This window comes from Acinonyx jubatus, chromosome A1, assembly GCF_027475565.1.
Source record: "Acinonyx jubatus isolate Ajub_Pintada_27869175 chromosome A1, VMU_Ajub_asm_v1.0, whole genome shotgun sequence".
Classification (NCBI taxonomy): Eukaryota; Metazoa; Chordata; class Mammalia; order Carnivora; family Felidae; genus Acinonyx; species Acinonyx jubatus.
In genome coordinates, this window is record NC_069380.1 from 28,676,833 (window position 1) to 28,907,646 (window position 230,814).

Genomic DNA, 230,814 nt, shown 5'->3' on the forward strand with positions numbered 1-230,814 from the left:
GATTATTTAGTGACAAAGGTTACCTAGTTCTAAAATTATTAAAACACTAAAAAAGAAGTCAAGCTGCTGTGGCACCAGAGTTTATTGGTAGGTGTTTATTCTTTAATAACCAACTTTCTTTTTAAAAACTTGTAAAAATTAAGATGATTAAGTTTTTATTCCCTCAAAGAAAAAGGAAAAACATCTTGTAAAAATATTTTGTGTGAAGTAATAACACAAATACAAATAAGCAACTGTGTACAAAATAATTTATTACAGCATATATAGGTTGGCATTATTTTACAGTGAGTTTTTTTTTCTCTTAACAATTATGAATCTAAACAGCTTAGAGTGAAGGAAAATCATTTTAATTAGAATGCCTTCTCTAAATAAAATCTCCCTTTTTGAATTTGTATTTGCCTCAAAGGGAAGTATTAATATTAGACATATTTACACAATTCTGAAAGAAATCTACTGAATGATTCCATTATTGTTTTCTGTACAGACAGAACAAAAACCTTTACCCCCTCCCAAAAAAATGTTGCTGAACCATGTTTTAATAATTACACTAACAAGAGTTTTTAAGTCTCATTTTGCTGATACAAAAACATTTAATAGTCAATGCCTGGCTGTAACAGTAAGAACGAATGTTTCCTTGTCATTTGCATTCTTCCCGATTATGCTCCCTTGAAGCACACTGTTCAGATATCAAATACTTGTTGACACCCAAGCAATTTAGTCAAGGAAGCATAAGTCTTACCTGGGAGTCTTTAAAAGACCGGTCTAGAGATAGGCAACAAACTTACCAGTGAATTTCCATGATTAAGAAGCAAACCAATCCCCACATTCTGAATCATCTACATAAAACTCCTGAGTAAGGAGTACCCTTACTCAGTAGAAAGTATCATTTTCATGGATACTAAAAAAGAAGTGGTAAATCACGAAAAAAATTAAGGTGGAAGGAAGGGCAAACTGAAATAAATTTTAAAATAAACCCCAGCGTCTGCCAAAAAAAGTTCCATATTGTTTTTAACAGTTAACACTTTATAACTGACATGCTTTAATTAAAAGGCAAGCAAATAAACAAATACAACAAACCAGTAAGAGATCAAAACATAGTTTCTGAAACCAGCATCTAAAGAAAATAATACAGTGGGGCTGTATACAACTTAGCTTAGTAAGAAATTATATTTATGATACACAAGTGACAGCACCCATCACAATGCTGATAATTTGAAAGTTTAAGAAAACTGTACAAGTATAAACAGGTAATTTTTAACAGATGTTTATGTAAATTGGCAGAGTCAGATAAAGAATAAAATAAGCTTACAGAATACTCCATTTAAAAATTCTATCCAAAAAAAAAAAATTCTATCCAATTATTTCATTTCATATCTATATTAAAATACACCCTGAAAAAGAAACCCTGATCTGAATTCAGCTCTGAGTCTTACAGGAGTCAACCTTCTGTGGGATTTCAAATCTCATTTGCCAAGACATCATAGTTAGCTGTGTGGTTTAGTGCCACATCGTGACTGTCGACCTCATTCACAACGGGCAGGAAAGCGGAAGTAAAAGGAAGCAGGTTATGACAGGCCATCCTGTATTCTTCATACTGGGAATTACAGTTCCCAAAGCTGCCATCAAGCAGTGCCTCAGAAACCTTTATTAAAGTCTATGAGAAAAGGGGAAAATAAAAATTATTTTTAAGAGAAAATGTTGGTTAACCATCACTTTAATCAAAAGATGCAATTTGTTAATTAAGCAAAAGAAAACTGGTGTGGCCTCAGTGTAAAAGAACTTCTTGCTACCCACAGTAAGAAATCACCTCAAAACAGGAACACTTTAGAAATCAAATCGACAGAGCCTTAAAAAAGCGATATGCTTCTAATACTTGAAAAAGTGAATCTCTGAACCTAATCACTAAACTGGAAATATCCTTTATTAACAACAATCAATAGTTCCCATGTACTGAGTGTTTACTGTGTGCCAGGCAGGTGCCAAGCCCTTCACAGTTTATCATTTCAATTAACCCTTAAACCAAGTACATGAGGTCAGTAGTACAGACACCTCGTGTTATTGTGCCCGCTCTGCTGTGCTTTGCAGATACTGTGTAGCAACCCTACACTGAGCGAGTCTATCAGTACCATTTTTCCAACAGCATTTGCTCACTTTGTGTCTCTATGTCACATTTTGGTAATTCTTGCAAATATTTCAAGCTTATTCATTATTATTATATTTGTTATGATGATCTGTGATCAGTGATTACGACTCGCTGAAAGCTCAGATGATGCTTAGTATTTTTTAGTAACAGGTTTCTTTTTTTAAATTAAGTAGGCTCCATACCCAACATGGGGCTTGAATTCATGACCCTGACATCAAGAGTCACACCCTCACTGACTAAGCCAGCCAGGAGCACCGTAATAAACTATTTTTTTAATTAAGGTATGCACCGTAATAAACTATTTTTTTAATTAAGGTATGCACATTGTTTTTTAGACATAACACTTTTGCATACTTAACAGACTAGGGTACAGTACGAACAGAACTTTTATAGGCACTGGAAAACCAAAACATTGATTTGACTCACTTTAGTGTGATATTCACTTTATTTGCAGTGGTCTGGAGCAGAACCCACAGTATCTCCCAGGTATGCCTGTATTTTCACCCTCGTCGTATGAGGAAAAGGAAGCTAAGAAATGGAAACTTGCCTAATGTGACCCAGATCCAGACCCAACTCTGAAGGCCCACTTAAGAATTAGGTTGTAAAGACACACATTTTGCCAGATCACTCAGTATCCATCAATTTGTAAAACTTATTCTGAAAAATCTTACCTTTACATTTTTATCTTTTATAGTTTCATCCAGTCTAGTGGCAATAGCAATTGCTTTTTCTTGCCTTGACTTGTCCAGAAAATACATCATTTTAGCACCTGAAATACCAAGACACTACAAAATGAGCAAACTCCTATATCTTACAATTGATTTGATTGACATTAACCAGTGGCTTAAAATCTGGTTCCAATGACTTAAAGTCAGCAGTGAGTTGGAGCTGCCTCCTACCAGAACTTGTGAGCCAGGTACAGTGTCTCTTCCCAACTCCCAATTTAATGGCATCCTCTTGACAGCCTGGCACCACAATGGGAGTGCTTGTAAATGGCAAAACACTACAAAGCAGGGCTTCTGTCACAAAGAGATGGTTGTTAAACATCTACCAGGAGACCAGATTTAACAACCGATCCTTCCCCAAAGAAACACTATAACTGGAAATATAAATATGGGCTGCCCTGTAGTATCAATCGACATTTCAGCTAAAATAATTTTTTTAAGATGATACGCTAAAGTAATACATCTAAGGAACAAATTACTGTCACAGAGAAGTGTGGTGGAGGGACAAAAGGAAAATGGTTGCATGTTCACAAAGAAAATAAGTATTTTTTAAAGCTTTTTTTTATCCTTATTCCTATGTAATTTTTCTGCATCTACTGAAATGATCATATGGTTTTTATCCTTTCTCTCTTACTGATGTGATGTATCGCACAGACTGATTTACAAATAGTGAACCATCCTTGCAAGCCAGGAAGAAATCCCACTTGATCATGGTGAATGAATTTTTAATGTATTGTTGGACATGGTTTGCTAATATTTTGTTGAGGACTGTTACAAGTATGTTCATCAGGGATATTGGCCTGTAATTTTTTGTTTTTTGTCTTTATCTGGTTTTAGTATAGGGTAATGCTGGCCTCATAGAATGAATCTGGAAGTTTTTCTTCCTCTTCTGTTTTTGGGAATAGTTTAAGAAAACGTATCAACTCCTCTTTAAATGTTTGAAGTCGCCTGGTCCTGGACTTTTGTTTGTTGGGAATTTTTTGATTACTGATTCAGTATCATTACTGGGTAATTAGTTTGTTCAAATTTTCTGTTTTTTCTGGATTCAGTATTAGGAGGTTATACGTTTCTAGGAATTTGTCCATTTCTTGTACGTTGTCCAGTTGGTTGGCATGTGCCTTTTCATAGTATTCTCTTACAGTCCTTTTTATTTCTATGGACTTGGTTGTTATTTCTCCTCTTTCACTTCTGATTTTGAGTCCTTTTTCCTTTTTTTTTTTTTTTTGAGTCTGGCTAAAGGTTTATCAATTTTGTTGATCTCTTCAAAGAACCAGCTCCTAGTGTCATGGATCTGTTCTATTGGTTTTCAGCTTCTATTTCATTTATTTCTGCTCTAATCTTTATTATTTTCTTCTACTAGCTTTGTGATTTGTTTGCTCTTCTTCTGTCTCCTTTACGTGTTAAGATTAGGTTGTTTATTGGACAGTCTTCTTGCTTCTTGATGTTGCCCTGTGTTGCTATCAACTTCTCTCTTAGAACAGCTTTTGCTGCATCCCCAAAATTTTGCACCATGAAATGTGTTTTCATTTTCATTTTTTTCCATGTATTTTTTTTATTTCCTCTTTGATTTCTTGGTTGACCCATTCATTGTTTATTACAATTTTATTTAACCTCCATGTATTTGTGTTCTTTCTACATCTTCCAGAAAACACTTGCATATTCACAAAGAACATATTTTTAAAGCTATTTTTCAGTAAAATTCAGTTTACATTTCTCCTGTAAATTTTGGAGATTTTTGTTTCACACCTGGGGTATATGGGCTCAAAGCTCTTAATTTCACCATTAGTTCCAGCTAGGGTAATGGGATAATGACCATTTTGGGTAGTGATGCAGGCTCACAGCAAGCTGGCTCATTCATTCACCATTCACTAAGCTACTACGCCTGGCTCTATACTGGACAATGCAGGAGACACATTAGTGACCAAGACAGCTCCAAGCCTTGCCCTCAGGGGCTCCCAGGACAGCACATCAGACAGTGCCAACCAGTGTGTCAGGACTGGGATGAGGAGGTACAGGCAGAGGGGTCAAGGCCAGGGAGGGGGGAAAGGGGATACTTCTGGTCAGCAACACCACAACGTATGGTGTCTCTAAATAAGACCCTTTGCTGGGCACTGGGTACACAAGTGACCAAGAGAGATGTGTTCCTTCCCTTTCAGAATGGAGGCAACCAGTATTCATTCAATTAATAACCTCTTTCTCCATAACGGTATCTCCTGGTCCACGTTCTATGCTCATTTTTCTACTGGCCTTTAATCAATTTATATTTTTTATTGCTCATCTATAAGAACTCTACATATGTTATTAGCCTTTTATTAGTTACATATCTATAAATATTTTTTTTCCAATTGGCCTTTTGACTTTCTTTTTTTATTTTTTATTTATTAAGTAACCTCTAACCCCAACATGGGGCTAAGAACTCACAACCCCAAAATCAAGAGTCGCACGCTCTACCCACTGAGCCAGCCAGCCTGGTCTTTTGACTTTTTTTTATGGTGTTTTAACTTTTATGTGGCAACATTTAACTTTTCCTTAGAATTTCACATAATATTTGGGAAGGTATTTCCCTAAAAACAATAAAAAAATGTTTTCGTCCATTATCCTGTGTTCTTGAGGAGAAGTTCTTATTTCCCTTTGTACCAAGAAGTTGCAGTTTTTCACAGGAATTAACTTTTTTTCCCATAGACATCAGAATCAAGAAGTTTCCCTTTAGAACAAGAAAGCTTAAATTAAAATATTTAAGTATATGCTTAACATAGGAGCTTAGTTAACTATATTATGTACTTCATTTTGTCTCCAATTCCTCATCCACAATCTTTTGTCCAGTTTACCATCTTGTCCATCCAAGCCATTTTGTCATTTTATGAAACTGAATAAACTCCCTAAAATCCTTCTGTACAGGCAGGATATAAGTAAATCCTCAAAATATAAAATATGGCAAGTAATAAAAACACAAGAAAAAATAAATCACTCATAACCACAACACACGAAGGCAACCATTAAAGCTTTCATATGTATTTCTTTTCAGCCTTTATCCCATGTATTATTTTTTACAGTTGAAATTATATTGTATGTTACTTCTGTGTACGTGTTATGAAATTATTTACCCCCATTATTACAAATCATCCAAATTAACATCCCTTTACAGGACTGCTGGGTTTTCCATTCCACTACAAACCTGCTACTATTTCCCCTACTATCAGACATACATCAACTTTGTTTCCATTCTTTTCCCCACACTTACAGCATTTCAGTTAACGTCTTTGCACTTAAAGCTCTATCTCTGCTTTGGATTAATTCTTTAAAATTATTTACAAAAGTATGATGGCAGCGAAAATCACAGATAATGTGACGCTCCTCATAAGAGGACAGATTGCTTTCCTAAATGGCCGGGCCAGTTTACATTCACAGCAGCGAGATACAAGAGTGCTTACCCACCACATCTTTACCGTACTTCCGTCTCCTTTTTCCAAACAAACAGACCTTCCTTAACTGGAAAGATCAAAAATGGTATTGCGTTCATTTCTACTTCTAGGATAACTTGTGAGGTTGAACATCTTTCCAAACGTTTATTTTCACCACATTCTAACCCTTTCCAGAACTGTTTTACCCCTGGGAGTCCAATACCAACCTGAAAGTAGATGCTGAAGAGAGGTAGCATTGTGTCTGAGAAAATCCTCATTAAAACTTTCCAAATCCTTGTTGACAAATATTTTCTGCATTTCTTGAGATAGAACTTTACTCACAATGTCTGGAAGATTACTATGATTAGACACTATAAAAACAAAACATTTGGAATTAAAAAAATTTTTAATCTATCCTTTGAAACAAAATCAATGGAAATACATTTATATTTGTTATTAAGCTTGATACATTTCACACAGTAAAAATACTGCTCCTTTGGAATACTAAATATATTCTAGCTTAAAAATGCACTAATTTCTAACATATCTTTGCTAGCATGTTTAATTTATAAACATACCATAAATATTATCCTTTCCTTGCTTTACATTATTGCAAATCTCTTTAATGTCCAGCTTAATGAGAGGCCTCTGAACTGTCATACTTGCTTTTACATAAATATTACCTTTTTTCATACTTACCAGATTTAGAAAATTTAATTAAGCATTCATGTAACCATGGGTTATTACTGTTGATGGCAAAAGCTCGTTTGACAGACTGCAGCATTAACAGAAACTTCCCTGTGTCAGAAAAACATGGAAAGGTAACAGCATCAAATATTTATGTATGTTATTTTAGTCACTTTATTTTAGCCTCACTTAAATTCCAGTAACAAAATGTTACCTTTCCTATAACATTCATAAGTAAAATTCAAAGCTGACTTTGGTTATCAAAGACAACTTTTATTTTCTAAAGAAAAGTTTGAAATCATGTAGAACTGCTTCAGGTAAACAATTTGTATGACTGTTCAAACTCTTCTTAAAAGGGATTTGAACATAATTTTCTAACTAATTACCCCAAAAAGTTTTGAGTAGCAAAGGAAAAAGGGATTGGGAGCCTTTTGTGGAAGGCTGAAATGGATCTTTAAGAAACAAAAATCAATCTAACTTGATAAAGATTATGCCGAATATGGTCACCAATATAAGTAAGGATTAACAACTGAATTCAAACTATTACCTTTTCTAAAATATATTTCAAATGCTAATAGATGAGTGTCAATGTTATCAGCAACAAGGTTCTTAAGAGGTATAAGGAACTTGATAGCTTCTTCTAATGGATTTTCTATCTATTTTGAAACAGAAAGGAAAATTATTACATTTAAAAACAGCTACACAAGTCAGTTTCCCCCAAAATCTCATATTAATATGTCTCTAAAGTAATTTACCATTCTCTTTATATGACAAAATAAGCAAGAAAACATTTTAAAACTATCATCTGTAAACAAATTCAAAATAGTAATTTCAAAATGGATATGGCTCTATTGTTTCTTCTGATTATAAAATCATTATAATCTCATAAAAATCCAAAAAAATACAGGAAATTATTCCATAGGCTTAAGGAGATGGGACACCAAATACTGATAGCCCCTTATTCTTCAAACATCTATAGGAAAGAGGCAAATATAACTGTATCATGTGATTGGAAAAAATGACAAATTTGAAATACTTACACTAGATTCTATAGTGAATAAACCTGAAAACTAAATATTTCCCTAAACCTGGTCCCTAAATAACTACCAACACTTTGAGAAAATCCCAGCCAGGAAGTGCTTTCTCTTTGTAGCTAAAACATATCAATATATATAAAATGTTTCCAGATGTAATAATTATATTGCTGCTGTAACACATTACCAACAAGTTAGTGTTCATAAAACAACACCTATTCATTATCTTGCAGTTCTGTAGGTCAGAAGTCCAACATGGGTCTGGCTGGGCTTAAAAATCAAGGTGCCAGCAGGACCACCTCCCTTTTGGAAGTTTGAAGGGAGAGTATGTTTCAAGGCCCTTTCAGCTCCTCAAAGCTGCCCACAATCTCCATTTGTGGCTCCCTCATTCCCTCTTCAAAACCAGGAACAGGCTGAGTTCTCCTTACAGGACTCCAACCCTCTCCTGTCTCCCTCTACTCTAAAGATCCACTGTGATTACATTGGGCTCCCCAGACAATCCAAGCTAACCTCCTTATTTGAAGGCCAGCTAATTACAATCATAAATCCCATCTGCCACCTTTATTCCCCTTTGCCATGTAATGGAACATATTCCCAAATTCCAGGGATTAGGATGTGAAGAGATTTAAAGGGACATTATGCTGCCTACCACAACTACAATTCTACGTATAATCTGCATTAACCAAAATTTGCGTATTATCACTCAAAACTAACTGACTAGTATCATGACCTTGAAATATTATAAACGGCTTCTGATCTACAGATGTAATTAAAACACGTTCGTGACCAAAACAGAACCAAGTAACATAAATTCTACCAAATCAAGACAGTAAATTTATCTCACCCTTTCTAATTTTTCAGGTATAAGTTCTTCTTTGAGACCACTGCCTTCTTCTTCTTCTTCATCTCTTTTTTTCTTTTGATTTTTTTGTTGACGTTCCCTTTCTGCATGCTTTCTCTCTTCTTCCAGTTTAGCCTTTTTCTGAGCTCTTCTCTGCTTGCTAAGCATTTTCTTCAACTCTTTGGCTGACAAGTTTTCTACAAATATCCAAATGAATACAAATTCTAAGTCAGTGTTTCCATGTTCCTCACATTCTTCTGCAATACACAGTATGAGAACAGCTTTTACAAGGGAAAAGGGGGAAGAGGCAACGATATGGAGGTTTTTAGGAAGTGCCACCACCTATCACACACCTGACACACAAAAGGCAACTGGTAAACACTGCATTGACTAAAATGAACCGATTCTAAAAAAAATAAATAAAAATAAATAATAATAAAATAAAATTAACCAATTATGGCCTAGTTCTGCCTCCCAACATGATAACATGACTTTATTTAGGTAAATCACTTCATCTCACTGAGTCTCAATCCCAATCTGCGCATAGTGGGGGTGATGACACCAGCTATCCTCTTGGAAGATATCAAGGACAAGTGAAACAATGCATACACACAGAATTGTGATCTGATCCGAAATATGCCTCCACGTTACTATCTCTCAAATATCTGTAGATACTAACATTCTAGTGAATAAAAAGCTGTACAGATATCCTCATTGGCAGTATTATTTTCAATTAACTAGGACTAGAAACTGTAAGAACATGTATTTTTCCCAAAGGGGCTCAAAACTATTTTCACTTACAATTTAAAAAAAGAGAGAAAAAGAACCCAGTCCACAGACATTTCTATTTTTCCTTAATTGGCCTTACTGAAGATAAAAATAAAAATGACTGCAGGGCACCTGGCTGGCTCAGTCAATGGAGCGTGCGACTCTTGATCTCAGGGCTGTTGAGTTCAAGCCCCATGTTGGAAGTAGACATTACTTAAAAAAAATAAAATCTTAAAAAATTTAAAAAACATTAAAAAAATAAAAATAAAATGATCACAAGTCATCCAATTAGGGCTATTTAGAATTATTAGTTACAGAGCACGATCCTACTGACTTTTTCTAAGCTCCCCCCATCCCCTGCACTGTTTTGGGGGCATAGAGGCTACCTGATGCTGTCTTCACATCCATTTGACAAAACGCTTTTGTATGTATTGTTATGCTAAGGACATTCTGAAATTTTGTGTTCTTTTCCATCCTTTTACATCAAGTTCCTTTTCAGTTACCTGAATTTATTTCTTGCTGTTTGCTCTCACTGGTTAAGGGGTTATCATACAATTTCAAGTATATTTCAATCGCTGATCTAGCAGCCTTGAAATAGAAGGCATGTCTTCTGAGTATATCTTCTAATCTCAAAAGGTCAACATAGGCACGAAGGGTCATCTTTCTCATGCAGTATGTATGGAAGTCAAATTGATCATCGGTTATCTCAAAAAAATGCTTCAAAGAAAACACAAAATTATCCCTTATATATATGTCAGTAATGTCTATTTTTTGAAAGAAAATCATAAAAAACCCCAAATACAATGTTAACAGTCACAGTTTCACTTAGTTGCCCCTCTCCACTGTTCAACACTACAAAGAACATCAAATTATTCTTTGCATTCAACTTAAGTTTCTGTTACTTGGCCATTCCCTGTATCACTTTTTGTGACGACACTCAATTTCTGTGTAATAAGTCAGATAATCAGATTTTTTTTAACCTTGAAATCAGTACATATTGATAATTTTGTTTTAGTGAAATATTTCTCCTCCATATTCCCCCAAAATGAGCAAGGCAGAGTTAAACGGAGCTCTGAATGAAGGTCAAATATACACAGGTTCACATTAAATGTTTACAAATCAGACTGTTCTACTCAACTTCGAGGACAAGCCCTGTCATCTCTATCCCTACTGCATGGCACAGGCCTAACATTCAATAAGCACAGTTTTTGCTAACTCAAGAGAGAAAATGCTTATCAGGCATGTGACCTCTTAATTTCCTACAGCTTCAATTATTTAAATTAGGTAGGAATAAAGAAATCCACATAGCCAATTTCATAAGGTTGTTAAGTGATCAAATAAGATAGTTTAAAAATTTCACTGAACACAGAGCATTGTAGCTTTTTCTCATTCAATAAACTCCCATTATTCTACCAACATTCCTTTTTAGCAATGGTTCCTAAACTAGAGTCTATGTATAAATAAGCATAATAACATTGTCCTAAGCAGAGAGTTCAAGGCTTTGATCCAATTCCCAAAGGGTTCATGGCCTGAAAAGTTAAAGAACTAATTCCTTACATGGCAAGGAGATGATTAACAATTCAAAACAACTGATACTTTTGTTTTCTTTCCTATATGCCTCTCTGCCTCCATCTTCTTTCTATTCCCCTATTTTAGCTTCTCCAAAAATATACACAAAAATGAATGATTCAATATATGAATACAAATTAAGCTCTTCTGCTACTTCATCTCCCCTCTGTCCTGGGGGCCTAAGTACTAACTCACTGTGCAGAAGACACATTAGCAACTGTCCACATCATTTCATAATTTTATTTGTGTTGGTAATTAGAAATACACTACACACAGAATGACATTAAGTACCTGAGACTTTAAGGGAAGAATTCTAAGGTAAGAAGTATAAAAGTACACAGTGTGGAGGGGAAAAAATGGGAAAAAATAAACATTCAACATTAGTTTATAACTTCAAGAATCATGCTTTAATGTGTTATATTTGAAAATTGCACTCCTCCCACCAATAAGACAAATCAATTCATAAGTATCAACATAAACTTGTTTTTTTATCAAAGGATTACAGGTTTCATAAAGCTGTTCGTGGTTAATATAAATCAAGTTATGTCTAGCACCAAATCTTAAAATTCAATACAACTGAGGAAAAATGGCAGTGCCCCACATCAAGGAATACATAATGAGATGATAACATCTAAGAGATTACAGGACCTTTTTTTAAGTTAAGAAACATTTATGTGTAAAAGGCAGACACAAGTTTTAAGAGATACTCTAGCAGCTTTAGTAGACGTATATTCTAGGTCAAGTCTTAGAGGGAGCAGTAGAGAACCACAAACATTTAAGCCGCCTCTTTATCAGTAACAGCCCACAGGCTGCCTCTCTCCAGTTAGTCTTCCATATATAGGGTAACCAACTTATCCTGGCTAGCCTGGGGCTTTCTCAGTTTTTCCAAGGAAAGTCCAGTGTCTTAAGAATACGCTTTGCCCCGGGCAAACCTGGATGTTGATCACTCTATAGTAAGCTCATAGTTGTGGACAGGATATGGCCAGAGTTAATTAGAAAAAGTAGGATACTAACAAAATAATTTTGCTTTGGGAAGAAACGCTATATTGTAGAATCCTTTTAAGAAACAACTAAATAATCTTAGCTTGATTTTCTTTTTTTTTTTTTAAATTTTTTATTTTCAACTATAGATACATAAGAAGTTACAAAGGTAGTGCAGAGATACCCTGTACACTGGTCTCTCAATTTCCTCCTAAGAGTTATATCCTCCATAATTATAGTGTGAGAACAAAATCAAAAACCTGACATTGATACAATGTGGGTATATAGTTCTAATGTGATTTTATCACATGTGTAGATTCATGTAACCACCACCACAATCAAGACACAGAACTATTCCATCCCCACAAAGATCTCCCTTACACTATCTTGGGGTGATTTTTAAGTCTCTAGATTGATAAAACATAAAAATAAGCTAGATGACACAAACAGGTGAAGTTTTAGCTTCCCCATACTTCAGCATAATACGGTCACTTATCAGCTTCCTGCAGAAACCAGGTAGCCAAATTTTAATAGACAGCTCACACTCTTAACTCCATCTTCCCCTCATCATAAATTACTAGTTCTTTGGTGGGGGGGGCAGGAATTGCTTAATTTGTCAAAATTAGGCTTGAATCAAAATAAGACGAGTCAGTAGAGAATAAAGAAATGCTATTTGTGGCCTAAGAGCATGGTTTCCTTTAGGAATTCCGTATTAGTCCCTCTCTTTTTACCCAGATTCCCCCACCCCCTTACTTCTCGGCAACCCTGGAGGAGCCCAACAAAAGGCCATATACAGAAAGTCAACAAAAACCTCTGATTTGAAAAATAATAATAATTAGACGAACTAGGGTAATAAGCAACTCTACCCCCATTATAGAAAATCCGTTATTATAAAGCACACATCAACTAGATAAAGGTTAAGATACGCTAGAAGATAAAGTTATGAACTGCCTATGGTTCTGATCTATCAGAAATCCTAGATCTTATCATAAAGTTTTAGAAATATGTATTACTGATCCATTTCAGACATAAATCAGCATACTAAAATGAGAAACTAATCCCTGGGAAAAAAGAAAAGAAAGAAGTCTTGAAATATAAAATTATTATGAACACATGTTTATATCTAGTATCTTTAAAGATGGTTGTTTTGTTTTATTTTTAATAAACCTCAATGTCTAAACATCAGATTAGGCTGGACTTCATAACCTTTACATATAATCCTAAAATCCTATGAGGGCTGCAAGATGAAAGCAAAAAAAAATACTATCCTGGGCCATTGTAGAATTCTAACATTACAAATGCAATTAACTAAAAGCTTACAGCAATACATGTCATGGCTGAAACTGCCTTCAAGGGGAGAATTCTTGAGTAAGTTCCTGAAGGCAGAAGAAAGGCCTACACCTTATTTGAACTTACATCCATATTCGCTGAAGGTGAAGGTTAACTGCAAAGTTTTACTTTTAAAAGGTCATCATTTCTTTACTAAAATATTTAAAATCCAGGCACAAAAGTAGGTCATGAAGATATTTATCACAATAAATCATTGAATTCTGTAATTACTCTTAAATCCTAACAAATTATATCATTAAGAATTCTTTCAGATTATGTTAATTTTATTAGAAATGAAATTAATAGCATTACTAATTTAGTATTAATCAATCGGCAAATATTTAATCACCCTATTTATACTAAGCACTCACATTTCTACATACACTAGAAGAGTTAAGTCTTACTTTTACTATGAATAACTCACTATAAAAGACTAGCTCACAAATGGCATAAGAATAGGCTCTTCCCTCACTTATCTGTGTCTGGTTCTTTCTGTCCTCAAGCACTAACAAATCCAAAATAGAAACAGTAAAGTTTCTAGAAATGATTATATAACATGACCAGAGGGCGACAATTTCTGCCTATTTTAATCTCTGATAGCCAATGGTTTTCTATTTTTTTTTCTTCAAAAATGCTTTCTACCAGTCAAATCCTATTTCTTGAATGAGAGACACAGTTTATCTGACATTACAGACTTTTATTTCATGTTACTCAGACAAAAGTCACTAAAAATTTAAGGGAGAGCATAATCTAAATGAAACTTAGTAATGGAAGAGCTATTAATCATATTCTAACAATCCTCAAGAAATACCACCAAGAGAACTATTGACAGTCATGAATATTAGGAGGGGTGGGGCTGAAGCTGGAGACACTCATAGTTATAATGACCCTAAGGATGTGCAAATTTCACTTTCACAGAAAATCTGGTAAATATCTAGTCATGCCCTTGCTGGAATTACTGATCCATAAGTGCCTAGTAGCTTCTTCATTCAGGGAACAATCTATTGCTCCCTGAGAATGTCCTGGGTAATAAGCATGTATCTTTCCTTAGTAACAAGAATGCTTTTAAAGTGCTGGTCATCTAAGGAATGTTGAAACAAACTGGTGATCTATGGTTTTATCACAGAAATAAGAGCCGGGTTTAAATTAGAATGCTTGGATATTGCCTAAGTATTTCGCATATCATCTGAGGGCTTTATATTTTTCAAGGAGAAGATATGGATTTTCCCCCAGAGATATAGCCAACAAGCCCAGGCTCAAAAAGAAAAAAGCAAAGAAACCAAACAAAAACAAAAAACTAGGTTATTTCCAAAAGGGATCAGGTATAATCCTAGTTCCAGTTCCCAGCAAAAGCCACCCCCTAAGATTTAGGCTTTCTTTTGGGTAACCTTGGAAGTTTCACATGGGGAAAAAGGCCAAAGTGACTGCTAGAGTGCAGACATCAGGCTCACCTGACTACGACGCCTGTGGTTTTATACTGCGTCAGCATGGGAACAGTGCTGCCGATTGACCCCACAACTGAGGGCTGCTGAGGACTGCCTCAGGGGTGCTTTTGTGGCTCTTTTCCTCCTGTTGTCCATTTGGAAGGAGAGTGCTTCAGAGATGACAAAGAACAGGAAAACAAAATTCACACAAAGGAAAAGAAAAGTCCCCTCACTAGGACACATCACACATAATCCTAAAAGCAAGTAATAAAATAAGCCTGCAAACCAGCCACAGATTGCTGTACAAAGTATCGGACGTGAGAACAAGTATCCTGGGAAGACAAACTGGAGAGAGGCTGGCTCCAGAGCAGATCCTGACGTAAAGGGGAAAGAGGTGGCCATCAGCTTGTGTGTCCTTCTGGGCTAGTGAGGAGATCAAATAATGGCCAGATTAGGAAAAACAAATTTTGAATATATGTTAATAACAACAGTAATGGCTTGATAAATTCATCTTTTCCTTCTTCCCTCAGACCAAATTACGCAGACCTGTCTCAATCATAACCATTTGAGGATCAAAACAAAGCAATCACTTGTTCACAACTTCTGAATGTTTGAAAAGCTAAAGACCAAGCATGTTTTTCACAGTGAAGTTTCCAAAGCAGAACAGGTAGATGATCCCATGTAGAAATCAACCTGCTTTTTTGTCACCTTACAGGAGAAAAGTAAAGTCAAAGTTCTACAACTTACCCTTTCTACTTCATGGCATTTTTTCAAGGCATCCCCATATCTCCCCAAACGCTGGTAAGCTGAAATGCATTCTGTCTGAAACCACATGCATTGCATCTCATTTAGATTTTCCATAGCAGATGTTCCTTCCTGAAACAGAAACATTCATAAATATAGGACACAAACAACAAAAGGAGATCCTAAAGACCTCATTTTCTCTTTTACAACTGTGGCTACAAGTATCATTATGACAATACATAGCAATAGACAAATAGCTCAAGGTTCTTCCAAAGGCTCCTACTGATGCGAAATTACATAATGCCTTATTTACCCAGCTCTGTTGGGGTATTCAACACCCTACCCAGAAAAGACTCCAGATTGCTGAAACTAAGTTTTTGAACACTTTTACTTAAAATATTTATTTATTTAAATATTTAAAATATTTAACAGTAATCCTTAGGAAGCACTGCTTATTTTCTTTTTAAGCAACCACTGCTTAAACTTTCCTTGCTGACTCGGTCACTGTGATGTACATCCAGTTACTGCTGAATCTGTTAGTTCCAGGGCTCCTTTGGTTTCCTGGTCTCCTCCCTCCACTTCAGGCTATCAGCTGGCACTATCTTTGTGTCCCTGGGTCTGCTTCTTGTTCCATACCAACTCCTCCCATTTGCATTAGGCTGACAAAGCCAAATAAGGGAATTTGTAAAGAATATCTGTTAACTTAGGGGCACATGGGTGGCTCAGTCCGTTAAGTGTCAGACTCCTGTTTTGGCTTAGATCATGATCTTGCAGTTGTGAAATTCAGCTCTGCATCAGACTCTGAGCTTGGCATGGAGCCTACTTAATTCTCTCTCTCCCTCTCCCTCTGCCCCTCCCCTACACATCCTCTGTGTGTCTCTCTCTCAAAAAATAAAAACAAAAAATAAAACGAATATTTGTTAACTTGGGTTCAATGAGAATTCTGAGAAGAGTGTAAGACCTAAAGTACCTAGTTTCAATGGAGTTTTATCACAATTTAGAAGAGTTATTTCAAATATATTTTATGTGACCCCAGGGAAAAATGGCAAAGATACATATTCATAAATAATTTCAGTCTTCAGTTCTTTTTCACACCCATTTTTTGTGACCTGTTCCAATTTCAGTATTCTCATTAAAAGTGTAAAAACTGGTTATCTCTCAGTGAATGGAATTATGGGTGTATGTTATTTCTTCCTTATGGCTGTATATATTTTCCATCTTTTGGTGACTACATATTTTTGTAAGAAATCTACATTATTTTTCATTTCAAAATCTTTACCAACTAGAACTGTCCAGCTTGCATCAGCAACTCTGTACACAGGTTCTAAAACACTGAAAAATCTGCCAGAAGAAAATATGCACACTTCACTCACTTATTAATGATCAGATAGAATCACTTATAATCAGACATAAACTGGTCATTTGAGGTTAGCAGTCTGCCTCTGCTGGCTCACTCCCTGGGCTATCCACCACACGTTCTGGGCCCATCTGGCCCAGGAACGAGGGTGGCTGAGCAGACCCAGGTCTCCATCCAGCAGGACAGCTTGTCAAGAGTGAATTACCAGAGGCAATTCTGACACGCCAGCTGAGCCACGGGGTTTGATGACTCCTCTCCTCAAACAGACAACCATTCCCCTTCTTCATTTGTGGTGCCTTTTCAAACACATCCTGGTTGTGACTTGGGTGCGTGCGTGCGTGTGTGTGTGTGTGTGTGTGTGTGTGTTGGTTGGTTTTTAAAATCACTGGACTTGATCTAGTTAAGAAGTTTTGTATATTCGTTTTATTTTTTTTTAATATTTATTATTTGGGGGAGAGCACAAGGTGGGGGAGGGGCAGAGAGGAGGACAGAGGATCCAAAGCGGGCTCTGCCCTGAGGCTGACAGCAGCGAGGCGGATGTAGGGCTCGAACTCACAAACTGTGAAATCATGACCTGAGCCGAAGTCGGATGCTCAAGAGACTGAGCCACCCAGGAACCCCTGTATATTCATTTTAATTGCACTTTCCTTCTGATCTCTGCTTTGGCTTCCAGGTGGTACTTTCCTGCACAGACACCGTCTGCTTCTGTATCTATTCCTGTACTTCTTACCGTCTCCAAATCTGTGCCGCAGGGCAAAGGGCATCAAAGAGTTTGAACCCCTGCACTACCTACTACATGACCCCTTCAGAGCCTCACCCACCTTGCTGCAAAACGTCAAACACATGAGTCAGTGGTAGGTGAACATGAACACTAAGACGATTTTGCTCATTTTAGTTTTCTTCTCCTAATACCCATCACTCTTGCTACTTCTGTCCCTCTACATTACATCTACCACTTCGCAATCTATTGATCCTGTGGTGTGTGAATTTCTGAAACACTAGTCACTACAGTTTCTGCTCCTATTACCATTCTAAAACATGGGCTTTAGTGTCAGAGACTGCTAAGCTAGAATCCTGGCTCCAAAAGGAATGACTAGCTGGGTGATCTCCAATGGGCACGGTACCTGACTTCTCTAAATATTTTCTAACTATAACATGGGAGTAATGGTATCAGAGGACTAATAGGATTAAATGAGATTATGTATATAACATACTTAGCTCAGTGCTTAATAACTGTTAAAGCTACTTTCCATTTCCCCTTACAAATGGTATACAAATTATTAGCATTACTCTAAATACGAGAAAGGAGAGCTCAGGCAGGTTCAGATGCAAAAGCCATTTTTATGATGAGAGAGAGAGAACAGATGGTCTATAAGTAGTAGCCTTTAATGAAAACTTAAATGTCTGTACATACACACACAGAGCTCCCTCTCTCTCTCTCTCTCTCTCTCTCTCGGGGAGAGAGCGAGAGCTGAGAGGGAGAGCGAGAGCTGTGTGTGTATGTACATGTAAGTTTTCATTAAACGCTACTACTTATAGACCATCTGTTGTCTCTCTCTCTCTCATCCTAAATATACAGGACATGTATTTCGTATACAGTAAAACCTTGGTTTGTAAGTATAGTTCATTCCGGAAACATGCTTGTATTCCAAAGCATTTGTTTATCAAAGCGACTTTCAAGAACCATTGGCTCAGTTGTGATCATGTGATGTTCAGCATCACGTACCACTCATATTGCAAAACATTGCTCATTTATCAAGTTAAAATTTATTAGAAATGCTAGCTCGTCTTGTGGAACACTCGCAGAACAAATTACTCGTAATCCAAGGTTTTGCTGTATGTGATCCATATGTATACATAGGAGATATGTGTATATATGGTATATATGACATATTATTTACCAATACCTACGAATACTTATGCCACTTTGATGGTACGAAATGAGATCTTTTGTTTCTCTAATTACTAATGCAAGCATCTTTTTTGGCCATTCCATTTTCCACTTGTGTGAGCTAACTATTCACATCCTTTGCCCATGTTTCTCTCATCTTGTCTTTCTCTTATTGAGGTTTAGTGTGTGTGTTTTTGTTTCTATGACATTCTTGTAAGTAGTTAAGATTTCACAACAGAATTCAAGCTATTCTGTGACTTCTAAATTATAAGCAGTTTTGACAAACACCCAAACACAACCAGAATCTAGTTAACATTTAAGGGAGGTGGTACGCTGGGGCTGCATGAGGAAAACATTAGTATCACAGGGCACAGGGGTAACTTACTTTCATCCTAAATTACTCACAAACACCAGCAATAAGGCCCTCCATTGTATACATAATGTGCACTCAGAGGTAAAAGTTATTTATTCCAAGGGTATCTTAATTAAAACTTGGAAATTAAACTTGGAAATGTGGTTTCCTCTTTATGCCTCAATGTCACATTCAATGTGTATTAAGGAACTATTTCAGTGAATTTTTTGTGGAGTTCTTTATAAATTCTTTTTTTTTTTTTAATTTTTATTTTAATGTTTATTTTTGAGAGAGAGAGCACAACAAGCAGAGGCAGAGAGAGATGGTGACACAGAATCCGAAGCAGGCTCCAGGCTCTGAGCTGTCAGCACAGAGCCCAATGTGGGGCTCAAACCCACAAACTGTGAGATCATGACCTGAGCCAAAGTCAGAGGGCCAACTGACTGAGCCATCCAGGCACCCCTATAAAATCTTAGTCCATCATATGGTTTGGAAATACCTTCTCCAATTCTATGGCCTACCGTCTCATTTTGTTTATGGTTATTCCTTGTTATATGTACACTTTAATTTTTAATATGGTCAAATATATCAATTTTACCCTTACACTTAAATTTTTTTAGTTTCTTAACAAATGCTTCCTACCTCAAACTCTAAAGATAAATTTTAATACTTTCTTTAATCAACCTGGAATCTATTTGTGTGCAGGAGAAGAATGTCATTTTATTGTTGTCAGTTGTGCCAGCAATATCTTTTCATCTCTGATTCTGAAAGCACCTGTGGCTATATACCAAGTTTCCAAATACATGTCAATCTGTTTCTGAGCTTACTATTGTGTTCCATTAGTCTACATATATTTTGAACCATAAACTTACTATTTTCATAATGAGATAGAAAGTTCATGTGGAAAAAGAGATGTACGGATGGGGAAAGAGGGACAGGAAAGGAACAGATGTTCAGCCCAACAATTTCAGAGAACTTAAATTCTGAAATGTCAGAAATTATAGCTCGAAGAGGCTGGTTCTACATAGAAAAAGCTCTATGGGCAATTCAAAAGAAACTGAAAAGAGAAATAAAAAGCAGCCACAAATTACTAATGAGACAAAAGAGTTGTGAATTGAATATTACATATAAGCACTGAAGTCTGGTATACTGCTTATTTTCGTATAATGATACTGTGCTCCTATCATTGTCTTTCAACCGTCCCCCACCAGAAGCACACGCATACACACACTGAACCACAGTAAGAAACCATCCTTAGGACACAAGCTAGATGGGATTAATAAAAATAATGACAAAAATGAATTCTTATGAACTTTAGTGGCAAACTTCACAAATCATCATAGAGCTTAAGTTTAATTGTACTAACTCAGAAAAGTACACACTCGCATATGGCATTTCTTACCCTTGTGAACTTGGAACACATTTCCTCTGCTTCTTTTATCATGTTTGCTCGAAGCATATATTTTGCACATTTGGAGTTGATGAATCTATCAGCTGTGTCCAAAGACTGCGCTTCATCCATCCACTTTACAGCTTCTTTGAGATTACCTATATGCTTTAAGAAATGAAAGCATTATTAAAGAAATCACAGTATTTGTTATTAAAAGAATATGGGTGAATATAAATAGAAAAAAATTATACAGACAAACTAGAAATCTGGTACCATTTCTGTCTAACTTCTCCAGAAATCCTTAGGTAAGTTATAATTTACATTTACTAAGAGATGATTCAAGTAATTAACACTGATTATACACTGCTTATACAACTATGTAACATAAAACTCCCTAGGACTATTAGAGTATTAGAAATAGATTATCAGGGTACCACAGAAGTTATTTCTATATGGAAAAAACTCCAAGGGTTCTTAAAGTAGCCAAATTCTTCAGCTATTCAAAAAACATGACTAGGATTTTACCTTGTAAATTTTTGCCTTCATATAGAATAATTCTATTAGAGTGGGAGTACCAGCAATTGCAGCATTAATGTAATCCAAAGCTAAAGAATAATGCCCAAGTTTATCAAAATGCTGTGCCAGGAAATACTGAACCCAGAGAAGTGTTGTCGGGGGTTCCTTCTCTCCATTTTCTGCAATCAAACAAATATAAAATTATTATAAAGAAGAAGGCAAAGTAAAGTAAATCATATACTTTCTCTCCCTTAATGCATGATGAAATTAATAATTATTATAAGAATAAGCAGTAAAAAACCCGGAAAAATGACCAATGTCAACAGAGAGAGGTAGGACTTTATACCATAAAGTTCAAAAAGTAGCAGCCGGGAAGAGAAACAACATGCTGGTTTCACAGACTTCTGACCTCTACTTCACTCCGAAGAAACAGTGCTGGGGAAAAGAGGTGAATCAGTCTAACCTGATGCATTCTCCGGCTCAGAACATAAGGCAGCAGGCCCAGAAAAATCAAGGTCACAGCGTGGTGAACAGATGTCCCTAAATACCACTGCAAGACTGTCACAAAGACAAGAACTGCCAGGGCTTTGCACTTCCTAAGACTCAGCCCCAAATCAGGGAAACCCCAAGTTGAAGGGTATGAAGATACCTTCCTGACAAGGTGGAATTAGCCCTGCCATGTGACAAAAGCAGTCACACACAGTCAGCTGAGCTCCATGCCATTCCTCAAGCTACAGAAGAGTAGATAAATAAATATCAAGCTCTCAAAATGGATTTTAAAATGGATACAGGTATGAAATCAGGTAGAAAAAGTAGAATGAAGGATTTACCCATACCACAGAAAAAAACAAGTTTTGTAAACACAGAAATTAACATAAATTAAAACAAATAATAAAGGAAAAAGACAAGCATTTATCTTGTTCTTCTTATATAAACTATATCTCAGGGAAACCAAATATTTGATAAAGAAAAGTTCCTTTTTTAAAAAATTTTTTTAATGTTTATTTTTGAGAAAAAGAGAGAGAGAGAGAGAGAGAAAAAAAGACAGACAGAGCACAAGCAGGGGGAGAGGCAGAGAGAGGGAGACACAGAATCTGAAGCAGGCTCCAGGCTCTGAGCTGTCAGAGCAGAGCCCAACACGGGGTTGAACCCACGAACCGTGAGATCATGACCTGAGCCTAAACCAAAGAGTCAGACACTCAACCAACTGAGCCACCCAGGCATTCCTGATAAGGAAAAGTTGTTTATAAGAGAATTCTAGCTATTATAAATGCAGAGGGGAAATGATTACAGAATAAAAGGGATTGAGGCAGTGATCCTCAGTGACTGCTAAAATCATTAGGTAAGAGGAACTTCTTAACCAGCAGATCAGGCTGTAACATCTGAACCCTGATCAATCTTCACATCACAAAGACAAATAACCAGAATGTCTTCTGCCTCCAGATGTGATACAACAGGAAGTACAAAGCATCACATAAGAAGTATTCACAAGGAACCTGGATCTAATCAAGCCTGTACATCTAACTAGAAGTTCACATGAAATCTGGATAGCAAAATATATTAAATGATACCAGGAGAAAGTATTCAGCCAAATCCATAATATGGGACATTCCAAAATACAAATGACCTACTACAAATAGTGATTGTAGTTTTTTTAATGGCAGGAGATTAATTATCAAGATTAAAAAATTATCCGAGACATAACCAAATATAAAGTGTGGACCTTTGCTAGAGCCAGATTCAAATAAGCCATTTATGCAGAGACAGTTTTTGAGGAAACTGGGGAAATTTACATTTGGACTGGGTATTAGATATTAGGATATGAGTGTTAATACTATGTGAGATAGCACAGTGGTTCTATCTTCTGTTTAAGTGTTTTAAACAGAGATGTACACTAAGGTACTGACAGGTGAAACAGTATGTCTGCTTTAAAAATACCCTAGAAATGGGGGCCTGGGTGGCTCAGCTGGATAAGCATCTGACTCTTGATTTTGGCTCAGGTCATGATCTCATGGTTCATGAGTTCGAGCCCCACATCAAGCTCTGTGCTGACGGTATGGAGCCTGCTTAGGATCCTCTCTTTCTCTCTCTCTGCTCCTCCCTAGCTCATGTGTACACACATGTGTGCTCTTTCTCTCAATAAATAAATGAACATTAAAAAAAATACCCCAGAGAAAAAACTAGACAGGAGATAACTTTACATAATACTGGCAAAATACTGGTAATAGAGGCTGGGTGAAGGGGACACAAGGGTTCATAATTCTATTTATTTCTGTTTCTGTTATTTCATTATGAAATTTATTTCAAACAAAAACAAAAGAGCAATAACATGTAAAAGATACATGAAGAACTCAGACTAAAGTTACCGTCTGCATGACTGAAAGCATTCTAGAGTGTTTTCTAAACTAAGATGCCTTGAATTACACATGTCCCTACAAAGAGAGAAAGAACCAAATCATTCAGAATTTAAAAAAAAATTTTGTTAATGTTTATTTACTTTTGGAGAGAAACAGAGCATAAGCAGGGTGGGGGCAGGGGGAGCAGAGAGAAAGGGAGACAGAATCCAAAGCAGGCTCCAGGCTCTGAGCTATCAGCACAGAGCCCGACGCGGGACTCAAACTCACGAAATGGGAAATCATGACCTGAGCTGAAGTCTGATGCTTAACCGACTGAGCCACCCGGGTGCTCCTAAATCATACAGAATTCAAAGTAACGAACTAGTAGAAAGAACAGAGAAGTAGGAATTTGGGAAAAATAGGTTTCAGTGTAAACTAACTATATGACCTTAAACAAGCCACTTAACCTCTGAAGCGCTTACTCTTGTTAAAACAGAGTTAGCTCCCACCTCACAAGATTGTGGAAAATTTAAGTAAGATTGAAAGTGATCTTCTCAAGGGGCACTGGGGTGGCTCAGTTGGTTGAGCGTCTCTTGATTTCAGCTTAGGTCATGATCGCAGGTTTGTGGGATCAAGCCCTGCCTCATGCTCCTCCCTGAACATGGAGCCTGCTTAAGATTCTTCCTCTCTCCCTCTCCCTGCTTCCCTCTCTCTCTCTCTCTCTCCCCCTTTCCCTGCCTCCCTCTCTCTCTCTCCCTCTCCCCTCCCCTCTGCCTCTCTCCCCAACTTGTGTACTCTCTCTTTCTCAAAAAAATAAATAAATAAAAGAAAGTGCTCTTTTCATTTATTAATTCAAAAACAAAAACTATTTAGTAAATAGGTATCGTGTAGCACATACATAAAATATAAGTTAGTTTTACTGTAAGTGATTAAAAATGGATTGAAATGAGTATTCAAATTCCAGTTTAATCTAATTTAAACTTACCATAAGGGCTAAAAAAGTCACACGTTTTAAGAGAGGCTTCATAATTCGTAACAAGCTCCTGGATTATAGAAATCTGTTAAAGAAACATAGTTTTAAATTTTAAAAATATTTTATTGAAGGTTATTTATATTTACTATGGAGTATATTAAATTGGGAAACAATGTGAAGGTTATTTCAGGACTATAAATTAGCTATTAATATGTCTATTTCCCCCCTCCCCCCCCCCCGCCCCATCCTGTGAGGGGAAAGGAAGAAAAACACAGAAAATATACTGCTCTTTATTAATAGTAAAACAGCATCTCAGTCCTCAATCTCCCATCTCAGTAAGTAGCTTTGAGTTTTCAAAGGACAAATCATAACTAATTACTACAAAACCTTTTTTTTTTTCCCAACATTTTGCCTTTTGCTTCTCATGGTTATATTGTGAAGTTGTAAACCATTACATATTCAGATTTTCTAAAGCCACTCATAACAAAAAACTCAAGTGCAGTGACCCAAATGACACAGTGAATTGATGGAAAAGGTGAAGTGAACTCCGAAGCAGATGTTTAAACCCCCTTAATTTTTAGTGATCATTTTAATAAAGAGTTACATTTCAACACTCCCCTCAAGTAAGGACTGAAATACTAGAAACCACACTGTTAATGTGCTATGCCCTGAAAGAGGCAAACTAAAAGTGACATGAATTAGAAGTGGCAAAAGAAAAAAAAACAGCTTTTATGTATAACTGATTTTAAATGCCTATTGATGTTAACTGTTCAGAATAAGTTGAAAAAATAGAACTATCTTACTTGTGAAGTCCAAAAAAAGTAATGATTTAAAAGTGAAGGGAACCCATTAAAACGCTTAATAGTATCTGACAAATATGGTATTATTTTAATTGCGATAATTTTTTAAGTTTTCTAGTTTTAAAACATGGGATGCTGCTAATACCACCATACAAAGGGAACATACCAGACAAGGGAACAACAGTAAGAAGCCACGAACTGTCACAAGCACTTTACATGTATTAAAGTAATAATTATAGGGGCGCCTGGGTGGCTCGGTTGAGTGTCCGACTTCAGCTCAGGTCATGATCTCATAGCTCATGAGTGCGAGTACTGCACTGGGCTCACTGCTGACAGCTCAGAGCCTGGACCCTGCTTCAGATTCTGTGTCTCCCTTTCTCTCTGCCCCTCCCCCCGCTCTGTTCTGTTTCTCTGTCTCAAAAATAAACATTAAAAAAAAATTATAAGTAATAATTACAGTCAACCCTACATGGCACTGTTTTAGGTACTTTACTTATATTAACTCACTTGTCCTCCAAACAACCCTATGATAGTATATACTACTATTAACTTGAACTTATAGGCAAAAGGAAAATAAAAATAAGCTGAAAGTATACAACAGTGGAGCCAAAATTTAACCCAAGTAATAAGGCTCCAGAATTTAGCTTCTGACTACTTGCTGTATCAATCAGTGGATGGGACGTGGCACATTTATAACTAAATGGCAATTCTCTCAGATTCACAGGGGGTGCAATAAGACTATAGACTAATAATAACAGGGCAAGAAACTTTCCCCAATCAGTTTTAGTGCTCAAAACACCAAATGGTGCACATTAAATCAGCCAGAGCATGGAAAACATAGTAATTGCATCAAAATTAGAGAGGGGGTAAGCTTTAAACACACACACACACACACACACACACACACACACACACGAGGGACAGCAGGAAGGGAAAAATATACAAGAGAGAAAAAAAGTAAGAGAAGGTTTAGGAGGGACAAGCTTAGTACACTCTGATGTGGCATTAAGGCACATATCTACAAATACACATTTCCAAATTGAGTGCCCAAAGAATGTTATTTTTTTTTATTCTAATATTTATTTTTGAGAGAGAGACAGAGACAGTGAGACAGAGCAGGAGTGAGGAGGGACAGAGAGAGACACACACAGAATTGGAAGCAGGCTCCAGGCTCTGAGCTGTCAGCACAGAGCCTGATGTGGGACTTGAACTCACGAGCTGTGAGGTCATGACCTGAGCTGAAGTCAGATGCTTAACTGCCTAAGCCATACAGGCGCCCCCCAAAGAATGTTATTAATAAGTTCTTGAAATTGAAAGAAGTTCTGTTCTGTCTGATCTGGGAGTGGGGGTAGGGTGTGTTTCAGAGGGACAAGCCAGCCAATCAGTCTCTCTGGGAAGTCCTAACTACCTACTTTCAGGGCCCTGTATGTATTATGATCTCTAACATCAAATGTTGTTAGTAAGTCTGTTATATTAGTAAATAAACCGTGATCTCTTTTTTCAAGTTTGTAAACATTAGGACAATCTAAAAATGTGAAAATATAAAATTAGCAAGTGACTGCATCCATTTATGAATCCTTAGCATATCTACAAAAAAAATGAAAAAGTCTTAGTGAAATTTCACATGACTGTTAGCAGCCTTGGTAGGCAAAAAGTGAGAATCTCTACTTAAAACGATTAGCGGTTTTCCTACCCAAATTCATTGATCTACCTACTATTAAAATAAGATCTGAAATCTTACTATTTCATAAAAATTGAAACTTTAGACATTTTTATTTTCAGAAAGACAATTATATTCCTTTTCTTTCCCTAGACCTCTTTATAAACTAACCAAAATTCACTATATTTCTAGTGCCACTGGAGAGCAGACCATGTATCAAAAATTCCTAAACAGATTTTGATATGTATGGCTACAAAAGAAATCTCTTCACACATTCAATGTAACATAAAATAGTATGCTTTAATCATATTAATTCTGAATCCAAATTAGAACCCCACCCCACAGAGTCACAGGGTATAGTATCCATGAAGTCATGGACCATCCCACTGGCATCAGTAAAAAAAAAAAAAAAAAAAAAATGACCAAATTAAAACACTTCTACATGAGATAGCATCATATGGCATAATTCTCTAAGATAGAAGGCAACAGGGAAATAGGTGAAATTATACATTCATAGTGGGGAAAAATATGTAAGTAACAAAAAAAATGAGAACATGAAAAGAATTTGCACACATTATGACTTCACTAAAACATGTATGTATAGATACATACTCAGCAAAAATGTGACCAAATGGTTTAGGGTAACAGAATACAGGTACATTCTTTTGAAACACAATAATCATGCTGTTTTGTATTAATAAGGCTTTTAAATGAAGATTATTTAAAAAGAGTAGTACTTGGAGTGTCTGGGTCGTTCAGTTGTTTAAGCATCCGACTCCTGATCTCAGCTCAGGTCATGATCTCACGGTTTGTGAGATCAAGCCCCATGTGAGGCTGTGTGCTGACAGCACAGAGCCTAATTGGGAGTCTCTCTCTTGCCCTCTCTCTGCTCCTCCTCCACTCATGTGTGCACTCTGTCACTCTCTCTCTCTCTCTCTCTCAAAGTAAATAAGTAAACTTAAAAAAATAAAAATAAAAAGAGTAGTCTTTAAAATATGAATAGGCATACAACTAAGAAAGAAACTGAGTCAGCAATTAAAAATCTACCAACAAAGAAAAGCTCTAGACTCAGTGGCCTTACTGGCTTTACTCCCTCTCTCTGCCCCTCCCTGCTCAAGCTCTGTCTCTCGTCTCTCTCTCTCAAAAATACATATTATAAATAAATAAATAAATAAATAAATAAATAAATAAATAAATAAATAAAATGGAAAGCAGTACGGTTAGTTCCTCAAAAAAATTATAAACAGAATCACCAAGTGATCCAGCAATTCCACTTCTGGATATATACCCAAAAGAAGTTAAAGCAGGGTCTTGAAGAGATATTTGTACACCCATGTTCATAGCAGCATTATTCACAACAGCCAAAACGTGAAAGCAGCCTAAATGTCCATGGACGGATGAAGGGATAAACAAAATGTGGTACATACATACAATGAAATATTATTCAGCCTTAAAAAGGAAGGCAATTCTACAATATGCTACAACATAGATGAATCTGGACCAGGGCACGCTATGCTAAGTGAAATATGCCAGTCACAAAAAGACAAATGCTAGGATTCCACTTATATGAGGTACTTAGACTTATAAAAATCATAGCAACAGAAAATATAATGGTGGTTGCCAGGTGCTGAGAGAAAGAGGACATGGGAAGTTATTATTTAAATTAGAGTACAGAGTTCTAGAAGATGAAAAGAGTTCTGGGGATGCATGGTGATGATGGTTGCACAACAACGTGAATGTATTCAATATCAAAGAACTGTACACTTAAAAATGATTAAGATGGTAAATTTTGTTTTACTACAATGAACAAACATGTGGTTCTTAAAGTGTGGTCCTGAGATCATTTGCATGATTAATGTTAGCATCAGCATCACCTGGTAATTTGTTAAGAGATGCAAATTTTGGTACCAAACCCCAGATTTACCGAATCAGAAACTCTGAGCGGAACAATCTACTTTTAGCAAGCTGCCTTGTTAATTCTTATGAACTGATTAAAAAAAAGTTACTAAAACAAAAGCAAAGACAAACAAAATAACCACCTATCATTATAAGACAAAATGAAAGGTAATAGACGTTTTTAACCCACCATGACCAAAACTGCCCCATCAATCTCACTTAGAATGTCTATAACTTTACAACTTTCCAGGCTTAGAATTCAGTATTCAAGTTGTTGAATTTATGGAGGCAAGTATTTTTTCATGAACTTACAATGCCATCTACTGGTATTTGCAAAAACTGCAGCTAGAGCAGGTTTTAGGTAAAGGTGTATTTTTGAATTTTTAGAGTGAAACATTTGTTTTAATAATTTAAAAAGTATAACAAAAAACATACTAAAGTTACATATAATTCTTAATAAAGGAGTATAAGAACTACTGAATGAAACAGATCTCCAGCTTCAGGACTTCACAATAAATGTGATTAAAGAAAAAAAATCAAGATAATAGAAAGTCCACATTAAATCTCCTAAATAAATTAAATTTAAAAAAAGTATGGCTAACACCAGCAATCCTAGTTCATTAGTCATGTTTCTTCAATCCAAAAAATGCGTATTATAATCATCAAGTTAGTAATTAAGTGAACAATTCAATTTTCCAAATTTGTCTATGAAAGGTAATCTAAGGAATTTTATTCAGATAGAAGGATCCATTTTATTTCAAGTTTACTTACCATTTATATCTCGATGAGAAAATATACTCAACTCCTTTCACATAAAACTCAATATGTAATGGCTCTTTTTCTTGAAAATAGTATTTTACCACTGTCATTTAAAATCAAGACGGGGCATCTGGGTGGCTCAGATGGTTAAGCGTCTGACTCCGGTTCAGGTCATGATCTTACAGTTTGTGGGTTCGAGCCCCACATCGGGCTCTGTGCTGATAGCTCAGAGCTTGGTGCCTGTTTTGGATTCTGTGTCTCCCTCTCTCTCTGTGCCTACCGCATTCGTGCTCTCTCTCAAAAATAAATAAACATTAAAATCAAGAAATCCAGGGGCACCTGGGTGGCTCAGCTGGTTGAGTGTCTGACTTCAGCTCAGGTCATGATCTCACGGTTGGTGAGTTCGAGCACCATGTCGGGCTCTGTGCTGACAGCTCAGGGCCTTGTGCCTGCTTTGGATTCTGTGTCTCCCTCTCTCTCTGCCCCTGCCCCACTGGTGCTCGGTCTCTCGCTCTCTCTCAAAAATAAACACTAAAAAAAGAAAATTAAAAAAAAAAAAAGAAAAGAAATACTGGGGCACTTGGGTGGCTCAGTTGGGTAAGCATCCAACTCCTGATCTCAACTCAGGTCAGATCTCACAGTTTGTGAGATCAAGCCCCACATCAGGCTCTGGGCTGGAGCTCCATGTTTGGGATTCTCTCTCTCCGCTCTATCCCACCTCCCTGCTCACGGGCTCTGTCTCTTAAAATAAATACACGTCTGAAATCAAGAAATCTAATCCACTTGAGTTAGATATCTAAGATCACAATAAAAATTTAAAATCCTTAAGGGGCGCCTGGGTGGCTCAGTCGGTTAAGCATCCGACTTCGGCTCAGGTCATGATCTCACAGTCTATGGGTTCGAGCCCCGCATCGGGCTGTGTGCTGGCAGCTCAGAACCTGGAGCCTGTTTCATATTCTGTGTCTCCCTCTCTCTCTCTGACCCACCCCTGTTCATGCTCTGTCTCTCTCTGTCTCAAAAATCAATAAACATTAAAAAAAATTAAAAAAAATAAAATAAAATAAAAAATAAAATCCTTAAAATGGACATCTTAAATTATAAAGCCAAAATTTTTATAAACCGAAAAAATTTCCAAGTTTAACCACCTTCTCTTGATTTAAATATCTGATCAGGATTGAAGCAGCTTTATTTTGCTAATAAAATCTAACCTGAGCAAATACTGTGACTACTATAATTTCCTAAAGTATGGCCCTTCACTCACTTTTCTTATGTGCAAGTTAAAAGAATTTTATTAACCTCACTTAAGGACAAAGTTCTAAAACACCATATCCAATACACGATTTTACGCAATACAGATTTTTCGCATATAGATATAAATCACATGGTTAAAATGTTATTGCAAAACAAAAGCTACTGAAACTTTTTGGTTTTTACCCAAATTAAAAAACTAAGCACAGTAGTTTATCAACAAGGACCAAAACTGCTAGATTAATTTCCAATAAATGTGTAATTGTAGTGACAATTTTGGTTTTGAAGGAGTTAGTCACAGAGATAAGTTGTCCAAGAACTATGACATCGAAACAAAATTAAGTAATTTCCTGCAGAGATGAGGCATAAGGGATGGAGTGGTAACAGAATGATAGTTCTGGAACATCTCTGAATCAACAAGCACTTTACAAATGTTATCATTTGGGGTGCCTGGGTGGCTCAGTCGGTTAAGCGTCCAACTCTTGGTTTTGGCTCAGGTCATGATCTCATGGTTTGTGAGTTTGAGCCCCACATTGGGCTCCGTGCTGACAGTGCAGAGCCTGCTTGGGATTCTCTCTCCCTCTCTCTCTGCCCCTCCCCCCACTTGCTCTCTGTCTCTCTCTCTCTCAAAAATAAATAAATAAACCTAAAAAAAAAAGATAACTACAAATGTTATCATTTAATGAAAACACACGTTTAAGTTTTATTTTTAAGTGTTTTATAAAAAATATATTAGCACAAGCCCATGATTTTTACAAAAACAAAAAAGTAACCAAATTTAGTGAAAATATGAAGTAAATAACACTATTGGTATTACCTAAATTTGGCAAAAATCACGAGGGAGATTAATAAGTGAATGTCAGCAGACATTATACTATACTGTGACGCCTTCCTAGGTAGGAAAAACACTTGCTTTTATTTTCCTCTCCCCAAACTTAAAACTTTTTTTAAACAAACAAAAAACGAATTCATGCACATAATTACAATTATCATTAACTGTTGATCAGAGTGTCTCAAAAATACTGGCTGTTCGGCTTCTGTGTCTCCCTCTCTCTCTGCCCCTCCCCCACTCGTGCTCTCTCTGTCTCTCTCAAGAATAAATTAATAAAAAAAATTAAAAAAAAAAAGACGAAAGTATAGAACACTAAGAACATGTTAGAAAAAAGACACTGGAAAAAGGCAAGCAAAATAAACTTAAACGGAAGTAAATAAATAAAAAAGATCAGAGTGAAAATTAATGAAATGGGGGTGGGTAGTAGTCAACAAACCCCAAACTTGGCTCTCTGAAAAGATCAACAAAATTGGCAAACCTGTGGTGGATTGACCAAGAAAAGAAAAAAAAATTGAATTATTAAAATTAAAAATGAAAGAGGAGACATTACTAGTTACTTTACAGAAATAAAATGATTATAAAGGAATACAATGAACAACTGTATGCCAATACGGGATAACTTAGAAGAAATGGACAAATTTCTAGAGACACAAATTTCAGAAACCATGTCAAGAAGAAATAGAAAATATAAATAAACCAATAACAAGTAAAGAGTTCTAACAGGTAATCAAAAACTGCCCACAAAGAAAAATCCAGGTCCAGATGGCTTCACTGGTAAATTCCACCAAATATTTAATAACAATACCAATGTTTTACAAACTTTAAAAAAAAAAAAAAGAGGAGGAGAAGAAGAGGAGGAAACACTTCTCAACTCCTTATAAGGCCTTTACTACCCTGACACCAAAACCAGACAAAAACCTCACAAGAAAACTACAGACCAGTAGGAAGAGACAAACAAAAATCCTCAATAAAATGTTAGCAAACTGAACCCAGCAATATATAAAAAGAATTCTACACCATGACCAAGTGGGTTTTATCCCAGCAATGCAAGGTTGCTTTAACATCTGAAAATTAATTCATGTAATACATCATAGCAAGAGTATTTAAAAAAAACCCCACATAATTATCTCAATAGACACAGAAGAAACATTTGACAAAATCCAACACATGTTCACCTTAAAAATGCTCAGTGTCCTAGGAATGGAAGGGAACTTCTTCAACATCACAAAGGGCATATATAAAAAATTCATGGTTAACCCAATACTTAATGGACAAAGACTAGATGTTTTCTCCTAACATCAGGAACAAGACAAAGATATCCACTCTAATCACTTTTCTTCAACATTGTACTGGAGATTCTAGTCAGGGCAATTAGTGAAGAAAATGAAATTAAAAGGATACAAAAAGGAAATGAAGAAATAAATTTGCAGATGACATGATCTGCAAATCAGAAAATGTGCAAATAATTTGCAAATTAATAACAATACCAATGTTAGAAAATCTGCAAATTTAGAAAAATCTGGAAAATCCTAAGAAATCCATTACACCAACTATCAACAATAAATAATAAATAAATAAGTTCAGCAAGGCCACAGAATCAATATACAAAAACCAACTGTATTTTATACACTAGCAATAACAAAATGAAAATAAAATTAAGAAAATAATTCCACTAGAATAGTATTTAAAAGGAATAAAGTACTTAGGAGTCAATTTCACAAAAGATGTACAAGATGTATGCTAAAACCTACAAAATATTGTTGAAAGAAATTAAAGAAGATATGTCTAGATGCAAAGACATCCAAAGTTCATAGACTGAAAAACTTAGTATTGTTAAAATAAAGTGATCTACAGATACAAAGCAATGCCTGTAAAATTCCAGCTGGCTTCTTGCAGAAACTGAAAGGCTAATTCTAAAATTCAAATTGAAAAAAAAGGAATCCTGAATGGTCAAAAGAATCTTGAAAAAAGAACAAGCTAAAAGATTCACACTTCCTAATTTCAACTTACCCCAAAGCTACAGTAATCAAGACAGCATAAGGACAAATATATAGATCAGTGAGTCCAAAGATGAACCTTCTTTATGGTCCATTTATTTTCAACAAAACTGGCAAGACCTTTCACTGGGTAAAGAACAGTCTCTTCAACAAATGGTTCTGGGAAACTGGATAGTCACATGCAAAAGCTGGATTCCTGCCTCACATCATATATAAAAATGAACTCAAAATGTATCAAAGACCTCAGTATAAGAACTAAAAATATAAAACTCTTATTAAATATGTATAAATCTTCATTACGCTAGATTTGAAATGGTTTCTTAGATATGACACAAAAGCTCAAGCAGTAAAAGGAAAAAACCATAAAATGGACTTTAAAAACTTTTGTCATCAAAGGACACTTTAAAGAAAGTGAAAAGATAACCCACAGAATGGTAGAAAGTATTTCCAAATCACATATCTGATAAGGGACATGTATCTAGAATATACAAAGAACTCTTCCAACTCAAGAATGAAAAGACAACTCAAAGAGTCTGAATGGACTTTCTCCAAAGAAGATTTACAAATGGCAAATAAGCACATGAAGAGACACACAACATCATCAGTCATCGGGGAATTGCAAACTGAAACCATGAGACAGTACTTCACACCCACTAGGCTGGCTATAATCAAATGCCAAATAATAGCAAGTGGATTATTGGTGAGGATATATAGGAATCAGAATCCTCATACACTGCTTGTGAGAATATAAAAAGGTACAGTCACTTTGGAAAACAATCTGGCAGTCTTTTTAAAGTTTAAACACAGACTTGCCATTTGAAGCAGCAATTCCATTCCTGGGTATACACGCCCAAGAGAAATTAAAATGTATATGGAAAAGTGGCACACAAGTGTTCACAGCAGCATTAGTCATAATAACTAAAAGGCAGAAACAACCAAAGTGTCCCTCAACTGCTAAAATGTGGCACAGCCATACAATGGGATGTTATTTGGTGATACAGGGAATGAAGTAGTCATCCACGCTACCGCATGGATGAAAACATTATGCTAAGTAAAACACACTACAGAACAAAAGGTCACAAACTGTATGATTCCATTTGTGTGCAAATGGAAAGAAAGTAGACTAGTGGTTGCCTAATGTTGCGGGGGTGGGGAAAGGATTTCTTTTTGGGGTAATGAAAATTTTCTAAAATTACAATGGTAATGGTTGCAAAACTCTGAATATATTAAAAATCACTGAATTGTACACTTCAAGTAGGTAAATTTTATGATATGTGATTTATATCTCAATAAAGCTGTTAACAATAACAAAAATACTGGGGGGGAAGCAACCGGTATCTAGTTGGCAGAGGCCCCGGACACTGCTAAATATCCTATAATGCAAAGGACAGCCCCTTATAACAAATTATCTAGCCCAACAGGCCAATAACAGAATACTTCATTGTGGGGAGCTGTCCTATTGATCCCTGGCTGCTACCCATTAGATCTCCATAGCATACTTCCCAACAGTGACAAAAATACTCCCAGACATTGCAAAATGTCCCTTGGGGGGACAAAATTCCCTCCCTCATTGCACCTTGAGAAACACTGCTCTAGAAGAAGAGGACCTTCCAAACTGTTTCTATGTTAAAAAAATACATCTATCCATGGAAAAGAAAATACAAAAAGGGAAAATACAAAAAGGGAAAATATTAGAATACCTAATGCTGGTGAGGGTACAGGGAACCTTGCACACACATACACCGCTAGTGACAATACAAATTGGTGTTTACAACCTCATAGAAACCAAAGTACCACTATTAACTGAGAACCACAGAATGCACATACTTTTTACCAATTAATTTGAGAATTTGTGAGAAGGAAATAATCCTGAGTAAAGCTATGGGTACAAAGATATTTATAGTGTTTGTTTGATTTTAACAGTGAAAGTTTGGAAACCCAAAGTTCAACAATAGAGGAATGGCTCTGATATGTAGTCATCAAAAAGGAAGATAATGAAAACCATACAGCAACATATAAAATGCTTGTGCACTTGCTAGACAAACTTTCAGGTCAAAATTATTACAGCTGCCTACAAATACCACAAATAAATTCATAGGGGAAAAAAACCTTGACAGGAATTACACAAAAAAATGCTCTTTGTGTCCCTAAATTATATATTCACGTTTTAAAATGCTGCAGATGTTTTTAAAATAACTTTCTATAGTTGTGCTATAGAACTGGGCTGACTTCAAAAGATGATTTTATTTTCATGCTACCTAACATGCATCATTCTTTAAGATCTGGAAGTTTATGAAGCCATAACTTTATCAGCCTTCACCGCTTTTTAATACTTCCTCCAGAGTTAAAATGCAATCTTTAGCTAAAAGCAAGACTACCAGTTAGAAATGAATTTTCGAACACCCTTATGAGACGTCACAAATTTATGTGGCCAAAATTATTTGAAAAGCACGTCCCAGACTTGTACATTTTTTACTATACTAAGTACTGACAACCTCAGTTTTCTGAGGTTTGATTCAATTCTCAAAAGCACTTGGTCTCTCTCTCTCTCTCAAAAAATAAATTAACATTAAAAAAATTTTTTATAAAGGAAAAAAAAGCACTTGGTAAACACGCCTATTCCATGCTTAGAAAATAACACTAAAGAGATGTCAAAGGTTCCTATATAAATTAATACATTCTCAGTGCCTTCTTTAAAAATGCAATTCCCGTGCTTTATAAAATACCAACAAATGCTTTACATCCTTATGATGATAATTTTGGATCTATATTGGAGGGATTTTAAAAAACGAAAAGTCTGTGCCCCGTGTGAAAATGGACAAAGCCAATGAAAGCTTAGTGATAGTCCAAGAGGAACAAATTCTTTAATGGCCGCTATATTCAGCAGCTTCTGCAAGATGTTATTACAAAAGCATTACAGGTAGCCCTCTGGTTTTGTGAAAGTTTGTATTACACCACTTTCACTTTTACCAAAGACCTACAGTGGTGCCTTCGCTTTCACTGAAAAAGGCAAAAAGTGAAAACAGCGCTCAGCATTGGTTTTGCAGGGAGCCCTCACAGAGGCATCGCACACTCTCGGCAAGGAGAGGGACACCATCAGGTTCCTTCCTCCAGGAAGGACACTCAGCATCAGGCCACCATAGATTTGAACTGTGTCTGTGAGCATCTGTGCTTTATCTCGATTTATTTTGTGCATCCATTAGCAAGATGCATCCTAAGATATCAGAAAAGCCAGAGAGGTTATTTTTGGGGTCTGGGAATGTTCAAAAATTTTGAATACAGACTAATGCTAATTGTGCTTCACTTTACACCATTTCAGCTTGAGAGGTTTCACAGGAACACTCTACTTTCAGACAGCAGGGAAAATCTGTATTCGAATTCACACATGTAAGCTCTTTACCATTTCTGACATCTCACCTCCCCTTTCTTCTCTGTCACCCTTATCCTAAAGAGTAAGTGATGAATTTTGGCAAATGCTACCTTAAATAACCTACAGAAATTATTGGTAGGCACTGCTCCATGTTTTCACATGAATCAACCACTATTTACCAAAAACTCAACAGCAGTGCCATTACAGTCAAATAAAGCATACTACACACATATAATTTCAGCTCAACTATTATTAAACTAAGGTGAATAGTTTCTCTATTAACAGAATAGAAAAAATTATTAAATCATAGCATATTATTCACATGGAAATGTTTCTATAATAAGTTAGTAAAAAGATTATAGCAAAACTGAGTAAAGACCAAATTTTACCTTTTCTGTATTGTAATATAAAGATTTCAAAGTAGTGAACAAGGGTGGGCAGCCTTTACTGAAGTTAATCCTCAGGAACTTATCCATTAGTTCTCTAAATTTTTCACCTAGAAACAAAAGTGTACTTTGTTATATTTCAATTGATGCAAACAGTTCTCAAAGTGATTTTACAAATAAAAATAAACCTCCCTCAAAAACAGTGATCCCCCATCCTATTTTTAAACCCAAAAGTCTGTCAGCATTTATTGCTTGACTGTTACCACCCAAAAGGATAACACTAAATATCTTAGTTGGCAACTATCCTTTTCCCTAGATCTAGGTTAAAATATCTTCAAGGAACACTTCAAAAGATAAGTACACCAAATAACTGTGCAGCTTTAAGTAGTAGAAAAAGTTACTCACTATCCATTCTGAATACAGTCCCCATAGCAAGTCTCTTTCCTAACCTCACTGACTAGCACAGACTTGTCCTCATCTGCAGACACCTCATAAGGCACGCTGAAGACTATAAAGAGATCCTACTGTAACCAGCAGTATATTTAACTGACAGCCAAAATATATTTTTAAACACTAAAGTAGTATTTGAAAATGTTTTCCAAACCAATTAGTGATTTGCCTCAACATTCATTCCACAATCATCTTTCAAGCACCCATATGTGCCAGGCAGTGTTCTAGGCATTAGGGACATAGCGGTGACTAAAACAATTAAAAACAAATTCTGGGGCGCCTGAGTGGCTCAGTCGGTTAAGTGTCCAACTCTTGATCTCTGTTCAGGTCACAATCTCACACTTCGTGAGATCAAGTCATGCTGTCAGCGCAGAGCCTGCTTGGGATTCTCTCTCTCCCTCTCTCTCCCCCTCCCCCGCTCATGCTCTCTTTCTCTCTCTCAAAATAAATAAATGAATTAAATTCTGCCCTCTTGGAACTTAACATTCCAGTGGGTAGGATAGATAATACATAAAATAAACATATGTTAGACATTAGACTGAGCCCCAGAGCGTTTTAACATTAGAAGTAAATAATTCTATCATTATTAAACCCTTCCAAAAAAAACTTGGCATCACTTTCTGGAAGCAGGGGAAAAAATGGAAACTTTTTCATTTTAAATACAACACAAAGGCTTCAACTCAGTTAAGGCTTTAACTTTTTTGACAGGAAGAGTTCTTATATAATGACACGGATTTGCCCACTCATTAAAAAGAAAAAGATTACAGGGCGCCTGGGTGGCTCAGTCGGGTTAAGCGTCCGACTTTGGCTCAGTTCATGATCTTGCGGCTTGTGAGTTCGAGCCCCACATTGGGCTCTTTGCTGACAGCTCAGAGCCTGAAGCTTGCTTCAGCTTCTATGTCTCCCTCTCTCTACCCCTTCCCCAGCTCGCTCACTCTCTCTCTCTCTCTCTCTCTCTCTCAAAAATAAACATTAAAAAAAAATTTTTTTTAAAGAAAAAGATACATATGTCATAAATGGCTTAACCTAAAGTAAAACTATTAAACAATCCCTTAAAGTTTCATTATGAATCACAACACTTCACAAAAAAAATACCAACAACCCAAAGGGGTTATTTTTATTTGTTGTGATTGTATTGAACAAAACATGCATACTCAATATAATTAGATGTCATAAAAATTTAAAAGAGATATTTAAATTTTATTAAGGGGAAAGTTTACCAAATATAAAAACAGGTTCAACATTCGTTAATGTACTATAAAAACCATTTCCAGATAATCTCTAATCTTTTATTAGATCATACACAAAGTATATTCTCGGTTAAATAGACATCATTACTTCTTTAAAAATCAAAAGTAGTTTTAGAGATCAAATCTTTCCAGCACTTCCTCTGATATAAGGCAAAAGTTAACAATACTGGGGCGCCTGGGTGGCCCAGTTGGTTAAGCATCCGACTCTTGATTTTAGCTCAGGTCATGATGATCTCAAGGTTCGTAAGTTTGAGTCCTGCCCTGGGCTCAGCACTGACAGCTCAGAGCCTACTAGGGATTCTCTCTCTCTCTCTCTCTCTCTCTCTCTCTGCCCTTCCTGTGCTTGCTCTCTCTTTCAAAACAAATACTTTTTTTTTTTTAAGTTAACAATATTGTGGTGGACCAGTGGGATGCAGCTGTTTAGAGAAATGTATATTCTTCCACTTCTGTGTGACCTTGGACAAGTAACCAACCTGTCCACTAAAATCCTCACTTTCCCCACTGTAGGTGAGGGTAACAATGCTAGCAGCCTCAAGAGCCCTCCTGCATGGCTCAAACCAGAATATAAGTATATAGCAGTAAAGAGTCTCTGGCATACAGTAACTATTCAATAAATGTTGTCTATCATTACATGCCATGATAACCTGACAGCTACTGCATTTCTATAGTTAAGAATCTTTTCCATATTTGCAGACATCCACTGAGAAACCAAGCATTGTATCTTCATGTCAGAGGCTATTCTGAACTCCTCTTCTTCCTCAACTTTCTCAGTCAATTCAGATCATCCTGGCAGATTGAAGTTAAAAGACAATGTAGTCCATTCTCAATTATCCATAATTTTGAAAGCCCCTTCTCCCGTTAAACTGTTAGACTGTGCAGCTGTGAGAAAGAATGGGGAAGTTCTTCATGTGCTGATGTAAAGCACAGACACAGAGTTAAGTGGAAAGAAAACCCAAGTGCACAGCAATCTATGCTACCATTTTTGTACAAAAGAGGGAGAAAGAAAGCTATACACAAACCCTCACACATATTTGTGCTTGTATATGCACAATATGTTTATGGAAGTATACACCACCTACTGGTAACAATGCAGCCACTAGAGAAGGAGGTGGTCAGAGGAAGGACAGGAAAAACTTTCCACTTAAAAAATCATTTTACCTGGAACTATAATGCATGATCTAAATAAGAAGCCTACAGACAGCTATTCAAATGCTCAGTCACACACTATATCCTAAAATTACTTACCATGACTCAGCTCATAAGAAACATAAGAAAAACCCCTTCACAAAAGCAAATAATCTCTCTTCTTCCTAATTATTTTTAAATAATCTTTAGTACCCCCCCCACAGTGTTTCCTTTAGGGGTAAAAAAAAAAAAAAAAAAAAAGACTGTCAATCATTAAGTGCCTGCTTAGCATTACCACTTACCAAACAGGTTATCTGTCTACACAGATGCTATGCTAATTCTTCTCCAGATGTGTAGTATAGATTCAATAAAAATTGCTGTCTCAAAAACCAGTGCTAAAATAACACAATCAGCAAGATCAGACTGTGTGTGATTCACTGGGAATTTATTCTAAATCATGGAGAATGTTCTCAATATAAAAAAGAAATAATTATATGACCTGATGAAGGTGTTAGCTAGCATACTATGGTACCACTATAGTAATAATACAATGTATAAATATATCAAATCAAGAGTTATACACCTTAAACTTCTATAATGTTATATGTAATTATATCTCAATAGTAAATAATCCAATGAAAAAGAATGGAGTAAAATTTGATCAGAACTTTGTGTTTAATACTCTGGATTATCTCCTTCCCTCTCTCCCCTGCCTTGGCCAGTGAAGACTAATAGAACATGATGAAGTAAACCAGTTCTTTTGAAAAGTAGTTATATCCCTGCATTATTTTCATAGCGCTTAATATTTTCGACGGTTGGAGAATCTACCTAGGAGTTCTGTGTTTACTACTTGACAGTTTTAAGCCTTTTTAACTAAAAACTGAAAACTCTTTTTTAAAACTTTCACCTTGCATTCTCAAGTTCCATGTTTCTTGAATAAAAATCTTATTGTTTTTGACAATATCAAGATGCTTTTCTTATTACACATAAAAATATTTCTAGACAGGCAAAACAACATGAAGTATTTAGCATCTACAGAGGTACAATTAGGTATCTGTGTGATTTTACATATGCTCACTGGAGCTTTGTAAGTCCATGGATGTTAGAACCTCACAGTGATGTTGACCTTGAAGTCCGTGCCATCAGACCCTTCAACTGAGCCCTATCTTGTATAAAGATGCCTTTAGCCTTTCAAAGACAGAGTGCCCAGAGAGTCCAAGATAATTCCACTTAAAGCTAAACTGCACTTTATAATCAACAGTTGGTTCCAAGCTATCTTTCAGTAAAAATATATTTCCTGTCATGTACTAAGAGTTTTTAGCAAACTTTATTAACTATGAGAAAAACTCAAGGCAGTGTAAATTTGAAGTTCCATGTTCCATTAAGGAATAACAGAACTAAGATATTTTGTTAATAATCTTAAAGTTAGGGGTGCCTGGGGTGGTTCGGTCGGTTATGTGTTCAACTCTTGATTTTGGCTTAGGTCATGATCTCAAGGTTCGTGAGTTCAAGCCCCGCTATGGGGACTCTGTGCTGACAGTGCAGAGCCTGCTTAGGATTCTCTCTCTTTCCCTCTCAAAATAAATAAATAAACATTAAAATAATAACCATAAAGTTAAATGAGTTTTCCTTCTTTCTTAAGAGGCACATAGAGGGGCGCCTGGGTGGCTCAGTCGGTTGGGTGACCGACTTCGGCTCAGGTCATGATCTCGTGGTCCGTGAGTTCGGGCCCCGCATCAGGCTCTGTGCTGACAGCTCAGAGCCTGGAGCCTGTTTCCGATTCTGTGTCTCCCTCTCTCTCTGACCTTCCCCCATTCACGCTCTGTCTCTGTCTCTAAAATGAATAAACGTTAAAAAAAAATTAAAAAAAAAAAAAAAAAAAAGAGGCACATAGATGCATCTGAAAACTCCAAACTAAGAGAATATCCCCACCCACAACATGACACAAGACATACATTATATATGGAGACCAATTTTAAAAAAAAGAAGCCAGACACAAAGGCCACATGTGGTAGGATTCCATTTGTATGAAACGTCCAGAACAGACAACTCCACAGGTACAGGAAGTAGATTGGCGGCCACCTGGTGCTGGAAGTGCAGGGGGAGTGCGGCCTGACGCAGGGAGTGCAGGGAGTGAGGTTTCTTTTGGGAGGGACAAAAACTTTCTGAAACCAGACCGTGACAACAGTTGCACAATTCCATGAATACACTAAAACATGGAGTTGCATACTTTAAAAAGTGAATTATATGGCACGTGAATTCTATTTCAAATGCTGTTATTTAAAAAAAGACATATAAAAATGTGAAGCCAAACATCCTCAATGAAACACACATGGGAATGCTCCTCCTTGCATAGGACATCCTATCTCAGAAATTCACAATGCAGGTATGAACGTTCTAACAGGTCCCACAGAAACCTGACTGCTGTGTTCAATTCAAAGTTTCCCCAACTCACTCGACTGACGAACATCTCAGCACACCAGTACCCTCCTGAGTACTGATACTAGCCACGTGAGCATAATGTTCCCTGAAAAACATCAGGGAAATCTGCTTTTGGTATTCATAAAGCCAAAACAAAAATGAGAGCATCAGAAGAATACCATTTATCATCTGTGGAACTAAGATATACTAGTGGAAAATGAACTGTTTACAATAAACTCGTACCGACTATCTGATACATTTCTAACAGGTACTTCATACATTTTTAAAGTCAGTAACTAAAAACTTTTTAATTTCCATAAATCTTTAGATAAAGAAAATTATAACCCAATTATCTGCACTATAAGTGAAAATTCATTAGAAAATATACCCCCTCCTCACCCCATGCCTAGAATAGATTTTTTTTAAGTTCTATTAGCTTTCTAGGGTCTGACTTAATATCAAAAGACATGCCAGAAGTCCCAACAAATAATTCATAATCTACAGCACTCCCAGCTAAAAACAGAGACAACTGACAACTTTAAGAAGAAGGCACAAGTCTTCAGATGTTAACTATCTGAAGAACTAATATACTTTTACTTCCTCTAGACCCCAAAGTGAAGGAGTTCAACCACTTGCACAACTTGGATCACGGTCGTGCATATACTGCTGTTCGATAAAAGCAAGTCACAGAATACAAACCATAGTGCGCCAATTTACATTATGTACAAAAGCAGGGAGGGACGGGGTGGGGGGGCTGTTTTTCTAGGGCTAAAAAATACATGGAGCTCTGTAAAAACAAGCGCATGATAAAGGTGAATTTCAGGGAAGCAGACAACTCTGAAGACAGAGTGCCTTCACAGGGAATAGTAACATTCTTAAACACTGTGGTGGACACAAAGGGCTCCCCACTCTTTCTCTGAATTTGTGCTCTAAAAAGAAGACCCAGGGGCACCTGGGTGGTTCAGTTGGTTAAGCATCTGACTTCGGCTCAGATCATGATTTCTCGGTTTGTGAGTCTGAGCCCCGCGTTGGGCTCTGTGTGGACAGCTCAGAGCCTGGAGCCTGCTGCAGATTCTGTGTCTCCCTCTCTCTCTGACCCTCCCCCACTATCCTTTCCCTCTCTCTCTCTCTCTGTCAAAAATAAATAAAAACCATTAAAAAAAAAAAAAGACCTAAAACTTCAAAACTTCTACCACTTAAATCATAGTACCTCACATAGGATTTGTCGTTTCTAGGGAATTTAATTGATCTTCTAAATCTAGTGTTTAATTTTTAAAGTCACATGAGAAAAACAATCTCTAAAAAGGTAATTTCAAATACTTGAGACAAACATATAGCCATATGCTCAACATTCTTATTAACACATGCATAATAAATTCATAACTGATCACTCCCACCCCCAAGATTGGTGACGATATAAACTCTGTACAAGAAACAAGTTTTTTAAATGTGAATGATGTTGAATAACAAATAATTATTAGTGTTACAAAAGATATCCTAATATTACCTGGGGCAAGATTCAAAGGTAATCTTCTAGGTGAAATTGCTCTGGGGTGCTGCTTACTAATTTCTTCATAAATTTGGAGCCTCTCTTCTAAAGTGCCTATTATCAGTAAATATGTGTGAGATTCAAAGCATCAGAACTTTTTATCTACGAAAAAATGCTAATAAACTTTTTTAAAATGTTATAAATAAAGATTGCATTGTCAATATTAAAGCTGTGCCCAATTTTTATAAGAATGACATGAAAACTCTGTGGTGGTGAAACACATAATCAGCAAAACACCATTTTAAACCCAACCTCCAGATAAATCCAAAACTTCTTTCATCACAACAGATTCTAAAACCAACTCAAATCATACCCATGCAAGACACAGAGACTCAAGATACACAACACTTCCATTCATTAGCGCACAACCCATGAAAAAGAAAGTCCTCCTTCAAGACTTATCTTACACAAACTCTCTAGCCCGATGAAGCCTACACACCTCCCCACAAAAGGCTGTAACACCCATTGATTAGGTTTTAAAAAGCAACTGTTTCAGCATCATGAATGTGAATGTCTTATAGTTTAAAAAGTGAACTAAATTTCTAAGGTAGCTTTAACACTTAAAATCTTCAATGAAACTCCATTATAAAGAATCCGATTCATACAGATTGTTTAAAGTGGCAAATTATTTCTCCCAAATATAGTGATATAAAATATACTTCTAACAGAAAGTTGGGTCTTCCCTCCCAAGACCAAATTAATTTTATAGTACTGAATAGAAAACGTATATATACATATATATATACGTATATATATATATATATATATACGTATATATATATATATACACACACACATATACATATACATATATACATATACACACAAACTACAGGTGACTCTGCAATAACAATTTGCAAGGTAGGATCTGGGTCCAGTTCATTATTCTAAAATAATATCTACTATAATTTGCAAAGAGAGATTATATGCACTGTTTCATATAAGCAATAAGACAATTTACAACAGAATTTTAAGAGAAAGCAAACAAATTTGATTTTAAACTGTAAGGTTTTTAATTGATTTCAACTCAGAAAATGGAAATATTTTGTAAGAAGAACCCTTGGTGCTAGCAATCAAGGTATCTCCATCCTAAATGTAGTGTTCACTATCGAGACTATAAATGTAACACTTAAAAAGGTAATGTTTGATTTTGTTTAAACTCTTTCCTTCCCCCAGTAGTATGTTTTGGAGCTCCAATGTGGTAGGATTCAAAACCTGGGATACATGAAAGATAATTTTTACATTCTGTTAACAATCTGGAGACTTCATGAAATATCAAGGACCCTTATACTAAAATTTACATGAAGGCTATTTACTGCTTTTAAAAGGCAGGTCTCATATTTAAGCCTAATCCTAAGAATATAAGAAAAAAAATTCCCCACTATCCCAAATATAACAAGTCTTATAAATGTAGTTAAGACAAAACCAAACCATTCCAATGTCCTATTTGAAGTCACAAGTTGGAGCTCCAGAACTTACCATGGGGGAGAAAAGGTCCTATGGAACCTAAAAAGATAAAGTAATATAATTAGTTTGTAATCAAAATATTTTATAGTAAGCATGGTTCTTGACATGGAACAGGTTATATTCAACTTACTAAACATTTAAATATCTGTATTAACTACATGTCAGTAACTGATAGTTTAAAGAAAAACATCACAGTTATCTTGCATTTCCAACCTTCAAATAGAAAACTTTTATCCTGATTTTTTAAAAACACAAATTATTGATGTAATCAATAATTTTTGTTTTCATCATTTTCTTAAAGACAATTTAAAGGAAACAATTAACGACCTGTGATATTAAATTTTAAACACTAACAGAAAACCTGGTAATTTATATTGATGAGAACACAACAAAAAATTTTTCTCATGGCTTACACTTCTATAAATGAGTATGAGTAGCTACCTATTTTTACCATATCTTTAAATTTAAAAGTTCTGCTGTTTCAACACCCTTGAGCCATATTTTCAAAATTATTTCAGCCATGTATTTATCCATGAGTAAATATACTAGGAATATTAACTGCTCTGAGCAACATTTAATTATGAAAATACTAGGGAAAATTGCAATTCTAGATTTCTAAAAAGGATAGTTTACCTAATTTGAAAAGAAGATATGTGACATTTTGCTCTATGCAAAGTAGCCCAGCCTGAAATTAAGAGGATAATTTTCATGCTGATGCTATACAATACATATCCTCAGCAAAACTGCTTTGGCCTAATTCTTATGTTTAAAGGCTGAGGGTAACAAACCTCTAATTCTTTAAAAAATACTAAATAACTACGTTTCCCAGAAATGGAACGGCTCACTTTCCTCCCCAGCTCTCTAGTTAGCCTAAATTGGTAACATTTTAATGGGTCAAGGAACTTAAAATTATCTGTGAGCATTTATTACTAAAGTATAAATAAATATCTGAACTCATCTTCACTGCCATGTTTAACCTGTAATTCTCCTAAATGGAAAAATAAATGCTAATGCTAAAAATATCTGTCCTCAAATATTATCACAACTTTGCATTCACTTCAAGCACTAGTGAAGATAAGGTAGAGGAGAAAAATAATTACATACTAAGTTGCAGAGCTTTTTCCAAGCCTTCATAATAACACCAATTTTCTGCATTCCGATCAATCAAGTTTTTGAACACTTCACTGGCTTCTTTTAATCTTCCCAATTTCAACAGCATTTCCCCTAAAATTAAGTTTAAATTCACATTCATTTTACTCAAACATTAAATGACTTTCTGATCTCATAGATTTCACTAAGCAGTATTAACATACTAGATATTTATGAAAAAACTGTATGTGCTTCCCTTTGGGACATGTTGCAGTTTATACCATTAAACACAGATTAATTCACAGCTTGCCTTCAGAAGTGAACCTTCATTTACACATTCTATTATATACTAACATTCTAATATTATAATAAATATTAATATAATTATTAATTATATATAATTAATATTCACTTCAGAAGTGAACCTTCATTTACACATTCTATTATATACTAACATTCTAATATTATAATTATAATATAAGTAGCATAATAAATATTAATATAATTATTAATTATATATATTATATATAAAATTATAATTATAATATTATAAGCTAACATTTTGGCTCCCTCCCACACTCCAAATATACATATAGTATATTAAGTTCTTGGTAAAAATATTTGTATTATACACGTTTTTATATACCCTTAACAACAATTAAAGACTCCCAACACAGATTGGTAACTAATTCAAATGAAATATCCCTACATTCCTACTGCTAGACTTGAATGTACTTTTCCTGATCAATTCCTATATTAAAAATTTTCCATTCAATTCTCTTAGATTCCTTTCTACATCACTAAAACTGCCAAAGTTTAACTCAGTGAAACAAAAACACTAAGTACCACTTCACAGCTAGAAACCACATAAACCAGATTCACACGTGGATCACCCCTAAGGTCCAAATCCTTTTACCAAGCCACACAAATTGGAAGTAGGTTTGGAAAATGAGTATCTAAACTTCTCAGGTAGAATACAAAGTGCATGTAATCCAAGGTAAAAGAGAGATTCTCAAAAAAGAGTATACCTCAACTTCCTATTGCTATTTCCCCTTCCCCAATCTATTTCAAAGGAAGAAACCTTTGAAATGTCTTCAGACATATTATTTCAGCTTTCATCATCTGGGAGGGGACAATATATTAAAGTGGTTATTACATGCTATTATTTTACTATTTTTATGTATTACTCAAGCTCTAGAAGAAGACTAACTCGATATAATTTCCAGCTTTACCATTTTCTAACTCTGTGACCCTGAGCATGTTACAAGCTTGCAATGTCCACTTACCTATAAAATATCGACTACCTCTGTCTGCTTTTGTGATATATTAATTTAAACTGGTTAGTTAGCACAATGCTTGGCACAAAACGAATGCACACAAGTGTTTGCTACTTAAAAGTATAAACATGCCACATTCCTCCACAATTAATTTCTGGCTAGTCCAGTTTTTACCTGGCTTACCCTAGGTAAATAGACAACACCACAGATTTCAATTCCAAAAACCTTTGTTTTCTGCTACCATCACAGGCAAAGATTATTACTAGAGGACTACACAGAACAAAAAATACATCTGCATATTCATAAAGTAAGTGAAGATTTCTAACATTTTTTGTTTATTAAAGGATCTTAATATGCTAAGGACTACAAAAGACATCAATGTGTAAATGTCAAAGGTCTCTCTGGGCCCTGCAAAGTTCACCGAAAAAATAATACTCTAACTTGTCTCTATAAGCAGTATAAAGTACTGGCTTTATATTCAAGATGATGGCCCCCAAATTCCCCTCACTAGCAACATATGGATGAATGTGGCAACACTGCAACTTGCACACTGTTTGAACTAGAACTGATCTCACTATATCTTATCTACTTTTTAATCACTGCATTCTGGACTGCTGTTACAAGAGAGAGAGAAAGCAACCCGAGTTAAGAGTTAATCAAGAAATAGCAATAATACATCAGAATATAAAAATAATTGCCATTTTCTTTGCTCCCATCAATTATAAGTGATAGAAGAAAGAAACCAGAACATTAAATAATTTATCGCCATTTTACCACTGTTTGAAAAATACTGTTGTTCAATAGCCAAATAATGAAAAGAGCCCAAATGCCCATCGACTGATGAATGGATAAAGATGTGGTATATATTATTACTCAGCCATAAAAAAAGAAATCTTGCCATTTGCAACGACATGGATGGAGCTAGAGATCATTATGCTAAGCAAAATAAATCAGAGAAAGGCAAATACCATATGATTTCACTCTTATGTGGAATTTAAGAAACAAAACAGATGAATACAGTGGGGGAAAAATAGGCAAACCATAAAGCAGACTCTTAACTATAGATATCAAACCGAGGACTGACGGAGGGAGGTAGGCATGTGGAATGGGCTAGATGAGTGATGGGTACTAAGGAGGGCACGTGTTGTGATGAGCATTGGGTGTTGTGTGTAAGTGATGAATCACTAAATTCCACACGTGAAACTAATTATTACACTGTATGTTAACTATATGTATAACTGGAATTTTTTAAATAAAAACTTGGAAAAATATAAATAAATAAATAAATAAATAAATAAATAAATAAATAAATAGAAAAATAGTGTTGTCATTAGTATTATTCACAAAAATTAAATCAGTAAGTTGCTATACATTAACTAGAAGAGTTGAAAATAGCAGTTAAAAGTAAGGACTCATGAAAAGAAATGAAGGAATCTTAAATTACTATGTGAAAAAGGCTAATCTAAAAAAGCTACATACTACATGATTCCAACTATATAACATTCTGGAAAAGGCGCACCTATGGAGATAGTAAAAGGATCAGTGGTGGTCAGGAGCTGGGGGCAAGGACAAACAAATAGGCAGAGCACAGAGGGTTTGTGTAGCAATGAAACTACTCTACGTGACACTACGGTGGTGGATATATGTCAAAACCTAGACAGTATATAATACCGAGAGTGAACTTTAATGTAAACTGTAGACTTTGGGTGATAGTTACATTCAGTGTAGGTTCACTAATTGCACCAAATATACCATTCTGCTGGGGGATGTTGATAATGGTAGGGGAGGCTGTGCATGTGTGAGGACAGAGAGTATATGTGAAATCTCTGTACCTTCCACTCAATTTTGCAGTGAACGTAAAATTGCTCTATAAAAATGAAGACTTTAAATTTAAAACAAACAACAATAAAAAAAAAAAGTAGGGGCACCCGGCTGGCTCAGTTGGTAGAGCATACGACTCTTGATCTTGGGGTCCTGAGTTCAAGCCCCATGTTGGGTATAGAGTTTACTTTAAAAAATAAATAAATAAAATAAGTTAAATAAATAAATAATAATAATAAATAAAAATAAAATATGCAATAAAATAAAAATGAATAAATCATAATCATGATCATAATAATAATAATAAAATAAAATAAAATAAGGGCTCTGAAGCCCAGGAAGATGTATTTACAAATTAACTCTACCACCTAAAAGGCTGGGTGACTTTGGGCAAGTCTTTAACCTCCCTAAACTTTAGTCTCCTCAACTATAAAATGGGGATAATCTACCCATGTTAGAAGTGCTAAAAAATTAAATGAAATAAAGAAGTTTAAGCAATTACCATACTCTGAGACACAGGAAAAGTAAATAAATCTTAGCTATTATTTTTATGAAGTTTAGAAGTCCCACAACTATATGAAACTTTAGTTTTAAGCTAATTATTGCTTTGGTTGTTCATTTTATTATGTACTGCTCAGAGAATGTTAACTGATGAGCAAACTTTGTTTTAAACAAATGTACTTGACCCTTTGTTGATGAACATTTTAAACAAACTATTTATTATCAGGATCCTGCCTTCATAATTAGCCCATATTGAAAATAAATCAATCTTACTTTCATAATGACCCCAGTGTCATCATTTCATGGATATATATTTGGGGGTGAGAAGTATGAAGGGAGTATAAGACACTGCCTACGAAAATGGAATCTGGAGCCAAAATCCCTAGACTCAAATCTAGGTGTTTTGCCCAGTCTGATTCCTCAGCCCCTCCTCTCTAAAATGAAATATAAGAACCATATCATGGTATTGTTCTGAGGATTAATTTAATAGACATTAGATTAATAATAAAAATGTTAATTTATAAATTAATTTAATAGACATTAGATTAATAATAAAAATGTTTTTTATTACATACAAAGTCTTATTTAAGTACTAGGGCAGAGTAAAGTATGTAGCTTTTATTCTTTTCTTTAATTGAGGCCACTGATAAAGAAAAAGCAGGTCAACTTACCTTTAATTTCTTCCACCAAAAGTTTATCACATATCTGTTTCTCATATGTTTCTATGTGTTCCAAAGATTCCTGAAATAGGTCTGCCTCTCTCATCACTTGATTCTGGTATAGTATCAGTTCACTATATTCATAGTCTATTTTGTTGGGAGGAACCTGAAAAAAATTAACAAAAATTATTTATATAATTATATAAAACAGTTATACACCTTTAATCGCTTCCTCGGAAGAGTCACTCACATAGATTAAAAAAAGCAACTGAGAAGCAATTACAAATAGAAGAGTGATTAATAGTGAAGAAAATTAATATTCTTTTTAAGTTTATTTTATTTATTTTTGAGAGAGAGACAAGAGAAAGCAGGAGGGGCAGACATAAAGAAAGAGAGAGAGAATGAGAGAGAATCCCAAGCAGGATCTGCGCTGTCAGCACAGAGCTTGATGTGGGGCTCAAACTCACGAGCCATGAGATCATGACCTGAGCTGAAATCAAGGTTGGACGCTTAACCGACTGAGCCACCCAGGTGCCCCAATACATTTTTTAAAACAAACAAAAAGGTGGCACTTCTGCCTATGGCAAAGTCAAGATTCAGGTCAGCAAATCCTATACCCACAAAATATGAAAATGGTTAAAATCCTAAAGAATTTAACAAAAACTACTAGAATAAAAACGTTTAGTAGGGTGACAGAATACATGATCAAAATACAAAAATCAATTATACTTCCATATACTAGAAACCAACAACTCAATTTCATTTATGATAAAACATCTAAAAGAACAAAATATTTAGGAATAAATTTAGGAAACAAGACCAATACACTGAAGATAACATGCTGAGAGAAATTAAGAATCTATTATAAATGGAGACACTCTAAACCCTGTGCGTGGGTCAGGATACTCAATACTGTTTTGATGGCAATTTTCTCCAAATTGGTCTACAAATTCAATGCAATCCATATAAAACTCTCAGCAAGCTTTTCTGCAGAAATTGACATGCTAATCCTAAAACTCAAATGGAAATAAAAGAAACCCTGTATAGCCAAAAGAATCTTGAACAAAGTGGGAGGACATGCATTTCAAATTTCAAATATACTATAAAGCAACAGTAATCAAGATAGTGTGATATTGGCATAAGGAAAAAGTGGAATTGATAAACTATGGCTTATTTATATAATGAAATACCAAATAGCAGTTAAAAACAGATAAACTTGGGGCACCTGGGTGGCTCAGGTGGTTAAGCATCCAACTCTTGGTTTTGGCTCAGGTCATGATCTCATGGCTTGTGAGTTTGAGCCCCCACGTTGGGTTCTCCACTGTCAGCACAGAGCCTGCTTTGGATCCTGTCTCCCTCTCTGCCACCCCCCACCCTCCCTCCCTCTCTCTCTCTCAAAAGTAAATAAACATTTTTTTTAAAAAAATGGATAAACTAGCCCTACATGTATCAACACAGATATGTCTCAAGATGCAAAAACACTGCATATTGTTCTGTCAACTTTTAAATACACAAAGTAACAGTTTGTAATTTTTATGGGCTTATATATAACCTAAACGTGACTAGGAATGATCTATAACAATTTCAGAATAGCGGCTATCTCTAGGGATGTGGGAGAACTTTGTAACTACTTCTCTAGTATTTCTTTCTTTATAAATTTTTAAGGTTTTTTTAGAGAGAGTGAGAAAGAGTATGCACATGCAAGCAGGGGAGGGAGGCAGAGGGAGAGAATCTTTTTTTCTTAAAGTTCATTTATTTTGAGAGAGACAGAGATATCCCAAGTGGGGGAGGATCAGAGAGCAAGGGAAGAGAGAGAGAATCTCAAGCAGGCTCTGCCCTGCCACAACACAGAGCCTGATGTGGGCCTCAAACTCACAAAACTGTGAGATCATGACCTGGGCAGAAACCAAGAGTCGGACACTTAGCTGACTGAGTCACCAAGGCACCCCAAGAGAGAAAGAATCTTAAGCAGGCCCCACACTCAGTGCAGAGCCCAATGCGGAGCTCAGTCCCATGACCCTAGGATCATGACCTGAGACGAAATCAAGAGCTGAGCACTCAACCATCTGAGCCACCCAGGCGCCCCAAATATTTCTTTAAAAAATAATAAAATCTGGAGAAAGTGTGGCAAAATGTTAGCATCTATTTATCTAATAATGCATAGTATATATTTTTTGCATTTTTCTACTTTGCATGTGTATTAAAATGTATTAACATATTTACATAAAACATAAAGCTATATGTATGAGGAATAATTCTGTAATCACAAAACTATTTTCATTTTTATGTATTCTTTTCTTTAGTCATTTGAATATCATCAAAATAATAGAGTACAAAATTTTTCATAATATTTATTCTCTATCAAGAATTCAGTGTTTTAGGAGCACCTGGGTGGCTCAGTCAGTTAAATGTCCAACTTTGGCTTGGGTCATGATCTCACAGCCTGTGAGTTTAAGCCACGCATTGGGCTCTGTGCTGAGCTCAGAGCCTGGAACCTGCTTCAGATTCTGTGTCTCCCTCTCTCTCTGCCCTTTGCCTGCTCACACTCTGTCTCTCTCTCTCTCTCAAAAATAAATAAGCATAAAAAAAAAAAAAAGAATTCTGTATTTTAATTTTTTCCAATTATTTCAAAAATTTTTTAAGTTTTTCCATGGGTCCCAAAGACTTTAATGCATAATTGAGAATCGGGGCAATATAGAAGTCAACTATTTTAGTTTGTGTGGGTAGGAGAAAATGTAAGAATGAAGTTCTTACTTGCTGAGTTTGTCTAAACTCTTCCAATAGTTTTAGTGCCATATCATAATCTTTCAGCAAATGGTATGCAATAGCATATCCAATCCAGGAAGCACGCTGCGTTGGGCGCAACTGAAGAAGCTGATACCTTGTCTCCTAAAAAAAAAATAATTAAAAATTGTCTTTTTCTCTTTTCACTTTAACTGTCTCTAAAATATTTGTATTTCAACACAGAGCTGTAAGAAAACAATTTAATGCCTTTAATTCCTTTCTAATGAATTCAAGGAATAAACATCAGTTCCTGAATAAAATAGAAATAGTTTTTATGTTCTTATCTAAATTACTTAAGTTCTAGAATACTCTGTTAATGCTCACTGTAAAGCTTTTACTAAAAAACTATTCTTGGGGCCCATGCTTTTGGGTTGCCTTATAAAATTACTTTTATATAATGCATATTTCTTTTGGTAACTAAACATCTTTGAAGAGAGACTAAGATACCTTTTTATTAAACTAAATTCTGCTGTTTATAAAATCACTGTGTGAAATTATAATGTATTCACATTGTTACAAGATGCTCCAGAAGCAGGGTGGACAAAGCCTGAGCAAACACTCAAACATCAGCCTGGAATTTCCTAACAGAACACTGCTGCCACTTGAAGACAGTGTAATAATAATGTAAGACATTAGGGAGAAAATCCCAGAAATTCCACCAGGGCTACCCCGAAGAATCCAGATATCTTCACTAGCACAAAATACAACCTTCCTACACAGCCCCCACCCCTTCACAGCTCGTATTGACTCTGAGTTTTAGGTGCGTACAACTGCGTGGGGAAACAGGGTCTCACGAAGAACACTAGCTGCAATGAAGTTCTGAAAATGTAGTGTTTTTAGCTTCTATTGTTGGAATAGGTGCCAAGTGAGTCCATCCACACTATATGTCACAAGGAGAACATGATCAGTCCTTTCAAGAAAAAGATCTTTGAGCAAACGACTTAGACAGTATCACTCCTCTCCCCTTGTGTGCCTGGTTCATTTTAGGCACATGAAATTAAGCTGTGTTACTCCCATCTCTCCTTTTCACCACTGTTTCTGTCACTTCCTTTCTTCATTAAAGTCTGGGTCAGTTTTCTTCTCTCTGCCAAATCCTGCCACTATCCTGCTGCAAATGCAACACTGTGGATCACCCATCCAAAACAAGCTATTGTCTTAGAATCAAGATTTCCTCATCTTTAATGATCTCCTTTACCCCACTTCAGGGACCCATGAGACTTTACTGCAACCACACCCTAGACCTTACTACCACCCAGAAATCATAAATTCAGATATCTCACTCTCTGGCCAACACTCTTATTCAGTGACATTCCTACCCTTGTTCTGGGAAACCACCAGTACTTCTGGTTCCTTAGGTCCTTCACTTCTAACCACTGCTCTTGTATCTTCACTACCCCTTTTAGCAAGCACGGTTTGCCAATAATTTCCTTGCCTCATTCCTATGGATAACTGATTTTAACTCCCACCGCACCTAGGCTAAACGAAAAAATCATGATCTGGAAGAATGATACCTTTATTAAGCTCAGCAGAATGCTCGAAACCTGCAAAAATCTAGGCACAGGGTATAAGGATTTGTATGGTAGAAGACAAAAGTAAAAAGTAAATGAAAGAACTTAATTTATTTAAAGAGAACTGTTAAGAGTTGGTGGTCTCCTTCATATAAGGGAGAGAATTCCATTGTGGACATACTGAAGTCAGGGTACTCAATGGAGTAAGCACACGGAGATACCCAGCAGATTGGAAGGTGCCAGTATGAAGAGGTCTGGACCAGAGAAAGACTGCTTTATAGCAATCCTGCCACATCATTTTAGATTTACTAACCCATAACAGAGAAAGCTAATTAATCCCTACATTTAGCTTTCAATTATAAAAGCTTTGTTTACCAAAGCTGTAAATAGGAGGTAGTCCTTGCACATAGGAGGTAGTCTAGTTTTTAAAAAGCATTAAATGAATAAACAGTTACACTCTTTTTATGATTAACTATGTAGTTCCACAACTATTAACTGGGGAAGAATGTCTCAGGTGACTATCCCCTTCTGCTATAGATGATAATGAACAATCAAATCTATATAGTCTTGGCCTATGCTCATCTCATTCTGAACCCAAATGTTTTCAAATTATGTCTGTTTTAAGAACATGTACACTTAAGACTAAAGTACTTACTCGATAACCTTCAAGGTCTCTCATTTGAATCTGCAACAGAGAGAGATCTCTCAAAATTTGTAGATTATCTTTATCTAATTTGAGGGCATTTCGATAGCACTTAATAGCTTCATCATACTTCTTATCAGAACGTTGCAAGAGTCCATAAACATGCCAACCTACTAAGTTAAGGAAATAGAGACATTCACAGATACTAAAATATGCTATGCTACATATCTAATATAAAGCTTACCTTAACGAAGTGGTAAATTGTCTTGGATTTTACTTCAGAATAATCTGGGGTCAGAGGGAGGGGGACAGTGAGCAGGTGGTAAGAGATCAAACCAGATTAGTCCTGACTGACAACTGTTAAATTATTAAAGTTGGGTGATAGGGGTTCATTAGTCTATGCTCTCCACTTACACGTGTTTGGAATTCTCCATTGTATTTATGTAACCTTAGAAAATTCTTGGTAAAAATTCCTCACGTTTCCTACCTCTTACCCCCTTAGTTCCTCACCCCAGCACCTCAATACTTACTGATGCTTCATTACTATACACACAAAAGCTGCCAACTATCTTTTAAATCTAGTTTATAGTCAATCAATTCTCAAACAACACGTAACCATCAGTTAATTCAATAGTGACACTAACAACCACAAAATTTTATTTACTATAAATTAAAGTCTGAGCATATCTTAGAGCCAAAAAAACCTATCATACTTACATGCCCTTTCTCTTCATTCTGGGGTAGGCACTGAGATAAAGAAATAAGTATTTAGTATTTTGAGAGAACCCTAAGCTAAATACATGAAAACACTACTTAGACTACTGATGTTCAATACTGGCCAATACCTAGATGAATAAAATATTAAGATCCAAGGGCAACATGTGAAAAGATTGTGAATAAGCACACAGATTAGCCAAACAAAAATGAAAGTCAGTTTCGATGACCCATCCTTAAAAAGTACTTTTGGGGGCGCCTGGGTGGCTCAGTCAGTTAAGCGTCGGACCTCGGCTCAGGTCACGATCTCTCGGTCCGTGAGTTTGAGCCCTGCGTCGGGCTCTGGGCTGATGGCTCAGAGCCTGGAGCCTGCTTCCCATTCTGTGTCTCCCTCTCTCTCTCTCTGCCCACCCCCATTCATGCTCTCTGTCTCAAAAAAAAATAAACATTAAAAAAAATAAAAATTAAGGGGCGCCTGGGTGGCTCAGTCGGTTGAGCAGCCGACTTCACCTCAGGTCATGACCTCACGGTCCGTGAGTTCGAGCCCCGCGTCGGGCTCTGTGCTGACAGCTCAGAGCCTGGAGCCTGTTTCAGATTCTGTGTCTCCCTCTCTCTGACCCTCCCCCGTTCATGCTCTGTCTCTCTCTGTCCCAAAAATAAATAAACGTTAAAAAAAAATTTTTTTTTAATAAAAAATAAAAATAAAAATAAAATCTTTAAAAAAAAAAGTACTTTTGTCTGTTCACATACTGAGATATCAGCCAATGAAAAATACAGTAAGTATCCAGTGAAGTTACCAGCTTTGTCCCTGTGCACCAGAAACCAAACTGAAGAACCAATATCATACTCAATACTAATAAATAAAGTCTGTTTTAAAACAGGGTGTTTCTGAATTTTTCTTCCGAAATGTCTAAAACAAAGTTTAAAGAACACTAATTTTACTATACAAGTCAGTTGGAATGACAGGTTTATGGATATGTAAGACAAAAATGGGTTTCAAGTCACGTATCAGTTCCTTTTCTCTCACACTAAGCACAACTGAAGTGAATACATACTGTACAGGGATTCTCTTTCAACCAGCTGTAATAAACAAGGGATGGGGACTAGAAGAAACTAATATTACAAAATGTTGATGATCATTGAAGCTGAGTAACGGTACACAGAATTCATTGAATTCTTTCTTGTATGCAAAACTTTCCATAGTAAAGGTCTGTTTTTTCTGAATTAGAAAACCCTACTAAATGGAAAGTAAATGAAATAATAAAGTTCAATTATTGCAAAAGGATACAGACATGGCTCTTGACATCATTACGAAGTCCTTTACGAACAAATTCATACGCTTCTTCTTTTTTTCCTAAGCAGTTCAATGTTAATCCCTTCATAGCCAAAGTCTCTGAAAAATATTTTTAACCTCTATTTACGCACAAAGAATTCATATTCTCTTAGCACTATTTTATTTTGTTTAGCTCTTAGTACTATTTTAATATGATATCTGCCAATGCTTACATTATTTGTCTTTTTAATCACATAGTTAGAAACTTCTCTCCAGAGAGCCAAAACATAAGAGACTCTTAAAAACTGAGAACAAACTGAGGGTTGATGGGGGGTGGGTGATGGGCACTGAGGAGGGCACCTTTTGGGATGAGCACTGGGTGTTGTATGGAAACCAATCTGACAATAAATTTCATATATTGAATAAATAAATAAATAAATAAATAAATAAATAAATAAAAAGAAACTTCTCTCCAATACAAAAAGTAAAACTACATTTAAGTATTTACTGAAGCTTAGCCTGAATCCTTTTCTGAAATCCCTTAGGCTACGACTGAGGACTAGGGACTGAAATCCCTTAGGCTAGGACTCCTACAATGCTTTCTGCCTTTTAGAAGACTGTACAAAGGGGGTTGAGATTATTCTGCTGAGAAAAGGTAACACAGTAGGCACCGAGTCCTGTTGAGTTAACTCTACTACAGTGGCTCCACAGCTTTCATCCAAGAGCACTTCTATCCACCATCTGATTTACACCCCACAAAAACAATCTTCCTTAGCAAAGAGATGTATGCAATGTAAAAATAAGCCTATTCAGTATTGGAACACACTTTATTTTTGGCCACAAGTTTATTCCAACTAATTCTAGTTGGAATATCAGTTTGCATTTCAAGAGTATAAGACTGGTGAAGGAGTAGCAACCCAAGAATATATTTAAGGCAGCTAATGAAAGACGGCTTATAATGAAATGATTCTCTGAATAAATCCACAAGCAGGGAATTAGACAAGAACAATGGTTTTCAAATGATATCTGTGGACTCTGGTTTTCAGAACACAGTGATTCAGCAGTCAGACCCCTACAAACATCTTCATTTATCTGTCATTTTATACACATTTATCTGTTTTTTTCCACCTGCTGCACTTTGGATAAGGGTTCCATGGAGAAAAAAACTTGAAAACAAGCTTTACATTTTTAAAATTCTATGAAATGAAGACTTCTTTCCATTTCCTTCAAAGAATGTTTTCAATGTTATTCGAAAGCTGAGCAGAGTTAGCCTATTTTCTCAAGAAGATGGTCTCAAGAGTTACCCTCGTCTAATATTCAGAGATTCCAATTAGCTGTGCTCTGCTGTAGGACCATAACTTGCATGTCTAACCTGATCCATCCTTTAAATAAACACTGGTCACCAGTGAAAAAGGATGAGACAAGCAAATACAGACCTATTAACACCCTGCTAACAACTCAAGATAAACAATTTAATGGTAAATCAATAGTATCTAATTTAAGTATTTATATAGAAAGGTCAGCATATATATACAAAAGACATCTACCAAAGAATAAAATACATCTGACTATTTTTATACTACTTCTGTATTGCAGATATGATCCTCATTTCAGACAAGAAATCAAAGTATAAATTTAAGTCCTATTCAAAGTAATAGATGAAATGACATCTATAAAAGTACTGTTATATACTCCAATTATTCCCCAACAGATCAACCAGTCACTTATCTGAAAGCAAAGACTGTGCATACACCTAAGCATAATAAAAGGAAAGTGACCTAGAATAAGACTGATAAGACACATAACCAAAAATGTTTATATACTCTAATAGAGAGCTACAAGGCATGGAATCTGGAAGTATTCTTCTTTCACTGTTAGGAATCCTATCTGTCTGATTTTGGAATTACAGTTCCCCAAAGCAGTCTCTCATAGATGAGGCAATACCTCCATGTTCAGCAAATTTTGGATTTGAAAGAATCATCTTGCAAAACTTGAGGCCATTTTTGTACTGCTTCTGTTCGTAACATTTCTGTAAAGAAATATGAACAAGAATTAATTAATAAAATGAAGAGAGAGCAACTTTTCTTTGCATTATATAAATTCTAAATTTAAGATCCAAAAGTAGGTTTAAAATATATACAATGGGAAGGTTTTATACCAATTTAAATCACTTATAGCAGAAGTATATTTTCGTAAACTACTCCTTACCAAGTTGTGCTAGTATGAGTATTTTCACTTTTATAGAAGAAAAGGAAAAAAAATACTTAATAAATAGGGAATTTAGGGGCATCTGGGTGGCTCAGTTGGCTAAGCGTCTGACTCTTGATTTCGGCTCACATCATGATCTCGCAGTTCATGGGTTCGAGCCCCGTGTAGGGCTCTCTGCTGTCAGTGCAGTCTGTTTCAGATCTTCTGTCTCCTCTCTCTCTCCCCCTCCGTCACTTGCTCTCTCTCTCTCTCTCTCTCTCTCAAAAATAAACATTAAAAAAATACAAATAAAAATAGGGAATTTAACTGCCAACCAACACTGCTACATTTCGTAAAAATTCAAATCCAAAAGCAAAAACTATGTGATAACAACACAGAAAAAAACCAGAAACTGCATTAGTGCCACTTCAAATATGGAACCAAGGCAGGACGCCTGGGTGGCTCACTCGGTTAAACGTCTGACTTCAGCTCAGGTCATGATCTCACAGTCTGTGAGTTCGAGCCCCACATCGGGCTCTGTGCTGACAGCTCAGAGCCTGGAGCCTGCTTCAGATTCTGTGTCTCCCTCTCTCTCTGCCCCTCCCCTGCTCATGCTCTGTCTCTCTCTGTCCCAAAAATAAATAAAAACATTAAAAAAAAATGAAACCAAGGCACGCATACACACACACACACACACACGAGCAACTACTGTATGTCCATACAAAACCTATTATATCTCATAGGTATTTCTTAAGGTAGGTGTCATTACCTCCTCCCTACAGACATAGAAACTGAAATGTAAGAGTTCATAAAATTTGTTTATAAGTGGCTCAGCGTACTTGCAAACTCTGGTCTGACTCCAAAGACCATGATCTTTCCGTCACTAGTCTAATACATGTGTGAGCAACACCTAAGTGCCACCAGCCAGGCTCAGTAACCAGCGACTGTCCACCACAGCCACTGATCACATGAACATCTCATCATCTTCCAAATGAGACAGGCATGTCTCATTTAAACTGCCATGCATGCTCTTTCCAGCACTCAACATGCCAAGTTTATGCCCACTTCAGGGCCTCTGCACGTGTTCCTTCTACACGTGAAATGTTCTTCCCCAGAGCTTCCTTACTAGTGGAATCTCACATGTCACCTGCCTGACCACTCTAACACTGCCAGTCTCCCACCCCCCCCACCCAAAACATACACTCTCTATCATGTTACTCCATTTTCTACACCGCACTATCATTCCCTGAAATTGTTATTTGATTATTTAGTGTCTGTCTTCTTCACCATACTGTATAGCCTCCATGAGAACAGAGATCTTGTCTATTTTAAACGCTGCATCCTCAGAGTCTACACAAATTAGAAGTGCTCAATAAATACGGTATACCAAAAAATATAAATAAGAGGCACTTGGGTGGGTCAGTCAATTAAGTGTTGAACTTTGGCTCAGGTCATGATCTCACGGTTCTTGAGTTCAAGCCCTACATAGGGCTCTCTGCTGTCAGCACGGAGCTGGCTTCTGATCCCCTGTCCCCCTCCCTCCCTGCCCCTCCCCAACTCATTCTCTCTCTCTCTCTCTTTCTCTTTCTCTCTCTCAAAAATAAACATTGTTTTAAAAATTTAAAATAAAATAAAATACATACATATAGTCTATAAGGTTCAAAGCAAAACAGTACCAGGAAGGAAGGAGGAAGTGGTTAATCTATGCAGCAGGGGTGGGATGTGGAGAGAATTAAAAAAGTGTTCACAGAAAATGTTTAAATTGAGACTTCTTGGGGCACCTGAGTGGCTCAGTCAGTTAAGTATGACTCCTGACTTCAACTCAGGTCAAGATCTCACAGTTGGTGAGTTCAAGCCCTGCAACTCTTGATTTCAGCTCAGGTCATGATCTTGCAGTTTGTGAATTCGAGCCCTGTGTCAGGTTCTGCACTGCTTAGGATTCTCTCTCTCTCTCTCTCTCTCTCTCTCTCTCTCCCTCTCCCTGCCCCCCCCAACTCTCTCTCCCAAAATAAATAAGTAAAATTTTAAAAATAATAACTTGAGGCTTCTTGATCATCTCTAGGGAAGGAAACTTAGTTGGAAGACAAAGATGGGAGACAAATCTGAATTTTGAACCATCTGAATATATCCCCTATTCCAAAAATATTTAAAATAAAATAAAAATAATCTGAGTTTGACTTTAGGAGTTCATCTGATAAATGACAAGAAAAACACAAGCAGAAGGAACCACTAGGGAACAGGAAAAAAAGAAATATTACGGGTTTTTTCTGACTTAACAAGTGATCTGGAAATACTAATACTTGTATTACCAATAACAACAATAATAATAGTTAATACTTATTGGAAGCATTTACTAGTGTCAGGTACCATTCACTTAATCCTTATTTAAATCCCAGGAACACCTATGAGGTTATCTCTCCATTTCAGATGGCGAGAGTGAGGCACATGGTTACTGAATTTACAGAGCTAGTAAGCGTGGGAGCCATAATTCAAACCAGGTAGTCTGGGGGCACCTGGGTGGCTCAGTCGGTTAAGCATCGAACTTTGGATGACTTACTACTTCAGGTCATGATCTCCCGGTTCATAAGTTAGAGCTCCACATCAGGTTCTCTGCTTGGGAGCACAGATCCTGCTTCAGCTCCTCTGCCCGCCCACCCCACCTATCCCCCTCTGGTTCTCTCTCTCTCTCTCTAAATAAGCTCTAAAAAAACAAACAAAAAAACAGGTAGTCTGTCTCTAGTATCTAAATACACAGGTTAAAGAAAAGCATTAAGTTTGGTAAGGAATATATACTCAGTACAAAAGATAGATTCTGGTTTCAACTTTGCTACTAACCAGACAGAGAACCTTAGACATTTAGTCACTTACCATTCCTGGGTTTGTTTCATTCGTAAAAGAATGCATGGAGTAGCTCCAAAATTCAACAACACATAACGCCAATAGCCAGTTTGGGGAATAAGACCGGCATGTACAAGCCATGCAGAACATGTAATCAGCTAGCTGGTAAATTTGTACAGATGTGTTCAAGTACATTCATAATTAATTTTTAAAAATTTACTGGCAAAGCACTTTGGTCCACCAACCAAACTTGAAAAATAATTTTGTGACTGTTCATGGAGTTGGTATAGCAAAATGATACCCACATTTATTGCAACTGTGAAATGATAAAATCATTCACTTTTGCAGCACCTTCCTAAATTCATGTAACCTTATAGTAAATATTACAGACCCAGATAAGAACATGTTTAGCATTTCCCAATTTATTTAGGAATAAAGTTAATTCAGCAGCTATAACTTTTTGTAACTAGAGTATAATAAATCATATAATTGTTTTTTTATAATCTATTGATAACACGATTGGAACTAGAAAATATCCATATAGAGTGAAAATAAGTGTTGTCATCTTTTAGGTATAATGCCAAATGTCCTTAAATCCAGTTAACAACTTATAGATGAACCTGAATGGGTCAAAAAGTTCACTTCTCCAAAATCCATCCTGTGATAAGCGTATGGAAATAAATGAAAACTAAACTAACAAAAAATATATACAAGGCCCAAGGAAGCAATCTGCCAAAATACTGTAATTAGAATTTTTTGTTTTTACACTTGTCTCTCATTGTTTGCTCAACACTAAGTACCACGTAAAATTAAGACTTAAAATATTAATCCCATCCATTATGTATCTTTTTAACATTTTGAAGAAGCATGAAGATTCTATTGGCTTGAAACAGAACAGCTAATATGAGTTCTTACCTTCTAACCTACCTTGATAATGCTTAAAACTATTCTAAAGGTAGGATTTTATTTATAGTAAAGGTAAGCAACAACTTACCATGTAAGTCATGTAAGTAACACAAGCTCTAAGTAATAAATTCACTCTTAAAATCTAAACGCTCATTTTCAGATGAAATGATACACTAGAAAAGACACTATTTACAATATCAGTTTAAAATCTACAGTCTCCAGCGCACAATGAGAAAGGCAAAGGCATGTTGCCTCTCCTCCCTGGAAGAATGGCCCTGGGAAACAACTGAAGGCACCAAGGACACTGGCACAGAACCCACGGAAAGCTCTCCCATCTGGGCAGCAGTCATCTCTTTCCGGGTCCTATTCAGGTTTCTGCTTGGAAACAAAGTAAAGGCTCCCCTCAAGTGTGAAATCGGCCAGTCGGCGCGACTTCGCCAATGCAGGGCCTGAATAAGTTAAAAGAGACCAAAGAGCTGTGTTCGACTTTTGACTTTGAAATGCAGTTCAAGTCACTTGGTCTCTTCCAAAGGGGGTAAGTACGGCACATCAAAAACAAAAACTCTTTCTAAAAGGGAGGCTTGGCCTCCTAGGATTTAATTTTCCCGTAACCGGTATAAGTCGGAGCCCCACTGCACCAGAGGATCGCCCCCTCTTTAGCAGGTATCAGCGTGCACTGTGCAATAGGTTAAGCACGAATCAGTGAACGAACACACCTGGCCAAGGGGAAAAGAAACAAACGGGAGGATCGGTAGGGCTGAGGTCGTGAGTTTGGCCGCAGAGCGCCGCAGAGGCCAAGGGGGCCACTCCCGGCCGACGCGTCCCGGCCCAAAGGTACTGCGGAGCGCGGCGGGGGTGCAGCGAGAGACGTAGCGAGACGAAGCGCGCGGGGGCAGGGGGAGGCCGGCCGAGGCGGGGAGTCAGGTCGAGAAGGTTCGGAGGTAAACAAAGAACGGAGCCGGGGCCGAGCCCAGCTCGCGTTGGCGACGCCGCCTCCAGACCGATCACCGCGCCTGGCCAGGTCGGAAGCGCGGCGTCGGCCACTCACCAAGATGCGCTTGAAAAGGTTGCTCTCCTTGGGCGGCAGCTGCACGTTCGGCATCGCGGCCGGCGGGGAGACCGGGTGCCCGGGCGCTCCGTTCCGCAGGGGTGGGCACCGGGGCGGACCAATGCTAGGAGTCGGGCAGCGGGCGATGGGTCACTTCATGGCCTGGAGTAGGGGCTGGGCAGGCCGGGCAGGCCGTTGGGCAGGGCTGGCAATGGAAAGGGAACGCGATCTGGGCTGGACAACCTCGACTCCGGCTCTATGGACTGGTGAGCGGCAGTGGCTCCCGCGCGCGGCAAGATGGCAGCTGGGGCCCGTCCCCTAGAGCGGGGCGGCGTGCGCCTGCGCGGGGCGCTCCGCAGGCCAGAGGCGGCGGGGGCGTCCGGGCGGCGGGGACCATAGTGTGCGGAGTGTTAGGTTGCCTCTGTCACCGGCACCTTGGACGCTTAACCGACTGAGCCTCCCAGGCGCCCCAAGTGATGTTTATCTTTTATGAAAGTTTCCTGTGGGCCTAGTACAGCCTGACTCATTACAAATCGTAAGTTACTGATTGTACTGTGCTCTGATTGCTAGGCTTGTGGCCCAAGAGAATGTTTGTTATACCGCACTCACTTTTTGACTTTTCTGCACTCAGGAACTTTACACAGTGCTGGGCTCAAAGTAGAGTCTTGTAGGACGAAAGTCTTGTAGGACGAACTTGTTTTCCGTCCTTTCCCCTTCACTTAGACTTTGAGATAAGGCTTCTCTTTTCAGTACAGACCAAAGACGTGTTTACAACATATGTGAAGTCATTGGGTGGGCCTGAAAATGGACTAACGTGAAAGCATGTTTGAAGTGTCAGTAAACAATTACTGCCCCCAGTTTAGAACACCTAACGTTGTCAGTGAAAAACCTTCTCGTCAGAAGGTTCCCCTTCATACAAGCCATATAATAATGACAGAAACAGGATTCAAACCCAGGATCTTCAACTCTGGGGCACTATCATATGTAAACAGTAGCACAGTGATAGAAACGTGTGAGTCTACAAAGATACGGATATGCATCGATGACAAGCATAACCATGCGTACGATGTAGGTTTAATATTATGGAATATGTAAATATTAGATGCATAAATTTATGTACACATGTTCTGAATCTTGTGCATATTTGTGTGACTACAGAGTGACTGATGCATACTTGCATTTAACAGGCTGTAATCAAAGCTGGCTTGAGGCTTATTTGATTTTCCCTCTAGCCTGAGTTGGTTGGAGATGGGAGAAGTTATCACAGGAGTCTTTTGAAAGTTTTTTTTTCTTTTCTTTTTTTCTTTCTTTATTTTGAGAGAGAGAAGCTGGGGAAGGGCAGAGAGAGAGGGAGAGGAAGAATTCCAAGCAGGCTCGGCCAGCACAGAGCCCGACATGGGGTCTGATCTCATGAACTGTGAGATCCTGACCTGAGCCAAAATCAAGAGTTTGTCACTTAACTGAATGAACCACCCAGGTGCCCCAGGAGTCTTTATTTCAAAATAGGGTAGGAGGGGGCTTGTCTGGCTCAGTCAGTAGAATATGCAACTATTGATCTCAGGGTTGTGAGTTCCAGCCCCATGTTGGGTGTAACGATTACTTAAAAATATACATATTTTAATAAAATAAAATAAAATAGGGAAGGGACTTATTAAAAGGGGGAAGGTCCATAAGGGCCTATGTGTTCTAGACAGACCCTAGGCTTCTCTGCAGCTTCCCACCCACTGCCAACCTGTCCCCTTCCCACAGCCTCCCCAGCACCTCCCAGCAGTGCAAAGGAAACCTTTAATCCCAAACACTGAGAAGTGGTAGTTATTAATACTCATATTTAATATTTTCCTCATCTGCCTTTCATACACCATGACATGCAATGCATGCATAGTGTGGTTGTCTATACTAGGATGGGAGTGAAGGCAAAGACTTGAAAATGCCAATAGTGTTGCTGGTAGTTGTCATCGTAAGCCTTGGAGTGTGTGAAGGATGTAACGCGTGCACAAGTCAGAAAGCCTGGATTAGCCAGTGACTGTAATTTTTTTTAATGTTTATTTATTTTTGAGAGAGAGAGAGAGAGAGAGAGAGAGAGAACGAGCGGGGGAGGGGCAGACAGAAAGAGAGACTGAGAATTCAAAGCAGGCTCCAAGCACCAGTCAGTGCAGAGCCTGATGTGGGGCTCAAACTCACGGACCACCAAACCGAAATCAAGAATCTGACACTCAACTGACTGAGCCATCCAGGCACCCGAGGGACTGTAATTTTTTATTACTGACTTCTTGTTTAGTCTGGAGCAGATCTCATTTCCCCCTTTCAACAGAAAATGAGGTTATAATAACATTACTGTAATCTTTCACAGCAAGGTTGTGTGAATGTAATGCTTTATCATTTCTAAGCGCCCAGAAAACAAACCAAAAAAACACCTGCATTATAAATCTCAGTCCATTGTCTCTCAGAAAGAATGCTGAAGCCCCACTGGGGGCATCTCGGGCATCCACCCAAATGTTGCTTCCTGGTGCTTCAGGCAGCGTGTACCTCCTTTAGAATTATGCACACAGTACAATAAAAGCAACAATGTCTGTGAAGACCTTTTTACGTATAAGACATGGGCCAGTGATTCTCTTGCTAAGCTCAGTAGACCTAAGAAAAAAAGAATCTAGAAAAGGATGCTCTCCACCCCCGTATTCACAGCATATTTTACAGAACCAGCTGACAAGGTAAAATCAAGTAATTTGCTGCTATTCCTACAACCATTTTAACCATGTAATTAAAGGCTGATGGGAAAAGAACTCTTCAGGTTGCCTAATGCATTACACCTCAGATTCCCTAATGTGTCTGCTCTTGTCTACTTTCCTCGCTCTTGTTTTAGAGGAAGCAAGAGTTCTTCATTCCTCCCTTGGAACTCTTGATCGCATCTCCTTTTGCTTCTCCTGAGCTTTTATTCATCGGTTGTTCCCTCTGCCGTTTGCATTTTCTCCCTCCTTATTTTCTAATAGGAGGAGACTGTCAGTAAACACATAAATAAACAAGATGTTCCAGACTAGGAAGTCCTAGGAAAGAAAGAAAACAAGGTCGTGTGAGGGGAGTGGGGCTTGAGGCAAGGACTACTTTAAACCAAGTACTCAGGAATGATCTCTGGGAGAAGTGATAACATGTGAACAGACCTAAAGAATGAGAAGCAAGTTAACAAGTAAAAAGCTGGGACAAAAAAAAAAGCTGGGCCAGCATATACTAGCCAAAGGGAATTACATGCAAGTGCCCTAATACAGGGACAAGATGGGCATGGTCAAGGCATTAAAGGGACAGGTAAGAACTTCAGGTTCAAGTTGGTGACTGGAGGGTAGTATATGAGAGGGAAAGTGGCCTATGGTTCAGTTGAAAATATAAGCCAGGCTGCACAGGGATGGCCAGCTCAGGCAGTGTGGGTTGTATTGGTTTGGGTTGGGTTGGTTTGGTTTAATCCTAAATTCAGCAAGAAGCCATCTTTAAGCAGGAAAGTGGCATGCCATGATTTATTTTTTAAAAGGTCACTCTGGGGGTGCCTAACTGGCTCAGTCCATAGAGCATGCAACTCTTGATCTCAAAATTGTGAGTTCAAACCCCATGTTGAGCATAGAGCCTACTTACACACACACACACACTTAAAAGGTCACCCTGACTACCTATGGAAAATGGACAAGAATGGGGTTTCTTCTGGGAAAGTGGCAATTCTATTTGTTCCTTTAGATTTGGCTTCTACCTCCAGAAGTCTTCTGAAAATGTCTGAAATCTCAAGAATTAATTTGTTGGATAATTATTGAGCACAATGTGACAGGCAATCTTCTAGCAAACAAAAACATCTACCGTCATGGAGCTTACATGTTAAGGATTACCCACTAGCCAACACTAAAGATTAGTTTAGCCCACAGTGTACCACCTTGTCCTGCTTGACTTTTCTGCCTTAGAGCACCAAGACCCTGCAAAATCCTGGGTTTTTTCCTCTTCCCAGTCATTCTCTGGTTCCTCCATCAACTCTTCTTCCTTCTAAATGTTGGTTGTCTAGACAATTCTGCTTTCTTTTTCAACATCAGCAATGAAATGTGTCCATCAAGGGGCATCTGGGCGGCTCAGTTGGTTAAGCATCCGACTTCAGCTCAGGTCATGATCTCAGAATTTGTGAGTTGAAGCCCTGCATCGAGCTCTGTGCTGACAGCTTAGAGCCCGGAGCCTGCTTCGGATTCTGTGTCTCCCTCTTCCTTTGCCCCTCTCCCACTCATTCCCTCTCTCTCTCTCTCTTTCTCTCTCAAAAATAAATAAACAATAAAAAAAATTTTTTTAATGTGTCCATCGAGTACCTCCTACTCACCAGCAAAACAGAATTAATAAATCCTCCTGCTCCCATACCTTCCATTACTAACGCCAAGCAGATTTCAAATGTGTCTCCAGTTCCAAGCCTTCTTTTGATCTCCTAGCCTTTGTTTACACTTGTTTGTTAAACTGCTCCATCTACAAGTCTTCCAAGCATTTTCTACCTGGACATAAAAATAAAAGTTATCTTCCCATCAAACCAGTCCAAGTCCTGCCTTCTCTGTTTTTGTTAATGACAGCACTCTTGTAGTAAAAATCCTCTGGTCACCTTTGGCCTCTATTATTCCCCACATCCAAGTTGCCTAGTCATTCAGATTTTGGATCTGTCACGTTGCTCCCTTTCCTCCCCTGCTTGCCATTCCCTCTCTACCTTAAAACTAAATATTGTAAAAACCTTGTAACTGGTCCCTCACTTTCAGACTGTTCTCTTCATTTCATTTTGCACATTGTTTCTAGACATGTTGTTTCTATCCATATCTCTAAACGGGTCTCTCGGTCATATCAAAACTTTCAATAGCTCCCCCATTGTCTAGAACTAAGTCTATTCCCAGATTTTTCTTTCCCTTTGCTCCTACAATTACCTTATGTTGCAGGGGAACCAGTAGCTATAATCGGTCTAGTATTTTCTAAATTCCATAGTCATATTCAACCTGATAGTTTTATCAGAGATTGTTTTTCAATACCTGAATCTTTTTTTTTAAATCCTTCATCTCAGATGTCATGACTTCCATAAAATCTTTCTAAGTTTTTCCAGTGGATCTGATCTCTCTTTTCCATGAATTTACGTAGCATTTTGTCCTTCTCATATGCCTTGATTTTACTGTTTTCTGTTTTATAAATTATAAGTTGTCTGAAGGCAGTGGTTCTCAAACTTAGCTGCACTTTTGTATCACCTTATCCTTAAAAAAACTCATGTCCAAGGGGTGCCTGGGTGGCTCAATTGGTGAAGCATCTGACTTTGGCTTGGGTCATGATCTCATGGTTCGTGAGTTCAAGCACCACATCGGGGTCTGCACTTATAGTGCAGAAAGGTAAGGAAAGGAATTCTCTGCTACAGCCTCCAAAAGGAACATAGTCTAGCAGACACATTTCAGACATCTAACCTCCAGAACTCTAAAATATAAAAAATAAAATAAAATAAAATAAAATAAAAACAAAATAAAACTGATGCTCAAATCCTACCTCCATAGGCGGATTCAGTTGGGGTTGGGTGGAGATTCAGTTGGGGTGGGGTGGAGAATGGGTTTTTTTCTTAAATCCTCCTAGATGATCATAATGTATAATCAACTTGGGAACCACTACTTCAAGACCATTCATCCTAACCCAGGTTTAAACATGCCCCCCATTCTTGAAGTTAAATTTAGATATAAGGCACAAAAACAAACAAAAAACACTCATCACCAAAATTCAATTTGGAACCCTAGGTAAAAACCATTGCTGATGGCCCCACAAACAGTAGGTGGGGTCTAGAATTGGCATCATTTAAAGTGTCTGGGTTTGGGGTACCTAGGTGGCTTAGTCGGTCAAGCATCCGACTTCAGCTCAGGTCATGATCTCACGGTCTGTGAGTTTGAGCCCCATGTTGGGCTCTGTACTGACAGCTCAGGGCCTGGAGCCTGCTTCGGATTCTGTTTTCCTCTCTCTTTCTGCCCCTCCCTGGCTTGTGCTCTGTCTCTCAAAAATAAATAAACATTTTAAAAAAAATTTTTTTTAAATAAAGTCTCTGGATAAGCACAGAAACATTATTACACAAGAGTTCACTCAAAACCAGTCAGATTTACACCCCTCCAGGCATCTCACTTCAACAGACTTACCCTCGTAGCACTGTTCTCTATGCCATACCTTCCCACTGGGCTTCATCCTCAACCCCTTTACTGAGTACTCTCTTCCTCCTCCTTTTAACTGCTACCCAACCCTTCACCAAGGACTTTGTCTCTCATTTTTCATCTTCCTCTCTGCATGTACCATAGGAGTTGGTGGGGGGAGAATCAGCATTTTTTTCCCATCCCCCTGCCTCCAAATCATAAGACTTCACCTTCATTTAAGGAAAAGGAAATCAATTTTGAGTCTATACCCATCAGCTCTGTCACTCTCTTCTTTTCATCTTGGTCACTATCCTCCATCTGGTCATTTGCCAAGTGACAATAGATGTCCTTTCAACTTCACTCATAATATCCATCTACTATGACTCCAGTATCCATGTGGGTGATTCAAAACCCTAGCCTTGGACAAACTGTGGTCCATCCAGACAATGGAGTACTACTCTGCACTTAAAAAAAAAAAAAAAAAAAAGAACTATCAAGCCACAAAAAGACATGGAAGAATCTTAAATGCATATTACTAAGTAAAAGAAGCCAATCTGAAAAGGCCACATGAGTCCAACCATATGACATTCCAGAAAAGACAAAAGTATGGAGACAGTAAAAAGATCCATGATTGCCAGAGGTTGGAGGAGGGAGGGATAAATAGAGCACAGAGGATGTTTAGGGTGGTGAAATTATTCTGTATGATACCATAATGGTAGATACATGTCATTGTACACTTTTCAAAACCTAGAGAGTTTTGACCAAATTTTTAATCGGCAACACTTGCCCTTCCTCTCAAATCAGAAATTCCAGGAATCTACTATCTTATTTTTCTAATTACATTCATTTTTTTTAATGCTTATTTATTTTGAGAGAGAGAGAGAGAGATTGTGAGCAGGGGAGGGGCAGAAAGAGGGGGAGAGAGAATCCCAAGCAAATTCTGAGCTATCAGCACAGAGTCTGACATAGGACTTGATCCCATGAACCGAGAGATCATGACCTAAGCCAAAATCAAGAGTTGGACACTTAATCAACTGAACCACCAAGGCGCCCCCTCATTATTTTTAAAATACAAGAGATTTGCCAATATTCTTTCAACTCCAAGGAAACTTCCTACAGTAGGCATGATGTACCTTTTATTAGAAATGAGATGCCAGCTTGTGGGATTAATAGCCTGTTAGTGTAACATTGAGAGAAGTCTAGCATGCCTTCAGCATGAAGCCAAGAGCTATTGCTCTCAGAGGGTTGTTCTATATACATCTGTAATTTCTGACAATAGTGACTCCAATCAGATTCTCCTGGGGTTACCCCACATTCTGATGACAATCTCCTATTGTTCTTTCAACAAATTCAAACAAATATTTGTTGACTCCTTTTTAAGTGCCATTCACTCTTCAAGATGCAGGGGATCTGGGCTCACTCACTCTTCTATCCTCCATACACCTCTTCTTCAACTGCATCTAACTCACCAGTGCATCTAACTCACACCATTATCTCCTTGTCTATTCACTCATTCAACCCACAGTTGTTGAGCACCCATCTGTACCCATTGTTTTCTTCTTTCTTCCCTTCTCAGCCAAAACAGTGCCTTCTGGCCTATGCCAGAATTAGTTTCTCCATCTGTGCTTAGAAGACAATACGTTTCTACCTTCTTTGGAGACTTTACTGCTCTCTCCTTATTCTTCCTTCTCTTCTTAATTACTGTTATCATTTTTTTAAATTACTGTTATCAAACAATTATCCTACTTATCCAAATGAGAACTGAAGTTTTAAAAATAAATTTGGGAGCTCCTGAGTGGCTCAGTTGGCTGGGCGTCCAACTCTTGGCTTCTGCTCAGGTCATGATCTTGTGATCTTGCAGTTCATGAGTTTGAGCCCCACATCGGGCTTCATGCTGACAGTGTGGAGCCTGCTTGGGATTCTCTCTCTCTCCCTCTGTCTCTTTGCCTCTCCCCTGCCTGCTTTCTTTCTCTCAAAAATGAGTAAATAAACTTTAAAAAAAATTTAAGTAAATTTGCACTAAATTAAAAAACTGAGAAGGGCAGGCCATCTTGCCAAAGCTCAGGCACCTAGCCTCTGTGCTACACTGCCCCCCACAGCATATGAACTAGTTTCCATGGCTTCTTGACCAGCCTCCTTCATTGTCTACATAGCTGCCGAGGGAGTCTTTATTAATTTCCCATTGCTGCTGTAACAAATTGCTATACATTTAGTGGCTTACAGCAACACAGATGTATTACTGTAGAGTTCTGGAGGTCAGACGTCTGAAATGTGTTTTGCAAACTATGTTCCTTTTGGAGGCTGTAGCAGAGAATTCCTTACCTTACCTTTCACAACTTCTCCAGACCACCTGCATCCCTAGGCTTGTGGCCCCTTTTTCCATCTTCAAAGCCAACAGCATAGATTCTCTCTCCTCTGACCTCTGCATCCCCCTCACATCTTCTCTCTGACTCTAACTCCACCACCTCTCTCATCAGGACTCTTGTGATCACACCCACCAAGATAATGCAGGGTAATCTCCCCATCTCAAGATCCTTAACTTAATCACATCTGCAAAGTCCCCTTTTTCCATGTAAAGTAACACATTCACAGATTCCAGGGATTAGGATGTGAATTTTGTCAGGAAGCAGGGCATGATTCAGCCTGCTGAGTTATCTTTGTAAACTACAAAATCCTTCTGTGGCTTTCAAGAGAAAGCTGAACCTCTCTGCCTCAGTATGCAAAGCCCTTTATGATTCTGTTCCTGCCTGCCTATACAGCCTTGTGTCCCACCACTCAACCAGACTCTGCCACTTGTCATTTCTCAAATTCTCAGTGTATATCTGTGATGCCCTGTCTGTGACTCGCTAACTCCATCTTGTCCTTCCAAACTCAGATTAAGCATCATCTTGTCCCAGAAGCCATCCCTGCTCACTACTCTAATGTGGTTGGACCTCCACATTGTCAAAACACTCCGCACTCACCTCTAATACAGCACTTTTCACACCATGTTGAGGTTAACTTACTTGTCCATTTCCCCCATTAGACTGAAGATCCTCTGGATTGGACACTATGTCTTACTTGACTGTACTCCCTGTGTTTTATAGTTGGTGCTCACAGACATCTTTGCTGAATTAATCATCTTCCTGCCATGCACATGGCATAGCATTTTACATGTAGCAGAGAATCAAAGTCATGTTGGTTACATTGAAAGGCCATTGTTTTTACCTCTTCAAGAATCAAAAGATAATTTATCATCTTATACAAAAGATATTCAGAATTTGGGACTTGTGTCCTGTTCCCCAGAACTACAAAATCCGGTGTGAACAATACATTGCCAACTAAGTATGATACAAGAAAAGATTGAGCAGCATCACAAGCAATGTAATGAGATCACATGGGAGCTCAAAAGGAGGCAGAACTAACTGTGTGATTAGGTGGATGGGCCGATCTATAAAAAATGGTGACAGCAGGAATGGTGTCTATCTTCCTCACCACTCAACTCCTAGCACTGAGCAGCATGCTTGGCACATAGTGGGTATACGCCAAGTGCCAGTTTGATGAAGACAATTCCACTGTATTCACTCCAGACAGAGAAATTAATGTGAAGAAAAACCATAAGGCTTTGAAATGGGCAAAAAGATTATGGGACAGTCCTGTGGAATGGACTGTTTTCCCTTGCGTTTGAGCTGTTTTATAACTCTTAAGTTGCAGAAAACTGCTAACAATGCAAAGGATTCTTGTTGCCAGCAATGCAAATTGTGTGTGATAGAGATGCAAATTATTACTGTCTTGTGTATATTGACCAGCTTTTCATCTTTTTTTCTTTTCTTTTTTTTTTATTTGAGAGAGAGTGTGCACCTGCATGAGCAGGGAAGGGATAGAGGGGGAGGGAGGGGGAGAGAAAGAGAGAGAGAGAGAGAGAGAAAGAGAGAGAGAGACAGAGAGAGAGAGAATCTTAAACAGGCTCCATGCTCAGTGCAGAGCCTTACACGGACTCAATCCCACAACCCTCGAATCATGACCTGAACCAAAATCGAGAGTCGGACACTCAACCAACTGAGCCACCCAGGCGCCCCCAATTTTTCATCTCTTAAACAAATTCATTTTAGTGTTCCTTATGGCATATTTATGTCTTCTCTCAGGATTTTTCTTTAGTTGTAACATCCTTTATTCATAATTAGTTAAAATTTTTAACAGATGTACATCTCATACCAGTACAAGGATCATAGTCTCACCTTTAAAAAAAATACCATTTAGCAATATGAACAAAAAGACACCTTTGAAATTGTGTTTTGGGGAAATAAGGAGTCTTCCGGTTGAACTGAGACATGAGGTTCTTGGAGGGTATCATGAGCGAAGAAAGGTTGATTGGAGTCAGATCAGTGCGGTGCTGAGGGGATGATGCACCATTAAATGAGACAGAAAACAGGTGGCAGAAACAAGGTCACAGTGTAGCCCCCCTGTCTTGGTTCAAACCCTTCTGGCCAATATATTGTCTCTTGGGCACAACCTAGAGCAAGTCATGTAGGCATACTGGGCTTTGCAATTGAACCTAAACTGGGCTTTGCAATTGAACCTACTTCATAGGGGTTTTGAAAGATTGAATGAGTTAGTTCAATGTAAAACATTCAGAGCATTACCTGATAAAGAATAAGTACTCAGTGAATGTTAACCACTGTATTGTTGTCACAGTTCACCATTCTTTGTCTGAAGTACTTGGGAGCACATATTTTCAAACTTTGGAATATTTTGGACTTAGAAAGGAAAATGTGTGTGCTGTTTGTTACATAAGACAGTTAGTGGGATCCGGGCCAGCACCCTATAAATACATGAATATTTTTTCAGTAAAATATATGAACATTTATTCCAAGTGAGATAAATAAAGATATAAATGGCCTCACATCAGTCCAAGTCAGGATTGCCTGACAAATTCGGAAGCTTTGCCCATCCAATAATTTACTAAGACTTCAGTTTTCAGACATTTTTTAATTCAAAATAAAGTTTTTCAGAGCTTTGGGGACTTGGGAATTACAGACAACTGTCATATTACTGAAGTAAGAAAAGATCAGATTGAAATAGAATTTGGAAATCCTGGAAATGGTTTGGAAAGGAAGCTTTTGAATTTGATCCCCTCTCCACTTTGGCAAATTTTTCACTTTTCCTTTTAAAAATTTCAAAGCAAGGGCAACCAGTAGTTGAGGAGGATAAGTTTTGTAACCAAACTCAAGGGGTTCACTGCTTGGGGTGCATTAAATTGAACACGACCCAAAAGAGCATTGAAAGCAAAGAACTTGCTGTACTTATTACAAGTAAGGAGACAGGGAGATAGCTCTCAAAGCACTGTCTTCCCCAGAGGGTTAGTACAGGAAGCTTTTATTCAATATATTGGGGACAGGGTCAGGATGCTTGCAGAGACACTCCGATTCAATTGTGCATGCCTACCATGTCGACACACTAGGCATACATTTTTCGTTCAAAAAATGGCAGAAAACCCCACCCACGGCAGATCTTAACATTATAATGAGCTAAAGGTACCCTCGGGACAACTGGAGGTCATCGGAGCAGGTACTCAGCACCAATCTGGCTCAAACCTGCTCAGTGAAGGGCTATCAAGTGAGACACACCTACCAAGGGGCTATCAGGTGAGACACACCTAGCCAGGTATCTCCTTGGCTAAAACTGTTGGTTCTGCAAAACAAAACACATTCCATCCAGGTTTTGCCCCCTCGAGGCTTTTCCTCCCTTCTGCTTATAGCTTTCAGCCCTCAGATTTGAGTAACATCCCAATTGCATCCTAGCTAACATTTTCTCTTTGTAGACATTCTAGCTAATAAATGAAGAAAGAATGATAAAACACCACCATTTTGCAGCCTCTAGTGAAATAATGGATCTAGGCAATCAGGAGCTGCTAGTATCATTTTAAAAACACACAACTAAATATTTTGCACCTCCCTTTGGAAGCGTCTAACCCACGTATAAGGTACTTCCGCCTCAAAAATTTTAATCTGAATTGATCAAGCCAAGGAGCAGTTTATAGGAAATACAGGTAACAAAGGAACATGATAAACACTGCAACACAATTCTGGGAAAATCCAGATTGTGTGAAACTCCTCAAGGCAAAAGATCTGGTTTCTTCAACACATATATTGCAAGGGAAAAAAAGGTGGGGGGGAGACCTGTGGATTAAAACAAACCAAAAATATAGCAAGAAATTGCAATACGTGGACCTCATTTCAATACCAATATGAACAAACTGCCAAAGAAAAAATCTGATACAGTGAGAAGAATTTGAACATGAACTGGGTATTTGATAATGTTAGGAAGCTATTTTTTTTAATATTTATTTTTTAGAGAGAGAGAAAGAGAGAAACAGTGTGTGAGCAGGGAAGGAGCAGAGAGAGAGGGAGACACAGAGTCCGAAGCAGGCTCCAGGCTCCAAGCTGTCAGCACAGAGCCCGAAGTGGGGCTCGAACCCATGAGCTGTGAGATCATGACCTGAGCCGAAGTCGGACACCCAACCGACTGAGCCACCCAGGCACCCCAGGAAGCTATTTTTAATTTGAGGAGGTAATTATATTTTTAAAAAGGCTTTATTGGGGCACCTGAGTGGCTCAGTCAGTTGAGCATCCAACTTCGGCTCAGGTCATGATCTCGTGGTCCGTGAGTTCGAGCCCCGCGTCAGGCTCTGTGCTGACTGCTCAGAGCCTGGAGCCTGTTTCAGATTCTGTGTCTCCCTCTCTCTCTGACCCTCCCCCGTTCATGCTCTGTCTCTCTCTGTCTCAAAAATAAATAAACGTTAAAAAAAATTTTTTTTTTTAAAAATAAAAAGGCTTTATTTTCTGGAACTACCTACTAACATATTTACAGATGTTTTGTATTTGCTTCAAAGTAATTCTGTGAGGATATGGGGAGCAAGCCTAGGGAGGAGGGCAGGTTAACACTGCATTGATAACTTGAGAATTTGGGACCGGTGCATAGAGGTTCATTATATTGTTCTCCCTAATTTTGAACTATTTGAAAATTGTTGTAATACAAAGGGAAGAAATGGAAAGATAAATATCTACACATACACACACTATAGATTTCCTCCACATAGACTACTTTGGATCTAAGACAGAAAAGACTTTAATGCTTATAAAGGGTATTTAAATACCACTGTTAAGAGAAAAAAAGAATAAAATTTATTGAAACAACTATATGAAAATATATGATTCAAAACTGAAGTAAATGATTTAAGAAAAACATTTAGCCTGAAATTCAGGATGATATATGGAAGAGATGAAATTACCAAAGAGTCTTAGGAGAGCTTATCAAAGTTGACTTCAACCTAGGCTAATACCAGTTTAGGATAGAATAAAAATGAGTTCCCAAGATCGCTTCTTCTTTGTCCTGCCTATGCTTTTTCTTTTCTTTTCTTTTCTTTTCTTTTCTTTTCTTTTCTTTTCTTTTCTTTTCTTTTCTTTTCTTTTCTTTTTTTCCTTTCCTTTCCTTTCCTTTCCTTTCCTTTCCTTTCCTTTCCTTTCCTTTCCTTTCCTTTCCTTTCCTTTTTAATAGGAAAAGGAAGAGAGTAGGTTGACTTCTTAAGACATCTCTGACTCTGCAAATGAGAGATCCAGTTTCAATAATGCCAGCAGGTGGCGTGTTTCCTAGCTTTTTTTTTTTTTTAAATCAAAGCTAAGAAAAATTTGAGCACCAGTATGAATATATGAAAATAAGAAACGCTGCCTTTTCATCTTCGTATTCTGCTTCTTTCAGGGAAAATACTTTACAAGAATACAGGTAGAATAACCTTTGTTTTGCTGTTTCTTTTCCATGTAAGTGAGGGCTTGAATTCTGTATTAAATTGTTAAGTAATTCCTAGTTTCACTTTTTCTAGAATAAAATATAGCTGGTTAAAATACCAAATGGCTGCCAATCTTCACATTGTGGAACGCCTCAGGATGTGGTAAAGACCCTAAACTGAACCAGAGAGCCAACATGCATTTCACAGTGGGCTGTGACCCATAGTGTTTTATGGCTTGCGTCCTGGGATTTTATGTTGCTTTCAGTACCTCGGAACATTTCCCAGATGGGCCCAAAGGTTTCAACTTAGCCTGGAACAATCTCTACACCCACCCTGGTTTGACTCCCCAAAGAATATCCAGAGCTGAGGAAACCCTGGTGCTCTGCTTCTCTCAGGGAAAAAGCCCTAAGTGGATGCTTTTTGATGTGGAATCTCTGTAGAAGGACATAAATCATCCTTCTCTTAGTACTGCAGAAACAAGAGTGTCTCCAGAATCTTTAAAACAATCTGGAGGTTGGGGCGCCTGGGTGGCACAGTTGGTTAAATGTCCTACTGGCTCAGGTCATGATCTCACAACTGGTGAGTTGGAGCCCTGCATCAGGCTCTGTGCTGCCCCTCCCCTACTAGCGCTCTGTCTCTCCCTCTCTATCTCTCTCAAATATAACTAAACATTAAAACTTTTTTAAAAAATAATAAAACTATCTGGAGGTCTCTGAGAAGAAGCTAAGTGAAAATCCCCATTCTCTACCCTTTGGAAATTGGGCTAAGTTTGCTGTATGTAAATGGATCTGAAAAATCGCTGCAAATATTTTGGTGTTTGAGCTTGCTCCAAGACAGAGGAAAGGGACATAGGTCATTTAGTTTTTAAAGGCATACCAAATTGTCAGTGCCCATTACACATATATTCTTAAAAGAAATTTTTATGAGATCAACTTTATAGTGAGAAATATTTCAGACATACTAGCTCTTGTTGCTAATTTAATCAAATGCTATTATTTTCACTGAATCAACCTTTTTATTACTATTTCCAGAAAAATGTTTCCTGTAATATATCAGGCTCTTTGGAAGTAGAAGTTAACTTTATAAAATGATTCAATAATAATAACTCCCATAAGGCTTTTTCAATCAAACATTAAAGAATGTAGTTTTTTCTTCTTTTATAGCTGTCTTATTTATAATAATGCTTATTAAAAAACTTCAGGAAATCCAGAATACTATAAAGAAAATAAGAATGACCTATAATTCCACTGGACTTTTATTTTATTTTTAAAGTTTATTAATTTGTTTTGAGAGAGACAGAAAGTGTGAGTAGGGGAGGGGCAGCAAGAGAAGGACAAAGACCGAATCCCAAGCAGGCTCCTCACTGTCAGCAAAAAGCCCAACGTGGGGTTCAAACTCACAAACCATGAGATCATGACCTGAATTGAAGCTGGATGCTTAACCAACTAAGCCACCCAGGTGCCCCTCCACTGGACTTTTAAATATATATGCATCACATGTGTTGTTCAAATGGAATAGTTTGCTGAGTTTTTTTGTCCCCCTCACACCTTCCCCCCCTTTTTTTGGCTGAGCGTTTTTTTAGCAATGTCATTTTCATTTAATGATTTATTGTGGACATTATTGTGTATTAATAAATGTAGATATACCACATTATATTCTTTTAAAAAAAAACATGGAGGAGGAAGCAGTATTTATAACACCAAGGATAAACGTCTTTAGGGATTTTTTTAAATTGAGAAATAAAATACATAAAGTACGTAAAGTTTCATGTACTATATCTCAATAGATTTTTACATATGTAAATGTCTTAGTCCACTTGGGCTGCCATAACAAAATACCACAGCCTGAGTGACTTAAACAACAGAAAAACCTTCACACTTTGGGAAGCAGGGAAGTCCAAGATCAAGGTGCCAGCAGGGTAGATTTCACTCTGAGGCCTCTTTGTCTTAGAGAAAGAGGGACAGAAAAAGAAGAAACAGCTTGCACTCGCAAGCTTCTTACAAGGGCACAAATGCTACTAGATCGGGCTTTCACCCTTATGGCTCACTTAACCTTAAAGGCCCGATTTCCAGTGCAGTCATATTGGAGGGTAGCTTCAACATATTAGATTTGGGAACGCAGGGGACACAATTTGGTCTGTAGCAGTAAGGCTTATTTTTTAAAGAGAATAAATCTTTGTATACTATAATACTTAAATTATTATGTCTGCATACACAAATCAAAATAAAGAATTAAAGGATTTCATTGGATAATTTAGGAGAATGATTTATGTGGATCCTTTGGAATTTGTTCTCTACTGGAAAATAAACTCCATATAGGCAAAGTTTTGTCTTTTCTAGTCATTGTTAAATTTTCATATCCAGAACACAGTGAGTAGACATAAATGGTACTCATTGTTGAATGAATGATTGTTTTCCTTTTTCTTTCTTTTTTTGAAGGAAGGAGAGTATCAGAGCTTGGGAGCAACAGATCATTAAGACAGACTGCCTTGACTGAATCTCAGTTCTATTACTCATCAGTTCTTTTACCTTGGACAAGTTACTTAAGCTCTCTATGCCTTAGTTTTTTCCTCTTCCACAAAATGGATATTTTAGGGTTGTTGTAGTATGGATTAAACTAATAGGCTTAAACCATTTAGTATATAATTTAATATATACTAGATAGAAGTAGATACCTTTAACTAAGTAATATTAGATATTTACATTTAGGGTTAATTGTCCTTTTTATATCGGATTGTAACCTAAGAAAATATCCTATGAATTTGGTTATATGGGTTGATGTTTACCTTGGCTTTTCAGAAAGTGATATTGAGACACAGCTGTCGTGTAACTTGTAAATGTGATCGCCACTGGAATATCCAAAGTAAGGCAATATGTTTGCATTCTCCTGGAATTGTCTATTAGTTGGTTTATTTAATCGGTAGTTTACAAGCTATGACCCTAGTTTGAGCCCCTAAATTCTGTATGTGCATGCAACATCTATAAAGTCCTTAATTTGTGGATATATGTAGTCTTCTATCTTTAAGATCCTGTTATGATTTTTAAAAATATAAATTTATATCCTCCTTTAGTTACTAGGTATTTTCTCAAGCAGTGCAAGTTGAAAGTACAACTATTAACATGCAAAATCCTGGGGCGCCTGGGTGGATCAGTTGGTTAAGTGTCTGACTTCAGCTCAGGTCATGATCTCATGGTCCATTAGTTCAGGCCCCGTGTCAGGCTCTGTGCTGACAGCCCAGAGCCTGGAGACTGCTTTAGATTCTGTGTCTCCCTCTCTCTCTGCCCCTTCCCTGCTCATGCTGTATCTCTCTCCCTCTCAAATAAATAAATAAATAAATAAATAATAAACATTAAAAAATATTTTGTTAAAAACATGCAGAATCCCACAGGAAAAAAAAAAGAAATAAAAATGAAAAACCATGCAGAATCCCCAAATTTGGGGGTGATGAAAAGGGAGTCCTCAAAAAAAAAACAACACTGCTTTAGTGGCTCCACATATAAGGAAATTCTTTTAATTTCAAATTACTATATTGTAATTCTTGATCTCCTAATCAGAATGGTAGAGAATCTCTCTCATGTTATTTGCCTGTAACTATGAAACCAAAGGTCCATCAAAGGCATTCTGGGCATAAACTACAACTCCCAGGATTCCCGGGTGGGATCCCCGGGAGTTGTAGTTCATTGTACATTTCACCACCGCCCACCCTCCTTACCCCATCGCAACCCACGCCCTGGGCTCAAGTTCTGGATAAGTACTGTGCGGGTGGTCATCTCCTGGGATATTCATTTTTGCCTTATCATTTTTTTTTCTTTCTCGATTTGTCATTTTTCCCTTGCGTTTCCCCTGTTAGCTGTTAACACGCACGCCCACGACGACTCCGGAGAGGCTGAGAGCAAGCGTCCACCCGGAAGGAGTGATACCGGAAGTGAAAGTAATCCCGTGTGTGTCGGGCTGAAATGTAGCAGGTCACAGAGAGTTCCGGCTACAGTAAGGAAAGCTGTCCTACTTATATTTCTTAGGTACTCACTTTTTTTTTTCTTTTCTATTTTAGATCTTTTAAAGGTCTTTTTTCTATCCCCATTTTTCTTTCATGTTGCCTCTTTGGGATCACTCCGTATTCTGAATTACAGAATCTGGTTTACGTGTGCTGCTCTGGCGCAGGCTTAGTATCACTTATGACCTGCCGACTCTTGAGAATTGTCCTTAGAGTACCGACTAATCCTGGTCTTGTGGTGGGTGACGGAGAAGACTTGCCATTCTCAGGTATAGGTAACACTAGCGAGTAAAACGTCTTGGGTTCCCCCCCCCCCCCCAAACATTGAGGTTCATGACCTTAAGAGTTATTGACTCTACTACTGTTCCTAGGATGGAAATTTTAGCTAGAAATGTTCTAACAAAAATTTGTCATCCTTTTGATTTGTCCTTGTTTTCAATTGGACACTCTTCCTCCGATGTGCTTGAGACTGCATGTAAAGACATTGGAAACCTGCTGAAGGACTGTCACATTTATGGCTGTTGGGTATTGGTGCATCCTTCTACAGTCTTTTTCCAAATGTGATTCAGTATGTTAAAGTTTGTTAATAGAATCCTACAAAATCTGTAGATTTTGGAGATCATTCTGAATATTTTATTTCCTAGGAGATTATGATATTCAACTTAGCAGACTTAGAGTGATCAAATGAGTTTAATATATGAATGTACCTCCTAGCATAGTAGGAACACCAGAGACAATAAAGATTGATTCTGATAAAATTTTGACCCTTACTTCAACTTTGAACGTCGAATTTTAGGGGCAAAGTGTTTTTATCTTTATCTTCCCCCTTTCTTAATAAAACTACTTTGTGCTTTTGTTAGCTTCTGATTGTCTATTAGAGGGAAGAACAGGTAAATCAGTGTACACAGACAATTTCACCTAACCTGTAATTTTTTTAAGTAACTGTTTTTTCCTGATTGTGGAAGTAATACATGCTATGCATATAGAAAAATTTAAAACGCCGAAAGGTAGAAAAGCTAGAAGGCAAGCAAAAGGTATCCACAAGCCCACCACTAGAGATCATCTTGTTAACATTTTGCTCTATTTCTTTTTTAGGTCCCCCCCCCAAAAAATACTCTGTTTACCTTTTTTACATGTATACCATAATGTCATAGAAAATTTTAAAAACCTAATTGAGATTATATTGTTTTGCATTCTGCTTTTTTCATTTAATGCAGATATCACCACTGTCCCTTTTTACCAGACCTACTTTCTTAGTATAATATTTGAAGTTTTCTTCCTTTAGGGTCTCAGCTAAAAGGGAAGCACCTGATTGCAGAATTGAGAATGGAAAGCACTGAGCTTTGAACAAGCAAACCGCAGTCTAGTATTAGTTCTGCCTGTCTGGCTGAGTGAATAATCATGATTAAGTCAGTTGACTTCCTTGGACATCTAGATACCTAGAATTAATGAATTAGACAAGAAAACAGTTAATATCTTCTTCAAACTTCAGGAATCTATGAATATGTGAACTACCTAAAGCTTGCATGATTATTTCATACCTTTCAAGTGTTTGTTCACATAGTCAATTCTAGATTCCAAATACTTTCTAGAAAATAGCTGATTTAATCCAGTTTATTAGTATATTTATCAGTTATGCTCCTACTCATTTGCCTTAGCTAATTATATACATTGGATGAATAGAAAACAGTGCTATATTCATTTATTTTAATATGTTATATTCAGATGTTTGGAGAATTATTTTCTTTTTATGGATTATTGAATTTCAGGACAGTGTTTGGAGCTGGCTGCGGCTGTGAACTGAGCAGGATTTCTTGAGACTTCTTCCAGCTTTTATATTTGCAGAGTTGATTTTTTTTCAGATTGTGTTTATTGTATTTCAGATGCTGAGATGAATCGTCACCTGTGTGCTTGGCTTTTTAGACTTTCATCTCGTAATGGTTACCACCAGTGCCACATCCACCCCCAGTCTCATCAGTTTACACAGAGACATTTTGATACAAGACTGTGGGTTTTTAGACAAAACAGGCATCCCGTTCTCCATCATCTGTTAAATAAGAATTGTCCCAGGAGATATTGTCATCAAGACACCAGGATGCTGTGGAAGCATAAAGCACTACAGAAATATATGGAGGACCTGAGTAAGGAGCACCATATGCTTGATCAGTGTTTGCAGCAAGTGTCTCTGAATGAAGGGGACCGAAGAGCCTTGAATAGAAGGCATGCCGAGTTGGCACCACTCGCAGCCATTTACCAAGAAATTCAGGAGGCTGAGCAAGCAATTGAAGAATTAGATTCAATGTGTAGAAGTAGGTAACAGATACGTGTGTGTAAAAGGACATGATTGATTATAGGTTAAAGCTTTATTGAATTGCAGTCTTTTAAAAAACCTACACTCAGCGAAGACAGGATTCTCCCCTGGGTGTTTAAAGTATTTCAGCTACTAAAAATCAACTACTAAGAGACCAAGCTCCTCGTGGTGCTTGCCAAGTTTTTAGGGTCTAGGAAACTGAATATTAATATTTTCAGAAATTTTAGTTTATTGAGCACTGTCCTATGTGTATAGCAGAGACACAAAAATACGGTTCCAACCCCATCAAAGGGCTCATATGGTCTAGGTGTTATTTCATCTTCCCAGAAAGAAACTCTGCACCCTGTAGCCATCTTGTCCCAATTCCCCCTTCCCTACCAACCAGAAGCAACTGCTAATCTTTCTAGATTTACTCACTTCAGACATTTATAGAGTCATGCAATATATCCTCTGTGATTGGCTTATTTCACTTAGCATAATATTTTCAAGGTTCATCTATGTTGTAGCATGTATTTGTACTTTTTATTGTGGAACTGTATTCCATTGTATGGATATACCACATTTTCTTTTCATCTATCCATTCATCAGTTAATGGATATTGAATTGTTTCCACTTTTTGGTTATTAAGAACAATGGTGCTACAATTTCTGAGTCTTGTAACTCTACATTTTACCTTTTGAACAGTTGGAAGACTGTTTTCCAAAGTGGCTTCACCATTTAAATTCTGCCCTTTTGATTCTAGCTATCCTAATGGGTGGAGATGATATCTTATTGTGGCTTTGATTTGCATTTCCCTGATTAATGATGTTGAGCATCTTTTCATGTGCCTGTTGGTCATTTGTAATTCATCTTTGGTAAATGACTGTTCAGATCCTTTGCCTATTTTTAAATTATTTTTCTTGCTATTGACTTGTGAGAGTTCTTTATATTATAGCTACAAGTTTCTTATCAGGTATATGCAAAAATTATCTCTGTGGGTTATTTTTTGAATCACTATAATTTTTTTTAGGATCCTATTTTTTTTTAATATCTGTTTATTTATTTTGAGAGGCGGGGAGGGGAAGAGAGAGAATTCCAAGCAGGCTCTGTCAGTACAGAGCCTGATGGGAAGCTTGAACCCATGAACCGTGAGATCATGTCCAGAGCCAAAATCAAGAGTCCGAAGCTTAACCAACTGAACCACCCAGGCGCCTCTGGGATTTTGTTTTTAAGTAATCTCTACATCTAACGTGGGGCTTGAACTTACAACCACAAGATCAAGAGTCGCATGCTCTATCTACTAAGCCAGCCAGCTGCCCCTTCCCCTGCTTTTTAAAAAAAGATTGAAGCACCATAATATTTAATTTTCATGATGTCAGATTTATCTTTTTTTTTTTTCTTGTTGCTTGTGTTTTTGGTGTCCTATCTAAGAAACTGTTGTGTAATCTAAGGTCACAGAGGGTACATCGAGTTTACTTCTGCGAGTTATATTTTTAGCCTTATATTTAATTATTTGATCTATTTGAATTAATTTTATATATGATGTGAGATGTGTATTTTTAATTTTAGTATTTCTTAATATTGCTGTTGCCTTAACATTTTCCTTATATGAAAATTTTCCAAAATGTACACAAGTTGAGAGAAAAATATGATGAACTAACCTGGGATTCAACATTTATCCAGATAGTGCTTTAAGCTTTTAGTTTCTAAACTTTCCCCTGTGCTTCATCCTGTTTCATTAAGTGTTAGAGACATTAAGCAACGTCAAGGCCAGTCACAGTTACACCTATAAATTTCTGGATTTCCAAAGACTTGTATTGTCCTGCCTTTTGTTGGTGGTACCATGAGTTTCTCACCTATTGTTTAATGAGGACTTTTTTTACTCTTTTGTATTATGCCACTCAAATTTGTAATTCATTGGTTTTGGGAAAGTTCTTTGCACATAATAGAAACTGACTAAATGCTTTCTAAATTAAATTGACATAACCTTCTTCAGCCTTGGTTGTATCATGTGTAATTAAGACTGGATTGGATTGCTTCTGAAATGTTTTCTAGGTCTGCAATTCTGCTATTCTCTAATAAAAGCTACATTTCCGGTCTTACTATGTGCCAGGCACTTAAGCTAAGTATTTTACAAATATTACCTCATTTGAATATTCACAATAATCTGCTGAGGTAAAATCTTCATTTTATAGATGAAGCAACTGAGAGCTTAAGACGTTAAAGGTCACTCAGCCAGTCAGGTGAGGAGTAAGGATTTGAACCCAATCAGTGAGACTCCACAGCCTCAGTTCTTATCCACTGCACAATGATTCAAAGTCCAGGAGGCTCTACCTCTGTGGTATACCTTTCAATAGTCCCCTTCTATTCTTTCTGCTCATTTATATCTTTATTATATCTCATCCTGAATGACTACGATAAATTCCTAACTTGTGCCACTTACAGGCTTTCCCAGTCCAAGTGCAACCTTAATCTATTACTCCCCTGCTCAGAATTTTCAGTAGCTCCCATTGCGTATAAATACATATTTCTTGATTTGGCATTTAAGAGCCTCTGCAGAGTGACACCAACCTCTCTGTGTAGTGCGTTAATTCCCATTGCATACGCTACTTTCCAAGAAAAATAGATAACTCACCGTTCCCTGAATATTCCAGTATCATCCCATGTCTGTCTTTGCACTTACTGTTACCCACCAATGTCACCTTGTTAAAATTCAGTCCCCTTTTACGTATGGCTTGGATGTCATACTTTGGCCTCAATCCCCTCTGTAAAACAAATAAGTTTACCTTTCTCTGTTTTGAATTTTGATCCTTTGTCTTAAAAGTTAATTGGTTTGGGGTCCCTGGGTGGCTCAGTCAGTTAAGCATCCAACTTCAGCTCAGGTTATGATCTCGCAGCTCATGAATTCGAGCCCCGTGTCAGGCTCTGTGCTGACAGCCTACTTTGGATTCTGTGTCTCTCTTTTTCTGCTCTCCCCTGCTCTGCTCGTACTCTGTCTTTGTCTCTGTCAAAAATAAACATTAAAAAAAAAAGTTAATTAACTTCTGCCCCTTCCCTCATCATCTGTTCTCAAGGACAGAGCCTGTGTCTCACTCATCTTTATATTTCCTGTAGCACCAAACATAGGATATAATAGACAAACCTTTGTTGATATAATGAAATTGAATTAAGTTGGATTTTATAGATCAGTAAACAGAGGCCACAAAAATAATTTTATGTGACTGCAAATCACGTTTTTCTTTTGACCTACCAAGTATCTATACGGAGTATTGTCATGCTGGTTTCCATTTGTGGCATAAGTGCATACTGTGGGGCCACTAGTGATATTACAATTCTGCAACAGATGATCCATAATTAGAATTTAGTTTGGCACCTTATCAGAAACCCTTTCTCAAGTGCTGAAGTCTGGGTTAGACCCCCTCCTTTATGCCTCCATGGCACTGTCATATCACATGTTTTAATCGTGTACGTGTCCATCTTTCCCACCACGCTGAGCCACTTGAGGCCTAGAATCCTGTTTTATTCATCCTTGTGTTCCCAACAAGTAGCAGAGTATCTGGCGCATAATAAGTGTTAAATGTTGAAAGCATGAAAGAGGCATAGAATCCCACCAGACCTTAATGGCTTCCATGACTAGGGAAGAAGTTTCAAGAGCCTTCTCTCTTTTATGATTATGATTTTTTCATTTCTGTTTTCTTACTAAGAATCAACAATTTCTACCTCAATTTGCAGGCATTGCCACTAACAAATGGAGTCTCGGTATCTAGCAATGGAGGCAAAGGTTATGAGATCCACCAAGCTTGGCTACTGTCTCTCATTGGTAGCTTTCTTGTTGGGAGTTCTATGACTTAACTTTCTGCTTTTGAAATGATGTGAAAAGGACCATTGTTTCCATAAAACAGAGGTTACAAAGATGTTTTGTTTGACCTGCATGGTGTGCTTAAAAAATGTTTACTAGGGATAAACATTTCAAGAGACTTCAAACTTTTAAGAGTTCTTATTTCTGACTTTGAAAAAAATGGAGGCTCTACTAGCCATGCTAGATTACCCACCGTGTGTGGAGTAATGGCTGCCACCTTGAAGACAAAAAGTGGTCACCCCAATTTTCTCCAAAACTCTCCTTACTTGGGTTTATATTTAATTAACCAGTTCCTTAAACAATCATCGATTTCTAGAATTAATTGTACACATTCAAATCATAAACTCTTTGGGGCACCAGTCATACTTCTTTTCACGCTGACTTTTTTAGACAAAGTTCACAAGTACTTATTAATTGATATTGTCTATTCTAACTGTTCTTTTGTATAATCCCTTTACTTCACAACTGAAATAAAACTTAGTAGGCAGAGATTAAGTAGCTGTTTAAGAGTTTCTCTATGAGTATTTAAAAACATTTATCATTTCTGTTGCTGTTTTGTAGATCTAAATCAACAAGATGAAAAGCAGTTACAAGAACTTGCATTGGAAGAGAGACAAACCATGGTTCAAAAAATCAATATGTTATACAGTGAGGTATGTTTTAGGTGGCAGACTACTCAATTTTGTTAATATAAAAGAATATTGTTTTGCTAGGATATATTGTGCTCAAAGTACTTTCCAACACCAGTTTATTAAGCCTTCTTTTATAATGAATGATTAAGCTGGGTTTAATACTGTAATCTGCTACAGATTGAATAATGAGATTGAAGCCATTGGGATGCCAAAGAATAAAATATCACCTTTCCCCCTCCTCCAAGAGCAACCATATTCCAAAGCTATTAACTTGCCAGGCAAGGAGACAGATGTTGGTAAAGAAATTTAGTTCACCAAAAGGAAGAATCAACAGTTTTTAAGCCTTAGAAAAGGGGGAGGTATTCGCAGTGATTGTGTTAATTAAGGATTGAAAATTTGCTTTCTGGATAGAATGGGATGAATCAAAGGGTGTAGACACAGTTGGTTCACACAAGTCTTTAGCTCCTTGTAGTTCAACGGATGATTTGTTTAAAGGACAGCGAGAAACAGTGCTGTCTGTATACTGTCTTTGCTTCTGTCCTATTTGCCATCTTCCTGCAATCAGTCTCCCTATTCTGGGATCCATAGTGGGGCTTGTTGAGAGGAATGAGGTGGTTACTGGTTACTGTGATTTAACCAGCAAGTCAACCAGAAGTAGGGTGTCACTCTTGGTCTGATATTGTCTCCCATAAACTATCATTTCTAGCAGAGACGGCGTATTTCAAAAATTAGCAGTAGAGAGAGTCATGACACGTAGGAACTTTTAGTTTGATTTGCAAGACCTTTTAGTAATAAATAAAAAATAAAACTGCTTCCTTTTTCTTCTTTAGAGGGAAGCTATTTACTTTCTTTATTAGGAAGCCCCTTGTTTTCTTTTCACAGCTCAAACTATTTGGGCCTTATCCTGGGGGACCTCAGTACATTCTTTAAGCAGAGCAGCTCTCCTGAGAACACAGGGCATGACCTGGGGCCTGCTGTCCTCTATGGCAGGAGAGAATAGTCATATGGAAGGAGTCCTTATTTTCGGCAAGTGAAGACTTTCAAAGTTTTACTTCATTCATTAGATGAAAGAAGCTACTGTTCAGAACTAATAAGAGGCAAAATCTGAAAAAATTGAACGGAACACTCTGGACTTTGATCTACACTTGGACATTTTAGAAAATTAAGATTGTCTGATAGCATTGTGGAGAATACCCTGACAAGTAGCTCCATTGTTAGCATGAACTGATCACTTATTTTAGGTCCGGTCCACTTATAGCATTTAATGACTAGACATTGTTGGGATGCTATATGATTGTGTTATTGATTTTTTAATGTTTGGAGGTCTTTTATCTAAAATAAAGCAGTAGTATACCATAGAAAATATACACACAAATGCTGATTTTTTTCCCCCTTTTTCAGCTTTTCCAGAGTCTAGTGCCAAAGGAGAAATATGACAAAAATGACGTTCTTTTAGAGGTGACATCTGGAAGAACTACTGGAGGTCAGTTAAATAATTTTATTATAAATGATCCAAGAAAAAAATACTTAAATTTTACCTTGTTTTGACACACTTTAACTTTAAAAGTCCATTAAATGTGTTTCACTGTGGAACCAGTTACTCATTTCCTAAGAGGCCTGTACCTAAGAATGGCTCTCTTAAAAATTTGTGCTGAATATTTTTTGTATATATATTTTTTTTAGGTGATATCTGCCAGCAGTTTACCCGGGAAATATTTGATATGTACCAGAATTATTCAAGCTATAAAAACTGGAAATTTGAACTTCTGAATTATACACCAGCTGATTACGGTAGGCATATTTGAGGATTTTGTCCATAGATGATGCTAAAAATTATTTTACGTCTGATCTCCATTAGAACCATGTGGGCCCATTTTTTATTTAAATTTTTCTTTTTTATTTTGAAAGAGAGAGAGAGTGCACGCATGCACAAGTCGGGGAGGGGCAGCGAGAAGTGGGGAGAGAGAATCTCAAGCAAGCTCCGTTCCGGGAGCACAGAGTCCAACACGGCTCGAGCCTATAAACCATGGGCTCATGACCTGAGGTGAAATCAAGAGTCTGATGGGCTTTTAACCAACTGAGCCACCCAAGTGCCCCTCCCATTTTTTAAAACATTTTATCTGTATCTACTAAATGCTGTGATACAGGCTCATCATTCTCAGCGGCTTTACCCTAATAGGGGTCTTAACCAGGAGTGGGATGTAGTGAAGGAAGGAATGTCTGAATTAGAGAAAACTTCTCTGGGAAGGATAGATATACCTTGCCTTGAAACTCATTGTTCTCTATTCAAAGAAAGATGTGTTAAGGTTTTGATGTTAAGAACTTTATCATTTATGGGATACAACCTGAAAGTATTATCAGTTAGACTGAGTGGCTAATGATGTATTAAATTCTTTTTTAACCTCTTTAATTTTTATAATCTGAAAGGTTAAATATTCATAACAAAATAGTCTTTCCAAAAATCTGGTCTGCCAGTGGTTCAGCCTTATGCTTCTCTGCCAAATCCATTGAAATCGTTCTTCATAAAGGATTTTAACTTTCTGAGCTTTCTTCAAGCTCTCTTTTGAACATATTCCATCCACCTTATATTCTTATTATCATAATGTTGAAGTTAAAAAAAGAATCTTCTCCCTATTTCATATTATCTCAAAACTTTTCTCTCAACTTCTCTCTTCATTTCATTGCCCTTAGTAGCCTTTTCTCTACCTTCCCTCAGCACCATGTGTGAGTTTCCTGACTTTGCATCTATTCTCTTTTTTTTATGTGTTCAATTTTTATGGAAATGCAGAAAAAGTTAATCATTTGTCTTTATTTTTAAGACACCACTCTAGTTGGGCAGATAAAAACTTATACAATGTAAACAATAGCAAACAATACAAGTCCTTAAACTTTTAAATACTCAATTATGTTAAATCAGAACATCTGGTAGTAATTCTTTTTTTTTTCCCCATTCTTTTAAGCCATATGAAAGTTTTTATCTTCTTGGTTATACATTGATACCCAATAATAAACTGCAAACTCTCAGGAAAAAGGAAGAAGGATTGAAGTAAGTTAAACAGTGGAGGAAAATGTATGAATAAGAAAGTTGTGCTTGGTACAGGTTTTCAATACAGCCAGTGGTCAGGAAAGAGGAATTGAAAGCAGAGGGAAGGAGCCACCAGAGCAACAATGTGGTGGTAGGAAAGATCTTGGTGTGTGTGAAGGACAACGAAGACCCCAGTTTACCCAGAGCACATTTGTGATAGGAGGTCATAGGAAATGAGTTTAAGGGAGTAGAGTTTGAACAGCCTTGAAAGCTGAACAGGCCTTGATTGTTGGGGAGTAGAGAGCTGTTGGAGATTTTATCAATAAGCATATGACTTGATAAATACATATTTTAAGATTATTTAGACAGCAATTTGCAGGATGGATCAAGAAGCTAGATTTAAGCAGACTGCAGAGAGGTTATTAGAGAAATCCAGGTATAACTAAGATTTACACTTGGCAGTAGACACATGGGAGATCTTCAAAGGAAGAATGGACAAAAGAGGGCCTAGTGCTTGCCCCCATGTCCAGGTGCAGTGTAGGTGGTTTGATCTTCATAGCCCTGTGAGATAGATATTATTAATCCCATTTTACAGATGAGGAGTTAGGCTCAGAGAGTAAGTACCTAATCCAAGATCACATGGTAAGTAATGGCAGTCCCAGGATTAAACTTAAGTTTGTCAGATCCAGAATCATACATCCCCATCCTCATAGTCTATTCTGACACAAACAAGATGAGCCACCGGGATTCTAATCTTTCTAGCTGGGAAGACTACAACATTCATTCAAGATGGAACGCAGAGTGAATTATTAAATCTCTGGTTATAGTGAACACCCATTCAGAAATATGCACTAAATGCTGAAGTTGTGTAGCCAGAGCTTGGGTGAGAGAACAGCATCAAGGAGAAAGATTCAATAGCCACATCTAACACTGAGAGAATACGTGAGGGAGAGTCTATGGAGAGGGAACATGTAAGGCATCGGAACTTAGAGAACGGCCACATTTAGAAAGATTAACTAGTTGGCAAAAGAAAGAGAGGAGTCAGATAAGCAGAAAAAGGATGAGGACTGCGTAATAGTACGTTTAGAAAGTAATATCTATTCCCAACATGGGGCTTGAACTCATGACCCCAAGATCAAGAGTCACATGCCCTACCGACTGAGCCAGCCAGGTGCCCCAAGGACAATATAATATTATGGAAGCAAGAGGGAGAGAGTTTAAAGGAGAATATAATCAGAAATAGCAGCATTATGGGGCACCTGGCTGACTTGGTTGGTGGAGCATGCTACTCTTGATCTCAGGGTTACAGGTTCAAGCCCCACATTGGGTATAGAGATTACTTAAAAAAATAAATTTTTTAGAAACGGCATTATAAAAGGGAATAGTGGTAAATGTCATCATGACCTCTCAGATGTATATTTTGAATCCAGTTTTCAAGAACAAAAGATGAACTCAATAACAACAGGGAAAGAGATTCTGTTCCAGGAATGTAGAGCAGCCTAAACAATTCCTAGACAATGTTTGGGAAACCTTTCTTTTAGATAGACTGACTTACTGGAAAAATAAAATAGAGATACCTTAAAAAGTAAAAAAGGCTTTTTTTTTAAGTTATTTATTTTGAGAGAGAGAGAGCGTTCGTGCAAGCAGGGGAGGGGCAGAGAGAGAGGGAGAGAGAGAATCCCAAGCGCAGAGTCCAATGGAGGGCTTACAGACTGTGACATTGTGATCTAAGCCGAAATCAAGAGTCAGACCCTTAACCAACTGAGCCTCTCAGGCACTCCAAAAAGGACTTTTTTTTAAAGGAGGAAAAATTTAAATATCTTACTCTATACCTTTAAAATTAAAGACTAAGTGGAGTGCCTGGGTGGCTCAGCTGGTTAAGTGTCCGACTTCGGCTCAGGTCATGATCTCACGGTTAGTGGATTCAAGCCCTGCATCGGACTCTGTGCTGACAGCTCAGAGCCTGGAGCCTACTTCAGATTCTGTGTCTCCTTCTCTGTCTGCCCCTCCCCTGCTTGTGCTCTGTCTCTCTTTCTCTCAAAACTAAATAAACGTTAAAAAAAATTTTTTTTAATTAAAGACTAAGAATAAACCTCTACTTATTATAATTATAAAATACTTAAAAGTTGATTTATTTATAATTAGGAGAAGAAAAGATGTGACTAGGAAGGCTAAAATAGAGGGGTAAAAAGTACCTACCTTATAAACTATGTATGTTAAATTCTCTCTATATATTTTAATATTTAATTGAAATGGAGAGGAACTCCAAAGATTCACACAGCCCTAAAAGCTAAGGTTGAAAGAAAACATACTTTCATGCAAAAATTCATGTATCGAGTGACTTAAAGTCTTGTAGTTTTGTGACCGTAGGTACAGATAGGGATAATACTCAAGTCATTCCATAAATAGTCCAAACTAAATGATTAAAGATAGTTTTTGTGGAAGCAGTAGAGGGCAAGAGCTCTGGATATGTAGTATAAGTCTGAACTCTGTTATTCTGTATACTGGGTATCTGATAAATTGAAATATATTCCAAGTTAAAGGGATTCTATGAAGTGTATTACATTATCTCCTCCCTCCCAACAGTTTAATGTTTATAATTATGTTTTGCTATACTCTGCTTGCCAGTTAAATTCAGGGAAAGGTCACTTAACGTAATGTGATGATTCATTTTATGTGTCCAGAAGACATACTTTTTACCACAGATGTGAGAAATAAATTTGTAAGGGGAGCCCTGGCATCCTTGAAGAGCTCTATGATTGCTCTTCTCTGTCGGTCAGACCTTAGAGTGGGGACTTTGGTAGCTCAATTGGGAAACCTAAATGCAATGGGAGTAATTGGATTTCAGGGTGGCAGGGGGCAAGTGGCAGCACTCAGCAGCAGAGGCAAGGTGGGTACAGTTGCTGTCATGGACAGTAGAGTCAAAGCAGCAGTCAGTAGTCTGATGCGTATAGATCTATGGCATTGGCTAGTTGACCATGGCGTCTCTAGAGGGAAAATAGATAGGAAGCCCCGTAAATTCTTACTTGATCTGTATAAGCAGAAAAGTGTTAGGTCAAGTGAACAGAAATCTAACTTTAATCATAAAAACAAGTCATGGCTCCTCAATCAGTTCTCAGACCTGAGCTGGTTTACAGGCCCAAACCCCTTGAATAAAGGGGATGCTGGGTCCCCTTGAGGAAGGACCCCAGTATATTGCCAAATATTTATACTCTTCACTCTTCTCTCAGCATTCTCCCAAAAGGGGTCTGTGGCCTTTTCCAAGGGTAACTGTGTCCTGCAGAAAAGGAAATAACCAGACTTTTCAGGGACTACTGGACACTGGCTCTGAAATGACACTGATTCCAGGAGACCCAAAACATCACTGTGGCCCAGCACTTAGAAGAGAGGCTTGTGGAGGGCAGGTGAAGAATAGTTTTAGTACAGGTTCCTCTCACAGTGGGCCTGGTGGGTTCCCAAACCCATCCTGCAATGGTTTCCCAGTTCTGGATACATAGCTGGAACAGATATACTCAGCAGCTGGCAGAATCCCATATTATTTTCCTTGACCTGTGGGGTGAGGACTAGATGATGAGAAAGGCCAAGTAGGAGCCATCAGCAATTGCCTCTGCCTAGGAAAATAGTAAACCAAAAGCAATGCTGCATTCCTAAAGAGATTGCAGAGATTAGTGCCACCATCAAGGACTTAAAAGATGCACAGTTGATGATTCCTACCGCATCCCTTTTCAACTTGTTTATTTGACCTATAAAGAAGGTAGATCAGATCCCAGTGAATGACAGTGGATTATTATAAGCTTAGCCAGCTGGTGATTCTAATGACAGCAGCTGTACCAGATGTGGTTTCATTGCTTGAGCAAATTCACAGCCCCTGATACCTGGTATGTAGCTGTTGATCTGACAAATACTTTTTTTTCTCCACACCTGCCAGTTAGGACCACCAAAAGCAGTTTTCTTTCAGCTGGCAAGGCCAGCAGTGCACCTCACTCTCCTACCTCAGAGGTATATCATTTCTGCCCTACATCATAATTTAGTTCACAGGATCTTTGTTTGTTCTTGAGAGAGAGAGAGAGAGAGAGAGAGAGAGAATGAGCAAGCAGGGAAGGGGCAGAGAGAGAGGGAGACCCAGAATCTGAAGCAGGCTCCAGGCTCTGAGCTGTCATGACAGCACAGAGCCCAACACGGGGCTCAAACCCATGGACTGCGAGATTGTGACCTGAGCTGAAGTCGGCCGCTTAACTGACTGAGCCACCCAGGTGCCCCAGTTCACAGGGATCATCATTCTCTTCCACATGATATCAGACTGGCCCAGGAGAGCCAATGATACACTCTCAGTAACTGAACTACTGATACTTATTGATGGCTAAATGTCAATACTGCTAAATGCTCTACAAGTGTTTATCTCAGTTATTCCTCACAACAACCCTTGGAGGTAGGTTGAATTCAGCACTATATCATATGCTTACTTATGCCTTGAAGCACTACTCACATAGTCTGCAATGTGAATGGCTTTCCATACTGTAGCCCTAGTTATAATTACCATTTACAAGTAAGGAAACCAGAGCATGAACAAATGAAATAACTTGCCTGTGGACACGCACTAGGAAGAGGAAAAGCTTAAATTTGAACCCAGGCAGCCTAAAATTGGCTCTAGTAATCTGTACAGTAAAGTTGCAGCCTTCTCCTTTCAGGTCATATAAATTCAAATATGTGCCCTCAACATGAAGTAGGTAAAGGGGGGGGAGGGGTGAGGGGAATAATATTAAAAGTACAGAGTGAGTATGAGATGGAAAATTTAATTGTTGTGGCCTCACTCTGTCTCAGTTTCTAGGTATCTTTCATAATATGAGCATCTGACTACACTGAGTATTAATGATAAACAATTACATTTTTCATATCATCTGACTGCTAAATGCTAGTCAGCTTCTTTATCTGGTATTCAAGAAGATAAACAGTAATTTGTTCCATCACTGGAGGAAGACCAGCTGTGTTGGACTTACTAAGAGACAGTGTGTCAGGGGCGCCTGGCTGGTTCAGTCAGTGGAACGTGCGACTCTTGATCTTGGGGTTGTGAGTTTGAGCCCCATGTTAGATGTAAAGATAACTTAAAAATAAAATCTTAAAAAGAGAGGGTATGTCAGTCTCTGATAAGTTACCTTCCTAAGTCGTTTTCTAGGGTAATCTAAAATTATGGCCAATTTTTGTCCACCATGCTGACTTTAGAAACCAAGTGGTTAGATCTGATGTCAGAGCACTGAGTCTTCACTAGAAACATCTTAGGAACACGGCAGCAGCAGTGGCAGCATAGTTAACCCAGGGGAAGGAAGTTTGAGTTAAGGATTTTATAAGCAGCAAAACTGACTTATGAGTATAAGTATACAAACTTCTCAATATGCAGGGATTCAAGAAGTCCTTTTCCCATGTTCCCTTTCTGAGGAATCTACTAGAAGATAAAAGTTTAGACAACTAAAATATGAAGTATCAACATAAGGAGTAGAGGTGAGCATGCATGTGGTTACCTGCAGAACTAGGTCTATTTGAGGACTAAGGAAAATAATACAGTGTTTTAGAACTGTATCTGACAGTATAGAATACAATCATTTGAAAAATGGGAGAACAGGAAGAGCAACTTTTAATATTTTTAGCAATCATGTTGTGGCAGAACTAGCATAGTTATTCTAGACTGTTGTATGTGTACTATGGGGTAAAATAGATGAATAATTATGAGATATTGTAGTATCTTCCCTGTCCTTAAGAACCAAGATTCTTGGAATGGAAGACAAGAGCAATAGAGAAGAAGCTGTCATCTTGAATTTACCCTGGAAGTATTAATTGTCAAGAACTGCAAATGGTCTGAGATTTTGCCCTATTTGCAAGCTAACAAGTTAGCACGCCACAGTTTTGTGGGTCAGAGACAGAGGACAGGTTATTGCTCGCAATAGCAGTAAGCAGAATATTACCATTTTTGTTTTGGTTCAATGAGCCCCAGGTCCTATAAGGCAACTCGAAGCCAGATAACTGCCTATGCAGTAGGTTTCATTATATGAGAGGAACTCTGAGCTTAGCGATCTCAAAATTTTTAAGTAAGCATGCTTGCCCATTGCTCTAACAAGGAGACGCTACCTTTACCTTCCAAGGCCATAAGCAAACTTGTCCTTTGCTCTGGAGGGAGATGCACCTCCAAAGCTGTTTCCTATGCAAACACTCTTAAAAATATTTTCTGGAACGAGAGGACAGGCAGTGCCTTATTTGCAAGATGTGCAGAAATGCAAGAAACCGATACAGAGTTGTCTCCCAACATCGGTATGAACTCGACGTATTTCCTGTCTCTGTCTACACAAAGACCTGGAATCAATGACCTACCCAGTAATAGTGAACATTCCTATTGCCCAAATATTAAAAATATTGAAGTATTATTTCTCTCTGAAAGGAATGAAGGCTTCTTGGAGAGATCACTGATTCCAGGTTTTGGGGAGGAAAAGTTCAGGATAATCCTGGGAAATTTTGTTATACCATAGTAAGAACTCTGTTATACTCTACAAGAACTCAGAAATTACCTTGAAAAAGCACCTGCTGGACAAAGATGGACAAGTTGAGCTTCATTGATAATAGTTGCAATTGATTTAAACATGATAGATATACTCAAATCCTGGATTTATAGTGGTATTTTAAAAATAGTATCTTCATATGATTAAAATGACCCTACTTCATTATAGTGTCAGAGTGTAGCCTGATGCAGGGCTCAAACCCAAAACTGTGAGACCATGACCTGAGCCAAAACCAAGAGTCAGATGCTTAACCAACTGAGCCACTCAAGTACCCCATGTCTGTGTATTATTTTATAATAAAAATATTAAAAAAATATATGTCCAATAAGAAAAGGCTAACCTACGCATGAAGATTTTTTTGTGTTTATCTTCACGTTCCACAGATAAATAAGCAAGAGCTAAATTTCAACAGATTCTTGAAAACTTGGGAGGACCTATATAGAATTATTCATCATGCAAAAATAAATAAACATTAAAAAATTATTTTTTAAATGAGCACCTGAGGGGCACCTGGGTGGCTCAGTCGGTTAAGCAGTTAGCGTCTGACTTCGGCTCAGGTCATGATCTCACGGCTCGTGAGTTTGAGCCCCCATCAGACCCTGTGCTGACTGCTCAGAGCCTGGAGCCTGCTTCAGATTCTGTGTCTCCCTCTCTCTGTACCCCTCCCCTGCTCACACACTGTCTCTCAAAAATAAATAAATGCTAAAAAAAATTTTTTTTAATAAAAAAAATAAAGGTGTACCTGGATGGCTCAGTCGGTTAAGCATCCGACTTCAGCTTAGGTCATGATCTCACTGTTGGTGAGTTCAAGCCCCATGTCAGGCTCTGTGCTGATGGCTCAGAGCCTGGAGCCTGCTTCAGATTCTGTGTCTCCCTCTCTCTCTGCCCCTCCCTTGCTCATGTTCTGTGTCTCTCTCTCTGTCTCTCAAAAATAAACAGTAAATAAATTAAAATAAATACATAAATTCTTATGTTAGTGAGCCTTCTTTTATATAGGCACCATACTGGCCTACGCTTGCATAGGGTAGTTCACTGAAGAAAATGTCCCAGTACTTTTTTTCTAGAAGAATTTTTATAAAAGTAAATTTTGTTCATTACAGAATGTTTAGAAACAAAAGTATAAAAAGTAAAATAAAAAAATATATTGTTCTTCTGTTCCCCAGAGATAAGCATAAATAATATTTTGGTATATTTCCTTTTATATGTTAATACATTGACCTTGGGAAGATACAGTTTTGTACCTAGTTTATGTTCTCATCTTTGGCTCTGTACGTGGATTCAGGCCTGGGAGTAAGGGCATTTAAGATCCAAATCCCTTTCAAAGTAGAACTAGTTAATATTTTTGGATTTTATGTTCCTAGGTGGGCTACATCATGCAGCTGCCCGAATTTCTGGTGACAGTGTATATAAGCATTTGAAGTATGAAGGTGGGATTCACCGAGTTCAACGAATCCCCGAGGTGGGCCTGTCATCAAGAATGCAGCGTATTCACACAGGAACCATGTCAGTCATTGTCCTCCCTCAACCAGATGAGGTAACCTTACCAGGAGGCATTGACAACTTCAGCTTAATAGGTGTTTTGCTGACAAGCCTTAGCTTCTAGGAAACTGATTTTTTTTTTTTAAATATATGAAATTTATTGTCAAATTGGTTTCCGTACAACACCCAGTGCTCATCCCAAAAGATGCCCTCTTCAATGCCCATCACCTACCCTTCCCTCCCTCCCACCCCTCCATCAACCCTCAGTTCTCAGTTTTTAAGAGTCTCTTATGCTTTGGCTCTCTCCCACTCTAACCTCATTTTTTTTTTCCTTCCCCTCCCCCGTGGGTTTCTGTTAAGTTTCTCAGGATCCACATAAGAGTGAAAACATATGGTATCTGTCTTTCTCTGTATGGCTTATTTCACTTAGCATCACACTCTCCAGTTCCATCCACGTTGCTACAAAGGGCCATATTTCGTTCTTTCTCATTGCCCTGTAGTACTCCATTGTGTATATAAACCACAATTTCTTTATCCATTCATCAGTTGATGGACATTTAGGCTTTTTCCACAATTTGGCTATTGTTGAGAGTGCTGCTATAAACATTTGGGTACAAGTGCCCCTATGCATCAGTACTCCTGTATCCCTTGGGTAAATTCCTAGCAGTGCTACTGCTGGGTCATAGGGTAGGTCTATTTTTAATTTTTTGAGGAACCTCCACACGGTTTTCCAGAGTGGCTGCACCAGTTTGCATTCCCACCAACAGTGCAAGAGGGTTCCCGTTTCTCCACATCCTCTCCAGCACTAGGAAACTGGTTTTTGATGATACACATTGAACTTTGTAGTCTATATTGGGAAATCTTAACTCTTCCCAAGGTAAAGTTGCCCTTCTTATGCCTCACCAGGGTGTTTTCTTATGCTTTTTAAATAGAAGCCAATTCTCTTCATAAAACAGGATTCACAAAGTTTTTATAATGTTGCTTAAGTTTTATCTGTGGAAATGAATTCCATAGATAATATGTTGAGGGCAGTGACATAATATCTATATGGGGTCTATTATCTTATTAGTTGAATACAGCCATATTGCCTATTTTTTTTTCCTTTTTAAAATTTTATTTTAAATATACAGAAAATTGAAAGACTGCCACTAAAAACTTACATAACCTTCACCTGTAGTCAATACCCATTTACATTTTGCCATATTTGCGGGATTCCTATGTGTGTATGTGTACACATTTTTTTAAATAACTATAAAGAGTATAGCAGACACTATGAGGCTTTATCCTCCAAATCTTCAACTTAACATCTTTTAAGATTAGGACATTTTCCTACTTAAATAATACCATTATTTGTGAAAATCAGCCATAATGCTGTAATATTATCTTCTAGGAAAAACTCCTACACGTTCTGTTTACTCACAGAATACTCCTCCACTCTAAGTGTGTCGAGCTTTTTTTTCCGCGAGCAAGCAATTTCTCAATAATCTGTGGACACCAAGCGGCTGTCCTACAAGTCAACTCAATTCTGACATGACCTACCAGGAAATAGCATCAGACCCCACAGGCTAGGAGCTCATTCCCACTGGTCTCCCTTCCCTCCCACCTCAGAGGTCAGTCACTAGTCCAGGGTGTCACCTATGCTTCTGACCAAGTGGCTATGAATTGAGAGGTTTCCACAACCCCATCCTTGAGCTCGATAACTTACTGAAGTAGCTCACAGAACTCAGTTACTATGAAAAGTTGTTTATTACAAAAGATACAATTCAGGAACAGCCATATGGGAGAGATGTATGGGGCAAAGTACATGCGAAGACGTGCAGAGCTCCCCTACCCTGTCTCGGTTCACTACCCTCCTTGCACCTCCACGTGTTCACCAGCCTGAAAGTTCTTTGAACCCTGTGTCTTGAGGATTTTCATGGAAACTTCTATACATAGCCATGATTGATTAAACCATTGGGCACTAGCGATTAATTTGAACTCCAGTTCCTTTCCCTTCACTGAAAGTTGGGGTGGGGGCGGTAGAGCTGAAAATTCCAGTCCTCCAATCACATGATTAGTCCCCCTGGCAGTCAGCCCCCATCGTGTGGTTATCTAAGGGCTTTAGAAATCACCTCTTATTAACATACACTTAAAAGGGGGCTTGTTGTGTACCTCAAAATACCTTCATCAGTCTTTATTTTTTAATAATTTGTTTTTAATTTACATCCAAGTTAGTTAGCATGTAGTGCAATAATGATTTCAAGAATAGAATCCAGGGTTCATCCCCTACATATAACACCCAGCACTCATCCCAACAAGTGTCTTCCTTAATGCCCCTTGCCCATTTAGCCCATCCCCCTACCCACCACCCCTCCAGTAACCCTCTGTTTGTTCTCCATATTTAAGAATCTCTTATGTTTTGCCCCCCTGTTTTTATGTGATTTTTGCTCCCCTTCCCTTATGTTCATCTGTTTTGTATCTTAAATTCCACATACCAGTGAAATCATACGATATTTGTCTTTCTCTAATTTCGCTTAGCATAATTTTGCTGAGTAATATTCCCACTGTGTATATATGCCACATCTTCTTTATCCATTCATCTGTCAATGGACATTTGGGCTCTTTCCATGCTTTGGCTGTTGGTGATAGTTCTGCTATAAACATTGGGGTGCATGTGCCCTTCAAATCAGCATTTTTGTATCTGTTGGATAAATTCCTAGTAGTACAATTGCTGGGTTGTAGGGTAGTTCTATTTTTAATTTTTTGAGGAACCTCCATACTGTTTTCCAGACTGGCTGCACCAGTTTGCATTCCCACCAGTAGTGTGAAAGGGTCCCTTTTTCTTTGCATCCTCACCAACATCTGTCATTGCCTGAGCTGTTAATTTTACCCATTCTGACTGGTGTGAGGTAGTATCTCATTGTGGTTTGGATTTGTATTTCCCTGATGATGAGTGATGTTGAACATTTTTTCATGTGTCTGTTAACCATCTGGATGTCTTCTTTGGAAAAGTGTCTATTCATGTCTTTTGCTCATTTCTTCACTGGATTACTTGTTTTTTTGGGTGTTGAGTTTGATAAGTTCTCTATAGATTTTGGATACTAACCCTTTATCTGATATGTCATTTGCACATATCTTCTCCCATTGTGTCAGTTGCCTTTTAGTTTTGCTGATTGTTTCCTTCACCATGCAGAAGCCTTTTATCTTGATGGGGTCCCAAGAGTTCATTTTTGCTATTGTTTCCATTGTCTCCAGAGATATGTTGAGTAAGAAGTTGCTGTGGCCAAGGTCAAAGAGGTTTTTTCCTGCTTTCTCCTCTAGGATTTTGATGGCTTCCTGTCTTACGTTTAGGTTTTTCATTCATTTTGAGTTTATTTTTGTGTATGGTGTAAGAAAGTGGTCTAGGTTCATTCTTCTACATGTTGCTGTCCAGTTTTCCCAGCACCATTTGCTGAAGAAACTGTCTTTATCCCATTGGATATTCTTTCCTGCTTTGTCAAAGATTAGTTGGCCATATGTTTGTGAGTCCATTTCTGGGTTCTCTATTCTGTTCCACTGATCTAAGTGTCTGTTTTTGTGTCAGTACCATACCGTCTTGATGGTTACAGCTTTATAATACAGCTTGAAGTCCAGCATTGTGATGCCTTCAGCTTTAGTTTTCTTTTTCAGAATTGCTTTGGCTATTTGGGGTCTCTTCTGGTTCCATACAAATTTTAAGGTTCTTTGTTCTAGCTCTGTGAAGAATGCTGGTGTTACTTTGTTAGGGATTGCATTGAATATGTAGATTGTTTTGGGTAGTATTGACATTTTAACGATAGTTGTTATTCCTATCCGTGTGCATGGAATCTTTTTCCATTTTTTTGTGTCTTCTTCAATTTCTTCTGTAAGCTTTCTATAGTTTTCAGTGTATAGACTTTTCACCTCTTTGGTTAGGTTTATTCCTGGTATTTTATGGGTTTTGGTGCAATTCATCAGTCTTATCATAGGAAATTCAGAGGGTTTTAGGAGTTCTGTGGAGTTATTTCTAGGTGTTTTTTTTTTTTTTTTAAATCAGGATTCCATCCAGTTTCATACCTTGTCATTAAGTCATATATATCTTTAAGGTTGGAACAGTCTCCCAACCCTTTTTTTTTTAATGACATTAATTTTCTGAAGAGTCTAGACCATTTGTCTTATAGAATTTGTTTCCTCATGGTACTCTTTAACTCATTCCTTTATCCTATTGCATTCAGGTTATATGTTTTTTGTGGTTTTTTTTTAAATGTTTATTTATTTTTGAGAGAGACAGAGCATGAGCAGGGGAGGGGCAGAGAGAAGGAGACAGAAGATCAGAAGTAGGCTCCATGCTATGAGCATAGAGCCCGATGTGGGGCTCAAACTCATGACCGTGAGATCATGACCTGAGCTGAAATCAAACGTTGGACATTTAACCAACTAAGCCACCCAGGGCGCCTCAGATTACTCATTTTGATCAAGAATACTTTATAGGCACTTATATTCATGTTGCATTTTATCAGAAGACACATAATATCAGATTGTCTGACTTTAGTGAGGATTAGTTTAAACATCGTGACCATAAAACTATCACCGTTTAAAAATTATATTTTTCTTTGCAGTTCCTGAGGAATCTCTAGGGTACATATATCCTATTTCCAACAACTTTTCAATGATCTTAACATCCATTAGTGATCTTTTTGCCTGAATCAGTTATTTTCTTTGGGGTTGCAAGATGGTAATATTCTAACTGTCTTTTCTTCTGCATTTATTAACTGGCATTCTTTTCTGTAAAGAACTTTCCTCACTAATATATCCTCTCTCCTCCTTCCTTCTTTCTTTGTCTTTTATTTTACCTCATTATAAACTCAATATTATTTCATTATTGACCTCATTATAGACTTACAGTTTGTGAGTTCTAATCACTGTTGTGTTTAATGTTCAATTTGTCTCTGATTTGGTCAGTGGTAGCCTTCTTAGGGCAGCTCTTTTTGAAATGACCCCATTAGTTTTTGAACATATCCTTGCTTTCTGGTATAATTAGATATCCTAAGCCCAACTTCTATCTGTCTGCCTCAGACTTGGTGTCAGATCTCATTTCTTTTGGTGAGAAATATACCCAGAAATTAAGAGCTGGGTACTATGTATGCTCATTATTATTAATGTGTGCTTACATTTAGATTCTTTAATGTACAGAGCTACGATATACATATGATTTTAAATAACTGGTACCAATTACTAGTATTACCAACTCAAATTTAACATTAAGGGAGTATTTCCTCCTCACCATCTTGCATTTTGTATTTATATCTCTTTACACGTGAGTAAAATTTTATTTCTTAATCACGTTAATATATTTATGTTTTTCTTTATTATGTAGCATATATAAAATGTTTTTAAAATTAGCAAACTACTGAGTACTGTTTAAGAATTCTGTCCTTAGGATATTGCCTACCAGGAAAGCATAGTCAAAGCACTATGTTCAAAGACCATCTGAAATAATGTTTTTCTATGTGCTTATGATATCATTATGGTAAATATTTTGATTCATTTGTTTCTGTTCCTATTAAGTATTAGCATTTGAGTTTTCTTTCCTCTTTTATATAATTTCACTCTTGGTGTATGCAAACATTTATGTAGTTCAGAAATCAAAACCATAGAGTTTTCTTGCTTCCCTCCTTATTCCTTCCACCCCATTTTCACCCATCCTCTTATTCTCTTCATATTCTTGAAAATTAAACTCATGTAGTGGAGTTTCATTTTCATAAAAGAGCAAAGTCTTATTCTCTTAATTGACATTTAAAATTCTTTGTATTTCATTAAGTCACTGTTTCTTTGTTCAGCATTTTCCAACAGTCATTAGGTAGTTATAACATTTAAGAGAATAGGACATATAATATACATATATTTACTACATGACTATTTAATATACTGTAACCACAAAAAATGGGAAATTACTCGTCTCTTTAGTGTTTGTTTTTAAAAAAGTATTTATTTTTTGGGACCGTGCAAGTGGGGGAGGGGCAGAGTGAGGGGGACAGAGGATCTGAAGCAGGCTCTGCGCTGACACTCTGAGAGCAGTGAGCCCAATATGGGGCTTGAACTCACAAACCACAAGATCATGACCTGAGCCGAAGTCGAATGCTCAACCGACTGAGCCACCCAGGTGCTCCACTTCTCTTTAGCATTTATTGAAATTTTAAGGTAGCCAACACTGGCATATTTTAACAAAAGCTGTATAATCTTTTCTTCACAGTATAGTATTCATTTTAGAGGAAACAAAAGAATAACCAAATTGTATATTAGAGTCTAAAACTGACCCTGTTATTACTCTACAAAGAGAAAAATCAGACTCACTGCCATTCATACAAATAAATGATAAATGTGGAACAAGATGTTAGTTCTCCCCTGAAAAACATCGTATTTTGTAGTGTGTGTGTGTGTGTGTGTGTGTGTGTGTGTAACAAATTACCACAAATTTAGGGGCTGGAAACAGAAAAAAAAAATTATTTTCTCACAGTTCTAGAAGCCAGGAGTCTAAAATCAAGGTATTGGCAGGACCATACTCCTTCCAGAGCTTCTAAGGGTGAAGGCTGCCTTGCTACTTCCAGTTTCTAGTGTCTCTAGGTGTTCCTTGGATGCAAGCTAGATACCTCTGAATGCACACGTTCCTCTCCTCTACTTTCTCCTCTAAGGACACTTCTTACTGGATTTAGGGCCTATTTGAATAATCCAGGATGATCTCATCTTAAATCAATTACAGCTGCAAAATCTCTTTTTCCAAATAAGGTTCTAGTGGTGAGAACATGAACATATCTTTTTGGATGCTACCATTTAGTCCACTAATAAGTACACATAGTCGATTCTCAGTATTCACAGTAGTTATGTTTTGTGAAGTCTCAGCAAACACTGATTTAGCAAATATTGAACCATCATTTCCCCTAGGAGAAATATGTATGCGTGTGTATACATATATTTATATACCTATATATTTCTGTATCTATTTATCTTACATGGATTATAATCTTAAAAGTAACCTGTCATGGTAGAGTCTATTTTCTTTATTTTACAAAGAGAAAATGAGGTTCACAAGTATTAGGTGACTTGCCTGAGGCTACTTCATTAACAGATGCCTGAGTTGGGGTTCAAACCCCATCCAACTGACCCAAGAGCCAAAGCTTCTTGCACTACACTGCTCTGCCCCTTCCTGTCTTCATTCTCTGGCCATACTGAAAAAAGAAACCCAAGTGTCACCTTGTTCGACCTCAGCTGGGAATGTGCACATATAGAGCAGCTTGGAGTTTCTACAGTTCTGCGCATGTCACCTCGTGACTGTGAAAGTGCAGCAATAATTGATATGGGGAACAAATAAAGTAGGTGAATTTGCATATAGTCGGAATAATGAGGATCAACTTTATGCATACACGCATACATATATATGGATATTTTCTATCAAATGTGGCTTTGTGGCATGGTGTGTGAGGAAACTTGAGAGATTGCCTAACCCCATGATCTCATAGCAACATAATCAGTGTCAAAAAATAGCATCAGTTGATATAGGGAGTTTACGGTTCTTTCTTGGGTATAAGCTCTTTCTTAGTTTAAGTATTAAAACATTTGTTGGACGTAGAATTTACTTACGTTGTACTTTTGGTTCTAGGTAGATGTAAAAATAGACCCCAAGGATTTGCGAATAGATACATTTCGAGCCAAAGGAGCAGGAGGTCAGCATGTTAATACAACTGATAGTGCTGTCAGACTCGTCCATGTCCCCACAGGTAATCAAGTCCCTTTGCTTTTGTACTTTTAACCTGTTTTTACATCTTACAAAACTATTCAACGTTGAGAAGAAAATAGTTTTGTGTTGGTGTCTTGTTTCTTGCACCAACTCTTTAAGTTGACATTGGGATCATGGGTCTGAGGTCCCCAGTGTGTTCATATTCCACTTTTTTTCTCCGTTTCAAATTTTTATTTAAATTTTAATTAGTTAACATATAGTGTCATAGTTGGTTTCAGGAGGAGAATTTAGTGATTCATCACTTACATATAACACCCAGTGCTTATCCCAACAAGTACCTTCTTAATACCCATCACCCATTTAGCCCATCCCCCCCGCCTCCATTCCAGCAACCCTCAGTTTCTTCTTTGTTTTGAAGAGTCTCTATCGTTTGCCTTCCTCTCTATTTTTATCTTATTTTTCCTTCCCTTACCGTGTTCATCTGTTGTGTTTCTTAAATTCTACATATGAATGAAATCATGTGGTATTTGTTGTTCTCTTATGGACTTACTTCGCCTAGCATAATATACTCTAGTTCCATTCGTATCATTGTAAATGGCAAGATTGCATTCTTTTTGATGGCTGAGTAATATTTAATTGCGTGTATATATACACCACACCTTTATTTTTTTTTTTTTTTTTTACATTTATTTATTTTTGGGAGAGAGAGAGAGAGAGCAAGTGGAGGAGGGGCACAGAGAGAGGGAGACACAGAATCTGAAGTAGACTCCAGGCTCTGAGCTGTCAGCACAGAGCCCGATGTGGGCCTCAAACCCACAAACCGTAAGATCATGGCCTGAACTGAAGTTGGTTGCTTAACCAACTGAGCCACCCAGGAACCCTGATATACCACAGCTTCTTTATCCATTCATTAGTCAATGGAAATTTGGGCTTTTCCCATAGTTTGGCTATTGTTCATAATCCTGTAATAAACATCAGGGTGCATGTGCCCCTTCAAATCAGTATTTTTCTATCATTTGGGTAAACACCTGGTAGTGTAATTGTTAGGTCGTAGGATAGTTCTGTTTTTAATTTTTTGAGGAACCTCCATGCTGTTCTCCAGAGTACCAGTTTGCATTCCCACCAACACTTTAAAAGGGCTCCCCTTTCTCCACATCCTCGCCAACATCTTTTGTTTCCTATGTTGTTAATTCTGACAGGTGTAAAGTGATACTTCATTGTGGTTTTGATTTGTATTTCCCTGATGATGAGCAATGGTGGGCATCTTTTCATGTCTGGACAAAAGCCATCTGGATGTCTTCTTTAGAAAATACATCTATTCATGTATTCTCTATCCCTTTCTTAACTGGATTATTTGTTTTGGGGGTGTTGAGTTTGTTGAGTTCTTTACAGATTTTGGATACTAACCCTTTATCTGATATGCCATTTACAAATATCTTCTCCCATTCTGTCAGTCACCTTTAAGTTTTGCTGATTGTTTCCTTCACTGTGCAGAAGCTTTTTATGTTGATGAAGTCCCAATAGTTCATTTTTGCTTTTGTTTCCCTTGCCTCCAGTGATGTGTTTAGTAAGAATTTGCTACGGCCTGGGTGAAAGAGGTTGCTGCCTGTGTTATTCTCTAGAATTTTTATTGTTTCCTGTCTCACATTTGGATCTTGCATCCATTTTGAATTTATTTCTGTGTAGGGTGTAAGAGACTATATTTTTTCCATTGGATATTCTTTCCTGCTTTGTTGAAGATTAGTTGACCATATGGTTGTGGGTCATTTTTTCTGGGCTTTCTGTTCTATTCCATTGATCCAGTGTATGTTTTTGTGCCGGTACCATATTGTCTTGATGACCACAGCTTTGTAATACAGCTTGAAGTCCATAATTGTGGTGCCTTCACCTTTGTTTTCTTTTTCAGGATTGCTGTGGCCATTCAGGGGCTTTTGTGGTTCTATACAACCTTGTTTGTTCTAACTCTGAAAAATGCTGCTGGAATTTTGATAGGGATTGCATTAAATACGTAGATTACTTTGAGTCGTATAGACATTTTAACAATGTTTGCTCTTCTAATCCATGAGCATGGAATGTCTTTCCATTTCTTTGTATCATCTTCAATTTCTTTCAGAAGTGTTCTTTTTTTTTTTTAATTGTTTTTTTTATTAACGTTTATTTATTTTTGAGACAGAGAGAGACAGAGCATGAATGGGGGAGGGTCAGAGAGAGGGAGACACAGAATTGGAAGCAGGTTCCAGGCTCCGAGCTGTCAGCACAGAGCCCGACGCGGGGCTGGAACTCACGGACCGCAAGATCATGACCTGAGCCGAAGTCGGCCGCTTAACCGACTGAGCCACTTAGGCGCCCCTCTTTCAGAAGTGTTCTATAGCTTTCAGAGTACAGATCTTTTATCTCCTTAGTTAGGTTTATTCCTAGTTATCTTATTATTTTTGGTGCAATTGTAAATGGCATCAATTCCTTGATTTCTTTTTCTGCTGCTTCACTATTGGTGTATAGAAATGCAACAGATTTCTGTACATTGATTTTGTATCCTGTGACTTTGCTGAATTCATGTATTAGTTCTGGCAATTTTGTGGTGGAGTCTTTCATGTTTCCTACATAAATGACATCATGTCATCTGCAAATAGTGAAAGAGTGACTTCTTTCTTGCTGATTTGGATGCCTTTTATTTCTTTTTGTTGTCTGATTGCTGAGGCTAAAACTTCCAAAACTATTAAACAACCATGATGAGAATGGACATTCCTGTCTTGTTCCTGATCTTAGAGGAAAAGCTTTCAGTTTTTCCCCGTTGAGGATGATATTAGCTGTGGGTCTTTCATATATGGCCTTTATGATGTTGAGGTATGTTCTATCTATCCCTACTTTGTTAGGAGTTTTTGTCAAGAATGGATGCTTTATGGGGCGCCTGGGTGTCAGTCAGTTAAGTATCCAGCTCTTGATTTCAGCTCAGGTTGTGATTTCATGGTCATGGGATCAAGCCCCACGTCAGACTCTGGAGCATGGAGCCTGCTTGAGATTCTCCCTCTCCTTCTCCCTCTGCCCCTCCCCACTTTCATGCTTGCTGTCTCAAAAAAAAAAAAAAAAAAAGAATGGCTTCTGTACTTTGTCAAATGCTTTTTCTGCATCTATTGAGTGGATCATATGGTTCTTATCCTTTCTTTTATTAATGTGGTGTATCATGTTGATTGAATTGCAAATTATGACTCACCCCTGTAGCCCAGGAATAAATCCCATATGATCATGGTTAATAATTCTTTTAATGTACTGTTGGATTCAATTTGCTAGTTTCTTGAGAATTTTTGCATCCATGTTCATCAGGGATATCGGCCTATAATTCTCCTTTTTAGTGGGGTCTTTGTCCGGGTTTGGAATCAAGGTTATGCTGGCCTCATAGAATGAGTTTGTAAGTTTTCCTTACATTTCTATTTTTTGGAACAGTCGAGAAGAATAGGTATTAACTTTTTTTACATGTCTGATAGAATTCCCCTGGGAAGCCATCTAACCCTGGACTTCTGTTTGTTGAGAGATTTTTGATTGCTGATTCGATTTCTTTGCTGGTTATGGGTCTGTTCAAATTTTCTATTTCTTTCTGTTTCAATTTTGATAGTTTGTATGTTTCTAGGAATTTATCCATTTCTTCTAGATTGCTCAATTTGTTGGCATATAATTTTTCATAATATTCTTTTACAATTGTTTGTATTTCTGTGGTGCTGGTTGTGATCACTCCTCTTTCATTCATGATTTTATTTATTTTGGTCCTTTCTCTTTTCTTTTTTGATAAGTCTGGCTAGGGCTTATCAATTTTATTCATTCTTTCAAAGAACCAGCTCTTAGTTTTGTTGATCTGTTCTACTTTTTTTGTGTGTGTCCATATTGTTTTTTTCTCCTCTGCACTTTATTATTTCCCTTCTTCTGCTGGCTTTAGGCTTCATTTGCTGTTCCTTTTCTAGCTCCTTTAGGTGTGAGGTTAGGTTGGGTCTTTGAGATTTTTTCTTGCTTCTTGACATAGGCCTTTATTGCAGTATACTTCCCGCTTAGGACCGACTTCGCTGCATCCCAAAGGTTTCGGACTGTCGTGTTTTCATTTTCATTTGCTTCCGTGTATTTTTTTTTTACTTCTTCTTTAATCTCCTGGTTAACCCATTTATGCTTTAGTAGGATGTTCTTTAACCTCCATGTTTTTGTGATCTCTCCAAATTTTTCTTGTGGTTGACTTCAAGTTTCATAGTGTTGTGATCAGAAAATATGCATGGAATGATCTCAGTCTTTTTGTACCTGAGGGCTGATTTGTGACCCAGTATGTGATCTATTCTGGAGAATGTTTCATGTGCACTCGAAAAGAATGTGTATTCTGCTGCCTTAGGATAAAATGTTCTGAATATATCTGTTAGGTCCATCTGCTCCAGTGTGTCACTCAAACCTATTGTTTCCTTGTTGATTTTCTGCTTAGATGATCTGTTCCTTGCTATAGGTGGGGTGTTAAAGTTCCCTACTATTAATTGTATTATTATCAATGAGTTTCTTTATGTTTTTTTATTAATTGACTTATATATTTGGGTGCTTCCAAGTTGGGGCATAAATATTTATAATTGTTAGATCTTCTTGATGGATAGACCCCTTAATTATGATATAGTATCCTTCTTCATCTCTTGTCATGGTCTTTGGTTTAAAATTTAGTTTGTCTGATATAAGTATGGCTACTCTGGCTTTCTTTTGATGTTCGTTAGCATGATAGATGGTTCTCCATCCCCTCACTTCCAATCTGCAGTTGCCTTTAAGTGTAAAATGAGTCTCTTAAAGGCAGCCTATAGATGAGTCTTGGTTTTTTTGTTTTGTTTCGTTTTGTTTTTATCCATTCTGATACTCTATATCTTTTAATTGGAGCATTTAGTCTTTTTACATTCAGAGTGATTATTGGTAGATATGAATTTAGTACCATTGTATTACCTGTAAAGTCATTGTTTCTGGAGATTTTCTCCATTCCTTTCTAGTCTCTGTAGCTGTTGTTCTTTCCTTCCCACTCAGAGTCCTCTTTAATATTTCTTGCAGGGCTGGTTTAGTGATCACAAACTCCTTTAGTTTTTGCTTGTCTAGGAAACTCCTTATCTCTCCTTCTATTCTGAATGACAGATTTGCTGGATAAAGTATTCTTGGCTTCATATTTTTTCTATTCAGCTCATTGAATATATCATGCCACTCCCTTATGGCCTGCCAAGTTTCTGTGGACAGATCTGCTGCAAACCTGATTTGTCTTCACTTGTAGGCTAAGGACTTTTTTTCCCCTTGCTGCTTTTTGGATCTTTCCCCTATCTCTCTATTTTGCAAATTTCACTAGGATATGTCTTGATGTTGACTGGCTTTTGTTGATTTTGATGGGAGTTCTATGTGCCTCTTGCATTCTGATGTCTGTTTCCTTACTCAGATTAGGGAAGTTTTCAGCTATAATTTGTTGAAATAAACCTTCTGCACGTTTTCCCTCTCTTCTTCTGGGACTTCTATGATACTAATATTATTACACTTTGAGGAGTTGCTGAGTTCCCTAAGTCTTCATTCATGATCCAATACTTTTTCTTCTCTCCTCTTTTCAGCTTCATTATTTTCCATTATTTTATCTTCTGTATCATTGATTCATTCCTCTGCTTCATCCATCCTCATTGTCATTGACCACTCAGTTTTACATCTCCATTATAGCATTTTTTTATTTCAACCTGACTAGTTTTTAGTTCTTTTATCTCTGCAGTAAAGGATTCTCTAAAGTCCTCTATGCTTTTCTTAAGCCCAGCTAGTATCATTATTATTGTTGTTTTAAATTCTTGTTCAGGCATCTTACTTGTATCTGTTTTGATTAAATCCCTGGCTGAGACTTCTTCCTGTTCTTTCTGTTGGGGTGAATTCCTATGTCTTGTCATTTTGTCTTGGTCACTGTTTATGTGTGTGTATGTCAGGAAAGCCTATTATATTCCTGCTCATGAGAGTAATTGCTATATTGAGAAGAGGTCCTATACTGTCTTGGTACTGGTGCTTCAGGAAGTATTTCAGAGTATGCATTCTGTTGTTGTGCTTTAGCTGCTCTTTCCCTCAGGTCAATCCTTTGCAGAGTTTCTCCTTGCATGCATTGGGGAGTGTTTGGACACTGTCCACTGTGTGCAAGTTTTAACTAAGTATGTTTCAGTCTGCTTGTTAAAAGAGGCTAGATCCTATTTCCCCTAGAGCTGAAGCTTTGCAGCACTCTGTGATCAGTATACTTGGTGCACATGAGGGGTTTGTGGTCTTCTGAGGGAGGATCCTGCTGTACTGGTTTTCAGGAGGACTTGCCTAGGAAAGATGCACCTGCAGGGTGCAGGGGGGCCAGAACTTGGTGTAGGCGGTTCCAGCCTTCACTGGGGGTCTTGTGTTGCTCACTGAAGTTAGTCGGTGCCGATGGGGAGGGGATAATGGCATTACCCCACTCTCTTGTCCCCAGAGCAGGGAGTTCAAGCCTGCCACTCTTCAGGAAGCCCTCACAGAAGAGTGAACAGCCTCCCTTCTTGTGTCCCCAGCTTCCATCACAGACCTGCCTTCACCCTGTCTGTGTCCAAGCTTTCTTCCTGCCAGGAGGCACAGTACTCCTGTGTTTTATCTCAAGAATGTGGCTGGGTGTCAAAGTTTCAAATTTTAGGGACCTGGTGCAGCATGGACCCGCGCTGATCCTCTGGGGGAGGGTCTTGCTGCACCGTGACTGGTGCTAGTTTGTCCCTGAAAAGTAGTCACTCAGCCACACAGTGGTTGGGAGTTTATGGTAAAGCACACCTGAGCAGAAATCAAGAGTCAGGCACTCAACCAACTGAGCCACCCAGGTGTCCCTAAAAGTTATTTTTTTCAAAAGCACTTTTACAGTTTTTTAATCATCCTAGTACCTTATTCAACAACTCTTCTATTATTCAGCATACTTCCCCCGGACCCAGGTCCTCTCTTCCTAGGGGAGTACTTGTGATTAAATACTGGTCTTTAGAAAGTGTATTAAAATATAAGATCAAGTGATTTCCTTGGGAATCACTGAGCTGGTAAGTAAGAGTTTTAAGCTCAAAGTTCTGACCTGAGCCACTGGATGGGAATAGTATCAATGTTTAGGTAGAACTTACTGCCGGTCAGCTGAGAAGAAGAAGAATTTGAAGGAAAGCTTATGAGCATCTAGCCATCTTGAAATAAATATTTTCATATCCTTTTAGATGATGAAAAAGGATACCGGATTCAGGACAGCTGCAGGAAAGTGCCCCAGCCCAAACACAGGGCTGCATGTGACTGTACAGCAGTCAAGAATAAACTAATAGAGGTGAAACCTAGGTATCCTAGTAAAAGTATTTAGCAGCTGTAGATTTTGGCTTATTTAGACAGGGCAAAAACACAATTTAGAGAGTTAAATTTGGGGGTTTTTTGGAGGGTAGAATTTTACAGAAAATTTTTAAGTCTCCAGAAAGATAGTTACGACTGTATCAGTTTAGCTGGCCTAAGCTAATATGGATTTTGGGTTTTGTGGCTCACCTCTAATGTACTTGAGAGCAGGATCAGACATAGACCTTCAGAATGGTAGCTGCAAAGTTAAGAACAGAACAGCCTGAAGTATCAAGGGTCATTATTTCAGGTCGAGATTCAGGCTAGTAACTGGGCTACACAACAGGCAAAACCCACCCAAATCCAGAAGGTGGCTAACCAAAACATGTATGATCAGATGTGGGATTAGCTGATTTTAGAATCAGGACAACTGAGAAACATTCACTATGAACTCTTCCTTATAAAGAGTTTTATAGGGGCGCCTGGGTGGCTTGGTCGGTTAAGCGTCCGACTTCGGCTCAGGTCATGATCTCACGGTCCGTGAGTTCGAGCCCCACGTCGGGCTCTGTGCTGACCGCTCAGAGCCTGGAGCCTGTTTCAGATTGTGTGTCTCCCTCTCTCTCTGCCCCTCCCCCCGTTCATGCTCTGTCTCTCTCTCTGTCTCAAAAATAAATAAACGTTAAAAAAAAATTAAAAAAAAAAGTTTTATAAATAGTTTCTTTTCATTAGTTTCTATAAACAATTGACCCTTGAACAACATGGAACAACATGGAAATTAGGAATGCAACCCCTGGTTGCCAAAAATACACCTATAAATTTGACTCCCCCAAAACTTAATAGCCTATTGTTGACCAGAAACCTTACCAAAAACATAACCACATACTCTGTGTTGTATGTATTAAATGCTGCATCCTTACACTAAAGTAAGCTAGCGAAAAGAAAATGTTACTAAGAAAATCATAAAGAAGAGAAAATATGTTTACAGTACCATACTGTAAAAAAATAAATCTATGTATATACGTGGACTTGTGCAGGTTCAAACCTTGTTCAAGAGGCAACTGTATCAAGTTATTTTTTTTCTTTTCAACTTATGTTTTTAATTCCAGTATAATTAATTTACAGTGTTATATTCGTTTGAAGTATATAATGTAGTAGTTTAACAATTTTATACATTACTCAACGCTCATCACAATATGTGTATTCTTAATCCCCTTCACCTCTTTCACTCATCCCCTCACCTACTTCCCCCGCTAACCACCATTTTGTTCTATATATTTAAGAGTCTATTTTTTTGTGTGTCTCTTTTTTCCTTTGTTTGTTTGGTTTGTTAAATTCCACATATGAACAATATCATATGGTATTTGTCTTTCTCTGACTGACAGTTCACTTACCATTTGTACCCTCTAGATCCATGTTGTTGCAAATGGCAAGATTTCGTTCTCTTTCTTAATTCTTTTTTATGGCTGAGTAATAATCCATCTCTCTCACACACACACACACACACACACACACATACACACACTTATAAATGAATATACACAAGCACTCCCCACATCTTCTTTATCCATTCATCTATTGACAGACATTTGGGTTGTATAAAGTCATTTTTAAAACATCAGCTCTGTGTGTATTTGTGGCTTAAAGGGGAAAAGCTGAGTGCTCTTGACTAAAACAGAATGGAGCAGCACTGCATGGGGGTAGCAGCAGTTCACTCTGTCGGGCTGTTGTGTGAATCAGCTGGGAGGGAGAGGCAGAGCTGTGGGATGCAGATGCTACTGCTTCCACTCTTCTCATCTGAAGTATCTCATTTAGATATCTGAATCTAAATGGCCATCTACTGCTGGTTTCTAAAGTATGCTAAGTCTGAAATATTCCTGAGCTCAGGGCACCTGGGTGGCTCAGTCAGTTGAGCATCCAACTCGATTTCGGCTCAGGTCATGATCCCAGGGTCATGGGATCAAGTCCCACATCAGGCTCCATGCTGAGCGTGGAGCCTGCTTAAGATTCTCTCCCCTCCACCTCCACTCCCCTGTTTATGGTCTCCCTCCCTCCCTCTCTTTCTCTCTCTCTCTGTCTAAAATAAAAATATTTTTTTCCAGTTTTATTAAGATATAATTGACATCTCAGGTCTATCTTAATTTGGCTTCTGGATGCTACAGTTTACCTCTGATTCTCGTTTTTCAGGGCTTGTAGTAGAATGCCAACAAGAACGATCACAGATAAAAAATAAAGAGATAGCTTTGCGTGTGTTGAGAGCTAGACTCTACCAGCAGATTATTGAGAAAGACAAATGTCAGCAACAAAGTACTAGAAAACTGCAGGTAAGATTTATTTGGTATAATGATACCTCTGCACAAAAAGTCATAATTTTATGTAGAAAATACAGCGTTTGTTCTTGATCAAATGGGAATATCTGATAGCATAGAGAAACTTGCTTATTTGTAAATAAACAATAATTTTATTGCATATGGACTAGCAGGTTAGGGCTAAATTTGGATGTGTCAGTTTACAAATGAATAGATGAGAGGGCACCTAGCTGGCTCAGTCAGTTAAGCGTCTGACTTCGGCCCAGGTCATGATCTCACAGTTTGTGGGTTCAAGTCCCATGTCGGGCTCTGTGCTGACAGCTCAGAGCCTGGAACCTGCTTCAGATTCTGTGTCTCCCTCTCTCTGTGTCCCTCCCTAGCTTTCTCTCTCTCTCTCTGAAAAATAAATAAAACATTTTTTAAAAAAATGAACAGATGAGATATGCGTAAACTCCGAATTATTTCCCAGTTGTTTCCCTCCAGTGTTTGTATCGTGACTATCTTGAGAGGAAATTAGGTTAAAAGATAAAAAAGTTCTCTGGAAATTAGGATAGTTGCAGATTTTTTAATTTAAAAACTTATGCTTTTTTAAAAACTCTGTGGGATCAAAAGTAAATGTCACTGCAAAAAACCTATAATGGTGATTGCTACTGATGGGATGTGGGGTGGGGGTAGAAGAGAGATTTATTGGCCACTATGTATACCTTTTGTACTTTCTGAATTTTGTACCATATAAATGTATGATATTTATTCAAATATGTAGATAAAGGTTAAACAAAATGAATAAGTGTCATTGATATAAGTAAACAAATTATTGTGGGATTTTAAATCCTAAAAAAGGTTAAGTTTGTCTTTGAGAGAGGTTGGAAGAGAAAGTGTGCTTTGTATTGTTTGTGGATAGGTATGCTGCCCTAAATTGGGAAGGATAATGAATTATATAAACTTTAAACATTAATTATTTTTTTTACCTGGTCTCTTCACATTTTTGTCCTTCTAGCTTTCCTTATGCACATTGTAACTTCCAACTAGTAAAAGTGATGGGATAAATGGGAGAATAATCCTCTCTTTGTGGTAATCCTAGACTGTGGTTCAGGATCAGTATATACATTTGCAGATAGGAATGCTCATTAACAAACCATTGCTTTTTGGCAAGTAAGTGATAATGTAAACACGATGAATTTTGTGACATTTGGATTAATAAAAGACATTGGGATTTACTTGCTATTTGGCATTTCAGTACCAAATGTTTACACAGTAATTTTTAAAATGAGTATTTAATATTGGTCTGATACAAATAGTGTGTGTGTGTGTGTGTGTGTGTGTGTGTGTGTGTGTCTTCAGAAATTTCTGGCTTCAGGCAGCAGAAAAGGCCTCCCAATTAACTTGTCCATCTGTGTGAATTTTTTAGTAGGTATTTCTAATGCTTAGAGAAGTTTTGGTTCAACTAATATATACAGTAGCTTTTATATGGAAGGCATTATATCAGGTTCTCAACTCTGGCTCCATTTACCACCTAAAGAGCTTTGTAGATCCCTCAGCCCCCCGCCCCCCACCCAGAGTCTGACATAATTGATTTGGGTGGGATCCTGGGCATTAATATGGTGATAGTAGTTTCCATACCTGGCTGGTTGCAGAATGGATGGCCTAGGGAATATTCTAAATCTACATAATCCATGATTCAGTATATCTGAGGTTGGGCTTTAGCATCTTTAATTTTTTAAAATGCTCATCATGGTCAGCCATATTTAATTTAGTTCCATATCATTTGCCTAAGGGGTTAAGAAAATAAGTTATAGGGGCACCTGGGTGGTTCATTTGGTCCAACTTTGTCTCAGGTCATGATCTCATGGTTTGTGGGTTAGAGCCCCACATCAGGCTCTGTGCTGACACCTCAGCCTGGAGCCTGCTTGAGATTCTGTGCCTCCCTCTCTCTCTGTCCCTTCCCTGCTCACGCTCTGTCTCTCTCTCAAAAATAAATAAACATTAAAAAACATTTTTTGAAAAAAAAGTTATAGAAATGTCTTTTTTTAGTCTTAAAAAGTGGAAGTGTGTGAGGGGGGTATTGTGTTGGGGAGGTAGTGTAGGTGAGATTAAGAGGAATGCAAATAACCATGGGGTACCTGACCTGCGGTGGCCCAGTCAGTTAAGCGTCCGACTTTGGCTCAGGTCATGATCTCACAGTTCGTGGGTTCGAGTCTGGCAGGCTCTGTGCTGACAGCTCACAGCCTGGAGCCTGCTTCAGATTCTGTGTCTCCCTCTCTCTGCCCCTCCCCCATTTGCACTCTCTCTCAAAAATAGACAAACATTAAACAAAAATACGAATAACCATAGCATAAGGCAAACTGCTGTGGAGAAGATTCCAAGTGTAAGGAGTTTCAAAGGAGAAAGTTAACGTATTTCAGTCGTTGCTAGCTGGAAAGGTGGGGATGATAGAGTGTTTGGGAAGGGCATCCCTTGAGATGATGTTTTAGCTGAGTTGACAGAAATGCACATAATTTTGATATGGTTTAATAAGTGGCATTATAGTGGGTCACATAGTTTTAAGAAATGATGTCAGGAAGGTTGGCCACATTATGAGGTACCTTGAATGATGAATTGAGTTGTGTCTGCTTAGTAGACAAGAAGAAACCGAAGAAGTAAATTTATCAGAAAACTGTTTTAAGCAGGCTAAGCAGGGCAACACAATGTAAGCAGAGAAATGGAAGAGGAATCAGGAGATTTTTACAGGAATGAAGGTGAAAATAACAAGCCCTTGAATGATAGAAATGGAAAGGGCAGGAAGTAAGGTGACCCCTGAAACCATTGGGAATGGGCAGGTAGAGAATACGATGAATTGAAGATGGATTCTCCCCTGGCGTCTGTGTCAAGCTCCCATGAAATGTGAGCTAAGTTGCGGGATGTCAGAGTTTCCCACTTGGAGCCAAGGGCATGTGGTGGTGTTATTTATAGAACAGGAAGAAGAACTGATTGGGATGCAAAGATAATTTGGTTTTATTTTTTATTTGTTTTTTTAATGTTTATTTTTTGAGAGAGAGAGAGAGAGAGAGAGAGAGAGAGCGTGAGCGGGGGTGGGGCAGAGAGAGAGGGAGACCCAGAATCCGAAGCAGGCTCCAGGCTCCGAGCTGTCAGCACAGAGCCTGATGCGGGGCTCAAACTCACGAACTGCGAGATCATGACCTGAGCCAAAGTCGGACGCTCAACCGACTGAGCCACCCGGGCGCCCTGACCACACATTTTTTTTTTTAACGTTTATTTATTTTTGAGACAGAGAGAGACAGAGCATGAACAGGGGAGGTGTAGAGAGAGAGGGAGACCCAGAATCCGAAGCAGGCTCCAGGCTCCGAGCTGTCAGCACAGAGCCCGATGCGGGGCTCGAACTCACAAGCTGTGAGATCATGACCTCAGCCAAACTCAGACACCCAACCGATCGAGCCACAAAGATAATTTGGTTTTAAATATTTGAAGTTTAAAATACCAAAGAGACATTCATTCTTATTCCATAACTAAGCTTTACAAACCTATAGTCTTAAACAGTAAGTTTTGCCCATTCTTGTTCCTTGTTTGTCACTTTGTATATATGACTTTTAGAAAAAATTGAACCTGTTATAATAGAAAGGTCATTTACAAGTATGTTTCCATTATAATAAAGGTAATTATAAAGTTAAAATATGAATTGCCTTTTTGTTATGACACAGGTGGGAACAAGAGCCCAGTCAGAGAGAATTCGGACATATAATTTCACCCAGGATAGAGTCACTGACCACAGGATAGCATATGAAGTTCGTGATATTAAGGTAATATTACTGAATATGCTTTATGTACTTTGCTTTTCAAAGAAAGTATACTCAAATTCTAGAGAGTTATGTCTAAAATCTTACCAAGTAATTTAAAATCATTAAGCCAGTTTAAGATAGTACCCTAAAATTTGCAGATACTTGTATTAGTTTCATGGTAAAAAATGTGGTCTTTATGCCAGTTTCAAACAATTCTCTTTGAACTCCAGATTCTTTGCTATGCAATCACAGCGTACTAAGGTATATTCAATATGCATGTATACACTGTATCAGTTTCCTGTTGCTGTGTAACAAATTACCACAAATTTGGTGGTTTAAAATATTATATCTTAATGGTTATATAGGTTAAAAATCTGGACACAACAGAGATGAGTTCAGAGCTCTCAGGTCCAGTTGCTTGCTTGGTGGCCCTTCCATATGCCCAATCCCACTTTGAATCTTTTGCAGGAATGGCGCAGGCCTTTTTAAGGGCTCATCTGCTTAGGTCAGGCCCATGCCAGTGATACTCCTTTTGAATGACTCAACGTCAACTGATTAGTCACCTAATCACTGGAGTGATATTCTGTCATATTCACAGCTTCTGCCTTGACATAAGGGAGGGACTTCTGCAAGCCCTCCACCAGGGGGCATCTTAGAGTTCTGCTTACCACGATGTATTACTGTTCATTAGATTCAGGAGTTATAATTATGCTGTTGGGGAAAGACCCTCTCATCATGGTTTGAACATTAACCTAACTAAATCCCATTTGGCCGGATCACTGACATAAATCATTAATGATGAAGCACAGGAAGATTCCCCTTTTGCTTCCACTGAAGGGGAAAACGAAGTGGTTCTCATAAAGGACTGTGTACAAAAGGCAAGAGATGGAAAGTTCTGATCTTTTTCCTTGATGCCATGTGATATATAAGGCTTCTTTCATTTGATTCTGTCCCATTCTATACTCAAAATTAAAGTCCTCATTTTACAAGGGGAAATGTCTGTGTTTTCAAAATATTTAGAAATTTCTGTGTATCTTATGCCACTTCCTCTGTCTTCTCAGCAATTTAATACTGTCTTAAATAGGAACATAATAGCCTTGTCAAAAAGGAGAAGATATTTGCTCACTTCCCTTTCCTCAGGAAACACACAGCAATAACCAAATATGTTTGGCCATATTGTTGTAATTACACCATACTCTTTCATTTGTTTTCTGGTAGTGGTGATGGTTTTTCCTGAAACAGCTGCATTCTTATGACCAGTAATATTTTTTAGAATAGCCCTTAGGTCCTCAGTTGGTATTCAGTATTGAAACAGGCAAATTAAGTAGCTTTTATAGTTATAAAATACCTGGCTTTGGCCTGGTTATAATAACTAACATGTTATTACTGATGAAACTAGCATGCCAGACTCCACAATGTAAGGGAAATTATATTTGCATGCTCTCATTATGACTAACCCACCTATTGGAAAGAAAGAAAACATCCCATATTGGTGAAAGGAGGAAATTTGGAAATGTCACGGAAAAAATGTAGTAAAACATTAAAATCTATATGAAGGACAGTAAAGAGACAAGTAGGAGTGAATAATTTAGGAACTGTAAGAGTTGTAGATGAGGCAGGAAAAGTGATTGAGGGCCTTAATCCGAGGGCAGTAGCCCCAGGACAGAATGGAAGGCGTGGAGGGGAAAGAAAGTGGATGTCTGTGGGACTTAGCTCAGCTAAGCTCAGCTCTGCTCCTTTATTTTAGAGCCTGACCTCCTTCCATTTACATAGTTCTTGATGAAACCGCTCTGCTCTTACACGATTGAAGACAATAATTGGTTTGTTTGGGGAGGAAATCCGAACAAGCCCCCACCAATGAGTTCCTTCCTAGCATTTTTAAACCGGAGACAAAGAGGGTTAGTCTCTCTCTTGGCTAAAGCTGAAATATGTAAGATTTACAAGAGGCTAGAAGCCACATTTCCAAACCATGAGGAGAAGGCAGTGTTCAGTAAGAGATGAAGCTGATGTATTGAAAGGAGCAAAAATAGAACTGGATGGAAAGAATCTTGATGATATTAATCCCCACATTCATTTATTCGTAGGCTGCATTCCCAGGGCGGTGGCACCAGCCTTTACATTCCTATCCTTGGGTTCTGTGAGATCACCTCATATTCTTAGTGTGAGTTCTCGTGTAGGTGATTTTGTTTTTATTTTCATTCATCTAGATAAGAAGCACAGACTACCCTATAACATATTGTTTTATGTTTCTATTGTTTCTCAAAGTCCTTGTGCAAATTCCTGAACATCAACCTATCTCCTGCCCTGTATTTCCCTTAAACTGAAGATTTTCCCTTGCCCTGAATACTTTGTTTTCATGCCTTTCTTCATCCTCCTTTTGACTGAAATGCTCCGCTCTCTATTTAGAGAAATACTATTATCTTTTTAAGATCTAATGCAAATTTTTTCTTCCTGCCTAAACTCTTCCCTGATGCCACCTTCTTTTTTTTCTTTTTTAATGCTTATTAATTTTTGAGAGAGAGAGAGACAGAGAGTGAACAGGGGAGGAGCAGAGAGAGAGGGAGATACAATGTGAGGCAGGCTCCAGGCCCTGAGCTGTCAGCGCAGAGCTGGACAGGGGGCTCGAACTCACAAGCTGTGAGATCATGACCTGAGCTGAAGTCAGACGCTTAACTGACTGAGCCACCCAGGCGCCCTGCCACCTTCTTTTAAAATTAACCTTACAACCCTCAGTTGCTTCCTTGATTTCTTGCTCTGATTGTGGTGCCTCGCTCTGTCACTAGATTATGAGCTTCTGGAGGTTAGGAACCACAAGTCATTCATCCTTGTTCTATCTCTAGCACTCTGGTTAATCCAATTGAACTCTACGTGTGATGTGATTATCATTTAAGAGGGATGATCCTTTTGATACAATTTCCAAATGATGAAATCACCTTGGCAATACCATGATCATTTGAGTTCTGGGCCTGCTAATTTTATAAGCAGTTTCCATATTATGCTCAAAATGGTTTAAATCTTAATTTAAAAGCTTATCATAGTGCTTTTGCTTTACTTTTAAAGTTTAATTGAGGTTTTAATATATGCTGGTGTTTTGTGGAATGCAAAGATAGGAAGGCATCGTTCCCCCTATAGTTTAATCAGAGAGATAAATGTATACACTTAACCTAAAATTCAACTTTAAGATCATTCAAGAAAGACCAAAATAAGATTAGTTCATACCTACATCAAAACTTTAAATGTTCTGTGTTCCGGATGCTGACATTGAAATGGTTCCATTAGGCCAATGTCTAGATTTTGAACATTTCTAAAATATAGGACTCTGCTAATTCACTGTTCCCAACAACTCTGTTACACAGAACTTCTGTAGCACAGGAAAGGTACTTAGTCATTATTTTAGTGACTTGGAGAGATGAACTGTAGGGAAGACTACAAGGAAGTCTAACTGAACAGTTTTCACCCAATAGACATACTTTGAGGTAAACATAAGAGCATTTATTTTTCTGAACTTTTTATTTAGAAACTTCAAGTATACTTTGAAGGCTGGTTCAAGGGGCGCATGGGTGCCTCAGTTGGTTAGGCGTCCAACCCTGGCTCTGGTCATAGCTATGGGTTTGAGCCCAGTGTCACAGCTCAGAGCCTGAAGCCTGCTTCTGTCTCTCTCTGCCCCTCCCGCATGCATGCACTCTCTCTCTCTCTCTCTCTCTCTCTCTCTCTCTCTTCCCCCTCCTCTCAAAAATAAACATTAAAAAAAGAATCAGTACACACGCTGTACCTAGATGCAACAGTTGTTAACATTTGCTGCCTTTGCCTTCTCTTCCTCCTCCACCTCCTGTGTTGCTGGTGAACCATTTGAAATCAAGTTGCAGACCTCAAGACGTTTGTCTCCTAAATATTTTGGCATAAATATTTTTTTGGTTGCACAGGACTTCTACATTTTAAAACCACATTTCCAATTTAAGAAAAAACAGAACTAGTATAAGCCACTTATGGATTAAATACAATCTAAATTTGAGGGTTGGCATGAGAAGTTTGAGCTTGAAATGGTCCTGGGAGGTCCAGAGGACTTGGCAAGGCTGAGAAGGGCAAGGAGGGGCTGTGCATGTTAATGTGGCAGCAAGGTGCCTGGGGCATTGATGGAGGCATTTCAGTCTTTCTTGCCCTTGGGAAATAATGTGTTATGAATGAAAAGGGTGGAATTTTCAGGGCAAGAGTAAAAAGCCTTATCTTTTCTGGGGAACAAAAGAAGGCAAACATCCTCCCAAAGATGGTTTGAGACCTAGAACCCTGTTAGGAAAGTCAAGCAAAGGAATTTTAAAGAGAGAGGTGGTAAATTTCAAGTCTATTCAGATCTCCTTTGTTTTGGTGTTTCCAGAGTTGGAAAGATACAACTTCTAGAAGATTGATTTTTAAATAAAATGCTAATGGAAACAAAGAAAGAGTAGAATGCCATTTACTCTTTTGGATTCACTTTTTACATAAAAAGCCAATATAACAGGATCCTCCCAAGTTAGCAATTGTGTTCATTATGTTGTAGAACCACTTCAGTAATCCATTGTTGCTATTAAATATGGACTGTAAAGAAACAAAGTAAATATACATCTAATTCTTTGCTTTGTTTCTCTTATTTCTACTAATCAGGTTTTTATAATAACTGTCTCTTTTACCAGGAATTTTTATGTGGAGAGAAGCATCTGGATCAGCTAATTCAAAGACTACTTCATTCAGCAGACGAAGAAGCCATTACTGAATTTTTGGATGAAAACCTTAAATCAGCAAAATAAATGCTGATTTATTATAGATTCTTCTATAAATGAAACAGACCTATCTCAAGAAGCAGCTGTTCATAAAGTGCAGCTAAAATTACACAGTACGTACAAATATATTTTTTAATGAATTAAGTCACATTTCTTCACCTAAGAATTTATAAAATACAGTCCCAACTCTTCAAGCAGAAAACAAGCATGCAATGAACATTGCAAAAAACAAAAAAATAAGCATGTATTTTTGAAAAGAGAAATAAAGTATTGGGAATTGATTATGTAATATAGGTCACTTCTTCTCTTTTATATGCCTTTTTTTTTTTTTGAGAGAGAGAGAGAGGACGTGCAAGTTGGGGAGAGGGGCAGAGAGAGAGGGACAAAGAATCTCAAACAGGCTCCATGCATGAACTGGGGCTCGATCTCATGACCCCGGGATCATAACCTGAGCCAAAACTAAGACTTGGACGCTCAACCAGCTGAGCCACCCAGGCACCCCCAAACATGCCTTTTTTTTAACCATCTATAAATTAAACACATTTTCCATTTATTACTTCAGGATTTTACCACATGGTAAAATTTAGTGATACAAGATTTATAAACTTCTTTGTAAACCCCTATTTAAAGAAAAAGTATTATTAACCATGTTAAAATTAGGCTTTAAACTGCTACTTTTTTTTATTTTCGCTCTTTGAACTAATTTTTCTTAGTTTTTTTTTAATATTGGTTTATTTTTGAGAGAGAGAGAGAGAGAGAGAGAGAGACAAAGTGTGAGCAGGGGAGGGGCAGAGAGAGAGAGGAAGACACAGAATCCGGAGCAGGCTCCAGGCTCCGAGCTGTCAGCACAAAGCCCAACGCGGGGCTCGAACCCACAAACCACGAGATCATGACCTGAGCCAAAGTTGGACACTTAACTGACTGAGCCACCCAGGCGCCCCAACCTGCTACTTTTAAATAAAAAATAAATATTGTGAAGAATATGAGTCAAAAATAATGATTTTAGAGCTCTTTGAGAGCAGAACAAATTCTCTACTGTATAAACTACACGCCAATATTTAAAGTGAACTCTCTGCTTGGCTTTTATTTCTTATTTCACTTTGGCTTAATTTATAAGCATCAACAGATGTGGTGTAATGTGTGTAATTCTCTATGCCTGGTTTTATGCAGTGATACATACAAAACCCCATCCTTACCTTACGGAGCTTCCAGTTGAGTGACAAAGCCAAAATATAAACGGTCGACTCTAATACAAAGTGGCATGATATATTTAGTAGTTGTGCTCAGGAAGTTTCTTGAGTTCAAAAGAGAAGGGTTATTATTTTAGACATTCCTCAGAGGGAAAGACTAGCTAAAATAGAGTTTTAAGACCAATGGAATTAGGAGGTGAAATTTTTTTCAGTGAAATTTTTTTCTCAGTTTTTCATTTTGAAACTTTTCAAGCACATGGAAAAGTTTTTAAAATACTTTTTAAAAAATAGTGCAACGAACAGTATATACTCTAGTGTCCTACTATTACCCTTTTGCCATGGTTATTTTTTTCTCTATATATACACATATACATACCTGTGGTGGTTATTGGACCATTTAAAAGTTAGTTGCAGACTCTGTAATACTACGCCAAACTATCTCAGCTTGTCCTGAGAATAAGGACATTCTCCTACAAAATCATAACTCCATTATTATACTTAGTTTTGTAATAATAATTAATAATGACTGTATAATATAGTTTAATATCTATCACATGTTAAAATTTCTTCAATTATCCCTAAAATGTCTTTCTAGCTGTTTTCTGTTAGTTTTGTACAATCCAGGATCCAGTCAAGATTCACACATTGTATTTGGTTGTATCTCTTTAGTGTTTGGATTAATCCCCCAACCTTTTTTCCCACATGACATTGACCTTTTAAAGAATCCCACAAGGTTGTTTTGTAGAATGACCTACATCCAGGTTTGTCTGGCTGCTTCCTCGAGCTATTGGTAACTTTTATCCATCCCTTCAATGTACTATGAAGTAATATTAAGTCTAAAAATTAATTAAATTTAGTAAACACATTTGACAAGGCTACTTCATGGGTAATGTTGTGAAATTCAGTGTATTGTGCCAGGAAGTTCTATGGAGTTATACTTTGGCATTATATAAACATTTCATTCCTTGGGGCGCTTGGATGGCTCAGTCAGTTAAGCATCCAGCTTCAGCTCAAGTCATGATCTCATGGTTCGTGGGTTTGAGCCCCATGTCGGGCTCTGTGCTGACCGCGCGGAGCCTGGAGCCTGGTTCAGATTCTGTCTCTGTCTCTCTCTGCCCCTTCCCTGCTCGCACTCTGTCTCTCTCTGCCTCTCAACACTAAGTAAATGTTTAAAAAAAACCCAAACATTTCAGGGGCGCCTGGGTGGCTCAGTTGGTTAAGCGTCTGACTTCGGCTCAGGTCATGATCTCGTGGTCCGTGAGTTCGAGCCCCGCGTCGGGCTCTGTGCTGACCGCTCAGAGCCTGGAGCCTGTTTCAGATTCTGTGTCTCCCTCTCTCTCTGCCCCTCCCCCGTTCATGCTCTGTCTCTCTCTGTCTCAAAAACAAATAAACGTTAAAAAAATTAAAAAAAAAAACAAAAACCATTTCATTCTTCATTTAGTGTTAGGCAGCTTCTGAGATGACCCCAGTGATCTCATTCTTGGCCTTCGTACACTTTTGTAATCTGTTCCCCTTGAACATGAACTGGATTTGTTGACTGTCTTCTAACAAATAAAATGTATAGAAATGGTAGGATTGTCACTTCCAATATTGGGTTGTAAAGAGACCTGCCTCTGGTTCAGGCTCTCTGGCTCTGCCTCTCTTTCTGGCCATGCACACTGTTGCTGGGTAGATTGGGGAGACCCTGGGGCCCTGAGACCTCCACCCAGCCTGTCTCCAGAATGTCACCAGAGGCTCTTGGCCTCATCACAAGAAAGAATCCAAGACCAGACACAACAGTTGAACAGTGCAAGTAGGAAAGTTTATGAAAGTGAGAGTACACTCAGGTGAGCTCAAACGAAAGCTGGTGGAATATTTATTACCTGGGGAGGCGATTTGTGGGGGAGCAGGTTTTTGTGCCTTTTCTCCCTTACTTGGTCAAGGTTTCTGGTCTTCCTGGTCTTGGGCCTCTCTGGTTTGATCCAGCTTCTTGTGGCTTTGTTTCTGGAGTGCTGCCAGGACAGGTCTCTACTTTCCCCGGGAGCTGGCCATGACTCCCCTTTTGCTGGCCTACAGGCATTCTGTTAAAACCTAACTAACTTCCTACTCTAACAACACAGGCGGAAGCAAGGGGATGTGAGCAGCTCTATAGAATAGCCTGCGCTGTGTGACAGAACTGAGGACCATGTTCCAACAGCTCTCAAGAAATTAAAGTCTGCCTCCTAGCACATGTATGAGCTTGGAAGCAGATCATTCAGCCCCAGAGGTGTCTTGAAATGACACTGGTCCTGGTCAGCAGCTTCACTACAATTTCATGAGACCCTTGAGCCAGAGGCACACCACTGAGCTGCTCAAGGATACCTGATTCTTAGAAACTGAGTAAATTAATGTTGTTTTTAGCTGCGAATTTGGGCGTAATTTCTTACACTAAAATATGTAACTAATACACCCAATGACCTTTCATCTCATTGATTTAATATCAGTTAATGATGCTTGCTTTGCCTGAATCAGCTGTTCCACTGGGAGTTACAAAATGGTGATGTTCTCATTCTTTCTACATTAATAGCTGGCATTCTTTAAAGAAAGCTTTCTTTTGTTTTTCCTCTCACTTTCTCTGAGTTGAGAGATAATTTAATCCTATTTGAATCAGTATCATTATTATCTCCCTAGGAGTAGGCATTGCCCTCTAAAATAATTGATGTCTCTGGAGAATCTGATTTAACTTGAAATAATGTTCAATTACATAGGGAGTTTCAGGGTAAAGGTTAGAAACACAGAAACTAAATTTTGTTGTCACGTATTTTACATAACAGAAACATTTATCCAAGAAAATGTAAATATTAAAACATCGTGTGAATCAAAGCAAAATGAACATAGTCTAATAAGCTATGCTATGTCAAGTGTTAGATTACGTCATTTTCATAATTCTTTTTTTCCCAGAAGAAAACCACTAAATACATAAACCCCAAAACATGATTTCTGCAAAACTTCACTAAGAAAGTGAAAAATTATAAGAGGGAAAGCAGTAGAAAAGGGTGTTGATTTGTTACGATTTATTCATTTGGTGATCAGTGTTAACACTCTATACATGCCAAGGAAGGGTGGGCTCTAAGAGGGAATGAGGGCAAAAGGAAAAGTGCTTCTTCAGCCAAAGGCTGAAGAGGCTCCACCTTCCTGGAAGGAAGCCCAGACCTTAGCACCACCAAGGTCTTTGCCCTTCCCTCGTCCTCCAGCTCTGGCTTTTCCTTCAAGCACACACTTTATTTGGAGGGAAAAAATCAAAAGTTGGAACTATGAACCTATTAAAATCTTGGATGCTCTTTTTTTCCAAACCTCTATATATGTACAAATCACTTGGGGATCTTGCCATGATGTAGATTTTAATTCAGAAGGTCTAGGGCCTGTCGTTCTGCATTTCCACAATTCATTTCATTTCCACAAGGTCCCAGGTCATGGCAGGTACTACAGACTAACAAACACCACTTGGAATAGCAAAAATCTAGGATCTCTATTATTCAGTGAGTACTTTCAGTTGTCATACATACTATTTTTGGACAATGAGTTTCAATTAAACCTGTAATCCTGCTTCATTCAGATAGACTGATGAGCCTCTCACACTATGAAGATAAACTTGACATCTTTTAATTGTTAGTAGAAAAATGTTAGGAATCAACTAATAAGCCAATAATAAATCAGGGTTCTTTGTAAAAAAAAAAAAATCTGGAAAGCCAAAGTTTATTGCCTCATACGCACAATACCTTTAGAATACCAAGGAATAACAAACTTTATTTAAAAAATAAACTTAGGGGCGCCTGGGTGGCTTAGTCGGTTGAGTGTCCGACTTCGGCTCAGGTCATGATCTCACGGTTCGTGAGTTCAAGCCCTGCGTCGGGCTCTTGCTGACAGCTTAGAGCCTGGAGCCTGTTTCAGATTCTGTGTCTCCCTCTCTCTCTCTGACCCTCCCCCGTTCATGCTCTGTCTCTCTCTGTCTCAAAAATAAATAAACGTGAAAAAACAATTTTTTTAAATAAACTTAGGGGTGGCTGGGTGTCTTGATGGGTTAAGTGTCAGACTTTTGATTTCGGCTCAGGTCATGATCTCCATTCATGGGATCGAGCCCTGTATTGGGCTCCACACTTATAGCGCAGAGCCTGCTTGCGATTCTCTCTCTCCCTCTCTCTCTGCTCCTCCCCCGCTCACACATGCACTCTGTCTCTCAAAGTAAAGAAACTTTAAAAAATAATACATAGGGGCACCTGTGTGGCTCAGCTAGTTAATCATCCAACTTTGGCTCAGTCATGATCTCACTGTTCATGGGCTCAAACCCTGCATCCAGCTCTGTGCTGACAGCTCAGAGCCTGGAGCCTGCTTCAGATTCTGTCTCTCCCTCTCTTTCTCTTCCCCTCCCCTGCTTGTGTGCTCTCTCTCTCTCAAAAATAAATAATTAAACATTTTTAAAAAATAAATAATAAGTAAATAAACTTAGAGATATTTTTCCTCTTTTTTAAAAGTCTATTTTGTTTGTTTTGACGCGGGGCTTGATCCCATGAACCGGGAGATCATGACTTGAGTCAAAATGCAGAGTCAGATGCTTAACCAACTGAGCTACCCAGGTGCCCCAACTTAGAAATATTTTTAATTGACTTTGAAATTGAGTCAAGGGATCTAAAATCAGCAAACTACTACAAAGAGTCAAAAAATTAAAAGACATGGTCTTTAAAAGCATATTCTTGTGTTGGTGGTCAATAATGATTAGAAGGATGTGGAGGCGGGTGCTTCCAGGTTGCTGGCAATGTTTTATTTCTTAAGCTGAGTAGGGTTACACAGGTGTATTCATTTTGGAACGAAAACTGGGAGGAAGGGGTTCCAGAAAGCAGAGTACTCAAATACATGGAAACCAGTCCACAGAAACAATTTCCAGAAGTCCATGAGACATACACGCATGCACATACACACAAAGTCAATCAGGAGCAACATTCAGAGGGAAAGGTAAGAGGCGTTGCCCCAGGGAAGAGGATGTCTGATCTGTAAGAAAGGAATGTTGAAGTCACCCAGAAATGGAAATGGTGGCAGTACCAGTGAGACACTTCAGCCTCCTCAGAAGAAAAGGGCCAGAGTAGATCCTGCTGTTGGAAACATTCATGAGCAGAGTTGAAGTTAAACATTTCTGAAGAACTAGGGGATCCTGGGTGGCTCAGTCGGTTGAGTGTCCAACTTCAGTTCAGATCATGATCTCACTGTTTGTGGCCTCGAGCCCTGTGTCGGGCTCTGTGCTGACAGCTCAGAGCCTGGGGCCTGCTTTGGATTCTGTGTCTCCCTCTCTGCCCCTCCCCTACTCATGCTGTGTCTCTGTCTCTCAAAAATAAATAAATGTTGGGAAAAAAAAAATTTCTGAAGAACTAAAACCACGATTGTTGATGACTGAGGTGTAATTGCCAAGCAAAAACAGTTCTTTTATCTTCCTGTCAAGAAGAATATGGAGTCCATTGTAAAGGATTATGCAAATTATAAGAAATCTTGAGGAAACACAGAAAATAAAGGACTTTATTTTAGTGCTGTTAATGAAGTTGTGGCAGGAATTTAAAAAATAAAGTCTTTAAATAAATAGATAAAATGGGTATACCAATTTATATTCCTATGATGAGTATATGAAGGTTCCAAAGAGAACCTACCAACACCCTGTCTCTATCATCACCAACATTAGCATTTTTGACCTTTTTAAGTTTAGCCATTCTCATGGGTATGCAGTGTTTTCTCATGAATTTAATTTGCATACATCTGAGAATGAATGACAATGAGCAGCTTTTTCATGTTTTTATTGACTACTGATTTGTGAATTACAGATAGATATATATATAGATTTAGATATAGATATATATGTAGCTTTCGCCTATCAAAAGCAGTGAAAAAAAAAAGGGCAAGCACAGCAATATATGACTTACCTTTTTTTTCACTGCTTTTGATAGGCAAAAGCTTGTAATTTTGTCACAGTTTATTTTACCATTTTTTTTTTATGATTGGTGTTTCTTGTGTCCTAAAATCTTTGCATACCTCAGAGTCAGATTTTTTTTTTTTTTTTTTTTTTTTACATTGTGCACCAGTTGTTCAGCACCATTTGTTGAACAGACTTTCCTCTCCCCATTGAATTGCTGGGTTTCTAAAACCCATTAGAAACCAATGCTGGGTTTCTAAAATTTTAAATTCAGTACCTCAGTTGCATTAGCCACATTTCAAGTACTCAGGAGCTATCCGTGGCTTCTGGCTACCTTATCAGTTAGCACAGACATGAAATGTTTGCAGCATCACGACCTACTGTGGCAGCACTGCTCTAGAATTTCGGGCACAGTACCAACTAAATACTTTGGATTCTGTAAAAGGTCATCTAAACCAACTAACAAAGAGCAGATATAAGGAAGTTAAAAATCAATCACTGAACTGATACACAGTACCTAACAGTCAAATTCAAAGAAACAGAAAGTAGAATGGTGGTTGCCAGGGGTTTGGGAGAAGGGGGAAAGGCGAGTTACTGTGAATGGGGACAAGCTTCAGTTCTGCAAGGTGGAAATAGTTCTGGAGATGGATGGTGGTGATGGTTGCAAAACAACGTGAATGTACTTACTGTCAAAGAAATGTACTCTTAAAGAATTGTTTCAAACGGTAACTAATGCATATTTTACCAATATAAAAAAATTGTAAATTGCTTTTTTCCCCAGCTGTTTTAGGGCAGGGGAGAAGCAATCAGTGTTACTAATGAGCTAATTCTCTCAAATGTATCAGAGGGATACCCAACAAAGGTATAGGAGCCCGGAGCCCTGGAGTATTTCCAGTAGAAGCTCTTCAGCTAATAGGAAAAGAGAGCAAAACAATTGTTATTCTCCTGCTATGTGTTATCCACCTATCAATGTAATACTAAAGATTTCATTAAGTTGTGGGAACACATGACAAGCTAGCGGCAAAAGCAACATACTTTTTAAGTAAAACTTCTCTAAAACAGAACAAATCCCAATCTTTAAGCACTTGATTTTGACAATTTAATAATATTAGTCAATACATATATAAAACACTTTTGTAAAGCATAGACTGAACTATATTAATTCAAAATATTAGGACATGTACGAATAGGAAGCTCTGAGGATCTTGTGCTTTAGTACAATACAAGGTCTGTTTAAATATTTTATTTTAAAATTCTCGTTTAAACTCCTTAATAAAGACAATTCCATAATCTTCAACCGATTTGTGGAAATGAAAGCAGTATTAGACGACTTGAAAACACTAATATTAGGAACTTTATGAAAATAATCTTGCTCCCCAGGAGGAAGTATTTGGTGAGATAACCCACCTCTTTATGTGCCTGCTTTGCATTTTTGAGGCCACCTGTATGCGATCCTCTAGGACCTCATCTTTGAGACATCCTAATGAACCTACGGATATCGTTTAGTATTGAAAATATTGTAATAACCTTCGGAACCTTTCAAAAGAAGCGACACTAAGAACTGGAAGTTTTCTTGCAGAAATTGCTCACGGTTTCACATGCGGGTACGTTATTTTTGAATAAATTCCAAAAGAAAGGCTAACAATGATTGAATCTATATTCTAGGTACGGTGTTCAGCATGTAATTATTCTAATCAACAAATATGTATTGACGCGTCCTATGCAATTTATCTCCTTTCACTCCAATCCTATGAAAACTATTATCCCCATTTTATAAAGACGAAAAAGTTCTCAGAGAGTAGTCACATAAGGAATACTAAAACAGAGATCTTGCCCTGGAACTTCAAAGCCAATTCTCCAAACCAACAAACCCAGAATTAACGCTTTCAAATTCTGTTAACTAAAACAGTCCGCCCTAAGAAACCTCGCGATATCACTCAAACTACTACTCCCAACATGCACAGCGGCTTCGGTCCGTCCGCCTATCCCCTTGATTTTGGAGGGCCCCAGCGTGCCTCGAGGCACGAAAAGCAGCCTGGGGGTTGTAGTTCTCGTGGACGCCTACCGGTATTGCCAGCGCGGCAGTGGCGGCTTTCTCGGTTCGGTCCAGCCGGTCTTGTAAGGTACCTGAGACGGAGAAAGGGCGCGGAACTGGAAAAGGGTGAGTCAGGCACTGTCTACGCGATAAAGGGAGGCGGCACCGCGGCGTAGAGCTGAGTTAAGTAAGTGCGGCCCCTGCTTATTCAGGGACGCCGCGATCTAGCGCCAGCGAGAAGAGGGCGAGGAGGAGCCAGAGCCCGGTCCTTGCACCCATTCTCGCCCTCGCACCCCGCCGCCATCTCCATCATGCAGTCCCGGGAAGAAGCTCCGCGCTCTCGCCGCCTGGCCAGTCCCCGCGGCGGGAGGAGGCCCAAGAGGATTTCCAAGCCTTCAGTTTCGGCTTTTTTCACGGGCCCGGAGGAGCTGAAGGACACGGCTCATTCTGCAGCTCTGCTGGCACAGCTGAAGTCTTTCTACGACGCGCGGCTGTTATGTGATGTGACCATCGAGGTGGTGACACCTGGCAGCGGGCCTGGCACCGGCCGCCTTTTTTCCTGCAACCGTAACGTGCTGGCTGCCGCGTGTCCCTACTTCAAGAGCATGTTCACTGGTGGCATGTACGAGAGCCAGCAGGCGAGCGTGACCATGCATGATGTGGATGCCGAGTCCTTCGAGGTGCTGGTCGACTACTGCTACACAGGTCGCGTGTCGCTAAGTGAGGCCAACGTGCAACGCCTTTACGCGGCCTCTGACATGTTGCAGCTCGAGTACGTGCGGGAAGCTTGTGCCTCCTTCCTAGCCCGCCGCCTTGACCTGGCCAACTGCGCTGCCATCCTCAAGTTCGCTGATGCCTTCGACCATCACAAGCTGCGATCACAGGCCCAGTCCTTCATCGCCCACAACTTCAAGCAGCTCAGCCGGATGGGTTCAGTTCGGGAGGAGAGTCTGGCAGACCTGAGCTTGGCCCAGCTGTTGGCCGTGCTGCGTCTGGATAGTCTAGACATAGAGAGTGAGCGGACAGTGTGTCATGTAGCAATGCAGTGGTTAGAGACGGCTCCCAAGGAGCGCGGTCCCAGCGCTGCGGAAGTCTTCAAGTGTGTCCGCTGGACACACTTCAGAGATGAAGATCAGGATTACCTGGAAGGGCTGCTGACCAAGCCCATTGTGAAGAAGTACTGTCTGGACCTTATCGAAGGGGCCCTGCAGATGCGATATGGTGACATGTTGTACAAGTCTGTGGTACCAAAGCCAGAGAGCAGCAGCAGCTCTATTGTATCTGTAGCAGAAAATCCACCTCAGAGACTGGGTATGTGTGCCAAGGAGATGGTGATCTTCTTTGGACACCCTAGAGACCCCTTTCTCTGCTATGACCCATACTCAGGGGACATTTACACAATGCCATCCCCTTTAACCAGCTTGGCTCACACTAAGACTATCACCTCCTCAGCTGTCTGTGTCTCTCCAGACCATGACATCTACCTGGCTGCCCAGCCCCGGAAAGACCTGTGGGTGTATAAGCCAGCCCAGAATAGTTGGCAGCAGCTTGCCGACCGCCTGCTGTGTCGCGAGGGCATGGATGTGGCCTACCTCAATGGCTACATCTACATCTTGGGTGGGCGAGACCCGATTACCGGCGTTAAATTGAAGGAAGTGGAATGCTACAGTGTTCAGAGAAACCAGTGGGCACTGGTGGCTCCTGTGCCCCATTCCTTCTATTCCTTTGAACTAATAGTGGTTCAGAACTATCTTTATGCTGTGAACAGTAAGCGCATGCTGTGCTATGATCCTAGCCATAATATGTGGCTGAACTGTGCTTCTCTTAAACGTAGTGACTTTCAGGAAGCCTGTGTCTTCAACGACGAGATCTACTGTATCTGTGACATTCCGGTCATGAAGGTCTATAACCCAGCCAGGGGAGAATGGAGGCGGATTAGTAATATTCCCTTGGACTCAGAGACCCACAACTACCAGATTGTCAATCATGGCCAAAAGTTGCTTCTCATCACTTCTACCACCCCTCAGTGGAAAAAAAACCGGGTGACTGTTTATGAATACGATACCAGGGAAGACCAGTGGATTAACATAGGTACCATGTTAGGTCTTTTGCAGTTTGACTCTGGTTTTATTTGCCTCTGTGCTCGCGTTTATCCTTCCTGCCTTGAACCTGGGCAGAGTTTCATTACTGAGGAAGACGATGCACGGAGTGAATCTAGTACTGAATGGGACTTAGATGGATTCAGTGAGCTGGACTCAGAGTCAGGAAGTTCAAGTTCTTTTTCTGACGATGAAGTCTGGGTGCAGGTAGCACCTCAGCGAAATGCACAGGATCAGCAGGGTTCTTTGTAAATATTTTGAATCACTAAGATGTTTCTACTGCTATGGAATGTATCTTTAAAAGATATCCTTTCCTTTTCCAAAAAAAAAAAAAATGTTGATTAGGACTGCAGATTTGGTTTAGAAAGGGTTATGTTTGAATTATTAATGTAATGTTACAAAATTTTAACAGTCCAGGAGATCAAACTATATAATAATTTACTGTGCTAAAAGTTGAGATTAAAATATGCAAAAAACAAACTATATAATTGATTAGAATGCTTGGTGGTTTTTTTCGTTGTTTGAGTATTTGTTGCACCAGTGGATTGTTTTGGTTAGTTACACTGTTTATATTTTAACGATCTACCTTAGTCTTCTGTTAACTTCATAATTCTGTTTAGTGCTGCAAGGAATTTAACTTTTTAATTTTCATAGTATAAAATTGGACTAGAAGTTGTTTGTAGGGAGTTGAAGGTTTATATTTTCCTTCAGAGTAATGAAAGTAGATTTCCCAAGTTTTGAACTAGCCAGTTTTTAGTATTATAAGTTAATATAGTTTGTTCAATTTGGTTTGGTTTTCTCCTCAATGCAAAGGAAAAAATCGGATATATATAGAGGTTATAAAATAGAGATTTCGTTTTGATAATGTGCAGAATGGTCTTAAGCGATCACAGAAAGTAAAAAAAAAAAAATCAGGATTCTACTGTTTTAAAAGAAATTTCACTTTTAATTTTGGAATATAAAATGTATTTTCTAAAAGTGACCATTTTTTCTATCTTAAAAAACATCCATTCTGGTAGTGTCACCAATTATTTAAACACCCTTCTAAACCAAAGGAAAAAAAAGAAAAAGAAAAAGTAACTTGCTTTGTAAGATCATATTTTTAATCTATCTCTTGTACATGCTTCATTGAATCAAAGGAACATCCTTTTGTTCACTGGACATATGCTTGAGTAATGTAAATTTTTATCCATTGGTCATTCCTAGTCTTAAAAAGTTTATATGCTCTCCTAAAATATTTTGGCTGTTCATCTTAGAGGATTCTTCAGCAGGAAGTGATTTATTCTTTACTGTTTTTGTGAGGTAATACTGGTTTTGAAAATACGTTTAAGCTAAAAAGAATATTTTATTGAGATCAGTGGTTGCTGCGTCTATCAACTCTAAAATCAAGTGCCAGCAGAGAACTTTAAAACTTTAAGCTGTGTATGGAGCTGTTTTGTGTAGCATTGAAATGTTCTATCAAGTTTTGTCAGTCACTGTATATGATTATCAGCTTGAAGGTATTTTTGTATTAAAAATTGACAGTTAAAGAACATAAGTGGATGATGGCATTTGGGGCCAATAGTGAAAGTATGTTTCCTCTAAAATATTTCCCTAGCAGTGGTATATATACATGGTTATTTTATTAGGGTATTTCTCTGTGAACCATGCTGCAGTCTTTGTTTTTTGTCTCTTTGTTTGTTTTTGTATCACCATAAAGTAAGGGAAAATCCAGAAATAGAGACTAAATCACACAAAATTGATCTTGTTAAATACAGAGAAATATAGGTGCTTACCTTTTGAGGGTCTCTTAACACATATGATTGTCACAATGCATATCCGTGATAAATGGTGTACATAATATAGATGCTTCTAGCCTATAAATTTTTCTATACCGTCGTAGAATCCTCTTTCTGCATCTTTGTTCCACATGTTAATTCCTCTTCTGTTTATTCTCTAGTAGCCGAATGCCAGCATTTTTTACACCATGGCACAGTACTGAGAAGTGTGCTCCAGGATAGGGAACCGAATTTTGAATGAAAAAAGAGAGGGAGAGAGAAAAGGATTTAAAAAAACAAGCACACAAATGTTTTCTTAGCCATTTTCATTGGGCATCTGAAGAGTCCATAGGACGTTCCTGTTTAACATTATTTCTAGTGAAATAAGATTCTTGCTCTAGCAATATGTTCCTAAGAATGTCTTCCCTCAAAACAGTAAACATGCTCTAGTGGCCTAAGGCTACTTTTTGTTCGTTGTGATATCAGGGATGTTGTTATAAGCACTGGTCTCAGCTTAGAAAGCTGTTTCTTAATAGTGTTATTTTTTGGCCAAATTTCTTCACCAGTAACTTCTTTTTGATAGCTTTTTGTTTTGTTAGGTTGAAGTAGGACAGTGCTGATCTCAACCAGATTATCCATCTGCAGAATTAAGGTATGCAACTAATTGATACAAGACAAATTCTGTAATTTGTCATTTTCATCCTTCAAGTTAAGTACAAGCTAATTAGCAGTAATATCGTGGTTTACAAAGAAGTTTTTTGGGGGAAGAATTTTGGTTTCGTGATATATTTGTGAATTAGGGAATAGATGTTAACCATTATTTTATAGATAAGTGATTTGTATATGGTTAGTTACAAATAAAAATGGCACTAGAACCCAGGCCTTCTGAACTCTTAATTTAGTGTTTCTGATAAATGTAGAATACCCTTGCTTGTGCAGCAAGTGACCCAGCTAGCAATGTTGAAGTCCCTTCTTGATGGGAAAGCAACTTTGTCTCAGTTTTACAATTAATTGACACACCTTTTAGCAAATGCTCAATAAAATATTGTTTGCAGGGGCTCTTCTTTGTGAGATTTAGAAGGATCTTAATTATTTTTTTGTATCTCTATGTCTGAAAAGCTCAGAGAATCCAAATTATTTTACATACTTCAAGTGATAAGTGTCATTGGCATTTTCAGAAGGATAAAAGACTAATTTAGCAAATAATTTGCTTAATTTGGGTTTAGTATTAAATTTAAATGATAGTTCCTTTCTTTCTCATCTAGTTGTAATGTTTTTTCTGCTTTGTACATGGACCTGATGAATGTGTCGAAAGTTTTTGACTCATTGCCCAGAAAAATGTACATGTTCATGTTTTCATAATTTTAAGGGTGTTAAGACACTTCTGAAGTTCTTCCACACACCCAGGATAAGAACACTTGTGACAGAGTCCCAAGAACACTTCTACAAAAGGAATTTACATTTTTTTTCACAAGGCATATTGCTCAAATGTTTGTGAGGGGAGAAGAGCATTATTAAGTCATTCCCAAAATAGAGCTAAAGAGATATTATATACTTACTATCTGAAAGGGATGTGAATATTAATGGGTACCTCACAACTGAGACAAATTTGACATTTCTGCAGTGCAAATTTCTTCATGATGATTAACACAAGAATAGTTAAGTAACTATTGGGCGCCTGCGTGGCTCAGTTAAGCAGCCAACTCTTGATTTTGGCTCAAATCGTGAATTCATGGTTCGTGAGTTAGAGCCCTCTTGGGCTCTGTGCTGACAGCTGTGGAGCCTGCTTGGGATTCTCTATCTCCCTCTCCCTTGCCCCTCCCCTACTCGTGCTCTGTCTCAAAAATAAATAAACATTAACAAAAAGAATAGTTAAGTAAATGTAAGTGGTGTAAAGAAATGAATAGATGCTTATAGCCTGTAAATTTTTCTATACCGACTTAGAATCCTCTTTCTGCGTATATGTTATGCATATGATTACTATCTAGGACAACTGTGTATAACGAGAATTCAAAACAAAATATAGGTTCCAGATGTTTCAAACTGCCAATATCATAGCTTTTTATTAGACATATACCTAAGTAGCAAGAGTTGTTTATCTCCTAATGACCAGGTTAATAGGTGGTTGGAAGAGGGCATCTCCCCATAAGAAATCTATTTAAAATATAATCAATTTACTACTCACTGCTCATTAAACTAGAAACCAGTGCTTTGCCTGATGTCATTTTTATCAATTTGTACTGAAATGAGGAAAATATATAAAACGTGGATGAATGAATTGTAAAATTATTTAATGGAACTTGTTTTAATGTTCATAAGTTAGAAATTTATAAAAAGTTTGCAGCCTTATATTAGTCCATTAAACTTTTTTTTTTTTCATTTTCTTAAGTTTATTTATTTTAGAGAGAGAGAGAGAGAAAATCCCAAGCAGGCACCATGCAGTCAGCAACAGAGCCCGATGTGGGGCGCAAACTCAACAAACTGTGAGATCATGACCTGGGCCCAAATCAAGAGTCAGATGATTGACCGACTGAGCCACCCAGGTGCCCCAGTCCACTAAACTTTAAAAGAAAGTTTGTCTTTGAGATTCTAAAGTGTGGTCACCAGAATGTAGACATCTCTAGTCTGCCTACATTTGAACTTTGGGGATCATTTTATGTTGTTTCTTAGCTGTTTCACTTTGCCTCTGTCCTCCCATCAGATCTCACCCACATCTTCAACAACACCATTTCATCATTACAACTAATTTCAAGAAATATTCATTATAGAAAATATGATGGAGCAGGAAAGTATTAGGAAAAATTATTTCTAGAATCTCAATCCTAAGAGAATTGATAAGCTACTTTTAGAACCATCAAATGGTTAAATACGTACAAACTAGGTTTTTGTTTGTTGTTTTTTGATGAAGGAGAAAAATGGTGGTCATCAAAGCTGCCAAGTCTTAGAGAACCATATTGGCAATAGGTTCTGTGTCCTTTCCTTGACTCTGGGCCATCCTGTCACCCTTATCTATGCCATCAGCTCCAGTTCCTTGTTTCTTTAACCTTATGGACTAAACATGCCTTAGACACAGGGTGGGTAAGGAACAGATATTGTAGCATATCATTTCCACCATTTTGAGACATTTTCTCAGTAACCGTTCCTACTCTGGATGGTCACCTCTGCAATGGAATTAACAGTTTATAGATTCACCTCCAAAGCAATTTTAGCAGCTTGAAACCACCATATCTTAGTCCAGAGTGTTGAGGGAGGGGAGAGAAAACTATTCCTTAATTCTGAGGTAACTAGCAAATAGCAATGGCTCTTACTTCAAGGCACAGTCTGATCAGAGTCTCAATGTCCTTATGGCTGTCTTTGTATAGAGAAGATACCATGGGGTAATGTTTTCCTCTCAGTTATACACTAGTTATGATCTAGGTGTTGTTGTATGTATGTGGAGACCCTAGAGCTGTTTTAATAAGATAGAGGATTCTCCTATAAAACTCCCAATCTGTTATGTTGCCCCTCATCTAAAAAGTCATGTGAGGACAGGCTCTCTGTTTTCCCATTCTGCTATCCTTAGGGTATAGTTTTGGTCCACATGGTCCAAGCTGGTTTACACTCATGTCCATATTACAACTATAAGGAAGAGGGGAAGGGGAGGACACGACCCTTCCTTATAAGGGAAGTTGCATACATCGCTTCCAGTCACATGACACTGGCCAGGTCTTAACCATGTAGCCACACTTAACTGCAAGAGGGTCTGGGAGAGGGGTGCCTGGGTGGCTCAGTTGGTTAAGCATCTGACTTCAGCTCAGGGCATGATCTGACAGCTTGTGAGTTTGAGCCCCGTGTCAGGCTCTGCTGACAGCTCGGAGCCTGGAGCCTGCTTGGGATTCTTTTTCTCCTCTCTGCCCCTTCCCTTCTCATGCTCGCTCTCTCTCTCTCTCTCCTCTCTCTCTAAAAATAAACATTAAAAAAAGAGAGAGAGAGTGCCCGGGAGAGGTAGTCTTTTATTCTGGGTCAACATGTATCACGTTAAAATTTACAGATTCCTTTTTGTAGAATGCTGAAGACAGATATTGTATAAATCGCAATCTCTACTGTATCATCTGTCAGGCTAGATTTTATGACATGGCAGCCAAAATTATTCCCAGGATGCCCAATACCCACACCCTACCAACTTACAAACCCTAGAGGGAAAACGCAGTATTTTCTGATATCTCTGGCAGATATTCCTGTCTGGATAGCCATCATTTGTAATAGATGAAGTTGGGGGATAAGAATGTTGAGGAAGACAGTTAAGGAAATACCTTCAATAAAGAGTTATAGTTCCTACAGACAGTAATAGTTCCAGCAATGGGAATGTTCAGGTTACAGCATGTATTTTGACCAGACCCTAGGATTTGAGGGGAAGTCTGGAATGAAAACAGCCTGGCAATGTTGGTTAGTTAGGATCAGATCATGGAAGCTTTGTATGCCATGGCAAGGAGTTTTTGCATAGAGTGTGAATTTATTGAGAAATTTTAAGTAGGGACTTGACACAATTGAATTTGTTTTCTTGAGACTCTTCTGAATGAATTGACAGTGCAAGACTGTGGGGGCAAGAATGGTTAAGGGAATGCTGTTGTAGTCCAGTGAGATGATGTGGTCCTCAGTAGGGGCGGCAGTGGTGGGCCTGACTAGGAAGACACAGATATGAAAGGTTAAAGAGATTGAGCTGGACCTATAATTGTATGTTTGGGGATGCAGAGAGCCATCGGGTATATGAGAAAGGAAGGACTATAGACTATCTCCCAAGATTCTTGCTTGGATATTGTGTTAGTGTATAAGCCAAACTTCTGTGCCAAAGAGGCCCTAAGATCAAAGATGGAAACCTGTTTCTGTCCATTGAGTCCAGAAGTGAGTAGTAATAGGGCTGGCAGGGTGGTCCTGCCCAGTAAGTTCTTCATGAGTCCAGGTTCCTTTATCATTTTTCCTCCAACTCCTAGTGAGTTGTCCTCATCTTCACAGGCAAAGCACACTCACTAGAATTATATCTATATTGTGGCCTGCAGGAAAGAAGAAAGAGGAAATGCAAACAATTCCTTCTTTAATGGACTTTTATATAATTTTGCCATTTTTCACTGGGGAGAACTTAGTCTTATCACCATATCCACCTGCAAGGTCGACTGGGAAATAGTCATTAAAGGGGTAGCTCTGTGCCCAGCTAAAACTCGGTGTCTATTACTAAATAGAAATAAACTAACATATTTTAAAATAGACATGTCCAGGCTTCCTGTATTCAAATACAGGCAATTCACAACAGCATTCAGGCTTTATTGTAATGGTGGTCATTTCAAATCTCCCTCCTTCCACAATAAGTTCACACCCACAAGTTAAATTCCACGTAATCCTAGATAATGATTTTTCACAAACAAATGTGCCCCTGAGATGCTTTACACACACATACACACACACTCACACACACTCATCACATCCTTGTCATTCAGGTCTGCCTCATCCCAAGTATTCCTAGAAATGGCAGAAATTCAGCTTTCAGAGGTCAGGGTTCTCTCCCTGCATGCCTGAACTCGTTTCCAGTCCCCTCTTCTCTGGACACCTACTGCTTAGTCTTTTCACTCATCCCACACCCCAAGAGCTCTCCATATTACCAAAAGGAAAAAGAGAATGAAGAAGGGCAATTAGATGTTTCTGTCATGGTTGACTAAGTGGACAGTGCTGTCAGTGTATTTGAGACTCTAGGAGTCAGATCAGATTTGGAGACACTGGTAGATGCATGGGGTGTCCCATGTCACACCAACTTCTGATTTCAGCTGAAGCTATGGCAGGCACTCCCAGACCATGATAACAGACCACTTTGCTTTTCTGGCTCAAGGTTTTCTCTTGAAAGATCGTTCTCTTTGGCAGTGCTCTTGCAACAGCACAGGAGTTCAAGGGGAAGTGCATGCCCCCAAAACAGTCCTTAAGCAAGGGATGATGGGAATTGGTAGATCTATGCTACAGCATCCCAGTTTCAAGAAAGGGACAGCTGTGCAGTGCCTTGTACATGGATCTTCAGAGGGCCCCCTGCTGGACTGAACCCCAGTCTCTCACCACAGTAATCAGTTCTGTAACACATCTTCCCTGTATTGCTTCAGGGTACAGCCAACCATGTCACATCACAGAAACTTGATTTGGTCACTGGTGGTATTTTGCAAGAAGTTTCAGATTTGAAGATTTGCTTGGGGGCAGAAGCCAAGAAAGAATTAATTAGAATGAGTGAGATGAAGCTTTGCCACGTGCCAAATATAGGTATACCCAGCCACTAAAGGACACAGGCAAGTTCGAGCCTCACAGCCCTTCTTATAACACAACAACAATAAAAAAAATTCATGCTCTTATAAAACCTGTGCTGACAAAAATGTTCTGCCTGAATCTAATTAAGCCATTAGAACAAACTTCCAGTTGACAGGAAAGACCTGCCAGAAGGATGAATTAAAATCCCTATAAAAAAGCAATCAGCAAAATCCAGAATGTGAGATATCCAGCAGGACAACAACACCGTGTCAATGGTAATCTATCTTCCCTCACATGGTAAGATGTGAGGAAGTGGAAAAGCAAGCATGGGCTCTTCTTTGCAAGCTTGGATGGTACCTAGTGAAGGAGAAAATACCTCAGGTCATGGTTTTGGTTGCTTTGAGTCTTAAAAACTTTACTATGCGTGGGAAAAAATCCATTGAGAAAGTAATGAGGAGCCTGAGCCCAGAAGCTCAGAAGAAGGGAGGAGATGGACCAAAGCACAAGGGCCAGGATCATACCGGAACAAGAGCCACAACCCTTCTTCTTCCAACCTTGGAGGAAGAAAGGGAGGCTTATAGAGAGGGACCTGGCCTGGCTGGCTCAGTCAGAAGAGCGTATGACTCTTGATCTCAGGGTGATGAGTTTGAGCCCCACGTTGGATATAAAGATTACTTCAAATAAATTAAAACTTTAAAAATTTCTTAACAAAAAAGAAATTTAAAAAGAAATAACCTCACAGAGATAGAGATGTATTTCTTAATTCTTTATTTGAATTAGGATGCAAGTTTTTCTGCTGAAAGAAAGGGAACAGCTTGGAGGAGAGGGCGCACCTATTCAAAGGTGAGTTTCATAAGAGCTGGGGAGATAGGGTCAACTTCATCTTTATATCCTTCATAACACCAATCAAAGTGCCTTGAACAGAGTTGAGAAAAACATTTAAGACTGGAGCTGTTACTGTAAAATAGGATTGCACATATCTTAGATTTTAACAATATAATGTATATTACAAAAATTTCTATTTTAAAAATAATATTTAGGTAGCTTGAATTTCTTTACATAATTATATTGTTTTAGGGAGAGAGAATCTCAAGCAGGCTGCATACCCAGTGCAGAGCCTGATGTGGGGCTTGATCCCACGATTCTGGGATCATGACCTGAGCCGAACTCAAGAGTGGGACCTTCAACTGACTGAGCTACCCAAGACACCCCTTTATATTGTTTTAATCACTAGGTGATTCTTGATTTTTTGTCAATTAGAATCATAGAATACTTTTCTTATTTAAACCTAAAGAACTTTAAATAATATAGCAAGGGTCACACTGCTAGTTATTAAGAACACTGGGATTAGAACTATGTTTCCTCTCTCTTAAATCAGGGCACTTTCTAGTGCACCCTCTTGCCTCCCAAGTATCGTTTATGATGAAATCTACACCATTTTTCAACATGTACACCACCATAAGCATAGGACTGGGAAAGTAAAATCTCAGCTGTTCTGCTTGAGATATATTCTGTCCTCCAATCTAGTTTTTATGCACCATAGAGCACTAAATCTGGAATCTCTGCACCCCATACTAAGAACTCTGAATAAAGAGATTTCCAGACTTAACACAAAGTCATCTCAGCATAATTGAGGAAGAAAATGAAAAATTAGTTTTAGTTCAAAATAAAACCCAAGAAAACCTCCAGTGATCAAATTATAAATTTTATATATCAAAAGACATGGTATGATTTTTTAGTATTACATTTGATATTTATACTATTTATCTTTAGTATTATATTTTGACCATTTCAGTTCAGATACAGTTCAGTAATCTGAAATCAGAGCACTGAGCTAATTTAATAAATGTCAAAGTTTTCTTATTTTAAATTCACAGCTATGATATTAAATATGTCAAGGTAATAATAAAGTGTACTTTCTCAAACACTACCTCGATTCTATGTGTTTACTGAAAACCTTTTTAATATATGTTTGAGGAGCAATAAAGCAGTCTCTAAATTTGAATCAGTTTGCACAGTATTGAGGTTCAGATTTAAAGATATGATTATGTCATTTTACCTCAAAATATAATCTAAATTTATCAAAAGTCTGTATACATTTCTCATCATGAAATTTTGAATCACAGCTGGAATCAATATGAAAATAACTATGATATAATGTTTGAGGTCTCTGAAATGTCGAAGACTCTTAATATAGTCAGTTTCTGATTTTCTAGGAACTCAGGTCCTTCCTTTTTTCCATGCTGGCTGTCTACCAGCTGTGTTTGTGAATGTTCAAGAGAAGATAAAGGATGGAGAGCTAGAATCAGTCAACCGAATTGCTTGTCAGGAGACTCAGAAGATTTGGAGAAAGGTGAGGCACAACCAAGTATTTAAAATAAGATCTCTAAGCTCAAGATCCTGTTCATTTTTCTCTATGTGGTTACATCAAGTTTTCCCAGCACCATTTGTTAGAGATTCTCCTTCTCTCATTGGGTATTCTTGGCTCCCTTGCCAAATATTGATTGCCTTTATATGCAGGAGTTTTTTTCTGGGCTCTCTATTATGTTCCATTGATCTGTGTGTCTATATTTATGCCAGTGGCATACGGTTATAATTATTATAGTTTGTAATACAGGCACACTTTGATTTACTGTGCTTTGTTTTATTGTACTTCACAGATATTGGGGGGGTTGTTTTTTTGTTTTTGTTTTTGTTTTTTACAAATTGAAAGTTTGTGGCATTCCTGCACTGAGTCTATCTATTGGCATCATTTTTCCAATAGCATCTGCTCACTTTGTGTTTCTGTGTCACATTTTGGTAATTCTTGCAATATTTCTGAATTTTCACTCTTATACTTGTTATGGTGGTCTATAATCTTTGGTGTTACTATAGTAACTGTTCTGGGGTACCACAAATCTCACAAATCTCTAAGATGGAAAACTTAACTGATAAATGTTTTGTGTGTTCTGACTGCTCCACTGACCTGCTGTTTCCCTGTCTTCCTCTCCTTGGGTCTCCCTCTTCCCTGAGATACAACAATATTGAAATTAGGCCATTGAGTAACCCTGCAGTGGCCTCTAAGTGGTCAAAGGAAAGGGAGAGCTGCACTTTTCTCACTTTAAATCAAAAGCTAGAAATGATTATGCTCAGTGAGGAAGGTATGTCAAGAGCCAAAATAGGCCAAAAGCTAGGTCTCTTGCACCAAACAGCTAAGTTTTTAACACAAAGGAAAAGTTCCTAAAGGAAATTAAAAGTGCTACTCCGTTGAACACACGAATGATAAGAAAGTGAAACAGCCTTATTGCTGTTTTAGTGGTCCGGATAGAAGATCAAACCAGGCACAACATTCCCTTAAGCCAAAGCCTAATCTAGAGCAAAACCCTAACTCTCTTCAGTTCTAGGAAGGCTGAGAGAGGTGAGGAAGCTGCAGAAAAGAATGTGAAGCAAGCAGATATTGATTTATGAGGCTGAAGGAAAGAAGCTGTCTCAGGGCACCTGGGTGGCTCAGTTGGTTAAGCCTTTGACTCTTGATTCCCGCTCAGGTCATGATCTCACAAACCATGAGCCCAAGCCCTGCGTTGGGCTCCATGCTCACAGCACAGTCTGCTTTGGATTCTCTCTGTCTTTGTCAAAATAAATAAAAATAAACATTAAAAAAAAAAAAAAACCAGAAGCTGTCTCCATAACATAAAAGTGCCAGGTGAAGCAGTAAGTATTGGTATAGAAGCTGCAGCAAGTTATCCAGATATAACTAAAATAATTAATGAAGGTGGCTACACTAAACAACAGATTTTCAGTGTAGATGAAATAGCCTTCTATTGGAAGAAGGTGCCATCTAGGACTTTCATAACTGCTCTGCTTTTATAAACACACCTTTTCCCTCCTCACTTCCATAACCCTTGCCAACTCTAGACTGTAATCCATACCTATAATTTTTTTTATTAACAGAATGTTATGTAAATGGAACCATATGGTATGTAACCTTCTGAGACTTGTTTTTTCACCCAGCATAATTTTCCTGAGATGTATCCAAGTTTTCTGTTTATCAGTAATTCACTTTTTGATGTAGACATTCCAAATGTAGTAACAATCCCCACAAAATCTTCTCCTCCATAAAAGCAATGAAAACACTAACAAAAACTCTTAAAATAAATTTATTGGAACTATGGAAATTAACTAAAGGCCCGCTACATTGAGAAGTGTTTATTCAAGAAAAACAGATGAATCTTAATAAGAACAATAAGTCTGGTGGCATTTTAACACACCCTAATCCCATCCCTCTCTCCTCAGCTTTATGGGAGCCTTAAATTCAACAGTTTCACAACTATAGTACCTGTAAAAAATAGCAATTTAGCAGCCACCGGAGGAGACATAATGGATTTGGAGATCCCTAAAAGCCCTATCCCCAGAGATTTGCCTCTCTGATGGCTCACTTAAAAGCTCCATTACCAGGACTCATCTTTATTTGACCTATTTCAGAGTACACTCTGTGAAAAAAGCTTAACATACAGGGCTTTTGGGGGAAAAAAATCAGTGACACAACAAAACAAAAAAATAGGTAAATTGGACTTAATCAAAATTAAACTTTTGTTCTTCATATGATACCATCAATAAAATTAAAAGACAATGTAAACAGAGAAAATATTGTCAAATTATATATCGGATAAGAGATTTATGTTTAGAATATATAAAGAACTCATACAATTCAATCATAAAAATATAAACAACCCAACTGAAAGTGAAGAATGGGTTTGTATGGACATTTCTCCAAGTGGCCAACAAGCACAAGAAAAAAAATGTTCAACGTCAATAGTCATTAAAGGAAATACAAAATCAAAACCATATTGAGATACCCCTTCATACCCTCATGGATTGCTAGAATCAAAAACAAAATGAGGGGTGCCTGGCTGGCTTAGTCAGTGGATCATGTGACTCTTGATTACAGGGTTGTGGGTTCAAGCCCCTCACCGAGTGTGGAGACTACTTAAAAATAAAATCTTTTTTAAAAAATGAAATGAAATAAACAAGAACATCAAGAAACTGGAAAATAAAAAGTTCTGGGAAGGATATGGAAAAAATTACATCCCCATAACCTGCTGCTGGGAACCTAAATGGTGCAGTTGCCTTGGAAAACCATTTGCAGTTCCTCAAAAAGTTAAACAGAGTTACCATATGACCCAAAACTATCACTTTTAGGCATATACCCAAGAGAATTGAAAACATATATCTAGAAAAAACTGGTGCACAAATGTTCATAGAAGCATTATTCATAACTGACAAAGAGTAGAAAAAACTAAATGCCCATCAAGTAATAAATGGATGGAAAAATGCCAATATCAATGCAATGGAATATTATTTGGCCATAAGTAGGACTAGAGTTCTGATACATGTTATGGCTGGATGAACCTTGAAAACATTTTGTTAAGCAAAAGAAGCCAGACACAGAGGACACATATTGTATGATTCCATTTAAATGAAATATCCAGAACAGCCAAAAACACGAAGACAGAAAGTACATTGGTAGTTAACTGGACTGCGGGGCTAAGCATATGGAGTGTCAGGAGGAAACAGACATTCACTGCTAATAGGCATGGAGTTTGGGGAGGGCACTGAAAATATTTTGAAATTCATGGTGATTGTTACACAACATCTAACTAGATTAGATATCTAGTTTTTACATCATGACTATACTAAAATTGAGTGAATTGTAAACTGTAAAATGATGAACTTGGTGGAGACTTCCAAGGAAGATGGTGGAGTGGAGGATCCTAGACTCACCTCGTCCCATGAATACACCTAGATAACACCCACATCAGTGTAAATAACCCAGAAAATGCCCCAAAACCTGGCAGAACAGTCTCTCCACAGTTAAATATAGACAAGAGACCACACTAAAGAGAGTAGGAAGGCTAGAGATGTGACCAGAAGCCACAGTCCCTGGGAGGGAGGGATGCCACTGGGCAAAAAGAAGAGAGAGGAGCAGACCTCCATTAGGTACCCCAGGCATGGGGAACCCACACTAGAAAGACAAATCCCCGTAACTTTAACACCTAGAACTTTAAATATCAATCTCAAAGCATGTGCTAGAGGGACGGGGATCTTTGGGTGACCTCTCCATAAACATCTGACTGGTGGGCAAGTGCCATTTCCCTCCCCAAAGCCCCAACCTAGATGTACAGACACCTGTGGTAACCAGCACAGTGCCAACACTCTCCACCTAACTTGGTAACAGTGTGCCCTGCTACCACCCATGTTCTGAAGATACATGCCCTCCATCCCAGCCTTGGCAAGAGTTTTCCCAGGTACAAGGCCTCTCCCTCAAAGGACCAGCACCAACCTTGCTAACTGCATGTCTAGACCCTGTGTTCTTCTACAGACCTCTTTCCTCCAACATGCCCTTGGCAAGAGTCAATCCAAAGCAGTGCCACAGGCTTGGCACTGTGCAAACAGGAACACCACTCCAAAGTGACTCCTGCCCTAAGGAAAAGGAAAGATAACCACACATATCAGTCTAACTAATGCCCCACCAGTGGGCTGGGGGCAGACATCTGGTCTAACTGCAGGCCACACCCACCAACAAAAGCTTCTCAGAAGACAATACAGGGGACACCCTGTAGCTCAGAGCTACCGCAGCTCTGGCAAATGTTTTATCTGACTCAATACAAGGCCAAGGCAGCCCCAGACTGGCCCACTAGCAACACAGAGATGAAATCTTATCACAAAAGGCAAAGAAAACCATTGCAGATGACTGGACTGAAGGCAAATGTTGTTCACCCACAACAGTAGGATGTATGCAATACACATTAGATAAACCCCTGAAGAATCAGGTTCTGGTGAGCAGGAGACATTGCACTGCAGGGCACTACAGGATCTCTTCTTCCTAAGGCCACTACTTGTAAGAGGGGGAGATGTAGCTGACTTTCCTAACACATAGATACAGAGAATTTGACAAAATGAGGAGACAGAAAAATGTGTCCCAAATAAAAGAACAGGAGAAACTCACAAGAGAGCTAATTGAAACAGAGATAAGTAATATGACTAATAGAGAATTTTTTTCTTGATAGAGTATTTATTTTTTTTAATATGAAATTTATTGTCAAATTGGTTTCCATACAACACCCAGTGATCATCCCAACAGGTGCCGTCCTCAATGCCCATCACCCACTTTCCTCTCCCTCCCACCCCCCATCAACCCTCAGTTTATTCTCAGTTTTTAAGTGTCTCTATGGTTTGGCTCCCTCCCTCTCTAACTTTTTTTTTTCCCTTCCCCCTCCCCCATGGTCTTCTGTTAAGTTTCTCAGGATCCACATAAGAGTGAAAACATACCTGTCTTTCTCTGTATTTAAAGTAATGGTCATAAAGATGCTCAATGGACTGGAGAAGAGACTGGAGGACATCAGTGAGACCATCAATAAAGAGATGGTGCAGAACCGGTTTGGGATTCTGTCTCTCCTCTCCTCCCCTCCCCAGCTTGTGTGTGTGTTCTCCCTCTCTTTCAAAATAAATAAACTTAAGAAAAAACATTTTTAAGAGATAGAAAACGTAAAAAAGAACCAGAGATGAAGAACTCAATAACTGAAATTTCAAATACAGTATGGAAAGCAATCAAGCTGAAGAAGAGAGAGAAAAAAGAATAATAAAAAATGAAAATATATTGAAGGAACTCAGAGAAACCATCAAGCATAATAAGATTACCATTATGGGGGCACCTGGGTGGCTCGGTCAGTTAAGCTTCCAACTTCAGCTCAGGTCATGATCTCACAGTCCACAAGTTCGAGCCCTGCATCAGGCTCTATGCTGACAGCTCAGAGTCTAGAGCCTGCTTCGGATTCTGTGTCTCTCCCTCTCTTTCTGCCACTCCCTCATTCACATTCTCTCTCTCTCTCTCTCTCTCTCTCTCTCTCAAAAATAAACATTAAAAACATTTTTTTAATAAATAAGATTAATATTTATAGGGATCCCAGAAGAAGAGAGAGAAAAAGGTGTGAAAATGTATTTGAAAAAATAATAGTGGAAAACTTAACTGAATCTGGAGAAGGAAACAGACTTCTGGATCCAGAAGGCACACAACCCAACAAAATCAACCCAAGGAGGTCCACACCAAGACACATAGTAATTAAAATGGCAAAAAGTAGGATAAAGAGAATTTTTAAACTACCAAGACAAAAGAATACATTTACATACAAAAGAAACCCCATAAGGCTAACAGCTGATTTAGGAGCAGAAACACTGCATGCTAGAAAAGAGTGGCATGATTCAAAGTGCTGAAAGAAAAGAACCTACAACCAAGAATACTCTATCTAGCAAGGCTAACATTGAGAATAGAAGGAGAAATGAAAAGTTTCCCAGACAAACAAAAGTTAAAGGAATTCATGACCACTAAACCAGACCTATAAGAATTGTTAAAGGGGGTAAGGGCAACTGGGTGGCTCAGTCAGTTAAGTGTCCAACTTTGGCTCAGGTCATGAACTCGCTTTTGTGAGTTTGAGCCCTGTGTGAGGCTCTGTGCTGACAGCTCAGAACCTGGAGCCTGCTTCGGATTCTGTGTCTCCCTCTCTCTCTGCTCCTCCCGTCCTCACACTCTGTCTCTCTCCCTCTCAAAAATAAATAAAGATTTTTTTTTTAATGTAAAGAATTGTTAAAGGGGACTCTTTGAGTGGACAGGAAAAACCATAAACAGGAGTAAGAAGTAGGTAAGACGTAAGAAGGAGTAAGAAGTAGGAAGCACAAAGCAGTAAAAATAAGTATATCGATAAAAATCAAAGGATCCAGAAAATAAAAGGATGTAAACTATGACACCATATACCTAAAATATAGGGGGAAAGGGATAAATAAATTATAGTTTTATAATGGGTTCAAACTAAGCTACTATCAACTTAATATAGACTGATATGTGCATAAAGTATTATATAATAAACATAATGGCAACTACAAGTTAAAAACCTATAATAAATTTGAAAAATATAAAGAGAATGGAATCCAAGTATATGACTAAAGAAAGTCAGCAAACCATGATAGAAAAGAGAGAAAGAAGAAAGGAACAAAGAACTACAAAAACAAAACATGTAACAAAATGCCAATTAATACATACCTGTAAGTAATTATTTCAAATGTAAATGGTTTAAATGCTCTAATCAAAAGACATAGGGTGATAAAAAAAAAAAGACATAGGGAAATGGAATAGATGAAAAAGGAAGACTCATATGCTGCCTACAAGAGACTCATTTCAGAGCTAAGGACACATGCAGGTTGAAAGTGACAGGAAGGAAAAGCATTTATCATGCAAATGGAGTGAAAAGAAAGCTGGGACAGCAATGTTTATATCAACAAAATAGACATTAAGACAAAAGCTGTAACAAGAAACAAAGAAGGATACTATATAATCATAAAGAGAACAAAAAGAAGATATAATAATTATAAAGATTTATGCATTGAACATGGGAACACCCAAATACTTACAGCTGCTAATAACAAACATTAAGGAAGTAATCAATAGTAATACCATAATAGTAGGGGACTTTAACACCCGAATTACATCAATGGATACTTCAGACAGAAAATAAAAAAGGAAACAGTGACCTTGAATGACACATTAAACCAGATGGATCTAAAAGATATATTCAGAACACTCCATCCTAAAATAGCAGAATACACATCCTTTTCAAGTGTACATGGAACATTCTCTAGAATAGATTGCATAGTAGGCCACAACACAAGTCTCAACAAATGAAAAAGATCTAAGTCATACCATGCATCTTTTCCAACCACAACACTATGAAATTAGAATCAACTACAAAAAAAAAAAAAAGAAAAAAAAATCTGGAAGGAACACAAATACATAGAGGTTAAATAACATGCTACTAGATGATGAATGAGTCAACAAAGAAATCATAGAGAAAATAAAAAAATACATGGAAACAAATGAAAACACAATAGTCCAAAATCTTTGGGATATAGGAAAAGCTATCCTAAGATATAAGTTTATAGAAAAACAGGCCTACCTCAAGAAGCATCTAAATAAACAACTTAAGCTTACACCTGAAGGAGCTAAACAAAAGAATAAACAAAACCAGTAGAAGAAAGAAAATAATAAAGATTAGAACAGAAATAAATGAAATAGAAACTAAAAAATAATAATAAAACAGATCAATGAAACCAGAAGCTAGTTCATTGAAAAGATCAACAAAATTGATAAATACTTAGACTCATTAAAAACAGAGAGGACTAAAAGAAAATCAGAAATGAAAGAGGAGAAATAACAACCGACACTACAGAAATATAAAGGATAATAAGAGATAATTATGATAAATTTTATGCCAACAAATTGGACAACCTAGAAGAAATGGATAAGTTCCTAGAAACATATAACCTTCTAAAACTGTATCAGGAAAAACTAGAAAATTTGAACAGACTGATTACCAGCAGTTAATTACCCTGATAACAAAACCAGATAAAGACACTGAGAGAGAGAGAGTGAGAGAGACAGAGAACTACAGGCCAATATCTCTGATGAAGATAGATATAAATACCTTCATCAAACTATTAGCAAACTGAGGGGTACCTGGGTGGCTCAGTCAGTTAAGCATCTGACTTTGGCTCAGGTCATGATCTCACAGTTCCTGTGTTCCAGGCCCATGTAAAGCTCTGTGCTGACAGCTGGGAGCCTGGAGCCCATTTTGGATTCTGTGTCTCCCTCTCTCTCTGCCCCTGCATCCGTGCTCTGTCTCTTTCTCTCTCTCTCTCTCATAAATAAATAAATAAATAAATAAATAAATAAATAAATAAATAAATTTTTGAGAGAGAGAGAGACAGAGCATGAGAGGGGGAGGGGCACAGAGAGAGAGGGAGACACAATTCAAAGCGGGCTCCGGCTCCAAGTTGTCAGCACAGAGCCTGACATGGGGCTCAAACACACGAACTGTGAGATCATGACCTGAGCCAAAGTCAGATGTTTAACCGACTGAGCCACCCAGGTGCTCCCAACAGTACATTTAAAAAATCATTCATCATGATCATGTAGGGTTTATTTCTGAAATGCAAGGGTGGTTCAGTATTCACGAATCCATCAACGTGATATATCACATCAACAAAAGAAAGGATAAAAACTATATGATCATTTCAGGAGATGTAGAATAGCATTTGACAAAGTACAACATCCATTCATGATAAAAACCTTCAACAAAGTAGGTTTATAGGCAACATACTTCAACATAATGAAGACTATATATGCAAAACCCATAGTGAATATCATACTCAATGGTGAAAATCTGGAAGCTTTCCCCTATGATTAGAAACACAACAAAGATGCCCACCCTCACAACGTTTATTCAACATTGTACTGGAAATCCTAGCCACAGCAAGCAGACAACAAAATGAAATAAAATACATCCAAATTGGTAAGGAAGAAGTAAAACTGTCACTATTTGCGGATGGCATGATACTATATAGAGAAAACCCTAAAGACTCCACCAAAACACTACTAGAACTGATAAAATGAATTCAGTGAGGTCTCAGGTTACAAAATCAATATACAGAAATCCATTGCATTTGTATACAGTAATAATGAAGTAGCAGAAAGAGAAATCAAGAAAATAATTCCATTTATAATTGCACCAAAAATAATAAAATACGTAAGAATAAATTTAACCAAGGTGGTGAAAAACCTGTGCTCTGAAAACAAACACGGATGAAGGAAATTGAAGATGACACAAACAAATGGAAAGATAGTCCATGTTCATGGATTAGGAGAAAAAATATAGTTAAAATGTCCATACTACAAAAATCAATCTACATATTTAATGCAATCGCTATCAAAATACCAAAATTTGTCACCAAATTAGAACAAATAATCTGAAATTTTATATGGAACCAGAAAAGACCCTGAATAGCCAAGGCAATCTAGAAAAAGAAGATCAAAACTGGAAGTATCAAAATCCCATATTTCAAGTTATACTGCAAATCTGTAGTAATCAAAGTAATATGGTACTGGCACAAAAATACATAAATCAATGGGACAGAATAGAGAGCCCAGAAATAAACCCACGCTTTTATGGTCAATTCATCTTTCACTAAGGAGACAAGAATATGCAATGGGAAAAAGTCTCTTCAATAAATCGTGTGGGAAAACAGGATAGCTACACGCAAAAGAATGAAATTGGACTATTTTCTTATATCATACACAAAAATAAACTCAAAATAGACTAAAGACCTAAATGTGAGACCTGAAACCATGAAAATCATAGAAGAGAGCTCAGGTAGTAATTTCTCTGACTTGAACATAGCAATATTTTTCTAGATATTCTTCCTGAGGTAAAGGAAACAAAAGCAAAAGCAAACTATTGGGGCTACATCAAAATAAAAAGCTTCACAGTGAAGGAAACAACCAACAAAATTAAAAGACAACCTACTGAATAGGAGAAGATATTTGCAAATGACATATCTGATATATGGTTAGTATCCAAAAATAAAAAGAACTTATACCATTCAACATCAAAGAAAAATCCAGTTAATGGGGAGGAGTTAGTTAAGATGGCAGAGTGGTAAGAGGACCCTATGCTTGTCTCATTCTGGAATACAGCTAGATATATATCAAATCATTCTGAACACACAAGAAATCAATCTGAGGACTAAGAGAACAAACTACATGACTAGAGGGAGAAAATAGGCCACATCATGGGAGGTAGGAGATGTGGAGATGTTATTTGGGGGAGAAAAGAATCTTAAGTGCTGTGGAGGGAAGGGAGCCCTAATCATGCACAAAGGGGGAGAGAGCGCACAGCACGCAGGAAATTGCATAAGAAAAACATTTCCCCAAAACAATTGACTGGGAAACCCAAGAAGGGCTGATTATCACAAGTTTTTACAAGCAGCAGAGCTCAAAGACTGAAGTTTCAGAAGTCCATGCCATAATGGGGGTGGAGCCTGGCAAGCCTAGCAATGCTCCTGTGAAGGAGCACATAGGCCTGGGAGTGGACATTGTGGTCTGAAGATCCTATGGGACACACTGGGAGAGACAGTATCCTTTCTTGGAGTGCATTTGGGACAGGTGGCCCTGCCTCTCAGGGGACAAAAGAGCCAGTGGGCACTATTGCACAGCTCCATTCATTAGCACGAGCCGAGCCGAGACACTTGCTGAGGACAGCTAACCGGGAAGCCAACTTTTTGCTGCACTTTATCATAAACTCCAAGCCCCTGTATGTTCATGAGACTGCCCTTCTGGGACAAACTGGCACCAGCCATGGTGTGGCAAGACCCTCCCCCAGAGGATCAGAGCAGGTCCCACGCCACACCAGGTCCCTTAAATTTGGAGTTTTGAAATCCTGCTGGTGCACCTGAGATAAAACAGGAGCACTGCGCCTCCAGGTGGGCAGACAGCTCAGACACAGGATGAACACAGGGATCTGAGAGATGCCTGTGACACATGAGGTGAGATTGTCCACTCTTCTCTGAGGGCTTCCTGAACAGCAGCGGGCACAAATTCCCCTCTCCAGGGATGAGAGAGAGGGGGCTGATGCATTCCCTCCCTCCCCCCGCCGAAGCAACACAGAAGGACTTCTGTGAGCAGCACAGTGCCCAGAGTGGATGTTTGAGTTGCTTACACCAAGCCCCACCCCTCTGTACTCTGCAGATGCTTTTTTACTAGGGCAAGTGTGCCTGAGAGCCAGAGCATCAGCCAGCCCCTCCCCTACCCCCCAAGACCAGCACAAATCCCCCTTAGGCACCAAGTCTACTGACCATGGAGTGCTGCAAAGCTTCAGCTCTAGGGGAAATAGGATCTAGCCTCTTTTAACAAGCAGACCAAAGCACACCTGGTTAAAACTCGCCACACAATGGACAAAGTCCAAACACTCCCCACTACAGGCAAGGAGAAACTCTGCAGAGGATTCACATAAGTAAAAGAGCAGCCAAAACACACCAGCAGAGTGCACACAGCATACACCAGAAACACTTCCTCGATTGCCACGCCCTGGACAGTATATGACCTCTACTTAATATAGCCATTACTCTCAGGAGCACAAAACATAACAGGCTTTCCTAACACAGAAGACAGAGAACTAGACAAAATGCCAATATGGAGGAATTCATCCCAAAAGACAGAATAAGAAAAGGTCATGGACAGGGATCTAATCAAAACAGACATAAGTAATATGACTGAACCAAATTTTAAAAAATCAGAAGGATACTGGCTGGGCTTGAGAAAAGCATAGAAGACACCAGGGAATCCCTTGCTGCAGAGATAAAAGACCTAAAAACTAGTCAGGCCAAAATTAAAAATGCTATAACTGAGATGCAAAACTGACTGGTTGTAAGATCACAAATATGGAAGAAGCAGAGGAATATAAAATTATGATATATGATATGAAGTGATATAGAATATAAAATTATGGAAAATAATGCATCAGAAAAGGACAGAAAAATATCGAATCATAAATTTTGACTTAGGAAAAATCAATGACTCCATAAAGGATAAAAGCATTAGTATCATAGGAGTCCCAGAAGAAGAGATTCTTCTTATATAATTATAGCTGAAAACTTCCCTAATCTGGGGAAGGAAACAAATATCCAAATCCAGTAGGCACAGAGAACTCCCATCAAAATCAAAAGCCAGCCAACACCAAGACATATCCTAGTGAAAATTGCAAAATAGAAAAGGGGGAAATCTTGAAATCAGCAAGGCAGGAAAAAATCCCTATGCAAGGAGAGACAAGGTTAGCAGGAGATCTATCCACAGAAACTTGGCAGTCCAGAAGGGAGTGGCATGATATATTAAATGTGCTTAATAGGGAAAATATGCCACCAAGAACACTTTATCCAGCAAGCCTGTCATTTGGAATAGAAGGAGAGATAAAGAGCTTCATAGACAAACAAAAACTAAAGGAGTTCGTGACCACCTTTTTAAAATTTTTTTAATGTTTTATTTTAAGGAGTTCATGGCCATTAAACCAGCTCTGCAAGAAATATTAAAAGGGAATCTTTGAGTGGGAAGGAAAGATCAAAAACAAAAAGACTAGAAAGGAACAGAGGAAATCTCCAGAAACAACTTTATAGGAAATACAATGGCACTAAATTAATATCTACCAATAATCACTCTGAATGTAAATGGACAAAATGCTCCAATCAAAAGATATAGAATATCAGAATGGATAAAAAAAAAAAAAAAAAAAAACAAGACCCATCGATAGGCTGCCTATAAGAGACTCATTTTAGACCTAAAGACACCTGCAAATTGAAAGTGAGGGGATGGAGAACCATCTATCATGCTTAATGGATGTCAAAAGAAAGCCAGAGTAGCTATAGTTATATCAGACAAACGAGATTTTAAACCAAAGGCTGTAACGAGATGAAGAATTGCACTATATCATGAGTAAGGGCTCTATCCCATAAAAAGATCTAACAATTGTAAATATTTATGCCCCCAAATTGGAGTTCCAAATATATAAGTCAATTAATAACATACATGAAGAAACTCATTGAGGCATGCATAGGTGGCTCTCTTGGTTAAGCATCTGACTCTTTATTTTGGCTCAGGTCATGATCTTGTGGTTCATGAGATTGAGCCCAGCATTGGGCAGAGCTTGCTTGGAATTCTCTCTTTCTCCCCCTCTCTCTCTGCCCCTCCCCTGCTCACATGTTCTCTCTCTCCTCTCTCAAAATAAATATAAACATTAAAAAAAAAGGAACTCACTGATAATAATACAGTAATAGTAGGGGACTTTAACACTCCATTAGAGCAAAGGACAGATCATCTAAGCAGAAAATCAACAAGGAAACAATGGCTTTGAATGACACACTGACCAGATGGATTTAATAGATATATTCAGAACATTTCATCCTAAAGCAACAGAATACACATTCTTTTCGAGTGCACATGGAACATTTTCCAGAATAGATCACATACTGCATCACAAATCAGGCCTCAACAAATACAAACTGAGATCATACCATGCATATTTTCTGACCACAACACTATGAAACTTGAAGTCAACAACAAGAAAAAATGTGGAAAGACCACAAATACATGGAGGCTAAAGAACATCCTACTAAAGAATGAATTGGCTAACCAGGAATAAAAAAGAAATTTAAAAAAAATACATGGAAGCAAATGAAAATGAAAACATGACAATCCAAAACCTTTGGGTTGCAGCAAATGCGGTCATGAGAAGGAATTATAAAGCAATACAGGCCTACCTCAAGAAGCAAGAAAAGTCCCAAGTGCACAACTTAACCTTCCACCTAAAGGAGCCAGAAAAGGAATAGCAAATAAAGCCTAAAGCCAGCAGAAGAATAATAATAGGGAAATAATAAAGATTAGAACTGAAATAATAAAGATTAGAACAGAAATAAATAGAAACATAGAAACAAGAAAATCTAATTAATAAGTGGGCAGAATACATGAATAGACATGTCTCCAAAGAAGACATACAGATGGCTGACACATGACACATCACTCATCATCAGGGAAATTCAAATCAAAACCAAAATGAGATATCACCTCTCATCTGTCAGAATGGCTAAAATCAAAAACACAAGAAATAACAAGTGCTGGTGAGGACATGGAGAAAAAAGAATGCTCATGCACTGTTGGTGAGCATGCCAACTTGTGCAGCCACTCTGGAAAACAGTATGGAGGTTCCTCAAAAAATTAAAAATAGAAATACCAGGGTGCCTGGGTGGCTCAATAGATTAAGTGTCTGGCTCTTGATGCCAGCCCAGGTTATGATCTCATGGTTTGTGAGATCTGTTTGCTGTTCTGACAGCGTGGAACCTGCTTGGGATTCTCTCTCCCCCCTCTATCTGCCCCTCCTCTGTGCTTTCTCTCTCTCTTTCTCTAAACAAATAACTTAAAAAAAATAGAAATACTGTATGATCTAGTAATTCCACTACTATTTATCCAAAGAATATGAAAACACTATTTGAAAGATACATGCATCCTTATGTTTATTGTAGCATTATTTACAATAGCCAACTTATAGAAGCAACTCAAGTGTCCATCAATAGGTGAATGGATAAACAAGAGGTAATATTATACACAATGGATTATTATTCAGCCATTAAAAAGAATGAAATCTTGCCATTTGCAACAACATGAAAGGTTCTAGAAGGTATAGTGCTAAGTGAAATAAGTCAACCAGAGAAAGACGAATACCACATGACTTCACTCATATGTAGAATTTAAGAAACAAAACAAATTAACAAAGGAAAAAAGAAGAGACAATCCAAAAAACAGACTCTTAACTATAGAGGACAGATGGTTATAAGAAGGGAGGTAGATGGGGGTGGAGGAAATAGGTAAAAGGGATTAAGAGTCACACATATCATGATGAGCACTGAGTAATGTAAAGAATTGTTGAATCACTATATTATACACCTGAAACTAATATAACACTGTATGTTAATCATACAATATTAAAATTTAATAAATAACTAAATAAATAAGATTAACTTTATGGTATGTGAATTTATATCTCAATAAAGCTTTTATCTTTCTTAAAAATACTTAATTTCCTTTTCATTGCTGAAGAGTACATAGAATGTATGTACCACAGTTTGTTTACCCATTCACCAACTGAAAGACATTTAGGTTTGTTGCCAATTTTTGACTACTATTAGTAAAGGATTGATTGATATGAATAAATACCCAGTTTTGAAATACACAAACAATTCTTATTCTCATGTTGAATCCACCCAATTTGAGCCAAAATAATAATAATGCTTTAGTTAGCAGTTTTGTTTCTTTTTTTTTTTTTAATGTTTATTTTTGAGAGAGAGAGAGAGATACAGTGTGAGCACGGGAGGGGCAGATAGAGAGGGAGACACAGGATCCAAAGCAGATTCCAGGCTCCCAGCTATTAGCACAGAGCCCCATGCAGGGCTCGAACCCACGAACCTTGAGATCATGACCTGAATGAATGGAGGTCAGAGGCTTAACCGACTGAGCCACTCAGGCTCCCCTAGCAGTTTTGTTTCTTTTCTTTTGTAGTTGTTGTTGTTGTTTAGTGTTTATTTATTTTGAGAAAGAGAGAACAGGGGAGGGGCAGAGAGAGAGGGAGACAGAGAATCTGAAGCAGGTTCCATGCTGTCAGCACAAAGCCCAATGCAGGGCTGGAACCCACAGACCGTGAGATCATGACCTGAGCTAAATTTGGACACTTAACCAACTGAGTCACCCACGTGCCCCAGCAGTTTTGTTTCTTAAATATTTTTTATTAATAAACTGTAAGACCCATTCTCTATTTCTTCACTTTACTAAAGCTTATACTTAAAGTCACTACTTATAATATATCCATATTCTGTACTGGAATATAGAGAGAACAGGAGTTCTCTGCTTTGTCGAGTGTCAGGGTCTGTTGTTTTATTTCCTATAAAGCTCTTCTCACGTGTTGGAAATATTACTGTATTGATGCGTGTACTCTTTATTTTCTATCTCCTCCACTAGAATGTGCCCTCCATCAAAAAAGAGGCCATGTTTATTTTTTTCACCTGTTCCTAGCATTGCATCATACATAGAATTGGTGCTCACTATTGAAGAAATAAATGAATGTGTTTGGTGGTTGTTTGCATTTATATGACAAACACCTACGTTTATAGATCTCATACTTCAGTGAGTTATCTATCTTTGAGAGAAAGCTATTTATTATTGCACCATTTTTTTTCTGGTTGTTATAGCAACCCACTGTCCTCCAGAGCTACGAGTTAATTCTGATGTATTTATTTTCCCAGAAGAACAAACAGCATTTTCAGTTATGAAATAATGATGCTGTTATAAATCACATTTGTCATACTATAAAGGGGGCATTGGAGGTTTTCTCTTTATCTTTTATGAAGATGGCAGAAGACTAGAAACTAAAAAAAATCTGTTCAATCCAATATATGCTAGGAAAAAAACCAACCAAACAAAGCAGTATGACCCTCATCTCTACCCCTACCCCTTTTTATATTTCCTCCAAGTTCTCCACGTTTCCACAAGCATCTGTGTATTTGGTTGTGTTTTTTATACAAACTGTTAAAGCTTCAACAAAATTTATCTTCAACATCCTAGTCTCATTAAATGAAATAATGTATGTAGTATATAATACAACGTTTAGCATGAAGTATATTATCAATAAATATTAGCGCTTAATAATATTATAGACAAAATGTTCAGCATACCATAAGAGGTATCAGTCACACCAAGAACCAAAAACATCACAACTTGAATAAGACAATCAACTAAAGTCAACATACATGAATCATAAGTTCAAATTAAGTTACTTTAGTAACTTATTATAACGTCTCCTGAAGTGACTGGAAAAAAATTAAAAAATCTCAGCAAAGAGATCAAACTTATAAAAAAAGGACCAAGTGGAAATTATAAAATTAAAAGATACAGTAATGGAAATAAAACAACTGTTCTACTGGATGGGCCCAAAAGTACAGTGGTGATAACAGAAGATAGAATCAGTTTCGTTCAGGAAAGATCAGTAGAATTCATTCAATTCGAAAAACAGACAGTAAAGTTAACTAGAGGAAAAAATGAACAGAGCCTCAGGGACCTGTGGGACAATAACAAAATAGCCAACATTTGTATTATTAAAGTCCCAATGAAGATGGGTGGGGGAGGAATATATATATATATATATATATATATATATATAAAAGAAAATATATATATATTTAGTTCAAGACTCTTCCTCCCCACCCCCCTTCATGGGACGTTAATTTTATATATATATATATATATATATATATATATATATATATATATATTTGAGGAAATAATATACATTTACATATGTATGTACATTTACATACATTTACATTTATATGTATATGTATATATATTATAATATATATGTATATTTGAGGAAATAATTGCTGAAAATTTCCCATATTTGTACACAAACTTACATATTCAAGAAGCTGAGCAAACCCCAAATGGGATAAACCTAAAGAAATCCATTCCATGACATATCATAATTAAAATTCTTGAGGGGCGCCTGGGTGGCTCAGTCGGTTAAGCGTCCGACTTCGGCTCAGGTCATGATCTCACGGTCCGTGGGTTCGAGCCCCACGTTGGGCTCTGTGCTGACAGTTCAGAGCCTGGAGCCTGTTTCAGATTCTGTGTCTCCCTCTCTCTCTGACCCTCCCCCTGTTCATGCTCTGTCTCTCTCTGTCTCAAAAATAAATAAACGTTAAAAAAAATTTAAAAAAAATTCTTGAAACTAATGACAGAGAAAAACTCTTTAAAGAAGCCAGAAAGAAATGACTCATTGCCTATAGGACAATATCAATCCATCAGTGGATTTCTCATCTGAAACCATGGAGAATGGAAGGAAGTGGCACAGCACTTTTTAAATATTAAAAGAAAAGAACTATCGACTGTAGAGCCTACATCCAGCAAAATCATCCTCTAGAAAGAAAGGGGAAATAAAGACATTCTCAGATGAAGGAAAAATAAAAGAATTTGTTGCTAGCAGATCTATTCTTAAAGACTGGAAAAGAAATTATAAAAGAAAGTATCTTGTATTAGGAAGGAAGAAGGAACAGAGAAACCAGAAATATGAATACACACAAAAGTATGTTATTAATCATACAGTGGCATATTTTATAAATCATAACATTTGTAAATCATATTTGATGATTGAAAAAAATTATAACACCACCTGATATTCAAGATAATGATGATTAAAAGTAGATTTCCACACTTCACTTAAAAATGGTAAAACGTTGATTATAGTAGGCTGTGATAAGTCACATATGTATATTTTAATACCAAAGCAACCACTAAAAAACATACAGGGGCTCCTGGGTGGCTCAGTCAGTAAGCATCTGGCTCTTAATTTCAGCTCAGGTCATGAACTCACGATTTGTGAGATCCAGCCTTGCGTCAGACAGGCTCTGTGCTGACACTTGGGATTCTCTCTCTCCCTCTCTCTTTCTGCCCCTTCCCTGCTCATGTGAAAGAAGAAAGAAAGAAAGAAAGAAAGAAAGAGAAGGAAGGAAGGAAGGAGAAAGAAACATTATAAAAACATACACATATATGCATTCAAAAATACTACAAATAAATACAAATGAATCCCCCAAAATGTTCAGGTAATTCACAGGATGGCAAGAAAAGAGAAAAAGAGGAAAACCCACAAGAACCAGAGAAAACAAAGAGAAAATAAATAATAAAATGGGAGGCTTAAATGCTAGCATATCAATAATCACCTTAAATGCAAATGGTCTAAATATACCAATCAAAAGAGAAAGACAAGCAGAATAGATAAAAAACATGACCTCATCATATACTGTTTATAAGAAACTCATTTCAAATTCAAGGACACAGCCAGAGTAAAATAAAAGTTTGTAAAAACATATACTACACAAATACCAATTTTTAAAAAGCATAAGTGACTATATTAATATCTGAAATAGTAGATGGTAGAGCAAAGAAAATTTCTAAAGTAGAATGGAGATGATAAAAGGAAATAATACATAAGAAGAAAATCAACAGACTAGGAAAACATTAATGATCTTTAATGTGTATGAACCAAACAACTGAGTTTGAAATACCTGAAACCAAAACTAATAAAACTGAATGGAAAAATAGGCAACACTTCATTTATTATTAGGAATTCAAGATGATCTCTCAACAACAATTACTAGATTGAAAACAAACAAGGATAGAGAAGATTTGAACAACACAACTAGTCGAGGAGTGACCTATCACTCCACCCAATAATAACAATACACATTTCTTTTTGTTTGCCCATGGAACAATTACCAAGATCTATCATGTCTTATACCATAAAACAAACCTTGGTGCACCTGGGTGGCTCAGTCAGTTAAGCATCCAACTCTTGATTTCAGCTCAGGTCATAATCTCAGGGTCATAAGATCAGATCAAGCTCCCAGTTGGGCTTTGGGCTGGGCATGGAGCCTGCTTAAGATTCAGTCTCTCCCTCTTTCTTTGCCCCTCCCCCATGCTCAGGAACTCACGTGCACACTTTCTCTCTCTCATGAACTCATGCACACCCGCGCTCTCTCTCTCGGAAGAAAGAAAGAAGAAAGAAAGAAAGAAAGAAAGAAAGAAAGGAAGGAAGGAAGGAAGGAAGAAAAACTTTCACAAATGTATAATAAGTCAAATCACAGTGCATATTTTCTGGACCTTTGGAATCAAACTAAAAATCAATATCTAGAATGACAGTAAGATGATCTCTAACCACACAGAAATTAAACAACACAACTTAAAATTACCATTCATCAGAGGAAATCTCAAAGAATGTTTAAAAATTTTTTTAATGTTTATTTATTTTTTTAGAGAGAGAGAGAGACAGAGTGAGAGCAGGAGAGGGGCAGAGAGAGACACACACACAGAATCTGAAGCAGGCTCCAGGTTCTGAGCTGTCATTACAGAGCCCACCATGGGGCTCAAACTCACAAACTGCAAGATCATGACCTGAGCGGAAGTTGGACGCCTAACCAACTGAGCCACCCAGATGCCCCAGCTCAAAGAATATTTTAAAATAGAATTGCCTGAAAATAAAAATACGGCATACCAAAATTTGTTGGATGCAGATAAAACATTGTTGAGAATGAGATTTGTAGCATTAAATGCTTACATTAGACATGACAAAAGGACTCAAGTCACGGATCTAAATGTTTACTTAAGGCGGAATTCCTGGCTGGCTCAGCCAGTGGAGCTTGCATCTCTTGATCTTGGGGTCATAAGTTCGAGCCCCATGTTGGGTGTAAAGATTACTTAAATAAATAAATTTAAAATAAATAAGTTTTTGCTTAAGACACCGGCAAAAGAAGAGGAAAATAAATCCAAATAAGTAAAAGGAAGGAACTCATATAGATCAAAGCAGTAATTAATTACATTGAAAATAAGAGAGCAATAGAGAAAATCAATGAAGTAAGAGAATGGTTTGTTTTAAAATCAATAGAATTGATAAAATTTAGTAAGACTGACAAAAATTAAAAGAGAGAAAACACATATTACCAATATAAGGAATGAAACATGGATGTCACTACATATGCAGCACTTAGATAATAAGGGAATACTATAGAAAACATTACATTCGTAAATATGACAACTTAGAAGTAATGGACCCCTTTTCAAAAACCACAGACTACAAAACTCATCAAAACTCAGGATGAAATAGATTATATCAATTTAGAGCTTTATACCAATTTTTAAAATTGAATTTATTTAAATAGCACCTAAGAAAAGAAATTTACAGTCCCAGATGATTTCACTGCAGAATTCTACCAATCATTTAAAGAATTAACACCAATTTCACACTATCTCTTCCAAAAGAGAAGAGAACACTTTCCAATTCATTTTGGGAGGGCAGTTACACCCTTATATCAAAACCAAACCATACAAGTACAAAAAAGAAAACTGCAGGCAAATATTTCTCATGAACGTAGATGTAAAAATTCTCAACAAAATATTAGCAAAGTGAGCACAATAATTGTATAAAAATAAATTATGCACTATGACCAAGTGGGATTTATTCCAGGTTTGTAAGCCTGGTTCAAAACTTGAAAAATCAATGTAATACACCAGATCAACAAAGTAAAAAAGAAAAATTATATGATTACATTAATTGATGCAGAAAAAGTAGTTGACAAATTCCAACATCCATTCATGATTAAAAAAAAAAAAGTTATAAGGAGTGATACCATGGAAATGGTAGAGTGGAGAGATCTAAGAACCCATCCTTCCACTGAAACAACCAGTAAGCTGACAAAAAAATGACAGAACCCATTTCTTTGGAACTCTGAAATCTAAGCATAATCTTACAGTAAGCAGGAAAGTGCTTAGTGAAGAGACTGTGAAACTTCAATAGGAAAACATTATGTTCTTATTTACCCACCTATCATCTCCATTTCCCAGCTAAGTGGTGGCTATGCAAATGGCAGCTTGAAATCGAGATGTACCTTGCTGGTGCTATGGGGGCAATGTGGATTTTGTTCTCAAAAAATTACGGTAATGCATTTTGGTCTGCCTGGTGATCAGCATAGAGGCTGACTTTTGTTTTATTCCCATTGGGCTGGAACAACTACCCAGGAGACATATGACAAAAACATTTAAAGGTATAGACCACCCCATAGCCACCTGAGCCAAGAGACAGCAGAGGTAGCAAAGCCTGGGAAGATCCAGAGCTTGGAAAGTAAGAGGCTGTGGAAGAAGATTCTTGTGGGAATAAGGGCTTTGAAGGGCTACTGTATATACCATGGAATACAAAGTTCAACACATGCCTAGAGCCATCATCTTGGTCAGAAAAGATTTGAGATGACCATTGGCTTGCACCTCTGGCTAATTTTTGAACAAACAGGAAGGCAGAGTTGGAGATAAAGGCTAAGGCAGAGTTGGAGGCAAGTTGGTGTGGTGTTGAAGAAGTGCCCTAGCTTAGTTTCAATCTACAAATAACAGGTGAGTATTGTTTTCCTTCTTCCTTTGGCCTCACATGTTTAAGGAAATCTGTCAGCCTTCTTGGCTAACTGCTGAAATAACAGAAAAGAGACTTCAGTGACCACACATGACACCAAAGACAGTGTTTGCAAAGATAGTTTGGAAAAGCCACTAAACAAGGACAACTGCTCACCTCAACAATCAACAACAGAACATCATGGAGAAGAGGAGATTCTGACTTCCAGAGTTACTTAATTATAATATTCAAAATATTTGGTTTTCAACAAAAAAAATTACAAGGCATGAAAAGAAACAGGAAAGCATAGTCCACTTGCATGAAAAAAGAAATTTGACATAAACTATCCCTGAGGAAACCCAGACACTAGATAGAGTAGACAAGGACTTTAAGACAGCTGTCTTAAAAAAAAAAAAAAAAAAAAAAAAAAAAGACAGCTGTCTTAAATATGTTCAAAGAGTTAAAGGACACCGTAGACAAAAATATAAAGGAAACCTGGAGGGGGACCTGGGTGGCTCAGTCAGTTAAGCACCCAACTTTGGCTCAGGTCATGATCTCCTGGTTTGTGGGTTCGAGCCCCATGTCAGGCTCTCTGCTGTCAATGTTGAGTCAGCTTCAGATCCTCTGTCCACTCTCTCTCCACCCCTCTTCCACTCACTCTCTTTCAAAAATAAATAAAAACCAAAAATAACTAAAAATAAAACAATAAAGGAGACCTGGAAAACAATATGTGAGTAAAATGAAAATATCAATAAAGATGTAGAAATTACAAAATGAAACCAATGTAGAAATTACAAAATTACAAAATTACAAAATGAAAATGTAATTTGTACAAAATTACAAATAGAAACTCTGGAGTTGACAAGTAAAATAATTGAAATGAAAAAGTCCCTAGAGGGCTTTAACAGCAGATTTGAGAAGCAGAAGAAAAAAAAATCAGCAAACTATAGGACTATTGAAATGACATTGTGAAGAGAAGAAAAATTAACATAAAATTAACATAACCTAAATGATCTTGGGGACACCGTGAAGAACACCAATATTCTCTGGGAGTCCCAGACAGAAATGAGAGAAAGAAAAACGGGGACAGAAAGAATACTGCAGGAAATACTGCCCAAAAACTTACGAACTTTGATTAAAAACTGAATCTACACATCCAAGTAGTTTAATGAACTCCACATATGATAAGCTCAAAGAGACTGACACTGAGACACACAGCCAAAAATTTGAAAGACAAAGACAAACAGAATCTTGTAAGTAGCAACAGACAAGCAACTTCACACATAGAAGGGATCCACAATACAATTAATATCCAATTTGTTATCAGAAACCCTGGAGCCCAGAAAGCAGTGGGATAACATATTTGAAGTACTGAAAGGGGAAAACAATTGTCACCTGAGAATTCTGGCAACACTTTCTTTCAAAAATAAAAGAGAAATTAAGACATTCATAGATAAACAAAAACTGAAGGAGTTAGTTGCTAGTACACCCGCCTTACATGAAATGCTAAAGGGAATCCTTTTGACTGTACTGAAAGGACACTAAATAGTAACTTGAAGTCATACAAAAAAATAAAGAACTCTGGTAAAGATAGTTACATGGGTAAATATAAAGCATTCTGTTAATGTTGTAATACCTTCTTTCCTCCTATATTATTTAAAGCATATGCAAAAAATAATTATAAATCTATGCTAATAAGCATGCAATATGTGAAGATGCAATTCATGACTATAACAACACAGAGGACAGGGGTGCATGGGTGGCTCAGTCAGTTAAGTATCCAACCCTTAGTTTCGGCTCAGGTCATGATCTCAGAGTTTGTCAATCCAAGTTCCACCTTGCACTGACAGTGGAGATCCTGTTTGAGATTCTCTCTCTCCCTCTCTTTCTGCCCCTTCCTGGCTCGCTCTTGCTCTCTCTCTCTCTCTCTCTCAAACTAAATAAACTCAATAACAACAACAACAGAGGACAGAGCAGTATGGGAACAGAGTTTCTGTATGCTATTGAAACCAAATTGGAACTGATTCAAACTAGATTGTTATAAATTTAGCATGTTAATTATAATCACCATAATAACCATATAGAAAATAACTATAAAATAAAAAAGAAATTGAGAAGGAAATAAAAATGTTATACTAAAAAAAACTTAAACACAAAAGGCTATATGTAAGGACCAAAAAATGAACAACCAAAAAGCTCATAGAAAATAGCAAAATGGCAGAAGTTAGTGTTTGCTTATCAGTACTTTAAATGGGAAGAGATTAAACTCACCATTAAAAGATAGATTGGAAGAATGGATTTTAAAAATAATTCATAGTATGAAATTAATAATTCATGATATTATGAATGATAATTCACTTACATTGAAAGTGAAAGAGTGAGAAAAATATTCTATACAAATAATAACTAAAGGATAGCAGGAGTGACAATACTAATATCAAAAAAATATATACTTTAGGTCAAAATTAATACAGGAGGGGGACACTTGGGTGGCTCAGTCTGTTAGACGTCTGACTTGGGCTCAGGTTATGATCTCACAGTTCATGGGTTCAAGCCCTGCATCGGCTCTGTGCTAACAGCTCAGAGCCTGGAGCCTGCTTTGGATTCTGTGTCTCCCTCTCTCTCTGCCCCTCCCCTGCTCATGCTCTGTCTCTGTCTTTCTCAAAAAATAAATAATAAACATTAAAAAATAAAAAAAAATCAATACAGGAGAAAAAGAAGAATACTATATATTGAGGAAAGGGCTAATTCATTAGGAATATACAACACAACAATTTCAAATATATATACACCACTAGCAGAGCCCCATAATACATGAAGCAAACATTAAAAGGGAGACTTAAAGGGAGAAATAGTCAACTCTGCATAATCATTTGAGACTTCAATAACTCATTTTTTAAAATATTCTTTTCTTATAAGTTTATTTATTTTTGAGAGAGAGTGCATGCGAGCAGGGGAAGGGCAGAAAGAGGGGGAGACAGAGAATCCAAAGCAGGCTCCATACTGTCAGCACAGAGCCCCATGTGGAGTTCAAACTCACGAATCGAACCATGAGATCATGTCCTAAGCTGAAGCCTGAGGCTCAACTGACTAAGCCACCCAGGTGCCCCAATAACTCATTTTTAATAATGGATAAAATATCTAGATAAAAGGTCTATAAATAAGTAGAGGTCTTGAATGACACTAAACATCAATTAGACCTGACATACATTACATATAAAACATTCCACTCACCATAGCAGAATATACACTGTTATCAAGTATACATGGAACATTCTCCAGGATAGATATTTTAGGCCACAAATTATACAAAGCACTTTCTCTAAACACCATGGAATGAAGCTAGAAACCAATAACTGAAGGAAAACTAGAAATTCACAAATGTGTTGAAATTAAACAACACCCTTTTAAATAATCAATGGGTCAGAGAAGAAATCAACAAGGGAAATATGAAGGTACTTGGATATGAATTAAAATGAAAACACATGGGATACAGCAAAGACAGTGCTCAGAGTGACATTTATAGTTATAACTGCCTACATTAAAAAATAAATAAGATCACACGTCAACAACCTAGCTCTACAATTTAAGGAACTAGAAAGAAAAAAAGAAAATATTAAATACTGAAGAAAATTAAAAAGATTAGAGTGCAGATAAATGAAATGGAGAGTAAAAAAACAATAGAGAGTATTAAAGAAACCAAAAGTTGATTCTCGAAAAGGTCAGGAAAATTGACAAACTTAAGTAGACTAAGAAAAAAGGGAGAAGGCACAAATAACTAAAACTAGAAATAAAAGTTAGAACATCAATATTAACCTTACAGAATTAAAAAGGATTATGCTAGAGCCTGATTTGGATTCTGTGTCTTCCTCTCTCTCTGCCCCTCCCCAACTAGCACTCATCTCTCTGTCTCTTAAAAATAAATAAACATTCAAAAAAATTGTTTTAAGGATTATGAAAGAATACCGTGAGCCCACATCAGGCTCTGTGCTGTCTGACAGCTCGAGCGTGGAGCCTGCTTCAGATTCTGTGTCTCCCTCTCTCTTTGTCCCTCTCCCCGTGTGCTCTCTCTCTCAAAAATAAATAAAAAATTTTAAAAACAAACAAAAAAACACTTTTGAAGCTCACATTCAGAGGTATAGGCTCACTAAAAGATTGAGACCTAATCACACCCTACCACAGGCCTATTTACAGGAGTATATCATGTCTGGCTATCAAGAAAAAACTGAAAGTCATACTAGAAGGCAAAAAACACAATCTGTAGAGACACAACAAGTATCAGAACCAGACAGGGCAGTGATGTTGAAATTATCAGACCAGGAATTGAAAACAACTATAAATAGTATTCTAAGGGCTACTCTAATATTCTAACTATAATAATATTCCACAGATAAAGTAAACAGCATGTAAGAACTGAAAGGTAAAGAGATGGAAATTCTAAGACCCAAAAAGAAATGCTAGAGATCAAAACAACTGTAGGAGAAATGAAGAGTGCCTTTGATGGGCTTATTGGTAGACTGGACACAGCTGAGGAAAGAATCTCTGAGCTTGAAGATATATCAATAGAAATTTTGAAGACTGAAAACCAAAGAGAACAAAGATAGTGGGGTGGGGGTCAAGAGTGGGGAGGAGAATGGAATAGAATAACCAAGGACCGTGGGACAACTACAAAAGGTGTAACATACACAAAATGGATTTAATCCTTTTCAAGTTAATTGTTGTGTATGGGTCCAATTTCATTCTTTTGCATGTGGTTATCCATTTTTCAACACCAATTGAAGAGACTATTCTTTACCCATTGTGTATTCTTTCCCTTGTCAAAGATTAGTTCACCATATATGCAGAGGTTCATTTTTGGGCTCTCTATTCTGTTCCATTGGTTTATCTGTTTTTATACCAATACCATACTCTTGTGATGACTGTAACTTTGTAGGATACAGTTCTTTGAACAACATGGGTCTGAACTGCATGGGTCCACTTATACACAGAACTTTTTGATAAATACAGTACTGTAAATATATTGTCTCATCCTTATGATTTTTAAATAACATTTTCCTTTCTCTAGCTTACTTTATTGTAAGACTACAATATAATATACATAACACACAAAATACATGTTAATTGTTCATGTTATTTGTAAAGCTTCCAGTCAACAGCAGGCTATTAGTAGTTAAGTTTGGGGGGAACCCATAGTTATACTCAGATTTTGACCGCACAGGGCACCCTCACTTCTGTGTTGTTCAAGGGACAACTGTACTTTAAAATTAGAAATGTGATGCCTGTGACTTTGTTCTTCTTTTTCAAATTGCTTTAGCTATTCGGGGTCTTTTGTGATTCCATACGAATTATATGATTATTTTTTTTCTATTTCTGTGAAAAATGACATTGAAATTTTGATAGAGATTGCATTGAATCTATAGATTGATTTGGGTGGTATAGACACTTTAACAATATTAATACTTCTAATGCCTGAACATGAAATATCTTTCTATTTGTTTGTACCTACTCAAATTTCTTTCATCCATGTCTTATGTTATGCCTTTCAGTGTACAGATCTTTTACCTTCTTGTTTAAATTTATTCCTAAGTATTTTATTGTTTCCAATGCTATTTTAAATTAGATTGTTTTTTTTTAATTTTTAAAAAATGTTTTATTTATTTTTGAGTGGGAGAGAGTATGAGCGAGGGAGGGACAGAGAGAGAGAGAGAGAGGGAGACATAGAATCCAAGAGTCAGAAGCTTAACTGACTGAGCCACCCAGGCACCCCTGTATCACATTCATTGATTTATGTATAAGCCAACCTTGAATTCCAAAGATAATTCCCAGTTAATTATAATGAATGTATGATCTATTTAATGTGCTTTGAATACAGTATGCTAGTATTTTTTTAAGTATAGTTGACACAATTTTACATCAGTTTCAGGCATACAACATAGTGATTTCGCAACTCTATATGCTATGCTATACTGTGCTAGCATTTTATTGAGGATTTTTTAATCTATGTTCATCAGGGATATTGATCTATAATTTTCCTTTCTTATAGTATCCTTATCTGGCTTAGGTCTGAGAGTAAAGATAAAATGAGTTTCGAAGTGCTCTCCTTTTCAATTTTTGGAAGAGTTTAAGGAAGGATTGGCATTAATTATTTAAATGTTTTGTAGAATTTACCAACTAAGCCATATGGATGTGGGCTTTGCGGGGGGTAGTTTTTGATTACTGCTTCGATCTCCTTATCTGTTATTATTCTGTTCAGATTTCCTTTTTCTTCCTGATTCAGTCATAGGTTCTATGTTCTAGGAATGTGTCCATTTTTTTCTAGGTTATATCTAATTTGCTGACTTATGATTGTTCATTGTAGTTTCTTAAATTTTTTTAATGTTTATTTATTTTTGAGACAGAGAGAGAGAGCATGAGCAGAGGAGGGAGAGAGAGGGAGAGGGAGATACAGAATCCGAAGCAGGCTCCAGGCTCTGAGCTGTCAGCACGGAGCCCAACGTGGGGCTCAAACTCAGGAGCTGTGAGATCATGACCTGAGCCGAGGTCAGATGCTTACCCAACTGAGCCACCCAGGCACCCCTGTTCATAGTAGTTTCTGAGGATCCTTGGTTTTTCTGAGTTTTTAGCTGTATTATCTCCTTTTTCATTTACTATTTTATTTACTTGAGTCTTCTTTTTCTTCCTACTTAGTCTAGCTTCAGGTTCATCATTTCTGTTTCTTTTGAAAACGCAGCTTTTACTTTTGTTGATCTTTTCTATTGTTTTTCTAGTCTCTATTTCATTTATTTCTGCTCTGATCATTGTTTTCTTACTTTGCTATGTTTACTTTTTGTTTTCATTTTTGTTTTTCTAGTTCCTTGAGATGTAAAATTAGGTTGTTGATTTGAGATATTTTTTTTTTCTTAATGTAGGTATTTATTGCTATAAATTTTCCTGTTAGAACTTCTTGTCCTGCATCCCATACATTTTGGTATTGTGTTTTAATTTCCATTTGTCTCAAAATATTTTTGGATACCCCATTTGATTTATTATTTGACCTATTAGTTGTTCAGACGTGTGTTGTTTAATGTACACATTATTTGTGAATTTTCAAATTATCCTTCTATTACTGATTTCTAGTTTTATATTATTGTCGTCACTAACATATTATCTATCCTGGAGAATGTTTCCTGTATGCTTGAGAAGAATATATATCCTGCTCCTGTTGGATAAAATGTTTGTACATGTCTGTTACATCTATTTGGTTTATGGTATTGTTTAAACTTGCTGTTTCCTTCATTTCCTGTCTGGATGATCTATCCATTGTTGACAGGGGGGCGGGGGTGGTATTAAAGACTCATACAATTACTTTATTGTCTTTTATTATTGAATGTTTTTATTTATTTGTCTTCCTTAATTGCTTTAAGACTTTCCATATTGTGTTGATAAGAGCGATCAGAGTGGGCATTCTCGTCTTGTTCCTGATCTTTGAGGTTAAAGCTTTCAATCTTTTGCTGTTAAATCTGATGTTAGCTGTGGGTTTGTCATAGAAGACGTTTATTATGTTGAGGTATATTCCTTCTGTACCTTATTTTTTAAGCATTTTATCATGAAAGGATGTCATATTTTGTCAAATGCATTTTCTGTATCTATTGAGATGATGATACAATTTGTATCCTTCATTCTATTTAATGTGGTGTATCACATTTACTGATTTGTATTTGTTGAACACTCTCTTGCATCTGGGTATGAATCCTACTTGATCATGGTGTATGATTCTTTTAATGTGCTCAACTAAAGGTTGCTAATATTTTGTTGAGCATTTTTGTATCTTTATTCATTGGAAATATTGGTCTGTAGTTCTCTTTTTTTGGTAGTGTACTTATCTGGCTTTGTTATCAGGGTAATACTGGTCTCATAAAATGAGTTTGGAAGTGTTCCTTTCTTTTCAATTTTGTGGACCTTTGAAAAGGATTATCATTAATTCTTCTTTAAATATTTGATAGAATTCACCAGTGAAGTCATTTGGTCCTGAGCTTTTCTGTGTTGGGATGGTTTTGATTATCTATTTGATCTCATTACACAATATTGGTCTGTTCAGATTTTGTATTTCTTCCTGATTCAGTCTTGGTGGATTGCATGCTTTTAGGAATTTACCCAATTCTTCTAGATGATCCAATTTATTGGCATGTAATTGTTCACAGTGGTCTTTTACCGATTCTATGAATTTCTTTGTATCAGTTGTAATGTCCCCTCTTTCATTTCTAACTATTTGAGTCTTCTGTGGTTTTTTTTCTTAATTAAACTAGCTAAAGTTTTGTTATGTTTATCATCTATTTATCATTTTGAATTTTGTTTATCATTTTGAAAAAGCAGCTTTACTTTCATTGATCTTTCATATTGTCTTTCTGGTCTCTATTCCATTTATTTCCACTAAGATCAGTGTTATTTCCCTTCCTTCTGCTAACTTTAGGTTTAGTTTGTTCCTCTTTTTCTAGTTCCTAGAGTTGTGAAGTTAGGTAGTGTTTGAGATCTTGCTATTTTCTTAAAATATGCATTTAATGCTATAAATATCCTTGTTAGAACTATTTTTGCAGCATCCCAAATGTTTTGATATGTTGCGTTTCCATGTTCATTTGTTTTGAGATATGTTTTTGTTTCTTTTTTCATTTTTTGTTTGACCTATTCATTGTTCTGGAGTGTGTTATTTAGTTTCCACTTGCTTGAAAATATCCAGCTTTCCTTTTGCTGCTGGTTTCTAGTTTCATACCATTGTTATCAAAAAAGATATTTGGTATGATTTCAATTATCTTAAATATTCTAATATTGCTGCATGGCCTATCATGTGATCTGTCCTGGAGAGTATTCCATGTGTGCTTGAGAAGAATGTGTATTCTGCTACTGGGTGGAATGTTCTATAAATATGTGTTAGATGTGTTTGTCTAAAGTGGTTCCGGTCTGGGACATCTGGATGGCTCAGTCGGTTGAGTGTCCGACTTTGGCTCTGGTCAGGATCTCAACTGCTTGTGGGTTCTAGCCCCAAGTCAGGCTTGATACTGACAGGTTAGAGCCTGGAGCCTCCTTTGGATTCTGCGTCTTCCTCCCTATCTGCCCCTCCCCCACTCATGCTCTGTCTCTTTCTCTCTCTCTCAAAAATAAATAAACATTTTTAAAAATTTGTAAGTGGTTCAAGTCTAATGTTTCCTTCTTGATCATTCCCTGGATGATCTGTCAATCGCTGAAAGTGTAGTATTGAAATACCCTACTATTATTGTATTTTAGTCTGTTTTTCCCTTCAGATCTTTTAGTATTTGCTTAATATATTTAGATATTCCATTCTGGGTGTGCATATTTATAATTATTATATGTTCTTGATGAATTGACTCCTATATCATTATATAAATATCTTCTTTGTCTCTTGTTACTGTTTTTGGCTTCAAGTCTATTTTGTCTGAATCTTTTGGATTCCGCTTGCATGGAACATCTTTTTCCCTCTCTTCACTTTGAGCTTATGTGTGTTTTTAAATTTGAAGTGAATCTTTTACAGGCAGCAGATAGATGGTTCTTGGTTTTTTATCCATCCAGTCATTCTGTGCCTTTTGATTGGTGAACAATCCATTTATATTTAATTATTGGTATGTAGGGACTTACTAATACCATCTTATTAATTGCTTTCTGGTGGTTTTATAGTTCCATTGTTTCCTTCTCCCCATGTTTTGCCTATCTTTGTAAATTGGTAGTTTTCCATAGTTGGATACTCTGTTTCTTCTTTATCTTCTGTGCATCTGCTCTAAGGCTTTGCTTTGTGGTTACCACAAGGCTTACACAAAACATCATATAGAAAAAATCATTCATTTTAAGCTGATTGCAACTTAACTTTGATCACATAAAAAAACTCTACCCTTATGTCCACCCTTTATATTTTTGGTGTTATAATTTACTTCTCATTAAAATGTGTACTTATTAACTAATTATAGTAGCTACAGTTATTTTATTTTACTCTATTCCTTCAACCTTTATACTTTAGCTAAGTACATCATCCTATTACAAAATTCACTAATTTTGTAATTTCTCCTTTTTTAATGTTTGTTTATTTTGAGAGAGCACAAGTGGGAGGGGCGGAGAGAGGGGGAAAGAGCAAACCCAAGCAGGTTCTGCATCATCAGCACAGAGCCCAACATGGGGCTTGATCCCACCAACCTTAAGATCATGACCTGAGCTGAAATCAAGAGTCAGATGCTTAACTGACTGAGCACCCAGATGCCCCCAAAATGAGAGTTTTCTAAATCTGACTGTGTATTTACCTTTACCACTGTGTTGGATGCTTTCACATGTTTTATTGTCAATAATTAGCATCTTTTCATTTCACTTAACATTATACTGTCTAGATCCATTTATATTGTTGCAAATGGCAAGATTTCATTCTTTTTATGGCTGAATAATACACATTACCTCTTCTTTATTCATTTATTTATTGATGGACACTTGAGTTGCTCCCATATCCTGGCTATTGTAAATAATGCTGTAATACCATAGGGGTTAAATTCATGTTTTTGTTTTCTTTGGGTAAATACCTAGTAGTGGTATTACTGGATCATGTGGTATTTCTATTTTTAACTTTTGAAGAACCTCTACAATGTATTCCACAGTGGCTGCATCAGTTTGTATTCCCACCAACAATGAATGAGGGATCATTTTTCTCCACATCTTCACCAACACTTCTTGGTTCTTGTGTTTATGTTAGCCATTCTGATGGGTGTAAGGTAATATCTCATTGTTGTTTTGATTTGCGTTTTCCTGATGATTAGTGATGTTGAGCTTCTTTTCATGTGTCTGTCAGTCATCTGTTTGTCTTCTTTGGGAAAATATCTATTCATGCCCTCTCCCCATTTTTTAATTGGATCATTTGGGTGTTTTGGTGTTGAGTTGTATAAGTTCTTTATATATTTTGTATATTTACCTCTTATTAGATATATCATTTGCAATTATCTTTTTCCCAAAAAGGTTTCCTTTTTGTTTTAATGATAATTTCCTTTGCTGTGCAAAAGCTTTTTTTTCTTTTTAATGTAGTCCTAATAGTTTAATTTTCCTTTTATTTCCCTTAGCAGTGGAGACACATCTAGAAAAATGTTTTTATGGCTGATATCAAAGAAATTACTGCCTATGTATTCTTCTAAGAATTCTATAGTTTCAGGTCTCACATTTAGGTTTTTAATCTATTTTGAGTTTATATTTTTGTATGGTTAAGAATGATATATGGTGTATGGTGTCCAGTTTCATTTTTATGGCATGTAGCTGTTCAGTTTTCCCAACAATATTTGTTGAAAAGACTGCATTTCTCCCATTGTATATTCTTCCTTCCTTTGTCATAGATTAATTGACCAGAAAATTATTGGGTTTATTTCTGGACTTTCTACATGGTTTTCCATTGATCTATGTGTCTATTTTTGTGCTAGTACCATACTGTTTTGATTACTGTAGCCTTGTAGTATATCTTGAAATCTGAGATTGTGATACCTTCAGATTTGTTTTTTGGTTTTTGCTTTTTCAAATTGCTTTGGCTATTAGGGTCTTTTGCGGATCCATATAGATTTTAAGATTATTTGTTCTAGTTCTGTAGGAATTGCTGTTGGTGTTTTGATAAGGATTGAGTTAAATCTGTAGATTGCTCTGGGTAGTATGGAAATCTTAACAATATTGGTTCTCCAAATCCATGAGCATGGAATATCCTCCTGTTTATTTGCATCATCTTCAGTTTCTTTCATCAGTGTTTTATAGTTTTCAGAGTATGATGTAGATTTCTCCTCTTTGGTTAAGTTTATTCCTATATATTTTGTTTTATTTTTTTGGTGCAATTTTAAATGGTATTATTCTCTTAGTTTCTCTTTCTACCACTTTTAGTGTATAGGAACACAACACATTTCTGCATGTTAATTTTGTATCCTGAGACTTTACTGAATTTATTTACCAGTTCTAGTAGTGTTTTGGTGAAGTCTTTAGGGAATTCTCTATATAATACCATGTCATCTGCAAATAGTGACAGTTTTACTTCTTCCTTACCAATTCAGATGCCATTTTTGTTTGTTTGTTTGTTTGTTTGTTTGTTTGTTTGTTGTCTGCTGTAGCTAGGATTTCCAGTACTATGTTGAATAAAAGTAGTGAGAATGGGCATCTTTGTCTTGTTCCTGACCTTAGAGGAGAAGCTCTCAGTTTTTTACCATTGATATTAGCTGTGGATTTTTTATATATGTCCTTTATTTTGTTGAGGTGTGTTCCTTCTAAATGCACTTTGTTGAGTTTTCATCATGAATAGATATTGGACTTTGTCAAATGCTTTTTTTGCAACTATTGAAATGATCATACGGTTTTTATCCTTTCTCTTCTTAATGTGAGGTATCACCCTGATTAATTTGTGAATATTGAACCACCTTGCATCACTGGAATGAACTCCACTTGATCGCGGTGAATGATTTGTTAATGTACAGTTGGATTCAGTCTGCTAATATTTTGATGAAGATTTTTGCATCTATGTTTATCAGAGATATTGGCCTGTAGTTTTCTTTTTTTTTTTTTTTGTATTGTCTTTATCTGGTTTTGGTATCAGGGTAATGCTTGCTTCATAGAATGAATTTGGAATCTGTCCCTTCCCTTCTATTTTTGGGAATAGTTTGAGAAGAATAGGCACTAACTGTTCCTTAAACATTTGGTAGAATTCACAGTGAAGCCATCTCGTCCTGGACTTTTGTTTGTTGAGGGTTTATTACTATTACTACTACTACTACTACTACTGATTCAATTTCATTGCTAGTAATCAGTCTGTTCAAATTTTGTATTTCTTCCTGATGCAGTTTTGGAAGTTTATATACGGCAAGGAATTTATCCATTTCTTGTAGGTTGTGCAATTCTTCTAGGTTTGTTGGCATATAATTTTTCATAGTATTCTCTTGTAATTCTTTGTATTTCTCTGGTGTTGTTTATTTCTCCTCCTTCATTTCTGACTTTATTTATTTGAGTTCTCTCTCTCTCTCTCTCTCTCTCTTTCTGTGTCTCTTTTTCTCTGCACCCCCCTCCACCCACAACCCCATCTCTTTTGAGGCTGCTAGCTAAGGATTTATCAATTTTGTTGATCTTTTCAAAGCACCAGCTCCTGGTTCTGTTCTATTGTCTTTTTAAGTTTCTATTTCATTTCTTTCTGCTCTAATTTTACCCTTTCTTTCCTTCTACTTGCTTTGGGCTTTGTTTCTTCTTCTTCTCCAGTTCCTTTACGTGTAAGATTAGGTTGTTGAGATTTTTCTTACATCTTGAGGTCAGCTTTTATTGCTATAATCTTCCCTTTTAGAATAGTTTTTGCTGTATTCCAAAGATTTGGGACCATTGTGTTTTCATTTTCATTTGTCTCCATGTATTTTTTTTTTTTAAATTTATTATTATTTTTTTAATGTTTATTGGTTTTTGAGAGAGACAGAGACAGAGCTTGAGCGGGGGAGGGGCAGAGAGAGAGGGAGACACAGAATCTGAAGCAGGCTCCAGGCTCTGAGCTGTCAGCACAGAGCCCGACGCGGGGCTTGAACCCACAGACCGTGAGATCATGATCTGAGCCAAAGTCAGATGCCCAACTGACTGAGCCACTCAGGTGCCCCTCCATGTATTTTTTTTTTTAATTTCCATTTGATTTCATGGTTGACCTATTCATTGTTTAGTGTCATGTTATTTAAACTCCATGTATTTGTGTTCTTTACAGATTTTTTTCTTGCGATTGATTTCTAGTTTCATACCATTGTGGTTGGAAAAAATGCATGATATGATTTCAGACTTTTTGAGTTTGTTGAGACTTGTTTTGTGGCCCAACATGTGACCTATTCTGGAGAAGTTTCCTGTGCTCTTGAAAAGAATATGTATTCTGCTCTTTTAGGATGGAGTATTCTGAATATATCTGTTAGAACTATGTTGTCTAATGCATCATTCAAAGCCACCATTTCCTTGTTGATTTTCTGGTTGGATGATCTATGCATTGATATAAAGTAAGCTGTTAAAGTCCCCTACTATTATTGAATTGCTATCAATTACTCCCTTTATATTTGGTATTAGCTGCTTTATTCATTTGGGTGCTCCCATTTTGGGTGATAAATATTTACAGTTGTTACATCTTCTAACTGGATTGGTCCCTTTATCATTAGGTAGTGTCCTTATTTGTTTCATATTATAGTCTTTGAAAGTCTATTTTTTTTTTCCAATGTTAGGAATGCTACCCCAGCTTTCTTTTCACTTCCATTTTTGCATGATATCTTTCCATCCTTTTACTTTCCATCTGGATGTGTCTTTCAGTCTGAAGTGAGTCTCTTATAGACAGCATATGGATGGATTGCTTTTTTATCCATTCACTAACCCTATGTCTTTTGATTGGAACACTTACTCCATTTGCATTCAAAGTAATTATTGATAAGTATGTACTTACTGGCATTTTGTTACTTTTTTATGGAAGGTTTTTGTAGTTCTTCTCCATTCCTCTCTTCTCTTGCTCTTCCCTTGTTGTTTGATGGCTTTCTTTAGTGATATGTTTATATTCCTTTTTCTTTATTTTTTGCATGTATATTATGGGTTTTCAGCTTGTTGTTACCATTAGGTTTATATACAACATCTTACACATATAGCAGTTATATTTAGTTATTGGTTGCTTAAGTTTTAACCCATTCTAAAAGCTCTGAATTGCTAGTCTCCCCACCCCTATTTTACATATGTGATGTCCTACTTTACATTGTTTTATTCTGTGACTACTTTGACAAATTTTTATAGATATAATTGATTTTACAGCTTTTGTCCTGTTCTTTCATTTAGGGTATATTCCTCTGTCTCATTTTGTCTAATTCTCTGTGTTTATTTCTATGTATTCAGAAATTCAGCTACATCTCCTGCTCTTGAAAGTAGTGGACTTATGACGAAGAGGTCCTGTAGTGGCCTGTAGTGCAATGTCCCCAGCTCAGCAGGGGTATCTCTTGTGTGTTTTGTGTGCCCTACTATTGTGGCTGAGCCAGGTTTGCCTTCAGTATAGTTGGCTGCAGTGGCCCACTTGGCCTGTGGTGAGCAAGGTTTGTTCCCTGTGCTGTTAAGAGACCAGTCTGGGGTACCTTGTGTTTGCAGTTGGGTCAGACCAGATACCTGCCCTCAGCCCATGTGACAGGGCTGCAGTTGCACTAAGCTGCAAGACACTCTCCCTGTGTTGTCTCCTGAGAGGAATTTATTGGGGGTGGAGCCTGCAGTCAGACCAGATGGCTGCCCCCAGTCCTATCTGTTGGGGTTGCAGTGGCCCCAAACTATAGGACTCTCTCCTTGTGCTGCCTCCTGTGAGGTTTTGTTAGTGGGCAGTGCTGGCAATAAGATCAGATGTATGATCTGTAATAGCTTCTCCAGCCTACTCCTGGAGCTGCAGCTGCACTGGTGTGTGTGTGTGTGTGGTTATCTTCCTGTCTTCCCAGTGCAGGAGTCATTTTGGAGCGGTGCTACTCGCTGTCAGGGCTGCTTGCAGAATGAGACACATCAGGAGCACTGTGGAGAGATTCCTGCTGAATGGGCAGGTTGGAGTAGGAAGATCTGCAGGAGAATATGGGAGTGGGGCATGTGGTATTAGCAAGCTAAATGGAGAGTGTTCAAGCTGGTTCCTGCAGGTGGCCAGCTATCTAGGCTGGGTGGTGGAAATGGGGAAGAAATGGCACCCGTCATCTTTTTTGTTCTTGGAGAAGCCTCCTAAAGATCCCTGACTGACTTGCACATGTTCTGAGATTAGTAAATAAATCTCCTTCCCCTATCCCCCAGGCTCTTTTCAAACTGCTGCTTCTATGCTGTATCTTGGCAGGATTGTTTGTTATGTCATCTCTTTAAGGACAGGAACTCAGTTTTTTATCACCATCTGGCTCTCCCAAGAGCCGAGCTTGTTCATTTTTAAAGTACCTAGAGTTAACCTCCACTGGTTTTACAAACTCTTGAAGTTAAGCCCTACTGGTTTTCAAAGCCAAAGGTTATAGGGACTTGTTTTCCCGGTGCAGGTCTCCTGTTACTGGGATGCCTGGTGTGGGTTCTGTTCCTCTCCCTTCTCCATGTTTGTGGTGTCCCTCCCTTTTGTGGTTAGTCTCACAGGAGAGTTTGGTTTATCTCGACTTCCACCGCTCCTACTCTTTCTGATGTGACCTCCTCTCTATAATTAACAGTAGAGACTCTGTTCTGCCAGTCTTTGGATTGTTATCTGGGTTAGTTGCACTGATGTGACTGGTATCTAGGTGTATCTGTGGGACAAGATGAGCTTAAGATCCTCCTACCCCACCATCTTCCCAAGCTCCTCCTATCTTTGATTTTTGACAGTTTTAATATAGTTTGTCTCAGACAAGGTTGTTTTGCATTGAGATAATAGGGTGATCTATTTTCATTATGTACTTGGATATCTAATTCTCTTCCCAGGATTGGAAAATTATCAACTATTATTTCTTTAAATAAACTTTCTGCCCCTGTAACCAGAGCACAAGGGTGCAAGAGCGCCTAGTTCCCAGGGTCCCAACAGACCAGGTTCAGCAATTCATCACTGACCAATCCAGAGGCATAGAGATGAGTGGTGGTGAAACTAGAAAGGAATTTATTTCAGTGAGGCCAACACTGGGGAAACAGCAGACTAGCTTCTCAAAGACAGTCTCCAAAGTGCTGAAAATTCTTTCAGGTTTATATAAGAAAAATGTGGGATCAAATTTGGTGGGTACGTGCATCTGGGCAGTAAAGATAGATCACTGTCTAGGGGTCAATTACATGGGGTCTGTATTCCTTGAGGAGGTAGCTTCCGTTCTCATCACAGGATGCTTTTGGCTGCTAGGTCTTTTGCCTGAGTTAAAAGATAAGCTGGAAAGAACTTAATTAAAAAATACAGACTAAGGTCAAATGGAGGTAGTTGAGGTCGTCTTCCTCCCAACCCCTTCTCCCACTATTCTCCATCTGGAAATCTTGATTTTTCTAATATTTCTACATTTGACACAGTCCTCTTTCCTATATAGGCTTTCTTCACTTCTTTTTGTTTATTCTTTGTTTTCCATTGATGAGTTTACTTCAAAGTTCCTATCCTCTTCTTCATTTATTCCCTCTTCCATTTGGTCTATTGTGCTGTGGACACTCTCTATTGCATTTTTCATTTTGTTGATTCTTTTTCAGCTCCAAAATTTATTTGGTTCTTTTTTTTTAAGTGTCTCTGTGTTAAATATCTCATTAAATATCTCATTTTATCTCTGTTAATATCTTATTTTGTTCAGGGGAGCCTGGGTGGCTCAGTCAGTTAAGCATCTGACTCTTGATTTTGGCTCAGGTCATGATCTCACAGTTCATGAGATGGAGTCCTGCGTCGGGCTGTATGCTTACAGTGTAGAGTCTGCTTAGGATCCTCTCTCTCCCCCTCTCTCTGCCCCTCTCCTGCTCTTGCACTCTCTCTCTGTCTTTCTCTCTCTCTCAAAATAAATAAATAAATATTTTAAAAAAGAAAAAAATGTAAATATCTCATTTTGTTCATGTATTATTTTACTCATTTTATTAAATTGTGTTTATGTGTTTTCTTTTTAGCTCATTGAAGTTTCCTTAAAACAGTTATTTTGAATTCTTTATCAGCTAGATCACTAAGTTCTGTGCCTTTGATTTTGGTTATTGGACAACTTTTTTTTTGTTTGGTTTTGATTATGTGTTTCCTTGATTCTTTCAATTCCTTGTAGTTTTTGCATTGCTGCTTTCACATTTGAAGCAGCATAAAATTCTCAGATCTTTATGTCTTGCCTTCAGGTGGGATATGCTGTGTGTTGGTCCTCTTATATCTGGGTTTTACTCAGACCTTCTATGGATACAATTGCCCCATACTTCTTGCTCCCTCTCATGGTATATTTCTTAAGCTTTTATGTCTTCTATGGTTCTTAAAACACACAAGGCTGGTTTATAGAAACCTTTCTTTTACTTTCCAGAAGGTGGAGATACAGCTCAAGATTGTGCTTTTTCCCTTGCCTGCAGACCCTGGTCTATTTTTCTGAGAGCAGTCTGTTTACTGGAGAGAGCTCACTCTCACCATCACACTCAGGAGCCAGATATGGGACAAGTGTAGGTTTAGCACACAGGGCATTGGTAGTGCCTATGCGCCCAGTGGGGGATCCTAGGGTAAGGTTCTTCCAGAGGCTTCAGGGTAGAATTCCTGCTGAAATCCTGAGTGCAGTCAGCAAGAATGTGTTCTTTAATGCCCTTAGATATTCTTATCTGCATCTTTCCCAATCTCCCTCTTCTGAATCGTGGAGGTCATACCTCAGCACTCTGGGTGCTGCTAGAAAGAAACAGGTTTCTCCAGCAGCATACCTCACAGCAGGGGAAGCCTAGCATTCACTCACTGCTCTCTTTCTTACCATGGGGGAGGTCACTGCCAGCTGATCCCATCCCTTGCAGTGTTACCTTGGGGGCGTGGTGACACAGGAAAAGTTCTTACTGTCTCCAATGTATCCAAACCCTTTCTTTCTTTCTTTTATTTTTCTTTCTTTCTTTCTTTCTTTCTTTCTTTCTTCTCCAACAGTGTATTCAAATCTTCCCTTGGGAAGGCTGGGCTTCTACAAACTACCTATTATCTGTGGGTTTCTGCCCAAGTTCAGCGCTCTTCCAGGTTTTCCCCAAATGCAGTCTGGAGGCACTGAGACAGGTTTGCTGGAGTTTTACTGTTTCTGTCACCCATACTGAGGGCTGTCTGGATATTACTGCATGCACAAGTGGGCAAGACTACTCCAAGATCCCTTGGCATATGGTGCTGGATCCCACAGTGCCTCCCACAGAGGCATTTTTATTTATGGGTGGATGTCTCTTTAGTTGTTTAATAGGAGGACAAAAAGATAGATGCCTTACACTGTCATGATCTTGATGTTACTCCCCATATAATCAGTTTTCCATTATTCACAAAATAACTTGGTGGTATATTGGATGGAGTTGCTTCAATCTATGGATCAATTTGGGAAGAAGAGCGCTACTTTTATTTTAAAAGAGTATTTACAAATTATGAAAAATCTGAGTCACTCAATGAGCAGCTCTGGGACACAGATATAAAGTTCTTTGAAAGTTTAATGAGTTCTATAATGTATAAACCATATTTAGAGTGTTGGCTTACCACTACTTATGTGCTTAGCTTCTAATTCTTGTTTTTCTTTGGCTTAACTAAAATGAGCATCAACAGATGGTCTAATAAGAGTAGTCTACTGTGTAGGTTTATAGAAATGGCAGTGATAAATAAAACACAGTCCTTTTTTCAGGAGTTGCCAATTCAGTTCTTAGAAAAATAACTGCACAAAAATTTGGCATGATATATGTAGTAATTGTTCTGAGAAATGATTTTGAGTAAGGGAAACTATTATTTTAGGCATTTCCCAGAGAGGAAATACATACCAGAAAAGACTAGCTGAAACAATTTTAAGCCCAGTGGAATTATTTGAATGAGAGAGATTTTCACCAAATTTTTATTTCGAAAAATTTCAAGCATACAGAAAAATTTTTTAAGTTTATTTTATTTTGAGAGAGAGAGAGAGCACACTTGAACAGGGGAGGGGCAGAGAGAGAGGGAGAGAGAGAATCCCAAACAGGCTTCCTGCTTCAGCACAGAGTCCGACATGGGGCTCAATCTCACAGACCGTGAGATTATGACCTGAGCTGAGATCAAGAGTCAGAGGCTTAACTGACTGAAGCACTCAGTTGCCCCCAAGCATACAAAAAAATTTAAATACTTCAATGAACATTATATATGCCACACATATTTTAATGACTATTAATTTTTTTACATTTGCTTTTCTCTTTTCCCTGTACTTCCTCCCTCTCTCCCTCCCTCTTCATATATATACATGTATATATGTGTACATATATACACATATATACATATATATATATATTTGCTTTTCTCTTTTATACATATACATATTCTCTTTTATACATACACATATTTGCTTTTCTCTTTTCCCTGTACTTCCTCCCTCTCTCCCTCCCTCTTCATATATATACATATATATATGTATATATAGTGTACATATACATATATACACACATATACATATATACACATACACAGTTGACATTTGAATAATATGGGTTTGAACGGCATGGATCCACTTATGCCTGGATTTTTTTTTAAATATTTATTTATTTTAGGGAGAGTGAAAGCAGGGGAGGGTCAGAGAGACGGAGACAGAGGGTCTGAAGAGGGCTCTGTGCTGACAGGCCAACAGCAGTGAGTCTGATGTGGGGTTGAACTCACAAATCACGAGATCATGATTTGAGCCAAAGTTGGATGTTCAACTGAGTCACTCAGGTGCCCCATGCCTGGATTTTTTACAGTACAGTACTGTAAATGTATTTTCCTTATGGTTTTCTTAATAATATTTTCTCTTCTCTCGCTTACTTTATTGTAATAATACAGTATATAATACATATACAAAATATGTGTTAGTCAACTTATCAATTTTATTGATAAGGCTTCTGGTCAATGTAGGCTATTAGTAGTTATATTTTGGGGGAGTCAAAAGTTATGTGTGGATTTTCTTTCTTTTTTTCTTATTGTTTATTCATTTATTTTTAAGAGCAAGAGTGTGAGCAGGGCTGGGACAGAGAAAGAGAGACACAGAATCCAAAGCAGGCTCTAGGCTCTAAGCTGTCAGCACAGAGCCTGATGCGGGGCTTGAACCCACAAACTGAGATCATGACCTGAGCAGAAGTAGGACGCCTAACCAACTGAGCCACCCAGATACCCCTACAGGGATCTTCAAATGTGTGGGCAGTCAGCACCCCTAATGCCTGCATTGTTCAAGGGTTATGTTTGTTTTTTCCAATCCAGAATCTAAGATTCATGCATCGCACTTGGTTGCATACTTTTATTTTCTAGATTAATTCCTCTAGCTTTTTTTCATATAACACTGACTTTTTAAACAATCCAGCAAAATGGATTTGTCTGGCTACTTCCTTAGGTGTTAGTAATTGTGATGTTTAATTTCATATGTCAACTTGAGTGGATCACAAGGTGCCTGGATTTGGCAAACATTATTTCTCGGGTGTGTCTGTGAGGGTGTTTCCAGAGGAGATTAGCATTTGAATTGGTAGACTGAGTAAAGCAGATTGCCTTTCCAATGTGGATGGGAATTATCCAATTGACTGAGGGCCTGAATAGAATAAAAAGGCAGAGGAAGGGAGAATTCACTCTCACCTGACTGAACGGGGACATTGGTCTGTCCTCTTACTGGGACTTGCACCAATGGTGCTCCTGGTTGATCTCATACCTTCCAACTCTGACAGGAACTACACCACCAGCTTTCCTGGGTTTCTAGCTTGTAGAAAGTGGATTCTGAGACTATATTTGCATGAACCAATTCCTTATTAATAAATCTATTCATATATATGTCCTATTGGTTTTATTTCTCTGGCATACCCTGAATAATCCAGTGACTTTCATCTATCCCCTTGATATATTATAAATTAAATTAAGCCTAAAGATTAGTTAAATTCAGGTTAAAAGCATTTGGCAAGATTTTCATAGATAATGTTATAGAGTTCATATTGTATGTATTATATCACATCTGTAAGAACATAATCAGAAAGTCTCACTAAAATAACTGTCATGTCTCTTTATTGTAATGGTTCATTTTCCAATTAATAATTAGTATGCAATCTGTGGCATCATATAAACATTTGGTTCCTTGATGTGGTAGGCAGCTTCTGAGATTATCCCCAATGATCTCTGCTCATGTTATGTACTTATGTAAACTCCTTCCCTTGAATGTGGACTGAATTTATAGCCTCTCTACTAATAATAAGATACGAAAGTAGTGGTGGGATGTCTCCTCCAAGATTAGGTTATGAAAAAAAAAAAAAAACTGAAGTAGCTTCCACTCCTCTCCTTATCTCTCTGTCCCATCTCTCATGCTGGGGTAGCCTGGCATGGGGAGAACCTGAGGCCCTCATTCCAACAATTCTTTTTTTTTTTTCTTTTCTTTTTTTTTCATTCCAACAATTCTTGAGGAACTGTAGACTATGGAAGCAGATCCTATAGCACAAGTAGAGGCTTGAGATGACTTCAGTCCTGGCCAATAGTGGCCCCCCAACCTCATGAGAAAAGTTGAGTCAGAAAAACCCAGCTAAATCCCAGCTAAATAAATGGATTTCAGGTCTGCAGGAACTGCAGGACAATAAATTTTACTTATTTTAAAGATGCTGAATTTGAGTGTAGCTTGTTTTCCAATGATAAATAATTGCCCCAAAACTTCGATCTCATGATTGTAGCAACTGCTAACAATCATTCCCTGACTCAACTCTTATATTGACATTGCAAATGGTGACTTTCTAATTCCACCTTTCTTTCTATTCTTCTGTAAAGAAAGCATTCAGGGGCGCCTGGGTGGCGCAGTCGGTTAAGCGTCCGACTTCAGCCAGGTCACCATCTCGCGGTCCGTGAGTTCAAGCCCCGTGTCGGGCTCTGGGCTGATGGCTCGGAGCCTGTTTCCGATTCTGTGTCTCCCTCTCTCTCTGCCCCTCCCCCGTTCATGCTCGGTCTCTCTCTGTCCCCAAAAAAATAAAATAAACGTTGAAAAAAAAATTAAGAAAGCATTCATTTATTTTTTTCCTCAGTTGAAAGATAATTAAATCTTAATTGAATAAATGCCAGTACTTCTTTTTTTTGAAAACAAGATGGCGGGATAGGAAGTCCTGGAATTTAGTCCCCCTTACAAAAAGACCAACAAGCAACTATTCACAGAAAATAACATCAATGTGAAAATCCTAGAACCCAGGGGTGAGGAAGAAGCACCCTTGAACAACAAAAATGGGTAAAAGCCACATTAGAAGTCTAAAAGGAGTGGTTTCACTTTGACCAACGTGCCTCTCCCACAGGCTGGCACAGTGCCACACAGAGTTCCCCTGGGCCCATGGTTTCTCCAGTGGAGAAAAGGGGGCCTGGGGTTGACATCTAGTGTATCCAGCCTTCCAGCACGCTTCCCAGAGGCTTGGCTCTGTCTCACCTCACATGGAACACTGGGAAAATAAGCAGGGCTATACAAAATGGGGTCAGCTAGAAACAAAGAAGAAGGGAAGAACTCACAGCAGTCAGTGCAATGATCATTCTGTGGCACTGCATTCCTACTGGTGGTGGCGACCCAACCAGAGAACCCTGCTAGTGACTTCATTCACCCATGGATCTGAGCCAGTTGTTCCATCTGGTCAGGGAACGCAGTTGGCAGTTCTGTCTAGTATTGATCCTCAGTCAACAGTTCAATCCTGCTATGGAGACCATTCTAACACACCAGCTGAACAGAAAGCCAAGCCAGCAGCCTCACCCAATTGCAAAGCATGGCCTCTGGCCCCACCCAACCCAGAGACCCTAACTGTGCAAGGATCCTGGACAGCAACCATGTCTATCTGTAGAGCTCAGCCTTTAGCCCCACCTGCATGCAGAGCTCAGCCTATGTCCCTGCCTGTTTCCTGAGCACAGCTTGCAAACCCACCCGAACAGAGAGGTCAACCAGTGACCTTGACCAGTTGAGAAGCATAGCCTACAGACTCATCTCACCAGGGACCCTAGACAGTTACTTTGCCTGACTGCAGAGCAGTGCCTTTCTCAACATCAGAGCACAAGCAATGGCCCTGCACAACTAGAGATCCAGAGCAGTCCCTGCCTTCCAGCTGAGACACCCAGAACCCCAGGCTGGACTGATTGGGGAAGATCTTTCCCGGTTAAAGTAAACCAGTAAACAATGGAGGAAGACACCTCTTCCTCAAATATGGAAATACCAGTGCAATGATCCAAGAATCATGAGTAATCGGACAAACATGGCACCATCAAAAGAAACTAATAAAGCTCTAATAACCCTTTAAAAAATTAGATCTATGAACTGAGTGACAAAGAATCCAGAATATTCATCTGAAAGAAGTTCAGTGAACGAGATGAAAACACATATAGACAACTAAATGAAATTAGGAAAGCAATACATGAGCACAATAAGAATTTCAGCAAAGAAATAAAAATCATTAAAAAGAAAACAAATCTTAGATCTCAAGAATACAACGCCTGAAGTGAAATGGTCAATAAAGAGCTTCAATAGCATGCCAGCAGTCAGATGAAAGGAGCTGTGAACTTGAAGATACGTCCTTTGAAATTTTCCAATCAGAGAATCAAAAAGAAAAAGAAAAGAAAAAGAATGAAGAAAGCATATGGGACACCATCAAAGGAAGCTTTATATGCATAATGAGGATCCCAAAAAGAGAAAAGACAGAGACAAAGGACAGAAAGTCTATTTAAAAGAAAAAATGGCTGGGGGCCCCCTGGGTGGCTCACTTGGTTAAGCATCTGACTCTTGATCTCAGCTCAGGTCATGATCCCAGGGTCGTGGGATCGAGCCCAGTGCAGGGCTCCACACTGAGTCTGGAGCCTACTTGAGATTCTCTCTCTCTCTCTCTCTCTCTCTCTTTCTCTCTCAACCTCTTCCCCTCTCCCCCACTTGTGCTCTCTCTCTAAAAACTGAAAAAGAAAAAAGAAAAGACAAGAAATATCTGGTATCAAGAGCAATGTGTAAAGGAAATAAATGTCCAATGCAGTGATATCTACCCACCGACCTCTCCCACCCTCCTCTCTCCCTCTAAAAGTTTATTTACCTGGTTTTGACTCACTTGTGACCTTTTATTATATTTCTTTTTTTTAATTTTTTAAAAAAAATTTTTTTTCAACGTTTTTTATTTATTTTTGGGACAGAGAGAGACAGAGCATGAACGGGGGAGGGGCAGAGAGAGAGGGAGACACAGAATCGGAAACAGGCTCCAAGCCCTGAGCCATCAGCCCAGAGCCTGATGTGGGGCTCGAACTCATGGACCGCGAGATCGTGACCTGGCTGAAGTCAGACGCTTAACCGACTGCGCCACCCAGGCGCCCCCCTTTTATTATATTTCTAAGGGGCCAGAAGAAGATATTTATGCCACAGAGGTCAGAGGCACTTGAGCTAGGAGGCTGCTCCCCAACTCTGGCATTTGTGGCTTGGGGGTAGGGAGAGGCATTTCTGGGGAACACAACCAACCTAGATAACAGGAACTCACAGAGCACCAAAAGCTGTGACAAGTTTAGTAGTTTCTAAGTGGGTTATACCCTTCCCCCATCACATCAGAATCTTGTGAAATAGGAAAACAACAGAAAGAGTGATCAAAGGAGGCAAATCTCACACTTTCCAGGCAGAACAGAGGTGGGAGTCAAACCAGGATAAGAGGTGGGTGGACAGTCCTGTTTGAGGTTGTGGCTGATCTCTGTGGAAAGCTTTCCCTGGAGGAGGAAGCTCTAAGAAGAGGGGGACCCCTCTGTAGGGTCCCCAGGGGATCTTTCCTCCTTCCCCTGCATAAGGCAAGTTGCCTGCCAACCCCCTCCATCAAGGAATGGCCTTGCTTGGGAATGTTCACCACACATGCCCTCTTCTATTTTCTAGTCAAACTCTGTTTACTCCTTGGCCTGCCTCCCTCCCTCCCCTCTAATTTACTTCTGATTTCTGTTTCAGAAATTTGGGATTGAAGTAAAACCTCAACAGTGCTGTCAAAACAAAGTCTTTCAGGAAAAAAATACAAAGAAATTTAACAAAAATATATTAATAGGGGCATCTGAGTGACTCAGTCAATTGAGTGTCCAACTCTTGATTTCAGCTTTGGTCATGATCCCAGGGTCGTGGGACTGAGCCCCTCATCAGGCTTTATGCTCAGTGTGGAGCCTGTTTAGGATTCTCTCTATTTGCCCCACTTCCCTGCTCATCTCTCTCTCTAAAATATATATATATATATATATATGTATATATATATATATGTACACACACACACACACACACATACACAGATATATGTATATTTAAAAAATGGCTGAAAACTTCTCAAATTTAGGGTGAGACTTGGACATCTGGGTTCATGAGTCTCAAATGTCCCTAAATAGTATGAACCTGAAAAGGTCACCAGGATGCATTAAAATTGTCAAAAGTCAAAGATAAAGAGAATTTTGAAAGCAGCAACTGATTCATCACATACAAGAAGTAACATAAGATTAGCAGATTTCTCAGTAGAAAGGCCTCTACTGAGAAAGGTCTCTTGAAGGCCATGAGGGTGTCTGAGAATATATTCAAACTATTAAAGGAAAAAACTGCTAAACAAGAATATTATACCCAGAAAAACTGTCCTGAGAGACAGTGTACTCTGAAACAAGCAAAAGCTGAGGGATTTTATCACAACTTGATCTGCCTTACAAGAAATGGTAAAGGGACTTCTTCATAGTGAAATGAAAGGACTCTAATTAACGATGAAAAACATATAAATAAATAAATAAAAACTCAATGGTAAAGACAAATATATAGTCAAAGTCAGAATTTTTTAATGTTGTAATAGTAGTGCATATATTACTTTCAACTCTAATTTAAAAGTTTCAAAAATTAATATATTAATGGGGCACTTGGTTGGCTCAGTTAGTCAAGTGACCAACTCTTGATCTCAGCTCAGGTCTTGATCTCAGGGTCATGAATTCAAGCCCTGTGTTGAGCTCCATGTTGGGCATAAATTCTACTTTTAAAAAAAATTAGTGTGTTAAAAATAAATATAACAATAATTTGATAGTGGATACACAATATTTAAAATATGTATATTGTAGGAGTGCCTGGGTGGCTCAGTCTGTTAAACATCCAACTTTGGCTCAGGTCATGGTTTCACAGTCTGTGGCTTCGAGCTCCCCACCAGGCTCTGTGCTGGTGGTGCAGAAATTCTGCCTGCTTGGGATTATCTCTCTCCCTCTCTCTGCCCCTGTCCTGTTCGCGTGCTTGCTCGCTCTCTTTCTCAAAATAAATAAACTTAAAAATAAAAAGTGTTGTTATAAAAAAAATGTATATTGTAACATCAATAACCAAAAAGGGGGGAGGGTATGAGTAAAGGTAGAGTTTTGTATGCAGTTGAAGTTTTTATCAGCTTAAAATAGGATAATTATAAAATACTTTATGTATGCTGATAGGTTACCACAGAGAAAAAACGTGTAAAAGAAACACAAAGATTGGGGTGCCTGGGTGGCTCAATCGGTTAAGCACACAATTCTTGGTGGTTCTCATCAAGAATCCCATCCCATGGGATCTCATGGTTCATGGGATCAAGCCCCAAGTTGGACTCTGCACTGAGCATGGAGCCCGCTTTGGATTGTCTCTCTCTCCCTCTCTCTTTGCCTCTCTCCCACGTATGTGCTCTCCCTCTCTCTCAAAATAAATATACTTAAAAAAAAAAAGAAACATAAAACATTAAAAAAAAAAAAAAAGAATCAAAGTATACCACTACAAAAAAGTTCATCACATTACAAAGAAAAATAGCAACAGAGGAAGTACAGAATAAAGGAACGACAGGGGTGACTGGATGCCTCGGTTGGTTGGGCCCTGACTTCTGCTAGGGTTCTGATCTCGTGGTTTGGTTTGTGAGCTTGAAGCCCACATTGGGCTTGCTGCTGTCAGCCCACTTGGGATCCTCTGTCCCCCTCTCTGCTCCTCCCCTGCTTGCTTACATGTGCATTCTCTCTCTCGCCCTCTCAAAAATAAATAGTAAAGAAAAAGAATAAAGGAACTACAAAAATCTGAAAACAATAAGACAGCAATAGTAAGTCCTTACATATCAAAAAGTACTTAAACATAAATTCTCCAAGCAATAGCATAGAAAGACTAAATGGGTAAATAACAAATTCCAATGATATGTTACCTACAAGAGACTCACTTTAGCTTTAAGGACACAGATAGGTGAAAACTGAAGGTATGGAGAAAAATATTCCAAGAAAATGGACATCAAAATGAGCAAGGGTAGCTACATTTATATCAGACAAAATAGACTTAATGTAAAAGAGGGTAACAAGAGACAAGGTCATTATATGATGATAAAAGGGTCAATTCATCAAGAGGATATAAATTGTAAATATTTATACACCCAACATTTGAGCATCTAATTATAAAAAACAAATACTAATGGAAAGGAAAGTAGAAATGAACAAAATAAAATAATTATACAGAATTTTAATACTCTACTATAAACAATGGAGAGATCACCTTGACAGAAAATAAATAAGAAAATAGCAAGTGTAAACAATACTATACCAAATGGACCTAAGAGACAAACAGACATTCCATCTAATACCAGTAAAATACACATTCTTCTCAAGGGCACATAAAACTTTCTCCAGGATAGATCTTATGTGAGGCCACAAAGCAACTCTTAAAATTAAAAACGTTGAAATACCACCAAGTATCTATTCTTACCACAATAGTATGAAACTAGAAATCAATAACAGGAGGTTAATTAGAAAATTCACAAGTATGTGGAAATTAAACCACACACTTCTGAACTATTAATGGGTCAAAGAAGAAATCAAAGGAAAACCCAAAATATTTTGAGACAAATGAATAGAAACAACACACCACAACGTATGAGATGCAGCAAAAGCCATTCTAATAGGGAAGTTTAGAGCAATAAATGTCTAAATTGGGAAAAAAGAAAGTCTCAAGTAAACAACCTAACTTTACATCTCAAGAATTAAAAAAAAGAGAGCAAACTAAATCCAAAAACAGGAGAAGAAAAAAAGTAAGAAAGATTATAACAGAAATAAATAAAAGAGACTAGAAAAACACACCATAATCAGGTGAGATTTATCCCTGTGATGCAAGGTTGGCTTAACATAAGCAAATCCATAAATGTGATACATCAATCACATTAACAAAATGAAAGATTAAAGTACATGAACATCTCAATCAATGCAAAAAAAAAAAACCCATTTGACAAAATTCAAGATCCTTTCATGATAAAAGGTTTCAACAAATTTGTTATAGAAGAAATGCTTCTCAACACAGTAAAAGCCATATATGAAAAGTCCACAGCTAACATCATATTTAATGGTGCAAAGTTGGATGATTTTTTTTTTTTTTTAAGATTAGGACCAAGACAAGAGTGTCCACACTTACCACTTCTCATCAACACATAATCAACTTAATCATCAGGAAAAAAGAAATCAAATCCACAATGAGCTGTCACCTCACTTCTGTTAGGGTGATAATATCAAAAAGACAAGAGATAACCAGTGTTGGTGATAACAAGAATGTGGAGAAATGCTTTATTCAGCACTGTTGGGAGGAATTTAAATTGGCGTAGCCCTATGTAACACTATATGGAGATTCCTCAAAAAATTAAAAATAGAACTACTGTATGATCCAGCAATTACACTTCTGGGTGTATATCCACAGAAAATGAAATAAATATCTTGAAAATATATCCCCACTCCCATGTTCATTACAGGATTACTCACAAGAGCCAAGATATGGCTATAGCCTAAGTATCCATTGATGGATGAGTAAAGAAAATGTAGCATACATATATAATGGAATATTTTTCAGCCATTAAAAGAAGGAAATCCTACCATTTGCAACAACATGGGTGAACCTGGAGGATATTATGCTAAGTGAATGAAATAAGCCAGGCACAGAAAGTCAAATACTGTATGATAACTTATATATGGAATGTAAAAATCTCAAACTCATAAATCCAGAGAATATATGGTGGTTGCCAGTGACTGGGGTTGAGGAAATAGGGACAGGTTGGTTAAAGGGTATGAAATTTCAGTTGTAAGATGCATTAAGTTCCAGGTGTCTAATGTACAGCATGGTGACTATAGTCAATAATACTGTATTGTATACTTGAAATCTGTTAAGAGTAGATCTTAAATGTCCTCACCACAAAAAAATTTTTAAAAGGTAACTATGTGAAGGGATGGATGTATTAATTTAGTTGTGCTAATCCTTACACAAAATATCTTAAATCATCATGTTATACACCTTTAAAAAATCGTGTTGTACAACCTTACTATATATAATTTTTATTTGTCAATAATATTCCAGTAAAGCTGAGAGGTGGGAGGAAAGAAGTGTGTTGTTTACCCCTTACACATGTTGGGGTTCTCCAGTTATTTTTCTGTTAATGATTTCTAGTTTAATTCCACAGTGTTCGGAGAGTATACTTTACATGATTTCTATTCTTTGAAATGTGTTAAGGTAAGTTTTATGGCCCAGAATGTGGTCTATCTTGGTGAATGTTCCATGTGAATTTGAGAGGGATGTATATTCTGCTGTTGAAAATGAAGGATTCTTCAAATGTCAGTTTAGATTCAGACGATTGATGGTGCCTTTCTATTCAACTAAAGTAGTCCTCCTGTATCCATGGTGGATAAATTCCAAGGTCCCTCATGGATGCCTGCAGAAGCAGATACTACCAGAACCTCTAAATACTGGGTTTTTTTCCTATACATACACACCTATGATAAAATTTAACTTATAAATTAGGCACAGTAAGATTAACAGTAATAACTAATAATAAACTAGAACAATTATAGCAATATACTGTACTGATAGTTATACGAATGTGATCTTTCAAAATATCTGACTGAACTGTACTCATCTTTCCTCTTGTGATTTGAGATGATAAAATGCATATGGGATGAAATGAAGTGAGATGAATAACGCAGGCATTGTGACATTGCATTAAGCTACTATTGACCCCCTGACAATTCATCAGAAGGAGGATCATCTGCTTCCAGCCCACAGTTAACCACAGGTAAATGAAACCATGGACAACAAAACCATGGATAAGAGAGTGCTACTATATATATCCTTAATGATTTTCTGCCTGCTGGACCGATCAATTTCTAATAGGTGTTGAAGTGCATTTTATATAATTATATTTTCTCTTCTCTCTTGGCATATCAATTTTACTTCTATTTAATTTTTTCTTTCAGTGTTTCAGACTATTGTCTGTGCAGTGCCCTAGGGGTAGTAGACAGCTAAAAACCATCTCTGATTTTTACAATCCCATGGAATCCAGGACTGCAAGCCCTCCTGGCCTCCAAAGCCAGGCACCAGAAACGTATGAAGATTTGCTTTCTGAGATGCTGGCACTCTGGAGTATTGAATAGAGGGAGAGCACAAAGAAAGTGCCTTCCCTCCCTGGTCTTGGGAAAGGTTTACAGTCAGCTCCTATAAGTACATTTAATTAGAAGCCTGGCCCTCGGGCTGCACCTATGATGATAAGGCCTCTTTCACAGAAAGAATGAGCTCCTGAGTCTGTGACCTCTTGCTATGTCCGTGGTGGTATCTGTTTAAGAACTCTTTCTCAGTTGGTTTCAGTCCTGTGGGACCCACAAGCTTAAGCCCTGTTGGCCCCTAGAGTCAGGCAATGTAGGGGTGTTCCCTGAATACAGCTGCAAAAATCAGTGTACCAGACAAGTATATAAGCTCCTTTCTGGAAAATACCATTGAGCTGGAGTGAAGCAGCAGGAGAGCACAAAGACTGCATCCCCTGGTCTCTGTTTCCTGGGAATAGCTCCATAGAGCCCTCTAAGTGTGCCAAACCAGAACTGCTCCCCAAGACCAAAGCTCCTAGACAAAGCACATAGGCCTCTTTCTCAGAAAGCCTGGGTGTGTGTTTCAGTTGGCTCTCTGTGTAGTGCCCTGGGAGAGGGAGTCTGCCAATAACTGTCTCTCTGATTGTTACAGTCCTTTGGGACCCAGGCCTCCGTGGCCAGGTGATTAAGGGGAAGGAGAAGGGGAAGTGCAAGGGGAAGGAGGAGGAGGATAAGGAGGAAGAGGAGGAAGAAGAAAATGGAAAAAATAAAAGATGGTGTCCATTGGTTTTAGCAAGGCAGAGTGAGAACATGGAAGATGATTTTTTTTTAATTTAAATCCAAGTTAGTTAATATATAGAGTACTAATGGTTCCAGTAGAATTTAGTGATTCATGGCTTACATATAACACCCAGTGCTCATCCCAACAAGTGCCCTCCTTAATGCCCATCACCCATTTAGCCCATTCCCTACCACCTATCCTCTAGCAACCCTCAGTTTGTTTTCTGTATTTAAGAGTCTCTTATAGTTTGCCTCCCTCTATTTTTATCTTATTTTTCCTTCTCTTCCCCTCTGTTCATGTTTTGTTTCTTAAATTCCACATGAGTGAAATCATATGATATTTATCTTTCTCTGACTGACTTATTTCGCTTAGCATAATACATTCTAGTTCCATCCACGTTGTTGCAGGAAGAGGATGCTATGAACCTTACAAATGAAACTGCCAGTTATATTACCAGCAAAAGATAATTTTTTTTTTCCAGGAACGGCAGAGGACTACAATCTAAGACAAGCAAGCTAGAAAACCACAGGCAAATCTGGAGAACAAAGGAAAGGTAGCTCTTTTATAGAAGAAGAGAGAGGAGTTGGGAAGGGCTGTTATAAACAAAAACTCCATTGGCTTAAACTGAGAGCTGGAAGTATAGTGGTTTTTCATTGGCTGAGTTATGACTCTCTCTCATTGGTTGGACTGTTGAGGGGGGCCAAGAAGAAACCTTCCTTCCTCTTGCTGGGAAAGTAAAGTAATATCCACTGGGATTGGCTAGGAGTGGTAGGGCTGAGCACTTGCCTTCCCCCCCCCCCCACCCCCTCCCATTCCCCAGTCCTGACTCCATTCTAAATGAGTTTTCCTTTTATTGATTTTCACAGTGTCCACCTAGTGGAGCATAAAGATGAGAACTGCTGGAAAGGAAAAAAACAAAAAACGGTGCCTATTGGCTCTAGAAAGGTAGAGGGAGAGCAGGAGGATGGCACCTACTAGCCTCCATTCCTGGAGAATATTCCATCAAGCCCATGCCCCTTTGACCAATGCTTTAAATGTGCAAATGAGTCTCTTTCATGTAAAGTCCAGGTGCTTTCCAAAAGGCTGCTTCTGTACTGGGCCCTGGGAAGGGTGAGTCTGCATGTGAGACCTTTAAGAGCCATTCCTCAGTTCCTGCAGCCCTTTGGGTCTTATGGATGGGAGCCCTGATGGTCTTCAAAGCCAGATGTTTTGGGGGCTCATCTCTTAATTGATGGTCTTAAAAGGTGGCGTGCCCACGGTGGGGTATGAACACTTCATCCATCATGAAGCAGCTCTGGGTTGTGAGTTCCCTCCCAATTGTGTGTTCTTCCACTGGGGGTGGAGTAAATGGCAAGATTGTTCTCAGCCTTACTTACCTGGTTCCATGTGGATTCCCCTTCATTTGCTAATGCAAAGGGGTCAGTCCATCAGTTTTAGGAATTTTTTTTTTCCAGAGGAAATTTTTCTGTAAATAGCTCTAAATTCAGTCTGTCCATGGAAGGAAGTGAGTTTAGAATCTTCCTATATCATCTTTTTTTTTCTTTTATATATATATATAAAGAGAGAATGTGCAAGTGGAGAAGGGGCAGAAGAAGAGAAAAAGAATCTTAAGCAGGCTCCACACTTAAAGCAGAGCCCAATATGGGGCTTGATCTCATGACTGTGAGATCATGACCTGAGCCAAAATCAAGAGTCAGATGCTTAACTGACTGAACCACCCAGGGGCCCCTATATCACCATCTTGAACTGGAACCTACATCATTTCTTTTTTTTTTTTTTTCTTAAGATGTCCATTTCTCTTCTTACATTGCCCAATTTTTGCATGTTGTCTACTTTAGCCTACAGCGCTAAGCATGCTATTCATAATTGTTCCAGTTCCTAGTCTGATAATTCCAACACCCTTGCCATGTCTGGTTCTGGTGCTTGCTCTGTCTCTTCAAATGGTCTTATTAAATGAACTTGCTCTATACCCTTGAAACTAACATTATGTGCCAACTATACTTTAATTTTTAAAAATACAGCAACGTAACCTTGTGTGTAAACTGTACTCAAATGCAAAAGGGGGGGCATTAAACACAACAAAATAAAATAAACACTACACCTGCTCTGTCTCTTCAGATGTTGGCCTTTCTTTCTTCATAGCCAAACATGATGTACTGGGTAAAAGGCACTGTTGTAAGTAGGCCTGTAGTGATGTGGTGGTGAGGTGTGTGTGGAGGGCACATGTTCTATGGTTCTGTCATTCTATGATTAGGTTTCAGAGTTCATACCTCTGAACTGTGAGCTTTCAAGGTTTTTGTTTTTAAATTCTTTTCCTTCCCCTTAGGTCAGATACAATTTGGATTGAGTGAGCAGGAGGTGGGTATTTCTCTTCCTTTAGGTCAGTTAGGCTCCAATAAGACCCCAGCAGGTGAGGCTCTGATTAACTAGTTTCTCCTGAGAATGATCCTTGTTAAGAACAGAGGGTTCTGACGGATTTAAAAATGGTTGCTTTTCCCTCTCTCCCTTCGGAAGTATGAGGGGATTTTTCTCTATATTTGTTGTGAAGCCTGGTCAAAGTTCCTGGAGGTAAATCTTACAATTTGGTGCCCACTACCCGACCCCCACCCATGACTGGGTCCCCTGGAGTTGCAAACTCTCGAGTTGTCCACACTGAGCCCTCAGCAATTCATCAATTTTCATATTTCAGGTTTTTCCACCTTGGCACTGGTTCCTGCAGCAGTTTCAGCCGCTGGGTGTCTGCTCAGGTAAGCTGTGACCCCCTGTAGTCGCGGGTCTGTGTCTTCAGTCTTGGGAGCAGCTGTTTGCCCAGTGTTTTCCTGTCTGTCATGAATCTAAGAAGAGTTGTTGATATTTCAGTCTGTTCAGATTTTTACTTGTTTTTAGGCCAAGTGGTGAATTCCAATTTTATTTATTTATTTTTTGGTGAGATATAAAGTATGTGTTATTCTACCTTACAGTTTTTGTGGCAGTATTGGTGGGTAGGACATAATGTAAGATTCCTTCCACTTGGATTCAATATTGGTTTTCTGGTGATGTCTTTTCCTGAAAATTAAATGTCCAAGTTGAAGATCGTGTAAGGACTGTGGTGGGAAAGTCAACCTGACCTGTTGATGATAAATGAGTGCAGTTTAATACATGCATTTAATAAGACATTAGCAGTATTTAAGGATAGATGTTGGAGTGATCAAATGAAGGGCACCTAAGACCAGAAGAGGTAAGGAATCCTCACTGGTGTATTAATGAGGATTAATAATAATCCTCATTATTTCATAAGGGAATAATCAATGTTGCTTGGAGGAGGAGGGGTCAAGGATCATCACAGCTAAGTTCAAAACCTGTTGCAGGTTTAGTTCCTCAGCGTTTGGCTGTTTTTAATTTGAGAGCATCACTGTGATTGGTCTGGTTTGGTCTGGTCTGGTTTGTTTTTTCCCCAGAGGACTGAGGAAGGTAAGGAATAGTGAAATTTTTGTAGCAGCGTAGGTACTTGTTGAATATCCTGAATAACCTTACCATTGAAGTGAATTTCTCTATCACTAGAGAAGAACAAAGGGATTCCAGAGAAGAGAAAATTCTCTCTGGTAGCAGCTTAACTATAGTGGTAGCAGTAGCCTGTTTGCAAAGAAAAGCTTCTAGCCACCCTGAAAACAAGGGTATGAATGTCCTTCCTTTTTTGTCAAAAAAAGGGGGGGGGAGGGTAATGAGTAACTGGAGAGTCTAAAAGTGGGAGAAACAGATAAAGAGGTTTTCAGGTTTTAAAATGCAGACCTGGAAGAGGAGTCCCAATTAAAGAGAAGGGCATTGTTTTCTTAGGGCATACAAGAGAGGGCAATAGCTAAAACGCTAGGGGTCTGGCTCTAGCAATTAGCCAACCAACCCTAGAAATCCTCAAGGTTGGCTTTTGGTCTCAGGGAAAGGGGAATTAATGGTGATGTTAATACATTTAGGGGACAAAGTTGTCCCTTCACATGAGGAGATAGCATGTCCTAGCTAATGGTCTTGAGGGGGCTGAATAAATTACGTTGTGTTTTTAGAAACCGTATGTCTGTTGTGGGCAAGAGCTTGTAACAAACAAGTTGTTAAAATCAGGTGAGCAGAGAAGACAGTCATCTGCATGATGGATAAGGAGAGAATTACAGGGAAAGATTAGATTTCTCAGGTTTGCATTTAGAGTCCTAGAGAAATAATTACTGGCCTCAAGAAACCCCTCAGGCATGGCAGTCCGTGTGTATTGTTGATTTTTTCCATGTGATAGCCCAAAAGATATTTGTGTCAGGGTGAAGGGGTATAGTGGAAAAACAACCAAAAAAATGAAGAACAGAAGTTAATGACTGTGAAGTAAGTGGTGTTGGGTCACATATAGACCAGATGGTATTGGAGTTAGGAACTAAAGGAAACCTGGCTGTAACTACTTCATTGCTCACAAGTGTTAAATTAAACTAGCCAGTCTCCTTGGTCACTAGGATTCTTTACTGGAGAGATTGGATTATTAGAAGATGTGTCAACAAAGCCTTGAATCACGGCGAAAATATTGGAGAGCTTCTAGTTTTAAATATGTCATGGTAATCTTAGAAGTGGCATGGGAGTGGCAGAGGTTTGGCCTCCCAGACTTGGCCTGTGTCAGAGGGAGTGAGCTGCCCAAAGGGAGTCAGGTATTATAGCTAACATAATTTGTACTTAAATAATTGGGGGATTTTTAACAGGAGCAAAAAAAGTCTGATGGTCAATGAGTCCTAAGAAGGCAAAGGAACATAGGTACAGAGCCAGGTACTTCAATGGTGAAGCATTTGGGGGAGCAAAAAACCCCTGATATTCCTACTGGGAAGTAAATCTATTCCCAGAAAGGTTACTGGGGCAGTGGAATTAAGCACTAAGTCATGGTATAGAGTGAGAGGTACTAAGGAGGCAGAAAACGATGTAGACAGAGGCAAGTAATAGGTAGAGGATCAATCCTACTGCAGGTATGATTTATGCAGTCCAAGGGAGGTTAGTGGGAAATTACAGACGTAATTACAGAAAATTACAAACGTATTAGTTTTCTAGGGTCTACATGGTACTTTGTTACGTAGTACAGACTGGGTGGCGTAAACCAAAGAAATGTATAATCTCATACTTTTAAGTCCAAGATCAAGATGTCCACAGGATTAGTTCCTTCTGAAGGCTGAGAGAGAAGGACCTGTTCTAGACTTCTCTCTTTGGCTTGTAGATATGGAACATTTCATCATCACAGCAAAGTCTATTGAACAATACTGCTGTAGGCCTGAGAGTACAGTGTCTAATAAACATTTTACATTTTGTGAAAAGCAGTCTAAAGCAAATAATGCTGTTAAGGGCATATATGAAGAAGTTAAAACTCAGTGACTGAACATAATTTATTTTGAGGGTTGTATCCTGAGACGAAGTTGATAAATACAAATATTCGACACTTTCATGAAGCACAGATTATACTAATTCAAGGGATGCTTAAGTATGTACGAAACTGAGTTCTAAGGATCCTGAGCAGAACAGGGTCTCTTTGTTGAAATATTTTTATTTAAAATTATCCACAATAATTAGAATTCCAGAATCTTCCATTGATTTGGGGATGGTAGTGCAAGAAGGTGTACTGGACTAGTTATAAACATTTACATTAAGAGATTAACGGAAAGACTTTAGCACTGCTTCCCGAACCTGAAATATTGAGACCGCCAAAGCATCTATTTATAGTCCTTATTTACATAATTTGACATAATCCATATATACTGCTCCCCAAGACTGAACTTTAATGGCCCTGCAGATACCGCTGAATGTTTAAAATACTATCCTATCCTTCAGAATTCTTCCAGAGGCAAGTTTAAAATCTGTAGGTCAAAAATTCAAATCCCTGACAACAGCAAATGCTAGGAGGGATATGGAATGAACAACAGGAATGTTCATTAATTGCTGGTGGGAATGCACAAACAGGATAGCCACCAGTCTGGAAAACATTTTGGCAATTCCTTACAAATCTCAACATGGTCCTTATCCTAGGACCCAGCAATCAGTCTCCTTGGTATTTACCAAAATGAGTTGAAAACTAAGGTCCACACAGAAACCAGCACATGTGTGTTTATAGCCGGTTCATTCACAATTGTAAAGACTCAAAACAAACCAAATGTCATTCAGTGAGTGATGGATAAATTATGGTAAATCCATACAATGGAATATTATTCAATGATAAAAGAAATGAGCTGTTAAGCCATAAAAAGACAGGGAGTAACCTGAAATGAATATTGCTAAGTGAAAGAAGACATACTAAAAGGCTACACATGGTAGGATTCCAACTGTATGACATAATGGAAAAGTTAAAACTACCTAGACAGCAAGAAAATCAGTGGTTTCTATGAAAATCAGCAAGAGAATCAGTGGTTGGAGGGCAGGGAGAAGGAGGCATAAATAGATTGAACACAGGATTTTTAAGGCAGTGAAACTATTCTGTAACTGTAATGGTAGATACATGACATTATACCTTTTTCAATACCAATAGAACTGTACAACACAAAGGCTGAAACCTAATAGAAACTATACGCTTTAATTAATATTATGTACCGGTGTGAATTCATCACCTGTATCAAACACATACACTTATGCAAGATGTTAATAATGGGAGAAAACTGTAAGGAGATGGGAGTATTTGGAAGCTATCTACAAATTCTGCTCAGTTTTTGGAGTACCTAAAACTGATCTTAAAAATAAAATCGTTATTAACAGATAAAGAAAAAAAAGAGACAAACAACAGCCAAAAAACCCAGACTTAAATATAGAGAACAAACTGGTGGTTGCCAGGGGACGGGAGGCGGGGTGTGGGGTGATGGTGAAAGAGATAAAGGGGATTAAGAGTACACTTGTCTTAATGAGCACTGAGCCATTAATGTATAGAATTATTGAACCGTTATATTGTACACCTGAAACAATATTTGGAAAAAGAAAAAAAATATTAAAAGGCGGGGGTGGCAGGGTGAGGGGGTGGAATCTCTGCAGAAACCTGCAGCATTTTGAATTTTTTCCTCCAGGCTCCTGATTTCAAATGAGTAGGTGCTTGATTTTTCACAAATGGTAGAAGAAAAGCTAAAACCTATCTAACCCTTACATTATAGACACTGCGTAAGCACTTTATTAACCTAATCCGCAAATATTTATTCAGAGCATCCTATTTAACCTACGCAATTCATGTCGTCGTCACATCGGGCTATGATATACTGTTGTTCTTCACATTTTTAAAACCAGTTCTGAGAGCAAAGCCAAACAATTGATAAATACAGATCCGGCGTCTCATCTGGATTCCAAATCCAAAGTTCTAAACCATAAAACAGAACGAAAGAAAATTAGCGATTTCTAATTCCGTCACCCGAAACAATGAACGGCCGATAAATCTCGCGATAGTATTGAAACTACTACCCCCAAAATGCACAGCGGCTTCGGTCCGTCCGCCTATCCCCTGGAGTCTGGAGGGTCCCGGCATGCCTCAAGGCGCGAAAGGCAGCCTGGGAACCGTAGTCCTCTTGGACGCCTACCGGTATTGCCAGCGCGGCAGTGGCGGATCTCGGTTCCGTCCAGCGGGTTCTGTAAAGCGAGCTGAGGCGGAGAAAGGGCGCGGAACTGGAAAGGGGTGAGTCAGGCGCTGGCTACGTGATAAAGGGAGGCGGCACTGCGGCATAAGACTGAATTAGGTAAATGGACCCGTGCTGCAGTCTCTCCGGAGACACCGCGATCTAGCGCCAGCGAGAAGAGGGCGAGGAGGAGCCAGAGCCCGGTCCTTGCACCCGTTCTCGCCCTCGTACCCCGCCGCCATCTCCACCATGCAGTCCCGGGAAGAAGCTCCACGCTCTCGCCGCCTGGCCAGTCCCCGCGGTGGGAAGCGGCCCAAGAGGGTTCACAAGCCCACGGTTTCGGCTTTTTTCACGGGCCCGGAGGAGCTGAAGGACACGGCTCATTCTGCAGCCCTGCTGGCGCAGCTGAAGTCTTTCTACGACGCGCGGCTGTTATGTGATGTGACCATCGAGGTGGTGACACCTGGCAGCGGGCCTGGCACCGGCCGCCTCTTCCCCTGCAACCGTAACGTGCTGGCTGCCGCGTGTCCCTACTTCAAGAGCATGTTCACAGGTGGCATGTACGAGAGCCACCAGGCGAATGTGACCATGCATGATGTGGATGCCGAGTCCTTCGAGGTGCTGGTCGACTACTGCTACACAGGTCGTGTATCCTTGAGTGAAGCCAACGTGGAACGCCTTTACGCGGCCTCTGACATGTTGCAGCTCGAGTACGTGCGGGAAGCTTGTGCCTCCTTCCTAGCCCGCCGCCTTGACCTGGCCAATTGCACTGCCATCTTTAAGTTTGCCGACGCCTTCGGCCATCGCAAACTGCGATCACAGGCCCAGTCCTTCATCGCCCACAACTTCAAGCAGCTCAGCCAGATGGGTTCGATTCGGGAAGAGACTCTGGCAGACCTGACCCTCGCTCAGTTGCTGTCTATCCTGCGCCTTGATAGTCTAAACATAGAGCTTGAGCAGACCGTGTGTCATGTGGCAGTGCAGTGGTTGGAAGCGTCTCCCAAGGAGCGGGGTCCCAACGCTGCGGAAGTCTTCAAGTGTGTCCGCTGGACCCACTTCACAGATGAAAATAAGGACTACCTGGAAGGGCTGCTGACCAACACCATTGTGAAGAAGTACTGTCTGGACCTTATCGAAGGGGCTCTGCAGATGCGATACGGTGACAAGTTGTGCAAGTCTCTGGTGCCGAAGCCAGAGAGCAGTGGCGGCAGCAGCGGCAGCGGCACTAGCGGCGGTGGCGGCGGCGGCAGCGGCAGCGGCAACAGCAGTGGCGGCGGCGGCGGCGGCAGCGGCTGCGGCAGTGGCTGCGGCAGTAGCAGCAGCAGCTCTATGGTACCTACATCAGAAAATCCGCCCCAGAGGCTGGGTGTGTGTGCTAAGAAGATGGTGATCTTCTTTGGACATCCTAGGGATCCCTTTCTGTGCTGTGACCCATACACCGGAGATATTTACAAAGTGCCGTCACCTCTGACCTGCCTTGCTCACACCAGGACTGTAACCACCTTAGCTGTCTGTGTCTCTCCAGACCATGACATCTACCTGGCTGCCCAGCCCCGGAAAGACCTGTGGGTGTATAAGCCAGCCCAGAATAGTTGGCAGCAGCTTGCCGACCGCCTGCTGTGTCGCGAGGGCATGGATGTGGCCTACCTCAATGGCTACATCTACATCTTGGGTGGGCGAGACCCGATTACCGGCGTTAAATTGAAGGAAGTGGAATGCTACAGTGTTCAGAGAAACCAGTGGGCACTGGTGGCTCCGCTACCCCATTCTTTTATATCCTTTGATCTAATGGTAATTCAGAACTATCTTTATGCTCTCAACAGCAAGCGGATGTTCTGCTACGATCCTAGCCACAATATGTGGCTGAAGTGTGTTTCTCTGAAGCGCAATGACTTTCAGGAAGCCTGTGTCTTCAACGACGAGATCTACTGTATCTGTGACATCCCAGTCATGAAGGTCTACAATCCAGTCAGAGGAGAGTGGAGGCAGATCAATAATATTCCCTTGGTGTCGGAGACCAACAACTACCGGATAATCAATCACGGCCAAAAACTGTTGCTGATCACGTCGCGCACCCCACAGTGGAAGAAGAACCGGGTGACCGTGTATGAATATGACACTAGGGGAGACCAGTGGATTAACATAGGTACCACGTTAGGCCTCTTCCAGTTTGATTCCAATTTCTTCTGCCTGTCAGCTCGTGTTTATCCTTCCTGCCTCGAGCCTGGTCACAGTTTCCTCACGGAGGAAGAAGATGTGCCGAGTGAATCCAGTACTGAATGGGATTTAGGTGGATTCAGTGAGCTGGACTCTGAGTCAGGAAGTTCAAGTTCTCTATCTGATGATGATTTGTGGGTTCAGGTAGCTCCTCAGTGAAATGCACAGGATCAGAATTTGTTGTAGATAGGTTGAAACACTACGGTGTTTTTACTGCTTTGGAAAGTGTCTTAAAGAGATACCCTTTCTCTTTGCTGGGAAAACAACAAAACAAAACAGGTTGATTAATTTCAGGTTTGGTTTAGAAAGGGTATTGTTTGAAATACTAACATATTTAATGTTAGGGAGTTTATACACTCAAAGAAATCAACCTATTTAATAATTTACTGTTCTAAAAGTCCTATATTGATTTGATTGTTTGGTATGTTTATGTTCAATTATACTAATTTAGTCTTCTGTTCTTAAATCTTATATACTGTTTCGTGCCACAAGTACTGTGACTTGAATTTTGATTTTTAAAATAGAAAACTTACTGGCTAGGAATTACCAGGTGGGGTTTTGAAAGTATATATTTTCCTTCAGAACAGGGTAGTAGGTTTCCAAAACTTTAAATTAGTGGGTTATTACAAAATGTGTTCTAATTTAAATATAGTTTGCCAGGTTTTAGTTTAGTTACCTCCCCTGTGTGAAGAAGAGAAACAAAGAAAGCTTATATGTTTAATGTGACTGGTGATTTCATTTGTAATGATGTGCAGAATGGCAGTAAGCTCACTAAAAGTAAAAACGAAGCAAAAAAAACAGGATTCTACTGTTTGGAAAGAAATTTGTTTTAAATTTGTAATATAAAATGTGTATTTGCAAACAGTGACCAGTTTTCCATCTGTTCTAGTAGTGTCACCAGTCATTGAGAAACCTTAAAAAAAACAAAAACAAAACTAACTTGCTTTGTCGCTTCACATTTTTGACCTATACTTGATACATGCTTCACAGAATCAGAGGAATAATCCTCTTTTTCACTGGAGACGATTGTGTAAATTTGTATCCATTGTCTTAAAAAGTTTATGTGATTCTTAAAATACTTGGGCTGTACAATTTTAGTGTTCATCTGAGATTTGTCAGCAAAATGTGATTATTCTTTGCTGTTTAATGAGATAATATTCGTTTTGAAAATACGTGTAAGCTAAGAACAGTATTTTATTGAGATCAGTAGATATTGTGTCTATCAACTATAAAATCAAGTGCCAGCAAAGGACTTTAAAACTTTAAGTTGTGTATAGAACTGTTTTGTGTAGCATTGAAATATTGTCAGTTTTTGTAAGTCACTAAATGTTATTATCAGCTTAAAAGTATTTTTGTATTAAAAGTTTACAGTTAAATAACATAAGTGAATGATGGCATTTGGGGCCAGTAGTGAAAGTATATTTCGTCTAAAATATTTCCCTAAGCAGTGGTATACATGGTTATTTTATTAGGATATTTGTATTTGTTCTGTGTTTCTCTGTGAACCACGCTCCAGTCTTTGTTTCTGTCACACTACGTAAGGGAATGTTCAGAAACAGAGACTAAATCATAACAAAACTGACATTGCTAAATACAAGTGCTTACCTCTTGAGGGTTTACTAGATATGGTTGTCACGCTACATACACGTGATAATGACCGGTTGCTTATGGTGTATATGTTTTTTCTATACCCAGTTAGAATTTTATTCTTGAATCTTCATTTAGTAACATGCTAATTCCTCTTCGACGTTTATGCTCTAGTGACAGAATGCTAACATTTCTTACACCCTGGCTGAGTACAGAGGATTGTGCTCTCAGGTGGGGACCTGAATTTTTTAATGAAATACCATAGGATGAAAATGGAGAAAGGGAGACACAAAAGGTTTAAAAAAAGAAAAAAAGGTTGTCAGCCATTTTGATTGGCCATTTGAAGATACTACAAAACATTCCTGTTTAACATTTTTAGTGAAATAAGATGCTTGTCCTAACAGTACGTGTTCCTTCAAAAGGGCAAACATGCTTTTAGTTGTGTAAGACTACGTTTTGTTCTATTTAACAGCAGGGTTGTTACGAGCACTGTACTTAACACAAAGCTGTGTCTCAGTAGTGTATTTGGCCAATTTTTTCTTCACCAGTAACTTCTTGTGGGTAGCTTTTTGTTTTGTAAGGTTGAAATAGGACAGTGCTGATCTTAACCAGATTGTCCATCTGCAGAATTAAGGTATGCAAACGATTGAGGAGTGACAAATTCCCTGATTTGTCATTCTCAACCTTTGAGTTAGGTAAAAGCTAAGTAGCAGTGATATCTTGGTTTACAAAGAAGTTTTCTTGGGAAGAATTTTGGTTTCGTGATATATTTGTGAATTAGAGAATCGGTGTTAATCATTATTTTATAGGTAAGTGATTTGTATGTGATTAGTTGCAAATAAAACTGGTATTAGAACCTAAACTTCCTGACTTTTTAATTCAGTGTTTGTGCTAAATGTGTAATGCTCTTGCCTGTGCATTGAATGATGCAACTAGCAGTGTTGAAATCCCTTCTTGACGGGAGAGCACCTTTGTCTCAGTTTTCCAATTAATCGGCACATCTTTTAGCAGATGTTCAATAGAACATTGCAAGACTACTCTTCTTAAGATTTAGAATGACCTTAATTACCTTTGTATCTGTTCCTGTAGTCTGAAAAGTGTAACCCAAATTTTTATAAGTTCTAAGTTTGAATGATAAGTGTCGTTAGGGTTTCCAAAAGGATAAACTAGAAGCTAATTTAGCAATTGGCTTGTTTATATATGGATTAAAGAAAGAAATTAAATTATAATAGCTCTTTTCATTGATTTTAGTTAAGCAGAGATTTTTAAAGTTTCTGTACTTGACGTTTTTGAGAATCTGGGGAAAGCTTTTGATCTATTTCTTTTTTAAATTAAAAAAAAAAATTTTTTTTTTTAAATTTTAGAGAAAGCGTGGGCAGGGAGAGAAAGAGAGGGAGAATCTTAAGCAGCTTCCATGCCCAGTGAGGAGCCCAATGTGGGGCGCGATCCTACGACCTTGGGGTCATGACCTGAGCCAAAATCAAGAGTCAGATGTTCCACCAACTGTGCCACCCAGGCACCCCTTGATTTATTCTCAAGAAAAAGGCAAATTTGTTATAATTTTATAATGTCAAAGATGACAGGACACTTCTGCTCATCTTAACTGAGGTAAGAATACATGTGACAGTCTCTCCTTCCCTTATCTGTTTACAAAGGTCAAGGCCCTTTTCATCTAATTTTAAAGAAACATTCATTATAGCAAATATGATAAAGCAGGGAAGGTTAGGAAGCAAAATTATTTACAGAAAATGTGACTCACGGTAGAAATGTAAGAGTTAATGTTTCTTTTAAAACCAACAAGAGCATAGAATATATACAAACCAATTGATTTTTTACATAATAATAAACGAGATAATGTTCACAGAAGCTGCCATGGAGGCAATAGGTTTTGTGTGGAACAGAAAAAAGATCCCCTTCTTGACTGAGCCATTTGTCACCTGGATCTGTTTCATCAAACTGCCATTCCTCACGTATATAACCTTGAGGACTCCACGTGGTCCAAGGCACAGAGAGAGTAGGGAACATATTGTTATATAACATCCCATCTGTATGTGAGACCCATTTTCTCTTAAAACAACCTAGTCTGTTGTCACCTAATGGACTCAACCTTTTACACTCTCACCTCCAAAGTTAAAATTGCTGCTTAGAAACACCATATCTTAATCAAATATTGTTTTGGGGCAAACTATTTGTTAATTCTAGGGAAACTAGCAAAAAGGGACTTTATGTGTCAGGCAAAATAATTTCTTTCAAACAAATGTTTGTGCCTTAGAGGAAGAGAAGAGCCAGGACTCAATTGTAAGCAACATTACCTTAACATAGATCATGTTAAGAAAATTCAGTAGATTTTTTTTTTGTTCTTTTTTGCCTATTTTAACAGAAAAATCCAGCAAGGGAACTTACTTCAGGCACAGCCTGATCTAGATAGAGTCTCAGTGTCTTCAGGGCTTTCTCTGTTTAGAGAAGACCTAATGTTTTCTCTCACTTTGTATATTGGCTGGAATGTAGGTCTGGTTGTTTGTAATAGAGACCCAGTAGTTATTTAGATAAGTTTTTCCTATAAAAGTCCAATCTGTTATGTTTTTGCCCCTCATCTAGAAAATCCCCTGAGACCCAGGCTTTTCTGTTTCCCCATTCTGCCATTCTTGGGGTTATGTCCTGGTCCACACGGTTTAAACCAGTTTATACTTGTGTCCATATTCCAGCCATCAAGAAAAGAGGAAGGGGAAGGGAAAGGCATGAGCCTATCTTATAAAGGAAGTTGTACACATCACTTCCAGTCACATGACCTACACCAGATCTTAACCACATAGGCATACCTAACTTGAAGACTGCCTAAAAGAGGTAGTCTTTATTCTAGAACAACGTGGATTGAATTAAAATTCAGGGGTTCCTTCTTATAGAATGGAGGAGAAAGGCTATTAGGTTAAATAGCAATCTCTACCACACCATCTGTCAGGCCAGATGTTATCACATGGCAGCAAAAGGGATAACACCATCCCCGGGGGTTATTGCAATCCGCGTAACATGGACTGGGCCTTCCACTCCAGAAAGCCTTGGGGAGCTCCCTGGGCTCTTGCTGCTGCCCTGAACAGAAAAGGCAAGGAAAGGCACTTCATCTTGTTTTGACTAAATAAAGCTTCGTAGACTATGTGTATACTGAAACCCTAGATCATTAGCCAAAGTCTAGTGTTGGCATTATATCATGGAATGTTTCCACTTCCTGAGAGGAAAGAATAGAGTACTGACAAATGGCTCTGTATAATCAATGGTAGTATTAATTATCTTAAACAGCAAATGTTGCTTCTGTTAAAAAGAAAAGAAAAGATATCAGAATCACAGAGTAATGATGAAAACTGGAAGTTTCTTAGAACAAGCTCAGCTATTTAGCAACATTCTAGCATTTTCTGTCCCTCAATCATCTTTGCAGTGCTGTGTGAATATAAATCTATTCGTCTCCCCCTCTGTTGAAGCCCAGACAGTTAGCCACAATAGTCTATTCAAAACCTAGTTTCTTGCTGAATTCTTGTACTGACTTCCGGTTAATCATAGTTTATTCAATTTACACATAAAGTGTCACTTTCTGTGTTTGTGAAAACTTCAGAACAGCTGCAGAGAACATTTTGAATAACCGCTTCTGTCAAGTTTGTGATATAGTTTTTATCATTATAATTTTCATTACAAATACCCATATTTATTTTAAAAACACATTCAAACAACCCTTGTTTTTATATAGTACCCTAAACTCTATCAGCAAGTAAAGAGTAATACTTCAGTTAGTAGTTCTGTTTCTATCCCTACGTTAATAAAGATTCTAAGACTCCATTTTCTATTTCACTTCTCTTAGATCTCCTATAAGCCCAAAGACACGATTTTTAATATATGCCGTGACTGGGTCCTTCTGCATTTTCTGCACTCGATACCTCTTGTGTAGTATCACAACCCAATTACTTTCTTTCCTGTAGGACCTTCTCACATGCGGGAATTATTCAGTTTATTGATTTGTTTACTCTTTATTATCTGTCTCCTGCTCTAGAATGTGAACTCCATCATGGAGGGACCACGTCTGTCTTTGCCTCAGCTCCTAACATAGCCAGGCACAGCATCAGCATTCAACGAATATTTGTTGAACAAAGAAATAAACGTATTTGGTGCTTGTTTGCATTTATATGAGAAACACTTGCATTTAGAAATCTCATCTTTTTGTCAATTTTCCAGCTTTGAGGGAGAGCTATTATTAAACTCTTTTGTCTGGTTGTCATAGCAACCCACTGGCCTCCAGAGCTACAGGTTATTTCTGATGGGCATATTCTACCAGACAACCAAACGCAGGGTTTTTTCAATTACGGAATAATGATGCTATTATAAATCACATTCCTCACACTGTATATTTCTTTATCTTTTATAAAGAATGCAGGGAATTAGAAAGCAAACAAATCTGTTCAGATTGTAAACGCTATAGGATATAAAGCAGTATAATTACTATATTTCTAAACCCCCAAGCCTTTCTATCCCCTCCAAGTTCTCCACTTTTCCACAAGTACCTGTGAATTTGGTTGGGTTTTCTGTCTGAGTTGTTAACGAAGTTTAAAAATTAATTGCTCCAAAACAAACTAAAGAGCTCTGTCATGGCTTAATTTTCCTTTTTCTCCTCCTTGCTTGTTTCTTTCTTCTTTATTTTTTATTATTTTTTTTAAGTTTGTTTATTTTTGACAGAGCATGAGCCGGGGAGGGGTAGAGAGAGAGGGGAGCAGAGTATCTGAAGCAGGCTCCGCACTGACAGCAGCCAGCCCGATGTGGGGCTTGAACCCCATAGACTATGAGATCATGACGTGAGCCAAAGTCAGATGCTTTATCAACTGAGCCACCCAGGTGTCCCACCTCCTTGCTTGTTTCTTAAGTTTCACACAAAATTAGCGAATGATAGTAGTCTTACAAAAATTGAGATTTGTGCTGAAAAGGTCCCAAATTAGGTACTTCCCACCCTTGTTCCTTCCGCTCATATTTTAGTTTCAGGAGCCAAGAGGGTTTTATTAAACTGTAATCATAGAAATCATGTAATCATAGAAATCATAGAAATGTTCAATACAGCAGGGTTTATCTGGGCCACTCAGCCAGCTGTCAATGTAGGTTTTCAAAGGCAGAGCCTGTTCTCTACTGCTGGATACGCTGAGGGCACCATTTTACCTGTATGTTATGACGCATTTTCTCTTCTGTATGTTTTCGTCACGTACTGGGGAGTCAGGTACCGCCCCGTTCCAGTGTATACCCACCCGTTGGAAGTAATCATTGTGGTAATCCAATGAGGTAATCGTTACCACACCCTTCCTCTGCGCAGTTCTGAATGCTTTTCTCATCAATAAGGTTATAATACCACCAGTGAGCAGTCTCACAACCTCATCTAAATGAAAATTGTCTTGCAGTTAACTTGCCTTCTGGGTTTTGACATAAAAGCAGTAACCACCCACAGCTGCCAGTTAGCAGGCATTGTAAAGGGATTCATGCTAAACGGATGATCTCGATTTGTCTTCCCCGTTTTTTTTTAAAGTTTATTTATTTATTTTGAGACAGAGCAAGCACATGCAAGTGGGGGAGGAGTAAAGAGAGGGAGAGCGAGGGAATCCCAAGCAGGCTCTGCACTGTCAGCATGGAGCCCAATGCAGAACTCAAAGCCATGACCCATGAACCGTGAGATCATGACTGAGCCACCCAGTCATTTTTAACACTTTTAAACAGAGGGGTTCGACAGCAGGAAGACAGGATCAGCAAAGTCTTGTTACTTGTGGAATTTCAAACCATGCACCGACCCATTTACCTTTTTATTAATTTTTTACATGAGGGATACCGTCAATGTCACGTACTGACAATTGTACAGATATTAGTGATTCTATCTACTGGAAAAACAAGTCGAGCAAAGATGTTAGGAAACCATTGCATCTGATACTGCTTTTCAATCTGAAGACTTCCTCTATCTCTATTCTATTTTATTTAAAAAAAATTTTTTAAATGTTTATTTATTTTTGAGAGAGAGAGAGACAGAGTATGAGTGGGGCAGGGGCAGCGAGAGAGGGAGACACAGAATCGGAAGCAGGCTCCAGGCTCCGAGCTGTCAGCACAGAGCCCGATGTGGGGCTCGAACTCACGAACGGTGAGATCCTGACCTGAGCCAGAGTCAGACGCCTAACTGACTGACCTACCCAGGCGCCCCTATCTCTATTTTAAACAACAGAACAGGGGCACCTAGGTGGCTCAGTCGGTTGATCATTCGACTCTTGGTTTTGGCTCAGGTCACAATCTCACGGTTTCAGGTGTTCGAGCCCCACAACAGGCTCTGCGCTCACAGCACAAAGCCTGTTTGAGATTCTCCCCCTCTCCCTGCCCCTCCCCTGCTCACGCTCTCTCTGTCTCTCTCAAAAGAAATAAACATAAAAAAAAGTTCTTTTAATGAATAAACAGAACAGTTATGAGCCATAATGGAAATAAGCATGTGATAATACTGGCAGGCTATATGTGACAATTCAGCATCGAGGTTAGGGTCCATGTGAAGAACAGAAGCCCAAAATGAAGTCAAAATATCATATTTTGCAATGAAACAAATACTGGCATATCAAAACGAATTAGAAAAAGTAAGAGTATTACATAATATGGGGCGCCTGAATGGCTCAGTCGGTTAAGTGTCCAACTTCGGTTCAGGTCATGATCTCACGGTTCATGGGTTCGAGCCTGCGGTTGGGCCGTCTGCTGACAACCTTGAAGCCTGGAGCCTGCTTCAGATTCTGTGTCGCACTCTCTCTGCCCCTCCCTTGTTTGTGTTCTTGCTCTCTCTTAAAACTAAATAAACATTTTAAAAAAATTTTTTTAATTATCATATAATAATTCCAACTTTATGTTTTAATGCTGCACTTAAGGAAAGTTGGATTCAATTCAGGAGAATGAAGAGGTGAATTTGCGAATTTTCTAGGTTTAGAAATAAATTACACAGATTCTGTTTGGAATAACAAGTTATACCTTGAGATTTTAGGTATGATTCTGATCATTTTTAGTTTTTATTAAGGAGCTACTCAAAGACAGTAACTTAACCTCTCAAAACAAGATATTCATGTATTTTTTTCGTCTATTCTCAATCTCTTGCTTACTTTCTGGATTTGAAGATCGTTTTCTTTTGGGCTCATAGTTATGTGTCATTGCTTAACCAACATCTTTCCTGACCCTCATCTAATAACTGGAATAGCACACCTGGGCAATTCAGTCAGTTAAGCACTGGATTCTTCCTTTCAGCGGGGTCATGATCTCACAGTGGGAAGATCAAGCCCCACATTGGCTCCCTGCCGAGCAGGGAGACTGCTTAAGATTCTCTCTCTCTCTCTGCCCCTCCCCCACCCCCTCTCTGTCTAAAACAAAAATTAAACAAAAATTTAAAATTAATAATTGAAACAACTCAAGATTTTATGAGTTCACACTCACATGTTCCTTTCATACTCCAAGTTGGGTTACAACACCCTTTTCATTTTGTCATACTTCCTCCAATCTTTTCTTGAAAACAAGTTTTGTTGTACAGATTTTATAGTTCATACTATAGATATGATTTTATGTGATTTTGTCACACTTCCTCATTTCACAAAAAGTTCTATATGTGTGCCCATGTGCATACACTAATATGATAAAGACTATATATTCAAAGATGTTTGTTGTAGTATTATTTATAATGGCAACGTTAAAAAAGTCGTTAAAGTTCATCAGCAAATATTCATATCCTAAGCAAATACACAAATATTCAGTAAGGATTTACAGAATTTTCAGTAAGGACGACAGAACCGCATGCAGCTATTCAAAAAAATGTGAAGCTGTGTGCACTGATATGGGAAAATGTTTGCCATAGAATTTGTTGTGGTGCAGGGGCACCTGGGTGGCTTAGTCAGTTAGACATCCAACTCTTGATTTCGGCTCAGGTCATGATCTCACGCTTTCGTGGGTTTGAGCCCCGCATCTGATGGCTCTGTGCACTAACTACATGGAGCCTGCTTGGGATTCTCTCTCTCCCTCTGTATCTGGCCTTCCCCTGGTCACACACGCTCTTTCTCTCTCTCTCTCTCTCAAAATGAACTTAAAAAAAAAAAAAAAACCACAAAATTCACAGAGTACAGAAGATATATAATGAGAGGTCCCCCTCCTTTTTCTTGTCCGTCTTATCCCTGTCCTCTTAACACCTAGTTTTCTTTTCCAATGTTACTAATTTTGTGTGTATCCTTTCAGGCATATTTTCTGGACATATTTGACAGTATGCATATCTTCTTTTTTTTCTTTCTTCCTTTTTTTTTTTTCCTTCTAAAATGGCAACATTCTATATAAGCTGCTTCTGGGAGCACATTCTCTATCAGTGTGTCAGGAACATGTTCATTCTTTGATAGTTTTAGAGTAAACTGTACAAATATATCATACTCCAATCAGTTTCTCTGGATGGACATTTAGGTGACTGACAGTCCTTTGCTATTACTAACAATGCCGCTGTGAATGCTCTTGTACTTGGATGCTTTTCATATCTTTGCCAAAATTTCTGTAGGACAAAGTTCTCAAAGGGTATGTGCATTTGGAATTCTGATGAGGTATTACAAAATTGCCATCTGGAAAAGTTATGCCAACTTATGCTGCCACCAGCAGTGGGTAATGCCATTTCCCTACATCCTCTCCCAGAATGTGTTACTAGATTACAGATCTCTGCTCTGACTTGATTCTGACATGACTTCTGCTTGTTTAAGAAATGTTTAGCTCTGTATGTTTTCAGAGCTAGGGTTCTGCCTTTGCTTTTTCTGCCTAAATTAACCAGAGGAGGTTTCTGTTATTTGCAACCAAGAACCTAGGCGTACATGTCCGTGAGCTATGATCAATTTTTAAGAAAAGAATCAAGGAGTGCCTGGCTGGCTGTCATTAGAGCATGTGACTCTTGATCTCAGGGTTGTGAGCTCAGGCCCCACATTGGGCGTGAAGCCTACTAAAAAAAGAAGAGAATAAAATCAAGTTGACAAGTAATACGCATACAGTGATTCTTATTTTTATAAAGCCAAAACAAATCAGAACAAAACCAACATACACATGCATGTGGGTGTTTAGAGAACTATCTGTAAGGACACCTACAAGACAGTGGTTGTTTACTTCTGGGTAGAGGGGCTGACAGACAAGGTTAGGGGAACATTTTAACCTTCCCCCTCAGATACTTGAATATCACTGGAAGTTTTTACAATGAGCATATTACATTTTTAATTAATTTATTTATTAAATTATTTTTTAATGTTTATTTATTTTTGAGAGAGAGACAGACAGAGTGTGAGCCAAGAAGGGGCAGAGAGAAAGAAGGAGACACAGAATCTGAAGCAGGCTCCAGACTCTGAGCTGTCAGCACAGAGCCCGACGCAGGGCTCGAACCCGTGAACTGTGAGGTCATGACCTGAGCCAAAGTCTGGCGCTTAACCAACTGAGCCACCCAGGCGCCCCACAATGAGCATATTACACTTTTTAAAGTTTTAAATTAAAAAAAAATAGCAAAACTCTTCTCAAATTCTCAAATCCACAGTGCTGTATTAGTTTGCTAGGGCTGCTGTAACCAAACACCACAGACGGCGTGGCTCTGACAACAGAGTATATTTTCTCACAGTCCTGGAGGCTAGAAGTCCAAGATCAAGGTGCTGACAGATGCAGTTACCAATGTGTTCTCTCTGAGATCTGAGACTGAGTGAGGGGTAGCAAGAGACCATCTTTTTCATTCCTATCCATCTATCCATCTTTTTCATTCCTACTTGGTTCCGTTTTTATGGGGAAATCACAGTGATATTAGTTTTATGAAAATATTCCTCAAAATCAATGGACACAGGTAGTGTCTCAGACGTAACAGTTTGGGTCAGAGGCCTCAGGCATGGCAGAAGGCAGGAAATGGCATTCTTACGTGGAGCTACAGTCAACAGACGTTTTGAGAACCAGTGAACATCTTTATGGTCTGCATGAATTTGAAAATTGGCTACAGCAGATATTCAATCCTTGTGGGTAGAATTGAATCTTTCAAAGATGATGTGACATGCCCTTGTCCTATTTACATGGTTTGGGTCACAGATTTTACCTATGACTGCCTAGCCTTTAGTGTTATCATCCCTTGTCAATTTTCTTCCACTTCCACCTCAGGCCAGCCCTCTTCTCTTTTCCATCTGACCTTGTTCCAGGAAGCTCTTTCATCTGGGGGTAGGGCAAGGCAAAGGAGCATAGACCCTGTGGCTGGATGTACCAGATTCCCACAGAAGCCCATTTTCTGTAATGACAGAATTTATTTTTCTCTTTTTCTCCTTTCTGTGGTCAATGACAAGGGTCAAAGGCATTTACTCAAACCTTTATAGAGAGATGAGTCCCATCACCATGCAGTGCGATGGTCAAATTTTTCCTTCTGTCAAAAAATGTATTTTGGGAACAGAGCTGAGTATGATGTGTGAGCTCTTTTTACAGTCACTGTTGAAATATGTGTATGGCAAAGATTTGCTAGGCCATTATTTCATCTGTCTCTGGATAAATATTGAAATTGTTGTTAGTATGGATAATACTTAGGAAACATGAGGACATGTTGTCTTTATTCCGCCAGCTAAATTCAGCTGAGTTCAGCCAGCTAAAGCCAAAATTACCTTCTGATCTCTGAACTGAGATAATTAATGTTCAAGAAGGCAGTGCAACCACAGCAAAGTCTACAGTTCAGATGTCTGATTGCGGTTTCAGAAATAATGACATAAGCTTATAGTAAGAAAAACAAAAACAAAAACAAAAAAACTTCTCAAGCCAGCATGTGGTGCCACAATTTATAATGTTTGGGCTACTTTAGGCTTTAGGAACAGCTTGCCAATAGCTTTGCCAATTATTTAAGTGATGTAATTTAATTTATTCTGCATCACATAGTGGTTTATTAAGGAACTCGCATTTAGCTCCTTGGTCCTGAAGGACCAGCTCATTTGTTATTGGTGCTAACAATTTCCAAGCTCTCTCTGCAGACTTCTCCATCATCCTAACTCCAAGAGGAAGGGAGAAATTTGATCCCAGGTAGTAATCAAGCGCTGATAAAGACTTACATTATGAGCTAGACCTGACGTCTCAAACTTCAATTTGAACTTGTAAAATAAGACAGAATGATGTTCTAGTCTCAAGATATTGGAGAAAATCTCTTTGGTCCAGAGTAAGGCTCTTTCTCCTGAGTCCACTGCAATTGTTTGTTGTATGGCAGAGCCCTGGGCAGTCTTTTGTATAATTGCTTTCATCTTCTTTGTCAAAGAAGTGGAGAACTACATAACACAGGAGACAAGGAAGGGAAATGAAATACTAGCAAGAAGCTTGATGGAAGGGAAAATTCCACCTCTGAAAAGAACTCCAGCCAGTAATGGGTCTCTAAGCACTTAGAGTGGTCCCTGTTTAATTTCAAGCCTGGGACCCTGAAAGCTAGATTCCCAATGCAAATTAAAGAATTAAGGAACTTGTCTGAACTGATAAGGAGAAAAAAAAAATCTCGGGATTGATTCTCCATTTGCCTCAGTGCCAGCAGTTACTTGAGGTCTCTGCATTACCTTTTCTAGAAATACCCAGGCCAATACTTCCCTCTACCGCTGGGAAGCAATTCTACAACATGCATCGGCCAGAATTCTACAAAACAGCATACCTGTTTCACAGGTGTAGAAACTGAGACATGGGTGTGACGTTGACTTTTGCAAAGTAAAGTCAAAAGGAAAAGTTTAGTAGTGGTTCAAGACTCACTTTTGTAGAATACCTATAGGTCAGTGCAGGCAAATTTGCCTTTCTGAATATAGATCTTAACCAATTTACGTGAAGATATGAGGCTTGTCCAAAGGAAATAGGTTTTTAAATATGTATTTGAAATAGATTTTTAAGAAATTGGTAGGGGGTGCCTGGGTGGCTCAGTCGGTTAAGTGTCTGACTTGGGCTCAGGTCATGATCTTGTGGTTCATGAGGTTGAGCCCCGCGTCGGACTCTGTGCTATCAGTTCAGAGCCTAAAGCCTGCTTTGGATCCTGTGTCTCCCTTGCTCTCTGCTCCTTCCCTGCTGATGTTCTGTCTCTGTCTCTCTCTCTTAAAAATAAATAAAACATTAAAAAAAATTGCTAGAATCTCAGCTGTAACACGTAGAGAGCTTGAAAGCCATCAATTCCAGCCCTCTCAAGAAGAAAAATGTTTCACAAAATTAAAATCAATACATTTTCTTACAGCCATCAGAAAACTGGCTAGTCTTTACCAGAGAGACTAGTAAATACCGAGAACGTGTCAGTTTACCTGCTTAAATACTGAGAACGTGTCAGCTTACCTGCAGTAGAAGCCCTGCAGCCAGTACTGTAGGTAACAAAGGTAACTGACAAATCGCTGGAGGCTGAAGGTGGACTGCCTGAGTTACCAACTCCTGAGAGCCCAGTCTAAGGTGGGGTGGGGGGTGAGGGAGGACATGCTTCTTTGACTTTACCTCCTGGAGCACCACCAGTCCTCATAGTGAAGATCTGAGAAAAGTTCCCTCTGTTTGGCTCAGGGGGAGGGGGAAAATATCCATTTTGAAATATGCCTAGGGGGAAAAGAATCATTTTGAAATACCTTCAAGTGCATTGTTTTTCATAACAAAGGCCCACCATCAAGGGAAACTGCTTTATCAGAGCCTTAAGGAAGGTAGGAGAAGGGAAATTCCAACTCTAGCACCTTGGAGTCTTCAAGTATCACCTAAGTGGGGGAGAGAGGATGCTGACAAGCACTTATGAAGGTCACAACCCACTAAACACCAAGACTTAATCACCAGATAATAGGATGCTTCCCTTCCACTTTAGCACCACATCAACAGGGTCCCGGTATAGTAACAGTGCAAACAGCTGAAAGAATGAACCACGAGGCTCAGGCTCTATTTAAGAAGGAATTTCTAGGCCAAGACAACAGAGGAGAGAAAAACAAGGACATTAGATCAAATTGAAACCTCTGACATCTACAGCTGTAGGAAACATTAAACACAGCCTAACTCCAAGGGAAACAAGCATAAAATCTCACAGGAAAGGCCTATTTACCTCACTTCTTTTTATCCAATACATCATGAATGGCTTTCAACAAAAAAAATTACGGGGCATGCTAAGAGATAAAAACGAGTCTGAAGAGACAAAGCAAGTATCAGAAATAGATATAAATATGGCAGAAATTTTAGAATTATGAGAAGTTTAAGATAACTGATGAAAATGCTAATGGCTCTAACGGAAAAAGTGGTCAACATACAAGAACAGAAGAGTGATGTACAGAGAGTTGGAAACAGAAACAGAGAGAACCTCAAAAAATCAAAAGGAGTTGCACCTGGGTGGCTCAGTCAGTTAAGCATCTGACTCTTGATTTTGGCTCAGGTCATGATCTCACAGTTCAGTTCATGGGTTCAAGTCCCACATGGGGCCCCATGCTGACAGTGCAGAGCCTACTTGGGATTCTCTATCTCTCCCTCTCTCTCTGCACCTTTCCTGCTTGCTCTCTCTCTCAAAAAAAAAAATCATTTTAAAGTATCAAAAGGAAATTCTATGAATAAGAAACATTGCACAAATGAAGAATGCCTTTGATGGGCTCATTAGTAGACTGGACATGGTCAAGTTAGCCATCAGTCAGCTTGAAGGTATGTCCATTGAAATCTCCCAGTGTGAAATGCAAAGAAATAAAAGAATGAAAAACAAGACCACTGGAACAGAATATCTAAGAAGTATACGACACCAAGAGTAAACTCTAACGTAAGCTCTGGGCTTTGGGTGATTATGTGTCAATGTAGGTTCACCAGTTGTAACCAATGTACCACTCTGTTGAGGGATGTTGAAAACGGAAGGTATACATATGTGGGGGCAGGGAGTACATTAGGAAGTCTCTGTACCTTCTTTTCTTTTTTTTAAGGATTTTATTTTTTACGTAATGTCTACACCCAATGTGAGGCTCCAACTCGCATCAGCAAGATCATGAGTCACATGCTCAACTGACTGAGCCAGCTAGGCACCCCTGTACCTTTTTTTCAATTTTGTTGTGAACCTAAAACCTTTCTTTAAAAATCCCCATTTTACAGATAAGAAGGTAGAAGTAGAGTTTAAATAGCTTGCCTAAAATTTTCCAAGGTCTGCCACGTACAAAGGCGGGATTGGCAGAATCCATCTGGCAATAGAACTTTATCTTTAACCAGTGCACTTTTTTTTCTGAATCTTGCCTCTTTTACCTAAAAATGTATGTTGCAGATCAATTCATAAAAGTACCTATAGAGTTCCTTTTAATTTAATCTGTTTTGTGTTGCTAGACCTTCAAGTTGTTTCTAATCTGATTTAGAAATAATGCTACATTAATCTTATACATGTCACTGCTGTCAATGTGAAATGAACAAACCTTTCAGAATTTCTAACAGTAAGAAAGAGTTTTATTTGAGCCCAAGTTAGGACAGTTGCCTGGGAAACACAGTCTTCACAAGGAAGAAAGTGCTTCAGAGAATGAACAGTTTTTACACACTTATGTGCTTTTTTACATATTGTAACAGCTCATAAGATTATAGATTAGCAGATAGGCAGGAATCACAAGTTTTATCATAAAGGAATTCAGGGAATAGAAGACTTGATCAATATCTCAAGGACAAGATGGTTTTCCTTTAGGCTACTCACTCACAAAGCAGATGTACAATGCATGTGTGGTGGGCCATAAATCAGGCTTTTGATTTGAACAAAGTTAATATATATAATCACGTTGACTAAGAAAGAAATCTAAAATGGCTTCCCTTTATATCAGGTCTTAGAGTTTCTTTTTCATCATTTTCTCCTTTTGATCAATAATCTTTTGACAGAAAGCATTGAGGATCATTATTTTGTCCCTCGATACTAGGGTGATTGCTTATCTGCCCTGGGTCCATCACGTCCCTTGATGCTAGGCCTGCTTTGGATTACCTAGGAGTCTACATGGGGGGAGAGATGTCAACAGTATGGCCTTTAATAGGGGATATTATAATTATATATTTATTTTTTTAATGTTTATTTGTTTTGATAGAGTTCAAGTGGGAGAGGGGCAGAGAGACATAGAGAATCCTAAGCAGGCTGAGAGCTGTCAGAGCTGAGCCCCACACAGGGCTTGATCTCATGAACCATGAAATCACAACTTGAGCCGAAATCAAGAGCTGAATGCTCAACTGGCTGAGCCACCCAGGTACCCTGATATATATATATTTATATTTATTTAATATATATACTTATTATATATATTTATATTTAATATATATTTGTATATTTAATATATATGTATATTTAATATATATATTTACTTTGAAGGAGAGAAAGAGAACACGAGTTGGGGAGGGGCAAAGAGAGAGGACAGAGAGAATCCCAAGTGGGTTCTGGGCCTGCCATCAGTGCAGAGCCCAAGGTGGGGTGCAAACTCACAAAGTGTGAGATCATGACCTGAGCCGAAGCTAAGAATTGGACACTTAACCTACTGAGCCACTCAGGTGTGCCATCAATGAAATGAAACTATGTGCAAACACTGTATGTGTGCTTTGTGGTGAGTTTTGCCTTTACATTTTTTGGTAACACTTATAGCATAAATATAGAAATAATATAAAAATCCAGTTAATAACATTCAAAGTAACTAACGAAGAGTAGGGACAGACATACATGACAAGAGAAGAATCTAAAAATATCCATTACATTTATTTTGATAATCTTAAATTAATTTGAGTATCTGTTTACCTTTTTTATCTAGTTATTTGTACTTTATGATGTTTTATCTGATTGGTTTAAAATAGTCATTAAGGGGCACCTGGGTGGCTCAGTTGGTTAAGTGTACAACTCTTGATTCAGCTCAGGTCATGATCTCATGGTTCCTGGTGTTGAGCCCTGCATCTGCTTGCGATTCTCTCTCTCTCTCTCTCTCTCTCTCTCTCTCTCAAAATAAATAAATGAACTTAAAAAATAAATAGATAAAAATAAAAAATAGTCATTAAATTTTATGTTATTATAAATAATCATTTCTCTGATCAATTAGTTTCCATAGATATTACATCTTGTGGTGGTTGTAATTCTATCTCCCAGAAGATTTGGTTATTAATATCAATATTAGTATAATTTTTGTTAGAGTCAGGCAATTCTATTCGAGGTGTAAAGCCAATCTTATATAGCAGTAGCATTATAATAAAAAGTACTCTGGTCACACAATAAATCAAGGAGTAATACAGAAGTGTTTTGTAAATCTTCCCAACAAAATCTTCCTTTTTCCCATATACTGTGTGTTAGTTTGTATAGGCATAGCCATTATGGACCAAGTTGGAGTGAATTCAGGGTTCCATTGTTGTTCAGGGAATAATCATATATCTTGCCTGAATTCACAGATGTCTGTATATAATGGAATCCAATAAGAATCATTGGCTAATAAGGCCTATCTTCCTCTAGTCAGAAGAACTCTGGTGGTATTTACAATAGTTTATTTCCCTATTATGGTGTTGAAATAAGTCTGGTTGGCCATAAATTTGGGTATTAAGGAGGTAAACATTATAAAAGTTACAGAAGTCTTTAATGATCTGCCACACATTAGGAAAGCGTACATTTTGGGTTTCTGCAGTTAATAAAGAAGGTCACGGACCCATATTTACCTCAGAACCTTATGGGTTGTATGGTAGAGTTAGATTTCAGAGGTGGCTGAATCCACCAAGTTATTCCTTCAGTAGCATCTCTGACAGATAGCCATTGTTTTTTTCTTATTTTGTTTCAGGCCGTTCCATCCACACAATGTGAGTGCATTTGGATATTTTGGCATGTTGGACAAACTGTTGCTCAGTTTCTCCCATTGTTGTAGCTGGGGGGCTTACTTCAATTATCACCTAAGTTTATAGAGATACAATCGTCAATCTGTTAAGTGTTATATATAAAACAGGTTAAATGTGACTTAGGTAATGTTTCTTTCTTTTTTTTAAGATCCATAGAGCAGAAATGATCTTTTTTAAAAAAATTAAGTTTATTTATTTTTGAGAGAGAGACAGAGAGAGTGAGTGGGGGAGGGGCAGAGAGAGGGGGAGAGAGAGCATCCTGTCAGCACACAGCCCCATGTGGGGCTCCAACTCACAAACCATGAGGTCATGACCTCAGCTGAAACCAATAGTTGGATGCTTAACTGACTGAGCCACCCAGGCACTCCCTGATCTTTTTGTAAAAAATGTTTATTTATTTATTTTTGTGAGAGAGAGAGAGAGAGAGAGAGAACATGCAAGGGAGGGGCAAAGAGAGAGGGAGGCAGAGAACCCAAAGAGGGCTCTGCGCTGACAGCAGGGAGTCCGATGTGGGGCTCCAACTCACAAACTGCGAGGTCATGACCTGAGCCAAAGTCTGACACTTAACTGACTGAGCCACCCAAGCACCCCTAATATTACAATTCTAAAAGAAGAATGGAAATATAGGCCTGGTCCTGAATTTTGGGAAAAGCGGTCTACCCTGATGTCATCTACTTCTCACGGTAGTTTGTAGCTTGAATGTCTCTGATGATCTTTGAGTGGCCCACTGAGCAACAGGCACAAAGATTGATGCTGCATGAACTACTGCAGTAATTTCTTTACATCAAGGTGTT

The 230,814-nt window shown here is 38.1% G+C and overlaps 4 protein-coding genes across 28 annotated transcripts; 3 read left to right on the top strand and 1 right to left on the bottom strand.

The window, feature by feature from the left end:
• Positions 1-231: 231 nt before the first annotated feature.
• On the bottom strand, positions 232-65,227 carry NAA16 (N-alpha-acetyltransferase 16, NatA auxiliary subunit). 12 transcript variants are annotated; one of them, XM_027064927.2, is made up of 22 exons: positions 64,920-65,224; positions 59,885-59,969; positions 57,956-58,060; positions 55,966-56,123; positions 53,773-53,907; positions 51,031-51,184; positions 46,776-46,895; positions 45,684-45,710; positions 44,163-44,258; positions 37,413-37,519; positions 24,474-24,546; positions 21,162-21,331; positions 20,649-20,801; positions 15,650-15,778; positions 10,103-10,316; positions 8,835-9,028; positions 7,504-7,612; positions 6,969-7,067; positions 6,497-6,640; positions 3,043-3,162; positions 2,815-2,912; positions 232-1,654 (listed from the first exon to the last, which is right to left on the bottom strand). In XM_027064927.2, the coding sequence occupies exons 1-22, from the start codon at positions 64,971-64,973 to the stop codon at positions 1,457-1,459; spliced, it is 2,742 nt and encodes a 913-aa protein (XP_026920728.1). In that variant the 5' UTR covers positions 64,974-65,224; the 3' UTR covers positions 232-1,456. The 12 variants fall into 12 exon arrangements, 11 of the variants coding, with proteins under 11 accessions (XP_026920728.1, XP_026920737.1, XP_026920730.1 ...); XM_027064936.2 differs by lacking the exons at positions 59,885-59,969; positions 64,920-65,224 and adding exons at positions 56,198-56,241; positions 56,671-56,688 and having other exon boundaries at positions 55,966-55,995; positions 57,956-58,047; XM_027064929.2 differs by lacking the exon at positions 44,163-44,258.
• MTRF1 (mitochondrial translation release factor 1) lies at positions 64,288-127,506 on the top strand. 12 transcript variants are annotated; one of them, XM_053216123.1, is made up of 12 exons: positions 64,288-64,406; positions 82,678-82,846; positions 82,958-83,090; positions 84,705-85,130; positions 89,532-89,623; positions 91,004-91,085; positions 91,286-91,393; positions 100,534-100,706; positions 108,285-108,402; positions 117,861-117,997; positions 121,678-121,776; positions 126,423-127,506. In XM_053216123.1, the coding sequence occupies exons 3-12, from the start codon at positions 83,003-83,005 to the stop codon at positions 126,534-126,536; spliced, it is 1,437 nt and encodes a 478-aa protein (XP_053072098.1). In that variant the 5' UTR covers positions 64,288-64,406; positions 82,678-82,846; positions 82,958-83,002; the 3' UTR covers positions 126,537-127,506. The 12 variants fall into 12 exon arrangements, with proteins under 12 accessions (XP_053072098.1, XP_026920745.1, XP_053072100.1 ...); XM_027064944.2 differs by lacking the exon at positions 64,288-64,406 and adding an exon at positions 64,557-64,705 and having other exon boundaries at positions 84,705-84,962; XM_053216125.1 differs by lacking the exons at positions 64,288-64,406; positions 126,423-127,506 and adding exons at positions 64,558-64,705; positions 123,840-123,917.
• An 8,162-nt stretch (positions 127,507-135,668) lies between these two features.
• On the top strand, positions 135,669-200,765 carry KBTBD7 (kelch repeat and BTB domain containing 7). 3 transcript variants are annotated; one of them, XM_053216120.1, is made up of 4 exons: positions 135,957-137,736; positions 146,837-146,993; positions 147,976-148,112; positions 200,628-200,765. In XM_053216120.1, the coding sequence occupies exons 1-4, from the start codon at positions 135,957-135,959 to the stop codon at positions 200,648-200,650; spliced, it is 2,097 nt and encodes a 698-aa protein (XP_053072095.1). In that variant the 3' UTR covers positions 200,651-200,765. The 3 variants fall into 3 exon arrangements, with proteins under 3 accessions (XP_014930711.2, XP_053072096.1, XP_053072095.1); XM_053216121.1 differs by lacking the exons at positions 147,976-148,112; positions 200,628-200,765 and adding an exon at positions 140,101-140,153 and having other exon boundaries at positions 135,670-137,736; positions 146,837-146,971; XM_015075225.3 differs by lacking the exons at positions 146,837-146,993; positions 147,976-148,112; positions 200,628-200,765 and having other exon boundaries at positions 135,669-141,880.
• An 8,561-nt stretch (positions 200,766-209,326) lies between these two features.
• On the top strand, positions 209,327-214,064 carry LOC106987223 (kelch repeat and BTB domain-containing protein 6). Its single transcript, XM_015085466.3, has one exon. It carries the CDS (start codon positions 209,648-209,650, stop codon positions 211,772-211,774), a length of 2,127 nt encoding a protein of 708 aa, XP_014940952.2. The 5' UTR covers positions 209,327-209,647; the 3' UTR covers positions 211,775-214,064.
• Positions 214,065-230,814: the final 16,750 nt, after the last annotated feature.

Bases quoted from the DNA above. Each gene is read 5' to 3' on its own strand.
- NAA16 (XM_027064927.2), bottom strand. From the start codon at position 64,973: ATGCCGAACGTGCAGCTGCCGCCCAAGGAGAGCAACCTTTTCAAGCGC. The intron at 59,970-64,919 runs GTGAGTGGCCGA...ATTTCTTTACAG, and splicing joins ACCTTTTCAAGCGCATCTTG to AAATGTTACGAACAGAAGCA. The intron at 1,655-2,814 runs GTAAGATTTTTC...CTTTTCTCATAG, and splicing joins TAAAAGATAAAAATGTAAAG to ACTTTAATAAAGGTTTCTGA.
- KBTBD7 (XM_053216120.1), top strand. From the start codon at position 135,957: ATGCAGTCCCGGGAAGAAGCTCCGCGCTCTCGCCGCCTGGCCAGTCCC. The intron at 137,737-146,836 runs GTACCATGTTAG...ATATTGTTTTAG, and splicing joins AGACCAGTGGATTAACATAG to GGAGAGAGAATCTCAAGCAG. The intron at 146,994-147,975 runs GTGATTCTTGAT...CTGATTTTCTAG, and splicing joins TATATTGTTTTAATCACTAG to GAACTCAGGTCCTTCCTTTT.
- LOC106987223 (XM_015085466.3), top strand. From the start codon at position 209,648: ATGCAGTCCCGGGAAGAAGCTCCACGCTCTCGCCGCCTGGCCAGTCCC.
- MTRF1 (XM_053216130.1), top strand. From the start codon at position 81,605: ATGTTTACCTTGGCTTTTCAGAAAGTGATATTGAGACACAGCTGTCGT. The intron at 81,690-82,677 runs GTAAGGCAATAT...TTCCCCTGTTAG, and splicing joins TCGCCACTGGAATATCCAAA to CTGTTAACACGCACGCCCAC. The intron at 108,403-117,860 runs GTAATCAAGTCC...CTCGTTTTTCAG, and splicing joins ACTCGTCCATGTCCCCACAG to GGCTTGTAGTAGAATGCCAA.